Below are 211955 nucleotides of genomic sequence, written 5' to 3'. Positions count from 1 at the left end.
CCTGTGAAACAGCAATGAGAATGCTGATAAGCTGAATGGGGATAGCTGACAATGCTAAAAAAGCAGAAAAACTTTCATTTGCTGAAAAAACAGTCGCTGAAGTTTTGGTTGAAGGAATTTGAAGTTGAAATGACAATAGTGGAATGATTTAAACCTATTGGAAAAATAGGTGGACATGTCCCTCTCAGTTTCATTAATTGTTCCCCCCAAAACAAAATACCCTAAATCAGAAGGAAGAGCAGTCGCCCACCAATCGGAAGGTCGGTGGTTCGACTCTGGCTTCCCCGGGCTACATGTCAAAGAGTCCTTGGGCAAGACACTGAACTCCCAGTGTATGAATGTATGAATGATTAGAAAAAGCACGTAGTTGAGTATCTTAAGATGTGTGATGCTGAGGGGTAGTGTGGAGTGTGATGCTGAGGGGTAGTGTGATGCTGTAGTGTCGCGAGACTATCGGCAGATTAAAACAAGGCACGCCTCAAATAGAGCAAACAATATAGTAAGATTATAATTACGCCAATAACTACTGTTTAAATAAATATATTATCGGGTGAAACAAAAACAAAACACTGGAGTACCAGAGTGACATTGTGTGAGACTATCGGCAGATTCAAACAAGGCGCGCCTCAAATAGAGCAAACAATATAGTAAGATTATAATTACGCCAATAACTGTTTAAATAAATATATTATCGGGTGAAACAAAAATAAAACACTGGAGTACAGTGAAGAAAGCCTGGAGAGCCTCACGGATTTCATCGATTTCATAGTGTTTTGACAGGATCGTCATGGGGAAAACTAACCAAACCCCATATGCTAGCAGCAAGGCTTCAACCTCCAAAAGAAGTCGCAATGAAGAGTCACCCGGAGCGACGTCTCCAGCTGGTAATGATTCGACGGACATTTTAACATCGATCGATAACAAATTATCCAGCTTCGACGCCCGTATGTCTCTGTTAGAAATTCTACACAGAGAGTTCCAGGCATTACGGGAGTTGTTGGAGTTCAGCCAGCAACAGGTGCAGACGCTGGCTGCAGAAAACGCAGCCCTCAGAGGATCGGTGAAATCACTCACCGAAGGAATGAGCCGGATCTCTGATGAGAACAAGAGGATAAAAGAATCAATTATTGATCTCCAGGCTCGTAGTATGAGGGACAATCTGGTGTTTTCTGGAATCCCGGAGCAGGCAGACGAGGATCCTGAACTGGCAGTGAAAAATTTCATCCAAAATCAACTGAAACTTCCAATAGATGTAGTGAAAAACATTACTTTTCACTGAGTCCACCGCCTGGGAGGGAAGAGACCTGATGCCCGCCGACCGAGACCGATTGTGGCCAAGTTCGAGCATTACCAACAGAAGGTCCGGGTGAGGGGACGCGGCAGGGAGCTGAGAGGAACGGACTTCAGCGTCAACGACCAGTTTCCCAAAGAAATCCTGGAAAGACGCAGAGTTCTGTTCCCCATCCGGAGAAAGTTCATGGAAGGAGGCTCCCGAGCTGTCATCGCGATGGATAAGTTATTCATCAACGGGCAGCTGTACCGCGACCAGGAAACCACTCCTTGGCTCTTCTAAACTCCAGGTGATCTGTATTCGTTAACTTGTATGAATCATTTCACTGTAGATGACATAAGTAAGATGAAATAATCTATCCAATTCACAGTTATCTATCAAGGCAAAATATATAGCTCACTGCCAGTCTCACCATCATAGGATATATGCACTTCATATTTGTTTATTTGGGTATGTTTTTTTGTTTTCGTTTTTGTTTTTTCTATCTCACACTTCCACTCTTTTGCACTGTTTTTCTATTCTGTCTTTCTTCCCCAACCCGCTGCGTTTCCACCTTAATAAGTAATGTTAACATGCACGGTGCACATAGAGTTTTGAGGAGAGCACATAATCAAGTTCCACACAGCATCGACAGCGCAAGTACATATTGTAGCAAGTTCATATTGACAAGTGAAACACCAACAATGGCATGTTCATGGAAGCATATATGCACACACACGCACGGGATGCTTTTAGCAAGCATCCAGCACTCCAGCACCACGCTGAGGTTTATCTCATGGAATGTGCATGGAGCTGGGTCCAGGGAGAAGAGATTAAAAATCTCCAATAAATTGAAGGATTTACAGGCGGACATTGTTTTATTACAGGAGATTCATTTATCAAAGACTGTAGCTGATGTTCTCACCACAGCACAGTTTCCTCATGTGTACTCAGCCTGTTACAACTCCAGACAAAGAGGTGTAGCCATTCTGATAAATAGAAGAGTAAATTTCACCGTAAACAACACGGTTATAGATCCACAAGGTAGATTTCTAATAGTTAATTTATCTATTCAAAATATGAATTTATGCATTGCAAATATGTATGGTCCAAATGTGGATGACCCCTCATTTTTTCACTCCTTTTTCACTTCACTCTCTGATCACTCAGATAACACACTCATCATAGGAGGGGACTTTAACATGGTATTAGACTCAGGAGTAGACAGACTCAGTACTTCAGGAAGTCAGCGGAACTGGCAGTCCACGAATATTGTTAAACAGTATATGAAAGATTTTGGTCTTTGTGATGCTTGGCGCTCCCACCACCCCACTCTTAGAGAATACAGCTTCTTCTCACCGGTACACCACTCATATTCAAGATTAGATTATTTCTTAGTTAGCAGTTCCTTGATGAGCGATATTTCAGACACCAAAATCCACCCCATCACTATCAGTGATCACGCTCCAGTTTCTATCACACTGAAGAATAACAGAGTTACACCACCAGCTAGGAATTGGAGATTTAATACATCATTACTAAAAGACCCTGATTTTATTAATTATTTCAAAAGGGAATGGTCTGTATATTTAGAAAATAATGACCTGCCAGGAATGTCAGCTTGTACTCTTTGGGAAGCCGGAAAAGCAGTTATGAGAGGCAAAATAATCTCTTTTTCATCAAATAAGAAAAAGAGGGAAAGTTCAAGGATATCAGATTTAGAACTCAGGATTAAATCATTAGAAATTGTCTACAGTACCTCCAAAGAGGAACACACACTGAATGAACTAAGAAAAGCTAAACTCTAATTAAACAAAATTATTGATAAACAAACACAGTTTCTGATACAAAGACTTCGCTTGGAGAACTTTGAGCACGGCAATAAATCTGGACGGTTCCTAGCTAACCAACTAAAGAGAAACAAAGAGAAAACAACAATCACTTCTGTTAAAGACTCAAAAGGAAATGTCACCCATGACCCCGATGTAATCAACAATGCTTTTAGGGACTTCTATAAAACCTTATATTCATCACAAAATGATCCATCAGACAGTAACATAGATCAGTTTCTTAGTAATATCAACCTTCCAAAATTACAAACCAAACAGGCAATGGCTCTGGATTCACCTCTTTCAATAGGAGAACTCCATGAAGCCCTTCAACATATGCCTAGTAACAAAGCCCCGGGACCAGATGGTTTACAAAGTTCTACAAAGAATTTTGGACTGTTTTGGCACCTGCATTTCACAAAATGGTATTATAAGTTAAGCAGAATGGCAGATTATCCCCACACATGAACTCTGCTAACATTATCTTGCTACAGAAACCAGGAAAAGACCCCATACTTCCATCCAGCTACCACCCAATATCTCTAATAAATGCAGACCTCAAAATAATTTGTAAAGCCCTTGCCAAAAGAATGGAAAAAATAACTCCACTTATAATACATCCTGACCAGACAGGTTTTATAAAGGGTAGACACTCATCCACTAACACTCGCAGGCTAATTCATCTCATAGACTATTCTAACATTAACAACTTGGAATCTCTCTAGATGCAGAAAAAGCATTTGATCGAGTGAACTGGACATTTTTATTCGCAGCATTAAACAAATTTGGGTTTGGGTCACACTTCATCAACTGGATAAGGATATTATATAGCTCCCCAAATGCGCGTGTCAGGACAAATGATCAAACCTCTCCAAGCTTCAGTCTGCAGAGAGGTACAAGACAGGGTTGCCCACTTTCTCCCTCACTTTTTGCTATTTTCATCGAACCTTTAGCAGCTGCTATCAGACAAGATAGAAATATTAAAGGCATCCAACCCCAAAATATTGAGCATAAAATAAGTCTTTATGCTGATGATGTTTTACTTTTCCTTCAGAACTCTCAAATTTCTCTCACTCACACGATCACACTCATAAATAAATTCTCAGCACTTTCTGACTACTCTATCAATTGGTCTAAGACCACAGTTCTGCCCATTAACTGTAGGGTCCAGAATATACCTGCGATCACTTTACAGTCAGGAAATATTAGATATTTAGGCATAAACATTTCCTCCAGGCTCTCAGAGCTAACAAAGCTAAATTATGTGCAATTATTAAAGACCGTAGAGGACGATCTCTCTCGTTGGAAGTCCTTACCTATATCACTTATGGTGAGAGTTACAACAATTAAAATGATGATACTACCAAAAGTTAATTATTTGTTCTCAATGATCCCCATAAAACCATCTGCTACTTGGTTTAAGTCACTAGATTCATGCATCTCCAAATTTCTGTGGAAAAACAAACCACCACGTATTAGTTTAAAAACCCTACAGAAGACCAAGGACTGTGGTGGATTAGATTTACCTAATTTTCAGCACTATTCATTAGCCAATAGGTTACAGTATATATCAAAATGGTTTAAACCTAGCCCAATAGATGAACCATGGATAAATATAGAACAAGCATTGTGTGATAATCTGGAAATCTCTGACCTGCCACTTATTAGTCAAAACGTAAAAAATCACAAATGTTTCAAAAGCATTAACATCAGCACCTCTCTGACAGCCTGGTGGGAATTTCTTAAAATAACAAAGTCTTCAATTGTCCCATGTAAGCTTACACCCATCTGGAACAATCCTGACATACTGCAAAACAAAAAAAATGCTAAACTTTACTCTGTGGAAGATCAAAGGAATCAAACATCTGGAACATATAATCCAAAATGGAAATTTTATTTCATTTGATGAGCTCATATCACAACACAAGATTGGCAGTAACAAATTCCTAGAATATCAACAACTTAAGTCTAAAATAACAAAGAAATATATCCTCCACCAACCAGACTTACAACTCCCGACTAGGGTAGCAGAATTTCTAAGCATCTGCACCCCAAAACTACTATCAAAAATATATAAATTATTGTCTAAGATAGATGACACAATGTCTCTTCCATCCTCAAAATGGGAGGCAGATTTATCCATCAGTTCTAGTCATAGCTTCTGGCCACAAATATGTTTGAACACCTTCAGAATGACTCAGAATTCTAATTTACAGCTCATACAATACAAAATCCTTCATAGAACACACTATACGGGACAAAGGATGTTCAGGATGGGTCTAACACACTCAAACATCTGCTCACATTGCACAGATAACACACCTGATGATTATGCACACGCTTTGTGGTTCTGTGCGCCTGTCCAGAAGTTCTGGCTTGAAGTCTGTGAGGACCTATCAACATGGCTAAAGTGTAGCATCCCTGCATGCCCCACACTGTGCATACTGGGTGACTTAGACAACATCAACATGGAAATTAACTCAGCACACATGGTTCTCACAGTGTTATGTATCGCAAAGAAAACTATTCTCATGAACTGGAAAGTGAAGAACAATCTGTGTATTAACCAGTTTAGAAATTTTCTTTTAGACTATATCAGCATGGAAACAATGTCTGCCTCCTCAAAACATCAATTGGCTGAATTTAATTCTCTCTGGTCCCCTCTGATTAGCTTTATCACATAGTGGTGGTGGTGGGTTGCTGTCCCGTCGCTGGGCGGTTGGGTGTGTGCTGGGGGGGCTGTGTGCCTTCGGGCGTCTGGTGGTCTCTCGGGTCGTGGGGACCGGGTTGGTCATTGCTGGGGGGGACTGTGTGTCGGAGGGCAGTTTTGGGGGCTTGCGGGTGGGGCTGTCTTGCGGTGTGGGGCGGGGTCCGTTAGGGGCATTGGGGTGGTGGCTGCTGGCTCTGTGCCGGGTGGCCGGGCCGCTCTGGCATGGGTGGTGGTGCTGGGCCTGGGCCCTGGTGGCTGGGCGCTGCCTTGCGCCCGGGGGGGGGGGGCCCTGCCTGTGCCTGGGGGGGCTGGGTTGCCCTGGACGCGCCACAGTATGGGTGGGTTGGTGCAGGTCCTGGTGCCGGGCTTGTTGCTCTGGGACCTCCAAGGTGTCCGCAGATGGTTGTTTTTTTTTTCACGGTGTTGGGGCGTGCGGTGGGGGGGGGGGGGGGGGGTGCTTTTCCCCTGTTGGGGGGGGCCTGGGTGATGGTGGGTCTCAGGCCCGGGCTGCTGCGACTGGTGTGACCGGGTGGTTTGTTTGTTTGTTTTTTGTTGTTGTTTGTTTGTTTGTTTTTTGTAGAGGTCCTCCAGGGTGGGGTGGGGCGGTATGGGTACCTTCTGGGGGTACAGTAGCTCCCGGAATATGGTTGCTGCAGGCCTCGAGCCTGGTGGACATCAGCCCCTCCTGCCCTGGGTTGGCTCCCAGGTAAGGGGGATGCCTATTGCAGCCAGTTCCTGGCTGCCCTCTCCGGGGGAGAGTAGCCCCATACCCCTCTCCCTTCTGGCTCCTGTACACAGCACACACTCACACATGAAGGGTTTTGGGGGGCGTGTGTGTTCGGTGGGGTGTTGTGGATGGGGCCACGTAGGTGGTCCCCTTTGGTTGCACTCTGCAGTTCCCCGCCCCTGTTTTAATTACACCTTAGACATTACTACTTATCAAACACACTCACACACACACATTAGGTCTTGGGGGGTGGTTACACTGAGTGGCATCTGGTGGGCGGGGCTCTTTGGGTATGTAGGCTGCCCAGAGGGCCGCGCTCCCAGTTCTACAAGTTTGGCTGCCCCTCAATTTTAATCGCTCACTATTAGAAAATATTGAAGAGCCAGAAGGGTGAGGGGAGGGGTCTTCTTCCAACACCCCTGCTTCCTGGTTGCTGCTCGGGGCGGGAGGGGCCAAGAGGATTAATTAATTGTTCTGCTGGTTCGGGGTCTGTGGTGGCTGGGGGGCTGCTGGCCCCCTGGTGTGCCCGCTGCACTACACCCCAGCGGAGTCGAGGGAGGGAGGACGTGTGGATGTATGGGACGTGAAAGTGTGTTTGGTGATGATTGGGCCTGGATCTGGGACTTGCTGTCGCCTGGCCTGCCTGTGCCTCTCCCCACTGCTCGCGACTTCACCCACCTGTGGGCACGTCTTGACTCCCAGGGCACTTGGCCAGGGGCGCTGGGGCAGGCGCTGACCCACTGTGTGGCTGTCTGGGGCGCTTGGTCCTCCTGGGTATTGGGTGGGGCCTCTGCCGGGGGGTTTGGGGGCGCTCGGGCTCCTGGGGCCCGGGTCCAGTGCACGGCCCGTGTCTGGGCGGCTGGGGCCTGGCGGGGTCGGTGGGCTGTTGCCCCTGGCTCTCGGAGGGCCTCTGCCCTATGCTTATGGGGGCTCTGTCCGGGGGCTTCCTCTGCAGTCTTCTGGGTGGATGCATGGTTGCCCTGTGGTGGGCTTCCTGGGTTCTGTGCTCCGTGGGGGCTACTGGTGGCCTGGGTCTTGTGGCCCTCTCTGCCTGCTTCTGATTGCTGGGGGGGGGGGGGGGGGGGGGGGGGGGGGGCTGTGGATTGTGGCTTTGTACACTTATACACTCATAACTAAGCACGGTTATCATGTAGGACCTGTGTCATGGGTGTTGCATGTTCTCACACACACACACACACATTTATTAGCCCAGTAGCATGCTCGCTAAGCAGTTGATGTATTATCATCTCGTCTCAGGTCATCTATATCCACAGCTGTGTTGTATGCGATTACCGCTTCTTGTGCTTGTTTTTGTTTGTTTGTGTGTTTGTTTTTTCTCTGCTTGTCTGCTTTCAGGTGCTCCTGGTGGCGCTAAGGCTGGATTCCCCTCAGAGGCCATGGATTGTTGTCTGTTTTGTTTTTTAAAGGTGTAGCAGCTGGTTGTCTGGTTTTTGTTTCTATTTTTGTTCTGTTTCCTCTTCTTTCCTCTTCTTCTTTCCTTGTCCCCCGGTCCGGTTCAGTTCTATTATATGTCATATATTGTCAACAGAAATAAATAAATGGGCATCAATGGGAGCTTTACATTTATAAAACTTCCCTTGGCAAAGCAAATCTGTTTGGCATCAAAGGTATTCAGACTACAATTCTGCTGCCATAATGCTGAACAGGACAAGGGAAAAAAAAAAAGTATCTTAAGATGGTTATCTTCATACAGCATGGTTATTCATACAGCACGTATGAATGTGTGTGAGTGGGGTGAATGCGGCATGTAGTGAAGCGCTTTGAGTGGTCAGTTAGACTAGAAAAGCGCTGTACAAGTCCATTTACCATTTAACACAAATCAATGAGTAGTTTCTTACACACTGTGGGTTTACATGATGAGCATAACCCAACTATAGCTTTAGTTGGGTTATGCTCCTTATCTGAGCAAGGGTAATTATCCTTGAATATATGGCGGTGAATGAATCAAATCAGTGGCACAAAGCATGCAGTACATAGGAACCGCTATACCCATTTCAACTATCGCTAATAGAGCCACTTCCGGTTGACGTCTTCACCACCAACAACAAAGAAACTAAGGCATTTGAGAAAGATGCGAACGAAGAGCAAGATGAAGTTACGTCCCTCTACATTTGTGATGATCATGGTTATGGCACAAACGCGATGCACAACGGCGCATTCTTCATCTCGTTGTTTGTTTGTTTCTGACGGTAGTGACAACAACAGTAATATCGTCTCCTTCGATTTCCGGGTGACTGTCACAGTCTGTGTTTTCACAGTTTAGGTTTCTTGTCACAGTTTATGTTTTATTAGTCACGTTTTCAGGTTCTTGTCTTGTTTCTCCCCTGTCACATTCGGTTCACTCACGTCACCTGTCTCATTGTTCACAGCTGCACCTCATTCACTGATCACTCCCTCCACAGTATTTAGTCTCCTGGTTTGCTTTCAGTCTTTGCAGAATCCTCCCCAACCCTTCATGCCTCAGTCACGGAAGAGAAGTTTGGTTTCCTGCCTCATAGCCATAGTCCTGTTTATTTAATGATTCCATGCCATAGTCTTGTTTTGTTTTGCCTTTTCACAGTTAAGTATTTTGATCCGGCTCTGCCGCGCCTTTTGTTCCTGCTGTTGCTCCCTGTTTTGTGGAAGAAACCTTGTTTTTGAACTCGATCTCGGGGGAAAAAATCTCGAGTATGCACAAGATCCACTGTCGTCTACATGCACGTTCAGTGGGCATTTTGATTGCGTTATCCCGGGGTCTTAATTCGATCGCAAATAACCCGATTCGATTTATTGCCAGATTAAGCTGTCTACATGAACTGAATAACTAAATTTTATTGTAATTTAGCCATTAATCCGATCCGATGGCCCGCATGTAAAAGCACTGACTGATGACATCAGCAGGCTTTAAAAAAAATTACCCTCCTCAATCTTTCTCTCATGGAAAATGAATAACTTAGATAACAGTTAAGTAAGCAGTGATACATGCTGTTGGCTGTAGAACAAATAAACGAAGGTAAGCACTATAAATGATTCCCTGTGCAGTACTTTTTGAATGATATGGCGCGCCTCTACGAAGTTGTGATATATGGTGGCATGGTATGAGTTGTGTGGTGGACAAAATGATTATTCAAGCACTGTTAAGGTGAAAAACACTTAGGCAGGTTTAGTGAACAGTTCTTGTACAAGAGAGAGCAAAACGTAAACACAGAGCACCCGTATCAGAGTGTCTGACTTACAGTTTCAGTGCATGTCTTGGAAAAAAATATCAAGTCTCACAAGTAATTTAAGCATGATGAGACACAAGTATTGCATGTTCTCCCCGTGTATGCGTGGGTTCTCTCTGGGTTCTCCGGCTTCCACCCTCCATCCAAAAACATGCATGTTAGGTTAATTGGTGACTCTAAAATTGTCCTTAGGAGTGAGTGAGAGCTTGCATGGTTGTTTGTCTCATTTGTCTCTGTGTGGCCCTGTGATGGACTGGCGACCTGTCCAGAGTATACCCTGCGTCCACTCCAACAAACATCGCTTACCTGGTCTTGCTACCACTGTTACAAAATACCTATGTGCCCCTGCACTAGAGTGGAGAGTGAGCGACTGTTTAGCACTGTTTCTGACATTTTGGATGACAAGAGAAATACTTACAGCAGAGAGGGCAGAAATGCTTGTTTTTACTAAAAAGAATCTGCAATTGCTGCTGTGTATTCAGGATTTAGACATGTAGGCAGACAATTACAGGATATATTAGAGGTCTGAGACTGCACTATGTTTACGTGACCAAGTTAATTGTTTATTCTGAGGTAATAAAGGTAAAGGTAAGAGGTAAGATTGCCACCTTTCATGTGGGTGGCTTGGGTTCAAATCTGAATGAAAGGTACTATCTCCAGTAGGGGTCCTTAGCCAAGACCCCTTACCCTACCCGCCTACCAGTGTAAGTCGCTTTGGATAAAAGCGTCTGCTAAATGCATAAACATACATACACAGTTTTATTTTTTATATATACTTGTATGACCAAGTAAGACTAAGCAAAGGTTTGTGGTGTAAGTTCACCGGGCCCTTAAAGTAATAGAATATGAAGAAAATGCTTACGCAAATTAAAGCTGGAAAAAACACATAATGAGGCCATGGAAAGTACCAAAGGTTCACACTGTGTAGTGTCGAATCATGCATTAATGCCATGAAAGGTACCAAGGTATGGCCACGTCAAGCAGTAATAAAATGTATATGTTATCAAGATAGTAAACAGGAGATATGGATGTAGAGGGGAGGTCAGGAGTAGTGGGAAGGACTATTACATGAATAAAGGTTTTAAAAAAAGACAGGACAAAGGGCTCTGCCACAGGTAAACTAAGTAATTAAGACATAACGGTGGAAGATTAGGGAAAACACGCCATACGAAAGGAGGGGCCCGGGGAGGAGCATCCGCAGGCCCAACTTGTATAAAAGAGGGGAACCTTCAGAAGAGATTTCAGACTTAGCCTGGGCTACTTCTCATGTATGGTTGAATTGTAACTCTGCAATAAACCATCATTGGACCGCGAACCAGCTGAATCTGTCTCATCTTTGATACTTCGTGACTTCTCATCTTTAACTACTGAGTATAGCATAATAGGTAAATTGAACTCCACAAAAGTCACAACAATTGGCGAGCCAGCTTTCCAGGAGGAAGTGACGACACCGGAAGGCCACGGGCGCTGGTTGGAGGCCAGGAACCCCAAAGGGCCCACATATCCACCAAGAACAGGTGAGATACCAATTCTTTTATTTTTCCAAATTCATGGGGATCCAGCCTCCACCTAAGCTCCAGTGGTCAGAAGGTACTAATACACTATCCTAAACAACCTAGTACGAGCAGAGTAACAGCTGGTGATCGGTCCACGTGTGAATGATTGTGTGAAAATATGACAAGTGTGGAATGGATAAGCTCCAACAATGCATATTTAACCTATTGATTTGTTTGTGGGCTGTTATGTCACTTACAGGTCTTGGAGTTGTAAGTTATGTGCTGGTAAGGTATATGAAGGGTGAAGAAGGAAGGTTTAATCAGACATCCCCATTGACTGTCTGATCAAGAAGGTCGCAGTAAGTCAGTAAAGAAAGCAACAAGAAACTGAGTTGAAACTTTGAAGGACAATCGTGTTTTTGTCTATGTTGTTGATTAAATAATTGTATTGGTGACTAAAATGCTAAGGTAAAGCATAAGGATAAAGTACCGCCTGTGGAGACGTCAACCACCGTGCCTTCTCGAGGGGTGGTCCAAGGCAGGGAAAAACTGTAGAAAACAGTAAAGTACAGCGAGTACAAAAAAGTAACTGTTGAAGGAATAGACTTGCAGTTAACAAAAGGATTGATATTTTTCAAAAAAAAAAAAGTGTTGTAAAATGTACCTATGTTATCGTTAATGTGTAATTAATTAACAAAAGTTAAAGTATAATTGGAATAGTTGTTAAAAGTGCAAACCAGGCGTATAATATAAGGTGAAAGGGTGTCTATGTTGTAAGCATAGTGCATAAGCATAAATAAATAAGATATGATCACTAGAAACATTGTAGTGTAACGATTGACACACGATAGATGATATCATCTCTAAAGAAATTTCAATTAAGCATAAAACAGTTAAAATAATTAGTAGTAGAGTGACAAAAAGTGTAACAAAAATTGGGAAATACCAAAGTGCACATATCAGATCTGCATTGAATAGAGTGGGGGCAGTGGGCAAGAAAACAGGTGTAATAAAAGACAAGATAATAAGTAACCACACTACCCCGAGGACTGCTGTGAACTGCCATAAAACATGGGAGCCAACAAAAGTAAACAGAAAAATGAGATAACACCTGCAAAATTAGTCATGGTTACTCATCCAACAAACGGACGCAAAATTCTCAAATGTATGAAGAGTTGGCACAGGATGACATCTGGTAAAAATCGATGGCCTCTAGAAGGCAGTTTTAATCCAAGGTGCTGTGATGACGTGGAGGAAGAATTAAGAAATAAAGACAAAAGGTATGATGTGACACACATGAAGAAAAAACAGAAGAATGCTGAGCAGAGAGACATCCTACAGTATTTTAGAGTAGAAGCCAGCAGAAACCCCATGTTGAATAAAAACACAGGCCCCAGACCACCACCTTACAACCCTGGTAGAGTGGGACAATTTGTGCAGCTAGAGCAGAACAGAGCAGGGGGAGTAATTACAGGAAGGATAAAGATTGTAGTAAACGAGGAAGAGGAAGATGTAGAAGAGGACGCATGCAGACAGAGTGATACATGTGACTCATCATCTTGTTATCACGAAAATGAGTCACGCAGACAGAGGGATACATGTGCCGCACCATCTACCCGTCATATAGGGAAAGAGCCATGCAACCCGTGGGACGAATAGGCTTCACCATTTCTTTATCAAACAGAAGGTGAGTCACACAAACAAAGTGCCTCACCAGTCCATCCCCACGCAAAAGAAAAAACACATAAGAAAACAACACAGGAAGAAACACCTGACAAAGCGCATGAAAAAACAGAATCGAGGAGTCACAGTGAAAGAAGGGAAGAGATATTAGAGGCAAGGCAAAGACAAGAGCAAGAAAGGTACCAGCGCATGAAGGAGGCTAGTGAACAATGCAGGTTTCAGATGCAGCAAAGAAAGGCAATACCACATATAAGTGAAGAGGAAAGGGAATATCCAAATAATGATGATGAGGACGGGAAAAGTGAAGAAGGAGAAAGGTCAGAGAGACATGTAGATACAAGGAAGGCGGTGAGGAATATGTAAGTCAGAAAGATCAGCAAATACGCAAGCGTAGGGGCACACCGCATCCACGCACTACGACCGAGCCCGCGGTAGCCTATGATCTTGCCATACTGCTGGAGACAGAAGAAGGAGGGAATGTAATAAAACTGCGCAATCGAGAAGTGAAAAGAAATCCACCTCAGACGACCTCATGGCCAAAATCAGCCTCTGGAGTATACCCTCTGCTGGCCAAAGGACCCGACAACGACTACCGGTACGTGCCTTGGTCATTCATGGATATGATAACACTTGCAAGTAAACTAACTCCTTTGACAGATGGAGCCGACAAATGGATCGAGAAGCTCGAAGAAATCACAGGAGGAATTAAGCTGGCAAGTGGCGACATCAAGGCCCTGCTGGTGAAAACAGCAGGGCAGGCGGCGACTGCAGAAATATTCAGGATGGCTGACTGTCCTGGAATAATGAATACCCACGACCACAATGAGGTGTCCTTCGACCAGATACGGACAGCAGTGTGGCGGGCCCTAAGAGAAAAGTATCCTTCACGCATGGATCCAGCCAAACTGGAAAGAGAATGCTTGAAGGACGGTGATAGCCCATCACAGTTTTTGCACAATTACCAAAGAATGTGGAAGGACGAGACTGGAAGTGAGTGGGACAGTAACGAATCAACAAAAGCTCTGTTTATGTTGTATGTGAAAAATGCTATGCCAAAAGAAGTACAAGATAAGTTGAATGCGGTGGTGGGGTTGATGAAAATGGACTGGCCGGTGTTCTCTGAGCATATAATACACTATGTGAAGGCACACAGGGCTGAGAAACAGGCCCTGGATGATCAGAGTAAGATGCTGGCTAATAAACTGACTCAGCTACAAATAGGTGAATTGGCAAAGCAGAAGAAGGAGAGGGAGAGACAGGCTTTGGTCTCTCCCTCTCCTTCTTCTGCTTTGCCAATTCACCAAGCAGCTGTAAGTGTGACCGCTCCAGTGGAGGGAGGACCAACCGAAGGAGGGGTAATGCAAGCACCAGTTATTACACCCACCATGTCATCACCTCATGTTCAACAAACATCTGCTGTGCCTAATGTTTACCCCACAGCTCCACCTGCAAGTCAACTCCAGAATCAGCAGATCCCTCCAATCCATGTGCACCTCAACCAAGGGGGAGGCATCCAGCAGCCTGCAGCAGGAAGAGGACGTGGTGGCCCTCCCATGCGGGGAAGATGGAGGAGGCCCCAAGGACCGTCTGGGGGACCTCCAACCGGGCAATATCAACCACAGCCACAGGTAGCCTCAACAGCACCCTCATTCCAATCAAGACTGCAGTGCTGGGGGTGTGGGCAGACAGGACACATGCAGAGGAACTGCCCGATCAACCCATGGCCAGAGCCCCAACAACCTGGCTCAGGACCCCCAAGCGCTGGAACAGGTCCTAATCCTCAAAACAGTGGACCATGGATGGGTCCAGCAGCGCATTGGCAATAGGGAGGCCCAGCGAAACCTGAAGGGGAGGTGATTTTACCAATTTTAACACAACGCCCACATGCTGAGCCCACAATAGATGTAACTGTAAATAACCAGCGTCACCAGTTCATGATAGACACAGGAGCCACATACTCCTGTATAGGAAAAGACGGAACCAACCTTCCCCTCTCAGCGTCGAAGATTCGAACAGTAGGTTTCTCTGGGAAAACACAAATAATACCAATGACTGAACCGTTGAAAATTGGAGAAAAGACAATTTATTCTTCTCTTTTATATTCAGCAGACACACCAATTAATCTCCTGGGAAGAGATGTGTTGTGCAAGCTTAATGCAAAAATCAAATGTACCCCTGATGGTATCTATTTTGAGGTGACTGACGACCAGTCTGACCAGTTTTCTGGATGAAGCTGACAACACCGGACTCTTTCCTTCGTCATGAATGGGAAGCATGGAGACCACTGGTAATGAATCACTATGACATGGCTGAAGAGCCAACACTCCCACTCCACTGCACCATGTTTTATGATAAAGACCAAGTTCACGAAGACTATGAGAAAAGCTGGGATGAAAACATTAACAACAGAGCACTGATTGTCCAGTACGAAGACATCATAGTCGGACCTCAAGGAGCAGCTGCAGCCGTGAAATTTGCAGGAGAAAATGTCAGAGACTGGTTTCAAGTCCCCAACTCCACGCCTCACGTCACTCTTTTGATTGCTGACAAATATGAATCACATGACTTGGGCCCCATGGTTCGAGCTGCAAGACAGATCAAAGATTGGATTCCCACAGACTGCAACCAGATTAGTGTCTCCGCAGATGGACTGTTTTTCAAAATCGCTTTCACACATGCAGATGAGGTAATAGCTGAAAGGGTTAAGGTATCCAGAGAAAGAGTTGGGCTTATGGTAACAACTGAAGAACACTTGACATTATTAGAACAAGTCCCATCCCAAGTATGGTCCCAACACAAGACAGATGTAGGGATAGTGAAATCGGCCGAACCACAACGATTCCATTTGAAATCAGGCATCAGATTGCCGTATCAAAAGCAATATCCCCTCAGACAGGAAGCCATAGACGGTATAAATCCCATCATAACAGGATTAGTGGAGGCAGGGGTCCTCATAAAAACAAACAGTGCATGCAACACCCCCATCTTTCCCATAAAGAAACCAAATGGTGATGAGTACAGACTAGTGCATGACTTAAGGCTAATCAATGCCATTGTCGCAGAAGAAGTGCCCATCGTGCCTGATCCACACACTTTGTTGTCCAACATACCACCAGGCACAAAATGGTTTACGGTGATAGATCTGTGCTCTGCATTCTTCAGTGTACCAGTGCATCCAGATTACCAACACTTGTTTGCATTCACATTCAAGGGTCAACAATACACATACACTCGCTTGCCACAAGGATTTGTACACTCTCCCTCCATCTTCAATCGCGTTCTTGCACATGATCTCAGTCACTTGGACATACAGTCCACCACCTTGATGTATGTGGATGACATTTTGATCTGCTCTGACTCAAAAGAACAGTGCGAGAAAGATTCAATCGCTGTATTGACAGCTCTGGCAGAAGGAGGACACAAAGTGAGTAAGAAAAAGCTGCAGTTCTGCCAAACAACGGTAGAGTACTTGGGCAGACAGCTAAGTGGGGACAAAAGACAAATTGCACCGTCCCAGCTTGAAGCCATCAGTAAAACGCCTAAACCTCAAACTGTTGGTCACATGTTGTCTTTTCTTGGTATGGCAGGCTACAGCAGGCCCTGGATTTGTGATTACACTCTCAAAACGGCACCATTGAGAGCTTTGATCCGTGTAGCAGGACAAGGACAACAGTCAACCCAGCTGCAATGGACTGACGAGGCAGAAGCGGCTTTCCAACTGCTGAAAAATGACCTCCAGACTGCCCCAGCTCTAGCCAATCCAGACTATGGCAAACTATTCCATCTCTATGTGGCAGAAAAGCAAGGGTATGCATGCGCAGTATTGATGCAAGAAACCCCAACAGGTAAACAACCAATTTCGTACTACAGCACAAAGTTAGATGGTGTGGAAGAAGGTCTGCCACCCTGTTACCAGGGGCTAGCTGCAGCCGCTTTTGCATACAAAAAGGCCTCTGTGATCACTATGGGCCATCCAATATTCTTGTACACTTCACATCAACTGCATGCCATGCTCACAAGCCCACGCTTTGTGATAACCCAAGCACGACGAACAGGTTATGAGATCCTGCTTTCTGGACCTGACCTAACGGTGATGAGGTGCACTACCATAAACCCGGCCACGAGAATGGTATTGCCAACAGAAGGTGAGCCCCATGATTGTCTCAAGGAGACGGACACCTTCATGAAAGTCAGGGATAATTTGTTCAATCACCCTATTCCGTCCGACCTGACCTTGTTCGTTGATGGCTCATGTGTCAGGGGCGAGACAGGGAACAAGGCTGGGTATGGAATTGTCCAACTTAATCCTGATGGCTCCTTCACCAAACTACTATCACTAAGTCTGGACCAACCTTGTTCTGCCCAATTGGCTGAGATTAAAGCACTGACAGCAGCTTGTAAATTAGCAGCTAACAAAAGGGCAACAATCTACACAGGTAGTGGGTATGGCTATGGAGTGTGCCATATCAACGCCAGTATCTGGAAACAAAGAGGGTTTGTGCGTACTGATGGCAACCCTGTGGCACATGGACAAGCAGTGATCGAACTGATTCAGGCTATACAACTTCCAACATCGTTAGCCATAGTCAAATGTGCAGCACATCAAAACAACACCTCACCTGTTGCGGTAGGCAACAATTTGGCAGACGAGGCAGCCAAAGAAGCGACGGGCCAGGCAGTGCAGGGACCAATTCTTTTTGAAGAAGATTGTGCACCCATAACAAATCTAGCTTCGCTGATAGAAGCACAGAAAAACGCCTGTGGGTTCAAAGGGGAGCTGTTCGAACATCACACCCCCATCTAGGGTTGTGGAGGGGTATCCGCGGGCATTTTGTTTTGCCACTTTCTCTGTTGCCGATTGCTATTAAAAAGATGCATGAACCTGATCATTGTTCTAGGGCCCAAGTTATCAGAAAACTGCAAGCTGTGTGGTGGTCGCCGTACATGACACCGATGGTTGATAGAGAACTCGCCATGTGTCCCCACTGTCCGAAGTACAATGTCCGCAAAATGTTCACCCAGCCTTTGGCTCACATTCCCATGCCAGATGGCCCTTTCCGACATCTGGTTATGGATTATGTGGACATGATTGACCGTGTACAAGGAAAAAGATACATGCTGGTTGTTGTTTGCAGGTTCAGCAGGTGGATTGAAGCCTGCCCCACCTCCAAGGCTGATCACAAGGCTGCAGCAAAATTTCTGTGTAGAGAGGTGTTTCCCAGGTTTGGCATGCCAGACACCATCTCATCTGATAATGGTCCACATTTTGTTTCACAGGTGATACAGGAAATGTTCAAAATCCTAGGTATCAAGCAGAAGTATGGATGTGTTTATCACCCACAGTCTCAGGGGTCTGTGGAGCGAGCCAATGGTGTCTTGAAAACCAAGATAGCTAAGATCATGGCTGATTGCAATGGCAAACTAACATGGGTAGATGCTCTACCCCTGGCATTGATGGCAATGCGCTCCCAAACTAATCGACTAACCGATCTAACTCCTCATGAGATGCTTACAGGGCGTCCCATGCCTCTCCCACAAACTAGGGGACCACTGGAGGGGCCTGCCATGGCTCAGTTGGAACGTGAGTTGGGTGACTATTTACGTGCATTAACTCAAATGCGACGTCCAAATTGGTGACCTGGTGTTCATACGGGTGTTTAGGCGTCAGTGGAACGAACCGCATAGGGAGGGACCCTTTAAGGTTGTGCTCACTACTCCCACTGCTTTGAAGGTTGAAGGTAAGCCCTTCTGGTTCCACAAGAACCACTGCACCCGCTATAGGCCACCAGACCCACCTGGACACTTTCCAGAACCGTCTGGGTCTGCGCATGCTGAAAGGGGAGCGCACAGCCTCCCTCAGGGCACCGGTTCCAGTCCAACACCGACATCCTCAAGTTCTGACTCACTGTCACCACATGGTCAGAGGAGGTCAGCCCGCTTGTCAGCCCGTTGGCACAGACTGCAATCCAGCGACTCGGAGCATTCACATGCTGCTGAGACGCCTGACAGGCCCAGTGACCCTCCTACTGACGCAGGTGTTCCTGCAAGTCAGGTGGTGCCTCAAGACAGCCCACCAGCACCTGAAGAACACCATTCGCAACACACACAGGGTTCTGATGGCGGTGTGGCACGTTCATCAGATGACCCTTCACATGCATGCCCATCACCGCTTTCGCCACAGGAGGAAGTACCAGGCCCGTCTGACCCGCACACTTTCACATATCCGCCCACGCCGGGGCGGGACTAGTTTACCTCTGATTCTGACTAGCTGCATGTTGGTGTTAACCCTTTGTGGATTAACAACGGGGGAAATTATAGTGACCGCCACGGCTAATCCTCACACAGTCACCCCGCAACACACATTAAACACATGCGCTTTGGCAATGACCACATTAGCCACTAACAAAGGGATAAGAGATAGTGACAATGGGGAACTTAAAAATATAATGCATGTCAAAGCAGATATATATGATTATGTGCTAACAGAAGAAATAGGGACCGAGTCAATGGGTAAACATTGGCTGGGATATCCCCAAAACGCGGACTGCCGTGGGGAGGGGACGGTGACCATTCAGGTAAGATGCACCAGAACAATGTGTCAAAACGCACGAACAGGACAGAGTATGTCAGTAGAAGAAGCCAGAATTAACGTAAGATTAATGAATAAAAGACAAAAACGGGACTTGAACAAACTAAGAACAGCACATTGGGACACAAATTTGTTCCAACAATGGATACAGTATTCCATAAGCGACATGTTTGCAGCAAGAAAACAGGAAAAACGAGACTGCATTGCCTGCTATAATGCTACAAAATTGCCACAAGTCCAGATATGACCAGGGAGTGAGATAGGGGATTGTCCAGACATTTCTAAATGTTTTCCCCACTGTACAATGCACATGGCAGGGGGACTGTCGGGGTGGAGTGCAAACAAGAAGGTCTGCCCCAAAAAGCTCTCTTTTGATGATTATGACACACTAACAGTACTTCCCCCAGTGGTACGCAAGCCTGACGATCTTATCTTTCCTTTCTGCATAGCACGGGGAGACGAATTGGAGGAGGTTACGCAGAGAGCATCTGCAGTGATGACGGATGCGGAGTGATTGGTGAGATGCAGCAGATTAACATGGTACCCGAAACTAACCACAGGAAATGCCACAGGAACCATTAAAATATGTGAAACCAGTCCAAAAGCCCGAATACAATGTAAACAAATAGTACCAAACGGGGGACATGTGATTTATGAACAAAATTCGTCCTATATAGCCCAGTACAGACTGTTGGATTTGGGAAAGGGAACAAAACCAATGGGAGATATCTTTTGGACTTGCGAGAGTAACGCCACTATGTTACCACACCTACCGGCCAACTGGACGGGCATATGTGCTCCAATAATGTTAACAGGACGTTTATCCTTAATTACACAAGAATCAAATGAAACTGAAATACACCTTAGGAGCAAACGAAGTGCTCCTGACTCCAACCCAGATAAGGAGTGGAATGTTTGGAAAGCATGGGATTGGAGAGCATCCAATGAAGTTTATATTACCTGGGATCAGATCCCCTTGGGTGTTCCGGATGATAACAATGCTATAGGAGAAGCCTGGATAGAGTCTGGGAGGGTATTAGGCTCAGTTCCATTTACAGGAACTATAGCAAACGCCCAATACATAGCTAGGAACAGTCAGTGGGTTAATCTCCTTTGGTTTAATCAGCAGAGATTTATGAATTTCACTGTCAAAGGGGTGGCACTAGTGCGGGAACAGTTACATGCAACATCATTAATGACCTTACAAAATAGATTTGTGATAGAAACACGCATGGCAGAGGATCAGGGAATTTGTGACATAATTGGGGAAGAATGCTGCACCTTGATCCCAATGCATACAAGCGCCAACGGTAGTTTGACGGGAGTTCTGAAAGAAATGAAGCGGCTGCGAGATGAACATGTAAAAAACTCCAATTGGAATACGCAAATTACAAGCTTTAGGGACTGGCTAAGTAAACTGGGATGGCTAAAATACCTAAAAATGGCTGGAATAGTGCTGGCTGGAATTGTGTTGGTGGTATTGCTGGTGATCTGCTGTGTCATACCTCTACTCCGTTTCCTAATATCACGTCTTTTTACTAGCATAACTGGACAATTCATATTGATGCAAGATTCCCCAGACTTGGAAGAGCGCATAGGGCTGTATGAAATGTAGGAAAATAGGTAGGGAGGTAATGGTCGCCGCCTGCTCCCCACAAGGTACGTATTGTAAATACTCACATACGCGTTATAAATACTCACATGCGTATTGTAAATACTCACATACACGTTGTAAATACTCACGTTCATGTTCGAACTAACACGGACAGCAAATTTCTCATAGGCATGAGGTAATCAGATAAATCACTAAAATTACCATGTCTCCATCACAGACTGTTGGAAATGGCGGAGGCTTTCTTTACCCGCCCACATGTGGCCGTGGATGACTGGTTTGGTCACAGTTCTAGCAGAGGGGACTACACACACACACCCGTAGGAACACATCCACCCCTAGCTGCCAACCCACTTGTTCCAAATAGGCATCTTGGTGACTCCCAGCAGGACGAGAGACACTTCGACCCGCCGTCAGGGGGGCCTGAGTGGAGCCAGTCCCAGACACCACCAAGGGGGAATCCAGCGAGACCACCAGCAGATCCGCCCGAGATCCAGTGGCCAGCAGCTTACCGCAGACCTCCATCCAACCCGCAAAGTCCAGACGACCCAGAGGATCGAGGACATCCTTCGGAGATCCACATCGGCCAACCCGCAGCTGCGATCCAACCGATGGCAAGACCTCCGTCTGTCAGACCGACCTATCTTCAAGTCGGCCCGGGTGACAGAGCTCATATCTCAACATTCCTGGCCCGGCCCTTCGACCAGTACATACAACTCAGTGATCTTAGGGGTGAGATTGGGACCATGACAAAGACAGTCTACTCTGCTCTGCGAGCTGGTCTCACCCCTATGGCCCGCAAACAGATCCAGAAAGTCAGAAGCTCTGCTCATAGAGGCAAGTACAAGCAGAACCTGACTCGGGCAAGAGCAGAGCAAGAGCGACTGACTCAGCAATTAGTCCTTGCCCAACAGACAGCCAACTCTCTGCAGAGACAGGTGGATCGGACACAGGCTGACTATGATCGGGCTCAGCAAACGCTAACACCAGTGCGACAAGCCAACACCTCACTTCTCACCTTTTGTCAAAACAGACTGCGGCAACAAATCACTGCAGTCCGTGGCATGAAAGCCATACTGAGAAGGGGGGTGGGGGAACCCACTGCACAGCAGGCAGGACCTGCTGGAGGATTAAGACAATAGAATGGGACCATCTGAAGCGGGAAAGTATAACATATTGCGATGAATTAACAGGATGAAAATTATTAATGCAAAGGTAGTAAGTACGGATAAATAATTAGTGCTTGTTTATGGATGATATGGATGTTTACGTGACCAAGTTAATTGTTTATTCTGAGGTAATAAAGGTAAAGGTAAGAGGTAAGATTGCCACCTTTCATGTGGGTGACTTGGGTTCAAATCTGAATGAAAGGTACTATCTCCAGTAGGGGTCCTTAGCCAAGACCCCTTACCCTACCCGCCTACCTGACAGAAGAATTCTGACACACTGTTGACATTTGGCTCTAAATACATTTACATTACATAAACAATTTTATTCATGAAGGATTGCAGTTTACATGTTTGAAAAAGCTACTTATTCTGTTTCAGTGTTCTGAAACAGCAGAGGCCCTATTGTATCCGAAGGACTTATTCTTATTATTCTATGTGCACTGGATGCGATTTACAGTGCTTTCGCATGCGCAAAAACTCACCAATTTTGGCATGAGTGTCAGGCCTCGTGTACACTACATCGTAGTGAAGTTGCTTCAAAGGGACTCTGTAGCGCCCCCTACTAATTCACTAACTACACGTGTCATTGGGGTTAGTTTTGCGTAGCTGGACGAAATTCGCTGCACGCCTTCATCATGCCCAGGCGCACAAAAAAGCCTCGGACATCATGGCGCCGGGGCCACAGGAAGTCGGCCATTTTAAATTGAACGTGTAAATTAGTGCCATTTTGCCTTTTGCCTCGCATCTGATTGAACTCCTCCTACAGGTTTAATGTTACCGGCTTCAAACTTGGTCAGGGTACTCTTAAGCCATGGGGGATTAAAAGTTAGGAGAATATTTTCCAAAGTCTGAAGGGTGTGGCTGTGGCAGACCCTCAAACAATGACGCCTCGCTACTGCTTGCCACAAAACATAAACTCCCTCATAACTTTTGCATACATTGTTCCATCTTCACCAAACTTCATAGGCTTGCCCGGGACTCTGCCCTGACTGCGTACAAATGCACATACTGACACTTGCCTACATCGCCACCTGCTGGTGGTTTGAAACGTCATTCTTTGTTTACACACCTCTCATATGGTCGCACTCCTACAGATTTCATGGTTACGGTTTCAAACTTGGTCTGATGCATAGCGGATGGCGATGGCCATGGCGGATTAAAAGTTGTGATCAAATTTTCCAAAATCTAAATGGTGTGTCCGTTGCCAGGCGCCTAAGATGGTGTGATGGCATTTGTGGGTTGAAAGCCATATCATCATCGCAAGGTCATGCAACTTGGCACACGCGTCCATGCTGACGACCTCGTACGTATGTAAAGAACATAGTGTGTGGCTAGAGCTAAATAGCTAAGTGACGTCCCCTATGAATTTTCAAAAATCCTTCTGATGATGTCTTCATATACATGGGATTCTCACAACCTGCTCCACACTTGACGGACAGTTGTGCTGTGCGATGCATGTCGGCTGCCGTCCAACGCCTACCCCGACGTGCACACGTGCTCGGGCCCAATAACACTTGTTGTCTAATTTAAATCTATTTCTAAATTATATTTTATTTTATTTTATTGTCAGCTTTTTCAACACATTTTATCAACAAACAAACAATGTTTAATTCCTTATATTTAGATCTGTTATTTTGTTTAATTTTAGGTTAGGTTTAGTTAGCAAAGAAATATTTAAATCAAACCTGAAGCCTTCTACATAGTGAGGTATACAGTTTGTAAATTCAACAATGGTATCGGATCGGTATTGTTTATTGACCGATATGCAAAACCCAGATATTGGAATTGATATCGGAATCAAAATAGCTGGGTCGGTGCATCCCTATTTATTTGTATTTATTTGTTGGATCACAGGCTACTTCAATTTGAGGTAAAGAGTAACATTTCTAATACCTGAGGTCTGACACTTTTATTTGTCATTTGTATTTAATTGCTTGTCTACACAACTTGCACTTACCATGCTCCTCTGTGTTATGTTGATGGCTGTTATTGAGATAGAGCACTTCTGCATAATTGTGTATAGGGTGAAGCCCAAGCAAAGACATTCGTGAATAATTGATTATAGATAAATAATAAAAGCTATGTTAAATGAGAGCATCGAGTTTATCGTAATTTTTAATGTAGGAAGGCTGTGGCACAAACTACTCCTAAGAAAGCATTTGTTTAATTAGATTTTTTTTAAAGAATTTTTTTTTTATAGAAACTTAATTCTGTGATATTCTGGGGGGGTGTGGCTCGCGGGCCACCAGTTGACGTTCACTGATTTGAGGAAACATCAACTGTTGGTTTGAAACAGGGAAAAGTGGCCTTCTTTTTTGTCAAATACTTCATCTAACTCAACCTCCCTATCCAAACTTTGCAGCTTTAACTTCATTGTCTCTTACTCTTTTGCTCCTGTCATAATTCATATGGCCAATAGATGGTAATGGCTGATTCACCCTGTATCAAACGACCCACAGATTGCTTAACTATGTAATGCACCAGGGTGCTCATAAACATTTGCACAACCCTTTTTGAGTTTGTTCGTGAAGACAGTCTCACTTTCTCATTGAGTGGTCATTACAAACTGATCTTGAAGTTTGCAGTTCAACTGTAGACAAATGTCATCACAGTGCCATCAGAGTAGGTAGTGGGGTTATTATTAGTTATTATGTCAGAAGGAACTGCAGCTAAATACACTGCTGTAAGCTTGGTTGGGTTGGTTGGGGGTGAAGTTGCAGCCCCCTTTCCCCATTACTATACATAATTCATGTAAAACCTCTGGCATATAATTCACGCACACACGCAAATGCACAAGCATTCATTCACAAGCTTTAATAATAATCAGTAACTAAAGTGACTTTCCTTCTCATATACTTCCTGCTGGTGCTGTTCTTGCTGTTTGTTTGTTGTATGTTTCTCTCTATCTACGCTCTCTGCTCTGCTGGTCAACATCTGCTGGAGGTCCAGGTGTAAACAGTGCATTGTACTGTAGTGGGGTCCAGGTGTAAACAGTGGGGTGACCAATCTTTTGCAGTGGCAGGTCCAAAATCTTGGAATACACTGCCCTCTGATCGACGTACCACCACTGACCTACCTCAGTTCAAAGCCAAATTAAAAACATATTTATTTGGGCTGGCTTTTCACTGAAATTCTATCTTCATCTGGTGAACCTTTGGGGAGTTCCTGTATCATCAAACAATTGTCTCAAAATCCAATTTATTGTATTACCAGACAATGAGCACCAAGAGAGAATTCATAGGGATGCATGTCATGCAGCATCGAGAGGAAATTTGGTAATGGCAAGTTAAAAAATTAAGATTCACAAGAAATAATGTTTGAAAAGCATGCCTCATTACAGGAGCACTCAACAATTTAGAAAGAAGAAAGGAAGAAATTCTGAAATTGGCAGTTATTTCTTTTTTGTCTTAAGAACAGCTTTGTCAAAATCTCAAAACATCTCATTTGAGGGTTGTACATCTTACACCATGTTTCTTTTACCTCAGTGTTTGTCTTCTTATTCCCAAAAGAGCATTTTGTGTTATTTCTGTTCAGAAAGGTCCTATGTAACAGAAGCTTGATTATGTAATTACTTGTGCTAGCTGAACCCAATTTTCACATCTATTTGCAAACAAATCTCTTTGTTAATGCTGAACACATATCTCTGTTTTAAGTAAACTTTCAATAAACAATTGAATCTAGAATATCAAAAGCAAAAGGCCATCTAGCTCTATAGTTTCTCGAAACCACGTTACAGCCAAACAGCAACAGACGCAAGGTGTTTCACATTTTTTAGTTCAATGCAAGACCCGCCTTCAGTGAATAGCCTCCAATTGGTTCGCGCTGCTGTCAGTCACTGCAAGGTGGGGGCGGGGGGTTGGCAAGTGCACCCGCCCTTCCTTCATTGTCACCGGCGCGAGAGGAATATTTATATCAAACATGGAAAAGGAGAAAAACGACAAAGGTGAGCGGTTCCCTGGTTTCAAACACTTCTCTCGTCGACTTTATTTCACAACTTGGCCGCTTAATGTTTGTTCTTGTCTGACTTTGTTGTCGCAGATGTTTACCAGTCTATAACGGTTCTATGTCAATATGAAACTGAATACACTCACAAAAAGTGCTAGAGGATTCATGCTACGTTTGATTTATTATATGAATTTACCTATTTGTTTTTAAAAGTGTTGGGGTTTTTTGTACTCTGAGTTAATGTTGGGACATGTCTAATAATTATCAGTCAACTTTGCTGACTATGGTATTAGATAATTGAAGGTTGTTCTTGTGTGTATTTAGCACTGCGTCCTGACTTCAGGTTAATTTATTTCGCATTTTCAGATGTTTAACAGACACACATCACTGCAGTGTCTGTACAGACATTAGTCATTTTTCATTACACTAAATTCAATGCAACTGAAACTTTTGGCAAAACCAGTGAATGAGTGAAATCTGTATTATTCATAAACATGTAGAAGACAAGCCTACATTAAATACAGGTCTTAGTGTCCTCTATGGGCCTGAAGAAGATACAAAGGACCATGTGGTTGGAAATAGGAGGAGGAGGCAGGGAGGACTGATTAATTGGCAGACCATGTGTGTGTGATTGCCCCGGCTGCTCCCAGCATCAGGAGCCCTGTGAGGAGAGGAGAGGAGGAGGAGGAGGAGGAAGAAGGGACAAGCTGGGGGGCTTTGTTTTTTTCAGCTCTTCATGTTGAGACTTCCATACAAAGAGGGGTAAGGAAAAAAAAAAGAAAAAAAACCCTCCAACATCACAGGTAGACTGAGAAATTATCAATTTAATCAGAGATCATTTCAACATGTAAAAATACACAATTCAAAAAATCTGTGAGAAAAATTTTAGATACTGCCTGGCGTTTATCACTATATGGATTTTTGGACGTGATCCTCATGGGGATATTGAGACATTTCACTAAGGGGTTGCTGTATCTTTGAAGGGAGCCACAGGCATCAGCTGATCTGGTACCTCCACACTACCCCACCCCCATCTGACATCCTGATTTCATGTAACAGACTGCAGGTGGAGCAGGGCGTTTGAGCAGCTCAGCGAAGTGGGCTGAATCCAATAAATCAAATACAAAAGGTCCACCATACAGACAAAGCATGACATCACGAATAATTAGGCAAGAGCTGTTATATTTGAAACTATCAAGTAGAATGTTTCAATTTAATCAGGAAAATTATTTTGTGATGGTCAGAAATTAAAACTACTTGGTTAGAGTTTGAGAACAATCCCTGTTAAAGCTAAAAGTAGTGCTGTTTACAATAAAAAAAAAAATGTAATCGCAAATATATAGTTGAAAATTTAGTAATTTAGCTGCTAAGATAGCGTCAAGCTTCAGTGAAGACATTACTACAGTCAGGAGCTGCTGTTTCTGGAAAGTTTACAGTATCTGACATTATCAGGTATCTGGAACAGTACTGTTGATCTGAAGGTTGGCTAGTGCAGATTGTAGTCTGATGGCATCAGTAGTAACCTTATGATAACTGCTGGTATTGTCAGCTTTATGTACGCTGCTGGCAACTAATAACACACTGAGTAGTTTCCTTTTTCTGATTTACATGATGGTTGGCAAACAGTGTTGTGGTTAAATTTCCACCGCTATTTGACATTAAACACTGCAGCGAGCTGTATTGTCTGGTTTGTCTTGGTTGCATTGGATTGACTTTGTCTGAAACTGATAAAAATGCATTTATACAGAATTTTTGGGTTCCAAAAATATATTTTTGTTGAGCCCTTTCGGCACTGAATAGTCACTGAGTTTGTAACAATTTAACTTGATAAATAGCTTTTGAATATATTTTTTACATGATCTTTTCATATGAAAAGTTCTTAGTTTTTCATTTTTTTCCCCAATACAATTGCACAAATTGATTTGTACTGATTCCAAGATGATTTGATAAAGGGAAGAAATACTTTAGAACTGCTCAGTTATTTTTTTAATAAAGCATGTTTAATTATTTCTCTGGCATTAAAGGGGAACTATTTTTAAACCTACACCTTATTTCCGGCATGAAATACGTTTATCTACTCACCGAGAACAGTTTGGCAAAAGTCGGCGTCCTTCGGAAGCTATTTAGAAAACTCGCGATCAGCGTAAATCCATATAACGGGAGAGAACAGGGCAGGGACGATGCAGCCTCTAAATAAGGTATTATCTATCTTTATTTTACCAATACTTTAAGAAGAATGAATGAACAAACGTGTACTACAGCTCTGTGAGTTCATAGGTACTGTTATGTGGCTTCTTGCGGCTATAGGAGAGCTAACGGAGGGATTTCTACACAGGCTCTCTACTGGGACCACTTCATCCACACGCTCCCCGGAGCACAGTTTATTGACTTCTTTCTCTGTGACAGTCAGCTAACTTCACACAGAGTTTGCTACTGCTAGTTTTGTGCAACATGGTAGGATATTTATCAAATTTTGACAATGTGAACAACGACTTTGAGTAAGATGGATGTTCTTACTGGAGTGAATGAGCTGTGCTGCAGCCATGTGTGTGGATGAAGTGGTCCCAGTAGAGGTGAGCATAGAATTCCTTCCATTAGCTATCCTATAGCTGCAAGTAGCCACTGTGCTGCAGCTATGCGTGTGGATGAAGTGGTCCCAGTAGAGGTGTAGCTATGTGCTAACAGAGCAATAGTATGTGTTCGTTCATTCAGTATTGGTGAAATAAAGACAGATAATACCTTATTTAGAGGCTGCATCATCCCTGCCCTGTTCACTCCGTTATATGGATATACGCTGATCGCGAGTTTTCTAAACAGCTTCCGAAGGATGCCGACTTTCTGTTCTCGGTGAGTAGATAAACGTATTTCATGCCAGAATTAAGGTCTAGGTTTAAAAAAACAACGGAGTTCCCCTTTAATCGGATGATAAATTACTGTGATCTGTGTCAGTATTATTTTTACCATCAGTATGAGCCTTGAGCCTTATGAGCTTTTTCGCTTGGTATGATGATATGTTGTGATGTCAGTGTTAGTATGGGTAAGGACAGTGTTTTAATTTGGTTAATAATGAACCACCATGGCAAATGTTCCTGTTACAATCACTGATTGCTGCCAGTGTTGGTGGTCAGTGTATTATTGAATGTGATAAAAGTTGTTCTCCTGAGTTTAAATGATGTGCAGGAAGTATGTGTGAAACTAAAAACTGTGTTCAGGCATCATCTTTCTCATAAGTTTGCCACAGTAAAGTCTGACATGTTTTGGTGAAGCCATGTTATTTATTGCTTTGGTGACAAATCATGTTTTAACAATTTTGTTATTTCACGGGTAGTTTTGGGCTGTTAGTTCTAAAGGTTCTAAAATAATCATGGGTAGGGTTAAAATGCATTCTTTCTACTACAGTGCTGTTTTATTTATTTATTTTTAACTTTCAAACACACTGATTTTAGCAATGTGTTTTTTTTGTTTGTTTTTTTTAGAAAAAATTAGGTCAATGCCTATATAGACATATTTAGACTGTTTATGTCCTCACTTTTGTGACCTTAACTGACCTGGCTCCGTCCTAAATCTGAAGACTTTCTTTTCTTTTAACATTTCTTGTATGCATGTGTTTGAGTCTTGGTGTTTCCTTGGACAGTTTCACCACAGACTGTGCAGTCTCTGCAATTAACAATGGACAATATGGGGCAGACAAATTGTTTACTTCCTGTTGGCTTGTGAACAGGATGGAGATCTGAGCCAGCAATGTAACTGTCAGGAACCGGAAGGACACAGGACACAGATGCAGGATCTTCACAATAAATTAGTTTATTATTATAAACCACTTTCAGTTCTCCTTGACAGAGGAAAGCCAGAGGCTGTGAAACACCTACGACACTTACCTCTATAATACTGAGATGAGTGTGACTATAAAACTTATCAAACAAAAACTCTCTCCACTCCAGGAGGAAAACCAAAAGAGCTATAGAAACTTACAAAGGAAATCTACACTCTCTTCTAAAAAGGCGGAACGAAACAATTCACGCTCGCCTGATAATCGGAGAGACAAATATAATTATAAACCCAAAATCACTCCACTAACGGTGGCACTATGAAAAGCAGACACGACACAATGAGGCTCGCTTTAACAGAGGCGCTTTGAAAATATTATACAAAACAAAAACACTCCACTAACGGAGGTACTATGAAACTTGTCAAGAAACCAAAGATCACTCCTAAACGGAGGAAAACCAAATAGACCATGAAAAAGTACTTAGAAAAACTAGACTATGACTATGATCAAACTTACAACAAGAAAACACTCAGAAGGAGGGAACGCATAAATACATGGACGAGGAATTCATAAGGCTATAGTACTATGGAAAGGCTTGAGTGAGGAACACTCAAAAGGTTGTCACAACACACTGGCACGGAATAGAGGGAGACACAGACTATTTGAACACATGAGGGACCATGGGGAACAGGTGGAAACACTTTGGGATCAGGGAAGACAATCAGACACGTGACACAAGAGGAAGGGCGAGATACTTGAAACGACAGGGAAGGTTAATATTTCAAAATAAAACAGGAAATGACTAAACCAAACAAGATTCAAAACAAAAAGTGTCAACGAGTTTAATTGTCTTCAAATTGACAGTTTACTTTTAACACATTTCACAAAATAGTTGTACTACATTAGTAAGAAAAAAAATCCTCATTAAGCTGCAATTGTTTGAAGCCCAGTCTCCCCACATCAACCCCACCTGGAACCGATGGAGTACAAAGGGTTATTGTGAATATAATATCAATTCAAGGTAAACACAAGAAATTTGTCCTAAAAAGAAATAAAAAATGGACCAGACTTAGTGAATTCCCTATAATCCCAATATAGACCAGTGAGCAGTGCTGGCCAACATGTCATTGGGGTCATCAGGTGGGAACCTCCTTTCATCGGTGTTTCGTCTAGTTGGTCCCATGACACCTCCAAGAGGCTAGACAGTGATCACTGGCATCCCAGAGTCACTCTCCTAATGCCAGCCATCATTGCTCCTCACACCACAACAACCATCTTTTCTTTTTTTTTTCCACAACCACAAGCTACCCCAGCCTCTCACCAACTGCAATAAACAAAATTTAAATAATGATTAGTACATTTGACTAAACAGTAATATGTGTTATAAAGTCTACATTTACCTAATATTAGACAAAAATAAGATTACCACCAACTTCTTTGGCTACATCTTAACTCCATATGTGGGTTTACACATAAAGTAAGCACTTAAAATCACATTTTATAGTCTTCTCTTGTGACCATAAGTGTGTCTTGCATTTTGTAATAATTCTATTATTGTAATATCTATAGATGGACTTGGCCAAAGGACATATGACTTAAAGATCGAGTATAGAAACTTTTCAATGAGGATGATATATACAGCATTAAGTGACACATTTTCATTCATTTCCATTCTGAGGTCCACCTCCTCATGGAGGATTCTGAGACATTCTCATGCGAGATGAAATATACAATACCTCCAACAAATTATGAATCTATCCTAGGACCTCCTTCCAGATGGGCAAAAACAAGGCAACTAGGAGGCATCTTAAGCAGGTGTCTGAACCATTCTAACTGGGTCCTTTCAAAGGAACAGCTGTTCAACTTTGAACTCCCCCCAGATGGCTGAGCTCCTTACCGATCCTTGAGGTGGACTCATTTCAGCCACTTGAAGCCCCTGTAGTCTCCTTCTTGTGGTCTCTACCAAGACTCTGTGCATAGGTGAAGGCTAGAAAACTAATAAATTGTGAGTTTTGCCTTCCAACTTTCTCTGAATGTCTGTAGTCCCAAGAGCAACTTCCTGAGCAACCGGTTCCATTCTCCCAGACCTGTTGGATCACTGTTTGAACATCTAAGTCTCGACGTGTATGTGGCTGAGTTTAGATATACAACCACCAACAGTGTTCATTTATGTCCCTCCTGTCACAAACATTAATCAGGGTCTCTTGAAAATGTTTTAATTACGGGTTACCTTAATCATTTAACTTTTATCCATTGTCTTCGTGCTTCCACTATCCTCAGTCCCACTTTTTTTCCTCCTTTCCTTTTGTCTCGTTTCTCTCTCTGTCCTTACCCTCCCCCAGTGGATATTTGTTTCCCACTTTGTTTTTCTGTAGGCCAGCATTTACAGGGTGCAGTCTGCCTCCTGTCTTACTCTCACTCTCACTCTCTCTCCAATGTCAGAGTCCAGGTGTTTGCCTGCAGGTGAGGACGCTGGCCTCATAGTCAGAAGTTATGCACAAGAGACGATGAAATATTTGGTAGTATCTTGTGTGCGAGAGGCTTTCTCAGCACCAACACCATCACTGCTGATTTGACCTGTCCAAGCCTATCCAGTCATGCAATGTAAACTGCAACCTTCCTCTGCCATGATTAGGAGGCTCCTTGTTTTTAAATTTTGGTTACGTGCTTATGTGAGCACATGAAACATAAAGAAACAAAGGAAATAACAGGATACCTCCTCTTTTCCACTGCTCGTGGTTGAAAACTGCATAACTTAGTGAATAACAGCCCTCTAATTGCTTCTAATAAGCAGTCCGTCAGCCATAAATGAGTGTAGGAGTGAGTGAGTCCATATGGTAGTTTCTAAAATTATGTGAAGGCAAAATAATGAGTTGTAAAGTACGTTGGTTGAGGCGAGCTCATCTGTCTTTCTGCCTCACTGTAAAAAAAAAAAAGCACAAGTTTGTGGCAGTTGTTTGTTGTGTAAACATACTAGTAGAATTCCAGCCAACTAAGCATTTTGTTAAATTAACTTGTGTTTTTAAGGCAGCCAGGTAACTTTTTCCAGGAACAGTTGAACTGAACTGCATTACTTTCCCACACGATTTAAATATATACAGTACAACAGAAAAACTATTCTTTAATATCAAAGAACATTCAGAATGCAATTTTTTATTTAATTTCAAACTTCAGGGACCTTTTTGGTATCAATCGGCTTCATTCAAGTATGTTTAGACTGAACAAATACTACGTACATATCACAACAACACTGTTATAAAATTGCACATTTACAACAAGTATTTTCTATGGCTTTTACAGCCCTATATTAGGTATTTTTTGTGACTTATAGGCTTTTGACTATAGGCTTTGTATTGAGTCTTCTTAACATATCTTGGCTATATACTGTCAGGGCCTCGAGACAATTGACAATTGACAATTAACTGTGAGCACTCGGAGGCGTGATAGATCTTTAAAGAACAAAACACAAATTGCTCCACCAGCGGCGGTTTCTATGAAACATTAACAAACCAACATCTCTCCAAAATACGGAGGAACAGAAGCAGGCTATAGAACTTACTGTTGCATAAACTAGGTCTAAAGAATAAATTATCAAAAAACAAAGGATACGCTCTGCAGGAGGATCGCTTCATTGCAGGCTCAAGGATTCTGTGGATAACTGTGGAAAAAGACGCGTGAGTGAGGCTCATGATCAGAGGCAACACACTGGCACAAGACAAGGGAGACGCAGACTATTTGAGCACATGAGGAGTCATGGGGAACAGGTGGAAACACAGGAATCAGGGAAGACAATCAGACACTTGGCACAGGAGGAAGGGCAAGGAGCAGAAACGAGAGGAGCAGTTAGTGTTTCAAATTAAAACAGGAAATAACGCAACAAGACATGAATCAAAACCTAAAGACGTGACATATACATTTGTTCCCAAACAGTGATAGCTGGCCAATTTGCCTCTACACCTGTCCTTGAAGCATCTTGTTACGGATTCTATTCCAACTTTGGTTGAACAATTGGCACTTCTGAAGCCCATGAAAACTTTTTGAATCACTTCAAATGTGTACTTAAGTCCTTTAGGATAGTCTATGTTTAGACAGTACAAAAGACCCATCGATGTAGCAAATGAACTGGCCACATCTCTTTGCTTATGCAGAATGATGTGCTCCTCCAGTATAACAGCAACATCAACTACCTCCTTTGCCACTCGTGTTTTCTTGCCCCTTCCTCCACAACAATCAAAAGACTGATGTCTTGCCTCCTCGTCTGAACTCCCAGTCTAAAAACCATGATAAAGTAGAGAGATAGAAGATCAGAAATTAAGCATGTACCATCCATTTGCCAATTCACTATTTACGTTTGGCGAATGTATACATTTATACTAGGCCCGGGACTTTAACGTGTTAATAAAGAAGAATTAATTACACAAAAATTAATGCGTTAAAAAAATGTATGCATTTTAATCACACTTATTTTTGCACCGCGGAACGTATCTCACTGGCTGAGTTTCAGGCATACCGATTATACTGGAGCACCAACTAACATTCATGACTTCAGACATAGGCGGCAGTGGCGGTCCTGGCTTGTTGTGCGCCCTGGGATCGGAGGGCCTATTACTGTGTGTAATTTTCCCTCTCTCTGCTTTCTGTCTCTTTTAATCTGTCCTATCCATTAAAAGGCAAAAAAACCCAAATACGGATAGATGGATGGAACCGTCGATAAGAGCACGGTTAGTAGTACCATACCACCTTGAAAAAAAACCCAACGTTTTGTTGCTTAAGCTTATGTATTCAGTCATTATTCAATGGTATACTAAAATCCATGTGAAAAAAATTGCTTCTCACTGTTTTCAGGTCAAAAAATTATATGCGATTAAAAATTAGATTAATTTCAATTAATAAATTACAAAGCCTCTAATTAATTAGATTAATTTTTAATCGAGTCCTGGCCCTGATTTAAATAGTTAGAAGAGGTTATTTAATTTATGCTCCCGTTTCCTAATTCAGGCCCTAATTTATACACATAGTATAATTTATTTATATGATTTATTAAAAAAAACATGGAGTCTCAAGTTTGATTTGCAAGTCCATATAGTTTCCTTGGTGTAATCATCATTGCATGTAATCACATTTGAAATGGTCCAGTGGGTAGGATTTAGTACCTTTTAATGGCATCGAGTGGTATGGTTGTTGCAACTCCATCGCCTCACACTTTGATTCCATGCACAAAGGAGACACTGCATTGGCCACAAAACCACTAACCAGCACACTGTATCTACAAGTGGTGCCACAGTGCTTAAGTGTGAAGTAAAGTGCATAAAAGAGTTGCATAGCTACTTAAAGGCTCTGTCGGTATACATTTTTTTCAGGATAATTTCTGGCACATTCTGTAAGCCTAAAATCTAAATGTCAGTCTTTAACATAAGTAAACATCAGTGTTTTCTGCTTTTTAAATTTTTTTTTTTTACCATACTTAGAGTTTCGCATGCCCAAAAATCAATTCACACACCTCACAGACGCAGAGGAAACCTTTTGGATCCTCCTTCAGGTAAATTGGAAGTCCAAGTAAAACATCTGCTCTTCTCTTCTGGTTTGAAGTTTCAACATACAACAACAACAAAAAAAGAAAAATTGTAAACAAGCACCATCATGTTAATTCTGTCAAAACTGGGGTTACTGCTGTGTCACTTAGAATCCAACAAACTAAAGTAGTTTAGAACAGATTAACTATCTGGTACATGCTAAATGGTACATAGCTGCTCTGTCAATATGATGCTTTAAGATGAGTAGCATTATAAGTCATCATATGTCATAACACAATATAGCAAAAATCTTTATTGTCCTTACTTCTATGTCAAGAGCCTGAAGCAGAGCACACAGGTCTGCACTGCTGCTACTTCGCACTTTGTACATTTCCAGCCATCTCGGGACATATTTGTCCAGTCCATTAAAGAAAGACCGGTGGAATTAAGTTGAAACCAGGCGCAGATGCACTGATCTGTAAGGACAAAATCAAATGAGTTATCAGTGGTTTCCTTACAACATAAAATACACTGAGAGGAAAGAGGCCATTAAAATGTAAAATGATGAAAACTCAAATCTAGCAAAGCCTGACATTTGTATAGTCAAGTTTAAAATAATGAAAATGAAAAAAAGAATTACCTATCTTTCTGAGAACAGTTCTGGCCATCTATCTTCAATTTCAGAGACAGGAGGCTCACCCTCAACAATCTCCTTCCTTCACAATGCAAAGGTGCTTACCATCAGGGCATCCATCATTTTCCCATCTCTCTTCTTTTTCTTCATCTCTTCGAATAATACTTTGTAAAATACTTTGTAAAACACTCATTAACAGACACAAGCACGCACACACACACGCTGACAACTATTTAACGTATGGGAGCGAAGGGGCCAGAGTCAGGTATTTCTTTAGAAATTTTCTAGGATTTGACTTGTTATCTTGAGATTAATTATTAACTATATTGTTATCCCAGGAAAACAAAAGAAAATGGAAGAAATAAAATCTTTTAATGCATATGATACACTGCATTAATGTGAATTCATAGTTGAGCTAACATTACAACTACAGCAACTAAAAAAATACACAGGTAAAAAATAAACAATCTTATGTTACTTAAAAATGCTGCTGCAAAGTTTAATTTTACAATCCAGTATAACATTTATCCAGTTTATGTTGGGCCCTCTGCTCCGACAGTTTTGGAGTGGTAGTGGTAACTTTTGAGCTACATGAGACGCAGCCGACGTCTTTACTTAATTTCACTTTATTCAAAAGAACACACAAACTTTTCTGCGCAAGTGCAAAACACAAAGTTCTCTGCTAGTCAAAATCAATTGATCCGCAAACAATCAAACTCTTAATAAATTGTAATTAGTGTACACAGTATTTATACTTTTAGTACCGTATTAACATTTTTAATCAACCGTAACAAAATAACAATTATACAATGAATCATTTGTAACTGTTGCTTTTAACTTTATACAAATTCTACTCTTAACCTTTTAAACATGTATATTTTAATCTGTGTTTGAAACACTTTAAATATTTTAATAATTTCAACCTGTCACATTTACCTGTCTAGCAATGCTTACTTAAACAAGCATTTTAATGAATACAAAAAGGGTAAAAGTAGGGGTAGGCGATATGGCAAAAATATCATATCACGATTTTTAAAAAAATAAAATCACAATTTCAATTTTATCACAATCTTAAATTGAAAAGGGAAAAACAGTGTTGCAGAAGTATCTTCAGCTGGGCAGCTCGTACAGCGGCTCAACTACTTGAAGCAGACGTTCGAACCCCTCCTTTTCTACCGTCTTGAACAGTACCATGTATCTATTGCAAGATAAAAGGTAACTGGTTCTGTTACCTCTTTCTATCACTTGCTTGACTTGTCATACAGAGTGCCTTTGTCAAATGTTTGTGTTAATGTTGTCTGTTTTGGTCTTACGCTAGCTGCTGCCTCCGCCTGCGGTGCCGGTGCCGCCGGGCCCCTCGCTGTTTGGCTCTCAGCATTCTGTTTGGGATGCTCAAGTGATTGAACAGGTTCGTCCTGTTGCCACCTGACGTGCGGACAGTTTCTGTGCAAACTTTGCAAATTACATTTGCTTGCGCTTCATCAGTTGCGGAAAAATCCAAACCAATTCCATCTAATGGTGGTGGAATTTTCTTTAGCAACCAACTCCTCCGTTTGCCTTTCAGCCATGGCTCTCCATGCGGCTACTGCTACACACACAAACAAGGAGGCGGGTAAGAAAGTGCGTCGCTGCCCGTATTACGTTAACAACGTAATTCGTCTGATGCGTCGGTGCATCAGCATAAAACTGCAATTTATAGAATGTGCCCTAGACGATCCCACGATCTATGCAGTGTGACAGATCGTTACGGATCGTCTTCACGTTGCAATCGTTCACGATTTAATATCGCCATATCGCCCACCCCTAGGTAAAAGTGTGTTCTTACCTTGGAAAACTCCTGATCCTAAAAGGAAGTTTTGTGTGGCACATGGTAATGCAGGAGGTAGCAAGCCCTTGTTGACTGTGTGAGGTTGCAGGGGCCACATGTACATAAGTTGAGTCAACTAAGAAATGTATGTTGCCTGTACACAACACATTTTAGTTAAATTGACTGAGGAAATTGAGTTGAGATAGCAAAAACCTAAAATACTTTTTTACATTGCTCACTCTCTCCTGCTGCCTTCTTGTTTCTGCCTGTCAGTGCTTGTGAAAAGACCAAATGCATGATTACGAAACTGAGGTGCTGAATTTCATGTTGGGACAAGGCTGGCCTATTAATGTTTTTTAGATTCTTCACTTTGTCAATACAAGTTCAGCAAACTATTATTTCTCTTTCCTCACCTCTGTCTTTCACCTTGTTTGTGGCAGTTGTTTTTTAAGTTTGGGTACTTAATTCTTACCATATGATGATGTGAGCCATTTAAAAAAAAAAAAAAAAAAAAAAAAAAAGCGAAACTTTTAGGTCTCTGCTCCACACATGTAGGTTTCACTCTGATATATGGACCCTAGTGATTACCATAAGCAAAATGCATTTAATTTTGGATGGATGAAAACTTCAACATAGCAACAAGACATGCTAATCTTTAACTGCTTAGTTGGAAAGAGCTGTGGAATATAGAGGAAAAGAGTATTAGATTTTTGATAGGGGCAACATATGATGTATTGCCAATTCCCCAGAACCTAAAACTCTGGGTGAATGGAAGCCCACTATGTTTGTTATGTTCAGGTACTGCAACTCTAAGCATATTTTGTCAGGCTGTAAGGTTTGTCTGTCACAAGGCCGGTATATGACTTAACCAAGTATTAAGAAGCTTAGCTGCAGGTATTGAAGATAAACGAAGGCAGGTAAATATCGGAGGGTCCAAGGTGAAGAGAGTGGCTATTTAGTTTGTTTAAGAGGGGGAGAAAGTTAATAAGACAATAAGGAAATAGCCTCTACAAATCTAAGGCCTGATATAGTCTTGTGGTCTAGGAGTAGAATGAGAGTTCATAGAGCTGACTGTCCCTTGGGAGGACTTAGTAGTAGAAGCATATGAAAGAAAAATTAGGTATGTAGAGAGGATGGAAAGTTAGGATATGTCCAGTGGAAGTAGGATGTAGAGGATTTGTTGCAAAGTCTGTTGTCTCATTGTTGAGGGAGTTGGGTGTAAGTGGACAGTGTGAGGAAAATAGGGAAGGAAATGTCAGATGAGGCAGTAAGGGCCAATCAGTGGATTTGGATTAGAAGAAGCAATAGTAGCTGGGGGCCCAGCAGAGGGAGCACTTAGGGTAAACAGACTTTAGGGAGAAGCAAGGAAGAAATCCAGAATGTATTTAAGTGGAGGGTGTGGCCGTGTGAGCCTTCTGAAACCAGGCGGCCATTTCAGGTGAGTTGGCCTGTATGGCCTTGTATTTACTGGCATTTGTAGTAATTGTAGGACTGTTTTGGTGAGTTTGTCTGCTGAATCTTCTATTGTCTTGCATTGTCTTCTAACCCTGCCTCCACCTCCAGAGGTAGAGGCAAGAAGCAGATCAGGATGTTTGCACAGAGATTGCTGCGAACACTCTCATCTCCACTCATCACCAAAGCAAAACACACACATTTATCATATTTGAAATACCACTGGAGAATTCAGACAGATGTGTGTGTGCATACATGGACATATGTCATACGAGTAAAAATAATGGGGTGACACATGTCATGGATGCTTCATACATTAGCACACACTTACTTCTAGGCTGTGTTCACCTCCTCTGGCAAGAGGACTGAAAGCCTGAGACAAGGAAATGAAAAGCATAGAAAGTGATGAGTACGAGGAGACCACTACAGTGTGAGCCTTTGTAATATCAATCATATGGGAGGGTTAGGGTTAGAGCCCAGACACCCTTTGGAGAGTATGTCAGAGGTAATGTAGATGCGGTGTCACCATTACAAAGTCCAACCATTAGAAAACACTTACAAGTTAAATTCTAGACTGTAAAATGTCCATCTCAGTACACACAGTATCATGGTCCTTGTCTAAAGTTGGTCAAAGTGAACTTTTCAGTGTTAATAATTTTTTGGATCGGTAGTGGATCAAAACACTGCATAAGGATGAGAGGTGGTGTTTAGTTTTATCAAACTATAGAAATGATCAACAATTCTTCATATTTTGGGGGAAATTTTTACAGTTAAACTAAATTTATAGAAAACAATATATTGACAAATATGTGTCATAATTTAAGATAAATTAAATTTTTTGGTCAAGCAGGTCAATTGTTAATACGTTAATACGCTTTAATAGCCTTGTGTCACGAATCCATGTTATCCATTCATTCCATCCATTCCCACCTGATGACCCGAATGACATGTTGGTCAGCACTGCTCACTAATCTACATAGGGATTTTAGTAACTTTAGCACAAGTTTCTTGTGTTTACCTTGAATCCAAATCTAGCATGTGACAGATTGTAAAGACAGCTGACAGGAGGCAAAGACCCCAAAGGTGCTGCCATGGGCTAGCAATCCATGGTAGCAGTAGCGAGGCCTATCAGCTTTGTTACAACCAGCATAAGCTAAAAGTAATTTAAGAAGAATACCCCTAGGGTCAGTGAGAGCAGGGACGGAAGATGACTCACAGGCAGACTACTTGGCAACTGACACTGGATCAAACATGACTATGAGGTGGAGATGTGACTCAGTGAAGGATAGGGGCACGGACCTATTCTCTAGGGCTAGAACTGGGCAGAATAGTTCTCAAAGCAAAGAGAGCGTAGCTGGAGAAAAAATAAAAGGAGTAGGCTAGAGGGAAATAAGCTCCAGGTTTCTCCTTGTGTCTGGCAGAAAGTAACGTCAATTAGAGGCCTTAAAATGCATCAGGGAAGAAAGAGATGTCTGGTAAAAGAAGGGCAGTATGGCCGATAAGTACCTTTTTTAAGAAGTCAATCAAGTAAGTCAGATGAAGTCCAGCAACAGGTAGACACCACAGTCCGAAGAAAATCAATAACACAGCTACGGAGGTGGAGGAGGAGGTTCTAAGAGGGGATGCAGCTGAAACTGAAGTGAATAGGCCAGTTAGACAGAGAAATACGGAGCAGAAAGCTTTGTGCAGAGTTATGTGGCCTAGGGCAAATAGCATCAAAGAATGGGAAGCAGTCAATAAAGATTTGGCAATAATATTGGGTAGGTTAGGAGGAAATGGAAGCGATAGGCTAGAGAAGATGGGAGATATAATTTACTCCTATGGTGTAGAAAGATTTGGGGTGCAAGATAGGAAGAGGGTTGAACGAGTACATTTAGTAATGTCTAGACGGCAAAGAAAGATGGAGAAATTGGTTGGAAATTGGAGAAAGTGACTGTTTGACAGGGTCTGTCAGTGGCTTAATCAGAACTGCTGTAATAATAATAATATAACACAGACTGCTACAGGAGATCCTTCTTTCATTTGTAATAAAAACATGGATTACAAATTAAACGGGCACTCGCACATGCGCACATCGGGGTATGCTCCATCCAATGGGCACCGCACAGCACAGCTGTCCGTCAAGTGTAGAGGAGGATGTGAGAAACCCAGCCAGGCGTAATACTGCCAGATGTTAAAAGTGACTTATTTGGCCACCAATAGGTGGCGCTATAAGCATGTGTAAGTGTGGGCATATGTATGCGTTCTGGGTGGAGCTGAAGTGCAGCCTATGAATTTTTGTGTAGATTGGAAAATGTATGTGGGAGTTGTAAGCTTCTTTATTTTTCATAGCGAGCAGTGGGCAGTCGTCCAACTTTGAGGTTTCGCCACGGCCACACCCTTTAAGGCTTGAGAAAGATTTGTGCAACTTTTAGTCCCTGTGACTGAAGAGTAACCTGGCCAAGTTTGAAGCCTGTAGCATGAAATGTGTAGGAGGAGGTTGATCATATGCAAGGTGTAGAAACTCAAAATGGCCGACTTCCTGTGGACCTGGCACCATGGTGTCTATAGGCCTTTTTGTGTGTTTGGGCATGATGAAGGCGTGTACCGAGTTTCGTCAGGGTACGGCAAAATAACACCATTCGTTAGGCATTTTTGCAACGTTCTAGGTGGCGCTACAGAGCCATTTTGCTACGCCAATGCAAATTGCACCATTTCCCCCCACGACTGGCGTCCCTGGCGAGTTTCATGAGTTTTCGAGCAACTACCGCTTACAATAATAATAATAACTCCTTCAGATACAACAGGTATCTGTTTCACAGGTATTTCCTCCGTTGTTTCACAGCTCGGGCCCTAAAAATATAGTCTACAATGGCACTGCCTTCAGCCCTGATTGCTGTATTCTCTCTTGGTGTGCTTGGGGACGAGGACAGCTCCCGAGCCAATAACTGCACAAAGGCCCGAGCTGCTACCTCGGCGACAGACCCTGTCAAACAGTCACTTTATTCTCAAGAAATTCAGCTTTCTGGAGAGATACTAGCCTGAACCTCTTGGCATGCAGAGGTGCGAGCGTAGCTAACTCGCTTAGCTAACTCACTTAGCTAACTCGCTTAGCTAACTCTCTTAGCTCACTCGATTAGCTAGCTGGTTGGCTGCATATTTGTAAATCGTCCTTTGCATTTGTAAATCGTTCTGCGCACATGTGAATCGTCCTGTGCATTTGTGAATCTTGTCCTGCGCACATGTGAATCGTCCTGTGCATTTGTGAATCTTGTCCTGTGCATTTATGAATCTTGTCCTGCGCACATGTGAATCGTCCTGTGCGTTTGTGATAATTGAGACAGATTTAACTCCAAAGTGTGAAGTAATGTTTGGGTGTAGTGTAGATCTAAGTGTATTTTTAGAGCAGGACTGTGATTCAAATGTTGGCCAATTTGCTAGATGGCTGATGAGACTTTTTATTGAGGTCAATTAAAAACAGAGCTATGGGACCCACAATCCTATCAATATATCCCATCTGAAGGATATTGCTCTCAGATAAAAATGTAAATTTAAGTCCTGTGTATCCACAGAGAAGTTTGAACTAATGTCTTGTGGTAATGTGGTAAGCTATGTATAACACAAATGTTGTTTTCAGCTTGGGTCCATCAAAGGCAGTGCTTCCAAATGCCCAAACATTATGTAAATATGTTTTATGGTGATGTAGACCAGTGAGGGTTGAAAAGTCTAGACTACAAAGGTGGCCTTGCATCATTATAACATAATGTATAACCTTTTACATGGACAAAAAAGCAACACTGGAAGAAAGAAAAAAATATCCCTTAATATAATTCCACCCAGTGATGCTGTTGCTCTATTATAGGAAAAAAGTAAACCACAGGATGTGTCCATCTAACAATTCATCCATAACATCCACTGCTGTCTCTAACAACCAGTCAAGTTTCAACAGGAAATAAACCAAATTTTGATTAAACATGTACAAATTTGTACAAACTGTCTTGAAGACAAAGCAGAGTATCCTCATTAATGTTTCTTATTCACTGTCAGACTGGAATCAAAATCTAAAGGACAAATAGATTTTAAAGGTAATTGATATTTTATCATCACATTTTTCTCTTTATGTCTCATGCGCAGCAGTTTTGTGTGGGTGTTCCCTGCAAGTAACACACACATCCAATACACTGCGCACAGACACAAACTCAGACAGCCATCAAATGACTCACACAAACATTCACGCTCCAAGCTGTGAAACAAAGATTGAGCTTGATAAAGTCAGGAAAATATCATCACTTCACGTGAGCTGTTAACAGCTACAACAGAAGATTCATGATCACCTCACAGCACACAGAACAGCCGTTTACCTTAACGTCACACGACGTGTTTTTAGCAATGTTTATAGCTTCCTGTTCTGTCAGGTTTAGTCTTATCTGCTTTAAATTATGCTTTGTTTAATGTGGAAAACATTCGGTCTCTAAGCAAAGTCTTGACACAACTGACTGGCTGGTGGCTTAGGCATGGCAACAAGGTGAGATTCCAGAAAAGGGCTTTCTTCTTCTCAATTCTAGGAGACAGTGAACAAAGGCTTTAGCAGGCTTCCTACAGGGCAAAAAAAGTTAGGACAACTTCGTCCGAAACTAGTTTCAACTTGATTAACCTGATTTTATTTTATTTTTTTCATTGGAAGCCCAAGAACAAGCTGGAGAAATATTAAATTAAACAAAGTATTTATTAGTGGTCACATGTAAAGTTTGGCAGTGCTGGACTCGGAGTGACAGAGCTCTCGCAGGAAATCCGTCAGCCCCGATATCCAGCAACATTTCATATTTATGTTTTATCTCAGTATAATTGGCCAGTTAATAGTGATATGAGCAGGCCAACCACCGTTTTGTTCTTTGGATGAGATTGATGTTCTTTGGATGTTGTTTTAGGCATGTATCTAATGTACCAGACCTCTCTGACCCAATAGAGAAGCTTTATCTGTCCCAGTTATTTAGTCCCGTTAAGCCATCTTAAGGTCTTGGACCATTCAAGGACATACATTACGTAGTATGAGCAGAGTTGATAAGTACAAAATAGTAACATGGCTTATTTAGAAAAATACAGAATATGAATACATAATGTCTAAGAACAAAGCCAATTATAACAGGGAAACGTGGAAAGTGGGATTAACCTTCATTGAAGACGGGTAGTCTGAGCTTCGTAACAGATAGGTTAATGTTTTTAATTATCTCAAATGGTCCAAGGTATCAGGGTGACAGTTTGCTGGAATCAGTTCTTAGAGGAATATGTCTAAAGGATAACAAGACTTTCTGACTTGTAGTGTAGGTGGATGCAGGGGTCCGTCAACGATTAGCCAGCTGTTGATTACATTCAGATGTTCTCAATAAAGCAGCCTTGGTCTCCTGCCAGAATCTGAACCAGGGCTGAAGAAGTTATTGCATGGAGGGAACTGAAATCTCACCTTCTTGAGAGGGAAACAGACTATGTTGATATCTTCGAGACACTTCAAACAGAGAGATTCATGTTTCTGACAATGTGAGGTAGTGATTAGCATATTTGACTCAGCAGAGATGATCACTCTAGGGGCAGTAATATACTGCAGTAACACACTGCAGGGCAGACTCCAAGTCCTGGTTTGCCTGCTCCACCTGACCGTTGGTCTGAGGAAACTGAGGAGATCGAGCATCAGGTTTAACATTCTTGAGCCCAGGTCAGTAAGTTAGGGTGAAGTTGAATCATCCAACGAACAAGTAGGGGATTGAGCCTTTTGGTAGTCTCAATATATTTAAGATTTTAATGATCAGTCCAGACTTAACAGTTGCTCAGTGCCTTCTAACCAGTGTCTCCATTCTTCCAAAGCCAATTTCATTGCTAGCAATTCACGGTCCCCTATATCTTAATTCCTTTCTGCAGGAGAAAGGCGTCTGAAAAAGAAGGCACGGGTGAAAACTACAGAGTCGGACATTGTTTTGACAAAATTACACACCGATGCAACATTAATTTTAGTGACCTCCGATTGGCGTAACCGGGTGTCATTACCACCGACGTGAATTACTATTTTACTGTATTTACACTTATCCTTAGCCAGCAGTTTTAAATAGGATTCTGTGTCACCCGCTCTGGCCCCTGGAATACATTTGACTATGGTCGCTGGTGTCGCTAATACCACGTTTCTGACTATAGAGCTGCCAATTACCAGGGTTTTGTCCTCAGCGGGTGTGTCATTGAGTGGGGGAAAATCTATTTGAAACGTGGACAGGTTGACTTGACTTTAGGACTATGACTCCTCTTCCTGACAGTCACCCAGCCACTCTGAGGTCCCGGCTGCTCAGCATCTGCTAGGGGACGACTAATAGAGCTAGCTAGGCTGGTTGGCTCTGCACTGGCTAAAGGGGCCTGGCTCGCTATTGGGTGGTTTTCAACAGTGCAGAGCCGAGCTTCCAATTCAGATAACCTCGCCTCCAAAACTACAAAATGACTACATTTGTTACATGTGCCATTATCACTAAAGGAGGCAGAGGAGTAACTAAACATCTGACACATGGAGCAGGTGAAAGCAAGAGATGGAGGAAGAGAACTAGTAGACATGCTAAGCTATGTTCAGGACATTACAGTTAGAAAAGAACTGTACAACTGGCTTGTTTGAAAGTGTTGAGGAAGAAAGCCTCTTCTCTTTGGAAAAAACAAACAAACAAAAAAAACATGGTAACACAGCTTAGGTTTGCAAAGTTACATCTGAACAAACCATAACACCTCTGGAACAAGGTCCTTTGTAAAGACGAGAACAAAGTGGAGATATTTGGTCATAATGCACAGCAGCACGTTTGGAGAAAACCAAACACAGCATATCAGCACAAATATGTCATTCCAACTGTCAAGCACGATGGTGGGCTTGATGATTTGTGCTTGTAGGATCTTGCAGTCATTGAGTCGACCATGAACTCCTGTGTAGTATTTTAGAGGCAAATGTTAGACTGTCTGAGAGTTAAGCTTGACTTAAATTTGGTCATGTAAAGATCAAAGTCCAGACCTCCACCTGATTGAATTGCTGTGGTGGGACCTAAAAGGGGAAGTTTTTTTGTTTTTTTTTTAAACCTGGACCTTATTTCTGGCATAAAATACATTCATCTACTCATCGATAACATTTTGGTGAAAGTTGACGTGAACAATGTACACAGGGTTTGCTACTGCTGATAACATGGTTCGTGTTTGTGTATTTCCAAATTGTCCAAACAAAATGACTCCTTGGACGAAGTTCAGCTTTCACAGGCTTCCTTTGTGTGACCTGGATTTACTAAAACTCTGGCTAGTTGCGCTGAAAATGGACCTGAATACTGAAGTGGGAGCATTGAAGCGTGTGGATCATTGGGTTTGCAGTGCTCACTTTGCTCGGGAAGACTTTTTTCCTCCAAAGGCACATTGTCCACGACGTCAGAATCTGATAAATATTCTGCCATGTTGCACAAAACTAGCAGTTGCGTTCATTCTTTCATTCGTCTTAAAGTATTGGTGAAATAAAGACAGATAATGCCTTATTTAGAGGCTGTATTGTCTATGCCCCGTTTACTCCCATTATATTAAAATATGTGGCTCTAGAGTGATCTAAATAGCATTCAAAGGACGCCGACTTTCACCAAAATGTTATTGATGAGTAGATGAACGGGTTTTATGCCAGAAATAAGGTCTAGGTTTAAAAAAAAAAAACAACTTCCCCTTTAAGAGAGCTGTGCATAAAGAAATGAGAGATGAGTAATGAATCCCTTTACATTGGTTTCTTTCTTTTTCTTGTAATGTTGATAAGAAGTCCTTGGCCTTTGCAGCTTTGAAACACATCTGTCATATTCTTAGCGTATGTGGCCTTTATTTTACCTTGATTTATTTTTTTATAACTAAATCCTGTTTGTGGATTCATAATAATGCAAAATCCTCTCAATATACACTTCTTTGCTACCAGTCGATTTTATTTCCTGAATGAAGACTGCAGGGTCAGACTGTGCCTTGTTGTTATGGTCTGATCACAGATAAAGGCTGTTTATTAAAAAGCCTGGAAGGGGAACCAAACCCTCATAGAGAAGCAAGCTAAGCCAACCAGCATCCAGAGATATGCACACACACACACAGTAGGGAAGCACACAAATCTGAGCCCATACCTATCACCTCAGCATTCCTTCATAGCAGAATGTAAAAGGACAAAATTACTCTTTCTGAAGTCTGAAGCTGCACTGATTGGTTGGATGATTCAGATTTATGCCGTGGTCAGAATATCTTCCCAGCTCACTTCTACACAGGAATGAAATGCAAGAGATCCTCATATAAACTCACAAACTTCATTATTGAAGGAGATCTACAGGTTGCGGAAATGTATATTCAGCAAATTGGGATTTGTGTCTTTCTGGCTGTGTGTATCTCTGGTGTGTTGTTACAGGTATTTGGTGCCTCAAGCTTTAAAGTCCCCCTCTCTTTACCCATATCTTCATTTTTGCCCTTCTTATCTCTTGTGCTCAGTTAATGTGCTGCCCAATTGTGTGATTTCTGACTCAAATTGTAATGTATCCAGTGGTGCAACCATTCTTCCACGGCATCTCTGTCTTTTTCCCTTCATATGATTTTCCTTACTCCCTACTAAAACGGAATAATTTAGAAATGTTTTAATTCCAGGGGCCAAATGCTCAAAACTGTATTGAACCTTGACTAAGGATAATTACACACATACATGATTATTTTTGTGTGAAGTTTTTCCTCCACCATAAAAAAAAAAGATGTACATACAGCCGTGCGTCATGAAAACAGTCAGACTTGCAACATTCCTGACAGGACTGACAGGTGATCTCAAAAGTTTTCTGTCATTCAAAGTTCAAATGTTTTGTTTTTGTTTTTCTATGTTCAATTTCAGTGCCTAAAATGTAATTGTTTTGGATCCATGTAGATGATAAGAGTGAACTTATAGAAATATCAGCAGTTATTCATGTTCATGTGTCCAAGGCGTGTCAGCATGTCCGCAGCAAAGCAGAAATCCTCATATGCATTATTTTAGATTTTTAAAGCAGTGCATATATATGGCTCTGTTTTATCATTCTCAGTTAACTTGAAACTACGCGGTTGTGCACAAACCGCTGATTTTCACTCCCGATTTTAGCAATTAAAGGACACTGACACTCCCAAATTTTGTAAGCTGAATATATTAACATTGTTCAACAGGAAATTACAGTTTTATGAGAAACTGAGATACTCAATGAAACAGAAAATTAAATCTGTTCAGTTTGGAGCTCTTAACTCACAAAACATAACCTCCATCCATCCATCCATTTTCTATACCCGCTTAATCCATTGGTCGGGTCGCGGGGGGGCTGGAGCCTATCCCAGCAGTCCAGAACATAACCTGATGGGAAAAAAAAACATTGAATTGATCAACTCTTTGAAGTCAGAGGTAAGAACCCTTCTGAGCTAAACAAGAAAAGTTTGGATTACAAATGAGAGAAAACTGAGCAGATTATAAACATTAACAATATGTTGATGAAGATTCTCAGTCATCCAGGTCATGGTAATAAAAGAGCTTGAATAAGGGCAACTGGACATCTTCATGGCTTTTGAAGACGTTTCACCTCTCATTCGAAAGTTTTTTCAGTTTTAGATGGTGGGGAGTTTCAGTTTATAAGCAGAGAAGGTTGTTACTTCGTTATGCTATTTCAAATACAGACAGAAGCATGGCTGTGTCATGTGATCTCCAGTGTACCCCATTGTGGCTAATCTTTATATGGAGGAAGTGGAAAGCAAAGCACTGAGGTCATACAAAGGAACAACACCAAGCCACTGGTTCATAAATGTGTATGACACCTGGGTCAAGATCAAAACTCAAGAAGTGGAGCCTTTCACGGAGCACATCAACTTGGTGGACATCAACATCAAGTTCACAAGAGAGGATGCAAAAGACCACAAGCTGCCTTTTTTGGCCTCTGCAGTGCACATAGATGAGGACGGAAGTCTAAACACTCAGGTTTACAGGAAACCCACACATACAGACCAGTACCTGCTTTTCATCACATCATCCACTTGAACACAAACTGGCTGTCATCAGAATGCTACACCACCCGGTGGAGATTGTACCTACCAAGGCTGAGGGAAAACAAAGGAACATCAGCACTGCAAGAAAGCTCTTCAAACCTGTGGATACTCAAACTGGGCCTTTGTAAAATCAGCAAAGACAAATGGACCAAACCACACAGATAGAGACGCTAAGGAGAACAGATGCAAACATACTGTAATTCTATATGTGGGAGGAGTCTCAGAGAAACTTAGAAGGATCTTCTTTAAACATGACATTCCAGTGTACTTCACACCCAAGAACACCCTCAGACAGAGACTGGTTCACTTAAAGGATGAAATACGCAAACAAAAATTGATTGATGTCGTGTATGCAGTGCAGTGCAGCGAAGAGTATGCCGACCTTTATGTAGGAGAGACCAAATAACAGCTCCACAAGTGCATGACATCACATAGGAGAGCCAACTCTTCAGGTTAAGACTCAGCAGTGCACCTACATCTCGAGGAAAAGGGACACTCTTTTGAGGACATTACTTTACACATTTTGGTCAGAGAAGATTGATGGTTTGATGGAGGAGTCAGGAAGCCATCTGTGTTAAACTAGAAAAAAACATTCTTTAACAGAGGAGGTGGTCTCAGGTATCACCTTCCTAGCACCTACAATTGTCTCTCCTCCCCAGGCAGTTTCACAACCATTCACACCTTGGATCCTATGACCAAAATTCGCCCTTTCAGGCAGGTAGACAATTCAGAGGTGATAATGACTGTTATCGAGATGCACATTGGTCAGGGGGTGCAGTGACACATGTGACTATAACAACCCTCTCTGCTTATAAGCTGATACTCTTCACCATCTAGTTTATAAGCCTTTCGGATGAGAGGTGAAATGTCTTCAAGATTCAAAAGAAGTCCAGCTGCCGTTATTCAAGCTCTGAACGATTAGCAATGAAGCAAAATCGGGAAGACAAAATAAACTACTCCTGAATAAACTATGTAAAACAGCTTTCTTTTATATTTTGAATTATGTCACCACATTTTTCAAATGAATCTCGTATTGCACACATTTTCACTGTACATAACAATGCGAATTTCCCCATTGTGGGACAACAAAGAAAAATCTAATCTAATCAAATTTTCTTTATAAAAAACAGTTTGAGTGTAGGGAAAAGATGCATGAATGTTTTTGTGTATGTACATTGTTCACACATCTGACCCCAAGTCTGTAATTCCCTGTGTAATACTTGTTGTTTTGGGAATAAAATGGTGGAACAATTTTTGATTCAAAATGTCTATTGCAGCATCTAGAGGGGAAGGAAGAAGGTGGAGAAAAGGGGTGAATATAAGTAATAAATAAGTTTGAACCCGATCGACATACAACCTATGGGAGGAAATTATAAGTGAGAGATTTATAATGCTTCCTGCTGCGTTGAGTCACTTTAAAACTATCCAGACTCCTGAATTAATGGGTTTATGACTGCATAATAACTTCACATGCCTGACTCTGGGGTTTACTTTATGTTTTAGGCAAGAGAGGCTGATGTAGAACAAGACCTCTGTATTTTGTGCCCTGGCTGAGATTGTATGTAGGGGGAAATAAACTTAAAAATGGATGCATTAAGTTTTGTACTGCCTGTCTGACATATTTTATTTGATAGATGTTTGATCAAAGGGCACTTTCACTGATGCAAACCATCTGTTTCACCCAGACACACTAATGATTTTAAACCATTTGTCTCTTGATTAATACCCAGAGAATATTATTGTTTTAACTACTTATCTCTTAATTATCAACAAGACCACAGCCTAGATCTTGCTCCAAGGTGTGAGACTTTTTCCATGCAACAAAAAAATAAAACTTAGCCGGCCGGCAGAAAAAGGAAAAGTTCTCTATTTCATTGCTCATCAGAGGTATTAGGAAGGAAGCGTGAAAATCACTACACTATATTCCATAACACTACACAGACATGTTGCTCAAGATTATTTCAGAAGATTACAAGAAAGGCTGGCTCCTTTGAAGTAAATTATGAAGAAATGAGGACTGAATCGACACTTTTGAACAGTTCTGTACATGAAGACATCAACCTACTGAGCAGCATTATTGTTAGGATTTGTGGATTTTTCTTTGGATTTGTTTTTTCTTGTTTTGGTTTTTCTGTTTTTGGTTTCTATTCTGTTTTCTTGTTTTTTGAGTTTCTATTGCTGTATTCTATTTTGGTTGATCAATTTCTTGGTTGATCTATGTTCTTAGTTAGGTAGGTATTTTCTTTGAGCTTATCGTTTTAGAATCTTGTGCTGGTCATCACTACCAGTTATCCTCAGTTCTCAGGTCTACTGCATACCTGTCTCTACTCAAACAGCCACAGCTAAAATCAATTTCTTGTTTGTTCCCTTCATTGCATATTTACCTTGGTTAGTCTCAGTCTCTATCAGATCCTTGCCATTACTATCTTGAAGGTCATTCTCTGTAGTCTGTTCTGAGTTAGTCCGTTTTTGCCATCTGGTCTGTTTCTAATTTTAGTTTTCTCAGTTTAGTCAATGATATCTTTGCTTTGCCGTGTCTTTTGTTTGCCACTTTGGTTTAGAATTATCAGTCAAGTTTTCATCTGCCTCCAGTCTGCTAATCTGCCTTTGGGTCCTTTCCTCTCCACCACCCCCAAACTGTAACAGCTACATGTTATACAATCGATACAGGTACGGCCAACTCAGCGCTCCCTTTTGTTTTACAGTGTCTTCAGTTGTTTTTTATTGTACTGAAGTACAAATATACCTCAGATCTGCTGTGACTGTGTTGCTCACTACATTTTGGTGATATGCTGACATTTCACTGTAAGCCCTATTACCTCACTTCCTGTTACCGCTGTTGTGTTCTGTGGGATTTTGCCTCTTTTTGGATTATTAAATATCACTTAATTTCTTCTTATAGTGACACATTTCACATTGTAAACACTATCACACACTCCTTGTTCTGTACCACCACCACCACCACCCATAGATCATTGATGTTTCGATTTATTTTACCCTTCTATCAATGTGTCTAAAGCTCTCTAGCTTAACATGGCTACCAGCTCCCTCCCCCCATCTCCTGCTTTCACTTGTTTCATGTGTAAGATGTTTAGCTGCTCCTCTGCCGCCTTTAGCAAAAATGGTATATGTAACAAATGCAGTCTTTTTGATGTTTTGGAGGCTAGCTTGTCTGAATTGGAAGCTCGGCTCCACACTGTCAAAAATCACCCGATAGCTAGCCAAGCCCCTCTCGCTGGTGTGGAGCCACCTGGGGTAGCTAATCCCATTCGCTTTCCTCCAGCAGATCCTGAGCAGCCAGGACCTCAGGCTGGCTTGTTGACAGTCAGGAAGAGGAGACATAGCCCTAAAATAAAGCCCATGGTTCCCCATCAACCTGTTCACATTTGTATTAAATTGTCCTCACTCAGTGACACACCTGCTGAGGAAAGAATCCTGGTAATTGGCAGCTTTGTAGTAAGAAATGTGGCATGAGAGACACCAGCAACCATGGTGAAATGTATTCCAGGGGCCAGAGCGGACGTCGTAGAATCCTATTTAAAACTGCTGGCTCAGGATAAACGTAAATACATTAATACAGATTTTCACGTTAGAAGTATTGACACCCGGTTGTGCCAATCAGAGGTCACTGAAATGAATGTGGAATCAGTAAGTAATTTTGCCAAAACAATGTCACACTTTGTAGTTTTCTCTGGACCCCTGCCAAATCTGACCAGTGATGACATGTTTAGCGGCATGTCATCCTTCAACCGCTGGCTGTCTAGTTGTTGTCTGGCAAGCAATGTGGATTGCATAGATAATTGGCAATCTTTCTGGGAAAAACCTGGTCTGATTAAGAAATATGGCATCCATCCCACTTCGGAAGGGGAGCTCTCTTATCTAGAAAATTTGGCGGAATTTATTAGTGATCCAAAGACATTGTTAGAAAATACACTCACAGACAACGGCTTGAAACCAAGAAATCACTCAAAGGCCTAAGTATTTTACTTGCAAGGGGAGAACAACACACAAACCTTCTCTCTGCAGATTCACAAGAGTTCTCCAGCGAGTGGTTGCCTCCCTTCACCTTTTATTTGGTATAATATCACACACACACATACAATCTTCTACTATATTTCATGTGCCGAGACCTGGGATACATGAGTATGCAGTCATTGACTTATTTGGGCAGTGTGAAGATAATGATCAGAGTGAAGATAACATTCCTTTTTAGTACACTGTTCTCTTTGTCTCACCTGTCCTCCTTGTGAGTTTCGATATATAATGGCCTCTCTGGCCTTGACATTTATTCAGTGATAATATGCAGACTTTTCAGACAGACATGACAACCCAGGATTCAGAGTTGTAGTTTTACACACTTCTCTTTACTTCCCACCTGCTGCTACACAAAAAATTAACTGAACAAAAACTTTTAAATGCGGTTTATTGAATATTAGATTAAGATTTTATTCTTTATGTAGATACATGAAATACATGAAATTACTCCTCTGCATTTAACCCATCCAGGTTGGCACCTGTTGAACACACACATGCACACGGTCACACACTCATAGAGACAGATGCTATATACACTGGAGCAGTGGGCAGCCATTCGCAGCCCCCAGGGATGGGGGTATGGTACCTCGCTCAAGGGCACCTTGGCCGTGGCAAGAAGGTGGACTGCCACCCCTCCAGCTGTCAGTTTTCTGTCACCAATCTTTTGAGGTTTCAGAAATCTGGCTAAAACAGGTGCATCGTTTTACCATTAATGAAATAACCTCATAACTATTTAAATTAGGGCCAGGACTCGATTTAAAAAAAAAAATAAAAAAAATTTAAATTTAATTAATTAGAGGCTTTGTAATTAATTAATTTAAATTAATTGCATTTTTAATCTTATATAGATATTTTACCTAAAAACAGTGAGAAGCAATTTTTTTCACATGGATTTTAGTATATCATTGAATAATGCCTGAATACATTAGCTTAAGCAACAAAATATTGTTTGTTTTGTTTTTTTTTCAAGATGGTATGGTACTACTAACCGTGCTCTTATCGACGCTTCCATCCATCTATCTATATTTTTTAGTTGTTTTTTTGCCTTTTAATGGACAGGTAAAAAGAGACAGAAAGCAGAAAGAGGGGGAATGACACGCAGTAAAAGGTCCTCCGATGTGGGATTTGAACCGGGGCCGACTGCTGCGAGGACTGTATCCTCTATACACGGGGTGCCTGCACAACCTACACAAACTACACTACTGACTATCCCATCCATCTGTCTTTTTTTAAAACAAAATCTCCCATCCACGGGGCCAACCAAAACGGTCTCTTTGTTCATGTTTTACTATTGTTCACTGTGGTTTGTTGTTGTCTGAAGTCAGTGGCAGCGCCAGAGTATTTTTTCTGGTTCTGTTTTTTCTGGTTCTACTATGGGCCGTTTGTGCTTCTCCGTCATTTCGATGACGTAGCTACGACGGCGACATAGACCCCTCTGCCGTAGCCTGACGTGCACCTCCTTACGCGGGCTGTGATTGGTCTGCTCAGAACGTAATTTCCGGCAATTGCTTTTCCGGTCTTAATGGCTGTATATGGCGAAGAAGCTCGTTGACATTCGAAATTATTGAAAGTGCATTTGTTCATCCAGGTTGTAAATTCACACCAGTAAATTCACAACCAGTGTTGTAAATTCACAACCAGTGTTGTAAATTCACCCGTCCCCAGCCTCGACAGGTCGTACAGACCACCTTTGCAAACGTCTTCTCTGTCGCCTGCGCTTCAACATTTGCAATATAAGCATTTGTTCTTCAATATTGATGAGCTCCAACTCCAAAGTTAGCAAAGCAACTAACAACAATCAGAGAAGTTACTTCGGGCCAATTTAGTTAAATAGGAGACTTCTTGGTTGTTTGGAGGCTTGTTTCACCATGGGCATTCACAGTATTATGCGCAGGACTTCTTAGTATTAGCCACAAAGTCGGCAAATTCTGTTTGTAAAATGATGTTATAATGGCCAAATACAATCAAAAGTAATTTTTCATTCTTAGCTGTGAAAGGTAATGCCATGAGATCTGGTTTGCTAACTCTGTGCTAGGTTGTCTGTTATGTGGAGACACAACACTGGTTCATTCCTTGAGTTATATACGTTTTTCTACTTGAATGTCTTATAGGTCAGGCGTATGTGGGTTATTAAACAAAATAAATACCTCGTCCATTTATAAAAACTGGACTAAAAATGACTGGAGAAGCTAAAGAAGCCAAAGAAAACAATGTCCAAAGGAAAAAAAACTTAAAGACCTTCAGAAAACCTGGAGAAATATTGCTCCTATTGATCACTGGAAGCAAATATATATGGCTGTAGTGAGGGCTGGATCAAGACTTTAGCAGAGTTTGGTAGGAGTATGACGACCAAGTTTCCAAGAGGAAGACGTTGTTAGTGTTACTCAGTAACACTTTAAACAATCACCAAATAAAGTTTTTTTTAAATTTTTTTTTTATTTCTGTCATGTAGAACCAAAAAAGGCTTTGGTTCTTTTGTAATAACAAATATTTAAGCTATCAATCAGATAGTGTTTTATATTTGATGATGGTTTTTGCATAAATCATGTGGACTTCAAGCTTGTCCATATTTCATCCAAGCTTTAATGTGTTTTTTTTTTTTTTTTCTGTGCTCTCTTTGATGATTTAGGGGAGTGTGGTAACTGCAGTTATTTGCATGACTTGTATTGCACTGAAAAGAAAATCTTGAGATTAGATTTCAGGTTCAAACTGGGGTTTGTTTTTCCGGATTTCTTGGAAGAGACGAAAAGGTAGAGCGATACTGTATACAGAGTAGGCTATGAGTCTCTGGAAGAGTTTAGCGTACTCATAACAGAGGTCATGATTGACTTGAAAACAGATTTCCTCTTTTGATTGTTTTTTTTTTCTTTTTCAAAAGGTTAAGATATGTTGTTCGACTTTTATGGGAAATGGAACATGAACTGTATAGGATCAGTGTACATTCAGTGCTTCTGTTGCACCATGTAACGGTCAAGCTAATGTTAAAGTTTTCTTGTCAATGTAATTTTGTGTGTTGGGCTAACATCAGACAACCTGGCAGTTTCAAACTGAATTCATGTTCTTCTTGTGCTAACTACTAGGCCAACTTGTAGCCTTTTATAGTTATGTGTGACAGCTTCATTTAGTCTGTAGTTGATCTTAAAAGTGTTATACTGTTATATTAACACACCAGTTATATTGCAAAAAAGAAAGTAAGAAAACAATGACAAAGTCTTTGAAATGGCCATGATTTCTGTTATTTTTGTGTTCTCTTTTGAATTTCCCCCAGGGGGGATAAATAAAGTATTTTTCTATTCTATTAAATTTATTTCTAAGATGAGGAAGCACATTAGGGGCTATTGTGGGGTTCACGTGCACTGGGGAAGTGAAGGATTTAATTATTGGATTTGACTGGATTATGATAACAATTAATTGAATTCAAATTGGCTGTAATTGGACTGTATTATTGAACTGCCTTGAGATGACATTTGTTGTAATTTAGTGCTAAATAAATCAAATTGAATTGAATTTAAATAAATTCAAACTTACAATTCAGTCACAGCTTTATCAGTAATTGAGAATTAAGACATAAGACATAAGAATAAAAACAGACAGCAAAACTGGTAACCTCGGAAGGCTGGGACGGAGATACTGTAGTACAGTTGGCAGAATCAAACATGAATCTAGAAAAATATTCAGCAAGTTAATAACTTTGCCAGCTTTACCTTATACTATAAATAAATATATTTTCAGAAAAAAGTGCCTTATCTTGAGCACACCAGAGTACAGTGAAGAAAATCTACACAGCCTAAAGGATTACAATGACAAATGTTTTGACAGGGTCATCATGGGAAAACCAACCACACTCTGTCTACCAGTAAAACAACTTTGAGATCCAAAAGAAAAAGTGCAAAGAAGAATCACCCAGAGCAAATTTTCTCCCGCTAATGATTTGATGGACATTCTGATTCAATTCAATTTAGTTTTATCTATATAGCGCCAAATTACAACAACTATCATCTCATTGCACTGAAATGATATAGTCCAATTCAAGCCAATTGGAATTCAATTCATTGTAATCATAATCCAATGAAATCCAATAAATTCATATAGAGCCAATTCAAAAACAATATCCCAGCTAAGGAAACCAACAGATTACACCAAAACTTGTCGTCAGTCCAATCTCCCGTCCTGAGCATGCCTGAAGCGACTGTGGAAAGGAAAGACTTCCTTTTAACAGGAAGAAACCTCTGGCAGAACCAGACTCAGGAAGGGTGGCCATCCGCTTCGACCAGTTCGGGTTTGAGAAGACAGAAAAGAGGGGGGAAAAAACAACATAACACCATTCAAAGGATACCTGTTGGAACAGGGAAACACAAGTTAATAACCACAATAATGTCACATGTACATAATATCATTTGAGAAATTATACAGGGGGAAAAAGAGAGCAAAGTGAGGAAAGGTGTGACAGATGAGGTCCCCCAGCAGTCTAAGCCTATAGCAGTTTAACTATGGGATGTTTCAGGGTCACCTGAGCCGTCCCAGTAGAAGTGTGTGTAGAATTCCCTCCATTAACTCTCCTATAGCGGCAAGTAGCCACATAACAGTAGCTATGTGCTAACAGAACAATAGTACACGTTCATTCATACATTGTCTTAAAGTATTGGTGAAATAAAGACAGATAATGCCTTATTTAGAGGCTGCATCGTCTTTGCCCCGTTCTCTCCCGTTGTATGGATATACGATGATCGCGAGTTATCTAAATAGCTTCCGAAGGACGCCGACTTTCGCCAAACTGTTCTTGGTGAGTAGATAAACGTATTTCATGCCAGAAATAAGGTCTAGGTTTAAAAATACCGGAGTTCCCCTTTAACATGAGAAGGAAATTGTTGTTTTATTACCGTACTTTCCGGACTATTAGCCGCACCTGAATATAAGCCGCAGAAGCTAAATTGCATTATTTGTACATATACAAGCCGCACCTGACTATAAGCCGCAGGTTTTTTATGTTTAATTACCATATGGTTCGTGCACAGAGGGGATTGTTGGGAAAGAGACAACTGTTTGGGGAAGCTTCTATTTATTAACATTTCAACACAAGTTGCATAACGTTTTCAACCATTTAGTGCAATAGTAGCTACAGAAGATACAGAACATATAAAGCTACAACAACAAATAAAATGCCTGTAACACGACAGTAAGTCTAAATTGCAGTAACACGGCTGCTTAAAATATACGGTTATCAGCCTACCAGAAAAGTTATTACCGTAATCCTCCTCTTCATCTTCATCAACATCATCAACAACAAATAAAGTGCCTGTAACACGACAGTAAACCTAAAATTGCAGTAACACGGCTGCTTAAAAAAACGGTTATCAGCCTACCAGAAAAGTTATTACCGTAATCCTCCTCTTCATCAACATCATCAACAAATAAAGTGCCTGTAACACGACAGTAAACCTAAAATTGCAGTAACACGGCTGCTTAAAAAAACGCTTATCAGCCTACCAGAAAAGTTATTACGGTAACCCTCCTCTTCATCTTTGGTGAAGTACACGGCTGTAACCAGAAAAGTCAAGTCATTAATCCTCATCTTCGTCTTGTTCCTCCGCACTAAAACCACAAAATTCCTCATCTTCCGTGTCGGAAACAAATAGGTTCAGGGCTTCGTCAGCCACTCTCCCCTCTCTTTTGATGTCGCTCTCAAAACCAACGAACTCCTCTTCGTCACTGTCGGAATCGAACAGCCTCTGAAAGGCCTCAGGTGTGGCGGCGTCCTCCTCTCCATCACGCAGCAGTCCAGCCTTTCTGAACCCGTTGGTGATTGGGGATTTTTTTACACTCCTCCACGCCATCAGGATCCATTCGCAAACTTGTGCGAAGGTGGCTTTTCTCATGCGACCCGTTTTGGTGAACGATTTATCACCCCTCGTCATCCACGCCTCCCACTGAACGCGTAGTGCCACTTTGAATGCACGATTGACACTGATGTCGAGTGGCTGCAGATGCTTCGTTGTGCCCCCAGGAATCAAAGCTGGAACAGAGTTTGTGCTCTTGATGGCTGCTTTAACCGAATCTGTTATATGCGCCCTCATACTGTCCAAAACTAGCAAAGCTTTTTTTTGCCGAAAGTATCCTCCAGGGCGTTTGACGTAGCACTCATTCAGCCACTCCTTCATTACGCTTTCCATCATCCACCCTTTCTTGTTGACTTTAAAGGAGATGCCGTTTGGGATCTTTTCTTTTGGCATTGTAGTCCTCTTAAAAATCACCATTGGCGGAAGCTTCACTCCAGATGCTGTGCAGCCAAGAACACAAGTGAAATGTGTTCGCTCGTGTCCAGTGGTTCTCAACGTGACGGACGATTCACCTTTCTTGTTAACAGTCCTAGTGAGAGGCAGGTCAAATGTTAATGGCACTTCATCCATATTTATGATCTGGTCCGGTCCGATGGAGTATTCCTCTATCTTTCTTTGTGTGAATTCGCCAAAGTTTGTTATTTTTTCCTGGTAGTCGGGAGGGAGTTGCTGGCACACAGTCGTCCGCGCCCTGATGGACAGTCCCTTTCGCTTCATAAATCGGAAACACCAGGATATGGTCCACCTCTAAAATGTTCAATTTTCATTTCGGTGGCGACTGCTTTGGCCTTCAGTCGGATCTGCACGGTGGAAACACCTCGGCCATCTGTTCTTTGTGTGTTCACCCAATCTTCGAGAACGTCTTCAAGTTCAGGCCATTTGCTTTTGTGACCTCTGAAAGCTTTTTTTTTACTTTTTGCATTGAGACAATTCTTCCTGCTGGCGTCTCCAACGTCTCACCATTGACTCGTTGATTCCAAGGTTACGTGCAGCGGTTCTATTTCCTTCGTTTACTGCTAAATTGACTGCTTTTAACTTAAAAGCTGCATCATATGCATTTCTACGTTTGTTTTCCATAATGAGGGTGTCTCACAAACTGTCTTGCGCTCAAAATGGCCGTCTTTCTCGCTGTCGTTCTGTCTCGTACCACTCCGGTAGAAGTCTGCTTCCAGAGGACCTCCGCGTTCCCGCGCGCGGCTACTTGTGTGTTGAAGCAAATGTGACGTCAACATGGTGGATGGTAAAATCCATAGATTTAGGTATCCCCCTAGTGGCCGTTAGCTGTAAAAATCCATAGATAAGCCGCACTGTTATATAAGCCGCAGGGTCGAAAAATGGGGGAAAAATGGGGAAAAAGTCGCGGCTTATAGTCCGAAAAATACGGTAGTTGTTTCATGTGTTAACATATCTTTGTTTTTCTGAGTTGCACTTGAAAGCAGCATGTTTATCTGAGTTGCACTTGAAAGCAACACGTTTACAACTGCACTTGAAGGTAGTACTCAGGTACACCGCATTTAACCAATCGAAAGGCAGGTAGCCTTATAGCAATCAATTAGTGTACACGTTCCGCCTATTGTGTAGGAGGCAGGTCTGTATGCAGTATTTTGCCACAAAACAAAAAGCGTTAATCACTGTGCTCAAGCAGTTACACAGGCGAACCGTCTTTTATCTTGTGAGAGCTGAGAGTCTCCAACGTCGCTCAGCACTGGATCAAAGCGCGTCAGTCAGGTCTTTTGGAGACCCTTAGTCTCCATAGGAACATCCAGTCTATTGGAGAGGATCCAGAGCCCTGGATGGGGTGATTTGGAATCATTCTGTGATTCATAGATGGCGATCTTCCCAAAGATCCTAAAGAATCTGGATTGGCTCTTCGTCACTAACTCCAATTGGTATTTGGGCCAACCTGGTTGGCCGGATTGCTATGCATTCCAAAAGAGTTAGCACGTGACTCTAATCATCCTATTAGAGGAACATTTGGAAGGAACACAAACAAAACAGTACTGGTACAAAGGAAAAACAAGACTCATTATTTTAAAGGTTGTAAACTTTTGTGATACAGTACTGACTAAAAGAGTTTACTTTGGCAATTTACTTTGTGGTTGGTGTTTTTCATTGTTCGGCTGTTCAGGTCTATCGTAATTTAGCTCTCTCCCAACCTAGCCATTCAGTGTATCTACTATAAATGGGTTACATTAACATGCACGGCATACATAGAGATTTGTGCAGCACAGACAACCAACTACAACACTTACATAGCATAGAATAGAAAAATGTTTTATTAATCCCCCAGTGGGGGAAATTTTTCTTTTTTACTTATTTTAATATTTACAATTATTATATATTAGAATAACAAAGTCAGCAATCACTGTTAAAAAGCCTTATGGCTGTGGGGACAAAGGACCTCCTGAACCTTTCAGTCCTACAGCACAGTGAGATGAGTCTCATTGTAATCAGGCAACATCATAACCATGATAGTGGGATATTCTATGATTTAGTGTATTGAAAAAGTATCTTATAGCTTCGTGCCAATCGTGCATGTGCACTGTAGCTTTAGCTTACCAGTGCACGGGTGATCTGCGCACGTCTTTTTAACACAACTTTAGTCTTTGCAGTCTAAACAGATACATAATTTTATCTATTTCAAAATCGGATAACTCGCGTTGTCACAGAGAAACAAGGAATACTTTCGGAAAGGGTATGTTCTGCTTTTTCTTTTGATATATGGTGCATTGTGTAGTGACGGGGACTTTGTAACTTATTCAGCCGTACTTTGCAAAGACATAACTTTGTTCCGTTTGTTTTTTGTCTTCATAACGTGATTATTTCGGCATGTACAGATACTCTTTGCAAAGCTCTGTTTCTGCTGTCTATTGTGATATGCGTTTCATGTGTATGCGATGGGAGTTCGTTCAACGGAGAACTATGGGTGTGAATTTGCCCGCAAAGTAAACTCACTCACCTTGAATTATGTGAATAAATCTGGATGTCTGTCTTTAAGGTACTTCGCTAAATTGGAAGTGTTTCATCCTCAAAAATTGGAAGTGATCATCCTCCTCAAACGCAAAGTACTTCCAGACACTCCTAGTATTTTTCTTTTCGACGAGTCGAGGCAGAGCTGTCGCTGCAGTTGCCATCTTCCGTGTTCCTTTAGCATTTAATGGCACACTAGAACACTTGTAGGTGTATATGGTGTCCATGTTACGTTCTGAGGAATTTAATTCCGGGTACCAACAGTACCTATGGTACTGTAGAAAAACGAGTACCGTCACATTTTTTTGAATTGTGGCATGGTCTTGGTACCTAAGTATCGGTTCTCGTGACATCCCTTATGTTGATACACTTTTTTCTTTCATATGCTCCTGCAACTAATGCCTCCCAAGGAACAGTCAGCTCTATGAAACAGACTCTCATTCTACTCCTAGACCTTCAAAACTATATCAGGCCTTAGATTTGCTGAGGCTATTTCCTGGGGAACAACAAGCTTTCCTCCTAAATCTACCTGCATGTCATTAGCTTGTTAATACTTGGTTATGTCGCCACGTATACCGGTCTTGTGACAGACTAACCTTACAACCTGACAAAATATGCATTAGAGTTGCAGTACCTGAACACAATGAATATAACGGGTCTCCATTTACCCAGAGTTTTAGGTTCTGAGGAGTTGGCAGTACATCACGTTACCCCTATCAAAAATCTAATACGCCTTTCCTCCTTACTCCACAGCTCTTTCTAACTAAGCTTTTTTTCTCTACACCTTCCCAATTCAACCACTGTCCCTGCTTAGCCTGAGACACTGCCTTTGTACTCCTTAACATTTCCTCCTGTCAATGAACCTGCTCAGCAACTAGCTTTCTCTTCTTCTTTGGACCTGCTCTACTCCACACCGGTTTGCCTGGGCCAAGCCCCAAGCCTCCCCAGCCTATTTGAACATTATCCACAATCTCTGTATGTCTAAGAGTTGCTTCTGACTCCTGAGCTGCCATTCTTGGATTCCATTTCCTCCCCTTGGTTGGGTTTGGAACCACCTAACTAACTACCACATCTTTACTACCAGCGAACAGGAGCTCTGTCCGAACAGTCAATCCAAACTTGACTGTTCAAGGAGGTTTTCTCCTTAATTGACACTTTCATATTGGATTTGATCAATCTGTCTTTGTTGATAGGATATGTATGCTGTAATTAAACCTTTACTTAAACCTACTCTTGATTCAGAAGTGTTGGCTAATTATCGACCTATATCCAATCTCCCTTTTTTGTCTAAAGTTCTTGAAAAAATAGTTGCAGTTCAACTTTGTGATCATTTACATAGAAATAATTTGTTTGAAGAGTTTCAGTCAGGATTCAGAGTGCATCATAGCACAGAAACAGCACTGGTTAAAGTTACCAATGATCTCCTATTAGCCTGTGATAGCGGACTTATGTCTGTGCTTGTCCTGTTGGATCTCAGTGCTGAATTTGATACGGTCAATCAGTGTTTTATTACAGAGACTTATTATGTTATTGGGATTAAAGGAACTGCATTAGGGTGGTTTAAGTCATATTTATCTGAAAGATTTCAGTTTGTTCTTGAAAACGAAGAATCTTCATCACACACGAGAGTAAGTCATGGAGTTCCACAGGGTTCCGTGCTTGGACCGATTCTTTATACACGTTTAGGTAACATTATTAGACAGCATGGCATAAATTTCCATTGCTATGCTGATGATACTCAGCTGTACTTGAAACCAGATGAAACCAATAGGTTGGACAGACTACAAGTCTTAAAGACATAAAGACCTGGATGACTCAGAACTGTCTGCTTGTAAATTCAGACAAAACTGAAGTCGTTATCTTTGGACCTGATCGCTTCAGGGATAAATTGTCTAGTTATATAGTTACTCTAGATGGCATTTCTTTGGCTTCCAGTACTACAGTGAGGAACCTTGGAGTTATATTTGACCAGAATTTATCATTTGACTCGCATATAAAACAGGTTTCTAGGACTGCCTTCTTTCACCTTCGTAATATTGTTAAAATCAAGAACATCCTGTCTCAGAGTAATGCAGAAAAACTACTCCATGCATTTGTTACTTCAAGATTGGACTATTGTAATTCTTCTTTATTGGGCTGTCCCATATATTCTCTGAATAGCCTCCAGTTTATCCAAAATGCTGCAGCCAGAGTTCTGATGAGAACTAACAGGAGAGATCATGTTTCTCCAGTTTTAGCTTCTCTTCATTGGCTCCCTGTTAAATTCAGAGTAGAATTTAAGATTCTTCTTCTCACATATAAAGCTCTTAATGACCGAGCTCCATCATATCTTAAAGATCTCATTGTAAGATATTTTCCTAACAGAGCACTTCACTCCCAAACTGCATGTTTACTTGTGGTTCTCAGAATTTCTAAAAGTTGAAGGGGAGGCAGAGCCTTCGGTTGTCAGGCCCCTCTCTTGTTGAATAAGCTGCCAGTAAATATCCAGGAAACAAACACCCTTTCCACTTTTAAGATTAGGCTTAAAACTTTCCTTTTTGATAAAGTTAGGGATGGCTTAGGTGATCCTGAAACAGCCCATAGTTAAGCTGCTATTGGCTTAGACGGCTGGGGGACCTCATCTGTCACACCTTTCCTTTCTTTTCTCTCTTTTTCCAAGAGTATGTTTTTTTAATTTCTCAAATGATATTATGCACATGTGACATTATTGTGGTCATTAACTTGTGTTTCCCTATTCCAACAGGTATCCTTTGAATGGTGTTACAATGTTTTTTTCCCCTTATTTCTGTCTTCTCAAACCACAGCTGGTCGAGGCAGAAGGCCACCCTTCCTGAGTCTGGTTCTGCCAGAGGTTTTTTCCTGTTAAAAGGGAGTCGTTCCTTTCCACAGTCGCCTCAGGCATGCTCAGGACGGGAGTTTGGATTGAAGAGAAATTTCGGTGCAATCTGTTTCCTTAGCTAGGATATTGTTTTTGAATTGGCTCTATATGAATGAATTAATTTATTTTGAAATTAATTCCTTGGATTTAATTGGATTATGATTACAATTAATTGAACTCCAATTGGCTTGAATTATTGAAGTGCCTTGAGATGACATTTGTTGTAATTTGGCACTATATCAATAAAACTGAAATTGAATTAAGATTCAGTTTTTAAGCTTTTTTCTTTGTTGACTATGATTTCAACGTACAAATGTAAGCAATGCACAAATTCTTTTGGAGTAATTCTTGAAGTTAAAGATACCCAAAGAATAAATTCTCACTTCTGATAACAACCTTGTACTCCACACTGTATGAGCTGAGGAAACAGATTCTCATTCCTTTTCGTTTAAAAGGACACCCAATTTAGGGCCTTTTCTCTCATGGCTTTTTCTTCAATGACCTTTGCACCCTGCTAGTTCACCGAAAAAAACAAAGGAATAAAGCAATACAGCTCTTCAATCCTATGCTTCTTATTTCCTGGAGGTTGAAATTAGTCATGGTTCCCAGGTTTCAGAGCAGGTCTCAGTTCCCTTTGGAAGCAGTAGTCACCCTAATACATCTGAAATTTTCAATAACCTTGTAGCTTTGAAGAGGACACGCGCACATACTCAAATGAATAACCACAGAGACAAACTCAGAACAGCCACCCCCATCTAGCATCTCCACCCTGCGAGTGAGTGGGGAACACATCTCGGTACATGCTGAGAGGTGGTCTGTCGCCCACCAATCGGAAGGTCGGTGGTTCGACTCTGGCTTCCCCGGGCTACATGTAGCGTCCTTGGGAAAGACACTGAACCCACGTTGCCTCCCAATCACACATGAATGTGTGTACGAATGATTAGAAAAAAAGCACATAGTTACGTATCCTAAGACATGCTGTGTGAGTGAGGTGAATGCGGCATGTAGTGAAGTGCTTTCAGTGGTCAGTTAGTGGTCAGTTAGACTAGAAAAGAGCTATACAAGTACAAGTCCATTTACCAAGTCCATTTAATGTTTGACACAGTGTGGTATAACCATGTACCTTTTGCATCTCATTAGCCCATGACAGCAGGACATTACCCCAAAACAGGGGTAAAGGATCTACCTTGTGACTCTGATTTAGTTTCTGGGGTGGTCTGATTTAACTTTTATAGCAGAACTCATTGATTGTATTCATTGTTTTTGTCAGATTATTGGGTGAGATGCTTTGATTTGACCTAAAACTAAAAGATGTGGGCATAATTACCATCTTCCATTGGCTTATGTACATTTCACCGATAAATGTAGGTGTCCTTGTCAAGCTGTTGGTCTGCCGCCGCTTTATCGCAGCCTCTTTGCTCTGTAGCAGGGTAATCATGTGCTCATTAATATTTTGTCTCATTGATATCCAGGTCGCTGGGGCAACAGTCTAAAGAGAAATCCTCATACCCAAGTCACCTCCTAAGCTGCCCATTGGGCAGTGGGACAACCTTCACTGTATCCCATCAGGGTAATTTAGGAGATTACAAAGTCCATATGAACCTTCTTGCAGGCACTGGATTATAGACTGGGAAGATTGTTGCTGTCATAAAATCTGTGTCCATTATGAGAGTTCAAATTATCCTTATCCTGTCATAACAACTGCCCACTGTTTGACCTGTGTGTGCTAGGTGGTAGCTACTACCCTAATGACAATGTAGACATTGAGAGGTTGTCATGTTCAACTATGAAATTATATTTAAACTAAGGTTCACATCTATCTATTATGAGATTTTACTGGGCTCATGCACACGCTTTATGTTATTGAATATGTGTGAAAAGTAAAGAAAATACTGAGAGATGCTTTCCCACTATAACCCATCCATCCTTTCATCGCTCATCGTTTCAACATATATACACCTACTTTTTCATCATATTTCACTCTGATAAGAGTCTCATAGTCCAGGCAGAAATCCTCCCCCTGGATTTCTTCACTGCAATTAAATGAGCTGAAAACTAGTAGAGGCCAAAATAATAGTGTTCCTTTTCTTGGTTATTTTTTTTGGTGTGACAATGAGCACCTAAATTAATCTTCTGTATGGAAGTTTCACGATGGCATTCTTCTGGGGAGCTATATCTTCAGGGTACTAAGACGCTAAGAGGTTGATTTACAGAAGAAAAAAAGGGCATGTTACAGTGCCAACTAGAATATATACACCTTGTTGGACAGGGGCAGTAAAAGGTAAGTTGTGGTGATGATCCTTTAGGAAAATAGACTTTAACTACCACTGCCTTTCTGTGGAAGTGGTAGTTAAAGTCCCTGAACTTGTGGAAGTGAAAGGTGAGTCAGGACATTATTCTTTCCTCTCCACACTCTTCCCTCCCTTGGTCTCATGTTCCTCCCTAAAGAAGTACAATTTCGAAGAAAAAGAAAGACAAACACAGCATTTGTTATTCTCAAACTGAGCTCCCAAACTCACCTCCTTCCTCCTCTCCTGGTGGCAGATGGGATATTGAAGTCTTGCTTTTACATTTTCTACCATGCTAGAAAAGCTCCTATTTTGAAGTTCGACCAAAAATAGATATTTTCAAAGCAGTTCAATACACTTCATTAAGCCATAATTCCGGTACCATTGACACAAAAAAGGAGGCCTTCTATAATAGTTTTAGGAATCATGTTCCTGTTGTCTGAAAGCACCCATTATTAATTAAATATGAGCAAATTTGCTTTACATAGCATGAAAGTACATTTATTAAAAGTAAATAAAGTATACTTTGAATGTGAACATGAACAAAAGGAAAGACCCATGTAGACAGAGGGAGGCCTGAAGGAAAGAGGAATATGTAGCTTTCAAATGTATGTGGTAAATCTTAATTTCACGCTTCTTTAGACAAAAACAGTCTGGATATGCTGTTTATCTCTTCTTCATCATTGAAAACAACAATGAGTTAGGAATTCCAGTTAGTCAATGGGCCATTAACACGTGTAAGAAAAGAAAAATATTTATGGTTTAAAGAAAAAACGTTTTAGATAAACGTTTTTCCAATGCAACATTTCCCTGCCAAGTGGCGGACCTTTGTTATAAAGTTATAAATCGATCGAAGTTTGAATATCCTACGGTCTTTAAATATATCAAAAGTATCGAAGCAGGCAGTTTACGGAGAGCGGATGGGGGCACAGAGACATTAGAAGAAGCAGGGGGGAGGAGGAAAGAAAGAAAGAGGGAGGGAGCAGAAGGATCTGGAGAAAAAAAGTTAGAAAAGAAAAGAGTTCCAGTGGCCGGTTCGAAAGAAAAGGAACAAGCAGAGGTAGAAAAGGGGAAAGAAGTCTAAAAGTATCTGTGCTTGTGGATTTTACTGCTGCAGAGACGCCGCTGGGCACGCGTCTGCTCCCGTGTGGGTCGTTGGGCGGATTAGATGAGTTTGACTTCGAGATGAGAAGCGAGCCCGTTCTGTTCCCTTCCAGCAGGGGTGAGTTACTCAAACTGGGACTTATTCGACGTGGTCTACAAAATCGGGTTTCTACGCCGTGTCCCTCTAAAAATCTATGTAACATTTATCAGAAACGGTCATAAACTTTTTTTCTTCACATGAGGTCCATAACGGTTTTCATGTGGTATTCAGGAACGCTTATTTTGTTGTCTTGTAAAAGTGCCACGGTTTTATTTGATTATTTATGTGCTCAAATACCTTAACTGCGCATAATTTTAAAGCCGGCGTGTCCAGCTATTCCAACGCACGCGCACACGTTGAGTCCGTCCAAAGGAGCAGTGAGTTCAAGGTATGCCTGAGATGGAGTTGAGCAGTACAGACTGCAGCTAGACAGTTGGCTCTTTACTGTGTATTTTTGGCTGCGGTAGGTTTTCAAGTCGCTATGGAATGAGACCTTCAATGTAACTTAACTTATTGCATGATATATGATTTATAAATGAGAAGCCATCTTTTACGAGTTTTGTCTTAGGAGTTTGACCTCTTTCATTCTGTACAGTTCACACAGCACTTGAATGGATGAAAATGATACACTTGGACTTTGTTTGGACTGTTGTTGCTGACTACCACAGTGATATACAGTTGTTATAGAGGTAATGATTAAAAGATTGCATTACATCAAAATTAATAAGAACACATGCAACAGGCTTCACTGAAATTTAAGATGCAGGATATTAAGATAACTTTTGATTCTCATCGACCTGGATGCTATAAATATTGGTGGTCTGTACTTGTCCTCATCTGTCCTAGATTTTAAAACCTCAAATTCACTCTGTAGACTTGCTGCCAATAGTGGCACAAAAGTAATCCTAACCACAAAATCTATAAAATTTTAAATTGCTATCAGGTTTAATCTTGTAGTCCATCAATCAATTAAAATAATTGCTTTATCATTGGCTTAGTTGAGTACAGCTGCTTTTGTCCTGTTCATTATTCCTCAGCACAGGTCAGTGTTGGGTTAACTCCACACTACAGCCACAGGTTTCCCAACATAATCAGTACAAATGTCCCATGTCTGTAATTTCTTTAGCTTGTGGCTGTGACTGGACTCCTAAAATAACAGAATCAATGCTGGCAGCTGCAGTGTATCAGGTCACCCGGCGGCGCTTCTCTGCTTGGCATTTGGTAAGGCTCTTACAGACATCCATTGTGTAGGTTGTAATCACATCTCAGTGGCACATGTGCATGTGGTAGATAGATAATGTTTTGATTTGGGATCTGGTCGAACCAGTGTGAGTTTAAGAAAACCAATATGCAGGCTGAGAAGCTCATCTACTTTTCCTAGTTTACCAAATTAATTGTAAACAGGAGAAGGTTTTTAAAGTGCCTGCAGACTTTAGCAATGAATTAAGTGTAAAGGATCTAATAAAGTTATGTTTGATGTATTTGGATTTTAAAGTGATACAACCTCATGAATGGTATGAGTTATAATTGAAATCACACTACATTCCTATTGGTTTATTTGTAGATGTTGGTAATATAACAGGGACACACCAAGATTACCCAACATTTCTGACACAGTCAGAATCCTTTTACCTGTTGTGTATGGTTGAAAGACAGGAGAACTGCTGACTTTATTGTAACTGTGTAACAATTACTGATAGAAAGTGGTCAAGTTGGAGATGGCAGCCATCTTAAACACTCTCTACCCTTTATCAGGCAACACATTTTAATTATATCAGTTGGCTAAATTACCCTTCAAGGAGAAAACAAGCAACTTTGGCATCACTCCAGCTGTTTCCATCAGCTATCTGGGCAAACCAATGTTTTTTCTTCCTTTCTGCCTTCATATGTCCTAAACTTAGCTTTGCCTCTTGCCCTTTGGTTCTTTGACGAGGTTGATTCGCACACATTTTACTGTTCTTGCATTACATATTCATATGATGTGTGGTTGTTTGTCTCGTTTGCCTCTGTGTGGCCCTGTGATGGACTGCCGACCTGTCCAGGGTGTACCCCGCCTCTCGACCTATGACCGCTGGGATAGGCTCCAGCCCCCTCGACACGACCAATGGATTTAGCGGGTATAGAAAATGAATGAATGGATGATACTCCCATTTCTCATATGTCTACCTTCAAACCTATTACAGAACAGTATAAAGTCACTGATATATTCATTTTCATCTTCTTCATTACTATCTGAATAGTGCTGTTCTACTTGTTTTGTATGTTGGTAATATGGCTGCCCTCCAGTGTAGAGGCCTAACTGTTACAGCCAAAATATCCAGTGTACCGATTAAATTTTGCTTTTGAGAAAAGGTCTTACAGAAGCCTTTATGGGAACACAGGACATTATTGGAAGGGTTAGGCTAGCTCTTTAATGTTATACTCAATAACATGAAAGAATAATCACATTGTTCTCATTGAGATGATTCCTAAAGCCCTCTCCATTTTACTGTAGTATTTATTTAACGTGACTGGTTTTGGTGATGTATTTTTCTTTAATTTTTGTTTCTGGTTTGGGACCAATAATTTTGTCTAGCAACTCAGGCTGCACATCATGAGGAAATTCATGCAATGTGTAATACCATATCACTTGAAGTATATAAACAAGTATTTCAATATATTGTGTCTTAATGAGAACTGTATTCCATTTCTGCATTTATGCATGCTAGTTAGTTGTCAAACATGCAGAAAAGCAGAACTTCCTCTGTATGGAATGCAGCCTGTTTGTGCTACTTCAAACCAAAATATTTTTGTGATATAGATATTATGGATGGTGATAATGTGATAACGATACATTTTCAATATATTGCAGTCATGTGGAATATAACCTGCACTGCCACCTTCTCACAACACCTCGGCAGCTTTGTTTGTTCTCTCTAAACCCATTACTGGACACAAGCCTGATGTGTATTTTCTGTTTCGTTACAATTTGTAAAGTTTACTTCAAATTAAATTGAAAAATTGGATAGCAACACATAACCTGATTATCATGTCCTTGCTAAATGTGCACTCCTGGAAGCTTTGTGACGTGTTGAGTAAGACTGTCACCAGAGAGAGGCAGCAGAGGCACCACATATTGGAGAGTAATCGTCGGGCACAGTCAGCCACAGTCAGTCACAGCACGTGCCAGACTCTCATAAGAATGCCTTTACCAACACTGTTGTTTTGGGAATTTATTATGCTTATGATGGAACTTAAGCTACTATATACTTGGCAGTTGTGTCCAGTGTACAAAGTAGCTCAAATTCATTCAAACTTCAAACTCCGAGTGGTGACTGCCTGTGTGTCTCTTAATCACAAGTTGGTTTGTAGCTGGGTTATCAGTGCAGACAGGCTTGATCCAAGCTGCTCAAATTCACTTTGACTGCTTTCCTTTCCCTGTTGACTTGAGCTGCTGCTGGATATGGGGGAACACAATAAGCTGCTTTACACTGGCAAATTTAACAGTTGTTGTCAGTAAGTACTTTTCAAGACCTCCCTTTCAGGTTTTCTGTGTTCTGGAGGGCAAAAATGCTTAAGTGTGAAAGTGTTTTTATGGCATTTACTATTTCAGCTTTACTCACAGAAACCAAGAGTTGACGAGCAATTCATTGAAGTGTGTGTGATGTGGGCAGAGTGGGTACTCGCTGTCACTGTTTTGGCCCTTTTTGTCCCATTTGATTTTGCTTTAGAGGCGGGGGTCGCTTTCTTTCTCTGTCTGGTTTGCCCCAATGATGATTGAAGTTTAAAAGCTTTCATCTGCACAAGCCTGCTTCTTTTAAGTGGTGGTGGTGGTGGGAAGGGGGTAAAGTGGGGGTTATAGAAACAGTGGAGAGATGAGGAAATTTGTCTGTAATCTCTGTCCTTACCTCCATAGCTGGCCTGTCAGTAAGTTGGCATGCGAGAAGAGAGACTTTACTTTTGGTCCAAGTAATCATAGCCTTTGCAACCTTCCCTTCTGTCAATATTCATCTTGAAAAAACACGGGGAGAATGATCAACTTGTGCCAAGCACAGTTCAGGAGACCCTGATAGTTTCTCCTGGCTTCAACACAACTGCCCATTAGCCCGTTGGTTTAAAATCATCAACCAAGCTCCTATGTTTCTACTTGGGCCTTAAAATGTAAATCTCATAGTTAAAATAGTCCCATTTTGTTTGGCATTATTGGTCTTTTTGGTAATTTGGGTCCATTAAGAGGGGATCATCTGTGATGATCATCTGAGATGACTTAATAGGAGCAGAGATATTTCTGTTAGTTTCATCCATCTTTTTTACACATGTGAACAGAAATTATTCTGGATTAAACAAAATGACTTTGCATTTATTTCAGTATATTGCTACCAGGCAACTATGTAATAATTATGAGAGGCCTCAATGATGTCTGGAACTGTGATGTACATTTTAATTGATGCCCTGAAAGGCTAGCAGCCTCCATAAAGTCACGAAGCACAAAGTGTCTTCCAGTGCAATACCCAGTGCAATTCTCTAATTTAGAAAGCTACCATTCCCAGACCAATCAAGGAAGCTGTATTCCCCCAAATCCCACCAGAAGATGGTAACTAAAGCTGGTGCTTCTCCACACTCCTCCATACTTTCTCCCGTCCCTCTTTCCTTGGGTTTTAAAAAAAAAAAAAAAAAAAAAAACATTTTTAGCTCAGTCCCCTATAATTATCTTTATAAAAGAGATACCAAAGAAAATAATTGTCGTTCTCCCAAAATATGTCTTCAGCTTTCTTTTAGACAGTCCCCTTTTCTCCCACCCCTCCCCCTCTCATATCTTTCGTAAACCTCCATCAGCACACTTTCTGTCCCCCACTTTCTTTATATCAGGGCTTTGCAGGTGTATGTTTGTGGTCTGGGAAACATCTGCTCATACGGTAAACCACCTGTACTAATCAGTCCCCCACTGTGTAATGTTCGCTTGGCATGCCCAGTGGAATAAAAAAAAAACACAAACCTCATAATTACAGGGCTGAGAAATGGGGCGAGAGCATAACAGCTTGTCTTTCATCATAAACTAATGTAGTATCGCCCATCTTCTGATCTGTTCATAACTCTCCCTCTCACCTAGTCTTCATCCAAGTCTGGGCTTTATTAAACATTTATGAACAGTGATATCGCATGACTTTGACAGCTTTTTTTGACAACCCCTGTCTTACTATAACGTTCAACCAACAGTGCAATTTAATTTCCCAAAACCTTAGAGAGTGCACTGTTAAGATGACTGGGTATTCATCTCATAAAGTGTCTTCTCATCTGCACATTTTTTCTGGTGATCTGTTACCTGCTGCAAAAAAGAGTGCTGCTCAGGATACAACGCATGTCCGAAACAGTTGAATTGACCTGAGATAGTGAATCATATTGATGGCATACACTGCAGCTTTATTGCAACAAATCCTCAAATTATAGTCCGAAGATTACCACTTAAATGGATAATTTAGTTGAATTATATTTGTGTGGAAATATAAAACAGCAAGAGAACGTTGTCATTTTCATTTTAGCCCTTAAACCTTCTTTCCCTCCTGTCTTGACTCCTTTGATTGTTTTGGAAAAGTTTTTTCGATGCCCAGTTCAATTTTCATCTCATGGTGCCACCCCTCCATTTTGCAGTCTGTTGGGTAAAGTATGGTGCCCCCTTTCTTTTGGAATCAAAAGTCAATGTTTCTATTGCCATTTTTGATTGACATGTAGAAGATATAAAATGGAAAAGGTCAGTGGAATTGGTAAAAATAAACACATTAATGAATAATAAATATGACTAGGTTTCAAAGAAGACTTGATGCACTTTAGGGGGTCTAGAAACAGCTTTGCAAATCATCTTAGACTTGCCTAGGATTATGTAACTCAACAGCTGTTTCCTGTCAAAGTTCAAAAATCCATTTCAGAATGCAAGGACACTTCAGACATTATGGTTGGTAAGTGTATCAAACTATTCAAAGTACTTTTCTTTTGGATCCAGCTGAAGGTGGTCTAGTATCAGCTTGGGCTGATGCATACCTCCTAGCCTCTCAGGAAAGAAGCCAATGTTGCTAATTAGGGATTGTGGTGGAAATTTTAGTAAGGCACAGAGTCAGTTTTTTTTTTCTGAGGAGATGAGATGCTTTTAATAATATCTTGCAAGAGAGAACACAATAGTACGAAGTACAGAGCTGCTCTGACCAGTGACTCAAAAACAATTCAGTTATAATGCACATTGTTGCATCATCACTCCTTGGATATAGTTGCGTGTTCTTATCTACTTTTCTTCCATAACTACAGTCAAGGTTACACACACAGCTGTAAGTACCAGCTTCCTTTCTGTCCTCCTTAAAGTGCAGCTTTATCATACAACGAGCACACCATGCTCTCGGGAGGTATGAGAAAAAGCAATGTTGGTATCTTGCAGGTGGTCATCTGCAGGTTACACAGTAACACTCAATACAATGCATATAAGAGTTAAATTTTCATTACAGGGATCGACCAATTATCGGCCGGGCAGATAATCAGTGCCGATTTTCAGCATATCGGCATCAGCCTTTTTATTTTATTTATTTATTTATTTTTTTAATCCGATGGCCGATAAGAGATCAATTTCAAACTGAGTTATTTAGGCTCTGATGCAACTTTGCCTCTCTGTCTGTAGTTTCTACTCTGTCTCCAGAATTGTCCCACTCACAGGCCCATCTGATTGGTTACACACAGAGCCAGGTAACAGTGAGAGCTGTACATGCACACTGCTCACACACACACAGCAGAGTAGAGAAACAGTTTTGATGAGAGGAGAAGCTACGGAGAGCAGATATGTTTTGATGGTAAGTTAAGGCAGCAAACAAAATTGTAATAAACATCCCAGCCCTCTACAACTCAGAAATACTTGTAAAGTCACTGTGAGCCCAATAATGTAATATAAACATGAGTGGCAGCTCTGCTCGCTCGCAGTCCCTCAAGACGGGCTGCTGAACATATCGATATGGAAATTGTGTGTGTGTGTGTGTGTGTGTGTGTCTGTGTGTGTGTGAGAGAGAAACAACAAACTAATGAACTCAATTCAGTCTAGTTTTATTACAGTGAAGCATGTTGAGGGGATGGCGAGAGAATATTGTGAGTCTCTCCTATTGCTATTGTACTATTTTTCAGCTATAGTAACATTAATCATTAGTAATGTAGCAGCCTAGTTTTGAATAACAGGGTCCCTGCTATCACATTTAAAAATATAGCTGCAAGCAGCGATACGGGGTCTAGCAGAATAGCAGGTAAGCCTGCGGCTGCTCAGGAAGGCATCATGAGTCCATAGACCAAGTTTGGTGTTTGAAATGAACTCGTCTTCATCCAGGGATTCCAACGGTACCTCATTTGTCCAATTTGAACCAACGGCTCCAAAGCTATGAGCAAAATGCAGTTTTTCTACTTATAGCGCCCCCACTGGGTGGACGTTCACCAGACTTCTTGGGCCTCTTAAAGACTTGGTCATGAGTCTGTGTTATAAGTTTGATGTCAAAAGATTAAATGGTTGCTGAGATATGGCCTCACATCCTGTTTGGCGCGTCATCGCTGAGTTTGATTGGCTGCTACGGGCAAACGGTAGCGAATTAAAAAATACCACTTGAAAGCTCATGTGAGGCTCAGTCTGAAGATTCTATATGTCAAGTCCCGTGGAAATCAGACAATCTGGGTGACCTGTAATGCGTTTTGAAGGATTTTGATGGAATTCACAATGGCGGACAATCCAAGATGGCGCGCATGACGTCATGAGATTGATTGACCTCGGCTATATCCAGGGACTCCAACGGTACCTCATTTGTGATATTTGGACAAACAGGTGTAAAGTTATGAGCAAAAATGCATATTTGCGAAATATAGCGCCACCTATAGGTCAAAGATCACTAAAATTCTTAGGCCTGTTAAGGATCGAGTTATGAGTCAGTGTCATAAGTTTAATGTCAAAAGACCAACCGGTTGCTGAGATATGGCCTCACGTCCTTTTTGGCGTTGTCGCCGTTAACTTTGATTGGTTGTATTGGGTGAACAAAGTCGAAATTGAAAAATCCGCTTCGTATCCTTTGTGCGGATTCGTCCAAAGATACTGTGTGCCAATTTTCATGAGAATTGGTCAAAATTTGTGACCTGTGAAACTTTTTGAAGGTTTTCAACAAAATCCAAGATGGCGGAAAATCTAGTCAGACGGAAAATGACGTCATAGGGTGCGTTGGAATCGTCATGATCCAAGGATTCCAACGATACCTTGTTTTTTAAATTTGGACCAACGAGTCAAAAGTTATTTAGCTGAATGGGCTTCAAACTTTGACATGTTGGTGGCGCTAGAGAGTTTAGAATTTGGGCACGAAATTTGTTGAATTTGCTAATGGCATGGTCCTAAAAATATGGGCCAAATTTCACAACTTTTTACCATTGCGTTAATGGGGCTGCCATAGACTTCAATTGCAGCGGAAAGTAGAAGAATAATAAGAAAAGCTACTAAAACAATAGGGTTCTGCAGCTTCGCTGCTAGACCCCTAATAAGAAAAGCTACTAAAACAATAGGGTTCTGCAGCTTCGCTGCTAGACCCCTAAATATAACATTAACATAATTAAATCAACTGCAGGCTTCCCAAATGCTGTAATAAATTAAGCATGATGAGTTTAGCATATGTCAGCATGTGGCCCCACTTTTAACTCTCTTTTTTTTTCAAACCCTTATTGCAGATGGATAGACTAAAGTTTAAAAGTGCAGTATAGCAGTATTAAACTCAACCAACACCAGGGAAGGCAGTTTGTAATACTTTATTTACAGTTAAACTTCAAGGAGCTATTTATTTGTTTAAACTTTCATTTAACCCTTTTAGACATGCTGCTTTGCCTTGGAGCTCCCTGCACTTTTTGCTTGACAATATACATCTTTCTTTTAAAATTCTAAGAAAAAAAAAACTTTAACATGACAAATAACCTGCAAAATGGTATTTGGAAGAATAATTTTGTGACTAACCAGCGTCTTCCCAAATAGATTATCCCAGATATTCCCAGAGATTAAATTAATTCCAAGAAATGAGCTCTCTCCATTTTCTTTTTGTGGTTAGCATCGTCACCTCATAGCAGGAGGATTCCAGGTTAAATTCCTGACTAGGGTCTTTCTGTGTGGAGGTTACATGTTGCATGTTGCATGTCTCCCCGTGTATGTGTAGGTTCTCTCCAGGTACTCTGGCTTCCTCCCACTGTCCAAAAGCGTGCCTGTTTGGTTGATTGGTGATTCTAAATTGTCCCTAGGAGTGAGTGTGCATGATTGTGTGTCATGTTTATCTCAATGTGGCCATGCGATGGACTGGCAACCTGTCCAGAGTGTACTCTGCCTCTTGCCCAATGACAGCTGAGGTGGCTGAATTGGAATAAGAAAATAGAAAATGAATTGATGAATAATTAATTTATCATTATCAATCCCTTGAGCTGAGGGGTGGGGTTTGGCTGACCAGATGACCAATGCTTCTTTATCCCCCTAAAAAGTAGAACAGCCAACAGACATGCTAAGGTGAAAAAAAATCCCTCCAGAAAACATCTTTCTTAAATTTCTTGCCTCAACCTGCCTGGTTAGTGTTGGAGTGAGAAACATGCAAACACTGAAACAACCCACTTCATTCTATGAGAAATATAGAATAAAGTTGCTTTTTTGGCATCCTGAATTTTGAAATACTTTTTGGTGTTTGTAAACCCCACTTATGGAAGTAAACTGACTAAAGAGCCATGCTGATTTACAGGTGTGGTATTTCTTTATGACAGCGATGATGGTTTGTAGTTAGATTGACTTGGGTATGTTTTCTCAGGGAAAAAAACTGTCTTAACTCTGTGAGAGAAACTGCATTCATTTCAATGTGTTTTAGGCTGTTAACTCACATATATTTGATGCTCAAGTTTTATACTAAAGTCAGTGTGTGTGTAGGCAGATCTTGACATGGAAACTTGTCAAACACCCAGACTAAGTGTTTAAAAGACTGTACAAGAGTTACAACACACACACAAAACAATCACACCTGCATACAGTGGGATATTGTGTGTGAGCGTGTGTCAGTAACAGCAGATATATTCTGGGAAGAGGGGAGAAAGCCCTCCTCCCTCTAACCTGGCTAAGCATTTTTAGAACAACAGTGGAGCCACACGCGCTCATATTCTCTATGAGACTCAAACATGACCGTGTTGCCTTGCAGAAACACCCCCACACACACACATCACTCACGAAAGACCCCTTTGTTCTGAGCTCTGGGAATACCTGGCAGTGAAAACAGCTATCTGACTTATCTAGGTGTTTTTTAGTGGGGTGTGTGTTATGTATATATTAGTTGTTTTGTTTGAAAAGAGCTTCTTGAATTTATTATGTAAGCCTGGTGTTGACGCAGCAAATGTGGTTAGGAAATTGTACAGCTAAGAATTCATGGAAATATGCAGTGATTGAAGGCATTTATGTGAAAGATTGTTTGCACATATCCAAAAAATTACCAAAATGTTTTTGTATGAGAATGTGTTTACAATGGTTTCATATCAAGTAAAATGAAAGGGAGGAAAGGAATTAAGAAAACAGAGGTGGAGACAGGAGGTGAATGACAGACTGAAAGGGAGAAAGAGGAGTGATTTCTGAAGAAAGGCTTTGGGCGGTTTGTTTGCAGGTTTTTTCCTGCTCGCCTTCAGGCCGTGTTTGAAGGTGGTCCTTCTTCGTGCCACTTAGTTTTCCATCGCCGTCTTTGGTGATCTGGAGAGCTCACTTTTAATGGAGCACACACACTCACACATACACACCCATACTGGTCTTTACCCCTCTGGGGGCTCTCTTGTTTTTTGATGCTTTATGGGATCCACCCTTTCCAGTGGTCCTCCACTGCTGTTAAAAACAATGTTAGATTTAAAAAAAAAAATAATCCCAATCATTAATATCACTTGAGTTAAGCAAATTTCTAAAGTTTTGTCCAAAAAGGTATTTGGCCACCTGTGAGGTCCCGTTTCTACCATTGCTGACTTGTGAGGTCCACTCACATACATATCAACTATTTATATATTAATGGGTCACCATCTGCAGATACTGATACCAGCTTTGATTATTAATCCCAGTTTCTCCATTTTGAACTAAAATAATTATTTTTGTAATGAGTGATGATGCATATATGTGAACTTTCCATCAGCCTTGAGAGATTAAAAGAAATACACTTTCAAAGACAATTTTCTGACAAAACTGAAATTACCGCTTTTATTGTAGGTATTGACATAGTTTATCCCACAGCTGTCAATCAAAGTTTTTGACATTTGAGTCCCTTTCCAAACATGCCCCTATCACTTTTAGTGTTCAGGCCATAAATAAAAATAAATACAAAATTAAATAAGAATTGTATAAAGTGTATATTTGTAGGCCACAAAACCTGAGCACATCCCTATAACAACAAAGCACAAAAAAAGATGAAACATTTTAAGATCCTACCCATAATGTTTAGGTTTTACCTCAGTTCCATTGGGTGCTTTCAAACAAAACTTTTCTTCTCAGGGCTGTAATGCGATTTTTAACATAGTATTTAACTGCTTTCCTGTCTCTGTTTCTGAGAGCTTGAGGTTCTGCAGTAATACAGCGCTAACACTCTTCTTTACCAGGAACTTGATTCCTTATGATAAATCTCCTCAAATGTGTGTCCACTGCAACACACTCGTCTAGGGTCCAGCTTCTTTTGACAGCAGTTTGTTTTCCTATGTAGGCAAAAACATGAAACGTTGTAGGTTTTATTTTGTAAAGACATTTTAATCTTACTTAAAACGGCAACAATTGAATGGATAAAATATGTCATTTTCCTAACATGCTACAGGGACTACAAAAAATTCTCTATCACTGAAAGACGTGTATAGTTTTAATATCCGTAACAATTATGCAGTAACTGCTATCTCACTTAAAGCAATTTTAATTTCTTGCATTGCACACAATAATAATACATTTTATTATAAGGCACTTTTCAAAACTCAATTTATAAAGTTAGCTGCATGTGGAAGCTTCATGAGACTTGGACGAAGGAACACCAGCATTTTGGAGGTATTTTAAGGTGATTATAGGTGTTTTAAGTTTTTCAACTGGTCGCTGTACACCTTCTTTGTTGGAAGAAATGCAAAAATTTTTTCTGAGAAACTCCAGAAATTGTTATAAAGACTTTTTTTTTTTTCTAAATACACCAGACTTCTTGTTGATATGAGGCTGAGTACATAATGGCAGTCCTTCCCTAAACCTACAACCTGAGACAACACAGGCTCACAATGGCTGCGTTTCCCAGATTTGATTGTTCTTAAGGACTTAAGAAGGCTCTTAAGAAGGCCTTTTTTGTGGAGGATAACAGAGCTGCACCGACTCCGGACAGCCTCTGCATCAGACAGGTCTCCTGATACAGAGTTGCAGGAGGTAGAGGTGGATGTTCAAATTTTTTGTCATGTGCTGTGTGAAATGCACGAAAGGTAAGGATTGCGTTCAAGCTCACCTGTTGCAGACACTCCCTGGTTTTGACTTTGTGATATAGAGGTACATTTCTGCCTGAATGACATGCTGATCTTCTGACCCATCTCCTAGCATACTGACATCTGGACAGAGAAATAACTTTAAGAATACAATACACAAAATTAGTAAAACAGTTGAGGCAGACAACTCGGCAAAACCAAATCCTGATCAGCTGATCAGTCACAAGCGCCCTTCAATTGTCAGGGCTGACTAATTAACCCTCCCTGCTCATCTGGGGCCTATTTTAGAAAGTGGGTTTAATGAAAACTCGGACTCTTTTAATCCTGAAATGAGGGAAACTGTGTTTTCCATTTCAAAGAAGGAGGTTACTCAAATCAGAGAAAGAGGAGTAAGTCCAGCTTGTTTCAGAAAGAGGTAACATAAGCTCTCTGTCAGTTACTATGACAACTGTTAACATAACATAATTCATTCAGCACATTTGAAGCTCATTCATTAGCGGAGAGTTACTGTCTGTCACAATCTAAATCCTGGCTGGATATCAGTTTGTTACTCAGGACTGTCTAAAGTTACTGATTTTTACACAGTCATTTCTTTGAGCATCGGTTTGTGTCTTTACATTCAAGTATTATACAGCATGTTTATTCTCCCTCTCCTCTTCACGTAATGAAGTAGAGTATAGCATACGTAATGACTGTGATTGCTATTAATTATCTATAATGTAATTAATATCACCTGCACTTTAAGATTTACCAAGAGAGATCTTTTGAAAGTATTTGCATTGGCTTCAAATGCTCTGCAAATGACCTATTCACACTGCTGCAACTTTTCCCAGCAACATTGGAAAATAGTTCTGTCTTGTCTGGAATCTTTTGGTATGAGCTAGGTTATGCAGATGACTGACAGTTTATAGAAATGTAATATTGTTACTGTACTTTTACAATACATTGTATCCACAGATAGAGTAGATTTCAATCCCAGTTTTTCTGCACCAGAACTGCACTCCCAATAGTAGTGCATCACCTAGAGACAATGTAATATGGTTTGTGTCCTTGTCTCCACATAGTCAGGAGATGAAGAGATGAAGATGAGTGAATCAGGGAAACCTGCAGACTTTCAGTGCAATTAAATACAAAGCTCATAAATATTCATGACAAACAACGGATCATTTAGACGGAATTTAAGATCATATACACATACCTTCAATGTCCTTTTCTAAAAGTCCCTTCATGTCAGTTATCTCTAAAATGATAGTTGATAAAATATTGAGTTTAGAAAGCTGAAACGATGGGCAATCAGTATCAGTATTCAACAGTATTATCATTCTCTCATCCAGTCACTATTACTCCCCTATGTTTCACACGATAAATAGTTGTTTTCTGAACACTAAAGATTAAATGTCATATATTGTGCCTTCAAAAATATAATATTAATTACCATTCACGTCGACTTATATTTCATCAAGGCTCTTTCCTTTATAATCTCCTAGGCGTCCTTGTTCCATTGCCAAGAGGACTTTACTTACTTTGGCTAATTGGAGGGTACTTTCTGGGAGCCTGTAGTGTTTCCTGTGAACAGCGATATTATGAGCAAGGAAGTCTGCCAACTGGTCAAGTTCAGTGGTTTTGAGGTTGAGAACAGTAGACAGGGTAGCGATATGTTTCCTCAATTTTATTGATATCAGCACTTGAGGATTTTTTTATGTCAGCACATTCACTGACAAATTGCCTCATCCAGTTGCAAGCTCTGAGGTAATGGCAGATTGTGGCAATGCAAACAGATATCCATTGTCTTTCAGCACCCCACATTCTTCTCTGCTCTCAATAAGAACATCAAGTGATTCTCTCATTAATGGGGTTAAAAGAACAGGAGCTTTTCTTCCTCTTTTTATATCCATTGTCTTTCAGCACCCCACATTCTTCTCTGCTCTCAATAAGAACATCAAGTGATTCTCTCATTAATGGGGTTAAAAGAACAGGAGCTTTTCTTCCTCTTTTTCCAAGAATTGCTATCTGTATAAAATGGCTGCTGAGCTTCTGCTCAAGCGCTGTGAGGGCCAAATTCACATCTCCTTGTTCTTCTGATGTGTCCTTTGATAAGTATGCAGACAAGCGCATTCGGGACACTTCCAATGCGCTCCGCCAATTTAAAAAGCACAATTTGAGTGAGCGTTACTTTTGCAAGTTCCTTCCAATTTGTGGATGAAGGATGTTCTTGTACATCTTTGAGATGTTGCTGTTGTTTTTCATCTCGATAGCAATGTAGCTTTTGGATATCTTGTGTGAGAGGTAAGAGTTGTGGTGCATTCCATTTGGCCTAGTTAAGCTGGGTTAATGCCTGGCCTGCAATATCAAACCTCCAGCTCTCTTGATACAATTGTGCAAACTCCTCAGCATTTTGAATTGTTTCTTTCTCTTTCAGCCCTTCGGACTTGATAAACATAGCCAACGAATGCAGGCTGTGTCCTACCTTGCGTGCAAGAGAGGGACATTGGTATTTGCCAGTTTCCTCACTGAATCCAGATAGGTTCTTTGCAGCTTTGATAACCTGGGCGTACTGTTCAGGTTTTGAGTTCTTGAATGGTATTCACACGTGTGACTTTTTTAGCTTCCAATAAAAGCCTGCCAAGTTCTCTCAGTTTTTGGCGTATGTACTGGTGTTGACTGACTATTTTCTCATTCTTTTTGAACAACCTGAACCCATAATCGAGGATGCAGTGGTCTCCTTTAATTGCAACTGCAATCTGGTCCTGATTCATTACACTCAAAAACTTCCAATATGCATCTGTCCATTCCAATGGAGAAGGTTCAGCAAAAGCACACAATGCTTGAACTCTAGTTTGACCTGGTTTAGTACTTTTGGGTTTGAAGCTGCAAACCTTGAAATGCCGCCACATCGCTCTTCTTGAGAACAACCCATAGCAGTGAATGCAATGTGCAAATTTATGTCCCTCTGATTTTTTTTTTTTCCGGTTGTCTCCATGGGATAAACTTTCCTTTTTGTGTTTCCAAAACAGTGTTGTGTTCCAAGTTTCCCTTATTTCGTATATAGTCCAGTTGTAGTTTTCTTTCCTTTGAGTTTGTTGGAAAACTGAATGCTTTCGCAACATCCGATTCATCTTGGTGTTTACGCCACAAATGTCTTGACATTTTCTGGATAAAATTCCTGAAATGAAAGCAGAAATGTTTCTTATTATAGCTTCTGGATCCATCATCCTTTTTTAAAGTTGGACTGACAATGATAGACTGCTCTTCTTCCAGGGGCATTGAAACATTTTTAGAATATGTTGTTACTATAACCTTTTCATTCCCATCAACTTTGCTCTGGCTAAAATCAAGTTGACTCTGACTGGAGGATTCACTTCAACTATCCCTGGGGTTAGACTTGCTCTGACTGGAGGACTTACGTCTTTTGCTGACTGGAGGATTCTCTTCCACTATCCCTGGGCTTAAACTTGCTTTGACTTGAGGACTTGCATCTTTTCTGACTGGAGGATTCACTTCCACTGTCCCTGGGCTTAAACTTGATCTTACTGGATTATGCTCCTTTGTTATTTTTTTCATTTTCCAGGGTTATTTCCATACTGCTATCACTTTCTGTGCTTTTGTCCATGGGTTGTGGAATATACTCCTCTTCGCTACCTAAGTTGGAGTCATCCAATTCCATGAGATTGATCTGAATCAAACACACACACATATGTCAGCTATTTTTGTAACATTAAATATCAAAAACCTGAGTATACTTAACTGGCTCGGCATAAAAAAATACTTTAGTAATAGATCAACTTCACATACATGTTAGCATACATGAATGTGTCTGAACGTACTTTTTCCTGTGCACAGGTCTCATCTGGGTTTGGTACATCATTAAGCATCTGAAGAACAGGGCTGGTCTCATCCTCTACTGCTGCAGCAGGAGTCTGACTGCTTTTCACCTGAAATATAGATAATAGACTAGAAGACACGTAGAACTGTACGTAGAGACATTCACCGGCAAATAAGGTCATCCAATGGTGAAACAGTTTCTCAAACAGCACAGAACTTCAACTGAGCACAGCATGGTGTTCTGGACTCAGCAGCTCTCATGCCCATTACAAGGGTATGCAGTGGATTTAATCAAAATATCACTTTGAAACATGTAACAGCCCAGAGAGTATCCACTTATGAATGTTAAAATCACAGTTGAGGTCTCGCCATAGTGCCTTAAAAACAACTACTGTAAGAACTGGACGGAAGCCCCGCATGGGTCTGACTAGAGACATTGTTAATATTGGAGAATTAGCTTTTTGTAAAAAAAATTTTCTAGACTTAATCCAACCAACTCACCTTACTGCGCCAGGGCCATTTTGCATCACCATAGTTGTAATCAATTTCAGCCCCAATTTCTATTTTCTTCAGAGAAAAAAGGCACAAATGTGGCTTGTTGTCAACTATGATTTTTTTCATGATGTAATTTGGATTTCTTTGGTTGTCATTGACCAATCTTCCAAGAGATCCATCTTCTTCAGATGCATTCAGGCTGAAAAGTATAAGAAATGTTTTTTTCTTTTTAACAGTTTTATTGAAAGTTATTCTGAAAAAAATTTCCCAAGACTATTTGTGCTTTAATTCATTCATCAAGTATTAAACCCTTGTTCCAGTGCTAACTCTGAATTTCCCCTATCTATATAAGACATCCATCTTCCCATGCTTACTATAAGGGATGGTTCTGCCACTCAAAGTCAAAGAGAAATGTGAGTATGTTCTTGACAGTGTCAGGAACCTCAGGACTCAAGACACAGATTCGGATTCAAAGAGATGTTTATTAAATAAACGGAGCACAGCAAGGCAAGTAAGGATGAGGATCTCCTCACAGAGCAAAGTAACTGGCTGTGAAAATCCTAAGCACTCTCCTCAGTAACTATGAGTAAGGACGAGTGCAGCTATGAAAGTTATAAACATAAACTGCTCCACTCTGGGAGGAAAACAAAGGGCTATGAATGATTTAACAAAACAAAGACCCACTGTCCTAATGAGGCGGATTTAACAAAAGACGCTCTCGAAAAACAGAGGCACTATGAAACTAACTGTAATTGTAAACGTAAAACTTGCCTTTAACGGTGGTGACTATGAAGAGTTACAACGAAAAATCTCTCCTTAAAAACGGAGGAACAAAACCAAGCTATGAGACTTATCGTGATGAATAAATAAACTATGGCTATGAATAAAAATGAATTATAAAACAAGATGGCTCTGCAGGAGGATCGCTTCACTGCAGGCTCGTGGAAACTGACTGTGAGAAACTATGGCTCAAGACAAGGCTGGTAGTGAAGTTCGTGACGGAGACAACATACTGGCACAAGACAAGGGAAACGCAGACTATTTGAACACATGAGGGACCAAGGGGAACAGGTGGAAACACTTGGGAATCAGGGAAGACAATCAGATGCTTGACATGGGAGGAAGGGCAAGATACCTGAAACGACAGGGGAAAGTCAGTGCTTTTTCAAAATAAAACAGGAAATGACGAGACAAGACATGAAACGGAACGTAAATCGTGACAGACTGGCATTCTTCCTGTTTGAGGAGTTTACCCCTGTACTCCAAGACGAAGTCCCCTGGTTCAATGGGGTGTGTGGCAAACACTACTCTTCCTACAATTATATATAATAATTAAACATTTCTGGGAACACAAAAAGAGATGCTACATTATTTTTTAAAGTAAGGTTAAGGTTCTCACATGTAGTCAGTGTATTACCTGCAGACAATGCTCAGCACTCTCCCAGTTGTGATTCACAGTGTACGGGTAAACTGCTTTTTTGATAAGACCTTTTTTATGTGTCCAAAAAAAATTTTTGATGCCGACCCATTCACATCAATATATCACTGAGGTCCTGTCTATGCTCTGTTGCCTTAAACTGAGAGTGCTGTGTACCATTTAGTGCAGGTAACACACCAGTGAAGCGAAAGAACATCATGCAACTCTGACTGACTGACCTACTTTATTGATCCCAAACTGGAAAATTACAGTGCAGCAGCAGCATGGCATGAAACTCATTATATAGCAATATAATAAACAAAGTATTCCTATTTAACATATAAATATACAACACAGAAGAGCAATATAACAAATGTATATTCCAGCACACTCACTTCCATCTCTCTGTCTGCCTCTGACAAAAGCAGAAAAAAAAAGGAATATATAACCTGAAACACACAAAAACTCTACCCTCCCGTTATACCCACAATACTGTTTTGCTTTTGAAATGCACAAATTGTGTGCCACTTACCTTTGTAACTGTCAATGAATCTCGACATAAACCCATCCTTGTCAGTGCAAGACAGAATGTATGTCTTTGCATCTCTATCATCAATCATCTGTTGGCTTTTTCCTTCTCGTGAACATAATGGCTCTAGGAAATTTTTTTAAATAATTACTTAATTATTAGGGCAAATCTAACAAAAACACGTTTTTGAAAAATAGCAAGTCACCAAAAAAAACCACTAATATGTTAAATGAATAAATGAATAGACAGACGGTCATACAAACACATAAACGCTGCAACAGCTGTGTACTGAGCTGTGTACTGAGCTGTACACATCAAACACGGGCTAACTAAATATGTTAATTCTGAAATGTGCCCACACTGAAAGCTGATGGAGCATGTTGAAGCCGAGAAGTTAAGTTGTTAGATGCTAACCACGTTGTGCTGCATAGACACTCGGTAAACCATTTAAACTAGGGCCGTCAAACATAACTTCTGTCAAGTTAGCACGTTCATTTTGACAGCCCTAACGTAAACTGAGTGCAGCCATAAACTGACCATGCCTACCTGCTGTGTCGGAACAATGCAACAGTAACGATGTATCATCTTACGTAAATGTAAAATACAATTTTTTTTAATCACTCTGTCTTCTTCTGTCTTTAATCTTCTTTCCTTGTTGTCTCTCACCTTCGCGGCTGACTCTACATGATAGTAATTTGATTGGCCAAAGGTTTCAGATTCCCGCGGTGTGTATTGTAACTTCTGGAAAGTAGGTACCCTGACTTCCGGTACGGACCACCTGAAGTATACACACCTTCACACACATACCCACTTTTTGCTACCGCGGGGGTCAATTTTAAGAGATGAAAAAAAAAGCAATGGTAGCATCAGCAGGAGTTGCTGAATGCATTTTAATTGAAATCGGAGTGGGGCCGTATGATTTTGGGCCCCACAAGGATTTTGGACTTCCCGCGGTGGGTGTGCTCCCCCTGATGGGACCCCTCGTAGATGGAAATGTTAGTACACACACTTTAAGCTGTATTGGACAGGTTGCACGGAGCTCTTTGAGGTGCTTAATGGAGCAGTAAAGAGAGCTTTGGCTGCTCTCTGTGCAATGTAAAAACAGTGAGCTGTAAATGTGCAATAAAAACCACAGTATAAGTCTTTCTGGATCCAGAATATGTCACATCAAACATCTCTCCTACCCGGTCCTTTATTGGCAATTCTGGATGAAAGTTGGTGGTCATTAACCTCCTGGCTCAGGTTGTCCATTGTCTTTTGCTCTCCCCATGGCTTCAGTGTGGGTTCTCCCAAAAGCATTGGTCCCCATCCACCTGGGTCTCTCGTTGTTTCCCCCAACCCTCCTAAACTTCGTTATCCACTCAGTCCAGTCCCAGTTGTAACGGCTTCCAATGTTCAAACCAACTTCCCATGCCTCACTATCCACTGGACGACCACAATCCTGGCGGGATGCTCCAGTAGCTCAGTGGACTTAACATCAAGGGGCTTGTTGACACTGAGTGCTGGATCCCTTTTCTGTGACAGCGCTTCCTTAAGCTCACTCATTGTTTTTATTTTTATAGTAAACTTTTGTTTGGTCTGTGCACACATTTTCTCTTAAGCTATTATATATTCATAAGCCAACATCTCATAAGATGTCACAGGCCTATACATTTTATAGTGTACTGTACAGAGTACTTCACTGCTCTTTCATTATCATTTAATTTTGACTTTATTGCACTGCTCTTTTTATATATATTTGTTTCAATTAGTTTTTCTGTTGTAGTATTCTTAATTTTTTTTCTTAATCACCATAAATTTCATGTTTGGTTCTATGTCTATGCTATTATGTTCTTGTGCTGCTGGAACATCGAAGTACCACTAAATACTACCCTAACTCTTGATATCTACAGTATAGCCCAAGTCAAATTATTAAGTGATCAATGAGAAAACATAAAAAACACACCAAGTCACAACATGATCAAATGTTGTCAGTTGTTGTTTGTGTGTGAGACCTCAGTGTGACATTCACAATAGGCCAAATGATTTTGTCCATTATTTTATCACAAAATCTCCACGTCGTCAGTGTTGTGAAATGTGAGTTTAAATGGCTCCAGGATCGCTTCTCGTTCATTCTCATCCAGTTCTTCATTCCACAATCTCCCATATTGTAAAACAGCCTCTGCCTGTTCCTCCTCCCCCATGCCCAGAACATCAGGCAGGTCCATTTTGGCAGAGAATAGTGATTTGTTGGCCTCAACCCAATCTACTGCATGTCTGCAATTTGAAGAATACGATCTTCAACCGAGTCCTATGGAAAAGACAGAAAGAAAGATGTCTGTACCATAGCTGCCACACCAACAGTATCTGACCAATAGATACTGTGAAAAAGCTTACGCCTTCCATTGGTGTGTCCACATCAGCAAGTCTGACTGAGAAAATATACAGATAAGCAAATGATTCGTTGTAATATTCAAAACACAAGCTACAAAAAGAAGAAAAAGAAAAGATTCCATCATTGCCCTCCTCTAATAGGTCTACCTAAATATATTAGAGAGCTCAACAAATGTTAATTTTCAAATCCAATCATGCATTATCTAGACACTTTATTTTTAAATTGCAGACAGCAGGTCTGACATTATCTCTGGCATATTCTTTAAAGTGACCCTACAATGTCAGTACCAAAAAATATTGTTTCTGACCTGAAACAAAATAAAAATCTGACCTCAGTAATGTCATCCACCTTCCTTTTCATCAGCCTAAACACTGGTGGCACCTCAACTCATAGAAGGGCTTTTGATGCATCCAGTGGGTGAACAGCTTCCCATGGCTCAAAAAATTATTAGATCTTCTTATCTAAGAGCAAGTGAAGAAAATGTTTGTTAGACCGTGACAAACAAGTCACATGAACACACACACAAATCTGTGTTTTAGTGCATAACATAACCGGTTTGCTTGGTTTAAAGAGATGTTTGGGACACAGGGGGCAGTAGAACTGACTGCAGCATGTTGTGCAGCGTTCCACTGCAGGTATTCCATCTGATGAGACAACTGAAAGATGCATCTAAAAAAAGCACAAAAAATACATCTTGTGTTTGAATTTTAGTACATGAACTTCAGTTCAAATTAATGTATTCAGCCTGCAAATCTCCAGCCTGCATCAGTACTAACTTAAGTGAAAGTGGATAAAACAAGACACTTAAGTAATCTAATACGTTACGTTATGATGAAGAAAATACAACCTGACATACAGAAAACTTGAAGCCACATAGTGTATGTCTGGGCCCAACCTGTAACCCCAGCTGGGCTGGTGCCTTGATCAAGGTAATTTTTTGTTTGTAACTTTGTGACTAAGCCCAACTAATGCATGGAGAGTTTACAAAAATGTTTCATAACATTACATACAAACAAATGAGAACAGTTACTTTATGTTATGCACTAAAAAGTCGAGAATCCTTAGGTGTTGATGCTAACCACCATTGGTGAAAGTAAACTTTGAAGTCATCTAACTTAGCTTCAAAACGACAACCCAAACCGACAGGTAACATTCAGTAATTTGCATCATTAATGACTTTTATAATGACTACTACAACGGCACCTATATTGACGAAGAACACATGAAACCATACATTTACTTTGTGTGGCTAATAAAAATCAGAAACTCACCGCTACTCGAAGAATAAGCTCACTCTCCTTTTCGTACATATGCTCTCTCGCTGGTCTCTCGAATATAAAAGTGCAGGTGAAAATGACCCACTCAAAATGTCGTGCCCCACCTCCCCACCCCTCAAAAAACGTCCTCACTTCCAGGCCTCATAGTGGAGGGGCCTGACAGTGGAGGTAGGTACCTGACAGGGGAGATCTGCAGCCATGATCTCTTACACAAGTGATACTGGTATGTTTACAGTTATTGTTGACAAGTAAAATTAAGAGAGAATTTTGGGAGAAAAAAAATTGTTCTCTTTATGCACAAAACACATGAAACTGAAACTGAACCGAAACCGTGGCCCAAAAACCGAGGTACGGACTGTACCATGGGTTACCTGTACCGTTGCACACCTAATAGAAAAAAATGAACCCCTCACCCCTTTAGGAAGTTGCATATTGCACTATTGAACCACTCAAAATCACTGCTGGATTCATTCTTACTGTGTGCTGGTGCAGTTTGTTAAAGAACCAGATTACTTAATATGTCTTTGAATAGTGGTTTATTAAAACTTGGATCCTGTTTTCACAGTTTTTGGCTTTGTTTTTACAGACTATGGGCACTAACATGTTGCTATAAAAGCCTCCTCTAGTGTCCTGTCAGGCTTTGACCTGGCAGTGAAAATCCATGAGGTCTAACTCTGATGTTTCCTCCAGTGATCCACTTACACCTCATCACATCTATATATTAATCAAATCTTCCCTCCTTTAACTTCCATTTGTCTACATATCTGCTTCTGATTTGTTCACAAACCTCTTCAGTCACTGGCTTTTTATTTAATCTCACTTTCTGCCCTGTTTAACTTCTCACCTCTCAGCTGCCCCCCCCCCCCCCCCCCCCCCCCCCCCCCTCTCTCTGCCATAGGATAATACGATTATGTGAGGAATGTGTGAAAGCTTCTGTGTATCCAAGCTCAGAGCTGCTGCCCAACCTGTCTTAAAGCTATGAAAAACTCTGCTTGGGTTGCAAATCCATATAAATGTCTTCTAGATTTACTATGAACTCTGAGATATTCTTTGGAAACATTTTGGCATTGATCTGCTCCATCACCTGTCAGCTACCAGCATGCTCAGCTGTTGTTGGTTTATCAGATACCTTTTCAGATTTGATGTCAGAGTATGTTTTGAAGAAGATAGAACAATTTCAAGTCTTTCAAGTCTTCTGAAATATTTGGCATAAAGTAGCAGAAACATTGCGTCCATTCTGAAAAGACTTATTTGGACACTAATATCAGTCCAGGATGTGGAGCGGATGGAGAGCTGGTTGTTTTCTTGAATGCTGGGGCACTTTGCCCACAGCTCAGACCTGTACATCTCCTGTGTCTGCAGCCCAAATGTTTTAATCTACATACCTACATATGATATATGAAACAAACATATCACGGCTTGCTTGACTTGCTGGTGCTGTCTGATAGAACTGGTTTATGCTGCCTTTATGGAGCCTAATTTCAGACTTATGTGCTTCACGACTGCTTAATAAACGTAATGATGCAGGGTCAAAGGTCAAAGGCTCCCAGTATGAATGTCGAATGGTCAAATATTTCCTAGGCTTTAAAATCTTCATGATGTTGTATTTTGTTATGACATTTTCTGGTGGTTGTATAATGTGAGGCATTGAGCTGCATTTAGCTATTTAAAGAAGCTGCATGAATCACTGTTTTAAATAGTTTCCGTGATAAACAATGTTGTTTTCTCTCTCACTCGCCCTTAATTTCTTGTGAATATTTTCTGTGAAAGTCAAGTGTTCGTCATGTTTCTAATAATTTAGGACAAATTGTAATGAGGTTTTGAATGTTTTAGAAGTGGAGGATGTAGTTGGGACTAGAGTTGTGATTGTAGTTGATTTAAAAAGAATTATCATTTTCTTGGCCGATTCAAAATTCTTTTCTATTAGCTTTGTGTTTTATTTACTCACTGTGAAAAACAACCAGACTAAAGTACAAATTGGAGCTGCTCAAGTTGAAAATTCGCCAATTCTGATAACTGATCAGCCGATCGGTATCTTTTAAACATTCTTATGAGGACCTCGGGTGCATTGAACCATCACAGACAACAAGAAAACAGACGGGTTTCTGTTTGTGATCTTGGTCTCTGCATCTGCCGTTGTTCAAAGCTACAAAGAAATGGGCTGCAGTGTTGTTATGGTTCACAGTGTGAACAGTGTGAACTTTGACTGATGATAAAATGAGCTGCTAATGAATTATACGATTGAGTTTAATCGCTAAGTTTTTAATCCACTCCCTGCGATCCAGAACAGAATGAAGTGGTTATAAAAAAATTTTTTTAAAAAACATTGATGTATGGAGTTATAATATACTACAGATATGACCTACATAGAAAGCACCACCGTCTGAATGTTGTTAAACTACCAGAACAAACCATGAAGTGTGCTTTTGACTGAAACATGCCATGATCCTGCACAAAGCCTTTAGTTCCCTCAGTGTCATGTGACTCATTCTGCTGAAGATAAAGCCACTCAAGCGCTTCTTCTCTAAGTTCACAGAGGCTGAAAATCCTCCATACACTTATCATAATTAACTCTGCTCGCTCTTCAGTCTGTAGCTGATCAGCTCATCTATCCCAGATACAATCACATGTGTGGCAACTCAGAGTTAACCCAATCTGATGGCCAACCGCATCATGACAACACCTCAGAAATGAGTGTGTGAAGGTGAGCATACGTCATTTATTTACCCCAGCTGCAAGCTTCCGTTTTGCTCGGTTTGGCTGTATAAGCATACACACACTCATTGGATTCTGTGTCTACAAGCTGGGTTGCCAGGTCAGTCTTTGCCCAGCTGTTGCAGCTGATGCTGAAGCTCTGTTTGGATTTAACATATCTGCTACATAACTGCTCTTTTTCTCTGTATTTAAAGTGATGAAGCTAAATCATACTCTGCATTGGAATTGATTGATGAGGGATTAATGATGCAGCCTGTTGCTGCTTATTTGTGTTTTGATGGCTTAAGTCTGATATATCTTATTCTTGCAGGCATGGTAAAAAATGGACCCAACAAAAGCAAAAATGACAGCACCCAGCTGTATTAGGGGAGAAGCTTTTTTTCAAACTTTTTTCCCAATAAAATGGTGTATAATTCATCTCACATTGAGCAAACCATTTTACTGCTTCAGCAACCAATTAAAGTTTGTAGTGTTTAAGGGAAAAATAACACAACCTTGTGTGTCTGTCCTGCAGCGATGGAAGAGCTGGTATGTGAGCTTCGTCTGTTCCTGGACCTGCTGGACAGGGAGTATCTGAGCGCTGGGGTCCGAGAGAAGAAGACACACCTCTCCAACATCCTGCACAGAGTCCTGTCAGATAAAGGTGAGGTTTCGTGCCACATAATGCTTCCAAACTTCTCAAAAATACTCACTTCACTGGCCAGGCAGCTGGGACTCTGGATTTTCCAAATGACTTGATGATGTCAGTGCAGGAATTGGAGCATCAGCGAAACTAAAAACTTTGCTACTTCTGTTAATTTTGTTGTGGATCGAGATGATGACTATTGATATTGCAAAGCTCCTCCTTGGTTATGTCTGCTGTGTACTGCCTCATGTTAATGTCTTCATTTCTCCAGAGCCTTCGTTCAAGCAAGAGATCCACAGCGGTCTGCCGGCCCCACCTCAGATGCCCCTACCAGAGATTCCTCACCCCTGGCTGGTAGGACTTCTTTACTGAACCCAGTACAAGTGCCACATGCCATGCTACATATTTACCACCAGACTTAACATTTTTACATGTACATTCTTATGTACGCTGTGTTCTTTTAATTTTTAGTTCTGTGTTTTGCTTGTCTGACTAAATAGAAGTGGTTTCTACAAGTTTCAGTCAGATCTGTATCACCCTTTTCCAGTGCTGTGTCTTGTCTACTTTTTTCTAACATGAGGCTGAACTCAGCTGCTTTGATCCTAAATTCTACCACTTCTCTGCTGAAAGACTTTAATTTTCATCATGGCAACACTGAAAAGTTGCATCGTAATAAATCAGAACAGCGAAACATAACCATGACTGCCTATGTTCTGAGTAGTTTTCCTGTGTTGATTGACTCTGCATGAATAACTCTGTATGTTGAAAATAAAGCACTTTTATTTAACTTTGTAGCGTTGCAAGATTAAAAAAAATAGCTTCATGCAATGGGTTTCCATGGCCAAACAGCTGCATTCAAGCCAAACATCACCAAGTGGAATGGAAAGCGTCGGATGCATTGGTGTCGGATGCCGCCACTGGACTCTAGAGCAGTGGAGATGCATTCTCTGGAGTGACGAATCACACTTCTCCATCTGGCAATCTGATGGACGAGTCTGGGTTTAGCAGTTGCCAGGATGGTACTTGTCCGACTGCATTGTGCCAAGTGTAAAGTTTGGAGTTTGGATTATGATGTGAGGTTGTTTTTCAGGAGCTGGGCTTGGCCCCTTAGTTCCCGTGAAAGGAACTCTGAATACTTTAGCATACCAAGATATTTTGGACAATTTCATGTTCCTAACTTTGTGGAAACAGTTTTGGGATGGCCCCTTCCTGTTCCAACATGACTGCGCTCCAGTGCACAAAGCAAAGTCCATAAAGACATGGATGAGCAAGTATGGTGTCAAAGAACTTGAATGGCCTGCACAGAGTCCTGACCTCAACCTGATAGAGCATCTTTGTTATGTATTAGAGCGGAGACTGCGAACCAGGCCTTCTCGTCCAACATCAGTGTCTGACCTCACAAATGCGCTTCTGGGAGACTGGTCAAAAATTCCCATAAACGCACTCCTAAACCTTGTGGATGTCACGTACCAGAGAGGGATTCAGGACGCAGATGCATGGTCTTATGGTTCTATTTATCAACAAGACAACAGATGACGGCACTGCAGGGCGATCTCCCGGAGCGCAAACGAAAAGGGCTATAAAACGCCTAAGCGCTCTCCTCTGTAACTACGAGGGAGGAGGTTACCTATGAAAGTTAACAAACTTAAAATCTCTCCACAACGGGAGGAAAACCAAAAGCTATGAACTCTTAACAAAACAAAGTCACGCTCTCAAAGTGAGGCGGAATAAAACAAAGGCGCACTCTTTCAAAACAGATGCTCTATGAAACTTTATCTTTAACTTAACGCTCTCCTTTAACGGAGGCGACTATAACAAGTAAGAACGAAAAATCACTCCGTGAAAATGGAGGAAAAACAAAGCTATGGAACTTACCGTAACAATAGATAAACTAAGGCTATGGCTGTGGAATAAATTACAAACCAAGGTGCGCTGCAGGAGAGTCGCTTACTGCAGGCTCGTGGGATCTATGGTAAACAAGACAAGGTGGCTGGTAATGACGCTCACGCTGAGACAACATACTGGCACAAGACAAGGGAAACGCAGACTATTTGAACACATGAGGGACCAAGGGGAACAGGTGAAAACACTTGGAATCAGGGAAGACAATCGGACGCTTGACACGGGAGGAAGGGCAAGTCACCTGAAACGAGAGGGCAAGATTAGTGATCTTTCAAAATAAAACAGGAAATGACGAGACAAGACATGGAACAGAGAATAAACCGTGACAGTGGAAAGCTTGCCCAGAAGAGTTGAAGCGGGTATAGCTGCAAAGGGTGGGCTGACGTCATATTAAACCCTATGGATTAAGAATGGGATGTCACTTAAATTCATATGCATGTGAAGGCAGATGAGTAAATACTTTTGGCAATATAGTGTAACTGTTGAGGACCTTAGGCCCATTTTACTTTTTTTATGCACAGCTCTCTTAAGTTCCCACAGCATTTCAGTCAGGTTGAGGGGTTGTGGTGGACTCACTGACTACAAGGTGTCCAGCTTCTGTTGCCCTAAAACAAGCCCAAATCATCAGCCTTCCACCAACTTGACAGTTGGTAGGTGTTTGCACTGATATGGTGGAAAAACTTTGCAGAAAATATTTAGGTGCTCTTCTTTAGTCTTTTACAGGCAGAGAAACCTCTGTCGCCCATAGATCCTCAGCCTTACAATGAAGTGCTGCTTACATTCTCCACATGAATGCTATTCAGTAGCAGGAGTTCCAGATTTAACAATATAACAGGAAATTTGAGCCATGTGAGATGTGTTTTTACTGTCTCCTGTACACCAGTAGGAAGTCTGATCTTGGCTTCCCGTCTCACACAGCACCTTGCATTATCATGACAGGTATTGAAGACTGTAACATCTTTATCATAGCAAATGTGTGTGTGTATGGGTCTCTGTGTGTCAGTGATACAGCGGGAATGAGATAAGGAACATACATGTATAAACAGAACTAATGTGAGGAATAACAGGGAGTGTGTGTGTCATTATTGCTGGAGCAGATGCCTCTGATTGAAAGCAGACGGCTGTGATGGCCCGCAAAGCACTTTTACCATAACAATAAGCCACAACACCTTGTTCTACATATCTGTCTCACACTCACACACACATCAAGGCACAAAGCCTTACAGTGCAGTTTGTAATTAGACCCAGTCCACAGCCTCAGCTTCCTCCGGTGACCCCAGCGTGTGTCTGGAAATCGCAGTGAAGGTTTTCCCGGAAAGCTCTGCGCGAGAGGAGGAGGGATGTTTCTGAGTCTCCCTTCTCTGTTCCTGCCATTGCTCAGATGTCCTAATTGTTTTTGGAACTTTCAGCTGCAGCTCACTGGTCTTCCATCTGAAACCTTTCTGTATCACAATGCTAAGAACCAGAAGTTGATATAAATGTATATAATTTTGTAGGTTTGGTTAGGACAGACCCACTCATTAATTATTTTATGGTGGGCTCTATGGGTTTACTTTATGTTAGTGGTTATGTTGAATAAATCACTTGCATGTATTTGGATGTGAGTGCTTGACAGGTTGGCTTTAAGCCCCAAATTTCTTCTCCCTGTCATTGTTTCTTTGACGTTGATTTCAGAAAAAGCTATGGTAAGGGTCATCGAAAAAAGCATTTCCAAATTATATTTAGAATATTTTGTTGATGGCGCAGAGAGCAATAACTTGCAGTTGACTTTGACACATTTGAGATGTTGCTTTAAAACAAGTAGAATTGCAAATACCAACAGTTACAACACTGAATCAAGTTTATGCAGAGCTGAATAATGTAAAAGAAAAACCTGTACAAAAAAAAATTTGGAGGTATGTGCTCAAAAGTAACAGCAGTAAAGTATGATTCTCATAAATATACTTGGATGGAAACCCAGCTACTGTCTTTTATTTTCTTCCAGCCCTTTGTCTTTCTGTTGCTGTCTCTGCTATGAAATTACCATCCATCACATTTCCACAGACTCCTGGATGAGCTGTCCTGGCGGAGAAAAAAGAAGAAGCATGTTCTCCCTCTCTCCACCCATCATTCCTGAAATTTGTGTTTCAAAAGAACAAAAAGCTCAATAGGAAAAAGAAAGTCTAGAGGAGGAGACCACAGTAACGAGATGAGAAAACGGAGAGGTACAGAAAGGGACAGTCATTGTCAAATGCAGTTATTAAACATAAAGTATCATTCTTTCGCCAGTTATTGGCGGTGAATCAGAGAGGGAGATAGATGAGACATCTGACCTGGAGTCTTAGTGCCAAGCCAAACCCACACTCACTGTAAGACCCAGACACTGTGACTGTAGAAGCTGCTGTAATGCTCAGTGGCTGACATTTGGTTTACCCGCTGTTAGATGAAGAATAATTAGTTTAGAGTAGCCCAGTTGATTTACAGTGCTCTTCGAAATGTTAAGTTAGAGGACAGTGTTGTTTAACTAGTAGTAAATCACTCAGACATTAAAATAAAGTGGATAGAATGGATTTGAAAGTTATCAAATAATACAGACCTCTGTGATGCATTTACTCAATGCTGTATTTTGTTGTACAGGTTCATCCACCATACCCCCTGGCATGCTCTTAAACACACAGTGAATATCAAGATACACTGGTTAACAAGTAATTAACTTGGTCTTGTTATACATTTACATCTTCACAAATAAATTTTCCATACCAACTTTATCAAATTCTGGAAGGAGGGGATCTGGAACACCCTGAAAAGGTCACCAGTTCATCAAAGGTCCAAAACGTACAAATGAGAGAAGCAGCCATGCACTCTCACACTTACTCCTAGAGTCAGTTTAGAATCACCAATCAACTGACAGCTGACAAAGCTGGAGTACCTGCAGAGAAACTGCACATGCACGAAGAGAACATGCAAACCATGCACTTGTTATACAGTCACAGGACGTGGACACCTTGCAGTCATTGATTCTTTGAGTCATTGAGTAAGTTGTGAAAGCTTGGCTGAAATGAAGTCATGAAACAGGAGAATGATCCCAAACACGACAGCAAATCTACAACAGATTGTCGGAAAAAGAAAAGAATGTAGGTGTTAAAATGATCCAGTCCAAGTCCAGACCTCCACCTGATGAAATGCTGTGGCGGGACCTTAAGACAGTGGTGCATAAACAAATACGCATGTTAGAGAAGTTGTTTTTATCAGTTCATGAGAATAAGGTTGTGTATATGTTTCATTGTGTTTGTGTGTGCATCAGAGAATAAGTGAGTAAAACAATTGTGTTGGCTCTGATCTACATACTAAATACAATCACAGTAACAGAATATAGAATATATCCCGTTGTTTTTATTGATCTCTACAGCACTCACCTCATAAATGTCCACAAACATCTAAGGAAAATAACCACAGCACCATTTTACAATGTGCCAAAGTACTGTGCAAAAACCCAGAATTTCTTTTTATTTTCTTCCAAGCACCCAGACTTTCTCTTAATCTTTTAAAGTGGTCTTGAGCAATAGTTCTCCAGGCTTTCTGAAGGGCTTTCAAAGTTTTTCTTTAGACATTGGTTGCTTTTTTACTTATTTTCAGTCCAGTCCTTGTACCTGACCATTTTCAGAGGAATGTGTTTTATCATCCAAGCACAAAAAAGGCACCTCAATCAAGGGATGAACCTGTATTGTGTCTATACATAACAGGCAACTTAGTTAAGAACCAATTTTAGATAGTATCTTTAGAAATTTTGTTACTAGCAGCTTGTCACAAAAAGGCATGTCATTTGTTTTAAGTTCTTTAGTTGTATCTACAGAAATACCAAATATTACAGTTTGACAGACAAATATTGTATTTTTGCACCAACAAGGTAAGAGCTATTTTTGCTGAAAACTTTGCATATCTCAGTGTGGTGTGGAGTGTGTTCATGTGAGGAAACTGGACAAAAGTGGAGGACAAAAAAAGTGTCGGGCCTAAAAACTATCCGCAGAAGATTAACAGTATCTGAAAGTGATGTCCTTAAGAAAAAGGAAAAGGCTTTTGTGCATTTCTGTAACATTCAAATGCACTCAAACACACGTAGAGTTAAAAGGAGGTTTGCCTATAATTAGAAAACGGTGACAAAATCCAGATTGATGATGGAGCATGATCCACCTTAAAATTGTGATGCATTTTTTAGCTTTATACATTGCTAATATCTCATACTACAGTAACGCAAAAATGAAAACAAGAAATTGAACATAGTGACATGTTTGCCACATTCTCTTTCTTTGTGTCTTGTAAGTGGAGTATGTGACAGCTCTTGCGGTTGGTCAACAGAAAAAGCTTTAAAGTGCTTACTGGATTGTTGAAGAGACACACAGCTGCCTGTGACACAACTTTGATTAGGTTTTTGATAGAGGCACCAATAGAATGTTTTATAGAATTGTAGGACATGAAGCAGTTAATAATGGGAATACAAACATAAACATAAATTTGTCTAGTTCTATTTCATTTGTATAAATAGGGCATTGTGTATTGGTTGCAGAGAAATAACTTTTGAGGCTAGATGCATGGCAACTACAATGTTTAACAATTCTTCAGGTAAAGAATGAAGGGGAAGTACGCTTGAAAAAGGTGATACATGTTTAGTTTGTCTGTGATCTTTTGGTTACTAGTTCTGCATGTCCAAGATGACTTCTTTGAATTCTTTATTTCGTCCAACCAAGATTCACTCCCAAATTATTCTCTCCAAAAACACCCAAATCAGTGAAAAGTCTATACCTATATTTTACAACTCATATGTTTAGATTTTTTTTTCATTGTTTCAACTCCAGTGCTTGGTGCAGTTGCCTTTCAGTCTGTGCTCCAGTCACATCATCAGTTGTATTTCTATGGCACGTTAAAGGCTCAGCAACAGCCCTGCTCAAGCAGAATTTGGACCAGCCCTCTTGCTTGTAGAAACACAAATGATTTCCATCTGTGTTGATGTTGGAGAGCAATGCCACCACCGCCCTTCACCACTCCTCCACCCTTTCCTTCCCTTCTCCCTCGTCTCCTTGAAACAGACCCTCCCTCCCTCTACTAGTTAATCATCTAACACACACTCTAAGGAGTATTGCATTAAGTGCATAATGCACACACCAAAAATTAACGGCATTCATCATGTTTGTCATACTCACTTTCACTTGGAGCAGAGAGAAATGCACTTATGGACACACTGTACACACTAACTGGGTGGCATTATCCCGAGCAATCTGGGTCTCATTTGGAATTCATTTCCTCCTCTTTTCTCAATAGACAACCCCCTCAAACCCTCAAGCACTTCGAAGATAAATGTCTGTCCTTACCCAAACCTCATATTCCATTGTAGCCACTGTATGCTTATCAACTCTTATGTATCCTTGAGAAGATGGTGGTTCAAATATTTCCTATATGTTTGCAAGACGATCTCCATGTTGATCTGCAGAATTTTATTTGGAATAAATGTAGGCCTGTTCTGTTTAGCCAGACCAAATATTTTCAAGACGGCAGGGGAAACGCGCCTCAGAAAATAAACGTCTCGCTCTGCTTTATCGAGTGCAAACAGACATGTACTGTGAAACTCAACCTTTGAGTGTCTATATAAATTATATAAATGATTTGTGTTCAGGGGTTTGTTTCATTAATATCTTTTTCAAATATGACTTAGTTCCCCAATTTTTCTAATCTTTGTCAAATCTTTGCCAAATGTGTTTGGCGACTCCAGCACTATTCTGTCACTAACTGAAGGCAGGAAATGAGATTGTTTAACAAATCATATTGTTTTTGGGGCAACCAAACATGTGGCAAATTTGAGATAAATTAAGTCCTAACTACAGCAAACAGTGGGACCTCACCAATTGACACATGCCCACAGCATGGTTAGTCTTCAGGGCCAGGGCTGTTTCAGCCTACTTACACTCCTTGGAAAAAGTCCCTGCTGAGAAATTGGAGCACAGATGGAAAACCAATTATTTTTTCCCTACTCTCGTGCATGAGAAGACTTTTTACAAAGCCAAGTTCTTTTTTCCTGACATGTGATGTGATCGAAGTGACTCAATAAAGCACCAAGGGAAAATTTAAGGTATTTCTACATTTTGGTTGACGACATATGGAGTTTATAGTTGAGCCAAAAAGAAAACTAAGGGTGCTTAATAGACAAAAGAAAGACAGGCTTTATGGAAAATGGAAGACATTAATAAGAAAATTAACCCAAACAGACACATAAGGATACAGATGTATTGTTGAATTTCTGCTTGATTTATAGTCGGAGCTGCACATAGATTTAATCCAGTATGGCGTCTTGTTTGAGATTTGGGCGTTTTCCAAGGACAGCATGTCTCCAAATGACAATTGATGATGGACAATTCTTTTTTTTTTTAACTGTTAATGAATATCATTTCATTTTATTGGAACACAGAAAGTCAGAGCACATTTGTGGTCAGAACTCTGATGAGCATGCCAAAAAGAAGTTCAGGCTTCTGAGCCCTCTTACTCTGAATCCTGCTTCTTCTAACCCTGATGGAGTTTAAAAATAACCTCTGGTTATCCAGTATAAACAGAGTATACTGCAGGTCGTAGAATAAAAACACTTGAGCAGTACAAGTCAAACTGTCTTTGATTTTTGTGTCCACTGTTGTGCGACCCTTGTGTATGGCTGGGTACCGAACTTCGGTTCTTTTAAGGTACCGACCGAAATGCTTCGGTAGTACAGAGTATCAAAACATGCCTGTCTTTTGGTGCCAAGTTTCGGTACCCAGAGATTAATCACGTGATCAAGAACTGATCATGCTACCTTCGATTGGCTGTATTAAGATTACACTTTGCCGCATGCAGGAAAATGTGGTTACGCCCATAGATGGGGTTCACGTGTATCTGCGTTGGGAACTGTAGTTGTGTGTGTGTGTGTCGTCGAACAGGTTAAACAATGCCACCAAGGTCTAAAGCGTGGCTCCATTTCACCAAGATTCATGCCAATAGTGCCGCATGCAACCTATGCCAAAAAGTCAGTGCTGCTAAGAACAGCAAAAACTAATTTAATGAATTATTTGACCATGCACAAAATCAATTTAAGAGCAGAAAGTTGCTCTGTGTTTTACTGCGAGAAGGTCGGACCGCAACCATCCTCTTCTCAGCATTCAAGTCAGCCTGTGGACGCCACAGAGCCCGAGCGGCTTAATTTAAAATCTCCACCACTGGACTCCGCTTCATCTAAGAGTGCTGAGGACGGCGCAGTGTGTGGGATTTTAACAGGTAAATTAACGTTCAGCTAAATCCGGCAGTAATCTTAATGTTACTGCAACTTAATACGTGCAGAAAGCACAAATGTTGATTTTTCTGAAGAAAAACTGCTAAGTGAAAAGTATCCTCAGTATGTAGGATAGTATTTGACACCAACCTGTCACTTGTTTGCAACCCACCCAGCAAAAGATTAGTTGAAAAGACGTCATGTCGTCATACTTTTGGACAAAATTTGGACAAGATCAGACGGACCAAACACAGCCCAATTTTCAACAACTATTTCTGGACTAAATCAAGACTATGTTGGACCGACCAGATTTAGCCCAAAAACCAACGTCCAAATGGTGTCTAGTGTTCGGTGGGAACTCTTTTGCACTGGAAATTATTTGTTGTTAATTTTTTCTGTAAGAGAACTGCTTGGATTGGAAAAATACTGAGCTGAATAATACAACTGAAGATTTGTACTGTTATGTGTAATGTAATTTCCTTTTTGTTAGAATTGATATTATAAAATTGGTATCGAAAAAAGTATCGCTCAGGAACCGGCATTGAAGTGAAGGTATCGGTATTAGTACTGGTATCGAAAAAGTTTGATTGATACCCAGCCCTACCCCTGTGTGATCTAAGTTTTATCCTCAACAGTCCGCAACAGTCCATAAGGTCCCCCTATGGCCAACCACAAGCAAATATTTGTAACCACGTCAGCTGTGCACTCACCTGGATTAATCTCCATTTAGATAAATAACATGACATTCTGCACATAAGGATTCAAAAAGCATGAATTCATGAATACATCTCTCATTGCAATCATACTGGACCCTTGTCAAAAGGGACCTGGTGTAGCTGACTGTCAGGAACAGCAGTCAGTTAGACGATGCTGAACACCCAGTATAGACTTACATATATGTGGTGCCTCTACTGCAAGCCCCTTCGTGCTTGTTCCTCTTAATAGTGAACTCTGGGATGGCCATCCTCTTCCCAGATCAACTTTCCAACAATTAGCATTCACCCTGCATGTAGCATCGTCTCCCACAGGCAACACTCTGATGCCTTTTTGGAGTGTCCTCCCTGTTAATTGAATTCCAAATAGACTGCCCCATTTCTAGATATGAACATACTTATGGACATAGATATGGACGTACAAGGGGATCTGGCCCACTCTCCTGTCACCAAATCTTTAGAGCCCCACTTCCTACCCCCTCCCAACAGCTCCTGCTACAGGAAACAACCAACCACCCCAATCTCACTCCAGTTTTTCCTTCAGCCCAGCTGGCAAAGCTGGCACATCTGTCGGCAGCTGCACTCTGGTGATTGCACCTGTCCTGCAAAAAGCGCACTTAACTACTCTGCCTGAGGCAGGAAAAGGGTGGAAAGTTCTTGAGGGTAAGCGAAAATGGAGTTCCAAAAATTTAGAACAGAGAAAAAAGGTTGTTTTTTTAGAGGTAACACTAACATGGGTGGTTCATGTAAAAACAGAGAGCTGGACCACTTAGATGTGTATCACAGTGGTTGGCAGGTTTTAAGGTTGAATGAGTCCTGCATGGGGAATTGAAATGGAGAGATTTAATATCTTTGTATGTGCAGTATGAGTTTAGTTTCTTGCAGTACTTTTCTTTCTTCCTATATTACGATTGTCTTTGTGTGAATGCTTTTAAATGTATGCTTGTGTATACTTAAGACAATTATTGTCTTTCAGAGGAGATGCAGTAAAAGCTGTAAAATATCAACCATCATTTTTACTGGCTAATGGTTCTAGTGGCACATGCTCGGTCATCCTGTGGCTGAGCAACACAAGAGTGCTCTGCTCAGTGTTCTTTCATCTTCTCCTTCTGTCTGTTATCAATTTAAAGTTCACTGCCTTTTGACCTCACACTTAAGCTTCAAAGAATGTGTGGGGAATGAGTTTGTTCACATTTTACCCCTTATGTCCCTTTTTGTTCTTTCAGTCTTGTTGACTTTCATTGTAGGTTTTAAAGTGACAAAGGTTCAACAAGGGTGATACCCTGGCATATTGCTTGAGAACCTCTCAATAATTTGGAGGTGTGCTGATAAAGCAACTACACAGCTGCACAGCTCCCAGATGTTAATTTGAATAACTGTGACGCAGGGTGGTACTGGAAAAGAGTTTGCTTCAAATCAAAAATCTGTCTCTGGATGAATAAAGCTTTAAACAAATCACTTCCCTTGCAGTTTATTGAGGGGAAACAATACTCAAGTTTTTTCTTTATTACATTTTGCATTAGTTTTGTAAAGTGAAAGGCTCTGATAACTTTCTAAAAAAAAATTCTCCTTACATTAGATATTTATACACATGAGCTTATTCTTCCCCAATAACTGTGATGTTAAACTTGTGCTGATGACTCAGCGAGGAGCGTTTCATGTCCATTCAAGGCTTGCAGAAAATTCCGTTTATTTTATTTCCAAATTTCTAAAAAGTGACTTCTCGTTAATCACCAAGGCACTCCTGGTAAGTCAACCAGCTATCATTCTGTAATATTTGATGTCAAATAGAACGTAAGAAAATAAATCGATTAGAATTTGCTTCAGCTGGAAATCCTTTGGCTCGTGCATTGGGTTGTTTTCCAGGAATCATGGAAAATGCAGTTTTTACCTGAAATCCTTTCTTTGAAGATTGGCTTTCCTGTGTCCGCTCAGCTTTTGAATTCCAGCGTCCCACAGGCTCTGTGGCAGAAACATTTATTCAGGTTCATTCCTCCTACTCAGGGCAAAAATTAATACTTGTGAGTTTGAGGCCAGTGCCTGAGCAGCAGACAAACCTCCCATTCAAAGTATCCAAACCAAGGTCAGGGCTCTTGTACCGCTACTTAATTACACATTATGACTGTGGAACTCTGGCATTTCTGATCTGCATCAATGAACATGACCTGTACAAGCTGCTCTGCTGATGGTGGTAGCAGCATTTCCTCTAGAAATGTATCTTGTCCGGGAGGAAAAGCATTCCGACTATGACGGTAAAAAGACTCCCTTTACACTCCTACTATAATTGTTTAAAGCAGGTCAGGAGTTCCTTCTAACTTTAACAGAATATAGTTTCATTGCAGTTGGCAAAATTGCATGCGCTTTTTATTCTGTTTGATGGAAAGTTTTCCTTTTTTAAATTTTTTTTAACAATGTTTAGCAACGCTTGTTTTGTTTTTCTCCCAGTATTAAGTATACCTGTTATCATTGCTACTTCTGTGTTCCCATGAAAATCTATTTATTTATTGCTCAGACTTTGTTCAGATGTCTTATTCAAGTTTAAGTGGGATCTGAAAGTGGAAATATACATAGAGTTCACAACTGTCTTAGGCTCAACAGTAACAGTTCAAATGGCTACATTTTTTCTTTTTGGAGTACTTATCATCTAGCCATCCAAATGGCCCCTAAAGCCTCAGTTGAAGAGCTAGATAACCACTTTTCCCTGATCCTCTAAAACAAAAGGAACACGTAACCCCTGTAAATTGGAGACATAATGCTAAGTGATTGGGCCAAAAGGTGGAATTAGGGATTGAGTTTTTAACTTATGATGCATAGCAGGTTTCTCTGTTTGTGCAGAGCACTTGAAGATGTGTGGACACTGTCATCTGAACTTAAGTTCACACCAAACAAGAGAGTAAGACCCTCTGAAAAGACCCTGATGGGTCTTAAAATGCGATGAAGTTTGGTTGTAATACAAAAGCAGTACAGACCAAAGACATCCAAATGTACAGATTTAATTTACCTCTTTACATCTCCATGTTACTCCTATTTTGGTAGTCAGAATCCACCATTTCCTTGCAGGATATCTTCATTTGTATTTGTCTTTTTGACATTTCTGCTTGTAAAGATTACCACATGTAAAAGCTACTCAAATCCAGAGAGCACATTTATCACTCTCATACAGCTTTCTTCTTAAGTTTTTGTCATCAACATACACACCACAGAAGCTGTTCATTCAGGGTATGAACTTCAATTAGTCATTTTAGAGATCGGTTGGTTTGATATGGAAAAAAAATGCCCGTGTGAACAATAAAAACAAACAGCAAGCATGAACATAGCTTTAGGCTTAACTGTTCCAGCCTGCACTGACATCCCAGTTCAGTAACATGTTTGAGGTCAAAGCCATTTAAATTGAAATATTAAAAGTTAGAGTACAAGTAGTTCACCTTGAATAAATATGAGTTGACCAAGAACTAAGCACAAATGTAGGAAAACATTTTCATAACCAGTTTGCCATACCATTTAAATAGTAATGATATCTCATTGTTATGTTTGCACCTGGTTTATTCCTGCTCCCAAGAGGCAGAACCAACATACAGTACCTAAATGGTTACTGCCTCATTGGAAGTTCCATCTAATCACTGTCATGGCTTGAGCCCAAGCCGTCAGGATATAAACTCCAATGCAGACTAGAAGGAATAAAAGGTAAATGTTTATTAAATAGAGTAATGCTTAGTAGTGGAGATTTCCAGGCAATGGAGGATTCTGCAGAAGGGAGGAGATGTTTTGAACGGTCCTCCATGATGTGAGAATGACTTATCCAAGTAAATAGTAATATAGTAAATAGTCCTTACTTATATAGTCCCTTACTTACTTAAATAGTCCCACTGGATATGTGGCTGGCAGGGATATCCAGACTATGGAGAGTCAGGTACCGGATGGAATCAGGGAACCAAGGCATAGGAGCAATTGGTGGAGGCAGGCAGAAGCTGAGAGGACAAGAGTTAGTCAAAACTACTAATGGGACACTATGCTAGAACATCGAGTGAGCCTATTTACCACTCAGTTAGTGAGACGATCTAGCGAAGACTGGTTGTTCCTGCAGCTCCTATAAGGCCGTCTTAATGAGGAAGGATGAGGAGCAGGTGTGGTGGCAGGAGTAAACTAGGCTCCGCCCAAGGCTCTCAGGAACACCTGCTCTGCCCACCTAAGACTCGGTCCCAAAACACAACACAGCCATGCATGATTGTGACAATCACGTGAAGTGGGTGAAAGAAGTTTTTTGAATGAAGTCGAGGAGTCTGTGTTTCTCTTCATTTTAGCAAAAATTCTGTGTATGTTTATGGACAGCAGAGCACCAGAATACATCATGATCCCAGTGAACCTCTGTTTGTTTCAGAGCGTTGTTGAATAATTAATCTGCAAGTCACTGTTGCATTGAGTAATGAAACAGGAAAACTCTGCCGTTGTGTTTATGTCTTTGTGTGTGTGTATGTATGAGTGTGGGACACACTCGTCTCGTCTCATCACCCCAGTGCCTCGAAGCTTTGAGTCACTACATAATAGAGCAGTGGGATCATGTTCTCTTGAGTGAAATGTAAAGGAATTTTTTGCACTCAGGGAAAAACACTTACCCAAACAATGAGCTTCTGCGTCATTAATAATGTTAATACTGTTTCCTAAAAGTTTGCTAAAGGAAACATGGAGATAAGGTGATTTGAGATATGGAGCGGCAAACTTCACATCATCAATCTTTCTACAACAACGCAAACAAGCCCAGCTACACATTAACATATTCTCAGATCTCACATTGTGGCTTACTGTTTGACCCTTCAAGCTGAGAACTTTTATTCTTTTTCACTTTTCTGTATATCTTTCCTCCTGTCTTCCTATACAGGGGGGTATTTCTTTTACTTTAGGGCTGGGTTTAGAGGAGAATGCTGGCAGTGCTTGAGTTTAGCAGGGCAGCGTATTCCTGCCAAGAAATGAGTTCACCAAACCGCTGCTTCCCCCAAATGATATGCGATAAGGTTTCTTCTGGAGGCCTGGGCCGCCACTCGACTTGTTGTAGAAAAAAGGCAGGGTGGAAGACGAAGAATAGCAGAGGGGATGGGGTTTACTGACAAAGAAGATGAAACTCAGATGCACTGAACAAAGAATGCCTTAGGTGACAGTTTCATTGGCTTTAGTATATTGAGTCTTCCTTAAAGAATCATCTCAAATTTCATGCCCAATATCAAATAAGTTCCAGTGATGAATCTTAGGCCAGACAGTGATGTTAGAGATTAACGGTGAGATGAGGAACACTGTAGCAGCTGTCTTGACGATGGAAAAGTAAGTGAAAATGTGCAGTCGTCTCGGAGTTTGAAAGATCTGGTGTTTCTCAGTGTTTATCTTATATTTCCAAGATTCATCTGCTCAAAAGCACGACTCCAACTTGTCACTGAGTGGCACACAGCTGATTTAGCTTATAAACGAGCAAATCTGCTGGTGCTTTTAGGCTGACTTTCAAAAAAGGTTTGAAAGTAAGGCCAAATAAGGCCTTTTAAAAGCAATTAATTAAAAAAGCAAGATGTGATTGTTTGCAGAGTGTGTAAAGTACTGCTTAGTTTTTGACACATCGGTACAACAAATCATATTGTATGATAACATTTTGGATATTTTTTTGTGTTTACCCAAGTAACCAAGACATTAAAGTGAATATGAATGACATTGCTTAGCCTCTTGCCAATGGCAGCTTTTATACCAGCATGTCTCCCTGATCTCAGTATTTATTAATGTCTTATCCATTTCATAAAGTGATTCATATACAATCTGGAGGCCTTATTTCAAATGTGGCACTGAAACATTAGACTAGAGTTGGCCATTTGAGATGATCCAATTATGTGAAGCTCTTTTAGTTGCTGTTAGTCCTATCCAACCAGTCTTTTCAGTATTTTTCATCTCTGCCTTTTCCACCAGCAAAGTAACTTGGGCCATTAATGACATAAGCCAAATCAAAGCAAACATTTAGGCCCACATGATTCACAAAGCCCTAACAATGATTGTTAATTTGTTATCATCTTTATTATTCACATAATTTACTATTTAAAAAATCTTTTGTGATCTAAAGGTTTGTTTTTGAATGAAACACTGACTAGTGTAATCCTCTCTAATAGATAGCCCTTTTCTTGGCATTTGGATTTCCCAACAGGTTTGTTTAAACAGAATTGAGTAGTTCTCTTTCATTATAGGAATACCATAATTATAGCATTTTACTGCAATGCTGGACAGTCTACCTCAGTGACCAATACTTTCTGCACTTTGTAGAAGTTAGCCTGCACGTCAGCCATATCCTTTCATGAATGTTCCACATTGCTACGGCAGTGGGTGCTGACATCACTGCAGCACTGACCCCTGATTGGGTTGGCTGTAACCAATGGCCCATGGTGCGTACAGTTTATAACAGTTATAGTGTTTCCCCCATTTTATTATCGGAAAATTGAGGCTTCTACCGGTAAATAAAATAAAAATACAAATCAAAGGGGTTTTCCATGAGAGGAAAACAGTCTGCAGCCATCACAGCTTGATTTGGCCTTGTGTGGCCTTTTGCCTTTACAGGTTGACAGCATTTCAGCACTTTGAGGTTGTCTGTTACTGGCTTGCAGTCTGTGTAAGCTACTTATTAGAATGAAGCGCTAGAAGAAACAGTCTATCCATCAGTCTCTGCTAAGCAGTGCTTTATAAGCACTTTTGTTCATCATAACTGGCACTTGTAGAAAAAAAGAAATCCTTCAGTCTTATGAGGCATAGAAAAATCACAAGTATAAAATGTTTTAACATTGGGAAAAATCACACCGGTTTAAAGGATTTTATTACTTCACTACATGAACATAAAATTCCATTAAATTTTCGGAAGCGTGTGAGTTGACTCTTCCACAGATAAACACAGACTACACATTGTGCAGCTTTGAATTATTGTGTTTCCAAGGGTAAAAATATACTGCTCAATGTTTAAATCTTACTGTGCCATCTGTTGTGCTATGTAACCCCTTTGAAGTACAGAACAGAAAAGTCTGATTTGAAGGTAGCTTCAATGTAACTTTAAGTTCAGTTTTGCTTACCAAAATTCACTGTATACAGTGATATGGAAAAGAAGGTACTCTCACTTTGAATTGTACAATTTTAATTATCAAGAAGTAATTAAAAAATATATCTGATTCTTACCAGGTCTTAAAGTTAATAGAACCTCAGTTAAACATAACACCACTTGGCATATGACAACATGTCATGTTTATTTAACAGTAACTAAGCCAAAATGCAGAAGCAGCATTTCAAACAGGTTGAGGTCTGCACTTTGACTTGACCATTGCAACACCTTGATTCTTTTATTTTTCAGACATTCTGTTGTAGATTTGCTGCTGTGTTTGATATCATTGTCCTGTTGATGCTCCACTTTCAGCCAAGCATTACCTGTCAGACAGATGGCCTCACATTTGACTCTAGAATACTTTGGTATACAGAGAAGTTCATGATGGACTCAATGATTTCAACTATCCAGGTTCTGTTGCTCCAGAACAAGTCCAAATCATCTGCCCAAATATTTTTTTCTAATTGGACTGTCATCACCTTTAACATTTAACATGCTAACTGAGGCTTGTAGAGTCTGAGATATAGATCTTGGGTTTTTCTCTGAGTATTGTACAGTATGATCTTGTGATGAACTTGCTGTGACATCCACTCTTAGGAAGATTGACAGCGCTCTTAGATGTTTTCAAACAGTGAATGAATGAATCTCTCTCTCTCTGTAGAATGGTGGACTGAAGTTTGGAAATGGCTTTATAACCCTTTAGAGATTGATGGGCAGCAACAATTGCTTCTCTAAGATCTTTGCTGATGTCTTTCCTCCGTGGCATTGTGTTAACACACACCTCAATACTCCACACCAACAAACTGTCAAAACGTCTGCTTTTATTGATCTTTAAATTTTTAATTCCTAATAACATCATGCGACATGTTGAGTAGAGGGAGATCTTTCTCAAATCATGAAAAGCTGGGATTAGACATGTCTGTTACACTAGACATATATATATATATATATATATATGTATAGTGAGACATTTGTTTTTGTGTACTGCCACATTCTATCATTTTTAATGTTTATAGCTGCAATTCTGTCATTAGTAACAGGTGAAACATCAGAGTGGGACGCAGCACTGGCCAGTACAAATAATGTCAGTTTGTGGAGCTGATCACTCTCTCTGGCAAAATAATTTGTAGAGGAACACATTAAAACAGAGGTCACACGGAATTGTGAAGTACACAAAACAGCGACACTTTTCATTAGATTTTGTGATAACAAGTTAACTTCTGGGGCTGTGTGGTGGTGGTTAGCACCATCACCTCACCATCACCTTCTGTATGGAGTTTGCATGTTCTCCCCGTGTCTGCGTGGGTTCTCTGTGGGTACTCCGGCTTCCTCCCACCACCAAAAAACATCCATGTTAGGTTAATTGGTCACTCTAAATTGACCTTAGGAGGGAATGTGAGTGTGTATGGTTGTTTGTCTCTCTGTTGTCCTGTGATGGACTGGTGACCTGTCCTGGGTGTATCCTGCCTCTCACCCAGTGACAGCTGAGATAGGCTCCAGCCCCCCCTGCAAGCCTGAGTTGGATTAAGTGGGTATAGAAAATGGATGGATGGAAGTTAACATCTTCACTTTTGGTGATTATTAAGTGTCAGTTTCTTAAAACAACACTTATTTTGGCCACTCATTCATCTCTTTCTCATGAAATTGGCAAGCATTCTTGCCTGACTAAAGTGCTTCTATACGAAGTGGCCTGTTTTTGACTGACATGTTAAGGGCTAATTCTGCACTGATGTTATCATAAAATACTTCTTTCATATTATCCTTGCTTTGTTTGAAAGAATGGCTCCACAGAAGCCACATATTGGAAATAATGACTTCCTGTCTCAAAGTCCTGACATTGATCACAGGCAGATGTGGAGATAAATCACATTTGATCAACCACTTTCCAAGATTCCAAGATAATATCACTTGCATAATTCATCTTCATATTCCTTTTTGTGTTTTTGCTTGCTGTGCAGAGTTTATGGGGAAGCAGATTTATGGGAATATTTATACGTACACTTTTGTGTTCAAACTGCAGGAATGAGACAGAGGAACTCTTAAATGTCAGTTGACTTGTAAAGGCTAAACCCATATAAAATCAATTAAATTGTTATCACAGTGCAATTGATGTAATTTTGAGTTGGAATAACAATGGGGAAATGTCTTAGTGTAATCTGTGGAAACTTGTTTTCTCTGTAGGCCCCAAACACTGCCCCTCCTCCACTGCCCAGCTCCTCTCTTCCAGAAGGTTACTATGAGGAGGCAGTTCCTTTAAGTCCAGGGAAGACTCCTGAGTACATCACCTCTAGTGAGTAGCAGACTTATTATAACTACTTATCTCTGATACAATCTACTGCCTCATAACTACAAACTGTGCACCAGTTCATAGATGTGTTGCTGAAGAGATACAACAAATTCAGTTAATTTTACTTAAATAAGTAATTTATTTATACCTTCTCAGACTATGACTCGGACGCCATGAGCAGTTCATACGAGTCATATGATGAGGAAGAGGAAGATGGGAAGGGACAGAAGATGCATCACCAGTGGCCGTCTGAAGAAGCATCCATGGATCTGGTGAAAGATGCCCGAATTTGTGCTTTTCTGCTGCGCAAGAAACGCTTTGGCCAGTGGACCAAACTCCTCTGTGTTATCAAAGACAGCAAACTGCTGGTGAGAGAAAATTGTTTGTTGTCATGACATAACTGCAATGTGTTACAGTTGTATAATGTTAGGCTTATCCAGTTTAATGTGAGCCATTTTCTCTCTCTTTAGTGCTACAAATCCTCCAAGGACCACACCCCCCAGATGGAGCTAACCCTATCAGGATGCAGTATCACTCACATTCCGAAGGACGGCAAGAAGAAGAAGCATGAACTAAAGATTGTCCACCAGGGGGCGGACGCCCTGGTGCTGGCTGTACAGAGCAAAGAACAAGCCGAGGAATGGCTCAAGGTACCGTAAACCTCTGTAACGTTATTTCCCCTTTTCCTGTCAAATTGCATCGAGGCAGGAGCTCCTTTACTGGTTATTGAACAAAGTTACAGTAGTTAATCGTGTCCAGATCAAGTAACGCAGATTCAACTGACAATGCTCTAACTCAGTGTTTCTCAATCCTGGTTTCCCTGCTCCAGCACACCTGACTCAAATGAATGGGCCGCCCTCAGCAGAGCTTAAAGACCTTGCAGTCACGCTCCTAGGGACAATTTAGGGACACCAATTAACCTAACCTACATGCTTTTGGATGGAAGGAAGAAGCTGGAGTACCCAGAGAGAACCCACGCATACACAGGGAGAACATGCAAACTCCATACAGAAAGGCCCCAGCTGAGAATAGAACCCTCTTGCTGTGAGGCGACGGTGCTAACCACCACACCACAGTGGAGCCCTGTCCAACAGTAAAGAGGCTAAATAACCCTGTTAGATGCTCTAAGATCATTTGAACTATGGCATCTTGTGTCTCATTGCATAATGGTGCTCAATATGGGAGATATGAATTAAAACCCAAATTTGATGCTAAAGATGTACCGTAAATTCCGGACTATAGCGCGCACCTGAATATAAGCCGCTCCCTCTCATTTTAAAAAGAAAATCCATTTTGTGCTTGTATAAACCGCACCGGATTATAAGCCGCGGGTTTTAATAGATATTTACACAGAAAGATGTTACATGTGAGGATTTTTAAACTTTTAATTGAATGCATATGGTAACATAAACAAATACATGCTGCAAATGCTTTTATTCTGAACAGTGCCTGTAACATCGATGGTTTTAGCTTAAATACCAATCAGTAATGCTCAAATATGGCGTAAATGCTTTTTCCCCCGAACAGTGCCTGTAACATCAATGGTTTCACCTTTAATACCTGTCAGTAATGCACAAATACGGGGCATAAATGCTTTTTTTTTTAACAGTACCTGTAACATCGTTGGTAAGAAGAAGAAAAAAAGACATCATCTTCCTCCTGCGCACTAAAACCATCAAAGTCATCCTCTTCAGTTTATGAATTGAACAGCCTCAGAACTTTGTCACCCACTGCATCATATGCATTTTGTTTTCCATGTTGAGGGCGAGTACAAATGACCGATTTACAATAATTTAGTAGTGTAAGTGTATTTGATTTATCGTACAATTTCATTGGACCACTGTGAACTATTCGTTAATTTTATTGGTCTAATGTTACGAGGCAAAATGTTTTTGGCGGCATGAAAAAAAAAAGAAAAAAACACACATTAGCCGCACCATATTATGCTTGGGAAAAAAGTAGCAGCTTATCGTCCGGAATTTACGGTAATTATATGCAAGTCATGCTTCCCCTTGATCATATAAAATATGCAATAAACCAGTTGGTGGCCAGATTTACATTCAAAATTTGGTTGACCAAGGTTTTGTTCTAGATCAGTCAGAGCGAGATTTACATATCATTGTCACAGTATAAGTGAGAGTGAGTTTGCACAATCACTACAAAGGAAAATGAGTATCCACTTTAAACAAAATAACAGTGTCAGACTACATTCTGTAAAATTGTAACTAATTCAACCAAATCATTCGATTTGAAAATAGATTGTCTTGATTGACCGTATTGTAGACAGTGTATCCAAATACTTCACAAATACAGATAACTTATTGAGAGTTTTTTGTTGGGATCGGTTTCGTTTTGGCTGTTGTTGTGAGTTAGGTGCTCTGAGACGAAAGGGTAGAGCTCTTTAAAAGAAGAAGTTGGCCATTGGCTTTTCCTGATATTGTATGACTGGTTTTGTTATGAACGGGTGCTTCTGCCGGTATCTCTCTTAAGTGAAAATTTTTGGTTTAGTCCCCCTCTGATCCCTCTCCTCTTTGTCACACATTCCACCTCGACCTCTTTCGCTTCCCATTGTCTTGTCTTTAGCTGTCTGATCATTTTCCTCCAAGCAGCTGGACTTGTCTGAGGTAAAAAAAAAAAAACGACAACAAATAAAACACTTATTGTGCTCTATTTTAAGATCCCCCTTTGCACATTTCATCCATGGTTTTGTTATTTCAGCATTCTGGCCTCTGCCAGCTCCTTTCGTGTTTACGGAACATCTCACTGTGTCAATCTGTGCAGTGGAAGTTGAGGGACCCTTCCGCTGCTGCCCAGCCATGCTCTGTTAAAAAGTATGAGAATGTGTTAATACGCCAGTGTAGGCTAAATGTTACTATATTCAACTATAATGTTAAGAACTGTGAATGGGAAGAGAACTATCAGTAACATATGAAGATGTTACCTCTATAGGCCTTTCTGGATCCCCTTCTGTAAAGGCATTAGACACAGTTTCCTCATTCTCTTAATCCCACATGAGTGGTATGTTTAAGTATACTTAAACCGCCTATTTACTGCCTATTTACAGTTACAAGGTCTGTTGTGGCGTGAGGGGTCTCCACCAGGCAGATAGTACCATCAGAATCTGTTGCGACAAAAGAAAAAAAGACATAAAGACAAATACATATTTGTATGACTAGGCTAAAAAAAATACATCTATAGGCCTATTACATTTTATAAAGGCACTTGTGTCTTGGGGGTGGACTCAGAGGATGAGCTCCCTCCAGGGATTCCCTCAGCCACTGGCCTTCCAATATTCTGTTTTAGGGCCAGCTCCTCTGCCTCCGCTAGAGGTGGCGGTGCCGGGCCACCACCCATTTTACAGGCATCTGTCTTCTTTCTGTTGGCTGAGTTGAAGTCTGTGTTAGTTTGAATAGGCTTAATTATTTAACAGAACATGATATAGCTGAAGACATTTATATGTGTGAAAACAGCATTATGTTGGGGATAAAACAGCTGCACAGTCAAATAGCCACTTGATATTTACTTTACAGTGTAAAACATGATCAAAATGAGGTACCTCCATGCCGAGGTCTTACCTGTTTGAACAATGTTTATATATTTCATCTTAAGCTTCTGCCAAGTGCGCTTCTCCTCCGCGGGATTTGCACCTAAATGAAATAAATGAATAGGCTACCATTCAAGCAGTTTCCCCCTGTAATATTACTGTGATTGCAAACAACTACATTGAAATGTTACGCATTGACCCGAGCATCAATGTTCTCCCACGCCGTCTCCCTGTGTTTCGCAGCGGTGTTGCACTTCTTTCTAAAAACTTGTTGAAATTTGCCGTATGAGCGCATTAAGATTTCCAATTCGAGGTTGGTGAAACACGTAGCCCTCCTCTTCCCCGTTGCCATGGTCACTCGTCGAATTGGGGCTCCATTGATGCTGGCTTTTTATAGTTGTGGTGCACGCACTTAACTCAAGGTGAAACTACTTAGAGTGGACTAAACTAACTCAAATCAGCATTTCTGGAACTGAAAACTCAATCTCAGAGTAGATCAGTTCAGAGTTTAGGATTATACTCAGAGTTTGTTGAACCTGCTTTGTGAAACGGATCCCTGGTCAGAGCTATCTTCAGGCAGTCATGACCAGAACCATGAAAATAAACAAATCACTGTACAACCCAAACTTGGAAAGACCCACACTAATTGTTGCTTGAAGAAACACCGTATGGGCTTAAATACAGTGCATCTGGAAAGCATTCGCTTTGTTAATACTGCTGGTTTGTACATACTGCTGGTTTGTACATACTATTTGTTAATACTAATTGTTATTTTGATTTCCCCCACTGGGGGATGAATAAAGTATTTTTCTATTTCTATTCTATGTAAATGTTGTATTTTTATTTTTTATTTTTAATAAATTTGCAAAAGTTAAAAAAAGACATTTCACTTTTTCGTTGTGGGTTATTGTGTATAGAATTTTGAGGTAAAAGATTAATTTAATCTATTTGGGAATAAGGCTGTGACATAGGATATTGTAGAAAAAAACAGAGCTCTGTGAATACTTTCCGGATGAACTGTATTTCGTCAGCTTCCTGGATACAGAAAACATGTTGAGTTGATAAGATTGTGGCAGGATTTTTTCCTCTCGCAATCATTCTGGTGTTTTTTGTTTGCTTAATTGTTGCACATGTAGTTGTGTCATACTGCTTCAATTAGCAGTCATCACTGCCAGCTGAGGTTCTGGACCCAAACCATCTTTGCAAAACAGCTTAGGATTTTAAGTTCTTGTGTAACATTCATGTCATCAGCAGCAGAGCGATATAGGGTTGTTTTCTCTTGGGGTGTGTAAGTCTGCTGTCTCTGTCTTTGTTTTTCCCCTCTCAACCTCTTTTTCCTCAAACTGCTTTTAGTCCCCTTCCCTTGAGCTCATCTTCTGCCCAGAAATAGAAAACTTAAGCAACAAACGTTCTTAAGTATCATTTGACTAATTTGGATAATGGCAATAAATATTTTTCTCCACCCAAGTGAAATAGTGTTGAGGAGTGAAAAAAGAAAGAAAAGAATCAGAGGAACAAAGGGGTGTGAAGGAAAAGCTGGAAGTGGACTATGGAAAGCCTGAGGTACTGGCTTTCCATAGTCCACTAGTTACAGTAATGATTCTCCCAGAAACTGTCTGCAGACAATGCGTTTATGGAACATGGCCATACTGTGTCCTGACTTTATCCCTCTAAACCTTCATAGTACTTCTTTATAAGCTTATGTGGATCTCTTCTTCTCCTCATTTACCTCATCTGCCTTAAGCTTCCTACTACAGTGTGACCTTATTTTCTTTGTCTGTGTGACTGATGTCATGTCTTCTCCCCTAACATGTCTTTTCTTGTTGGTTTCTGCACAACGTAAGTAAAAAGTAAAAAAGTAAGTAGAATTTACATAATTACTTGGGGCAGCTGAAGATTGCATTCACACACCCATGTGAACTGACAGTGTCATCTAAACTGTCAGTGGATGGCTGTTCTGTCCATTTCACCATCTTTGTCTTCATCAATGTCTTGCAGTGTTATCACTGCCTTTACAGCCTGAGCTAGATTGTGGGTACCTTAAGAGGCCTTTTAATGAGGAAATATTGTGCCTCTTTTCCACAAGTCGGCACAGTTTCTTAAGGTTCTAATGAAATATATATGGCATCCTTTGGTCAAAATACCACTGAGAGGTTGTACAGTAGCTAATGTACAGCTCCTTTCATAGCAACTCCCTTTAAAGCTTGGAGTGAGCCAAGTTGCTCCCACTTTATAATACAAGGTGAGCTTTATTTAAGATCTGTCCTACATCAGGCTGTACCATGCAACATAAACTTGGACATAGATTACAGTCAACAACTGTTGAGGCACATGAGAGAGCATATTGTACCCAGCCTGAGAGCTCACACTAGCACACTCAGAAGACCAAACGTTTTCCAGAAGGGATTGAAAGGTCCAATGTGGTTCCTCACAAAATTGGTTGTGGTTCACCCTGAGCAATCTAGAGCGCAAAATCATGCGTGCTTCACCGTTAGTACAGAATGGATGGTCGGTTTGCTTTTCACCTGACTACAGCGGCTACATGGTCAAGATTCGACAAGCTAAGCCATGAACATGGCTAGAGCAGGAGTGTAGTTTCTCCTGCGATTTCATCGGCTCGGATTATATATCTATCATCGGATTTCAGCCACTCCCATCTGCGGCTGGGAATGAGGACTCGGAGCCCAGACAATCGGACAAAGCTGCTGCCTAATCATGCCTAGTTGGAACTGAATAATCCTACATGGTGCCTGGATTAATGTACTGATCATCATTCGAAGCTCCTGCTACAGTACAGGTTTGTTCATTCAGAGTGTGCGATTAATTGATTTATTGATTATCGGCCCAGGCCTAGTGTCTGATGGTGAGAGAATGGGGAGTTTTCCATCGTAACCAGGGGCTCACACCAAAAGCGTCTTGAGCGACCGTGATCGAGTTGAGAAGCCGAAGTGGCCGAAGGGGCGGGGCTTTCAAATAGCAGCCATATTTAATAATCCATCTATACATCGGTTCCTGCAATAATTAGTTTCTCCTCCATGGTTTTTACACTCGCTCTGCCCTTTTCCGCCCTTTTCTGCCTTTTTTCCACCTTCGTAATCCAGATTGGCTGCGTCGTTGCTAATTTGCATAAAGTTGAGCCTCTCTCAACTTTCGAAGCTCACGACGCTCATGAAGCTCACGACGCTCATGAAGCTCACAACGCCAGTTTACATTGAAAATTAATGGCAGCTGGCCGCCTCGGCCATTCAAGACGCTTTTTGTGTGAGTACACAGTAAGGCTATCTATTTCAGAGTTTTTTTTTTTGTTGTTGTTGTTTTTCTCCCTTTATGATTAGTGAGATCTAACTTTTCTAGCCGGGCCTGCATTAGCAGTTGATTTACAAACCTTTTGGTCCGTATTTATTTTTATTTGTTTACGCTTAAGCAGCCAGGCTCTCATTTTCCTTATCTCGGAACAATACTGAGCATATCGCCACTTTATTTTTTGTGTTTTGTCTCGAACATAGAGCTTGTTTGCTGCTCATATAGCCAACTTGGTCAGCCAGTTATTCACTGCCAGCGGAAGTAATGAGGACAGACTCATTACTATTAGACTAACCGTCGCACTTGTTCATTCTCTTACTTTATGTTCACTATGGACACTGAGTTCATCTTATTGCTCAGTGACGCTCCTTTTTAAAAAAATTATTTTTGATAATAACACTAACACAACTCACTCCTGGAAATTTTGTTGTTGTTTTACTTTCTTTTTTTTTCAGCACAAAGTAAGACTTTGTCCGGAGGCAGCTCACTCTGGCCTGATTTTAATGGTTCTGTTTATTAACTGCTGGGTTTGAGGTTGAAGTTTGATCCTTTGCTGCTCCATATCCATCCTAGATCACGGATAGGCATAGGAAGGTTTTATTATTATTTTTTGGTTCAGTTATTTTGAGCTTTATGTATTATGTTGTTGTTTATTGTGCACCATCAAGGGGTATTTGGGGGTAAGTTGATGTTTTAGCTATTACCATACTTTGGGAAACAGAAGCTATACTTGAAACTGCTAATTAAGGGAGAGGTACACACATTTTGTACTCATATCTGTCACACCAGTGGATCAGATTTCCACAACTACTGGCACTATATTTCATCATGAGGTATATGGTCGATTACTTTGAGTTCAGCATTCAGTAATGAGTGATTTATCTGTTTTGGTTTGGAATTGTGATGGGTTAAATACACCACACAAGAGGGCCAGCGTCCTTGCATCGGTGGAAAATTGACCTGGCTCTCCTACAGGAGACGCATCAGTTAAGCAGCGACTCTGGTTGCATGGCCAACAGATTTTATCACACAATTACTTCCTCTTCAGCTGAGTCAAAAAGTAAAGGAGTGGCTATTGTTTGTAAACGTAATCTCAAAATTAAGGTGCTGGATGTATGGGCGGACACCGCAGGAATAGCAGGATAGCAGTGGCCAAGGTGGAACTGTATGGGAGGAAGGTAGCTGTGATCTCTGTTTACGTTCCAAACAAATTTGATATGACACGCTTACACAGAAAATGCTAGAACTACCTGAATATTCTCTCATCGTGGGAGCAGATATGAATGTGGTGTGGTATACAGACGATCGATCTAGCATTGAATCGAGCGTTGATCGAGCGCCTTTAAAGATCAACTGCTAGCACTGTAAGCTGTAAAGCTTACAGTCATGGGCCAAGACCCTTGGCCTAATAGATGTATGGCATTCCTTTAACCCAACAGTGACAGATTACTCCTTTTTTTCAGCCAGACATAAATCATGTTCACGGATAGATTTTCTTTTTACTTCACCACAACTTTTTCAAAAAAAGAATAATGCTGCCTTGCTTTATCAGTATTTTGCTGTGCAACCTTGGGCTGCCTATCCAAACGCGCTGCTAGGTGGTGCTTTAATATGACATTGTTAAAAAATGATGATTATAAATCTGTTTTTGTCCCAACTAAAGGAATTTGTGGACTTCAATTTAGACTCAGTCGATGACCCCAGGATTTTATGGGATGCAGCCAAAAGGTTTATATGAAGCAACTCCATCCGTTTCGCCTCAAATCTGCATAAGGATAGAACAGCTAAATTACAAGCTTTGGAAGATGACTTGGCTAGAATAGATTTGACCTTACAAAATAACTATTCCCAACAGGTTGAACGGGAAATCATTAAAAAAACGTATTAATATTTTTAAACAACAGTCAGAATTCCTGATACATAGGACCAGTCAGCATTACTATTTTCAGGGATCTAGACCCAGCCACCTTCTAGCCTCCAAAATAATGACCGAGAACTTTGACATTCCTTTGGTCAGGTTTACAAGAAGCCAAATTCTGACTGATCCTAAGCAGGTGAATGAGACCTTTCACACATATTATTCTAATTTATAGTAATCAGAGATACAATTGGATAGAGATGAATGTCAGAATTTCCTTGGCCAATTGGATCTACCACAATTGGCAGTAGCTGACTCTATGTGACTTGATGCACCCTTATCGCTGGAAGAACTTAAGGCAGCAGCTCTGGACATGCAAAGAAACAAATCTCCAGGGTTTGATGGAATACCTCCAGAGGTATATGTGGAATTCTGGAACACGTTAGGCCCGCTACTTCAAGACACGATAATGACATCTATAGACAAAGGCAGTTTTTCAAGAGATGTCAATATAGCTCTAATATCCTTACTCCTAAAGAAAGACAAGGACCCTGTAGACTGCAGTTGACCTCTCAGTTTATTAAATGCAGATCTTAAAATATATGCAAAGGTGATGGCCAGACGCATTCAGAGTCACATGCCGACATTAGTCAGTTGTGACCAGACTGGATCTACAAAGTCTAGGCTAGCTGCAGACAATGTCAGACGACTTCTCCATATAGTCGATGCAGCAGTAGACAAAACAGCGCCCGCTTCAGTGCTATCCCTTGACACTATGAAAGCCTTTGATTGGCTGGAGTGGTCCTTTTTGTGGGCAGTTTTTGAAAAAACGGGTTATGGAAAAAACTCTATTTATATAATAAAGGTCCTGTATTCAAATCCCTCAGCTCTACTCATTGGCCAACTCTCCTCTGCGCAGTTCCCTGTCACCAGATCATCCCGACAGGGCTGTCACACTTTTTTCCACTTTCTCTTGAGCCACTTGCTCAGATGATTCACAGTCCCCCATTGTGCATCCTATTTCAGTTCGTGACACTCATCACCACCTGTCATCATATGTTGATGACATGTTGGTCTTTATGGTGAAGCCACTACAATCTTTACCTAACTTACTGTCCATTTATGAAGAATTTAGCAGTCTCAGGCTTTAAAATCAACTGGACCAAATCTGTGTTACTCCCCCTTAATGATTCGGCTAAAGGGTTGCAATTTCCAGCTGGTATCCCAGTTGTCCGGGATTTTAAGTACGTCGGAATACAAATCTTCCCGTCCTTGAACCACATTGTAACACACAGCTACTCAAAAGCACTAAATAAAGTTAAAGCAGACTTGGATAGTGTCAGTTACCAGGGGACTCAGGACACAGACGCAGGGTTGTTTGGAAAACCTAAGCGCTATCCTCAGTATCTATGGCATGGAGGACAGGTGCAGCGAAGAAAGTTAACAAACATAAAACTCTCCAAACTGGGAGGAAAACAGTAAAGCTATGAACACTTAACAAAACAAAGACACGCTCTCCTGACGAGGCAATTTAAACAAAACACACACTCTTTACAAACAGAGGCACTATGACACCTTAACGATTAACTTTCCTTTAACGGAGGTGACTATGAATGGTTACAACAAAAATCGCTCCTTGAAAACGGAGGGAAAAAAACCAAGGCTATGAAACTCACCGTTTAGAATAAATAAACTAAGGCTATGGACAAGAATAATTTACAAAACAAGAATGCACTGCAGGAGGATCGCTCACAGCAGGCTCATGGAACTGTGGATCGTGGTACAAGACAAAATAGCTGGTAATGATGCTCATGGGGAGAGACAACATACTGGCACAAGACAAGGGAAACGCAGACTATTTGAACACATGAGGGACCAAGGGGAACAGGTGGAAACACTTGGGAATCAGGGAAGACAATGAGACACTTGACACGGGAGGAAGGGCAAGATACCTGAAACAAGAGGAGAAGGTCAGTGCTTTCAAAATAAAAACAGGAATTGACGAGACAAGACATGGAACAGAACATAAACCGTGGCAGATAGGTGGATTAGTCTCCCCAACTCTCTCAGAGCCCGTGTCTCTATCATCAAAATGAACATTTTGCAGAGGATAAATGTTATCTGTTCAATGATTCCCCTCTCTCCTCTTGTCAATTATTGGAACAAAATACATTCTAGTTGGCCTCGGATTATTTTGGGACAGAAGGCGCCCGCGCCTCAAAAGACGCATTCCCACTGTATGAAGCTTTTGCAGTTCCAATAACCTTTTCAGGAATAAGGCTGTTTTTTCGTGCATTCGGACATACAGGAACTAGGGACCACGGCCCTCAGTTCCTATAATCATTTTAGCTCCTTTTCCGTGGCAGGGTCTTTTCTGGGTTCCATAGGAACACAGATGTAGGTGTTTGGCTACGCCCCTTGTCTGAAATGTTTACTCATACGACACAAACACAACCAGCGCATGTTTAATGAGTTAAACTTAGACGTCGTCTCCTTTGTCTGTGGTGCTCTGCTCTCCTTTTTTCCTTCATGAAATGAAGAAGTATCGCCTGCCTCTCGATTCTTCGTCTCCTGACTCTCGCAGTGTGCTCTTCCAACCTAGATCTTAGACGCCTGATGTGATCGTCCATGATTAATATTACTGTCATGTAGACCATGAACACGGTGGCCTCCTCGCTCTCCATATTAGCTTCTTAGTGGTGTTGTTTTATTCTATCCTTACTTTTCCCGGGTTTTGTTTTGTTGTTGAGCTAAAGTAACACGTCTGTCACAGACAGCTGTGTCACATCAGTCCCTGTCAAGGAATTCGCAAACTCATTTGCGAATTCAAAATGAAACAGTTCCCCTGGGGAAGGGCAGTTTTTATAACGAAATTCGAGGTGGACAGTTCTTAAAACTGCGTCCTCAGAATGTCTCTGTCCGAATGCGGCTAAACTGCCCACCACAGTGGCCAGTGGTGGCTTATCTGTACCAAACTTTAAGTTTTATTTCTGATCATTCGTACTTAGGCTATTACTTGTGTGGCGTGACTCCGATGTCTTAGTTTCCGAGTGCAGGCTAGAAGAAAACTGTGTAAGACCCTGGGACTTGCAGGAGGTTCTCTTTGCCAACATATCCAATAAACAATGTTGGTTACGTTTTGGCCCAACAGTTTCACAACTCAGACAGATTGCTCAGACATAGCGTGTGGCTGAGCTTCAGTGTAAAATCTCTTGTAATAGGGGTGGGCTATATGACAATATTAAATCGTGAACGATTGCAACGTGAAGACGATCCGTAACGATCTGTCAAACTGCAGAGATCGTGGGATTGTCTAGGGCACATTCTATAAATTGCAGTTCTATGCTGATGCACTGACGCACCAGACGTATTCGTTTGTGTGTGTAGCAGTAGCCGCATGGAGAGCCACGGCTGAAAGCCAAACGGAGGAGTTGGTCGCAAAAAAAAATTCAACCTCCATTATATGGAATTGGTTTGGATTTTCCGCAACTGATCAAGCGCAAGCAAATGTAATTTGCAAAGTTTGCACTGAAATGGTTCGGACGTTGGGTGGCAACCAATACTATGAACCTGTTCAATCACTTGAAGAGGAAGCATCCCAAACAGTATGCTGTGATCCAAACAGCAAGGGGCCTGGCGGCACCAGCAACGCAGGCGGAGGCAGCAGCTAGCGTAAGACCAAAACAGACAACATTAACACAGGCATTTGATAAAGGCACTCTTATGACAAGTCAAGCAAGTGATAGAAAGAGGTAAGAGAAGCAGTTATCTTTTATCTTGCAAAAGATATGGTACTGTCTGCTTCAAGTAGTTGAGCCACAGTACGAGCTGCCCAGCCAACTGTCTGTTTTTCACTTTTCAATTTAAGATTGTGATAAAATCGAAATCGTGATTTTATTTTTAAAAAATCGTGATATGATATTTTTGCCATATCGCCCACCCCTATCTTGTAAGTGGCATACACTTACACCGATCTTTAACAACCATGGCCTATTAATTGGGAGGAGACCAATCTCATGTTCTGCCTGGAGTAATATTCGCACTTTAGACAAAGTATATAGTGACATTGGGCTGCGCACCTTTCAAGACATTAGAGATGAGAATAACTTGCCCAAAAACTCTTTCTATCTGCAACTTAGATCATCTTTATAGGTGCATGGTACTCCGGGACACCAACCATTACCTGTTTACCCACTGTACAAACTACTTGCCACTAGAATTAAAAAGAGAGGTATGGTGTCTGCACTTTATCATTTCTTCCTTGAGGCCTCCTATGATGAACTGCCACCTAACAGAAAATGGAGGTATGACTGCACCAATTTGGACCAATCTGATTTTGATTGGTCACAGGTCTGGGCAAATATTAGAGAGGCTTCTCGCAACCTCGATCATCAGCAAATCCACTTTAACTATGTACACAGAACATATTTGACCCCTCGCAAACTCCATTGTATGAAGTTGATAACTGATCCCTTGTGTAGCCTATGTTTTATGAAGGCCTCTGGCACTTTTTTGCATATGATGTGGAATTGTCCTCCAGTCTCACAGTTCTGGTCCAAGGTGGCAGCCAAGCGTTCGGATTTAGTATCAGTGACCATGCCAGTGACTGTCCTTTAGCTAATTGATCTGTCAGAGGTTGATATTACTAAACTTAAAAAGCACACTGTACTAGCTGGCCTGACAGCTACCAAGAAGTAAGACTACAGCTGATAGTCTTACGATGGAAAACTCCCCATTCTCTCACCATCAGACTCGAGGCTTGGGCCGATAATCAATAAATCAATTAATTGCACAATAAATTAAAATGAACTCAATAATTTTGCCGGCCTTGATATATTGCCATGTGCACACGTGTTTGTTTTCCTCGTTTCACCCCCAAGCAGGCTGGATGACAAGAGGGTTCACTCTGACTTGTCAGTCATCCAGTTACTTTGTCTGTGTGGGGGAAGGCTGGGCCGCTAGCATTGGCTACACACACAGAGTGCAGCAAGTGAGCCTCATGCGGAGCAATGCAAGGGAAAAAGATGATTGCAAAGCCAAATGCCACAGCCCCGGTGTGGGAATATTTCGGCTTCAAACCTAAAATGGTGGCAACAAAAAAAGGCAGTACAGCAAACTTGCATGCCCAACTAAGGCATAACCACCCGACCCAGTTTTCCCAGCTTGGGAAAAAAACTACATCTCGAGATGCAGAGCCTTCATCCCAACAGTCAACAATCACTGAGGTGTTTGGTCGACAAAGTAAATATAAACAGAACTGCGCAAAATTATGTGCGCTAACAGAATTTTTATTCAAGTGCAATTTTTGCTAACAGAGACTGAGAGTGTTTTTTGTTTGTTTTATTTATTTAGGGTATTTAAATGTTCTTGAAATTACAATGTTTAAAACACTGAGAAATAAGTTTATTGTATTTGAAAGGGTATGCATTATTATGATATATTATCATGTTGACAATAATGTCGTTTATCAGCAATAATTTGTGGGACAATATATCGTCCAGCAAAATTTGTTATCGTCCCAGGCCTATCAGACACTGGGCACTTATATTCCCATCTGTAATTTATCTAGAGCTGTCAACTGCTAGTATTAATGGCGCTAGTGAGGCTTCCATGGTTGGCTGGAGTGCAGCCGCTGACTCACTGAAAGAACTTATAAGATAAGCTCTTCCGTTACTTAATGCCTTTTTGTGTGTCTAAACTTAATTGTTTCCCCTGATTGAGTGTATGTTGAGTGTATTGAGTGTGTTTGTACGCACACGTCAGATATATATACTCCATTGGATGTCAGTAGTCCTGAGAGAGCGCACCAGTGTGAGTGTGGTGCTGTGGTGGGAGGTGGTGCCCTTTTCTCTCTTCTCCTTTTTTTTTGTTTTGTTATTGTTTGTTTTGTCCGTTTGGTTTGGTTTTGCTTGCACGTTATTGTCGTGCAAGGTTATCACTATTACTATTACTATTTTTCTACTATTGTGTAGTTGTTACAGTCAATTTTGTAGTGTCTCGATTGTCATGTTTTTTGCTTGTAACTTGTATTCTTGTTCAAATAAAAATATTTGATTACAAAAAAACAAACAGAAAACCAAACGTAGACTACCACATACCAAACTATTAGAAAAATACTTGACTGGTAGTCTGTTTTTGAAATAGCCTACTTTCTACTTTCTACAAATCTGCAGTTTGACAACTGGCAGTGAGAACTTATCACTCTGTCAGACCAAATCTAGTCACAAATCATGTGTTTACAGGCCCAATTTTAATGTTGATAGGAAAACAAAAATGATAATACACATGTCAAAAATAACAATACCTTTGTCACAAACTCTGAGCTTCACTATCACTCCATTCCTCTGTGTTTAAGTATTTAGAAGCTGTTGCTTTTTGTAATGCTGCAACACTGGTGCACGACAGATGGTACATTCAGTAACAAACTGGAGGGGAAAAAGAATAAAAACCCAACAAGGAGTCAAATATGACAATCAGAATATTTTTCATATTCTAAAATATACAATATACTGGTTGTTAATAATTTGCTGTTTCGTGCTGTAAGCATAAAATTAAAAACAATGAGTTTTTGCCTCGCACATCTGAGATACAACAAAAGCAGCAAGATGTGAACTAGAAATTGGGGGAGGCTGGAAAATTGAGGGGAAAAAACAGATAAAGTTTGACAGAAAGTTTTTCTGTTCTTGTCCCCTTTAAAATACCAAAAAAGTAAAGCTATCAAGCATTCTCTGGGAGTGCAAACCAAAGAAACACTGTCAAATTACAGTAAAATAAAGATTAAATTATATAAATAATCTCAATTGTCAAACATTGCCAAGTGCAGTCAAAGTCAAATGATTAAAGCCCTCAAAAAAGATTTGATTCATTTTTATGAAAATTAAAATTCTTCCATTTAAAAAGCCCTATTTTATGCTGTCAGGAATGTATTGGTTGATTACAAAGACTGCATTGCCTTCTGATACTTTAGCTGCCATTTAGTAGCATGATGGGATATAAGAAAGGGAGGAGGGGCTGTACATGTGGTCCACATCACCCCAAGTATGCTTTCTACATGCAATAAGGGATCTGCTTCATTATGTGGCAGTTTTTAGCAGAAATTCTTTTGGGTATTTTTGAAAAAGTGATCCACCTAGATGTAATGATCAGGAATAAGACCCAAAAGTCCTCCATCCCTGCTACACATGGTACTGTGCAAAGTGAAGTCACTCTGCAGTGAAAATGTGACCGCCCCACTTTAATGTAAATAATATTCTCATTTTGTAATGGTTCCTTATGTTTTCCAGGTGATGAGAGAGGTGTCTGTTAATGGGAGTGCAGATGTGGATGGATCTGGATCACCAGTCCACAAACCTGACCTGGAAAAGGTAAATAAAAGCACGAATTGTTAGATGATGCTGATGCATAAATGTATTGGCACTTTTTTCTTCTCATTCATTTTGTTTAGGTTGTGACTTATGCTTCAATTTGGCACTTATCGAGATTTTCTAAGGTCTGAGAGCAGCAAAATGTTTAGCCTTGACTCATTTTTGTTTTTTAAAGTTGTACCTTGATGAAAGTCCAACATTTCCCATTATATAGCTGTCATCTCAACTTTGTTACCATTCAATAAGCTACTTGTCAGGAAACTTAAGTTCTGCCTCCCACACTAACATATGTTTGTACACATTACTCCCTCTTGTCACTCATTCCAATTAAAAATAAATTTACAGTTGCATTTATTTATTTATTTTTTTAAAGCAATCTCCTGATTTGAACATGAACCATTCATGGCAATGTTACCATTTATTTTGAGCTGACCCAAAACTAAAATTTTGATAAACATAAAGGTGCTGCTTGCAAGACTACAAAACAAAAATAATGAGCTGAAACAAAGTTGCAGAATTCTGTGATAATTCTCTATTGGTTCTTTACTGGAAGTGACCTCCTTTGAATGATGATCCATTGTTAGAGTTGCATTACTGCAGTTTTAGGTATAACTTGTTTTAGAAATTTTGAACAAAGCCAAAAAAATCTTATAAGTGTTTAAATAGTCTTTGATTCGATAATAAAACAAACACCAGCCTCTTTATGTCACTGTTCTTGTGATCCTTAGAGGCGATAATACACTGTGGAATGTCAGTGTTTGCTTAAATGGTCATGCATAAAAGAAGGCTTGGCTATCATTTTATACAGTTTTCCTCATTGAGTGAATGGAGACCTATGAATATGTGAATCTGCCCCATCCGCATCTCTTCCCACCAGCAGATGACACCACCTGCCTTCCTTATAGGTAACTTTTTAAAAAAACTGGATCATATCCCTCATCTCTCTGGGGCTGTAGGTAGTGCTCTGTAGATTTAAAAGAGCCATATTGCTGATGGATGATTTTTGCTCATATGTCCTGTAGCAAAAAAAAAAACAAATCAAACAAAAGTATTATTGGTTTTCAGTTTTAAAGCAGGTAAAATCATCTGGATGTGTGTTTATTGGTTGAAGATTTCTCCTTCAGAAGATCTTTAATAACAAATCTCTCCTGACTTCAACAAACACAAACTTAGTCTAAAAGCTCATATATAACCTGTTGCAGATGTTGGTAAAGTAATCAGACAGCTGGTTTTGTTAATTTGCGACTTTCTCAATCTGTCATTAGTTCTGTTCACTTTATACTCTGGTGCTTACCCATTATTTTCCTCCTGTACATAATTCTGCTGCTAGAAAGCGTCATGTGATCGACCAAGCTCAGACGGCGAAGCAACCCATGAGAATGGACACAACGACTGCAAAGACCAAGGTGAAAGTCACACTAACTAGTTAAACTGTTAAATTTTTAGACATAACAGCAGGTAAGCATTGATGTGATAATAGATATTTAGTTAAATTACTGCCGCTGCAGCATTTGATCGTTTAAGGACCCTTACAGGGTCACTGTGGATTTAAAAATAGACTCTGCAGGCCACATGGGACACAAAAGTCAGTGGGCTCAGTGCAGAATTATGCCTAACAGCTGCAAATGTTCATGTATTTAGCTGAAAATACTTTTTTTTTTTTTTCATTTTTAAACTTTGAAACTGCATCTTGCATTCACACAGTACCGTTATTGTGACACTAAAGCACAGAAAAACAGCAACAGTTAAGTAAAAGATGTGTAGGATTTGATGTTTATGGGAACAAATAACTTGGATTCACTCCTAAATTTAAAATACCGGCAGCCTTTTTTCATGTAATCTATCTCATAATTAAGGGAGGAATCTCTCCAAACTCTGGATAGGTCAGCCTTTAATAAAAACAAATGAAGCCTGAAAAATGAGCATTTGGATTGTTTGTTACCATGGATGGCCTCCCCCCACTGAATGACATGCCAAAACGAAGAGATGCTGTTAAAAAAGTTTGTCATTATTTACCATGTGTTTGTTCAGAGGAAAGGAAAAAAAATTCTCTGTGGGACACATCTGATTTCTTTTTTTTTTTTTTGTTGGTCAGCTTTGTTATTTAGATTGTCAAGTAAAACTCCTTTTTTTCTCAGTTTAGATTTGGTTCAGTTGCACACCATTAGGTCTGAATTATCAAATATCTGACGAGGTTTTTATATCATCATGTCGGAGATGCAATTTATGGCCTTGATTGTGTAAGACAGGTTTATGAATCTACTTGGTGAAGCTACAGAAAAGACAGAAGTTAGATCAGCAGTGATCTCCCAGATGTGCTTAAAGTAATCCTATATTTCAATGTACCAGAGAGCTGGGTAGAATTAATTTGATCCGACTGGAGTCCAACCTGGAATGCATCTAAATTTAGAAACTCAGGTTGGTTACATCTGCACACAACTGTAAGGAAAAGTTCCTGTTTGATGATTTTTAAAAAATTCTTTAGAATGACTCAATGAAGGGCACTGACCTTGGTAAAGTGATCAAAGCGCCACACAGCGGACAGCTGAAGTGAAACATAGGTACAGTATGCTTTTCATCTCTAAAAGATCACTATGCCATGTTTCACAAGCCTCTCTAACAGCTTGTTTGTATCTAACTCTTGATGATTTGTAGCTGGTTGGCTGCTTTGTTAAAGTCTTCTTTCTTTGAATTAAGTTGGAAAACAAATTCGGGTCTTTTTTGTCTTTTTCAGTTAATGACAAGTTTGAAGTATAGTTAGCATGCTTGGTCAGATGATCTCTTGATATTGTTCTCCTTTGACACAGCAGGTAGCTATAAAATTTTGGCACATCAAACATTGTATAGTCTTGGAAAACTTGTGACAAGGTATTTAGATCTTCACTCTTGATTTAAAATGCGTTGAATGCTTTAAAAGTCAACTTAAACCATTCAACCTATTCTGTTTCTGCCATCACAGCTGTTGACCTTACAATAATGATCCCTCCTTTTTAAGAAGATTCAAATAACTCTCACATCTGTGTCTGCTTTCCTGCTCAGGCCTGTATTATATGTCAAGTGTCTTTCTATATTTTTCATATTATGAGAGAAACACAAATTTAGGATACACAGCTTCCTATTTAATTAAAGCAGTGGTTGCCATATCAAATCATGGAGCAAAATAGAAAAAAAAAATGGTAAAAATAGAGTAACAAAAAGGATAGAATCCAAAGAAATTCTTTGGTTATCATAACAGTTTGATCTACTGATCGTTAATAACGGCAAGATGCTGATAGCTGCAGGCAGATTTTATGTGTGTTTAAACCAGGCCTCATGATTACATAGTGTGTATTTTTCTGTACACACGTGTCTAGAATCAGTCCAGACACTTGGTATGACATAAGCAAAGGGGAATGCTTTATATTTTTCTCCCCCACTTCTTCTCCTCTGTCAGCTTTGCCTCCATATCTGGCCATTGTGAAAAAGTTCAAAGTAAATTTTCTTTTCTTCTTAATGTAGACACTGAGGCTCATATATATTTTTCTCTTTATGTTTCCTCTTGGACTTTCCCTCTCACATGCTGAGATACAGTATAGACCACAGTATCTGCTGAACAAGTAGTGGCAGATGCTGTTTACTTTGTACAGACAGGCACAGCAGCTCAGACAGAGCCTTTTTAACAACTGGACACGTCAGTCCTCAGTCCAGCAGAATGTGCCCCGTCATTCCTCTCCCTTGCTTTTTAAATAGAAACTAGGCCAAACGGAATGAGGGAAATGCTGGGGATTTTAAAATGAGCTCAACAGAGAACCCATAGGGGTCTGATTAAACCCAGTGTGACTGATTGTGAACTCATGTCTCTTTCAGCATTGCAAAAGTGTCTTGTACTCATGGCATTTACTTAAGATGATTTTATGAAGAAAAGCTTTATGCATTTCACCCTGTTAAACAAACATCTAAATAAATCTAAACAAAAATTCACATAAATGGACTATGTTTAGATAAAGACAATAGAGCACATTAAGTCTGCATTGTCTGTTGACAAAAACATTTACAGTGTTTGACTGATTTCCCTTCATTGTAAATAATTAAATGCCATATTTTATTCTCTGTCAGGAAAAGCAAAGAAAAACTCGAAGTCTGAGCAGAAAACTGGGACCGTGGGGAAGGGAGCTGGCAAGAAGATCACCAAGATCATCAGCTTGGGTAAGAAGAAGCCATCCATTGATGAACAGACTTCCTCTGCAGAAGAAGACGTTCCCACATGTGGTAAGCCAGAAGACAATGAGGAAACTAACTGCAATAACTAATTTCTACAAAAGGCTTGCATGCACTGTCACATGGGGTGTGTACTGTTTTCTCTGGTCATTTTAAGTTGATCTGCATCTCTAAAATGCTATACTTGTTATTCTTATTGCTCTGATTGACAGGCTACCTGAATGTGCTGTCCAATAACCGCTGGAGAGAGCGCTGGTGCCGTCTGAAAGACAATCAGCTGTTCCTCCACAAGGACCGAGATGACCTTAAGAGCCATATTGCCTCGCTGCCACTTCGAGGCTGCGAGGTCAACCCGGGCCTTGACCACAAACACCCATTTGCCTTCCGCTTGCTTCGCAATGGCCAAGAAGTTGCAGTGCTGGAGGTGAGGTGCTGGTGTCATGCTGGTGCGCAAATAAATATAACACGAAAATAAGCTCCACATTGTAATTTAAGTTTTCATTGTGCTTCAATCAATTTACTTTAGTAATTGAACAGCTGTTTTCAGTACATCACACTAGAGGTGGAATGACATACCAGTTCTGAAGGTAATCTTGTGTCAGGAACCTCGGACTCAGGACACGGGTGCAGGGTCAGTTTGGATTCGAAGAGATGTTTATTATAAACACACAGAGCACAGCAAGGCAGGGCGGGGATCTCCAAGCAGAGCGAAGTAAAGGCTGTGAAAGACCTAAGCACTCACCTCCGTAACTATGGGGAAGGATGAGCGCAGCTATGAAATCTACAAAACATAAACCCAACTCAGGAGGGAGACAGAAATGCTATGAACAGTTTAAGTGAAATTAAAAAGAAAAGCAGATGACAAATAAAAAAAACAAAGGTGAAATGAATGGTATCAATGTAGTTTTCTGTTGATATCATTATAATGTTGTTATCATCAATGTTTTTGGCCTCTGCAGTCAGGTTATGGAAATCTGACGGCCCCTCCACTGCTGCTGCCAGAATGTTGCTTACTCTTGTTCTTCCTTCAGGCTTCTTCCTCTGGGGAGATGGGTCGCTGGTTGGGGGTTTTATTGTCTGAGACTGGTTCCACCACTGACCCTGCTACCCTGCACTACGATTACATTGATGTGGAGACCACCGCTAATGTCATCCAGCTGGCCAAGCAGTCTTTTTGGTGAGGGATACAATTTTTTCTTTATTTTTTTTTCACTGTCTAATACCTGGAACAAATGCTTGATTACTGACTGTACTGATACCACTCAAAGCGTTTTTACACAACAAACCACATTCGTAGTCTACAGATCTATTTTTTTTTTCCTTCTATCACATACATTCACACATCAGAGGCAACACAGGGTTCAGTGTCTTGCTCAAGAACATTTTGACATATGGTCCTGGGAACCAAACCACCAACCTTCCAATCGATAGAGCACTACTGTTCCGCCTGAGCTACAGTTGATAAGACCTGGAGAGATCTGGATTTTTAAACAAATTAACCTTAATGTTTATTCTTTAGTTTCACTAGTAAGCGTGCCGTCTCTCCCAACCCTTACCTGGACAACCCCATCAACGGATATGCCTGCCCGACTGGTATGGCCCTGCACTACGACGATGTACCTATAAATGGAACGGTGAGAACACACCTGCCAGTTCTGCTAGTAAAATTTCTACCAGTAAAATTTATTTAACGTGAGGTCACGTTACAAATCAGTAATGAACTGAGCCTCCGAGCCTCCAAACCTTGGCGAAAACCTTATTAGGGAAAATAATTAAAAACAGGATAATGTTGCTGCTGTCCTCTCATATTGTCATCCAACAACAAAAATTGACTCATTCAGTTGTAATAGTAAGGCCAAAATGCAAATTCTCCTCAACAGTATTAACACTATCACTCCAGCTGTGCACCTGACAATGGACTGAAGTACAAAACACAACAACCAAACATACTAAACCAATTCAGTTACAGATACCTTACCACAGTATGAGAGCACACTCACAAGTTTACAGTGATCACAAAAGAGTAATGATATTGTTTGTGATTAGATTTTTTGGAAAAGCTGTTATTAAGTAGATTGAAGGTAAATATGAATTATGATCAGGACCTTGGTAAATAATCACTGATTAAGTATAATGACCGTTTTCCCCAAAAAACTTTAATACAGCCTAGAAGACAGTGGGCGCAGCAGCCAGAATAAGAGCAGCTGGTACAGCAATAATCTTTTACCTTGTAACGACGGCAAAAACTGATGCTAATCGGCTGACCTGGATAAACTCCCTAAATTCTTAAATTCATCTCTTTCCTGGGATCCCTCTGAGACAGACAGGATACAGTCTCATCAGGAAAGTGCATTAGTTGTCCTGTCATCAAGGAACTACCATGCTGTAGTTGTTCAAATTGTTTCTTAAGAGCCTTGTATTTCAGCACCTAATTCTCCTCCAATGTTGATCTTCCCAAGGTTAGCACCTCCAGCTCAGAGCATTACGTGATTACGTAAGATTTTATACTGAAAAGTTAGCAGATAGTTTATGATTTGTGATCTCAAAACAGACAGAACTTTTCACACATTTTGTTAATGAAACAGCCCACTAATCTACAGAAAAAATATGATTTATCAGTATAAGTGTCACTTCAAACAGATATCCCATAGAATCACTAAAATACTGCCCTTGGTCATCCTTCAGAGAGCCAACCAATCACAGAGCTGAACTCACTTCATTTGCGTCCCAACAATACACAGCTTGAAAAGTTCTGATAGCTTGAAAAAAAAATGTCCTCTTTCAGTTAAACTTTTACAATCTAGCACAAACTTGATGAACAATTTAAGAAGTTTCTCTCTAGAAACACTCAGTTTAGTTCAAGTTGGTCATTTTTATAATAACAAATAATTTCTAGAATATATTAGACTCTTTTTGAGGGCTTAGAGGGCCTTGTGTTACAGAAACTTATTTATCAGTTGGAGATCCAGAACAGTGTGTGTCTGAAGACATTGTTTTGTTAAGTGCTGGGCCAATTAGGACAAATTATTCCCCTTTAATGTTATATACTGCAATAATACTGATGCTACTAACCATATACTGCATCATCTGTTCTCTTGATGTGATTTCCTCCTTTTACTTTTTCTTTTTCTTTTCTTTGTTTTCTTTGTTTATCTTCTCTTTTCTTGTTTGCATGCGTCTAACCCAGGAGCCAAAGGTGCTGTACTCCAGTCCCAGCACAATGGGATGTCAGCTGAAAGAGGAGGTGCATTATGAGAATGCTGACCTATATGAGAACATGCCTGCTCCCAAACTGGCCAACCACTGTCCTCCCAAGCCTTCCTCCACTTCTGCTTCCTCTTCCACTTCTTCTACTGCTTACTACAAAACTCCTGTTTGTAAAATATCCTCCAAGTTCCTCTCTGCTGACTGTAAAACTAAAGACACCACTCAGGTGACTAACACTGTTCTCCTAATCCTCTCTTCCGTTTTTCTCCTTTAGTTCAGTATATTGAGAGTTTCTTCTAACTGATGCTAACATCTATATTAGTATATCTAGCAGATAACTTTTTTTCTAGGGCTGTCAAACGATTACATTTTTTAATATAATTAATCACAGGGTTGCTGTGAATTAATTTTTATTACCGTAATCCCATTCATAAATATGACTGAAAAATTCACATTTTCTGTGTATTGTGTTTAGAACAGAAAGATAAATGACAAGACGCAGGTATATTAAAACAACAACAATTTTGGCAACTTGTTCATTGTTCTTTTTCTTTGTAAATTCAGAATAAATGAATGGAACTTTTTTGAGCACACGTCTCTACAAAGTGTCTCTTCTGTTTCATAATAGTTCAAGCAAATTACTTAAGTTCCCAGTTTTTAGTGATGTGGTGCGCCGTCACACCCAGATGATTGTTGTTACTCACGGAGGTCTAGTGGTCTCCTGTCAAAGCAACATATTCCGCTGAAGCTAAATCTTCTTCCTTCATTTTCTTTTTAGTGTCATAAAGTTTGTTGATTTTAGTAAACACTGCCTCTTGACGGTGGCTTGTAGAATGCGTCGAAAGTTGCCACTTTCAAAACTTCTGCGATGCCCGTGTCCTCGACAATATTAGTCGGTCTACAGTCTTCAAATGTTGTCTTACTTAATGCCCTGTGTTCGGTTAGGGTGGTCTGAAGCATGCCAGACGAAATACCTGAAGCCCCAATGAATGCTTGGCGTTAAGATGATACTTAAGGCTTGAGGTGAAAGGAAAAGTCCTTCCTGCTGTGTGAGCAAACCACAACATGTTTGTTTACTGTTCCATATTTGTTCTTTTTATACTCGAACTGTCCATCCAGAGTGCCAATGGGTTCTTTGGACTCCACCATGTCGCTCATGTCAGCCATGCTGTTTATGCGACAATGACTGTGGGATTGAATTGTGGGTAAAATAGGACGGAAATTGCGTTAATACTTAAAAAAAATTATCGCTGTTAATTCCTGAAAATAATCATCTCGCGTTAACACGTTCCTTTTGACAGCCATAATTTTTTCTTTTTTAAAATGTTGTTAGCTGCATTAACTTATACTTTTTGGTCTGCTGGAGCTTCCTGAAAGTAACTGCAGCCGCAAGCGAAGCTACCAATCTGGAAAACCAAATCAATATGGAGTTAACAGATGATTGTCTGTTGGTTTAACACTGTACATAATCCCATCCATCCCAGGTTCCTGAGAAACCTGGAGCTGATTTGTTTGTGAAACCAAAAAAAATAACTAATGTACTGCACTCTGTCAACACAGGATAATGAAATTGAACTGACTAATTTACGTGAGGCAAATGTGTGAGTGAAAGCTGCTTGGCAGAGGGGAGGAGAAAGCTGATTATTATTGCAGCAGCAGCAGGCTATGACTCACTGGACGAGGTGTTGATGTTGGCCATCCAGCAGCTCGTGTCTCTCCCCACCAGCCTGTGAAAAGGTTTTCCCTGCTGCTGTAGTTTGTAATTAAATTATCACCATGACTGGGCATGAAATGACTCCCATGTCCTGGATTTGGAAATCTTGTCACGATTGTTACAGACGTTGCTTCTAAGTACTGAATTGATTACTGAGTCTTGTTTTAGAGTACGTATAATGTATGTATGTGTGGACAACGTGTGTCTGGGTTTGTGTGGTTTTCACACACATTGTCTTTCCTTCCTCCTCTTTACAACCATGGTTGGCTACATGTGTAATTTATATTTTTACAGCCTGGTTCTAAGTGCCACCCTGCCTCCACAACGATATAAGCTACCTCATAGTTTTGAATGGAGCTCCACCTCCTCCCCACCACTGCTTTGATGCATGGGCTGTGGGTGGCACAGCCAACGGGTGTTAACATCGCCTCCAAGACCACAAAGTGCGGCTCCACTATAAGAAGTAAATTTTTATCCTTGTACAGCAGACTGCAGCTATATGAAATGATTTGAACAAAACAAATAAGAATTAATTTAATTAATTCCATGTTATATCTCCATAAATTTATATGGAAATATAAATACAAAATAACAAAATATAAATTCCGAAAAAGTATTTTCATTTATCTAGCATAATCTTTTATAATTTTCATAATTTATATACTATACAGTATATATATATATATGCACTGAATTCTTAACTTCCTCTTTTTGACCTCCATTTTAACTTGAGAAGACTACTTTACCTATCTCTATCTCCTCCGCTAGTGCTGGCCATGTCTCTTTGTTTTCTTTTTTCTGCCACCAGTTACAACAATGTGACTGAGTTCGTGGGTGGAGGCACAATAGTGATTGAACATTAACTCGCATATTGCGGGGAGGGCTTTTCACCTGCCTGGACAGGCACACACTGTGGACTGTAAAGCATCAGTGCAAAATGAATTGCAAAACCGAAAACCCGTGGTCATAAGGGTGTATTGTCCCGTGCATAGCAGACCAAACGGTTCAATATATTATCAAGTACTGTTGCATCCCTAGTATTGAATAGAATTTTTAATACATTAGCAGTACATTTGGCTAAACTATAAACAGAAGGGCCCTGTGATATACTGGCGACCTGTCCAGGGTGTACCCCACCTCTCACCTGATGACCACTGGGATAGGCTGCAAAATTAGTTTATTTTAGTTCTGACACTGCTGGAAAAAAATGAAACAATTCTTGAAAGAGCAGAATGCATAATTGAGCTAGTCGCTTACTGATGTCATATCTGTTTTAGAATGCATACCTCTGCATTGAAACCAATAAGTGAATGCAAGGTCCTGATTCAAAGACACTTATCATGCTCAAACTGGCGGAGCAACAATTTACAACGCAGATGAAATAGTCTTCCAGCACTGATAGTATGTTTTTTATTAGCTCGTTTTGCTCAACACATCTGTTATTGCATGATCAAATTGTGACGTCAGCAGAGAGTCATAAACAATTATACTGGGGTTGGGACAGTCATCTGCTGCTGTCTTCATCTTAAACAGTAGGTGTTGCTGTTAAGAAACTGACACCACTTCCCACAACAATATACACTGATCTTTCAAGCACAAGAATAACTACACAAGTTTAACTTCTCCGATTTACTTTTAGGGAGTATTTGATGTTATTATCAGCAATTGTACCTTCTTGTGTTTTGATGGGTCATACAGATGCTTGTAGAGACAGACCTGCTCACACACTCTTTTCTATAGCACTTCCTGTATTCAGACAGTGCATGAATGGGTACAATAACCAGGAGGTGTATGAGAGGCCAAAATTACACCAAAACACCTGATTTTCCATGTACTGTGACAATGACCATAAACTTTGCTCCACACACCATTTACTTGGCATTGATTTATTCAGCATATGCTTCAGGAGAAAATCAAGTCTTGTTTTGCCAGGGTTAATGTTTCCATATCAAATAAATGACTGTTTCATCTTTTAAATGTCCAGCATTTAATCAGAGGAATCTTTTAGTGGAGCACAATTTCATATGTTCACTTTCTAGGATCATTTGTTACGTGTGTTGTTTTAACTGTTCTGTGATATTGGTACAGTTATTTAAAAAATCTCACTCTTTTTTTCTGCTTCAAAAAGCTAAAGGGAAAGAAGGGAACAACAACCAATGGTATGGCATCAAAGCAGAAAGCAGTGCCAAAGAGTCAGCCCAAGAAGAATGGAGTAAGTGGGACAAATGGGACGGCATCTGTGAAACGCAACAACTCCAGTAAGTGGTGGTATCAGATTCCCACTATAAAAATGTGACAGAGAAGGAAAAGCATGTATAGTGGGATTTCTTTTTTTAAAGCAGGTTTGGACTATCTGCACCATTATAACGTTTGACATTGGTTTAGTTTTTCCACTCAGGTCTGTGCTGTGAGTGAGCAGCAGACAGTGTGTCTGGCTTCCCAGTCCCAGCCTCACCACTGTTGATTGCCCTCTAGAAAAACTCTACTCCACAACAATTTGGAAAATGTAAGATGTCTAAATTACAGCTGGTTTAAGTAGGGGTAGTAAACAACTCAAACTTAAAACCTATCCCACCCTTGAGAGGATCCATGTGATGCACTCAGGCCAGATTTGAGCCTGTTGCCTTAATTAGAGTTGCTCTCAGGTAGACAGGATAACAGCACCGAGAGCCAACATTGCTGGAGGACAGGGACACATGGTTGCGTTAATTCTCGTGCTTTAGAGTAGTATTCTTCTGCTCAATGTGTAAACGATAAGACTGAAACTGTTTGTGTAGCTTGTTATTCCTCCAAATGTGAATGGAAATAGCAAAAGTGTCATATTGAATTGGAATTGTAAGATTCCCAACAGTTTAATTGAACAATCCTTTCAATTCAGTTCAGTTCAGGCACTTCAAAGATACAGTGCCATTGAAGCCAATTAAAATTCAATTCCAAATTGGTCCAATTCATACAGAGCCAGTTAAAAAAATGCCTAGCTAAAGAAACTAAACAGCTAAAGAACCCTAAACAAAGTGCATCCACATAGACGCACATGTTGGATGGTTACCATCACTGTATTTTCCAGGAATGGAGGAGATAGTCCTGATAATTAATTTCTGTGGCTGTGGCTGTGAGTAGTGGCAGTTCATCTCCCATGATGCCCCAATTCTCCATTTTCCTAAACATTTATGGATCTCAACCTTCACTGTCAAATGACTTCATCTTCTTGTCTTGTCATCTTCTTGTTATCTCCTTTGTCTTTGTTGTGCAGATGCGGAGCAGTGTAAGTACGGCAAGAACCGCGTGGAGGCTGATGCCAAGCGACTGCAGTCCAAAGAGGAAGAGCTGATGAAGAAGAAGCAGGAGATCAGGAACCATCTGAACCAGCTAAAGAAAGAGAGGAGAGACTTGCGCACCGCTGTGGAGGCTGCTGCTGGTAAGACAGGCCAAAGGGTTTGGTATGAAGAGTCCTGTCTAAAAACTGAAAGAGCAGGAGAGTGAAGTGTCTACTTTAAAAAAAATCCCTCTAATTTCTTCACAGCATCTTGCGTAATAAATTTTTTTAAAGCGATCTCTTCTCTCATCAGGCAAGCGCTCACAGGCATTGCTGTCAGAGCGACTGAAGAGGGTAGAGGATGAGTGCAGGCAGAAGGAGGAGGAGCGAGTGAACCTGGAGCTGGAGCTGACAGAAGTGAAGGAGTGCCTGAAAAAAGCCCTAAGCGGAGGGGTCACCCTGGGCCTCACCATCGAACCGAAAGCTGGCTCCTCCGGTCTCCAGGTCAGAACTCCTGCTTCATTTGTATGCCCTCCTTCTTTCACAGCAGTTTGGAAATTAGCTCACTAGCAAGCTACCACATTAGCAGGCTGATTTTTTTTGGTTTGTGTTTTTAGTCACCTGCAATGCTTCGACGAACACAGGAGTCTTCTCCCCTCTCCAGCTGTGACACCAGTGACACTGAGTCCTGCTCCCTGCCAGTCAACAGTGCATCGCTGCTCCGTCGGCAGCAGGGCAACCAGAAGCCCTCACCTGTCCGGGGACACGTCCTCAGGAAGGCTAAGGTCAGAGCTCATACTGGTCCCACCTCTGCTTTCATTACTCCATGTTCACTACAGTAGGTGAGCAAAACTATGCGGTGCACTCATTCATCTATGCACCAACCCAACTCATTCAAGAAAGAGGTTTCCAATCCAGCATCTTTGTGATGAACAGGGGAGCAGACTGCAATATTCATCACAATTTACACATTGGTATTTGTGCTGACCGAGGGGCAGTAAGTTTAAAGGGGAACTCCGGTATTTTTAAACCTAGACCTTATTTCTGGCATGAAATATGTTTATCTACTCACCAAGAACAGTTTGGTGAAAGTCGGCGTCCTTCGGAAGATATTTAGATTCCTCGAGATCCATATAATGGAGTGAATGGGGCCATAGACGATGCAGCCTGTAAATAAGGCATTATCTGTCTTTGTTTCACCAATACTTTAAGACGAATGGATGAATGAACGCATACTATTGCACTGTTAGCTCATAGCTGCTATGTTGTTGTTATTGGCGGCTGTCGGGGGGCTTATAGAGGACTTTCTACACACTCGTCTACTGGGATGACGTCATGCACAGCTTATTAACTCCGTGCTCTGTGACAGTCGGCTAACTTCACACGTAGTTTGCTACTGATAGTTTGGTGCAACATGGCAGGATTTTTATCAGATTTTGACGACGTGGACGACAACTTTGAGTACAATGGACATCCTTACCGGAGTGAATGAGCTGTGTATTTCATGCCAGAAATAAAGTCAAAGTTTAAAAATACCGGAGTTCCCCTTTAAACCAGCCAGTGAAGTTAAAAAGTTGCCTAATAAAATAAAAAAAATTAGATCTGACTTACCAGCAGTTTTTGTTTATCACCAAGCAGCCACATTTTGCTGTTGTCAGTCTGTGTTGTACTTGGATGTAGCTTTTGTTGTTGTAGGATGCATTTGGATTCTGAATGATGCTCCTGCAGGTGAAGATGTCGACCAGAAACCTACCCTTGTTGAATCTTTATCAACAATAACAAAGTCTTTACTTGTGGGTTTAATGTTAGTGTCCTTATACTTTTGGTGACGTACTCTGCATTTTATATCTGTTTGTACGAAATTGTTTTCATAAAAATTTGTATATATATTTGTGTATATATATATATATATATATATATATATATATATATATATATATATATATATATATAAAAGCAAATCAGCAGGGTTCAGGTTGAGCAGTGCAGAGGCAGGTTATGCTTGGGCCAGAAATGTATAGCACATTAAAAAGGACAAAATTCAAACCTGTCGGTCAGGTGGCAGAGGCTACACACCAATCAGTCATAACATTATGACCACTTGCTTTGTACTGAGTAGGTCTTCCTCATGTGGCCAGCTCTGAATAGTCAGGACGTGGTTGTAGAACATTTGAGGGTGCTCTGAAGAGTCCGGTTAGCAATATATCCTCCAGGGCCTGTGGATACTCCTGTGGATACTATTCCTTACCACAGATATCATCAGATCCCATCCAAGATGGCGCCACAGACAGCAGCCTCAGTGTGTTGGTGCACCTTGTTTTTGTTTGTTTCGTGTTTAAATTCTGGTTTCTGCTGCGATACACGAAGCTCTTTCTCCAGAGAAGAGTTCATGAAGATCAGGGAAACAACTCCAGTGTTTTTATTTCCCACGTTTCTCTGTGCATCAGTGGAATTATTGGACTTTTTGGTCAAAGGTGCGCTCACCTTTGCTCTTGCAGTGAAACGCCCGAGGAGAGGAAGACACACTGGTGTGCTTGTGATACTCCACAGACGAGGCTTTCGTACACCGTTGCCTGGAATATTTCTCTCCAATGTGCATTCACTGTGCAACAAACTGGACAAACTACAGTTGCTCATGAGGAAAAACAGAGACTTTTCTTCTTGAATCTTCATCTTCCGTTTTGTGCTTCACAGAGACGTGGCTGTGTGGATCCATAGCCATACTCCATACTCTTCAGAGCGGACCGCAACACAAAACTCTCCGGCAAAGCGAAAGGTGGAAGAATCTGTTTTTATACTAGCAGCGGCTGGTGTAAAGATGAGACAGTGATCCTACAGCACTGTTCTCCTGTTCTGGAAACTTTAATCATCAAACGCAAAACCCTTATATTCCCCCACGTGAGTTTGCTTCATTCAGTCTGGTCGGTGTTTACATTCCACCGCTGGCCAGCGCTCAGAACGCGCAGCGTACACTCGCCAACCAGATACTGTGTGTGGAGGATATACCCGGACTCTTTAGTTATTGGTGACTTGAGCAAAGGGAAACTCAATCACAAACTCCCTAAATACAAACAGTATTGAGGACTAAGAAGTGGACCAGCAAGGCTGTGGAGGACCTACTGGCCTATCTGGACTACACTGTTTACCAAAGCGATAAGAGATGCTAAACGACAGTACTCTGAGAAGCTACGAAATCAGTTCTTGGCTAACGACTCTGCTTCTGTCTGGAACGGGCTCAGACAGATAATGAACTATAGACCTACAGCCTGGGGGGCTGTAACTCACCAGCCACAGCCCAGGAACTCCACCCACCCCACCTCAGCAGGAGCTTTAGGCTCTTATCCACTCACAGGGACACCTCCTCCCCCGTCCATAGTGACACCTCTCTCCATCCTGGACAGGGTTCCCCTCAAGGCTGCGCTCTTTCTCCTTTGCTCTTCTCCCTGTACACAAACAGCTGCACCTCCAGTTACCAGTTCATCAAGCTACTGAAGTTCGCGGATGACACAACCCTCATCAGACTCATCTCTGGTGGGGACGAGTTCGCCTACAGGTGACTGATCATCTGAAGATCTGGTGCAGGGAGAACAACTTACCGCTCAAGACTATCAAGACAGTGGAGATGATTGTGAATTTTATGAAGAGGGCAACTCCACCTACCCCCATCACTCTGTATGAATCACCAGTGAACATTGTGGAGTCTTTCTACTTCCTGGACTCCATCATCACCCAAGACCTGAAGTGGGAATTGAACATTAGCTCCATCATCAAAAAACTGCAGCAGAGGATGAACTTCCTGAGGCAGTTGAGGAAATTCAACCTGCCAAAGGCGAAGTTGGTGCACTTCTACTCTGCCATCATCGAGTCCGTCCTCACCTCCTCCATCAACGTCTGGTACACCACGGCCAGGGACAAGGCCAGACTGCAAGGTATCATCCACTTTGCTGAGAAGGTGATTGGCTGCAACCCCTCAAGTCTCCAGAATCTGCACTCTTCCAGGACCATGAGGCGTGCAGGCAAGATTGCAGCTGACCCCTCCCATCCCGGACACAAACTCTTCGACCCACTCCCCTCTGGCAGGAGGCTGCGGTCCATCACCTTCAAAACCTAACGCCACAAGAACAGTTTCTTCCCCTCTGCAGCTGGCCTCATAAACAAGACCAGAGACCCCCATTGACACTGATTCCCCTACCCCCACCACCCTCTGCACATTACATTAATGTGTACTATCTCCTCTACACAATACCTCAATACCTTAGCCTCTACAGCCAAACTAGCTGTAGAAGCTATGGTAGCTAAGCTAGTTTGGTCTCTAACAACAGATTTTGCTGTATGCTACCAACTGTAGGCTTGGCTGTTCCTGCTGTCTATGGCTGCTACCATACTGTTGAAACCAATAGCTACAAAGTTGCCTTGTCATTTGTATCTGCCAGCAACTCAGTTACTAGTGCTGGCTTATCATGGGACAAGGCAAGAAGTGAGGCAGTCTGACTTTTTGTTATCATTTTTAAATATAAAGTTTTGTTGATGGATTGAACATGTAGTCCATTACAAGTTCCACTTTCATGCAAAGACCTGCATCACATCAGCTGTTGCAGCTCATCAAACACAAACGCATGCAAACCATGTCAAAGTACGGAAACTGACCGAGTCTGCGTTTGTCTTGCAGGAATGGGAGCAGAAGACGGGCACATAAACCACTCCAGTCTCCACATCAGCTTAATTTTCACTCCTTTTTTTCTGTTGAAGACATTGTGTATATATTTATTTAAAACTGTTCATAGAGTCAGAAGTTGCTGACAAGGACACAACTATAGCATTAGTGTGAGCTGGGTTTCATATACTGTAAGTATCACAACATACAGACACAGCAACCTTGTTAAACTTCTATGCTGTCAAGCATGCTTAGTGTGCTGAGTTGTGCAACTTGTGTTGTCCGCTGTCATTTCTTATTAAGCAATCAACTTTCTTTTTCTCTCTCTCTCAAAATCTGTTCCCGCAGTTTGAGTCTAAAAGAAAAAAAAATCAAAACCAAGTATTTATTTGTAAATGTTTCAAGGAAATACTGACTTCCCCTTATTTATGTTGATGTATTTAAAGTATTTTGCTAGAATTTGTGGCTATCCACACAAACCAGGTTCTTACAGGTCTGTCAGTTGTTATTCAATGATATACATCCTTGAGAGTCACAGTACACACACCAGCTGAACAAGAATATAGCTTCCCTTATGGGTATTTAAAGAAGCAGATTACTTAACATCATTAGGATTACAATGAAAACACATATGAAAGAGCACAAGGTTGAGCTGTGGCTGCAAGACGTTTTGGCAGGAGATACATGGTTGTTGGATCTGATGCTGTATAGCTCAACTGGTTAAGCAGATTATATGTCTGTATCTATGGAGACTCAAGGTTTGAGTTCTGGCTACTCCCCCTGTCCCCTGTCTTCCCAGTCAAATAATGTCCATTTGCGCTTGCAAAATCTTTAAAAAGAGAAAGTTAGACATGGTTTGTACAAGTCTTTGTTACTTTTATTGCTGAATGCTTTTTCTTATAAATTACACAGGTAAAGCCTCCAAAGATGAGGACTTTGCAAGTTTTAAGCTCACCGAACACAAGAGAAAAGTGAAACTTTGCAGGGGGAACAAGTGATCTAATGCAGCGTCAGACTGTCTGTATAAGTGGTAGTTTCGTTTTATATCTTGTTGATATATAAGACTAAAGTCCATAATGGACAGCCCTGCCCAACATTGCTATCCACAACTAACCTGGGAAATCAGGTGATAAATGTCTAGCTAACTAGTCCTTCTCTTACATTAAACATAGTTCCGCTTTATTGTCATTGTACAATACATGAAGCATGTATAATGTATAGTGTAATTTCAGTCCTTAAAGTGGTCTGGGCAGAATTTGACCTCAGGCTGTACTCTGAATGCTTTATCTCTAAACATACCTGTTTCATAAAGAAGCATTTGTTTAAAAATATTTTATTTGCAGCACTCAGCTTTTAACGTTTTTTTGTGTCAAAGGCTTTTTAGTGCCAAAACGAAACGTGAATGATAACAGTCGGAAATCAAAAAGGTCATCGCTGTTCCTCCAGATCTGTTCTTATTCCCTCAGCTTTGTGACTCTTGCTTATGTCAGCCTCAAACAGACTGTGGTTCCTTGGTGTTGAAACTAGTGTTGGAATTACACCAATTTTACAGAATTACACAGAATTTTTGGTTATTTTATATTCCACAATTTTTTTAATTGTCAAAGGGTTTGTCAACTCACTTGAAGAGTGAGTACTCCTCAGCTAAAGTCGTGATTATTTTCTGTAGCAAATAAGTTATGCTGAACGGAAGTCAGTTGTAAAGACAAAAAATAATTATTTCACTTAAGAAATAAGAGTGGCTTTTTCAAATTCCCCAAGTAAACAAGCAATACAGAATAAAAAAAAAAATAACAAAAAAGCACAAATGTAAAATAGAATACTTTTTTAATGAACACATAAGTAGAACTTTTGTCATCAAATTGCAAAATGTATGATTTATTTACCAGGACGTGACGGACATAAATGAGATTAATGCAGCTGTACAGGAAATTAATAAATAAACAGTTGACACTTATTTTCCTGTAGGGACTGACCAACTGACTGGCTTGAGCAAAGCAACACATAAAACGCTCAGAAATAAAAAGGTCATCACTTTCTGTGTCAGAATTGTTATTTCTCTCTTCTGCTTAGATCAGCCTCAAACACTATCAGTCAGTTGTGACATTGCACAGACATGCGAAACAGATTTCATGTTGTGGTCCTTACATTTTCTGACAGCACAATTTTTCAGTGGTCAAAACATTTTTCAACGTACTTGGAAAAGTGAGCACTGCTCAGCTTTTGGACAAAAGGAAAGTGATCAATGTCTGATATAGTACAATTGGGATTTAGAAAAATTGTTAGCTATAAACTTTATTAGTCTAGAACTGCAAAATCAGTATTGAAATGATCAATTTAAGCAAGTAAATATAATTCACATGTCCACTTCAATTGTTGGTGTGGAGAACTACTAAGTGCAGCTTTATTCATGCTATTACAACATACCCAGCTAACTGAGTAATTATGCTTCTTTGAATATACTGTTGATGTCCTGACGGATGGCTGCTGCAGCGGGGGTGTGTGTTAGAGCTTCAGGCAGGTCAGGTTTGGGCGAGGCGGCCCTCATGTTTGGCACTCTTTTTTGGAAATCTCCTCAGTCTAGCTCCTGTGATCATGCCGCTGGTCTACTGTAGCCCTGTGATCTGTGTGTGTGTGTGCTCCCTAATGTCTTCAAGGCACATTCCAAACCCCTTTGACAGTACACTGACTGAAATAGAGGCACTTGCTGTAAACTCCAATTGCTGTGTTCTGTTAAATAAAAAACTGTGACTTCTTTTTTCAAACTGCTACACTTATTCACACATACACTGATCAATGTCAGATTTTCATGGTGCTTTCTTTTGTGACTTTTAACTCCACTGCCTTAGCTTTGCTGCTTTATAGATACTGCATGAGTATAGAGGGTGTTTATTTTTAGACTGCTGACCGTCATGTTAACATACAAATGGTTTTGTGCTACATAAAGCACAAGAGTACCCTCTGCTCCACAGTCATGTAAATATTTTCTGTCTCCTCCCTGTTGTCATACTGATATCCCACAAGTCTGAACCGCAGCTCAGCATGTTAACATGAAGACTGGACCGAGCAGGGACTTCTGTCAGCAAGTATTAAGTTTTAAGAGAGTAGGTTGTGCTGCTGTGAAACCTGCTGGGCATTGTGAGAGGGGATAGAGGAACTGGGAAAGTACATATTCATGCATCATTGTGTGTTTTTGCACCTTATAAGTTCTCTTCTTTGTTGTATATCTCAGACAGTCTCCACATCGGTGACAGACATGCTTGTTTATAAATGAATAAACCTTTTCTCTAACAGCAGTGAATGTGTGCTTTATTTGTGAAATATAATCAAGAGCATCAGAAGCTTAGGACAGAACTGCCACTGCAATATACTTACTGGTGAAGTTCGATAAATTTCTAGTGACCTGTAAGTTCAGGGAACCTGAGCAACATCAATATCACCATTTTCACACCTGTATCAAGATTTTTCAAAATTGAAAAAAAAAACATAGTAGATGTATAATTTAATGTTTATCACAAATTGGCCACATCAGGGTTTCCATTTGAATTCAATATTTAAAAATAAAAACCCATCCATCAGTCCGTTAATCGGGTAGGAGCCTATCCCAGCAGTCATCGGGCGAAAGGCGGGGTACACCCTGGACAGGTCGCCAGTCCCACATAGAGACAAACGAGACAAACAACCATGCACGCTCACACTCACAGGGACAATTTGGAGTCACCAATTAACCTGATATGCATGTTTTTGGATGGTGGGAGGAAGCCGGAGTACCCGGAGAGAACCCACGCATACACGGGGAGAACATGCAAACTCCACACAGAAAGGCAGGGATCGAACCTGGAATCCTGTTAAGGTGACGGTGCTAACCACCACACCACCGTGCAGCCATAAAAATAAAAATATAAGATTTAAATTAAACTTAAATATGAGATTTTTCAAAGTAGCCACTTATTGCTTTGATAATAGATATGCACACTCTTACTCTTTGCTGCTAATACATTTCAGACACTACTGAAATCTAGCATTGCTTCATCATTTTAATTTGAATAGACAACAGTTACATGTCACATGAGCAAATGCTGGTGTAGCCAGGCAGTCTGAACACCCATTCTAGTGTTCAAAACATTTGTGCGTGCGTCGCACTTGATTTGTGTGCGCGTACTATCTGATTTGTGCGTACTACTTGATTTTGTGTGTGCGCACTACTTGATTTGTGCGTGTGTAACTTGCTCGAAGTTACGGACAAAACGATAATTAGGAATCCAAAAAGTCTCCTACACACACAAATCGTTAAATACGCACGCACGAATCGCCTGATACACATGCACAAAGCTGTAAGATCAGCACGAAGGGTTTTGAGACTCTTTTCACGCCTCCGGGAAGACTCACAGATTCGCCCATGCGTGGTGCATTTAAATACTGGTGGAAAGCTGGGTCATCTGAATTTTCATCTGAGTCAAGCGTTATTTCCCTCGATACTTAGTTCCCTCTAAACTTGTAACGAATTGTGAAAAATTGTGGATCTGTGTAAAAGAGACTATCCAAGCACCCCGTAGTTATAACACATTTACTTTGTAATATTCTAAAATGCCTTATATGGACAGATATGCATTTATGAGCCTTACAAATGTAATTAGATGTTTTAAAGCAACGACCGCAAGGTGGTGGACTTCTTTGGCTGAGAAAAATTGACAGTCAAATCGGGAGGCAAAAAGACGGTAATGGCGGGGCATCACGGTGGTATACCCTCTGAAGTAAGTACAAGTTAAATCTGCTTGCTTTGCTGTCCGATTATAATGAGACAGCCAGTATTTCAGATCATTTCAGATAACGTTTTATGTGTCTTAATGCGCCGTCCTCCACACGTTTTTCTGTTAACAGGAGTTAATGTCTACTTCAGATATTGGGACTGAACTAACCTTTAATTAGTTGATCAGTCAGGCTAGTCGAAAAGCCCTGTTGAATTGGCTAGCAGGTTTACAGATTAGAATCTGGACGGGCCGACATGCTAGTCGGCATCATAAAAATAGATTAGCCTGGTGATAAATTCGGAGATATTTCGTTTCAAACTGTACTGACGTGTGACGCTATGTACAATAATTTAGCCACCAACTGTGTAAGTAGTTCAGCTCACATAGACAGTAACTACTGCTAACAGAGAGTGTGTGTGTGTGGAGACCTTTTGAATTCCTAATGATCGTTTTGTCTGTAACTTCGAGCAAGTTACACACACAAATCGAGTACTACGCACAAATCAAGTAGTGCACACAAGTCAAGTGCTACGCACGCACAGATGTTTTGAGTCGATTTTCTCTCTATATGCCCCTGCCACCTAGTGGTGTAACTGAGAGTTAGAAGTTGTAGTGCACTGACAAGTTTTTTGCAGTCGGAGAGAGACGGACACAAGCGTGGAAAGTTGAGCAGCGTCAGCAGACAGCTGTTATTGGGAGACAGCAGTTCACCACTTGTTGTAAAGTAGAAAGTTGTTGATAACCTTGAAATATGTTTACAACTTAAAAAGGGGTTTTTTTATGTTAAAAAAACAGTCAGGATAAGCTCATTATTTGGTGATATTGCAAATGTTATGTTATTTGAAAGATGTGTGAATACTGTGGAAGGAAATGCTAAGTAATGGTCAGCTAATTCAGCTAACCTGAGCAGACACGGTTAATGTTATGTGGTTAATGCACTGTGTGAATATGTTCTTGGTAAGCTTTTATTAGGCTTGCAAAGTTAAAGCGTCTGTGAGTGAAATATTATTATGTGTGGTATGAGGGATTGTTGTGTGATACTGTGTGTAACTGTTGAGAGAAGGAAAAACATACACCCAATTAATGATTTCCTGCACTTTTTGTGCAGGCTGTTTTTTTTTTTGTTGAGCTGTTATACAGATTTGGATTGAGTTGCACCAGCTGCCTTCACCTCGCTACCTCCAGGCTTCCACTTCATCATTCCCCTTCCTCCCTGCTCACTGGATCTTCAGTCATCATCTCCAACATCTTCAGTCCCAATCTCTGCAACTCACTCTACAGCCTTCTTCACCTGTTATCCAGGATGGACAGTCTTTCCCATAAAGGGTGGTAGGAAACTTAAGTGCACTCAAGATTAAAAAAATTACATTTAGATTTTTTTATTGATCTCTTTTTTTTTTCATTTATGTGATTGACTGTACTGAGGTTGAACATAATCGCTCAGCTAAATTTCATTGCAAATTCTGTTAAATTGAGTTGCCATATTTGTTCTGGTGTTGATAATTTAACATACAATTGGGCCAGATGTGTATGTAAATTTTGTTCATGCCCAGCCGTGTACCAAGCTAAAGGTTCTCTTTTCAAATATGGAAAGTATAGTGTAAGTAAAGGAACACATTGGAAGTTATTGTTAACTAGAAGTGAATACAATAAGGAAGTAAAATTACAGTTAAACATTGAGACAAATCAATACTGTAAGTTCAAAGTATTCAGTTATTGGTGTGAATTATTACGGAAAGGATCAAAGGGTACTCTACTGCTTCATTTCAATGCCGGTCTTCTCTTGGAGCTTAGATCATAGTTATACCTGCAGGGTTTGTGAAGCACACACCAGGTGGGTTACACTGGCAAGACATACACATACCAAACCTGAGGTGATGGACAGTGCAAGTTACTGTTTCTGGTTGAGATCATGTTTTACAGTTTTTCTCAGTCACTTTGGTACATTTCTTGAATCATCCTTGACATTTGCAAAACACAAAGTGCATTTTTCAAAACAATTCGTACAAATAGTGAAACACCATGGATTACCCGCAAAAGCTTGCCTCTTGCTCAAAATCCTTAGATCATCTCTCAAAAGTAAATATCTGTGCCAATGAACATGTCAGTGCTATCAGAATGAGAAGTCCTTGTGCCACTGTGTACAGATAAGACAGTCAAATTGCTTATTCATGTTTTCAATATAACAGAGTACTCTGGAGGGATGTTCTGATGTAGTTTTGATGACTTATTATGAATTGTAATTGTGGGAGATTGATTGCAAAAGACTGGACAAGATTCATATTTACGCTTTTACTGTTGGTACTGTCATCTGTTGACAGACCATGTCCTTGTGATACAGAAAGGAAAAGACAGCATTGCATAGCACAAAGAAAAAAACAAAAGTAGAAATGTGAACATAGGACAATCTCCTTAGGGAAAACATGTACATGCATGTGTCTTCTTACACCTCCTGATGTTCCTATGTTTTGCCTCCCAACTCCTCCTCCTCTCTGGGTGTTGACCTCATCCAATTTGCATGGTCACTTGAAAGGATTATTTCAATCCAATGTGAAGAAATGCCATGAAAGCTTGTTTGAATTATTTGAATTGTATTTAGAAATATGTGTACTTGTTCTGCACCACAGGATACATTAACAGACAATTTCAGTGCATTGTTTAGTTTTTTGACAGTGTCAACCTGGAATTTTGTCAGGTATCCCTGAAATTGTAAAAGTAGGCTATTTTAAATCAGCATTTAGATTAACGTTAAGCTACATCCACATAGACTTATCTTAGCAATTCATTTGGTAACTGTTAACCTAGGCTACTAAACCTAAGTCCTTCCCAAATGCTGCAGATAAATCAGCAACACCGTGCTGTGAACAATGAAGCTATAATCTGCAAATAGTTTACAACACTGTTTACTTTGATTAGTTTGCTAGCCGTACCTGTCAATACACGCTAAGTTTTGCATGTAAAGACTTATGTGATGAACTAATGCCTAAATGTTGTGGGGGGTGAGACTATTCAACAGAGACCCATTATAATACATTTTGATAAACATGACTTAAGCCACTGATAATGTAGGAAACAGCAGAGAATTGTACATTAACATTCACATGGATGTATCAAAGCATTTGCAACTTGTTCAAAGAAATGAGAAACTGCTTTTTTGATGTGCACAAGTGGCACAATGATGTGAAGATTGAACGAGTAGTTTTGAGAATTTCAATTCTAATCTGAGAAATGTACCAAAACTGTAATAAACATCCTTCTCCACAGCATTGGCATAAAACTTTAGACACAAATCTGTGTGAAACTGTGTTTTTAAATTATACTGTAGACTGAACAATGCAAGTCTCAAATATGTTTCCTGTACATACTTTACTAATAATTTATTGATCCCTCTCCTTAGACTCAGACTGAAAGCTAGAAACTTCTTAAGAGTATTATTTCTTCACCAGTCATTTTCAAGGGGCAAGAAAAATCACAGTAACAAGCTGCAGATGTTGGCGATAGCTAGCATTATGTTAGCTTGCTCTGTCAGCGCTATAGCTGCTGGCTCCATGCCACAATGCATGAGCCAGCAGCATGTTGATCAGTACAGTGTACAGCTTTTGTACACTACTTTTGGTGTGCCACATGGGGAGTTTGTAGTGCACTATTAAATAAAAAGTTTCTGTTAAAATTTCAAACAGCAACGTAAAAGGCTGATCACTACATACTGGGCTTTATGGTAAACAAATGGACTATTCATCCACACCATAAAAGCAGCTGCACACTGCATTTTAGCCATCATGTAATTTCACTGCAAACCACACTGTGACACTTATCTAATGAACTTGGCTGCATTGTCGTCGTAGATGCATGCTGATTGAACAATCTTTTTCTGCTGAATTGGACAAGATGGATTGTGGTAACATAACATTACTCACTGACAAACAGAAATTAATGGATTGTTTTCGCTTGTTTTCTACTTGGACCATTTCATTTTAAATGGTATTGTGCTATAACATTTAACTCGAAATGTAGACATGGCGGTGTACCGCTATTATCTGCCCACAAAGTGGCAGCACACTAATGTCAACAGTGCATTATCTCAAATTGAGCTTTATAATTTTGTCCCTGCTATTTCATCTAATTTTGCGCCTTTCTGAGTAGTCTCATGAGCTGGTTGACACAAGGATTCTGCGGCTACAGATAAGCTTGTTTGTTTGTATCATAAACCTTTAGCTCATTTTACTTCAACCGACAATGTTGAGGTTTGTTCCTGTTTTTAACCAAAATAAAATATATTACCATGATTCTTTCATATTGATCATCTTTCACCTGGAATGGACGAGAATAATGCAGTGAGAACAGGACTGTTCTCTGGGTGAAAAATGTCATTGAGAGGTCCAGTGCAAATACTACAGACATTAGTCACATGCCACCAATCATGAAAATGTCTGGAATATTTCAGGACAGCCATGCATGTGTGAAAATAGCTTTTGTGAGACGCAGAAAAGGAGAATGGATGTTATTTGGATGTGTCTTGGTTCACTTTCGTCGAACATCAGCACGATCGGGCCTTTAACTTTGGAGATAAGTTAAGAGCCCGATAACTTTGATGAAAAAAGATAACTTTGATGAAATCGGCTAATCCAAATCACTCAATGTACGCCATCTTGTCTTTTCCACACTTAAACGTTTTCGATATCTCAGAATCCGAGAACATGGTCTGGAACAGCTCATCAGTTTTCTCATTGCCAGTATATGGTGCTTAGCTACCGTGTGAAGGGTCCAGAGCACCTCTGTTTTTAGTGTGGGCGTAGACCCAAACACTGTCCGGAGGTCAACGGGAGTTGTAACAGACTGGGTCACGCTGGACTTTGAGGCTCCAGATCATGATGTGGAATAATACTTGCTGATGGAAAGCGTTTGCTGCTGGCATTTTAAGACCACTTTATGCTTTTCTGATTTGGCATGGGTCTCCAACGCCTTGATGCCCAGTGTGCCAAGTCTGCACAGGTACTTTAGTTCCATTATAACGTCCTCAAAAATCAAAACATTTAAAAACAAGACTGAAGTTTATACATTTGTTTTAAATAAAAGTCACATCAATACATTTTCAAGACCTTTCAAAATTGTATTTTATGAGATTTCAATAGAATTTAAGACAGTTTAAGGCCTTAAATTCAAATTATTGGATTTTAGACTTTTTAAGTCTAAGGATACCCTGGATAGCCTACAGCCTCAATTCACACCTGGATATATCATACAAAAGTGTCCTCTCTGTGATGGGCATCAATATCACAACTTTAGTAAAATAAACAATACATCACACCCTAACAAGGACTTTCATCATTCATATTGTCCGCTACTCAGCTCCGTTCTAAACAGAATTGAGAGCGCATACACAGCTGCTCCTACTAACAAAGTACTTGATCTTTACTCGCCACACACCAGCTTGTTAGCTCTGTAACACTCATCTATTGACTCTGCTAAGTGTTCACTCTGATTTACCGTTTTTCAGTATGTTTATACCCTCACAATTGAAAATTACACACCATAGCAGTCGCTAGCTTCACGGTTGTCAATATTTCGCGGGTTTGTTAGGTCTCATGGGACTTCCGAGTTCTCTCGAGTTTGCAGTCGTGCCGGTCTTAGTGACAGTAACCTATTTTACTCCCCTATAACTCAATAAGTACACAAAAGGCACTGTGACCCCAGTTCACCTGGCTACATTTATTTAATTTTACTTTTCTTCCCATGTTGGTTAGCTTTAGGACCTTATGATATTCATTTAAGTGTGTCTAAACACATGCTGCCGCCTTTCCCTCAGGTGTCGCTTTTCATCCATTTCACAGACCCACCTGAATGAGGAGTGAGGAACATTAACGGAAAAGTGATCACTGTGTTAATGACTTAATGCCATCAGTTTCACAGATAAAACCATTAAAGTTAGGTATCTCATGTGTGAAAGGTATTTTGTTTTACACTCCTGTCCACATTTTTGGAGCTGCTGAGTGACTGCAATGTCTGGGTTATATGAGGCCATTGCTAATATGTGGTGTGTTAGTCCTGATTATGGGTTGCATTTAGTGTTGCACAAAAAATATGAATGAGCTAGATTCTTCAACTAAGAGCCAGACAGTTTTCATATTGATGAGTTTACTAAAACAATATGGTGATTTCCCCCCTCATTAGCAGTTCAGAGATGGATACAACCAATTTGGTTCAGTGTTTGCTTTATATTTTTGAAGGGGATATATTTTCAAACATGAAAAAAGATTGATTTACTACCGACTGACTGGGTTTTTGTCTGTATTTTACATTACAGTACAGACTTTTCACATTGTCAAAGAAAGAAGTGAAGCTTTGGTGCGCAAGTAGAACAGCTTTTGATGTATGTGGTTTTATTGCAGAGCTAAAGGCTCACTGTGGCTCCCTTGTAACTGCCAAAATGTTGTAATTGAAGTGGAAAATGATCGGGGGAGGAGGTACCAGACCTGTTGCTTGGCCACACTTGCCTGCAGACAGTTAAGTGAGAAAGCTACACTTCTGTATTTATCATACACTCATACTGTGTAGTGTGTTAGGATTCGGTAGAGGCAATTTATTGAGGGAAATGTCAATAGATCCAGTCAAATAGAGGAAAATTCTGTCTGAGAAGGGTACTTTTCATGACAACCCTGAGCAGAAATGTAGGTTAAACCACACTGCTCCTCCAGTCAAACAATGCAACAATCATCAGTGTGTTTTTGTGGTTCAGCCTCCATCACACCTCACTTGTTTTTTCCTGTTTAGTTAAAAATCACTGATTCTACTATTCAATTCAATTCAATTCAATTTTATTTATATAGCGCCAAATTACAACAATTGTCATCTCAAGGCATAAGTATTAACTAAGATGTCTACTTGCATGCAGTAAGCAAGAATTTCTGCATGCAACTATTATCAGATGGAAAGGAAAGCATATCCTGACATATCCTTTTCTGGAGTAATTTGTTTCTTTAGTAAGTTTATGGTTGGTGAACAGTGCTGAAGTCTTAGTGTGGTATAAATCAGTCTTTTGTTTCTCTTTTCAGACTCTTCATACTGAGTACATTTGTGCTCAGACCACAGTGATGTCTCTTCCTGTGCAGTGATCTGTTTCTCACCCCATCCTCCCCCCAGCAGATCACATTACTCTCACTGGGCTCCTACTCATCAGACATAAAAAATGTCTGTGTGCCTCAGAAATGGGATCAAAATAAAAAGGCAGACACATAAACTATAGATGAGTAAAGTTTATAAAGTACTTCTGCATCACTCACACAGAAGAGCATGTCTACCTGCTGGCAGCATAAATAATGAGTCTCCACTGCTCTCTCTTCTGCAGGTCTCCTGCTTCTTTGGTTTTGGGAAGAAACCTAAGTGCTCCAGAGTTCAGATCAGAAGAACCCGCTGGTTGTTTGTGTACTTGTGTACATCATCCTATCCATCTCTGTCAAAGAGCAACACACTGTCGCTTCCTCTGACTGTTAGGAAGTTCAGATCCAAGCTGTCTTCAATATAGGATGTAACAGTGACAACAGGGCTACATTCGACCAGTGAAGAAAAAAATTGCTTCAACAAACTGCAGAAACACAGCACAGGATTTTAGCTCATGATAGTTTCTAATGTTCATGAAAAAGATGTCTCATCTAGTTTCTGTCAGGGTTGAGGTCTTTCTTTTCTCCGTGGTCTTGGTTGTGTTCAGAGGAAGGCAATTCTTTTTGGTCCAGTCAGTAAAGGCCTCCACAAGGTCCCTGTACTCCCCCTCCTGTCCACCACGCACACATGCCACAACAGCTCATCAGAATATATCATCAGAATACTTCTGTATGTGGCAGGATTCTGAGTTGTATCAAAAGTGTGTAAAGAGTGAAAAAAAAGGAACTAAAACAGAAACCTGTGGAGTAACAACAATGCTAATAATGTATTTTAGTATTGTGTAATAATATTTGATCATTATAATAATAATAATAATTATTATTATTATTATTATTATTAAATATGGACATGCCATATGAGTGTACGAGTGAATGGGTGAATGCAGCATGTAGAGTAAAAGCGCTTTGAGTGGTCAGAAAGACTAGAAAAGAACCATACAAGTACAATCTATTTACAAAATATCATCACTCCTGATCACACTATATTTTGCCCATTGGACACAGTGTCCTGAGTTGAATTATGACACAGACATTGCAACTCCTCTCTTTAAAACCTAAACTCTAAGCTCTTTTTCTTGTAACTTGATTTTGGGTATGGAGTGACCAATTTCACTCCTACAAAGTTTGTATTTATAATGGCAGAAGTTTGTTATTGACATATTACAAATTAGAATTTTCTACTGGGGAAAAAAAACCCAGAGAATGCAGTTAAGAGTACGTTATATACATTATTTTTTTCATCATCTTTCTTTGATCTCTATTTATATTATTGCACCTAACACGAGAACTTTCAACATCAAGCTATTTCATTTTTCACATTTTCTGGAAATTGGGGTTTCAGTTTGTGGCACATTTGAATGCAAATTTCCATTGTCCACAACTCTCCACAGTGCCTCATTATTCTTTATCAATAGCCATTCTTGTTGTTTAATGACCCTTTTTTATCCTGAATACCACGTATTGCAGCTCAGTTCAGTTACAGATCCGCAGAAACAGTTTGAGCAAGAATATGTTCAAAATACTATATAGTGAGTAAAGTTGTGTCTGTGTGTGCGTGTGGCTTGTTTTGAAGTTTTATTTGGTTCATAGAAATCAAAACCCACTATGTTAGGTCACCTTTGTTGGGATCGAAGAGAATGACTCCTCAATTTTAAAGGGTTTTTTTGGGTAAGGGTCTAGGGAATGCAATAATTTAATAATTAAACCCAGTAAAGAGAGAAAAAGTTTTGTTTGAAAGTAGAGTGGTTTGTGTGCAGTTATAATGGGTGGAGCGATTTAACATTGTCAGATATGATTGATACAAACTTTTTAAGGAAGGAGTGTTATTGCTCTCTGATATGTTTGGTCTCTACTGAAGAATACATTTGACTCATACAGACAGTTTCAATCTTCCCAGGCTTTGCTACCATAAAATATTGTTTTTAATTCTTAATATATAAATACAGCTGCTTTATTTTGATCATAATCATTTTGTTGTTATACTTCCTAAATATATTTGACTTTAGAGGCTTCGTGGTTTTCACCTAAGTTGATCTCAGACCACACTAGGCTCTCTTCCTGTCAGATGTGTATCTCAATCCTCCTACAGCAGACCGCTTGATTCTCTTGATGAGAAAGTCTAACAGTCATCAGTCTCCTCTCTGCCTCTGCCTCTGCCTCCATCACACTTCAAGTATGGTGTTTCTGTTCTCAGACATAAAGTGGACACAGACTTTGACAGCAGTAGAGACAAAAACAAAAAAATTATCATGATACAAAGAGTCATTAACAGAAACATTCATTTATTTTCTGCCAGGGACTTTTTCACACACAGACATAGAAATACATCAGCAGTTTAATGTGACGAAGCCTGAGTTTCAGCTCCAGCTGAGTCTATCTATTGGCAGCATACACAACATGTGACTCAAGCTGTCTCTTCATGCAGGACTGCGGCTTCTTGTTGCTTTGGCCTGGAAACTTATAGCAGCGTGGTTCAGATCATCTGAGGCCATATTCTGAAATTCAAAATATTCAGTCACACACTGCAGCTGAGTTTGTCAAAAATATTAAACAATTTGTGGATTAATACTCATTTATTCATAGAAATGAAGAGTTGTGATCATAGCTTTGTTCATTTTAATTGAAATAATAAAACCAGATGTGTAATGGAATACCAGCTGTGTTGCATAATTTAAAACTTAAATTTAGAACACTCCTGAAGGGGGGCTGAAATGTTTGTATGATGAATGGTGATGCAGAGCAAGTACAGTGTGCTGGGTTTTTTTTTTAAAGACTCCAATGATACTTTCCAACACATCTACAACATGAGACCCTTGGACATGCAAAACCTCATTTCATGAAGACTTTACACCTGTAAAATACAATTTAATTTAATTTAAAATTAGTTTTAAATGAAATACTGAAAATTTAATTAGTTATAAGTTCAAACATTGAGTACATGCTGAATGACCGACAATGCTTTTGAATGACTCATTTTGTAATTTTTGTTTCTTTCTAACATTACATTTTATTCCACATTATTTTAATATGTATATTAATTAACTTGTTTGTTTATTTATTGAAGTAAGCTTACTTAATATTTGCTAAAATGGTCATCCAAACTTCACAAACAACTTACAGAGACGATACACTATCTGATTTGGTTCTAATGGCCCAGCAGAGACCCAGATTACATTCGGTTTTCCACTTTATCATAAAAAGAACTCATGGTAGAGCGGATAGAGCTTTTCAAATGTTTCAGTCAGAGAAACAACATCAGCATTGAAGAGAAGGTAATAAGTATTGTTAAAAACGTTTTTTTTTTTTTTCACATTACAACAAAAAAGAAATTAAACTGAAAGTTCACACTTCAGCCCAGTTTAAAAATGGGTTGTTACAGAACTCATATTCATTTAGGTTAAAGAGGATGAGAGATGACTGCCTGCCAGAACTTGCTGTTTGAAGCCACGGGCAGATGTTATTTACAGAAGAATCATATGTTTAAATTAACTCTACAACCATAAGCTACCCCAGCCTCTCACCAACTGCACAACAGTCATAGTGGGGTGGGGATACAAACCCTGGTTCGGGTAGGGGGGAGAAATAGAAGAGTGTATAAAGTATAGAAAGTATAGAGGGTGCCAGAGGTGGAGGCAGGACAAGGCACACTAGCAGATTCAGCAGACAAACTCACGTAAACAATCACTAGAAATGCCAGCAAAAACAAGGCCATACAGGCCAACTCACCTAAAATGGCCACCTGGTTTCAAAAGATTCACTTGGGCCACACCCTCCACTTAAATATATCCTGGATTTGTTCCTTACTTCTTCCAAGAGTCTGTTTACCCTAAATGCTCCCCCTGCTGGGCCCCCAACTACTATTGCTTCTTCTAACCCATTATAATTTACTGTAGAAATGTAAATTAACAACAGCCAGCTGTATATAGTGAGGAAAATGGTCAGAGATCTCAAGATCAGGTATTTCATTCTATCAGCTTCTTCTACCAAATATTTACAAAACAAAACATTTTAATCTGGCTGTTTCAGATTTGGTTGATTTTAAAATGACTAAGGTGATGTGAGAAGACCCTCAGAGAAGGAGAACCTTACTTTCAGTGTTCAAATGTGCTTTGTCATTGGATTTATCATGACCCATAAAGACAGAGTGGGTATGATTTATCTTTTTATTCGTGCTTCTGTTATGGCAAGACCTAACAGAAATAGATAAGACATGATCACAATTTTACCTTGAATGATTAACTCTGCTACATTGACAGTGACTGTATGTTTGTCTATGTAGAATCCACAGAAATACAGTCCAGAGTCAGAGAAATCCACTTTTCATGAGCATCAAACACAGAGAAGATACAGCTGGGTTTAGTTCTATTGACCACTCTGAACCAGTGAGTCTGGGTTTGAGATGTGGAAACGTTGGAGTACAGCGGTGTGACATTTTCACCCAACAGGATCTCCACAATCTGAGACTCACAGGTCCAGCCTGAAACAAACAGTAGAAAAAACAAAGTCACTTCTAAGCTGATTAAAACAATTATTCAAACACAAATTTGTACGTTTAGTAGGATAAGTGAGTTATTGTATTGAGGAGAGACTTGTATGTGAACCTAAAAACATTGCATTCACTGTGGCTGCAGAGAAGTAAAATTGGTATCACGGAGGAGCTCTTCATTCTGTGTATCACTGTCACAGCAGGGCCACTTTATATTCTGTTGGGGCTTCATTAGAAAGGGGCGTGAAGTAGAACCCAATTAGAAAGTTTATACTGGAAGGCTTGAGCCTTCCATGACCTGGAGTCAGTAATATATTATGAACACGCAGTCATCATTTGATGCATCTGTGTGAATTTCACTACTCTCATAATGAATGAGACAAAGGCAAGAAAGTCTTTCTTATTTCAGTGAGGATTTTGATAAATATCAGTTCAAAATTTTCCAAAGTAAGAAGGATCTTTAGAATAATTCATCTGTTTTAGGCTACAAGAGAATTCTCCTTGAGTGACACAACTGTTATAAAAATGTTTCTGAGTGATTGTCCAACATCATAATTTGTCTTTGAGTCCACTCAGAGCCAGAAAGAGATTATATTACTATCAATATGCCACTGTCTTACTTTTTTTTTATTTTCTCAGAGGGATTCTTCAGGAGGTGCTTTTTCACATAGACATGCTTCAGAGCTCTTTCTCTGCTTCAAGACACCAAACTTAAATGAATGATCCATTATTATGGTTCTGCAGAACTGACACAGGAAGCAAAACATCTAAAACATTCAAGGAAAGGGGCCCCCAAGAAAGAGGATTGGGAAACATCATGCTATGAATAAGGTAGAATATCCTCCTTTCCATATTTCTTTATATATGTTGTCTTCCTGTTTTTATTACTGTTGTGTTAGTCTTGTGTTATTTGACTAGTTTCATACTATAGGTCAAAGCAAATGCTTAGAATATGTTACAGTCTGACCCTGTTACTGCAGCAACCAATCAAATCTAACCCCATTTTTAAGCTGTCGTCTGCTGTTTTGCTTGGCTTGAAACACTCAGACCTCACGACCTCTGAGATGATGCAGCTGTATACGATCCTCTGTGGAATATGTAAGTCTCTGCATGTAACATTTACTCAGGCTGGTATTCTAACCAGCACTACTCTTGGATGTCTGGTGAAATTTGTATAACTTTGTATAATTTTTTACTCAGTTCATTTGTCAACTGTGATCCAGTCAGAGCCAGTGAAACAGGACACTGGTGTGAGATCAGCCACTGTCGGGGAAAATGTGACATTGCATTGCTTCTATAACAGCCAGTCGGCGATGCACTTTTCCTGGTACCGACAAAGCTTAGGAGGCAGACCTGAGATCCTGTCTAATATTTACAAATATGATGAACCTGCCAAAGTCCTCTACAAACTCTGGTTGGAAAAGAACCCTCGTTTCTCTCTGCAAAGAAAGGAGGGGGGGAATCATTTACACATTTCTGACGTCCAGCTCTCAGATTCAGCGACATACTACTGTGGAAGCTCCCACTCAAACATGGTGCAATTTGGAGAAGGAGTCTTTCTGAGTGTTGAAGGTATTGAGCCTCTAGTTTTTCACTGACAGCAACTCGAGGTTTTCCAAGTTTCAGTGTTCCTTTTTCTGAACATGGAAAATGTAAATTGCAATGTTTAAAAAAGCAAAAACACAGATTTGGTAAAACTGTCCCCTGTCAACATCTGTTAGTTTAAGTATGCAGTTCATAATGCCCACTGCTTTATGGTTAAAAAAGCAGTTAAAGTAGTTAAAAATACAAAATACAAATGCAAATACAAAATGCCTATTAATTTACTTTATGTATTGTGATCTAATACAAGAAAATATTTTTTCTCTAAATGTGGATTCTCTTTAGGAGAAAACCACCAGGAAATAATCCAGAAACCAACATCTGAGACCATCCAGCCTGGTGGCTCTGTAACTTTCAGCTGTACAGTATACACGGTGGTGTGTGATGGAGGGTACACTGTCCATTGGTTCAGACATGGATCTCACCAAGGAGTCCTCCACACACACAGGAATCAGTGCGAACCCATCCCAGTTCCAGGGTCTCCTTCACAGAGTTGTGTCTACTATTTGCAGAAGAAGAACCTGAGCTCCTCTGATGCTGGAACCTACTACTGTGCTGTGGCCTCCTGTGGTAAGATGCTGCTCGGTAGTGGAAGCAAGCTGCTCATCAGACACCATGCTGAAGACCAAGTTGCTCAGATAGGAATCTTAGTCTGGCTGTCTATTGTTAGAACTGGGATTCTGTTGCTCTTATTAACCATTTGTCTCCTTGCTTTTGTCAGAAAGAGCTAATAAAGAATGTGGCTGTCTGAGTACAGTCCTCTGCCACAGATTAATAATATCATGAACACAAATTAAAGGCAAATATATCCAAGCTGTTGTACTGTGCTTTTTGTTGCATATTGGTAAATGATTATTTGTCAGAAAGGATGGACTGGCCCTTCAAAAGGTCCTGTTTCATTGTTTTCCAATACTGAATCAAAGATGCTCCAACTCCCTGTACAAATGTGGTCACTTCTGTCTTTTAACGGGCAAAAAGGCAACATCTGAATACCGAACTTGAGGCCTCAAAATGACAGTTCACTAACCATGGCTGACATCACAGTGAGGACATCTACTTCTTATACAAGATCTATATATGAGGTGCTCTCATTAAAGGTATTCTCTCATAATGCTCATCTTGAATCTATTTTGCAAGGCACACGCATACACCACACTGTTATAAAGCTCAGTTATTTATCAGTAAAAATTTTAAACAAAATGAAGACATCCTGCTTGAAACCACGAACACAAAAAGAAAGAGCACAGCATCTGGTCACATAAAACTAGTCACATGACCAGACTGCCCCAATTTACATTTACTGTGCTTTCACTGCTGAGTGCAGGACTGCCACAAACAGACTGAAAGGTGCAGCCTGTTTCACTGAAATGTCACTGCTAAAATAAAAGCTGTCAGCACAGCTCCATTACTCTGGATCCAGAACAAGTTTATTCAAAATTGTCTCTTTGTATACTTTGCAGAAGAGGGACATGCCCTTTCTTGCTGTGCAATTAGTTATTGTAATCTGTTGATACAAAGTGGAAGCTCCTCAGGTCTCAAATTGAGTATATGTCAAGTATATCAAGAATGCAAGACTTGTAAGAGAGAATATATGAAAGATTACGCACAGCTGCCGGTTCAGTGGAAATGGTGCAACAGCAATTTATGGGAATATTCTTGATCATCAGCCCTCTTCCCAGAAAGAAAAATATATCAGGACCAGATATGGGCCAGATGTGTCAAAAGATTCGGTCCGAATTGGTAAAACTGATCCGTACCAGTATCTTTTTGCACAATGGGCCTGACTTGATACAGACTCATTTGCCAGATCTGCAACAGCTTTGGGCCAGCACTGGTCCAGAGCAGCAAAAAAAAAAAAAAGATCCAATTAATATACGGCCCAAATATGGCACAGATGTGGTTCAGATATGGCACAGATTTAAGTACCAAAACTGTATTCAGTAGTGAAACTGAGGGTCAATTTTTTATAGTAGTTTAATGTGTCTAAATGGTTAATTAAGTTTTAATCCATTAAAAATAATGACAATACTTTTTAAGGTTTCATTGAAGTACCATTTATTAACACTTGTTTGCAACCTTTTCCAAGAATGTTAACAAAAGATAAAATCTGTCAAAGACAACCAAGTTAGAACACAGTTTTATTTCAAAGATCTTTCAAAGATCTTGAGTACACTGACCATATGAGAGAGATAATAGGTTTCTGAGTGCTTCTGAGCTGCTGACCGAGGGATGAAAAATATTTCTGATTACCAATAATTTATGGATTAGGTCAAAAAAACAAAACAACAACATTCAGTTGCGACTAAAATACCAGAAAACTCAAACTATGTCATGCCATATAATAGTAATGATACTTTGATTAAAATATCAATTGCAGCTGTGTTACCTGCACTTCTGGTCCCGACGACGACTTCCACGGTTAGATGCTAAGATGAACCATCTGATGACATGTTTATTGAGGTCTATGTCTGTTGCTTGCTTTGCGACATGACATTTGCATACAGCACCAATACAAACAATACTGAGAGCAAATTAATGCTGTAGTCGTAACTAATTTGTTGAAGTGTTCTCTTTGTTCTCTTTGCGTGCGCCTTCTCATAGTGGAGTTAGACAACACTTGCTTCCATCTTTTACTTACGTTTTCAGCAATCGGTACAGGAAAAGCTCTTGAAAAGGGGAGGAATTTAGTGTTTTATAACATAAAGTGCTGCTACTGTTGACATATTGGGCTATAGGTGAATTTCACAGCAAATTTAAATTATTTTGTCCAATTACAGCATAACCATTTATATTTTCCTATATGGCCGAACAAAGCTATTGCAGTACACAGACGATGACAGTGTTAAGAGTAATTTTAGAAGAACTATTCCCCCATTTTTTAGTCATGCAGCCTGCTTACAACATAAACAGAACCATTATGTCACTGAATTTAATTTGTTTTAATATTTTCATAAAGAAACTGCAGCTTACATATATCTTAGCTAATGCTAGCAATGCCAAGTCATTCAAAAGGTATGAAAGCCCAAACGCTATTTACACTACATAGAATGGAAGAAAAAAAAAAAGCCCTTAGTTTTAATATTTGCCACTCTTCCTGATGTGCCCGATTTCCCCATGTCCAACTTTCTGCTGCGTCACGCGTTTTGAGTGCATTTGGTCTACACAGTCCGCCCTAACCAATCATCAGACTGTCAGTCTGATGTAGAGGGCTGCATTGGGATTGGGTCCCGCCAACTCAAATCTCGCGGGAGCGGGCTGTATGAACTTTGCTGCGGGCGGGCACGGGCGGCTAAAAAAAACACTGCAGGATCGGGGTGCAGTGTTGCTAGGTCACCTGTACGATAATTATCGTATTTGTATGATCATTTTGCCCTGTGTACGATGTACATCAATAATCCCAAAAAAGGCCACATATATGATAATTTGACCATTCTGTGAATGTGTGGTTGTAATCGGTTGTAATCAGCCGGTCGCAACTGTCTGTTGGATTTTTTTGTGAACCCTGAAGGCATTTTCAATGCCATGTGACAAGTTTCAAGCCAATTGTGCTTTTCTCTGCGACTTGCACAGTGTCAGCTGCTATCTGGGCCTGGTCTGCGTATTCGTACCGAATCAGTTCCAGTGTAGTTTAACGACTCAGTATGCTCCATGCATGTCTGGTGCAAAGCTGGCGCATGGCGTGTGTGACTGCTAAGTGAATCTGGTGACTTGTGGGCGGATCTGGCACAGTGTGGACTACTGTCTTGGTTATTAAGGTAAAGGACTGTTTTTGTCAAGTGTAAGTCAATGCATTTTCAATAGGTTGTACAGGTGAGAACTGTTCAGAGTGTATTGCACTGAGGATAGTAGTGTGTACTCGAGGGCTGCATTGGGATTGGGTCCCGCCGGGACTCGTGGAGTGTAACACACACGTTGCGGGTGCGGGCGGTAGTCTCATGGTCAGAAATTCAGTGGAGCGGGATGAAGAAAACAGTCCCGCACAGGGCTCTAGTGTGTACCTCATTTAAACAGAATTAGATAGAATACAATATCAAGTACTTTATTTGTCCCCCGGGGGGGCAATTCAAAATGATTTCCACAGATCAAGTGATTCATACACATGTACAGTGTGACGGATCAAGTCTTTTCATAAATATTGTATAGGATGATCTGCTCCTTGGGTGTGTGGTTAATTGTGTAACATTTTAACAACATTTTTCATCATCATCTTGTCAACTGAGAAAGTCCAGGATTTAAACCATACATTTTCTGATAGGTGGATGTCTGCTCCTACTCCTGAGCTACAGCTATAAATATATTATAGGAAGCGCGGGACACAGAACATACATGATTCAATTCCCCTGTAAGTGGGCAACATAAGAGCCTAAAATTACATTTAAAGAATGCAACTTCTAGTGGACGTAAGAGCACATGCAAATTAAATGTCAAACTAGTGTCAGTGATGGCAATGGCAAAATGGTGACAGGGATGTAGCTCAATTAATGTGTTTTAGCCCTTACTGGAATGTTTTTTATCCTAACTGGGTGGTTTTGGTTTCTAACCCTAACCAAGTGATGTAGTAACATCCCTTAAAACACAACCAATAACTGAGTAAGTGTTATTGTAGCAAGTCGTTGTGTTGATGTGTCACCAAGGGAACCAGCAAAATGGCATCCATTAAGGTAATTGTAACATAATAAAAAGAATGACATGAGTGTGCGTATGTTAATAGGTGAATGTGGCTTGTAGAGTAGTGTTTAAAATATAGAAGATATAATCAGAATTATAATCTGAATACCGTGTTGCGCCAAACACAATCGCTTTTCCAAGGTAGGCTTTATGAATATGAAGCTACTCTTGATGCCGAAGTACTGCTTATTTATTCATTTTTGTTAAAAAACGTCATACATATTAATGCCAAACCTGATGGGGGTACAAGGGAAGAGGGAGAGCAAAGAAAAAGAAAAGGAAACAAAACAGAGATACAAAGAAATTATATGAGAAGACAACGAGAAAAACGATACAGAACACAACTGGCCACTACATCTGTAGAAAGAGGGAACAGAAAACATCTTACGGCCTCTGTGGGGAAACCAGGCAAAGAATCATCAGGAGCACCTGCATGCAGACAAACAGAAAAAAAAAAAAAGAAACGCAAACGGCAACAACACTAGCAGCAAATATAAGGAACATAACTGTGGATACTGATGGTTTGAAACCACAACTGCATGATAACTATGTGACTGAGTGAATCTGTGTGTGTGAAGATGCTAAATATATTGTACAGGTCTTGCATGAATTGTTCTTAATCATGGATGCAGAAGGCTAGCGCCATCCCTCAAAGGATCAGACGCTCACAGAGAGAGCCCCATGACCCAGGCAGTCGCCAGCCCCCAAGGAGCACAGAACTCAGGCAGCCCACTGCAGGGACAACCACGCAGCAGAGGAATACAGAGCCCCCACGACCACTGGGGCAGAGGCCCTCAGCAAACCAACAACACATGCCCCAGTGCCCCAGCAAAGTGCCCTGGAGCCCAGATGCATGGTGTAGCAGCGAGAAGGGGTGACTGTGTGCAAGTTTCCCCTCCAGGAACAGCACAAGCCAGAGGACAACAAGTCCCTGACCCAGACCCAAACACAGGCAACAAAAAAAAACACATACTGTCATTGGAGACACCCACTCAAGGTCCCCTGGAGGCTGTGATGGCGTCCATGTGGACACAAAGCTTTAAAGCTGTCCAATTCATTTCTCGACATGTAGTGTCACATATTTTGTTTAACAACTACATTACTCCCTATTCAAAGAAAGTGGATCAATTAAATGGCCAGGGTCAATTTTAACTTCATTTCAGCTGTGCATGTAATCAAACTGAATAATAGTTTGTTGGCTGCAATTTGGCTGTAACCAAATCAAAACCAAAAGCAGTTCAAAACGGAATTATTTCTGTTTCACTGTAAAGCCCTGCTGCTTCATTGTAAGTGATGTCAGATGGGCCGCTGTCATAGGCAGAATCAAATTATCAACAATAGTCTTGATGTGATAATAATAGATTTATTTGATCATTAATGAATAACAATGGAAATGTATGTATGTTAAATCTTAAGAAAAGTAAAACTGTTTATTTTAGTTGAGGTTCTCAAAGCCCAACAGTATCACATAGTAAAGCATGAAAAAAAAAAATCAACCTTCTTAAACGTACTGCTATGATTAGAAAAATAAAGGAGAGTGAAAAACAACAAAGCAACATCAACTCACACTGAAGGCATCCTTTACATAACAAAGATAAAACATCAAAAACAATTGAGGTACCTCAATTGTACCTCACAATTGAGGTACCTCACCACAGCAACTAAAAACAGATGGTTTTGTCAAGATCTACATCAACTCTCCAAAGACATTCAAATATACCACAGTATTATGCAAATAGTTGATATCACATGTCAGCTTACATCCAAATGTAAAGCAGAGTATACAAATTCAATCGCTTTGTTTTTCCTCTGTCTTCTTAATCTGTGTGGCAGGTTAACACTTAAAGCAACGTAATGGAGGCTGTCAGCATCTTGGTAAACCTGGAAACAAAATGTGTTACCAGTAAATCACAGAAGACAAAGAAGCCATCGTTGTGTTGCTAAAAGTGGCTTGAATGAAATTTCATGTATTAATCCAAGTTTAATTTACCTCTGTGTTTGTGGTGGAGAGAGCTGAACGTCTTTCTGGAGTCTCAGACTGTGACAAGAAAGTTTATTTGATGAAAAAGCCAAATTCAGCTAGGTTGTTAGCATTACAAAATAGTAGCTACCTGGTAATTGGCATCTGATTTTTTTCATGTACAATGAAAAATCTAGCAAAATGCTCAGTGTGGTGGTGAATGTCAAAGCTCCACTTTAGAAATACACTAAGAGCAGAGAGTTAATATCCACTGCAAAACCAGAGATCAGAAAGTGTGCTCAGCTTTGCTCTCCACATACAAATTTAACACAAGCAACTGCCCATCGAATAATTAAAGTACTGCTAAGAAAAATGACTCAACTTTGAAATTCAGTTTGGTACCATTTCCAAACAGTATGTGTCCACAGCATGTTTGTGTGTTGAGATTTTTCTGCCTCCCTGGGTGTAATTGAGTCCTGGATGCGATCCTTACGGTCTTTAAACCAGTAAATACTGTGTTTATTAAGTTGCTGAGTCTGAAAGATGCAAATCTCTAATCATCAAGTGATTTTTGCCATTTTCTGTCTCCAGCATAAAGTGGGGATTGTTCTTCAACTTAATATAAATGGAGCTGCCCACATTATATTTACAGAAGAAAGAGATGAGCCTTGAGCTCTGTCCCACAGTTTGCTTGTACCAGTAAACCCTTATAGAACTGTCGCCTCTGTAAAAACATTGTAATGTCATTTTTTGATGAACGGAGGAAGGCCATTTCTGATCAGTCGTTTGAAATGAATGAAACAAAACAAATGTATGGTTACTTTTCTATGATGAAGTGCATAACGTGTGAGCTGACAAAAGCAATATCAAGTCATTAAGGTGTGACTTACTTATTCTACCTAGGAATAGACATGAAATACAAAAAGGCAAATACTGGAGATGCCATTGTGGTGAAATCCCTGTGTGATGTAAAAGTATTCTGACAGCTTCTCAATTCATGAGAGGCAAGAATGCATTTGATTTGTCAGCCCTAAGTGACACAGCGCGTCATATCCAGGAAACAAGATCACGTTTCCTATAGTGGTTCACTATATACATTTAGAGAGTGGTGCCTGTTGTAGCAAGTATGGTTTGTGAGACGATTATCATTGTCTTGTAAAGAAGAGCAGATAAATTCTTTATCTTCACACGAGACTTATACAAATGAAAACTGTAGCCTCTATATAAAATATAATATGCACTATAAGCAGGCTCAATATCTAAATTAAAAAAAAAACAGTTAATATAACAGCCAGGCAATAATACTTGTAATATTTCAAAACCTCTCTAGTTCTCATCTTTACTGAGTTGTATAATAACTTTTTTCAACTGCTTTTCAGTATAGGTTTTAAGGTGTTGTTGTTCAAACTTAAATTAGAATACTTTAGATGTCTTCTTGTTCATGCACCAGAGGCACAAGAGCTAACAGCTTTCAAAACACCTTTTGGCTTGTTTGAGTTTAAGGTGATGCCATTTGTTTTGCAGGGGGCACCAGCAACATTTCAGAGAGTCATTGATCAGCTGTTGAGGATTGTTTCAGAGCTTTTTGCTGCGTCATACATGTATGATGTGGTTATTTTTAGCCAGACCTAGGAAGAGCATGTGGTTTACCTGCAACATGTTCTCAGGCCTCACCATTAATCCCAACAAATGTAAGGTGGCGCAGAGCCAGGTGGAGTACTACTTGTGGGTCAAGGGCAAATCAAGCCACAGGTTTGGAGGTGGAGGCAATATCCATTGCCCACAATGTAGAGGAAAGTGAGTGCTTTTGTGGGAGTGGTATAGTAAATTTATTCCCCATTTTGCAGCAGCGCTCATTGACCTTACAAAAGCCTCTGCACCAAAGAGAGTCACGTGGAGTGAGGACTGTGACAGGGCATTCAAGGATCTCAAGTCAGCCATTGCAAATTACTGTTCTGCATAATCCTGACTTCACACAGTCATTCGTGATGCAGACAGATGCCTCTAGAGTTGGCATAGGTGTAGTGCTGTTGCAGGAGTTGGATGGGGTGAGGCGTCCAGTAGCATTCGTACAACTCAACAACGCTAACAATTTTACAGTAGCACAGAAGAATGTTCTATTTGATTGGAATAATATTACAAATTATGTATAATTTACAGGAATGTCCATCCATTTTCTATACTTGCCTAATCCATCGGCCCGGGTCGCAGGGGGGCTAGAGCCTATCCCAGCAGTCATTGGGGGAGACACGGGGTACACCCTGGACAGTTCGCCACTCCATCACAGTACCACACAGAGACAAACGAGACAAGCAACCACACACGCACTCCTAAGGACTATTTCAGAGACACCAATTAACCTAACATGCATGTTTTTGGACATTGAGGAAGCCAGAGTACCCCGAGAGAACTATGCATGCACTCCACACAGAAAGACCCCAGCTGGGAGTTGAACCTGGAACCCTTGCGCTGTGTGGTGACGGTGCTAACCACCACGGTTGTATGTAAATATTTTGTGATTCTCTGATAGTTCAGCATCTCCTCAATGGGCTGTTCCATTTGATGAGCTACAGCAGGAAAGCATTTAGTTGCCCTCACTAATGTAATGGTGTTTACCGCTATCCTCAGCAAAGCTGAGTCATCCTTCATCATAAGAGTATAAGAAACTTATGTTCACTAAGAAACCTTTAAGGTAATACTGGATATGTGCAAAGAAAACTATAAGAACAACAGACTCCCTGTGTCACCTTGGGTGGTGTGTTGCGTGGCGATGAAGGGAGGACCCAGATGCAGATATTTAAATTGAAAAATTGATTGAGTTAAACAGTCCAACAAAAAGCGCAGCTGACTAGAACTGTGAATTGAACTGCAGCTAACGAGAACTGTGAAAAACCTGACACGAATACTAAAGACAAACCTGATAACACGAGTGACAATGGCATGGATGACGGTGAGGATCTGGCACTGAACATGAGAAAAAAAAAAAAAACAACCTGGAAACTAAATACTGAGGGGAGGTGATTGGTGACTGAGTGCAGCTTAGGGGAGAAACACAGGTGACGTGGATGAAGCTGATGGCAGGGCAAGAGAAACTAAGGAAAACGTGTAGCAGTAGGTCACAATAGAGCAGCGAGCCACACACTTGCGACGCCAATCAGAGGATGATTAAGAGCAGGTTGACTTAAAGACTCTTCGCAGATTCCTCAGAGTCCTTCTGTGCTCTGTGACTGACTGCTCTGGGGTAAAATTAACTTTTTAGCATTGCTTTATGTGTATTTTAATGATTGTAATTGTGGGTCTGTCATTTATCATCATTAACAGTGCTTTCTTTGTTTTTCTTTTAGGCACAGCACTGGGTGCTGTTTATTTCAGTTTTGTGTATTAGATTTCAATTGTATTGAATTTGTTTGAGTTATTTAAGTTTTAACGTTCTGGCTCTTTTGTTTCTAGTATTGTGGCAGGTGAGGCCCTCCTTTCACGGTGTGTGGCGATGCTGGGAGTTCACTGGTGATATGGTTTGTGGTTGCACATTTAGTTAGTGTGGTGTCTTTATTTGAAGTGTGTTGGATTTGTATTTCTTTTTGATATTTAGTGTACTCCCAGTGTCCTAGGTAGTGAGTGGTTGGTCTCCCAGCTGTGGTAGGACTATCTATCTCCTTACTTTCCATTTACTGTGTCTTTTAGAGTTTTACTGAGTGTAAAATAAAATTAGAAATGACTGACCCACACTAAGCATTGTGGCCTCTTTAATTGAAGCCCCTGTGAGTCCGCTAGGTTACACATGGCAAAACTAAAGACTAAACCAGAAACTTAAAACCTAACAAACATGACACCTTGCAGTGGTTTGGAGTTTTGTGAGGGCTAGAATGAAGATTGTGATTGAACTGGACACACGTTTGAACTTGTCTATTCCTTATTGTTACCCACACAGTGTAGCCAATTAGCAACTGGCCCAGGTATCCCTAGGCCTGAAGTTCATAACATCTGCGTGTGGGGTCTCAGTTATGTTGGCTCATACACCTGCATAAAGCTAAATTTATACTCTTCCAGAACATCGATGTGACGTCTTCATTGAGCATTCAAAGTTCTGCGTCGAGGGAACACTTTGCTCTGCAATTCACCATGCAGGTAGGGAGGTAAACTACGACTAACACAGATGAAATGAGTCAGTCATTAATCAATTCAGGGTTTTGTGACTGTTTATTTTTTTTTCTTTTTCAGACCTGAAAACCATCTAAAGACTGAAGGAGCAATGATTGACAGCAACTGATTTTGTTTTTAATCATTATATAAATGTTTCATTGAATTTGTTCAGGATTTTCTGACATTCAGGGCCTAGTCGAGGTTTTTCTGTTAAGTGTAGGCTGATTCTACCAACTCTGGGAAGGACTGCCACAACAACGTGAATTAACAGGCTTAATGAGCAGCAGAAATAGTGGATCATCAAAAACTTACCAACACATTCACCACAACTTTAAAATATAAATACTGAACTGGTAATTGCAGTTGTTGCTTATATCAGTAACTGTGAGTTGCAGTGAGTTGGTCTGTCAAGTTCAAACATACCTGATTGATCAATTGCATTGTAAAGCCCTCGTTTCAGTCATTTTGACTTCCAGTGTATTAAATATTCTGTCTCAACAGGTATGGCGTTTTCATAGCATATGAGGCAATGACTGACCTAGCCTGTTTGACCCACCTGGACAATTCAACATACAGCACACCTGACTCAAATCGAATAAGTTGGTGTGTCACATAAGCAAAGAAGAAATAAATGGTTTTAACACTTTTTTTTTTCTTTGACCTGTGAAATGAGGGGATTATTTATTTATTTTTTTTCAGTTTAATGACCCAAAAATCTTTGCTCATTCTGACAAATGATCCCCATTTTAAGGTGACACATTGCTGCCTGCAAACAACTTTCCCTACTTTCAGGGATATGCTCCTCCCATTCCTGTTCATTATTACTTCTAGCCAGCTCTTTGACTGGCTAGAGGTACCTCATTCTTTGACAAATATGCAATTAGCTTTTCAAATATGAGGAACTCTGGGTGTACACTGAGCTGAAACTGCACAAAGATAAATCTGAAAGGTCTCCAGATTACAACATTTATTGATATTCAGTGATATAAACTCACAGCTATGATAGTTATAATTCTGTTGATTAACTATAAAGATGCAGTATAAAGTTTTAAATTACACCACTGAGAACATAACCTGTTACAAGTATTATAATCATGTGTTGTAATTTGTAATCTGCTTAAAAAATACAGATAGATAAATTCAGCTGCAAATCATAAAAAAGCTATAAAATATATTCATTTCAAATTCAGTTACACCCCCAGAAACAGAAAAAACCTGCCTTATTCTAAAACAAAACGAAAATAATTTAATTTTTTTTACTGAGTTTTACTGCTTCATGCTGTAGTACACACATTCACTCCAGGTGGGGTCTCTCTGTCTTCTGTTGGTTTGGTTGACACTTACTGCAGCTTGATAGATGTTATGTGCACGTAGGTAACTCTGTAAATAAAAACAAACGCACGGCTTTCATATCAGTATTTATGACTATTAATTTAATTATCTTTGTGAAGTTAAGTGGTCACTGAAATGTAACTGAACAGTTCTGTCAAGCTGTTGATATTCACCTTTGGATCTGCTGTGGGGGGGTGTGAAAATCTTTGAGACTCTGATAATAAAACAGAGAAAGGATGAAAGAAAGGTTTACATTTAATTTAAAAATGTCAAAATATGCAAATATAAGCTGGAATATTAAAATGGTACCAGATACCTGAAAATTTGCAGCTGTTTGTTTTTTTCATCAAACACACTGAGAAAGCCAACAAAACACTAAGAATGGAGGTGAAAGCAAAGACTGCTCCCCAGGAATAAGCAACAACGTCAACCTCTGCATCCACTGAGAGACAGATGACAGAAACAGAAATTTTCATTCGTTTCAGAGGTTTAATTTGTGGATATTGTTCAAAATTAAAGAACAATGTTACTCACGTTCCAAGTCCAGCTTGGTACCGTTTCCAAACAATATGTGTCCACATGAGGCAACAGCACAGTAGTAGGTCCCAGACATGTTCAAGTTCTTCATCGGCAGGTTGTACACACAGGTGTGCGTTTGTTGGTTGGTTTTCCTCTCACACTGATCATTCCTGTCTCCCTGGATGTAAATGATTCCTGGATGAGATTCATCTGAGTTTCTGAACCAGAAAACACTGTGTCCTCCATTGCAAATACCAGTGTGTACTGTACAGCTCAGAGTCACAGAGTCTCCTGACTGGACAGTCTGAGATGCCGACTGATGGACCAAAGCTTGGATTTTGGAACCTGATCCTTGTACACTGACTGTAGTGCCCTCTGCAAATTCAAGATTGTGCAAATAGCCACTTGCACAGTAATAAGTCGCTGAGTCTGAAATGCACAGATCTGTTATCTTTAGGTGATATTTACCTTTTTCAGTGTTCAGTGTGAAGCGAGGATTGTTTTCGAATCCATCATGAAAAGTGGGGTTTGTGCCATACTTGTAGAAAATTGAAATGACTTGTGGTTTCTGCCCCAGATTTAGTTTATACCAGTAAAACCGTGCATCGACAACATCGTCATAGAAACATGGCAAAGTCACGCTGTCTCCAGTTTTTACTGATAGAAAGCGTTTGTCCTGACGAACAGATGTGGAGAATTTCAGGTTTTTTGGCTGGGCTGAAGAAAAGAGAGACAAAACAAATAAACCCATGACAGCAATTGTAGATAGTGTGAAAGATTAAAAATGCTCAGAAAAACTCACCCATTTCCCCAAAGTACATGCATATCAGACAGAAGACAAACTGTGCAGGTTTTATCATCTTTGCACTGAATGAAACTGACACTGATCCTTTCTTCGCTTTTCAAGAAACAAGGCTTGTTTTATTGGCCAAGCTGAAGTGATGCAACTTGTCCTGATTAGGAAGTAGGTCACGTGTAAACTGCTACCTTTAGTGTCAAGTTTTAAGAAAAATTACACATTCAACACTCATTCCTCTTACTCATTCCTGCTTTAGCTTTTAAATCATAAGAACATTTATGACAACAGTTGTGTATACACACTGAAAAATGTTTTAGTTTGTCCATGGTGTGCCTGCAGTCTAAAACATGTCAGAACCGGGCAGTACACAGGACACAGATGCAGGATCTTTCAGTATAAGTTTATTTAAAAAACCTCTTATGGGTCTCCTGACAGAGAAAACAAGGGGCTATTAAATCCTAATACACTATCCTCAATAATTAGGCTTGAGGCTAGTGTAACTATAAAACTTCATGAAAATCAAAATCACTCCACGCCAGGAGGAAAACAAAAGACTATAAAAGATTATCTTTAAACTCTACGCACTCGTCTAACGAGGCGGAACAAACAAATGAAGCTCTCCCGAAAACGGAGGCACTATGAAACTTTACAGAAAACAAAACACTCTCCGTTTAATGGAGGCTCCATGAAATTACAAATCACTAAACGCAACCGCTCCTTTAACGGAGGTGCTATGAAACATTATAAACAAAAGATCACTCCCAAATGGAGGAAACCAAAACAGACTATGAACTTTAAACGAATCCAAACTATCACTATGGTTCAAAACTTTACAAACAAAAGATCTCTCTGAAGGAGGAACACTCAACTTCAAAGGACAAGGTAATCGCGACTATGGAACACTGGAAATGGCTAGAATGACGAACTCTCATAAGATTGTAGCGACACACTGGCACAAGACAAGAGAAACGCAGACTATTTGAACACACAGGGAACCAAGGGGAACAGGTGGAAACACTTGGGAATCAGGGAAGACAATCAGACATTTGACACGGGAGGAAGAGCAAGATACCTGAAACGAGAGGGAAGTTAATATTTCAAAATAAAACCGGAAATGACGAGTCAACACCTATTTCATAACATAAAGTGTCAGTGAATCCTGACAAGATATCAGTAAACTGCTCTGTGGCTGTCAATTAATGTTACACTATTTTCAACATAATGTGGATGATAGATGCCATCGTGTGTCAACAGTTGAGAAGTTTAATTTAACTTTTTAAATTGTGGTGTTTATATGTATTAGGTTGTTGTTACCCTTTTCCAGTTGTATTCTGATAAATATTACAGACAAAGTACAAAAACCTGACTGAATATATTTGATGGCACAGTGAAGGTATGATGAAACAAAAGGGCAAATAACGCCTTGTAGCTGTGTAATTGTCACGTTTTATGTTTTGATTATCTTGTTTTCAGGTCTTTTATCATGTTTTGAGGTTATTTGTTATGTTTTCAGGTTTCTAGGTTTCTTGTCATGTTTTTTCCCCTGTCACTTAGCTTCACTCAAGTCATCTGTTTTCTGATTCACAGCTGCACCTCGTCACCAATCACCTCCCACAATATATAGTTTCCAGGTTTCCATCAGTCATGGCGAAATCCTCACCTCACTTCCATGTTCACGCCACGAATGTTAAGTCAGGTTTTGCCTCATAGTCCCATAGTCAAGTTAAATCCATAGTCTTGTTTGTTTAAATTCATAGTTAGGTCTTGTTAGTTATGCCACAGTCTTGTCTTGCTTTGTTTTTTCATAGTCTCGTTTTTTGGTATTTGAGTATCCGGCTCAGCCGCGCCTTTTGTTCTTGCATTGTGCTGTTTGGAATAAACCCTTTGTTTTTTTAAGTCTGCGTCTGGGTCCTCCCTTTTCGCACCACGAATCCTGACAATAATCCCCATATGAATAAAAGTCAAACTCTCACTAGTTTGGACGAGAAAAACAATGTTCTCTCAATCAATTAAGAAAAAAAAGAGAATTTCATAGCGGATTTTAGAGCTAAACTGATGTGATAAACAAATAATACTGTCAAGTTAAATTAGTTACAGGAGTCATGATACCCTACAAGTTTAAATAACAAATGCACAACTTGCCTATATCCCCACATGACGAAACTGAAAAAGTGGCAGACTTAAAAAGCTATTTACTATAGTCTATGAACAGTATCTTAAAGCCATCCATCCATGGATGCATTTTTGTCATCAGCATAGTCATCTTCTGCTTCTTTGGCAATAGGCAAACTGAAAGGTATGACTGATTATTTCAACATATATATATATATATATTGAATGTGTATATATATATATATATATATATATATATATATATATACACATTCAATTCAATTAAATTACAACAGTTGTCATCTCAAGGCACTTAAATAATATAGTCCAAATCAAGCCAATTTGAGTTCAATTCATTGTAATCATAATCCAATGAAATCCAATTAATTGATTTCAAAATAATCTAATTCATTCATATAGAGCTAATTTCAGTCCAATTTATCATATAGATGTGAATTAAACCAACCTAATGCAGTTCCTTTAATCCCAATAACATGTTCAAGTCTCTGTAATAGAATGCTGTGATTGATTGTATCAACTGCAGCACTAAGATCTAACAGGACAAGAGCAAACACAAGTCTACTATCAGAGGCTAAGAGGAGATCATTGGTAACTTTCACCAGTGCTGTTTCTGTGCTATGATGCACTCTGAAGTCTGTACTTTGTAGAGCCACTTTTTACAGAGTTACAGCTGCAAGTCTCCTAGGGTACCACATCTGCTTATATTTTTCATATTATATCTCTCTATATATATATATTTATTCTATATATTCATACCACATATTCTTAATTCAATTCAATCCAATCCAATTCAGTTCAATTCAGTTTATTTATATATCACCAGATCCCAACAAATGTCATCTCAAGGCACTTCAATGATACAGTCCAATTCAAGCTAATTAGAGTCCAATTCATTGTAATCATAATCCAATAAAATCCAATTAATCAAATTCAAAATTAATCCAATTCATTCATACAAAGGGTTGTATTAATTGAGGTCTCATGCTTCACTGTGGGGATGGTGTTCTTGGGGTGATGAGAATTGTTGGGTTTGCACCAGAAATAGCTTCATCTTTGATGGCCAAAAAGTTTAATATTTGTTAATTACGACCACTGGACTTTTGTTTGTACTTGATGGGTTGATGGGTCTCCCACATGCCTTTTGACAAACTTTTCTGTAAGCAGTGGCTTTTTTTCTGGCTTCTCCTCTGTAAAGCCCAGCTCTGTGGAGTGAACAGCTTAATATAATCCAATGGACAGATATACAAAATTCTATGAAAATGAATGTCCTTTAAGGTCTCAAAGGTAAACACATGTAAATGTTGAATCTGGTTTTAAGGGGTAAAAAAAACATGTATTCATTAAGACATGTAAGAAGTCATAATTTTTCACATTAGCAACATCTAAATCCCCCCAAAATTCTAAGACTACTAATACTAAGCTTAATTTTGACAGCACTCACTGTCCTTAGGCCAAAAAACTCTGCAATAAAGATTTAATGGCAAGTATCGGAGATGATAGTTTTTGGAACAATGAAACTGTTTAGACTGTCTGCTTCATAGTAGATTTACCATAATCCTGTAATAATGAGCTGAAATACTTTTCAACCTAAATCTGATCTCAAAGGGCTGTTTTTTTGTTTGTTTGTTTTTACTTTGAAAAAAACTTTAAAATGATTTGAACTAAAAGTTTACAGAGATTTTCTTTTTTTTTTTTTTTTTTTTTTTTTTTCCCTTGTCCTGTTCAGCATTATGGCAGCAGAATTGTAGTCTGAATACCTTTGATGCCAAACAGATTTGCTTTGCCAAGGGAAGTTTTATAAATGTAAAGCTCCCCTTGATGCCCATTTATTTATTTTGTTGACAATATATGACATGTAATAGAACTGAACCGGACCGGGGGACAAGGAAAGAAGAAGAGGAAAGAAGAGGAAACAGAACAAAAATAGAAACAAAAACCAGACAACCAGCTGCTACACCTGTAAAAAACAAAACAGACAACAATCCATGGCCTCTGAGGGGAATACAGCCTTAGCGCCACCAGGAGCACCTGAAAGCAGACAAGAAGAGAAAAAACAAACACACAAACAAACAAAAACAAGCACAAGAAGCGGCAATCGTATACAACACAGGTGTGGATATAGATGACCTGAGACGACATGATAATACAGCAACTGCTTAGCGAGCATGCTACTGGGCTAATAAATGTGTGTGTGTGAGAACATGCAATACCCATGGCACAGGACCTACATGGTAACCATGCTTAGTTATGAGTGTATAAGTGTACAGAGCCACAATCCACAGCTGCCCCCCAGCAATCAGAAGCAAGCAGAGAGGGCCACAAGACCCAGGCCACCAGCAGCCCCCACGGAGCACAGAACCCAGGAAGCCCACCACAGGGACAACTACGCATCCACCCAGAAGACTGCAGAGGAAGCCCCCGGACAGAGCCCCCATAAGCATAGGGCAGAGGCCCTCCGGGAGTCAGGGGCAACAGCCCACCGACCCCGCCAGGCCCCAGCCGCCCAGACATGGGCCGTGCACTGGACCCGGGCCCCGGGAGCCCGAGCGCCCCCAAACCCCCCGGCAGAGGCCCCACCCAATACCCAGGAGGGCCAAGCGCCCCAGACAGCCACACAGTGGGTCAGCGCCTGCCCCAGCGCCCCTGGCCAAGTGCCCTGGGAGTCAAGACGTGCCCACAGGTGGGTGAAGTCGCGAGCAGCGGGGAGAGGCAACGCCGCCCCCCCATCGGGAGAAGCACAAGCAGGCCAGGCGACAGCAAGTCCCAGATCCAGGCCAAATCATCACCACACACACTTTCACGTCCCATACATCCACACGTCCTCCCTCCCTCGACTCCGCTGGGGTGTAGTGCAGCGGGCACACCAGGGGGCCAGCAGCCCCCCTGCCACCACAGACCCCGAACCAGCAGAACAATTAATTAATCCTCTTGGCCCCTCCCGCCCCTATACAGAGATTTTCTATTGCGTTAGCACCCTCTCATCACCTCATGAATTAATACCGCATGCCACTTATTGTGCCACTGGGTGCTTGAGTAAATTTCCTAAACGAGAAAGCTAAAGGGATATTTAGCTAGACCACCCTGTTTAAACAAACAATGAATTAAAATAAAAATGACTCTTTTGACTGTTGTCTCATTCGTCAAGATGTTTTCAATAAAATTCACTTCACTAATGCTTCCTTTACTAATGCTAAACATATCAGCTTAATCCTTGCAAGACTGTTAGTTAGCCCACTTACTGCTTGAAGGGGACGAGGTGAGGCCGTAGTGCTCAAACACGATACCACAAAGAAAAATCTATATTCAGGTTCAGGGCTGACCTCATCTGTTTCTATATATGTATCACTTTCTGCTAGTGTAATGGGTAATTAAGCTTAATGTTTATGAATTTTCTCAGAAGATGTGTACAAGTTACAAAATGTGTAAATTTAATTTTATAGGCATTTCAGTAGTGAAAGTATTTATATTTGTACAACCCTTTACCTCTTTCATGTGAAATTAAAATATGAGTTTAAAAAGCACAAAATACATATCTGTAATTTGTTCTATTTTTTTTTGTGGATATTGTTTTGCACAAAAAGCCAAATACATATTTGCACACTGAGGTATTTGTAGACTGTTGTACATATGTGTGCACTGTCTTGTGCATGTTGCAATTATTCTTAACGGGTCAGCTGTGGTGCAAGTTGACAAAAATCCACAAGCAAACAGGAGTGAAGTCACAAATGTAATGCACAAATTGCCAGGAAGCCATCAATACATTGTAAAACTTGATCCACAAGTAGAAATGAATGCACTAAAGCAAAGACGTTCACAGAGCAAGATCCACATATTTGAAAATCTTTCTGTATATTTGTGTATACAACAACACCTATCTGTTGATAGACACAGTTACAAATTGTCTTCTGTGGGCTACAAATCATTAAGTTCAAGAAAACATTTTATAGCAAAAAAATAAATCCTACACCAATATGAAAATTATAATGTCTATATTAGACTTAAAGCAACATTCCTGGAGCTACAGCAGCAATGAAAGCTGACAAAAAATTGCTTAATTATTTTATTCTTTATTTATCTTACTGCTTAAATTCAATCAGGAAGTGACTAAATTTTGTCAGACAACTAAATTGCAGGGGGATTTTTTTTGTAGCTTTTGTCTTAAGTGATATTCTTATATACTACTAAAACCCACAAATATCACTCAAATTTTTCACCTCAAATCAGATCATAAATAAAAAACTAATGCTTTTTATTAAATATTTCTCTGGTCAACACATTATCTCATATTTTATATCCGAGTGTGAGATATTGTAATTTGTCTAGTGGTCAGTCCCATTGCTGTACATCTATTTTGGAACTGATTCTGCAAACCTTAGTGTTAAGTTCAAGACCTTACTTTCCCTGCTCCAAGAGCCAAAAGTTTTTAGCCTGCTCACCACGAGGTTGTTAACATCCAGGCAGACTGATTTTTCTTCTTTTTCTGCAGTTATCTTTCTCATATGTGCTGTGTACTGTATATAACATTTCATGATTCTACATTAGCTTTCCAGTGAATGCAGCAGAACAGCAGCAGTAACGTAAAGAAAAAAGTGGCATTTGGTTTCAGTGAGTTTTACTACTGACCACTCACTGTGGTGGGTGAGGCCAAGCACATGATACACAAGTCACACAGGATGACAAAGTCAGTTGTTGCTACTTGGAATTAGGCACGATCATGTCTCATGGTTACAGTACTCCAAATGTCAATTTTTTTAATCACATTTACAGTTACATGAAATTCAAAACAACATTCAGAGATGAGTTCAAAACCATTGAGGGTAAATCCAAGGTGGATCCTGAACGTTATCTGTTTGTCATCTGTCAGTCTATTAATAAATGTAAGCTTCTGGATTTACTGGTTTGATCAGTGAGAAACATAATCAATATCTATTAAAGATAAGACCATAAAATATTGTAGATTGTGGTTTCTTATGAAAAGAAAATTACTCGCCACGATACTGAAGCATCCTGCTTGAAATTGTAACTAAAATATATTACCTAAAATGTGCTTGTTATCTAAATTTAACTAAGCCTCAAGAGATCTCGTGTCTAAAAGGAAGCTATACATATGTCATTCACTGAGATACATAACAAGTTCAATTCTACTGCCTCACACTGGAGTAGATGCATTCACTCGTGAAGTTGTTTTGTTGTTTCCTTGATCTGTTGGGCTGGTTAACATCTAAAGCAGCATAATGGAGGCTGTCCATGTCTTTGTTGTTACCCTGGTAACAAAATACATAAAACAGATCAAAATATGGTACCTGATACATTTGTTTTGATAAGATGTTTACAATGAATAAAGTTCAGATCTGTAGTGGTAAGTCTCACCCCTGCGTTAGTCGTAGGAAGAGCTGAAAATCTTGACTCTGTTTGTGAAACACAACTTTTATTGAAAATATATGTTCAGCGGACAAATTGAAAATCAAAGAGAAAAAAGATGGTCTTGCTCGCTGTACCTGTGGATCGGCAACTGTTTCTTTTGTTCATCTTGTAGACTGAGAAACTCAGTAAAACAATCAGGAGGGTGGTGAATATCAGAGCTCCAGCCAAGATATACACCAAGAGGTGGTCCTCCTCACCTGCAGAGAACCAGCCTTTAGAAACACATATCTTCCTTCACAGAGCCTTGGAACAGTAGTCACAGCTTTGGTGTTTTTCCTATTTTGTCGCATTAAAACTTGGACATTTTTAAATGGAAATGTTCTGTGGATTGTATATGAAGAACCTACACAAGCCTCAGTCTGACAATTAACATTGCATTAACATGAGATCATTTCAGTAAAGTGAAAAAATGCAGCTTCGCAAACAACTGGCATGCCCAGCAGAAATTAGGAAAACAGAACAGCTGCTATGTGACAAAATCAGGTGTGTGAGAGCAGCTGCAGATAAAATCATACTTGGTAGAAGTGCATGACACAGGTGAGGAAAGTCAGTGTGGAGCAGTTGTTTGTCTGGGCCAAATAAAAAGCTCAACTTTCATTACACATGCTTTCATATGGCTTTTTGCTGAGCAAATCACCAGATTCTGCTGATGCTGGTAGGCCTCCGTCTTTTTTCACTCCTTTATAGCTGTATTCTGAAGGCTCCATTTATTTTAGTACATCACCTTTTTGCAGGGTTGGTCATTCTGTCAGCTGTACGAGTGTATTATTTTCTGTGACTAATGCAGAAATTACTGCAACATCTTTGTCTTCACCTGCAGGGTGTGTGCAGGCACAACTTGGCATGGGACGTTCACTGTCGACAAGAACGTTGCCTGTCCTCCCTAACTGTCTCCCAAAAGTCACAGTAAATGTGTGCATAGCTAATGAACACGTTGATTTCAATTGGTTCATGCATAACGTTGCCTAGTGGCATCTACCAGCTTTACTTGCAGTCAGAACAATGGCCAAATAGCATTTTGTTCAAACATTTTAAAGAACAACTACACTTTAAGCAGATTATTTAGTGACTGAGAGACAGGCTGTCAAATCTGTTGGATAATGAAGCTTTTTGTGTTGTTGCTACCTGACAGAAAGTACAGCATATTGAAAGTGTAATGCATACAGGAATGTAAAAACCTAGACTAAGACTAAAAAAAAAAATTTTAAAAATAAAAATAAAAATTTCAATAGCAAATCAAAAGGCCACATTTCTATCTGATTGAGAGTCTGTTGTATGACTTAAAGGTTACTGTACACCAGCAGAACCAATGCACCTGGACGAAGCTGGAGAAGTTTTGCCTCAAAGAATCGGCAAAAATCCCAGAGGATAGATGTGCCAAGCCTATAAAGATATACCCCCAAGAGACTTTAAGCCATAACTGTATCAAAAGGGGTCTCTGCAATATAAGGATTTTTGGGGGCTGACCACTTAAGCACATGTAGATTCACAGTTCTTCCTATTTGTTTTTTGTTTGACAATTCATAATGCTCACGAGATTTAAAGTAGCAGGTCTGAGGCGTAGATATATTCATACAAACCCCCCCACCTGCCAAAATTATCTTTGAATCTATTTTAACTCCTGATTGTAAGGCAACAAAATGAAAACAATACCAAAGGGAGTGGATACTTGTCAAGTCATTATATATAACAGATCAGATGTATTTGTGGACTACATATGTCAATTGATCAAGACTGTTACTTACGTGTGAAGTCCAGCTTGGTCCCATTTCCAAACAGTATTTGTCCACAAGAAGCAACAGCACAGTAGTAGGTCCCAGCATGAGACACATTCAGGTTATTCACTGGCAGGCTGTACACACAGGTGTGTGTTTGGATGTTGGGATTTCTCTCACATTTATCATGACTGCCTCCATAGGTGTAAATGAGTCCTGGATAAGATTCTTCAGAGTTTTTGAACCAGTAAACGCTGTGTTCACCGTCACAGGTCCCAGTGTGTACTGTACACTTCAGAGACTCAGAGCGTGCTGGCTGGATAGTCTGAGATTCTGACTGAAGGACTGAAGCTTGAATATAAGTACCTGAACCTTTTACACTCAATGTAGCGCCCTCTCCAAAAGTTAAGACGGCTGCATAGCTAGCTGCGCAGTAGTAAGTTGCTGAGTCTGAAAATTTTAGATCTAAAATGTTTAAGTGATGTGAATGGTTTTCAGTATTGAGAGTGAAGCGTGGATTGTTATTAAATTTACCATTAAAAGTGACTTTTGTATCATACACATAAAAGGTAGACATGAGCTTTGGTTTCTGTCCCGGAGTCTGAATGTACCAAAAGAGCCATGCAGAATCATCACCTTTATAGAAACATTGTAAAGTCACGCTGTCACCAATTAGAGCTGATATAAAACGTCTTGTCTGATGAACAGATGAGGACAATGTCAGATGAGTCTTCTGAGCTGAAGTGAATTTAGAATAAAAACAAGCACAATCAATTATATGCAATGTATTCACTGCAGAAAGGAATATTTGGAATATTTGTATTAAAAATGCATAAAAAGTTCAGAAACAGAACTCACCCAATTTACCTAAAAACAAACATGTCAGACAGAAGAAAAACTGTATGGAAGTCATTGTGTTTGGATTCTTGTGTCGAATGAAAAGAAGCTTTATACTTTCTCCACTCTGAAGAGACAAGACTAAGTTTGATTGGCCAGTCTGAAGTGACACATGTCCTACTTAGAAAACATAATCACATGTTCACAGCCACCAACCAAGTCAAGTCTGGTTCTTGAAAAAATTGCCATGGGGAAGGAAATAAGAATATCTTAGACTCTCCTTGTTAATTCATAATTCAGGGAATCAAGAAAATACATTTATTTGCAGTTCCAAAATGAAAAAAAAAACAGGGTGGAGTCAAATGTCACTTGACATTAAACATTTAAGTTACTAGGAGACTGTTGAGTGGACACAGTATGTTTTATAACTTATCAAACCCCCTAAAATGAAGTAAAATACTTTAGAGAGACTGCTGGAGACTACGCTGCCCAGTGACCTCAGCCATCCTTTCAAATTAATTTTAAAAATAAATGTTGATGTTGAATTCTTGATTCATCTTGAAGAGGTAGGGGCAGGAGACATATACAACCTAAACATCTGCAGAGCAAGTATTAGAAATTACCACATAAGGAGATTAATGTAATTTGATCAAATTTAACAGAATGCAAATGTTCAAAAGTTCAAATTAACTTAAACACTATTCTAATTTATTTTTAATATTACTTGTTTTTAATCTCTTCTTTTATTCTCCTCAATCTGTTGTTATAACTTGTGTATATGGATGGATAGATAGATAGATAGATAGATAGATAGATAGATAGATAGATAGATAGATAGATAGATAGATAGATAGATAGATAGATAGATAGATAGATAGATAGATAGATAGATAGATAGATAGATAGATAGATAGATAGATAGATAGATAGATAGATAGATAGATAGATAGATAGATAGATAGATAGATAGATAGATAGAAAACTTATTCAGCCTTTATTTTCAGTTTTAGTGATCTCTGGCTTACAGTGCATTTGTGTGGGAGTGCAACCACCTCTACATCCTGCTGAGACCTCAGTGGCTGCTGCACTGACTGAGACTGAGAACAAAAGTATTAACTTTTTTTTATCTGCATTCATTGTAAAAGCAAGTTTACAGTCAAATACAGCATCATAGAAGCTAACCTACAGAGGAAAGCATGTTGATTTCATGTTACTTTTAAATGCAAATTTACCAGTGTCACACCTCACTAAGATCTGTTCTGTTCATCAAGAGGCAAGTTAGGGCAGTTTAACACTCTATTCAATTCTGCCAAGCAGAGATGTAGTGCTACCTACATGCGTAGGTTGATATAGCTATACCTCAATGCAGGGGATTTGCCAATGACCAGACAAGTATGAGTGCACATCTTGCAAAAAAAGCTGCTAGTGGGCACAAAAGATGTGCTGCAAAAAAAAAAAAGTTAATGACAATATTGAACTGGACCTAAGCTCTTCTGCCTGCAGTTGTCAAACTGTCTCTAAGCAGATTTGGATTGTGCCAGAGCAATAGCTCAGTTGTTGCCAGTCCTTGTCCGTGTTAACTCCTGTCGTGAATGCTTTAGATGCTTCCTTGTTTCAAAACATCCAGCTCAAAATAAAGAGTCAGCAGAACTTGAGGACAAACTGTTGAGAGAACCACTTCATTTGAATCCCATGTGTTGTAGCAGGGAAACATCTCAAACATGCAGAGCAGTGTTCCCCTAGAACCAGAGTTGAGAAATACTGCTATTTATCATTAAGTTAGTCTGTTGTACCTGTCCCGGACAGTCAAGCAAAAGTGGCATCTAACAAGGAATCATTAGCTGCGCCTGTAGTAACGTATGTACCAAACCAGGAAATGGACTGTTACAACCTTGGCCGTCATGCTTTAAAAACACATGCTTTACTTCTAGTGGAAGATGGGAAAAGGACAGTTTTCTGAGATTCAGTCGGATAGTCTACATACTCATCCTTCCACTTCGACCTCCTCCGCGAGGAGGAAGTGGTCATAGTGGTCATAGTATTAATTCATAGTCAAAGCAATTCCAAAACGCATTATCAAAACTATTCCAACACATAAAAGCTCTGTTGTGAAGCCATAGTTTATTCTTTTTTTGTTTTGTTTTGTTTTTCTCGTGAGACTTATCGGTATGACTAAGGCTGTTTCCTTCATACGGACAGTCTTCCAACATTATGCTAAATGCAGCAATACAACTGCACTAAGTTTGGGGAGACATTTCTCATGTTGTTCCAAAACCTGCAAGCTTGGTCACATTAATGTGACAGAAAAAAACATATAGCAAGGCTCCTGCACCTAATGGACAGTTTAACATAGAATCCTATGTTATACAGTCACAATGTTAGAGAATGAACCACACACACATTGTGTTTCATAATTAGAGGAAGTTTATTTCATCAGTAAATAGATTAATCGTCACATGTATCAAATAAACCAAATTTGGGGTGTTAATTTGATACATATTTCAGCTGTAACTCCATCCATTACAGGTATTACATCTCTAAAGAGGGATGAACAAATAAGTGAAACATGTCAAACTACTGAATTCAGACAAAACTGAAGTTGTTCTCTTTGGACCTGAGCGCTTCAGGGAGACATTATAGTTATGTAATCTAGTTATATAGTTACTCTAGATGGTATTTCCTTGGCTTCTAGTTATACAGTGAGGAACCTTGGAGTTATTTTAGACCAGAATTTATCATTTGACGCACATATAAAACTGGTTTCTAGGACTGCCTTCTTTCACCTTCGTAATATTGCTAAAATCAGGAACATCCTGTCTCAGGGTGATGCAGAGAAACTAGTTCATGCATTTGTTACTTCAAGATTGGACTACTGTAATTCCTTATTATTGGGCTGTCCCACATATTCTCTGAAAAGTCTCCAGCTGATCCAAAATGCTGCAGCCAGAGTTCTGATGAGAACTAACAGGAGAGATCTTGTTTCTCCAGTTTTAGCTTCTCTTCATTGGCTCCCTGTTAAATTCAGAATAGAATTTAAGATTCTTCTTCTCACATATAAAGCTCTTAATGACCGAGCTCCATCATATCTTAAAGATCTCATTGTAAGATATTTTCCTAACAGAGCACTTCGTTCCCAAACTGCAGGTTTACTTGTTGTTCCCAGAGTTTCTAAAAGTAGAATGCCAGTAAATGTCCGGGAAGCAGACACCCTTTCCACTTTTAAGATTAGGCTTAAAACTTTCCTTTTTGATAAAGCGTATAGTTAGGGATGGCTCAGGTAATCCTGAAACATCCCATAGTTAAGCTGCTATAGGCTTAGACTGCTGGGGGACCTCATCTGTCACCTTTCCTCACTTTGCTCTCTTTTTCCCCCTGTTTAATTTCACAATTGATTTTATGTACATGTGACATTATTGTGGTTATTAACTTGTGTTTCCCTGTTCCAACAGATATCCTTTGAATGGCGTTATGGTGTTTTTCCCCCCTCTTTTCCCTCTTTTCTGTCTTCTCAAACCCCAGCTGGTCAAGGCGGATGGCCACCCTTCCTGAGTCTGGTTCTGCCAGAGGTTTCTTCCTGTTAAAAGGGAGTCGTTCCTTTCCACAGTCCCTCAGGCTCAGGACGGGAGATTGGACTGAAGACAAGTTTCGGTGCAATCTGTTGGTTTCCTTAGCTAGGATATTAATTTTTGAATTGGCTCTATATGAATTCATTGGATTATGATTACAATGAATTGAATTCCAATTAGCTTGAATTGGACTATATTACTTAAGTGCCTTGAGATGACAATTGTTGTAATCTGGCGCTATATAAATAAAATTGAATTGAATTGAATTACTGCTTCATACGAGAGTAAACACATTCAGTCGGTGCGCTGTTCCTCTGTCTTCCGGATTTGTTGGGAAGTTTACCCCTTAAAGCAGCATAATGGAGATTGTCATCATCTTGGAAACCCTAGTAAAAGAGAATATAGATTAGTATAGATAAAAAAATTCTGTCTGCAAGACAGTTATTTGCATGTTTTTTAATTTAAAGAATAGTAAGCATTTTAACTACAGCTGATAATCACCTCTGCGTCTGGTGTTGGTTGAGCTGAAAACCTTACTTGAGACTCTGTTTGTGGCATACAGAAAGGCTTACTTTGAGAAAAGACCACTTGAAATCGGTACAGTTTTGGCTTACAGCTATATAAAATAGGGGGTACCTGAAGTTTGGCCACATTTTCTCTTGTGCATCTTGAACAGTGTGAAAGCCAGTAAAAGACTCAGGATGGTGGTAAATGTCAAAGCTCCACTTAAGAAATAAACGAAGACCAGAGAGTCCAACTCACCTGTAAAATCAAACACCAGAAAACCTTTCAACTTTGCTCTTTCTTCTTAGAAAGTTTAATTGATGAGTAACTATAATTGTCCTTAAAAAACAAAACAAAGAAAAACAGCTTACTTTCAAAATTAAGCTTGGTCCCGTTTCCAAACAGTATGTGTCCACAGGAAGCAACAGCACAGTAGTAGGTGCCAGCATGAGACACATTTAAGTTCTTCATCAGCAGGTTGTAAACACAGGTCTGTGTTTGCTTGTCGGGATTTCTCTCACAATGATCACTGTTGCCTTTATGAATGTGAATTTTTCCTGGACGTGGTTCCCCAGACTCTTTCAACCAGTAAACATTGTGTTGTTCATCACAGGTCCCAGTGTGTACTGTACAGTTCAGAGTCACAGAGCCTCTCAACTGGATAGTCACAGATTCTGACTGATGGACCGAGGCATGGATGGTCAAACCCAAATCCTTCACAATGACTGTCGTCCACTCCTCAAATTCATACATATATGAAATACCTCTTGCACAGAAGTAAGTCGCTGTGTCTGAAACTTGTACATCTAAAATTGTTAAGTGTGTCTTCCCAGCTTCATTTTTCAGTGTGAAACGTGGGTTGTCCTTGAACTCATCAAAAAAAGTGCCATCTTTCTCAAATTTGTAGCTTAGAGAAATGAGCTGTAGCTTCTGTCCCGGTTTTTGTTTGTACCAGTAATACCTTGCAGTAATACTGTCATAAACACATCGCAGAGTCAAATTGTCATGAACATCAGCCGATATAAAGCCCCTGTCCTCATGCACAGTTGTTGGTTGTTTCAAGTGATTTGTCTCAACTGAAGTGAAATGGCAAAAAAAAAAAAAGCATTATTTTTTTCTGAACAAAACAATGTTGAAGATCATTTGAAGATAGATGTTGATATAAACAGCTTTTATAATAAAAACAACTCACCTATGTTCCATGAGATCAGAAATGGCAGAAAGAAGGAAATCTGTGAAGGTGCCATCTTGCTGAAATCGCCCTGTTGAATGAAAAGCTCCTCAATAGATTCTACACTCTTCAGAGAGAGGACTGTACTGATTGGCTACAAAGGGAATATGATCAAATGTTCACAGCCACCTGCAGTAGCAGTTTGTTCCTAAAGAAGACTCATATGGGGGGAGCTATATTCAGCTCTTGAAGACTAAAATCGACCACAAGAGACCTCTTTTTTTTTCCATAAATACTAGTTAAAAGATCCAGCCAGCGGAGCAATCATTGCTGCACAATACTGTGCAGAACAAATTAGAGGAGTCATTTTTAAGAACTTGCCAAATCCACTTTGACAACACTTTGCAAAAAAAGTATAGATATATCAGTTTACTATGGGCATATTTTCCTGTTCCAACTCATTTTAGCTGTTTATCCGTAATTGAGAGTTTATAACCCAGAAAATCAATCTTCAAACATTTGCTGATATCAGCTCATTCGCCAACTTTACACCTACATTGCCAGAAGCTAGAGATAAAAAATATGTAAACGTTCTTCAGATAATATTATAACAACATGCACGAGTGGGTTCTGTATTATGCACAAGTCCCAGTTTTACCAGCCAGCAAAAACATCCATGTAAGGAGGTTAGTAACTTTGTGCGCAGAACGTTTGTGTATTTTTTGTCCTTTACAAGGCATTGAGGTTGGAGGGGTGACCGTGGAACAGGTGGCAGGACCTCTACCTAAGAGCCCTGAGCTTAAGACCTGTAGTTTTTTTCTCTCAGCTTTGCCTTAGGTGCAAAGTCTTCTTAGATCTTTATATTCTCACTCACTGTTTGGTTAAATTTAAGCCAGATTTAGTTAGGATCTGTGTTTTTGTTGTATATATTTTCTCTTGTATGTTGGTCTGTAGTTCCTGAGCTTTTCTTGGTCTCATCGGTGTGGCAGTGCCAAGTCCTGATTACACTCATTTCCTCCACCTACAGCTGATAATGTGGCTCCTGGTTAAAAGCTCCAGTCTGGACTCTTTTTGGCACGAGATTGTTTGTTCTCTTATGTTTGGAACGATGCCGGCTAAGTACACTGAAATTTCATGTGATTTATTTGTCTAAGCTGGTTATGGAGATTGTTCTAAGACTTTTATTGCTTCCTTCACAGAGAAACTGCACAGTAAAAAGAGAGTGTCAGCTTATATTAACCTAGATAGAATATTTACAACTCGATGGAGAGTAATCCAGCTCTAATAGTAGAGTTAAGTCAACGTAAAGTTGCGCAGGCATGCAGTGAAAAATTCAAATCTACGGAGTGATGATAGTGGCGCCAGTTTTCTCTGTATGCTGTCTGAGCTCTGCTGAACATTATATTTCCTGGTGACGCAGTCGGGTAGGGAAGGTTAACATTAACATGCTGGTGATATAATTTATCTCATTTTTCAACTAAGCAGGGTTTTATGGTTTCACTGTTGTCAATTCGGTTTGATATTGTCGAGAAGCCACATGCTAACAGTTCAGAATTTCTAAGTGAGTGAAGATACACACATAACACGTTAACTATGTATTTATTCTGAATACTGCTGAGATAGTATGTCTTTTGGCATATTTTTGACAATGAAATGATCGTTTATTAGTATGCCAATAATCGCTGCATGGCTTCCATGCTAAGCTGATGAATTTTTTTTCGGAGAAATTGTCAATGTTATCTGTGTCCATTAGGTAAGTTCTACTGGTTTTTATGTTTCAAATGCCAAAAAAAAGTTTTACTCCTTATTTAGTGAGTAATGTGTTTTGCATAAATTAACTGATAACCATGATGGATCATGACTTAAGTATATGAACTATGCCTTGTTTGCAGAAATCCAGGGAATTGCAATAAGAGTGGACCAATACTTGGAAAGAAGGCTAAAGTTATGAAACAACATCATTCACCCTTTGCAGTATCTCATGAGTTACCAGAACTGGTTGATAAAAGAGCCTTGCAAGCAGCTAACCTGTTATCTGCATAGATACACTAGATGCCGCTTCCGACGCTGCTGTCCATTGGAACGATACGTCAACGCGGCCGCCATCTTGGGACGGGGGAAGCCGTGTCCACTTACTGCATTAGTCAGCGGAGCCAGAGGTCTCTCAACGATTAAAATCACCACAACTCAGTGAATTTTCAACCGATTTTCAAGCCGTTTGGTTTAATATAACTTTTAGACATATATTTGTGATACAACGTAGAATCGTTTTTGTACGATTTCATTTATATCATACATGCATTAGAAATGTGATTATTTAGACAAAGATTTCAGGTATTTAAGGATAACTCAATCATGCGTTGTTGTTTTAAAAAAACAGTATGTGTTTTATGTTAATAGAATTGTGCATTTTAACATCAGGGAGGTGAGACTGATGTTTTTAAAGGTTTACATGAGGGTTCATTCAATAACAACAACTTCTAATTTTGTATTTTATTATCATTTAGTGGGCACTGTGTTGTGTCAGTGAAATATTAAGATTATATGAGAATTCTTCATGACACTAACTTTGCAAAGATGGTCAGGAAAATTAAAAAGTGATGGTTTCACTCCTTCCTTTAAACGAGTTGACTGTCCAGTCCTGTCAAAGTCTTGTGTTTTAAAGTGACAGCTGCAGATGACTGAACGGTCCTTTGGGATAAAACATCTCCTCCTGAGTGCTGCTGCCCATTCCTGCCTCTTCCATTTATCTTTTGGAAACCTAAAACACAAAACAACTCCACGCTCAGTTCTCCGTGCTTATGTAGCTACATTTCAGGTACAACTTACGTTAGCAGTTAACATTAATGTGCTATGAAACTGATTTAATAGATTAGATTTAGATTTTTAGATGATTTAGATCATTTACAATTATATACAGTGGCTGATTGCCTAATGTCACTTTCATCATCTTACTGATGTCTTACTAACAAAAATATCTTTTGTTTTCTTGTCCTGACGTAAGCTAGTAATAAGCTAGTTTAATTTATTGTGGTAAATTAAGGAGACTTCTTGCTGTAACTTTGGTGTATTTATTTGTTACTCAGGAACACAGTACAATGTCATTTTTTCACATCTCTCTTCGTAACCAGCTTATTCTTCTTCTACACATCTTTGAGTCTTTAACATCATCTAACTCTGACTCACTGCCCCCTAGTGGACATGTATATTTCTACACAGCATTTTAACAGTTATCACATTTATGTTATCTTAAGAGATACATCAAATTCAACACGTTCATAACAGTTAAATAATATAAAAACAACTGCTTACTTGCAAAATTCCAAGTTTATTCGTTTTGGCTTTTCTTTCACGGGAACATCTGTAAGCGACACAAAAGTCACAAAATGTCAGACCCGCTCCGACAGTCTGACTGCTGTCAGAAACCCCGTCCCAAGATGGCAGCCATGTTGACGTGCCTGACAAGCCCGAATGCGGTATCTTCGTGTATATATCTATGTGTTATCTGTCTTCATACTGTAGAAGCTAAGTAAAAACTTTGAAGTAATGTTTCTATTTTATGTAAAAACCAATGCTGCTGCATGTTTTGGTTGGTGGGGAGCAAAAGTACGCTGTCTGACCTAACATTTGATACCTTCATGACTTAGTCAATGCACCCTTTGTTTCTGCTGTGTTACAATGAATGAGAATGACCTACTGACTTCAGCTTCAAGTCATCAGCATTTTGTGAAGACCTAGGCTTACCCCACTTAGTTGACCCTCTCATTAGAAGGAAATGCATGGCATTTAAAATTTTGTAACAGTCTGTTATTTTCATCCCTGTTACTTCAGTGTCAATTTAACGTACCAGAAGGCGGACAACCAGATAAGGTGTATAACCAGTCTGACACAGAAGCTGATGCAGAGCTTTTTGAAGAAATGGTGAAGTAGTCACCTGGAACCTTTTGAGTCATGCTGGGCAACAGAATTTGGGATGTGAGCATTAATGGTTCCATTTAATGCTTCTGTTTGTTCACATTCCTTAAGGTGCATCATTAATATCCTTCTCAGCATCTGATGATACTATCCCTCTGAACTTCTATGTGTGACCCTAAAAGGCCCTGTAGATGGAAGAAGTCTCATTTAGCAAATCTCCTAAACGTTTACTTATCAGTTACAGGTGATATAGGCCTGGGCCGATAATCAATTAATCACAATATATTAAAAGGTGTTCCGGGCACGTCCCACTGGGAGGAGACCCCGGGGAAGACCCAGGACACGTTGGAGAGACTATGTCTCTCGGCTGGCCTGGGAACGCCTCGGGGTCCCCCCGGAAGAGCTGGAGGAAGTGGCCGGGGACAGAGACGTCTGGGTTTCTCTGCTCAAGCTGCTGCCCCCGCGACCCGACCCCCGGATAAGCGGCAGATGATGGATGGATGGATATTAAAATTGTCAGTTACCAGGGAGGGATTCAGGACGCAGACGCAGGGTTGTGTGGTTACAAGGAGGTTTTTATTTAAATAAACAAACACAGCAGATCACGGCACTACAGGGCGCTCTCCCGGCAGCGCAAAAGAAACTGGCTATAAAAACCCTAAGCGCTCTCCTCCGTATCTATGGTGGAGGAGGAGCGCGGCTATGAAAATTAACAAACGTAAAATCTCTCCAAACTGGGAGGAAAACAGAAATGCTATGAACATTTAACAAAACTAAGTCACGCTCTCAAAATGAGGCGGAATAAATCAAAGGCGCACTCTTAATAAAACAAAGGCTCTATGAAACTTTAGCAATAACGAAAAGCTCTCCTTTAACGGAGGCGACTATGACAGGTAACAACGAAAAATCACTCCTAGAAAATGGAGGAAAAACAAAGCTATGAAACTTACCGTAACAATAAATTACTAAGGCTATGGAACAATAAATTACAAAGCAAGTCAGCACTGCAGGAGAGTCGCTCGCTGCAGGCTCGGGGATTCTGTGGGTTCAAGACAAGACGAGGCAGGTGGCTGGTAATGTAGCTCACAATGAGACAACATACTGGCGAGGAGACAAAGGAAACGCAGTCTATTTGAACACACGAGAGACCAAGGGAAACAGGTGGAAACACTTGGGAATCAGGGAAGACAATCAGACGCTTGACACGGGAGGAAGGGCAAGATACCTGAAACGAGAGGAGAAGGTCAGAGATTTTTCAAAATAAAACAGGAAATGATGAGACAAGACATGGAACGGAAAATAAACCGTGACAAAAATTAACTCAATCATTTTGCGGGCCTCGATATATTGCCATGTGCACGCGTGTTTGTTTTCCTCATCTCTCGCCTCCAAGCAGACTGGATGACAAGAGGGTTCACTCTGTGCTCAGTCTCAGCATTTTGGCGCGTTCAAGAGGCCTCTTGTCAGTCATCCAGTCTCTTTGTCTCTGTTGGGGGAGGCTGGCCACTAGTATTGGCTACACACAGAGAGTACAGCACATTTCACGTACAAAACAATTCAAGGTGCAAAGCATTGCAGCGGGGAGTTGAAGAAGTATTAAAAATACATAAAAGAATATAATAAGAAAGACATAAAATTATTAAAAACAAGCAACAGTTTAGATCAATTAAAAGATTTCATGCACGGTATGAATATATATGTCATTTCATAGACATATGAGAAAAGAAATGTTTTTAACCTGGATTTAAAAATGTCTACATTTGGTGACGGTTTAATCTCCACTGGCAGTTTGTTCCACTTGTTTGCAGCATAACAGCTAAATGCTGCTTCTCCATGTTTAGTCTGGACTCTGGACTGGACCAGCTGACCTGAGTCCTTGGATCTAAGAGCTCTGCTTATATCTGCTTTATATTCTCTGAACATATCACATATGTACTTTGGGCCTAAACCGTTCTGGGATTTGTAAACCATCAGTAGTCTTTTAAAATCTATTCTGTGATTGACTGGAAGCCAGTGCAAATATTTTAAAACTGGAGTGATTTTATAAATGGAAATGTTTAATGCCCTTTTTGGGAAGTCCAGTTAAAAGACCATTACAGTAATCGAGTTTACTGGAGATGAATGCATGGATGAGTTTCTCCTGGTCTTTTTGGGAGAGAAAACCTTTAATTTTGTTGATGTTTCTGAGTTGGTAAAAAGCTGCCTTCGTGACAGTTTTGATGTGGCAGCTGAAAGTCAGATCTCAGGTCTATCAACACTCCAATGTTACAAACTTGGTCAGTGATTTTAAGGGCCCGAGTCTCAAGATATTCAGCAATGCTGACCCTCTTCTTCTCTTGCTACCTAACAGAATTATCTCAGTTTTGTCTTCATTTAATTGTAGAAAATTCTCTTTCACAGAGGTGTTTATTTCCTCCAGACACTGACACAGTACGTCTGCTGGGTTGCATAACTGTGATAAATGATGTTAAAGTTCTACAACATCTGTCCCAAAGGGACCATATACAAGTTAAACAGAAGACGTCCATGAATTGACCCCTGTGGGACTCCACAAGTCATGGCTACTCGCTCAGATTCATAGCTGCCAATTGTAACAAAATAACTCCAGCCTTCTAAATAGGACCCGAACCAGTTAAGGACCACTCCAGAAAGTCCAACCCAGTTTTCCAGCCTGTGCAACAGGATTCTGTGATCTACAGTATCAAATGCAGTGCTGAGATCCAACAGAACCAGGACTGAAATATAACCAGAATCAGTATTCAACTTCATGTTGTTTAACACTGACCAGAGCTGTTTCAGTGCTGTGATGACGTCGGAAGCCTAATTGAAAGTTATCGAGACTTCCACTTTCATTCAGAAAGTTGTTGAGCTGGTTAAATACAACTTTCTCAATAATCTTGGATTATAAGAGAGGTTTGTAGTTGTGCATCATAGAGACGTCTATAGTTGTCTTCTTTAGGAGTGGCTTTTATGACAGCTTTTTAGTGACTTGGGAAAAAGGCTGATGCGAGTGAGCTGTTAACTATTTGTATGATATCACTTTCTACTGAGGTAAAAACAGTTTTTTAAAAGTCAGATGGTACTATATACAGAGTGCATGTTGTTGATTCCAGATGCTGAACTGTTTCCTCCAGGATTTTTAAATCAACAATATTAAATTCATAATAAACATCAGAGTTATTTAATTCAATAAATTAAAAGTTTATTGTATTTGAAAGGGTGTGCATTTTTATGATATATTATCATGTTGACAATAATTTGTGGGATGATATATCGTCCAGCAAAATCTGGAGCAAAAAAGTCCCAGGCCTAATGTGATATTTATATTTGTGGGCAGGAGTGAGTAAAATTGATGAGGATGTGGAAGCAGCTATTGCTGTTTTGAGACACCTAAACGTTTTGTGGATGCTTTGAGAAAGCACTAGCTGTGAGAAGATGAGTGCTACCTTCATTTGTCATTCAATGATGAAAAGAAAGCGGATGTCTTCCCATGATTTCTGGACAAATGAGGACTGGTATTAGATATCCTCTTTCGAATTACTCAGTTGAATTACTGAAATATTCTATGCAGCAAGCAGGGTCACTCATCACTCCTTTGCATCAAGGAACAAGATTTTAGACTTATGTTTGGTGAGGTCACAGCCAGTAAATTATTGGAGAACTTGCCCACCAGTCTCAAAGCAAAAGTTATAAAGGAAAGTCATGGATTGGTACCTACCACACAGCTCTTGGCATTAATGTGCAATGCTGACTCACCTGCTGAAGTTGAGAATGGTATGTCTGACTGTTTTTAATCACCATTGTTGCTCAATATAGGTAATTGAGCCAATTTAATGTATGCAAAGTATGTTAATCTGATATTTGTTGGTCTATAGGCTGGGACAGTAACATGTCTATCTTGCTGAATCTGCTTCCATCATCTGTGCAAGGATGAAAGAGTAAAATACTTTCCATCACCTCAATTTTCAGTTTCAATTCAGTTTATTTATTTAGCACCAAATTACAAGAAATGTCATCTCAAGGCAGATGACAGATGAGGTCCCCCAACAGGCTAAGCCTATAGCAGCTTAACTATGGGATTTTTCAGGATCACCTGAGCCATCCCTAACTATACGCTTTATCAAAAAGGAAAGTTTTAAATCTAGTCTTAAAAGTTGAAAGGATGTCTGCTTCCCGGACATTTACTGGCAGCTTATTCCACAAGAGAGGGGCCTGATAACTGAAGGCTCTGCCTCCCATTCTACTTTTAGAAACTTTGGGAGCCACAAGTAAACCTGCACTTTGGGAGCGAAGTGCTCTGTTAGGAAAATATCTTACAATGAGATCTTTAAGATATGATGGAGCTCGATCATTAAGAGCTTTGTATGTGAGGAGAAGAATCTTTAATTCTATTCTGAATTTAACAGGGAGCAAATGAAGAGAAGCTGAAACTGGAGAAACAAGATCTCTCCTGTTAGTTAATCAGAACTCTGGCTGCAACATTTTGGATCAGATGGAGGCTTTTCAGAGAATATGTGGGACAGCCCAATAAAAAAGAATTACAGTAATCCAATCTTGAAGTAACAAATGCATGGATTAGTTTTTCTGCATCACTCTGAGAAAGGATGTTCCTATCCGATTTTAAGAATATTACGAAGGTGAAAGAAGGCAGTCCTAGAAACCTGTTTTATATGTGCGTCAGATGATAAATTCTGGTAAAAAATAATGTTCCTCACTGTAGTACTAGAAGCCAAGGAAATGCCATCTTGAGTAATTATATAACTAGACAATTTCTCCCTGAAGCGCTCAGGTCCAAAGATAATGACTTCAGTTTTGTCTAAATTTAGAAGCAGACAGTTCTGAGTCATCCAGGTCTTTTATGTCTTTAAGACGTAGTCTGACCAAGCTATTGGGTTCATAGATAAGTACAGCTGAGTATCATCAGCATAGCAATGGAAATTTACGCCATGCTGTCTAATAATGTTACCTAATGGAAGCATGTATAAAGTAAAAAGAATTGGTCCAAGCACAGAACCCTGGGCCATGACTTACTCTGGTGTGTGAGAAAGATTCTTCGTTTACAAGAACAAACTGAACATTTTTTAACCAGCGTAATGCACGTCCTTTAATCCCAATAACATGTTCAAGTCTCTGTAATAAAATACTGTGATCGACCGTATCAAATGCAGCACTGAGATCCAACAGGACAGGCACAGACACAAGTCCACTATCAGAGGCTAAGAGGAGATCATTGGTAACTTTCAGCGCAGTTTCTGTACTATGATGCACTCTGAATCCTGACTGAAACTCTTCAAACAGATTTCTATGTCAATGATCAAAGTTGAACTGCAACTATTTTTTCAAGAACTTTAGACAAAAAAAGGAGATTGGATATAAGTCGATAATTACACTTCTGAATCAAGAGTAGTTTTTTTTTTAAGTAAAGGTTTAATTACAGCAACATTAAAAATATGAAGTACATATATTGTCAACAAAGACAGATTGATCAAATCCAATATGGAAGTGTCAATTAAGGGGAAAACATCCTTGAACAGTTTAGTTGGGATTGGGTCTAAAATACAAGTTGATGGTTTAGAAGAGACTATTGCTGTTGTTAGCTCAGAGCTCAACTGGGCAGAAGCCGTCAAAATACAAATCAGGTTCTTGTTACAGCCTCATAAAATTAAATTAACACATCACCTCAATGAGACCACAACATATAAGGATGCCACACAAGGTTTGCAAAAGAAAAGATTCTTTATTGATAAATTACCACTGGGGAAGAAAAAGGGAAAAAGTTAACCCATAAAGTTATGAACCGTAAAGAGATGACCAAAAGGAACAAAAAGGGGAAACACAGGGCTAGCAATGCAGTGGGCCGTCGCACCCTGCGTTTTCCCCACTTACTGAGGAAAACCGGATATAACCTAAAACAAAAACGAAAAAACAGGACTACCGGCAGTCTCCAACTCATAATAAACTAAAATAAGAAAACTGCCATCTCAGACAGATACATTTTTTAAAAAAGTAACAGTGTTAACTCTGTTTAATCAAAAGAAAACAAACCTTCCATGCGGCTGTTGCCCCAGAATGAGAGAGCCTGCGGGCTCCCTCCACTCCCTCTTTATCCTCGACCTGATTACCGATTGCCTACTGGTCTGTGGAGGGGGGATCAAAGAGGAAGGAGAGGGCGGTGAAATAGCAGCACCAACACAAAACACTCCTCTTGGTGTAGCATTACCTGATCACACATAACGCCCCCACCCTAAAATGGTGAATAGAGAGATTATTCACATCGCTAAAACTACGGGACAAGGTGTCGGCCAGAAAATTTCTGGTGCCTTTGATATGATGGACAGTAATATTAAAGCACTGCAAAAACAGTGCCCAACGCATCAATCTTCGATTGGAGTTCTTCATCTGGTGAATAAAAACAAGAGGATCGTGGTCGGTGGAATACACCCACTGATGATGGTTACATTTCTTTGAGAAATAAGAAATTGGGTGCTCCACACCATCATCTCCCTGCTGCCTCTGCATCACTTGCATCCACAGACAGCTTAAACGATCGATCAAATTATGGAGCAGCAAGCACCAGGTGCATGAGTCATCAAGGCTTTAACACAGTCAAACGCATGCTTGCAACTCTCTGACCAGTTTATCACTGAATGAATGATAAAATCTATCCTGTTGTCGGCACAGTTCTGGTGTAAACCTTCTCTGTGTTATTACGGAATGAAGCTGCAGTTTCCTTCAGTATCTTTCCCGCCTTTTTGAGTAAAGGAGGTCAGTGAGTGGAGCCGTGACAGCCGAGAAGTTCCTACAAAAACAGCGATAATACCCCGCCATCCCCAAAAAGCAGCGCAACTTGCATCTGGAGGACAGAGCAGCAAACAACAGAATGGCCTCAACTTTGGACTGGATCGGTTTAACCTGCCCACGACCCACAATTTTCCCCAAATAGGTGACTGAAGCTTGGCCAAATTCACATTTAGCAAGATTGAACGTCAAATTGGCGGCTTGAAGTCTATCAAAAACGTCATGCAATTTCTCAATGTGTTCCTCCCATGTGCTTGAATACACCACGATGTAATCGAGATAAGCCTCACAACCGGTTACCCCACAGGAGCATTATGCACGCCAAATGGTATTACAGTATACTGCAGGGACACGTCGGGTGTCACAAACGCAGAAACTTCTCTAGCCCGAGGAGTAAGCGGCACTTGCCAATGACCCTTTAAAAGGTCAAGTTTAGACACAAAGTTGACACTGCCAACATTAGGCGCATTCGGACATGGAAAAAAATGGATATAACCTAAAACAACCCAGAGATGTTCTAATAACGCAGTTCTAAGAACTTTCCACCTCGAATTTCGTTCTATGAACTGCCCTTCCCCAGTGGAACTGTTTCATTTTGCATTCGCACATGAGTCAGGGACCTTGACAGGGACTGATGTGACGCAACCGTCTGTGACAGTGATGTGTTACTTTAGCGCCACACACAACAACAAAACTGGCGAAAAGTAAGGAGAGAAGAAAACAACACCACCAAGAAGCTCATATGGAGAGCGAGGAAGCCACCTTGTTCGTGGTCTGAATGAAGGTAATATTAATCATGGACGATCACATCAGGCATCTAAGATCGAGGCTGTAAGAGAACACAGCGAGAGTCAGGAGACAAAGAATCAAGCAGCAGGCGATACTTCTTCATTTCATGAAGGAAAGCAGGTTGCCGCAGACAAAGGAGACGACATGAAAGTTATTAACTTATTAAACAAGCACTGGTTGTGTCCGTTTCGTATGAGTAAACATTTCAGACAAGGGGAAGCGGATAACAGTCAGGTTTAGTGACCCCACTGACTTTGCGAAAGTCCGTGAAGAACCGATCAGAGCCATCAGCTTTACCAGCTAAAAGGCATGGTGAACTATGACTCAGTTCAGCGATACCATTGTCCACTATATAGTCAACCTGTTCTTGCAACTGGCGACGCTTATCAGGATTGACACGGTAAGCATGCTGCTTTATCGGAGGAGAATCCCCCACATCAATATCATGCTGAAACACATGTGAACGACAGCAGTAGACAGACTTGTGACATCACCCTCATCAAAAGGCTGCACATCAGTGGAAACAGAACTAGATATTCTTAATGCTCTCTTCAGGAGTAGGCAAAGGGACATATTCCCTCCCCAGGTATGGCTTTACTCCGCCTTCTATGATCAGGTGTATTAACAATGTAGTCACGATCACGCAGCTTCTCTTTGATCTCATATGGGCCGCTATAACGAGCCTGCAGAGCTGAACCAGAAGGCGGACTAGGTTGTGTCATGTCAACATGTTAAAGCCATACCTGACATACGTTTGTGAATCTTCAACAACCTTTAATCGATTAGACATTTGTCCAGGAAAAATGGTGTCTTTAAAGATGGCAAAAGGAGGTTCTGGAATTGCTATGACAATGCAAATGCCTAGTGGTCAAGTTATGAAAGTTAACCAGGCTATGCACAATGGGTGTGTTTACCGCCCACATTTGTTATTTGTGGCATAGTCTAAAATGCCTCGGGTTTACCTGATTGATAATACACAAGAAACTGTTGCTGCTCACTTTGCCTTCATGTACCGTTACCTTTCCAGAACATCTAAGTGCATCTGAAGTGACCAGGACAAGGCAAGATTTTGTTGTCTTTCATGTTAACCTGCACTATCCCAGGTCTTTTTGCATAAAAATGTCATATGAAGTGAATGACACCTCTTTGTGGTCCCATATTGCTTTCTCTGGTGAGCATTATAGCACTGAATTAAAATTGGAATTGTTTGTTAATTACATTTCTTTGAAATGATAAATTCTGTTATTGTACTTTTTCCCTCCCATGGGATCACTGCAATTAAGTAATCAAGCATCATAAAATTAATATGTAAAAGAACGCTGCAGAGAAATATTGAATACTCTTACACAATACTTAACGACTAAATGCCATCTGAAACTGAGTTAAATTTAAGTGTTAATTTTACTTTTTTTTTTCCTTTCTCTCTTAACTGTGTAGACATGGACTTTTTATCAGCAGGTTAATCAGTCAACACACCTGGCGTTCATTCCCCTTAACCAGCCCATATCTCAACAAGCCAGTAGAAATAGATCCATTCGGATTCCACTAAAGTGCATGCAAATCCACTAAAGTGCATGCAAGTCACCCAATACACGTCATGCAATACATATAACTTAATTGCTAAGGGCCTGTTCCCCGCTGTGGGGGCAACAGAGCATCTTTGACTTGAGATTTGTATGCCTATAAATGATAGACCTTTGAGCAGTGATGTTTTTCGTGCTCTATTGTGGATGTTTTGACGTTTCTCAGGGCTCTAGAGTGGAAACTTTGTGGAAACAGTTTGGGGATGGCCTCTTCCTGTACCAACATGACTGCCTCAACCTGATAGAACACCTTTGGGATGAAGTAGAGCGGAGACTGCGTGCCAAGCCTTCTCGTCAAACACCAGTGTCTGACCTCATAAATGCGCTTCTGGAAGAATGGTCAAAAATTCCCTTAAACACACTCCTAGAAGAGTTGAACCTTGCCCAGAAGAGTTGAAGTTGTTATAGCTGCAAAGGGTGGGCCGACGTCATATTAAACCTTATGGATTAAGAATGGGATGTCACTTAAGTTCATATGCATGTAAAGGTGGATTACTTTTGGCAATATGTTGTTGAAGAACTCAACTCTGCTCCCGTGCATGTGTACTGAGACTTGGATGGTGGTCAAGGTAAATGGCCAAGTGAAACTGTAACCATAGCACTACTCAACTGTATCAGTGAAACGTACTGAATATCCGTATGTTTACATATCTCTATGTACTGAAAAAATGTATGTCTGTTTTTCGTTTAATTTTGAGTATTTACGTTTAAGCCTGGCTGCGTTAAATGTGATTGTGGAAAAAAAATTATACAGCTAGTGTTTTCAGCAGTGAAGCATAAGAAGCAAAAGCATCAAGAATAGTCATGAAGAAAATATGACACCCACCAAAGTGGCTTCTTGAATGATCTACAAAAATACAGTTTTTTATTGTTCATCACCATTCACATAAGGTTTGAAAAAAAGGTTTGAACAAAACTACTTCTTACATAGAAACAGAGTTTAGATTAAATGTACACTTCTACCTACTCACACTGAGTATACACACTGACTCGTTTTATCCCTCTGACTTCTTGGTCCTTTAAAACTTTGTTTCCTAAAGCAACATAATGGACGTTGTCTACATCATGAAAACCCTGTTACAAATATACATATGAGTGATTTACACTATCACGAATTACATTTAAAAATATGTTGTGATATGTTTCAATTTTAGGAATCACCTCTGTATCAGCTGTGGTGGGATTTGAATATCTTGCATGCGACTCTGCTGTGAAACAGCAAAACTATTTATTTAAAAGCTATCTTGAGTGAATACAAGCTGTTTAATTCAACCGTGTTAGTTTCCTGTACACTGACAACGGATTCTCATTAATCCGAATTAATAATTAAATTAAATGAATAATTGTTCACAAAGAAAGCCATAAAAGCACTCAGGATAGTGGTGAATGCCAGACCTCCAATAGAAAGAGCTCATCTATAGAGAGACATGTATCATAGGACATTATTGACTTTTAGTGATCATCTCTGTTCTAATGTATATTTTGACAGGGAGTAATCATGGTAAATATTTTACTGCATTTACATGCCAATTATTCTGACTGATGAACCGAAGCCTGGATGTTCAGACCTGAACCTTTTACACTCACTTTAGCACCCTCTACAAATTCAAGTTTGTATTTGTAAATAGCTGCACAGTAATAAGTAGCTGAGTCATAAATGTGCAAATCAAAACTGTGTAGGTGATATTTACCGTTTCCTGAATGTAATGTAAAACGGGAATTGTTCTTGAATTCATTACAAAAGCTGACATTAATATCCTGTTTAAAGAAGGTAGAGATGAGCTTTGGTTTCTGCCCTAGAGTTTGATTATACCAGTAAAACATATATTTGCATCACTGTCATAGAAACATTAATGAGTCACGCTGTGTTAGAAAAATTATATAGTTATACTATGAGAAAAGCTGCATGAATAAGAGTTTCTGTGATGGGGGGAGGACTCCTCCTGTCTTTTGGTTCTCATAATACTATGTAGCAAGCAAAAGTGTTTTGACTGTCTGAACTCGTCTTCCCATAATATTAAATGGTGAGAAATGCGCCTTTTCCCATAACATTGAATGTCCCTTTCCCATAACACTGTGTGGCCAGCAAACATAAACAATATAAATAGCATGCCATTTTGTTAGGAGACAACTCTGAGCCAGCTTCCTGACAGGTTGTGCGGACTTGTCTCTTTCTTGCAAGAAATAAATGTTTTGTGTTAACCGTATCCAGCGACTCTGAGCCTAATTTTGAGAGAATTTTTCTAACACGCTGTCACCGACATTAGCTGAATAAAAGACACTGTCCTGATGCACATAAATAGATTATCTTGGATCAATCTTCTGAGCTGGAGTGAAAAGAGATTAAATTCAAACATTCAAATTCATCATTGAAGAATTTGGAATCATGTCAAACATAAAAGTTCTCATATAGAAACACATTTACAACAGACAGCTTACATAAACTCAAGAGCAAATAAGTTAGACACTTCAGTGACATCATGTCCAGCATGGTGTGTTGAGGGGTCTGATTCTCAGTATGGTCTCTGTGATGCAGAAAGAGGGTGGCATAGATTGGCTCATAAGAAATAATGCCTCACAGCATGCAGAGTGATCTGCTGTTCCATAAAATTGCTTTATACGCTATCATCACAACACTGATTTGTTCACTGTATGTAAAACTTGCACATCTTCCATTTGGTACTTCCATTACTTAATATTCTGTGAATCATTTTTATTATTTTATAAGATACTAAATATATCCTCATGGTGTCCTCATTGTTTAAAAAACTTTTTTTTTAACTTTTGGCCATTAAAGTAACATCCTGTTGATATTAAAATTTTTAAAGGAGGAAAATAAAAGTGGTAGGCTAGAGGGAAATAAGCTCCAGGTTTGTCCTTGTGGCTGGCAGAAAGTAACGTCAGTTAGAGGCTTTAAAATGCATCAGAGAAGAAAGAGATGTGTGGTAAAAGAAGGGCAGTGTGGCCGCATTGATCAGTATTTTTTAAGAAGTCAATCAAGTAAGTCGGTTGAAGTCCAGCGGCAGTTAGAAAACCACAGTAACACAGCTACGGAGGTGGAGCTGACACTGAGGTGAATAGGCCAGTTAAAGAGATAAATATGGAGCAGATAGTTAGACTTAAATGGCCTAGCGTAAATAGCAACAAAGAATGGGAGGCAGTCAGTAAAGATTTGTGGATAATATTAGGTAGGTTAGGAAATGCAAGCGATAGGCTAGAGAAGATGGGAGATATAATTTACTTATGGTGTAGAAAGATTTGGGGTGCAAAATGGAAAGAGGGTTGAAAGAGTACATTTAGTTAAGTCTTGATGGCAAAGAGAGAAGGAAAAATTGGTTAAGGAAAGAATAAATTTAAAAAAGTGTAAAAAAGCTACAGAGAAAGAGAGAGAGGGAATTAATGTTTTGCAGGAAGAATTGAAAAGCAGGCTAACAATATTCAGAAGGGATGAATATCTTAGGAAAAAGAGAAAGAAGAAAGAATATGTAAGGACTGCATTTTACAGGGACCCTTTCAAGTTTGTTAAAGGGTTGTTTCACCAGGAAGAGGGTGGGCAACTTAAGGCAACAAAGTCAGAGGTGGAAGTAGGGTTGGGTATCAATCAAAAAAAAATTCGATACCGGTACCAATACCGATACCTTCACTTCAACAATACATGAACAATGAACAATACTTTTTTCGATACCAATTTTATAATATCAGTTCTAAAAAGGAAATTACATTACAAATAACAGTACAAATTTTCAGTTTTATTTTTCAGCTCAGTAATTAAATTCAAATTTTCCGGCGGGAACCTCCCAAAGGGATTAATAAAGTCGTCTATCTATTTTTCCAATCCAAGCAGTTTTCTTACAGAAAAAAATAACAACAAATAATTTCCAGTGCAAAACAGTTGCAAACAAGTGACAGGTTGGTGTCTAATACTATCCTACATACTGAGGATACTTTTCACTTAGCAGTTTTTCTTCAGAAAAATAAACATCTGCTTTCTGCATGTATGAAGTTGCAGTAACATTGAGATTACTGCAGGATTTCGCTGAACGTTATTTTACCTGTTAAAATCTCACACACTGCGCCATCCTCGGTACTCTTAGATGAAGCCGAGTCCAGTGGTGGAGATTTTGAATTATGCCGCTCGGGCTCTGTAGTGTCTCCACAGGCTGACTTGAATGCTAAAAGGAGGATGGTTGTGGTCCACCCTTCTTGCAGTCAAACACGGAGCAATTTTATGCTCTTAAATTGATTTTGTGCGCGGTCAAATAATTAATTAAGTTAGTCGTGTTGCTGGCCTTAGCAGCGATGACTTTTTGGCATATATTGCATCGTACACTATTGGCATCAATCTTGGTGAAATGAATGAATGCATGAAATCTTTATTGTCATTTTACATGAGTACAACGAAAATAAGCCCGGCAGCATATGCATGCGCCAACTTTGAAGAGTTGCACACAGTGAGGAGAGAGGGAGAAAAGGGAAGGAAAACAAAGGGAGAACGGAGGGGGAAAAAACACAGATCCAGACTATGCTCCTTAGGGAGTACAATGTGGGGCCGGGAAAAAAACCTCAGCAGCATCAAGAACAGCAAACATTAGTTCACCATCCAACATAGACTCAAAATATAAGCAAACATTTGCTTATATTCGCAAAAAATACTTGAAGGTATGGGATGGGGGTAAGCCCAGAGAGTTGCTATGACTGGCTCTCAACCAGTGTCTCAGTTCACAGGATGTCAACGTGATACCCACAGCAGGTTGCCATGGAGAAGTCCTTGAATGGGTCCCAGGCAGAGTAAACAATCACTAGGTGTCTATGAAAAAAGGGAGGGGGGAAAGGGGTTCAGAGCGTCTCGCAGCAGCGATCTCAGGGGAGGTTGTTACAGCCAGGAGAGCAGAAATGCAGATTAGATTATGATTGTTGGGTTAGGGCGAGTAGTCATATTTCAATGGATACGATTTATTCTGTTTGTCCATTCTGGTCACAAAACTTATCCATACACCTTTGCAAAGCCACAAGCTTCTCCAAGATGTTTTCCATATTGCAGTTAATGACCACAGTCTGAGGGCCAACAGCTCTGCCCACTGCTTCAATCATGTCGGGCCGCTTGGGGCCTTTGACCGCTGTCTCTGACTTCCGAATTTTTCGATACACCGGGGCAATGCCTATTCCAATCAGCAGATAGCCCGTTATCATGGTTCCGAATATGTAACGATCCTCAACGAAAGGACAACAAAAGATAGCTCATAAGATGGATGTTAGACCACCTAGGTGAAAAGAGGTTTAGGAAGTAGTCAGGCATGCAAAGCATTTGTCGGCCCCAGGGCCAAAAAGGAGTCCCCTATCGGGTTTATAAAAGTGCACCTGATATCCTAAAGTTTTTGTGGAGGCAATTAAGAATAG

At 40.2% G+C, this 211955-nt stretch overlaps 5 protein-coding genes and 1 pseudogene across 7 annotated transcripts; 3 read left to right on the top strand and 3 right to left on the bottom strand.

The window, feature by feature from the left end:
• The first annotated feature begins 26176 nt into the window (after positions 1 to 26176).
• On the top strand, positions 26177 to 150002 carry afap1 (actin filament associated protein 1). Of its 3 annotated transcripts, none has more exons than XM_072376976.1 (17): positions 26177 to 26252; positions 94225 to 94353; positions 94607 to 94689; positions 113504 to 113612; positions 113766 to 113977; positions 114080 to 114259; positions 129598 to 129678; positions 131009 to 131084; positions 133774 to 133926; positions 134088 to 134299; positions 134907 to 135052; positions 135395 to 135509; positions 140925 to 141054; positions 142050 to 142214; positions 142366 to 142556; positions 142670 to 142837; positions 146722 to 150002. In XM_072376976.1, the coding sequence occupies exons 1-17, from the start codon at positions 26228 to 26230 to the stop codon at positions 146746 to 146748; spliced, it is 2202 nt and encodes a 733-aa protein (XP_072233077.1). In that variant the 5' UTR covers positions 26177 to 26227; the 3' UTR covers positions 146749 to 150002. The 3 variants fall into 3 exon arrangements, with proteins under 3 accessions (XP_072233077.1, XP_072233078.1, XP_072233076.1); XM_072376975.1 differs by lacking the exon at positions 26177 to 26252 and adding an exon at positions 68415 to 68700; XM_072376977.1 differs by lacking the exons at positions 26177 to 26252; positions 140925 to 141054; positions 142050 to 142214; ... (1 more) ...; positions 142670 to 142837; positions 146722 to 150002 and adding exons at positions 68403 to 68700; positions 137063 to 137406.
• LOC140282309 (uncharacterized) lies at positions 52504 to 53448 on the top strand (annotated as a pseudogene).
• Positions 150003 to 164074: 14072 nt separating the features above from the next.
• LOC140281936 (basement membrane-specific heparan sulfate proteoglycan core protein-like) lies at positions 164075 to 165433 on the top strand. The gene is made up of 3 exons (XM_072376449.1): positions 164075 to 164198; positions 164301 to 164672; positions 164988 to 165433. The coding sequence occupies exons 1-3, from the start codon at positions 164165 to 164167 to the stop codon at positions 165431 to 165433; spliced, it is 852 nt and encodes a 283-aa protein (XP_072232550.1). The 5' UTR covers positions 164075 to 164164.
• Positions 165434 to 176739: 11306 nt separating this feature from the next.
• LOC140281817 (uncharacterized) lies at positions 176740 to 178226 on the bottom strand. The gene is made up of 5 exons (XM_072376316.1): positions 178127 to 178226; positions 177340 to 178041; positions 177122 to 177247; positions 176979 to 177019; positions 176740 to 176853 (listed from the first exon to the last, which is right to left on the bottom strand). The coding sequence occupies exons 1-5, from the start codon at positions 178182 to 178184 to the stop codon at positions 176740 to 176742; spliced, it is 1041 nt and encodes a 346-aa protein (XP_072232417.1). The 5' UTR covers positions 178185 to 178226.
• Positions 178227 to 185387: 7161 nt separating this feature from the next.
• LOC140281770 (uncharacterized) lies at positions 185388 to 188308 on the bottom strand. Its single transcript, XM_072376262.1, has 5 exons — positions 188254 to 188308; positions 187426 to 188133; positions 185755 to 185877; positions 185627 to 185664; positions 185388 to 185520 (listed from the first exon to the last, which is right to left on the bottom strand). The coding sequence occupies exons 1-5, from the start codon at positions 188306 to 188308 to the stop codon at positions 185398 to 185400; spliced, it is 1047 nt and encodes a 348-aa protein (XP_072232363.1). The 3' UTR covers positions 185388 to 185397.
• A 3756-nt stretch (positions 188309 to 192064) lies between these two features.
• LOC140281728 (uncharacterized) lies at positions 192065 to 211748 on the bottom strand. Its single transcript, XM_072376218.1, has 6 exons — positions 211608 to 211748; positions 193495 to 193627; positions 192674 to 193378; positions 192435 to 192560; positions 192300 to 192343; positions 192065 to 192184 (listed from the first exon to the last, which is right to left on the bottom strand). Exons 1-6 carry the CDS (start codon positions 211746 to 211748, stop codon positions 192065 to 192067), a joined length of 1269 nt encoding a protein of 422 aa, XP_072232319.1.
• Between the last annotated feature and the right edge of the window lie 207 nt (positions 211749 to 211955).

Source organism: Leuresthes tenuis, unplaced genomic scaffold (genome assembly GCF_036924035.1).
Source record: "Leuresthes tenuis unplaced genomic scaffold, fLeuTen1.0.hap1 SCAF_22, whole genome shotgun sequence".
Classification (NCBI taxonomy): Eukaryota; Metazoa; Chordata; class Actinopteri; order Atheriniformes; family Atherinopsidae; genus Leuresthes; species Leuresthes tenuis.
Note: the sequence above shows the minus strand (reverse complement) of the source record. Positions and strands in the feature narration are given on the sequence as shown.

Excerpts from the sequence above, each read along its gene's own strand:
- LOC140281817 (XM_072376316.1), bottom strand. The coding sequence starts at position 178,184 with ATGATAAAACCTGCACAGTTTGTCTTCTGTCTGATATGCATGTACTTT. Across the intron at positions 177,020-177,121 it reads AAACAGCTGCAAATTTTCAG|AGTCTCAAAGATTTTCACAC; the intron begins GTATCTGGTACC and ends TTTTATTATCAG. Across the intron at positions 176,854-176,978 it reads CCCCCACAGCAGATCCAAAG|AGTTACCTACGTGCACATAA; the intron begins GTGAATATCAAC and ends TTTTATTTACAG.
- LOC140281728 (XM_072376218.1), bottom strand. The coding sequence starts at position 211,748 with ATGATAACGGGCTATCTGCTGATTGGAATAGGCATTGCCCCGGTGTAT. Across the intron at positions 192,344-192,434 it reads AAAATGTGGCCAAACTTCAG|AGTCTCAAGTAAGGTTTTCA; the intron begins GTACCCCCTATT and ends TGCCACAAACAG. Across the intron at positions 192,185-192,299 it reads AACCAACACCAGACGCAGAG|GGTTTCCAAGATGATGACAA; the intron begins GTGATTATCAGC and ends CTCTTTTACTAG.
- LOC140281936 (XM_072376449.1), top strand. The coding sequence starts at position 164,165 with ATGATGCAGCTGTATACGATCCTCTGTGGAATAT. Across the intron at positions 164,199-164,300 it reads TACGATCCTCTGTGGAATAT|TTCATTTGTCAACTGTGATC; the intron begins GTAAGTCTCTGC and ends TTTTTTACTCAG. Across the intron at positions 164,673-164,987 it reads AGTCTTTCTGAGTGTTGAAG|GAGAAAACCACCAGGAAATA; the intron begins GTATTGAGCCTC and ends GATTCTCTTTAG.
- LOC140281770 (XM_072376262.1), bottom strand. The coding sequence starts at position 188,308 with ATGACTTCCATACAGTTTTTCTTCTGTCTGACATGTTTGTTTTTAGGT. Across the intron at positions 188,134-188,253 it reads TTTGTTTTTAGGTAAATTGG|CTCAGAAGACTCATCTGACA; the intron begins GTGAGTTCTGTT and ends AATTCACTTCAG. Across the intron at positions 185,521-185,626 it reads TTCCTACGACTAACGCAGGG|GGTAACAACAAAGACATGGA; the intron begins GTGAGACTTACC and ends TTTTGTTACCAG.
- afap1 (XM_072376975.1), top strand. The coding sequence starts at position 68,664 with ATGAGAAGCGAGCCCGTTCTGTTCCCTTCCAGCAGGG. Across the intron at positions 129,679-131,008 it reads ACAAACCTGACCTGGAAAAG|AAAGCGTCATGTGATCGACC; the intron begins GTAAATAAAAGC and ends TTCTGCTGCTAG. Across the intron at positions 134,300-134,906 it reads AAGAAGTTGCAGTGCTGGAG|GCTTCTTCCTCTGGGGAGAT; the intron begins GTGAGGTGCTGG and ends TTCTTCCTTCAG.